The 247,580-nt window shown below is 40.4% G+C and overlaps 4 protein-coding genes, 1 long non-coding RNA gene and 1 other non-coding gene across 18 annotated transcripts; 5 read left to right on the top strand and 1 right to left on the bottom strand.

The window, feature by feature from the left end:
• Positions 1–11,750: 11,750 nt before the first annotated feature.
• On the bottom strand, positions 11,751–27,342 carry GGPS1 (geranylgeranyl diphosphate synthase 1). Of its 8 annotated transcripts, XM_054660471.1 has the most exons (6): positions 25,780–25,865; positions 25,099–25,347; positions 24,571–24,835; positions 19,232–19,324; positions 13,067–13,137; positions 11,751–12,837 (listed from the first exon to the last, which is right to left on the bottom strand). In XM_054660471.1, the coding sequence occupies exons 4-6, from the start codon at positions 19,299–19,301 to the stop codon at positions 12,076–12,078; spliced, it is 903 nt and encodes a 300-aa protein (XP_054516446.1). In that variant the 5' UTR covers positions 19,302–19,324; positions 24,571–24,835; positions 25,099–25,347; positions 25,780–25,865; the 3' UTR covers positions 11,751–12,075. The 8 variants fall into 8 exon arrangements, with proteins under 8 accessions (XP_054516446.1, XP_054516444.1, XP_054516437.1 ...); XM_054660469.2 differs by lacking the exon at positions 24,571–24,835 and having other exon boundaries at positions 25,780–26,002; XM_054660462.2 differs by lacking the exon at positions 24,571–24,835 and having other exon boundaries at positions 25,099–25,526; positions 25,780–25,988.
• ARID4B (AT-rich interaction domain 4B) lies at positions 26,095–185,590 on the top strand. Of its 4 annotated transcripts, XR_010156663.1 has the most exons (25): positions 26,095–26,789; positions 27,589–27,643; positions 92,011–92,121; positions 95,545–95,610; positions 97,021–97,111; positions 99,896–99,975; positions 106,228–106,319; positions 112,260–112,398; positions 118,222–118,301; positions 121,525–121,601; positions 123,318–123,472; positions 127,911–127,983; positions 129,413–129,507; positions 131,018–131,115; positions 132,137–132,380; positions 132,714–132,889; positions 138,646–138,903; positions 156,516–156,600; positions 158,444–158,642; positions 169,744–170,955; positions 174,624–174,737; positions 175,625–175,780; positions 177,122–177,337; positions 179,735–179,881; positions 183,833–185,590. XR_010156663.1 is itself a non-coding variant. In XM_001154355.8 (24 exons), exons 2-24 carry the CDS (start codon positions 27,638–27,640, stop codon positions 183,958–183,960), a joined length of 3,942 nt encoding a protein of 1,313 aa, XP_001154355.2. In that variant the 5' UTR covers positions 26,095–26,789; positions 27,589–27,637; the 3' UTR covers positions 183,961–185,590. The 4 variants fall into 4 exon arrangements, 3 of the variants coding, with proteins under 3 accessions (XP_001154355.2, XP_001154294.1, XP_016796748.1); XM_001154355.8 differs by lacking the exon at positions 175,625–175,780; XM_001154294.8 differs by lacking the exons at positions 138,646–138,903; positions 175,625–175,780.
• A 4,644-nt stretch (positions 185,591–190,234) lies between these two features.
• On the top strand, positions 190,235–220,521 carry RBM34 (RNA binding motif protein 34). Of its 3 annotated transcripts, none has more exons than XM_054660449.2 (12): positions 190,235–190,537; positions 191,030–191,313; positions 191,420–191,594; positions 191,840–191,976; positions 197,391–197,622; positions 199,742–199,801; positions 204,066–204,109; positions 213,990–214,073; positions 214,224–214,287; positions 216,085–216,124; positions 216,388–216,506; positions 220,161–220,521. In XM_054660449.2, the coding sequence occupies exons 2-12, from the start codon at positions 191,261–191,263 to the stop codon at positions 220,443–220,445; spliced, it is 1,293 nt and encodes a 430-aa protein (XP_054516424.1). In that variant the 5' UTR covers positions 190,235–190,537; positions 191,030–191,260; the 3' UTR covers positions 220,446–220,521. The 3 variants fall into 3 exon arrangements, with proteins under 3 accessions (XP_054516424.1, XP_054516422.1, XP_063665802.1); XM_054660447.2 differs by having other exon boundaries at positions 190,235–190,366; XM_063809732.1 differs by lacking the exon at positions 199,742–199,801 and having other exon boundaries at positions 190,235–190,366.
• A 2,346-nt stretch (positions 220,522–222,867) lies between these two features.
• TOMM20 (translocase of outer mitochondrial membrane 20) lies at positions 222,868–242,774 on the top strand. The gene is made up of 5 exons (XM_001153572.7): positions 222,868–223,555; positions 229,738–229,784; positions 232,224–232,305; positions 238,203–238,345; positions 240,003–242,774. The coding sequence occupies exons 1-5, from the start codon at positions 223,435–223,437 to the stop codon at positions 240,045–240,047; spliced, it is 438 nt and encodes a 145-aa protein (XP_001153572.1). The 5' UTR covers positions 222,868–223,434; the 3' UTR covers positions 240,048–242,774.
• On the top strand, positions 224,213–224,347 carry LOC112207334 (small nucleolar RNA SNORA14). Its single transcript, XR_002941765.1, has one exon. It is a non-coding gene; the product is annotated as a small nucleolar RNA SNORA14 (small nucleolar RNA).
• Positions 232,713–235,701, top strand: LOC134809908 (uncharacterized). Its single transcript, XR_010156674.1, has 3 exons — positions 232,713–232,784; positions 234,416–234,538; positions 235,580–235,701. It is a non-coding gene; the product is annotated as an uncharacterized LOC134809908 (long non-coding RNA).
• Positions 242,775–247,580: the final 4,806 nt, after the last annotated feature.

Genomic DNA, 247,580 nt, shown 5'->3' on the forward strand with positions numbered 1-247,580 from the left:
CATCTCTCACTGGACACTCAAACACCCTCCTAATTGGTTTCCTTACCTCCTCTTCTGACTCTCTCTAGTCCATCATCCACTCAGATGCCAGGATGATCTTTTGTAAAGGTAATTCAGATCTAGTTACTCCCCTTCTTTTTTCTTTTCTTTTCTCTCTTCTTTTCTTTCTTTCTTTTTTTTTTTTTTGACAGAGTCTTGCTCTGTCACCCAGGCTGGAGTACAATGGCGCAATCTTAGCTCACTGCAACTTCCGCCTCCTGGGTTCAAGCAATTCTCCTGCCTCAGCCTCCCGAGTAGCTGAGATTACAGGCGCACGCCACCACACCTGGCTAATTTTTTGTATTTTTAGTAGAGACAGGGTTTCACCATGTTAGCCAGGCTGGTCTCGAACTCCTGACCTCATGATCCGCCTGCCTCAGCCTCCCAAAGTGCTGGAATTACAGGTGTGAGCCACTGCGCCTGGCCTTTACTCCCCTTCTTTTTTTTTTCCTTTTTTGAGATGGAGTTTCACTCTTATTGCCCAGGCTGGAGTGCAATGGCGCAATCTTGCCTCACTGCAACCTCTGCCTCCTGGGTTCAAGTGATTCTCCTGCCTCAGCCTCCCAAGTTTCTGGGATTACAGGCATGTGCTACCACGGCCAGCTAATTTTGTATTTTTAGTAGGGATGAGGTTTCACTATGTTGGTCATGCTGGTCTCGAACTCATGACCTCAGGTGTCAAACTCATGACCTCAGGTGGTCCACCCACCTTGGCCTCCCAAAGTGCTGGGATTACAGGCGTGAGCCACGGCACCTGGCCTTACTCATTTTCTTAAAACCATCCATCGGCTTCAAGTTGCAGTTAGTTTTAAAACCTAAAGTCTAGCTGGGCGCAGTGGCTCATGCCTGTAATCCCAGCACTTCGGGAGGCCGAGGGAGGTGGATCACCTGGGGTCAGGAGTTTGAGACCAGCCTAGCCAATATAGTGAAACCCCGTCTCTACTAAAAATATAAAAAGTAGCTGGGTGTGGTGGCAGGTGCCTGTAATCCCAGCTACTTGGGAGGCTGAGGCAGGAGAATCGCTTGAACCCGGGAGGCAGAGGTCGCAGTGAGCCGAGATCGCGCCACTGCACTCCAGCCTGGGGGACAAGAGCGAGACTTCATCTCAAAAAACAAACAAACAAACAAACAAAAAAAACACCCAACCTAAAGTCCTTTCTATGATTTACAAATTCCTACACAATCTAATACCTATGTTGCTTTGTACATATTGGCACCATTCTTTCCCACCTTATGACCTTTGTTGGCTATTCCTTTGGTTTCAAATGTTCTCTACTAGGATTGTGGTATAGCTAATTTCTTATCATTCAGAGCTCAGCTTAAATGCTACTCCCTCAGAGGTCTTCCCCGGATACCCAATGTAAGTAGCCACTCTTGAAATTATCTGCTTAGCATTTATTGTTGGTTTTCTCATTTACTGGTGCCTTTATTTTTTAAATTTCAATATTTGAATAGATGACATGTTCACATGCTTCCAAAAAATGAAAAGTAATAAATAGGTATACAGTGAGAAGTCTCTCTTGCTCCTCCCACCTCCTAGTCCTCTGTCTCCCAGGTCCTACCCCTAGATATTTTGTGCAAATATTTTTCTTTTTTTTTTTTGAGATGGAATCTTACTCTGTCTCCCAGGCTGGAGTGCAGTGGCACATTCTCAGCTCACTGCAACTTCTGCCTCCCGGGTTCAAGCAATTCTCTTCCCTCAGCCTCCTGAGTAGCTGGGATTACAGGTGTTAGCCATCACGCCTGGCTAATTTTTGTATTTTTAGTAGAGACATGGTTTCACCATATTGGTCAGGCTGGTCTCGAACTCCTGACCTCGTGATCTGCCCACCTTGGCCTCCCAAAGTGCTGGGATTACAGGCGTGAGCCACCATGCCTGGCTTTTTCCTTCCTTCCTTCCTTCCTTCTTTCTTTCTTTTGTTTTTGTTTGTTTGTTTGTTTGTTTGTTTTTGAGACAGTGTCTTGGTCTGTTTCTCAGGCTGGAGTGCAGTGGTGCAATCTTGGCTCACTGCAACCTCTGCCTCCCAGGTTCAAGCAATTCTGCTGCCTCAGCCTCCCAAGTAGCTGGGACTACAGGTGCGCGCCACCACGCCCGGCTATTTTTTTGTATTTTTAGTAGAGATGGGGTTTCACCATGTTGGCCAGGCTGGTCTCAAACTCCTGACCTGGTGATTTGCCCACCTTGGCCTCCCAAAGTGCTGGGATTACAGGCGTGAGCCACCGCTTCTGGCCTTTTTTTTTTTTTCCCACAAATAGTAACTTACTATATAATCTCTTATAGAATCTTGTGCTTTCTTTTTGTCTTCATGTAGCTGGGAGATCTGGCTAACTTATTATTTATTTATTTATTTATTTGAGACAGAGTTTTGCTCTTGTCGCCCAGGCTGGAGTGCAGTGGCATGATCTCAGCTCACTGCAACCTCCCCCTCCCAGGTTCAAGTGATTCTCCTGCCCTAGCCTCCCGAGTAGCTGGGATTATAGGCATGCGCCACCATATCTGGCTAATTTTGTATTTTTAGTAGAGACAGGGTTTCTCCATGTTGGTCAGACTGGTCTTGAACTCCCGACCTCAGGTGATCTGCCTGCCTCAGCCTCCCAAAGTGCTGGGATTATAGGCTTGAGCCTCTGCGCCCAGCCTGACTAACTTATTAGTAGGATTTTAGATAGTTCAGAGTACAATAGGAGGGCAGGAGAACCAGGTTCAGGTTCAAGACAAAGAACTGAGACAAAGAACCACAGCAACAGGTACCATTTGGCCAACATATGCTGCCAGATAAGTGAAGCGTTTTCTCCACTCAAGAATCTCCTTGGAGACAGTCCAACTGGCCAAGATTAGGTCATGTATCCAACCTTTGACTGTACAGGTCACTGAGAGGAAAGATATAACAATGTCCTGATACCCCTTGGCTTCTGTATGGGTTACTTTGGCTGTGCCCAACTGGGGAGAGGTAATTCACCAAAAGGAAATTAAACTGTGATTAGGAAGAATTAGGATGGGAGAATAGCCAATAAACAAGGGTATTAATAGCACCTACAGAGTTCATGCCTTTTTATGCATTAAGTATACCTTTTATATATTAAGTATATATTTAGTAAAACAAAAAAACTAGGTCAACAGTAGAGGTCCAAGAATATTGTTTTTCTTTTAAAGGACGTGGTACATTATTTGAATTGGAAAAATCCTGCCATGAATCCATGTTAAAGAGATGTTTTCCAGCTGCCTTACTATGAAGTCAGCGTCTCACCAGCAGAGTGCAATTGGTCTGTAAGGCATAACAAAAAGACCTTGTATTAAGTCAGTCATAGCCTTTGAAAGGCCATTAGTTAACCAAAGGCCATATTTAAGTTTTGCTTTGTAAGGTCTCTACGAAATACTTAGCTAAGGCCATTCTCTTACTCGTTTTCTATCTGGGTGAAGGGGATTGGTTTGTTTCTTTTAGTTACATTGTTATTTATTATAGACATTTTGATTTGGAGAGGTCTTCAGCAAGAAATTACAACTTTAAGTTAGAGATACAGCAAATTTAATGAGTGGCTAGGGAAACATGTCAGACATATTATGAATACAGGCATGAATGTGAGAACTTGTAGGATATCTTTTTTTTTTTTTTTTTTTTTGAGACAGTCTCTCGCTCCGTTGCCCAGGCTGGAGTGCAGTGGCGCCATCTTGGCTCACTGCAACCTCCACCTCCTGGGTTCAAGGGATTCTCCTGCCTCAGTCTCCTGAGTAGCTGGGACTACACGCATGCGCCACCACACTCGGCTAATTATTGTATCTTTAGTAGAGATGGGGTTTCGCCATGTTGGCCATGGTGGTCTTGAACTCCTGACTTCAAGGGATTCACCTGACAGGGACATGCAGGAGCAACTGGCTAATTTTTTTATGTCTATTTTTTGTGGAGATGAGGTTTCTTCATGTTGCCTAGGTTGGTCTTGAACTCCTGGCCTCCAGCGATCTTTCTGCCTCGGCCTCCCAAAATGCTGGGATTACAGGCTTGAGCCACTGCACCCGGCTGGATATCTTTAGTTAAGAATGAATAGATAGGGTTAGGTGAAGTAAACGCTATTAAGGAATGATGGGAGATAAGACGGGAAGCAGATTATAGAGAGCTTTGACAGTGAAGCTAAGGTGTTTGTCCTACAAAGGATTTTTGAACAGAGGTATTCAACATAAAAAGCAGTAATATTAATCTGGCAGTTGTGTGCAAGATGGGCTGAAAGAACAGATCCAGTAAGTCAGGAAACATTAATTGTCCATATATGCTATGACATTCCAAGCCAGCTGGGAATTACTGGTGTGATCTTTGGTTTGTTGCAGCAGTCACTAGCTAAATAATATATTCCTATTGGAGCCATGATGTGACACAGGAAACTGCATCAAATTCTTCCAACTTCCTCATTAAATTGATACTCATAGGTGACTTTCAGTCTCAATAAATTGAGAATTTCTCCCAATATTAATGACATTCTCACGGTGCTGGATCCTCTCTTGCCTTCCTCTGAACTATCAGAATTTATATTCAGATTTTTTCTTAATCGTTATAATACTGTCTTAAATTGTATATATTTTATCTTTAGTGCTAACTCATTTATACAATGCTACAATTTTACTTTAATTTATTTTAATTATTTTATTTATTTTAATTTATTTTATTTTAATTTATTTAATTTATTTTAATTTATTTATTTATTTATTTTTTTTGAAGCGGAGTCTTGCTTTGTCGCCCACGCTGGAGTGCAGCGGCGCCATCTTGGCTCACTGCACGCTTTGCCTCCCGGGTTCACGCCATTCTCCTGCCTCAGCCTCCCAAGTAGCTGGGACTACAAGCGCCCACCACCACGCCCAGCTAATTTTTTGTATTTTTAGTAGAGACGGGGTTTCACCGTGTTAGACAGGATGGTCCCGATCTCCTGACCTCATGATCCGCCCGCCTCGGCCTCCCAAAGTGCTGGGGTTACAAGCGTGAGCCACCGCACCCGGTCTAATTTTTACTATTTTTTTTGAGACAGAGTTTCGCTCTTGTTGCCCAGGCTGGAGTGCAATGGCAAGATCTCAGCTTACCCCAACCTCTGCCTCCCGGGTTTCAGCGATTCTCCTGCCTCAGCCTCCGAGTAGCTGGGATTACAGGGCAGGCACCACCACGCCCGGCTAATTTTGTATTTTTAGTAGAGGTGGGGTTTCTCCATGTTAGTCAGGCTGGTCTCGAATTCCTGACCTCAGATGATCCACCTGCCTCGGCCTCCCAAAGTACTGGGATTACAGGCGTGAGACACCGCGTCTGGCCATTTTTTGTTTGCTTTTTTTTTTTTTTTTTTGAGACGGAGTCTCGCTCTGTCACCCAGCCTGGAGTGCAGTGGCATGATCTTGGCTCACTGCAACCTCCGCCTCCCAGGTTCAAGCGATTCTTGTGTCTCAGCCTCCCAAGTAGCTGGGATTACAGGCGTGAACCACCATGCCTGGCTAATTTTTGTATTTTTAGTAGAGACGGGGTTTCACCATGTTGGCCAGGCTGGTCTTGAACTCCCCACCTCAACTGATCCACCTGCCTCGGCCTCCCAAAGTCCTGGGATTACAGGCATGAGCCACTGTGCCCGGCTTAAATGCTACATTTTATTTTGATTCACTCTTTTTTTTTTGAGACGGAGTATTGCTCTCTTGCCCAGCTAGAGTGCAGTGGTGCAATCTTGGCTCAGTGCCACCTCTGCCTCCTGGGTTCACGCAATTCTTCTGCCTCAGCCTCCTGAGTAGCTGGGACTACAGGCACGCACCACTATGCCCGGCTAATTTTTGTATTTTTAGTAGAGATGGGGTTTCACCATATTGGTTAGGCTGGTCTCGAACTCCTGACCTCCAGATCCGCCCGCCTCGGCCTCCCAGAGTGCTGGGATTACAGGCATGAGCCACCATGCCCAGCTGGTTCAATTTCAATTCACGGAGTTTTTCAAACCTTAGTTGTCTAAGTTTCAGGGTTCAATAAATTAAACTTAAAAAATTATTATACTTTCACATTTATCAAACCATAAATGCATTTTCATAAAAACTTATTAGAAAATCTATTAAGAGGCTGGGCACAGTGGCTCACGCCTGTAATCCCAGCACTTTGGGAGGCCGAGGTGGGCAAATCACCTGTGGTCGGGAGTTGCAGACCAGCCTGGCCCACATGGTGAAATCCTGTCTCTACTAAAAATACAAAAAAATTAGTCGGGCATGTTGGCACACGCCTGTAGTCCCCAGCTACTTGGGAGACTGAGGCATGAGAATCGCTTGAACCCAGGAGGTGGAGGTTGCAGTCAGCCGAGATCATGCGACTGCACTTCCAGCCTGGGTGACAGAGACTGTCTCAAAAAAAAAAAAAAAAAAAAATTATTAGTCTGTTTAAATTGCTACTTTGTTTTGTTTCAAATGACAATTTTTGTTCAATAATCTGCTTCATTTTCAATTTCTTTAACTTAGTATGGCTAACTGACTAAATCTGTCAGCTTTAATACATAAACCATTTCTTTCTCATAAAGTATTGATATCTGTTAGAATATCATTTAAAACTAAATCTCCTGGCCAGGCCCAGTGGCTCATGCCTTTAATCCCAGCACTTGGGGAGGCTGAGGTGGGTGGATCACTTGAGGTCAGGAGTTCAAGACCAACCCGGCCAACATGGTGAAACTGTCTCAACTAAAAATACAAAAAATTAGCTGGGCATGGCGGTGAGCACCTGTAATCCCAGTTACTCAGGAGGTTGAGGTAGGAGAATAGCTTGCACCCAGCAGGTGGAAGTTGCAGTGAGCCGAGATCACACCACTGCACTCCAGCCTGGGCGACAGAGCAAGACTCCATCTCAAAAATAAAACAAAAATACGAAATCTCTTGAAAATGTTCTTAGTCTACAAATGTTTAACTATTCTCATTTTAGTTTTTCTTAAGTGACTTACAAGTTTTGGTGAGATTTACAAACTACTTTTACAGCTTACCATTAGTACTACCTCACCCACTGAGGTCCAAATATCTTCCATTACTTATTATAGCAACTCTGAGATCTCTGAGTGTATATTTCTTTCTTTATGTACAGTGATAAATATAATTCAATAATAAACTGGTCATTCTCCTAAAGCATACTTTGTAAAGAATATGTATGACAAGGCAGATGTTACCCAGATCTCTCTCATTAATCAATGGTCATTAAGCATTCTTACTACCTCACCCACTGAGGTCCAAATATCTTCCATTACTTATTATAGCAACTCTGAGATCTCTGAGTGTATATTTCTTTCTTTATGTACAGTGATAAATATAATTCAATAATAAACTGGTCATTCTCCTAAAGCATACTTTGTAAAGAATATGTATGACAAGGCAGATGTTACCCAGATCTCTCTCATTAATCAATGGTCATTAAGCATTCTAATAATTAACTTGAACTATATACACTGAAATTTATATTACTAATATTGCTTATTACACTTATTCTTTACCAACCAGTACAAAGTCTAGTAACACTGTAAGGTCCAAATATTCAGTAAGATAAATATTATAAGATTAATGAAATGACTACAGTGAGTCTTCAGTTAACCAAATGTGGGTATGGGTAGCCAAATGCCAACTGCATTATATTTAAATTCACATTATTGTAGGTTCCATTATCATGAGCCTTTTCCTGTAGTTTTTTGTTTTTTTTTGAGATGGAGTCTCACTGTGTTCCCAGGCTGGAGTGCAGTGGTGTGATCTCAGCTCACTGCAACCTCCACCTCCTGGGTTCAAGCGATTCTCCTGCCTTAGCCTCGCGAGTAAGTGGGATTACAGGCGTGTGCCACCACGCCTGGCTAATTTTTCTATTTTTAGTAGAGACGCGGTTTCACCATGCTGGCCAGGCTGGTCCTTGAACCCCTGACCTCGGCCTCCCAAAGTGCTGGGACTGTATTTCAAATAGTGAATATCAGCCACTACAACATAATTGTGATACAGATGGAATAGTAGAGAGATATTATAGAAAGGAAGCTATTATTAGAATAAATCGGTGCTTTTCTTTTTTTTTTTTTTGGAGATGGGAGTCTCCCTCTGTCACCCAGACTGGAGTGCAGTAACGAGATGTCGACTCCCAGGTTCATGCCATTCTTCTGCCTTAGCCTCCCGAGTAGCTGGGACTACAGGCACCCGCCAGCACACCCAGCCAATTTTTTGTAGTTTTAGTAGAGATGGGGTTTCACCGTGTTAGCCAGGATGTCTCCATCTCCTGACCTCGTGATCCACCTGCCTCGACCTCCCAAAGTGCTGGGATTACAGGTGTGAGCCACCGCGCCTGGCCTAACCAGTGCTTTTCAAACTTTTAAACACATTCAAGTGTGCATAGAGAATGAAAGGCAGCACGTACAGAAGGAGTCAGGTACTTTTTTCTTTTTTTTTGAGATGGAGTTTTGCTCTTGTTGCCCAGGCTGGAGTGCAGTGGTGTGATCTTGGCTCATTGCAACCTATGCCCCCCGGGTTCAAGCAAATCTCCTGCCTCAGCCCCCCAAGTAGCTAGGATTACAGGCGTGTGCCACCACGCCCGGCTAATGTTGTATTTTCTTAGCAGTGATGGGATTTCACCATGTTGGTCAGGCCAGTCTTGAACTCCTGACTTCAAGTGATCCACCCACCTTGGCCTCCCAAAGTGCTGGGATTACAGGCGTGAGCCACTGCGCCCAGCAGAGCCAGGTACTTTGATCTGTATTCAAGGCCCTGGCATTCCTCAGTAAATGCTTGAGGAAAACACGTAAAGTATCTAGTACCCGGTAAGATACTTCATAAGTATGTATTTCCTTGCCCTCTTTCTTCCTCTCAGTACACTGATTAAAAAAGAATCAATGGATAGATCTTGAGATTATCTAGATGAGAGATATCTAGAAGGGAAGATGGAATGGGACAAGGCCCTCAATAGACAGGGGGAAATTCAAGCACATGAGAACCTAGGGCAGGTCAAACTCTTCTTGAAAATAGCAGACTATGTAAAGACAGACCTGAAGTAGAGGGAAGGAAAGTTAGGAGAGGTTCTATTTAGTGGGAGAAGAGAGGAAGAAGAGAAGAAGGGGATCTTTAATATGACATCTCTGCCACCGGGCATGGTGGCTCATGCTGTAATCCCAGCATTTTGGGAGGCAGAGGCGGGAGGATTACCTGAGGTCAGGAGTTTGAGACCAGCCTGGCCAACATGGTGAAACCCCGTCTCTACTAAAAATACAAAAATTAGCTGAGCGTGGTGGCACACGCTTGTAATCCGAGCTACTCGGGAGGCTGATGCAGGAGAATTGCCTGAGCCCAGGAGGCGGAGGTTGCAGTGAGCTGAGATCGTGACACTGCACCCCAGCCTGCCAGACAGAGCGAGACTCTGTCTCAAACCAAAACAAAACAAATAGAAATCTCTGCTAGGAAAGATTAGATGGAAAATAAAGGCGTTGCAGAGGCTGGAATGTGTAAACTCACAATGGTTCCAACAGCAGTTCTGAAAATGTTCCCCAGCAGCACTGAGCAACACGGATGCACAAAGAACGTGGATGTTTGGATTTATCCAGGACTGGGAGTTGGCAAGATAAGAATGGGCAAGGAAAGGAGAAAAGTGATCTGAGAGTGAATGCTCTTTAAGTGTCATTGAAGTGAGTGACTACAGTACAGGTGAGGTAGAGAAGGAAGTAAAGTAGAAAGAAGTTCACAGAGTGAACAGAGAACAGTTGATGGTTTTAAGATCTTGCCGAGTTCAGAAGGTGGTTTATGGCAACATAACTGGCATTCATTTTTCTGTGTTAATAGCTATGACTACAGATCAAGTGAAGAGTTTTGATTATTCTACAGGTAAAATGACTGTTAAAAGTCCCCAATTTGGCTGGGTGCGGTGGCTCATGCCTGTAATCCCAGTACTTTGGGAGGCCGAGGCAGCTGGATCACCTGAGGTCAGAAGTTCGACACCAGCCTGGCCAACATGGTGAAACCCCATCTCTACTTAAAAAAAAAAAAAAAAAAATTAGCCAGGCAACGTGGCAGGCATCTGTAATCCCAGCTACTTAGGAGGCTGAGGCAGGAGAATCGCTTGAACCCGGGAGGTGGAGGTTGCAGTGAGCTGAGATCACGCCATTGCACTCCAGCCTGGGCAACAAGAGTGAAACTCCGTCTCAAAAAAAAAAAAAATTCCCAATTCAATGACAAACATTTCTGTTATTGACAAAGGCAAGATAAAATTAACAAATGAATAATGAAGAACACCAGGCCAAAATTAATTTGATAGGCAAGGAACAAATCTACTTAAGCAATTTTTGTACTTAAAGGTAGACATTTTAATTTGTTTCTATAGTCAGTGTTAGATTTTTAAAAATGTTTTTTAAAAGTATGGGTTCATAAAGTTCAACTTTCCATACTATAACATCAATAGCCATGATTTTAACAGGTTTCCTTATCACTATTAAAATGGGAGATTTAAACTATTTTAAAAGTTACTAAAGACAGCACCCAACTTTTCAAAGATTTAGGTTGAATGCTTGGGTGAGGATCTCTCATACAAATATATGGTAAATAGATCCTAAGTAACATACTATAGAACCAACCAAGCAAAACATGTTTCTAAGGGAAACATAAACTTTCATTTTGGGATGTCAACAAATCAAATATTGAAATCAGCTTTTTTTTTTTGTCCTACCTCTTGGGCCACAGATGACTTCAGTGGCTTGGGTCTAGAAATTATAGAAAACTGGTAACAAGGTCAGGGTTAAGGCACTAAAAAGCTAATTAGTGTTTGATATTAAGCCTTTGGTTACTTTTTAGTCAGGCCCTCTCAGGCTAACACTTTCCTTTAATCAGGGCGATTAAAGATTCCTACTCACTTTCCATTCAAGCACCTACTGTCTTCAAGTCGGGGTGGTGATGTGGGTGGGAAGGAAAAGGGCATTTTTCCATGCTTTTGTACTTAAGGTAAGAAAACAACCCTTTTAAGATTGTCACTATCAATGATGGGGAAATATAATAAGGTTCAAAGGCTCCCTTCTAAAATATCCCATACTCTCTTTTTCCGCTTCCCAATTGGAAAGGGAATGCTGTACCCATATACTAACCAGTTTGGGACACATAAATGTTACAAGGGAGAAAAAAAGATTTAGACTAGCATGTGAATTTCATCAAGCAGAGACACCTTGGTTAAAAAGCAAAACTTGTGGGGTGGAGAGATAGGAAAAAAGGAAAACGTAAGAAAAAGGACCAGAGTGCTTACTGTTTATCATTATCGGCCTTTTTTTTTTTTTTGAGACGGAGTCTTGCTCTGTCACCCAGGCTGGAGTGCAGAGGCACTATCTTGGCTCACTGCAAGCTCCGCCTCCTGGGTTCACACCATTCTCCTGCCTCAGCCTCCCGAGTAGCTGGGACTACAGGCGCCCACCACCACGCCCAGCTAATTTTTTGTATTTTTAGTAGAGACAGGGTTTCACCGTGTTAGTCAGGATGGTCTCGATCTCCTGACCTCGTGATCCGCCCGCCTCGGCCTCCCAAAGTGCTGGGATTACAGGCGTGAGCCACCGCGCCCAGCCCATTATCAGCCTTTTCATAGAAGACTTCAGTGAGGGTGTTTCCGGGGGGAAAAGTGAGATATTCTTTACAGCAGCGTTTAGGAAAAAAAGAGATTTGTGGTCTTTGGTCCAGCTAGCTAAAAGAAACTGGCTTGGAACTGCCCAGATAGTACAGTTAGAAAGTGTATGGATAAAAATTCCTGGAAGCAAGTCTTTTTTATTGACGGAATAAACACAACATTGATGGTAGTAGGATAGAGTTGGTGGCAATGTCCTGTCACTGCAATTATGACATTCAAATCAGACCTACATAACTGTGGCTGCTTTTGATTCTCTCAACTTTGAATTTTGATTATCTGTACAGAGGGGCTTCTAAATGAAAACGAATTCACTTGCACCACCCCTTCTCACCTATTTACTGTTTCTGGAGAACAACAAATTTTTTAAAAGGTGGTAAGGCTAAAAGACAAAAAAAAGATTAACTAAAATAAGCTATGAGGTCCAATCAAGAATGGCTTAACATTATTCATTTTCTTCTTTGAACATCTTACTTAAGTGTTTTACTAAGGCTACTAGCTCAGGGTTCCCACCACGTGCATCAATCTGTTTATAGGCTTTAGCTTCAAGCTCTTTAAGGGTATTACGAGTGTATTCAAAAGAACCTACATCCTCAAGATAATGTACACAGTATTTTTTTATATCTATGTTTTCTGTTCTCTGGCGCAAGATATTCTGCACCTGGGTGCTTTCAGGCCTCGACCAAATAGCATGAATAGTAGGAAATGAGAACTTTCCCTCTGTCAGATCTTCACAAAAACTTTTGTTTTCACTATATTCTTTGGAGTGTAGATTAGCATAATCATCCCTAATTTGGAAGAAGAGCCCAAGTGTATTAAGTAGCGGTTTTAAATCTTCTTTGTAATCAGAGAACAACTGCATGAGACCTACTGCTAATCCAAACAGTCCACCTGTTTTCTGCAGCACCATAGCTTTATATTCTTCTTCAGTGGGACAAGTGTAATTATCCCTCCAGTAAATATCTAGGCCTTGTCCCTGGTGGAGTTCCAAAAGCTGGCGGGTAAAAAGCTTCACTGCATCTGGGTGATCAAGGGTTAAGACTTTCTCCAAGCCAAGGAAATACACGTAATTGGCAGAATTGATGACAGATGGGATTCCATAGATGCTGTGGGCCACTGGAAAGCCACGTCGGAGTTTTGAGTTGTCTTCAATATCATCGATGAGTAAACTGGCATTATGCAACATTTCTGTCACTTCAATAATAATCTAATTAAAAAGAATTGAAAATTTCACTTTTTGAACTATTCAAAACTTAGTTTAATTAACAGATTATGAAAGTCTCAGGTGTGTTAATTTTCACAACTAATAAATATTTAGCAACCTCAATATAAAATAATATCTTGCATGAGGACTAAATTCAATCAAGAACTAGGAATATATTTATGTGACAGCTATTAATTTCTTGGGGATTAATGAGATTAGAGTTGCCTAATACCTGTAGCTTGTCCTCTGGAACTTTCAGCCAATGATTAAATGCCTGTGAAAGTTTGGTTCTCACTTGTTTACCTGCAATTTAAAAATAAAATGTGACAATGTGATAAGTGTTTTAATTATGAGTATTTTAACTACAAAAAACACATTCAGAAACTTCCTTTAAATTGATCAGACTTGCTAAATCCAGCCTCATCAATCCATTACCTACTGCAGAGCTTGCCTTGCACTGCTCAATAACTCATTCTCAACCACTCCGAAATCTGGATCATAAAGTGCACAACCTTCTCAAATTAGGGCAGGCACAGGAGACTCTAAAGCACTTCAGTTGCCTACTAGTCCACTCTTTTCATCTGAACTTGAATAAACAATTTTAGAGTAGGATGGGCTTTTAGGACTTAGGACCTAATTTATTTCTTTTTTTGAAAAGGAAGCTAGTTTATTTATTAATTATTTGAGACAGAGTTTTGCTCTGTTGCCCAGGCTGGAGTGCAGCGGCGTGATCTCGGCTCACTGCAAACTCCACCTCCTGGGTTCACATGATTCTCGTGCCTCAGACTCCTGAGTATCTGGGACTACAGGCACACACCATGCCTGGCTAATTTTTGTATATTTTGTAGAAAGGGGGTTTTAATATGTTGCCCAGGCTGGCCTTGAATTCCTGAGCCCAAGCGATACACCTGCATCGGCCTCCCAAAGTGTTTGGATTACAGGCGTGAGCCACTGCGCCAGGCCAAGAAGCTAGTTTAGTGTCAGTTAATTGGCACTACCTATTTTACATAACTATAGGTACTGTTAATAAAATATATTTTACTATTACCTCATAAAAATACCTCTTGAAATTATCTATTTCTCCTTTGAATTAAGGTTTTAGAGATGGGGAAGCTCTGCTTCTTTCCTTTCAAAAACAAGATCATCATGCACTGAAGTATTCCCTTTTAATATCCTGAGTTTAGTCAAAAGCTAATCTCATTATTTTGACTAGGGACATCCATTTTTCAGTATCTTCTTTTTTTCTTTCTTGCTTTTTTTTTTGAGACAGGGTCTCACTCTGTCACCCAGGCTGGAGTGCAGTGGTGTGTTCACAGCTCACTGCAGCCTCCACCTCTTGGGCTCAAGTGATCCTTCCACCTCAGCCTCCCGAGTAGCTGGCACTATAGGTGCAAGCGACCACGCCCGGTTAATTTTTGTTTTTGTAGAGACAGTGTCTTCCCATGTTGCCCAAGCTGGTCTCAAACTCCTGGGCTCAAGCAATCCGGCCGCTACAGCCTCCCAAATTGCTGAAATTACAGACGTTGAGTCACCTCGCCCAACAGTATCATCTTTTTCTTACACGGAAAGCTCAAGATAGGTCTTTTTGTTTTTTGTTTTTGAGACGGAGTCTCATTCTGTTGCCCAGGCTGGATTGCAGCGGCGTGATCTCGGCTCACTTGCAACCTCCGCCTCCCAAGATCAAGCTATTCTCCTGCCTCAGCCTCCTGAGTAGCTGGGATTACACGCATGTGCCACCATGCCTGGCTAATTTAAGATAGGTCTTTGGATAGAAGTTACCACTAGAAGTCATTGTAGTCATATACAAAGGAATGATAGATAAAAACCATGGCCAGTTCACTTAGTAAAAATGTTCTATAAGTTTTCTGCTAAATGAATGCATGGTAACATCCTAATTTTAGATAAGGTTTCAGGAAAATGGTTACATAAAAAGTTAAAACTAAAATACTGTTTTCTTTTTTTTTTTTTGGAGATGGAATTTCGCTCTTGTCACCCAGGCTAGAGTGCAATGGCGTGATCTCGGCTCACTGCAACCTCCGCCCCCTGGGTTCCAGCGATTCTCCTGCCTCAGCCTCCCAAGTAGCTGGGATTACAGGCGCCTGCCACCACACCTGGCTAATTTTTGTATTTTTAGTAGAGACAGGGTTTCACTATGTTGGCCAGGCTGGTGTCAAACTCCTGACCTCAGGTAATTCACCCGTGTTGGCCTCCCAAAATGCTGGGATTATGGGTTTTTTTGTTTGTTTGTTTGTTTGTGGAGATGAAGTCTTGCTCTGTCACCTAGGCTGGAAAGCAATGGCACGATCTCGGCTCGGCTCACCACAACCTTCGCCTCCTGGGTTCAAGGGATTCTCCTGTCTCAGCCTCCCGAGTAGCTGGGATTACAGGTGTGCGTCACTACGCCTAGCTAATTTTTTGTATTTTTTTTCTGAGATCGAGTTTTGCTCTTGTTGCCCAGGCTGGGGTACAGTGTCACGATCTTGGCTCACTGCAACCTCCACCTCCTAGGTTCAAGCGATTCTCCTGCCTCAGCCTCCTGAGTAGCTGGGATTACAGTCGTGCGCCACTAAATCCAGCTAATTTTTTGTATTTTTAGTAGAGACAGGGTTTCATCATGTTGGCCAGGCTGGTCTTGAATTCCTGACCTCAGGTGATCCACCCACCTCAGCCTCCCAAAGTGTAGGGATTACATGCGTGAGCTACCGCGCCCGGCCAATATTTTGTACTTTTAATAGAGACAGGGTTTCCCCATGTTGGCCAGGCTGGTCTTGAACTCCTGACCTCAAGTCGTCCACATGCTTCGGCCTCTCGAAGTGCTGGGATTACAGGTGTGACCCACCACGCCCAGCCTATTATTATTATTTTTGAGACAGGGTCTTGCTCTGTCACCCAGGCTGGAGTGCAGTGGCACAATCACGGCTTACTGCAGCCTTGACCTCCTAGGCTCAAGTCCCCTGAGTAGCTGGGACTACAAGAACAAGCCACCATGCCTGGCTAATTTTATTTTTATTTATTTATTTTTTGTAGAGGCAGGGTTTCGCCCTGTTGCCCAGGCTGGTCTCAAACCCCTGGGCTCAAAAGCAATCTGTCCCACTTGGCCTCCCAAAGTGCTGGGATAATAAGTCAGCCACTGCACCTGGCCTATATCACTTAAACACATTTTTTTGAAGATGAAAAACAGAGTCTCAATGTGAAATTTTATTTTTCATTTTACTTTTGAATGTTATATAGAAAACAGTACAATATATGGCTTATTTTTGAGGTACTACAGTTTTAATATTTTTTTCCCCTCGGATGACATGCTAGTGTTTAGCCTGATGCTTTTAAGTTCCCTCCCTTTTTTTTTTCTGAGACGGGGTCTCCCTTAATCACCCAGGCTGGGGTGCAGTGGTGTGATCTTGGCTTACTGCAGCCTCGACCTCCCAGGTTCCGGTAATCATCCCACCTCAGTCCCCCAGGTAAGCTGGCACTACAAGGGCGTATCACATGCCTGGCTAATTTTTTGTATTTTTAGTAGAGACAGGGTTTTGCCATGTTGCCCAGGCTGGTCTTGAACTCCTGGGCTTAAGCCATCTGCCCACTTCGGTCTCCCAAAGTGCTGGGAGTACAGATGTGAGCCACTGCGCCTGGCTAAGTTCCAAAATAATTTCTAACACTGAGGCTAATCACAGAGATCTCTCAAAATTAAAAGATGACTGCTTCCTCTTTAAGATCTAAACATTACTGTCTCTCTTTTTGGAGTCCTTCTTCCTCCACTGCCAGCTTCATCTCTCCCTAATCCCACCCTTCACCTCATCTAGGGCCCCACACTAAGGCAAATAAACAAACATAAACATAAGATGACAGCAAGTATGAGAAATTTAAAAATAAAAATAATTTTCTTTACTAATTTCAGAAAATCCTTTTTTTTTTTTTTTTTGAGACAGGGTCTCACTCTGTTGCCCAGGCTGGAGTGCAGTGGCGTGATCTCGGCTCACTGCAACCTCTGCCTCCTAGGCTCCTGTGATTCCCATGCCTCAGCTGGGACTACAGGCATGCGCTATCATACTTGGCTAATATTTGTATTTTTAGTAGATACAGGGTTTCACCATGTTGGCCAGGTTGACTTCAGAAAATCCTGATAGCATTATTATTATTTATTAGCAAGAGTAATATTACAACAGTATAAATGACCTGGAACACCTCTAAATTACTTTAGTAACTCTGAAGCTCTCTGTAAAAAAATAAGGGTGTTATGTGCATAGTGCAATGTCATATTTCTTTAGTAGTATCTTTTGAGGTTGTATTCCATCATGGATCAAGAACGTACTTGAATAAAAAGGTGGGGTACCTAATGATAATTTTAAATATGTTATCTAATGTCTTAAAGCATTATTTCCAAGTAATGAGAATTAAAAAAAAAAAGTCATAGAAGGTGGTCACAGCATAAGTAAGCATTATGGTTAAAATGTAACTGTAGGCAGTCCTTGCTTTGTAAGTAGCAGACTAAGAGACATTCAAGCGATGCTTGTTAGACTTTTGTCAGCACTGATAACTGGCTTGGTATTAATGCCAGCCCAGTTCCAGCTAGTGTTTGTGAGCGTGTTCCAAAGGATGTCTGGCAGTAAGAGCTGGGTAGAGTGAAAGTGAAACTGTGCCATGTTTCTCACTGGGAGATACTGAAATAAGTTACTAACTGCTGGATAAATGTCACTCAAAAGCACTCTCTTGGCTTTTTCTTAAACAGTGGGCAACCTTCCCTTTGAATTCTCCATTTCTGTCATTTCCTCATTCTTCTCATGCATTGACATTAGCAGGCGAGTCTCTATTAGGGTCGGCCAAAATAAAAATGACGCTAATTATGGTTTCCAAGGTGTAGCACAGGAGCAAGCATTCTTTTGGCTTTTATCCTTCCCAGGCTCATGAAGAACAGAAATGCACATATTACCACAGAGAAGTGCTCATAAAGAAAGGTGTGTACTTTAGCACGGAAATTTAAAAGTGTCTATTGAGACTGAATTGAGAGCATCATTAGAGTTTAGTCACAGTATGGCTAAACAGGTTTTTATGCTTGTCAAATAATTTACCAACTTTTATATTATTTATTCTTTTTTAAAAAATGTTTAAAACAGAGAGGGGGACTTGTTTTGTTGCCCAAGGTGGTCTCAAACTTTTGGTCTCAAGCAATCCTGCCTTGGCTTCCCAAAGTGCTGGGAATACAGGTGTGGGCCACCACACCTGGCCTATATTATGTCTATGAGAAAGAATATTCTAATACAAATGATTTTTTATTACAATAACCCGTTTATTATATTCATGAGTTTTTGCTTATTATCATTTCCAGACAAGTTTTTCTTTTTTTTTTTTTGAGTCGGAGTCTCATTCTGTTGCTAGGCTGGAGTGCAGTGGTGCAATCTCAGCTCACTGCAACCTCTGCCTCCCAGGTTCAGGAGATTCTCCTGCCTCAGCCTCCCGAGTAGCTGGGACTACAGGCATGCGCCACCATGCCCAGCTAATTTTTGTGTTTTTAGTAGAGATGGGGTTTTACCATGTTGGCCAGGCTGGTCTTGACCTCTTGACCTCATGATCTGCCCGCCTTGGCCTCAAAAAGTGCTGGGATTACAGGCGTGAGCCACCACGCCCAGCCTCCAGACAAGTTTTTAAAGAAGCAAAATAAAACAAAAACACACACCTACACGTGAGGTAGGAAGCCATGTCCAGGTGGCACACCCTTATACAGGAATAAAGTGGGCTATGTTTCCAAATACTGTGATTTTAGACACATTATTATTTGGCTCTCAAAGGAACTAGTAGTATATGAAATGCAGTGTATGTGTGAGATACTGGAAAATACAGACATAGAAGGTAAACTTGAACATGGATGGTAAATAAAGTGTTCTACTGTTAAACAAATCTGCGTAACTTCCCCTAATATCTAAACAGTGGGGAATCTGAATGCGTAATATCCGTAAAGAATACAACCTCCAATGAGATACCAAAATGTTTTAAGTATTTTTATTTTTCAAGATATGTTAAATAATTGGATATGTTTTAAAGGGTGCCTTCAAAAATTACGTTTCTTTTTAAGAGACGGGGTCTCACTATGTTGCCCAAGCTGGAGTGTAGTGGCTATTCACAGGTGTGATCATTGTGCACTACAGCCTTAAACTCCTGGGCTCAAGCCATCCTCCTGCCTCAGCCTCCCAAGTAGGTGGGACAACAGGTATGTATCACTGCACCTGGCAAAAATTACCTTTTAATAAAGAAAAAATTATAATGTTCTATTTATCATTTTTCTCATATGCATCACCTTAAATAGAAAATCTCAACGGCAAGTCTAACCTTTTCTATTTGCTAACATTTAAACGACCACTACTGCATGAAAATGACCCTATATGGACTGTAAGTGAAGTATTACCTGGTAACTGAAGTAAGTATTTATAGGGTTCTAGAAGAATTCTTTGGACTGTTTCTTGAGTCTTCTCCATTGGATTTAAACTTCAAAGCTAATCTGTCAAAAAGGAGAAACATAAAGATCACATGAAACTAATCATCTTTCAGTGTCAAACTGCAAAGGAATTTGTATTTCAAGGTGTTTGTGAAAAGACACCTAGTCTGGTTTAAAAAGAAGATTCTGTTGCCGGGCACGGTAGTTCACGCCTGTAATCCCAGCAGTTTGGGAGGCTGAGGCGGGCGGATGGCTTAAGCTCAGGAGTTCGAGACCAGCCTGGGCAACATGGCAAAACCTTGTCTCTACTAAAAATACGAAAAATTAGCTGAGGTGGGTAGATCACGAGGTCAGGAGTTCGAGACCAGCCTTCACACCATCTCTACTAAAACTACAAAAATTAGCCGAGCATGGTGGTGTGCGCCTGTAGTTCCGGCTACTTGGGAGGCCGAGGCAGGAGAATTGCTTGAACCCGGGAGGCAGAGGTTGCAGTGAGCTGAGATCACACCACTGCACTCCAGCCTGGGCGAAAGAATGAGACTCCAGTCTCAAAAAAACAAAGAAAGATTCTACATCTATGAAGCCTTGAAAACATGTTAAGTGAAAGAAGCCAATCTCAAGAGACTACATATTGTATGATTCCATTTATACGAAATGTTCAGAATAAGCCAATCTACAGAGACAGAAAGTAGATTAGTGGTTAGGAATAGGGACTAATTGCTAATGAGTACAGGGTTTCTTTTCGCAGGGATCAAAATGTTATAAAATTAAATGTGATGCTTGCACAGCCCTGTGAATACATTAAAAACTGCTGAAATGTACACTTTAAATGGGTGGTATGTAAATTATATCTCAATTAGAAAATTCTTCATTCAAGTGATTATATTGGTCGAAGTGTTGTCTTGGTTTTTAAGTTGTTTTCTTAGTCACATAACTTATATTAAGCTTTTCCTATTTTAATCAACCACAAAAGGCTTAATTTGTTGACGGCAAATGTCAAAACACATCCAAAGAATTGGAAAGATACCTCTGTATTTAACTGATTACACTAATTAGTAAATATATCCTTTTTTAAATGAGCACTAAGATGAGTATGTTTTATGTATTTAAAATTTAAAGGGATTCTCCTCGTCCCCCTAGTAGTTTCTCTACAATCAATCCATTTCAGAGATTTCTGATTTAAGATACGCATTAACTCAAATGCATATATTTATTAAACATATTCCCCTTTATACTGAAATCTGTCTTATTTCAGTATTTCCTAGAATAACACTCATGGTCTTCCTAGGGTCTCCCTGTACTGTTGAATCTCTACTTTATTTCTTTGTATCTGTTTCTATTATTACTTGTCCTCATATTAGTAATCTAACTGCTCTAGCATCTTTGGCACATTTTGGGAAGTTTATTACTTTTATCCTCTTTCTTTTGCTTCTTGGGACTATGATTTAGTCTTTAGAAACCTGAGCCCACTTCTAACCAACTTTTCTACAACAAAAAGGCTAAATGTAATATGGCATCTAATGGCAGTTTGTGGTTAGGGCTGTTCAATGAGTTGCACATCATTGGATTTTGGAATTGGAAACCACTTTAGAAAGTTACCTCAGTATGCCAGAAGATAAAGCACAAGAATATATTTGCTTGAGTGAGGGCCACTTTTTTTTGAATGAAGAAAATGAAGTTGAGTTCATGTACTTTGTGTTATTCTGATTGCTCAAAGGTCCTTTTGTTTTTTTTTTGAGACGGAGTTTTGCTCTTGTTGCCCAGGCTGGAGTGCAGTGGCGCGATCTTGGCTCACTGCAACCTCCACCTCCCGGGTTCAAGTGATTCTCCTGCCTCAGCCTCCCGAATAGCAGGGATTACATGTTCTTGCCACCACGCCCAGCTAATTTTTTGAATTTTTAGTAGAGATGGGGTTTCACTATGTTGGCCAGGCTGGTCTCAAAACTCCTGACCTCAGGCGATCCACCCGCCTCAGCCTCCCAAAGTGCTGGAATTGCAGGCGTTAGCTACTGTGCCCGGCCTGATCCTTTTTTTCTAAGTCTGGGCCAGAGACTTAGAAATCTTCAATTTAAATGTGCATCTTGTATGATTCTGATACAGCTGCTTGAGAATGTTAGGGGAACTGGAAATAGGTTGCTTACATGGTATCACACCACATCACAACTAAGGGGGTGTGGGCTACTGTTATTTATTATAACAGTGAGGGTGTGTTCCCTCTTTTTTTTTTTTTTTGAGACGGAGTCTCACTCTGTCGCCCAGGCTGGAGTGCAGTGGCACGATCTTGGCTCACTGCAACCTCTGCCTCCTGGGCTTAAGCAATTCTCCTGACTCAGCCTTCTGAGTAGCTGGGACTACAGGTGCCCACCACCACGCCCAGCTAATTTTTGTATTTTAGTAGCGACGGGGTTTCACCAGTGTTCCTCGATTTCTAAATCTGCCCTAGTAACTTCATAATGTTAAGTAATAAAAGTCATCTTTTATAGCCCAGTCACCTGATACTATGATCTCATCATTGATACTCTCAGGGGTAAGGCAATTCTAGTACTGTAACTTCTTGCTGGCATTAAATTTAAAAATGTAAAATATACTTAGGAGCAGAATCTGACTTTTGTGGATTTATATTATAAATTAATCCACCAAAGACAAGACTTTTGCACATATCTCAGTAAATAAACACACTGATTCATATACATGCAGCCAAGCAAATCCAAAGATCCTGAGTAAATACCAACAACGTGCCACAAAAGTAAAATTTCCAAAATCTTGCACTATGTGTTTATCACAGCACTATTCACAATAGTAAAGATATGGAATCAACCTAAGTGTCCATCAGCAGATGACTGAATAAAGAAAATGTGGAATATATACAACGAATGATTACTCAGCCATTAAAACAAAATGAAATCATGTCATTTGCAGCAAAATGGATGGATAGCCCTTACCTTAAGTGTAACAAGTCAGACATAAAAGACAAATAGTACATCTTCTCAATTATAAATGGGAGCTAGATAATGTGTATACATGGACATGGAGTGTGGAATGATAGACAATGGAGATTCCAAAGGGTGAGAAGGTGGGAAGGAGGTGGATGATTAAAGATTACTTAATGGGTACAACGTGATTATATGGGTGATGGACACCCTAAAAGTCCTGACTTCACTACAATGCAATCTATGCATGTGAAAAACTACACTTGCACCCCATGAATTTATACAAGTAAGAATAAACAAATAAAAAACCCTCCAAACCAAAATCTAATTATTAGTGCTAGCATTCCACTTTTCCAGCACAATTACGAGTGTAGAAGTGCTGAGACTACCCAATTTGGTGACAATCAGGTATTTAATGTTCCTGTTTTGTAGCAGTCAACGAATACAAGGGTAAAATGGTTTGAACCACATTGTCTCTGTCATGCAGTTGTTTTTCTGCTGTGAAATGAGACGTGTAATATGGCAACAGGAGAAAAGAATAAAACTTCTACATATGTATGCACTGTTAGGCAGTTGGTAGGCACATGATAATGGGCGGCTGAAATAATAACACACACATATAACCATCAACTGTGCAAGTGCTTTGATGCTTCCCCATACTGTAAACCATCTCATGGGTCACAGAAACCTTTTGAGAATATGATGAAAGCTATGAATCTTCTAAAAAAAAAAAAAGCCCGGTGTATGTGTTAATAAGTTGCAACACAAACGTATACACTGCCACAAAGACTTACAACATACAAATTCTCAGAGATCATATAGTCCCTGAATGTTTACACGTACCTCAGATTAAGATCCCCAGCTATGGAATATATTTACTCTTTAATGCCAAGCAGACAAATATTCATGTTTGTGTTATAACAAGCTAAGACATAAATTCCACTAGCTTAACTCTTTATTGAAGGCAGATTGCAAATAAAAATTAAAGCACAAAACTAGTGTATAGTTCAGGTTACTCTTCAGGATTGAAAGGCATATTTTTTTGTAGTCTGTTCTTATCTATATGAAACAATCATAAAAAAGATCAGCACTCCACCAAAAGAAATCATTTTAACAACATGAATTCAAAGAGAAACATCCCATATGGAAAATTTCTACATCCATCTTGACTAACAATTAATACCAAAGACGTCGCAAGGAAAAAAAGGCTCATAAAGAATCAAGTAAGCGAAATAATCAACATACCTATTAGGCAAAAACCTATTTAGGTAACCTATTACGCAAATACCTATTTAGGTAACCTATTACCTATACTATTTGATCTCTGACACGTTACCTTATTATCAGGGATTGAAGTAAGAAAAGAAGATGCAAAACAGGAAGAATAATGGCTTAGCTAAAAGATTATTATCGAACATCATTAAAAGTAGGATTAAAAAAGCATCTCATATACTTCTCTATTTAAATGTTAGTACCTATCTTTTCTCAACTACAGGTTGGGAGCAAGAATCACGTTTGTGTATTTTCTCACAGCCTCCAAAACACATTTGACCGAACTTAAAAATCAATGAGATGCACTTTCAGAATTCCCTTTTGTGTCAGGACCTGTAACAGGTGTACCCTGTTGCATAGAAATCAGAGCTAATCTTTGTTTCAATTCGTAGAGCTTTGTGGTTGATGTTATTTTTCAACTTAAAACACTAATTATGCTTTAAAAAATATTTCCTTTGCTCACTTAGAGATGTTTAAGAATACTCACTTAACAAGTCAATTTCCTGTCCCAGAGGATATTTACATACAAGCATTTTCAGTGGTATGAAAACATAAGAACTTCAATTTTTCTAGGTATCGACAACCAACTTGCCTTGTGTCTTTTTTTTGAAACAGAGTCTCACTCTGTCGCCCAGGCTGGAGTGCAGTGGCGTGATCTCGTCTCACTGCAAACTCCGCCTCCCGGGTTCACGCCATTCTCCTGCCTCAGCCTCCCGAGTAGCTGGGACTACAGGCGCCCGCCACCTTGCCCGGCTAATTTTTTTGTATTTTTAGTAGAGACGGGCTTTCACCGTGTTAGCCAGGATGGTCTCGATCTCCTGACCTCGTGATCCGCCCGCCTCGGCCTCCCAAAGTGCTGGGATTACAAGCGTGAGCCACCACGCCCAGCCGCCTTGTGTCTTCTTAAGAGTCTAAAGGATTCTACACACCGTGGCATATACTCTCACCCTCACCCGCCTTTGTTTTTCTTTTAAATCAAAGGATTTCCCAATTTATCACAGCTGGAAATTTCAGCTATCACGTACTAAAGTTAAATATAAAGAAGCATTAGTGTGTGTTACATGAACTCTACTAGTTTCCTTTTAGAGTGAAAAAACTACAGAATACCTCAGTGAGAGTCTGAAACTTCTCACTTTCAAAACTAAAAAGCTGCCAGAAATTTGTTCAAAGAGTGAATCCATAATCATTAATATAAACGCTCCATTCTTTTCACCATGTGAACTACTACGGCAATAGCCTCCTCGTCGGGTTCCCTGCATTTGCCTCTTTAACTCTTCTTTTTTTCGCTTCCTCTACTCTTCAGCCAGGGATGACATTCCAATCGGAGCCATCTCTCCCTTCGGATTGAGATTCCTTGGAAGATATCCCATTGCTATTAGGAGAAAACCAAAACTCCTTTACAAAGCCTAAAAGGTTCGACACTCCCCCTCATCCCATCTCTCCAGGCTCAGTTCTTCATATTGGAAAAGCTCCCTTCCGCCACAGGGCTTTCCGAGAAGTTAGTCTTTTTGTCTGGAATGTCCTTTCCTTTTCTCTTTCCTTAGTTAACTCCTGCTAGCCCTTCAGCTCTCAGCTCGATCCTCACTTGCTCAGAAACCCTTCCTTTCCCACCCTAAAGAAGCCAAATTCCCTCACATTCTCTTATCACCGTGGAACTCTCCTCTGGGGCACTGCCACTGCGGTAATTTCACATCGTTTTGTTCAGCATCTGTCCGTCTCACCAGGCGCAGGTCTACGAAGGCAGAGGCCACCCCAGTGGTCGGCGCTCAACACCCATGAAGAAATGAAAGCGCCTTCTAACGCGTTAGACGATGAAACCAGGGCACACAACCTTGCGTCTAAGAAGTGAACATCCCATGCAAACGACTTTTCAAAGGGAAGGGCCTGGTTTGAGAATGGCCAGAGACATACAAATGTGAAGCGCATACTGAATCCTTCCATTCATACTCCGGGAGAAAGACGATGGATCTGAAAGAAGCCGCCTGATATAAACAGGGAATTTCAATCACTTCGAGGCCGATTTTCCACAGCGGCTGGGCAGATAACTGCAAACGTCTACAGTGCTAGCACAGAGTCCGGAGGGGAAGAAACGGTGAGGTTTCTGCTTCCTCCCCGCTCAGATGCTCCCTTCCGCCCCACTTGGCCAACCCTTCCTCTCCCTCCTCGCTTAAAGCTAGGGGATGGAAAATTCATACACAATCCGGTTCAGCATCCGGGTCCTCACTCTCCTTTCTTTCTTTCCTCTGCCCCGCCTCCCAGCCTCCCCCGCCCTTCTTCCCATCCGGGTTCCCCCCAGCCGCCGCCACTGCCGCTCACAGTTCAACGATGATATCACGACTTTCACGCCGCCGGTCCGGGAGTAACTGTACCCCGCATCAACTTCCTATTTTATAGTGTGGACTTAGGCTCTTCCCGATGCCTACATGAATCCCTCCCACTATTTCACTACAGAACTCTCCGCCCTCCTCAGCCGCCAGCGACACCGCATTACTTGGTGCAAGAAAATGCGCCATCCCGGTCACACTGCGCAGGCGTCGTTGCCGCCTCCCTACTGCTTTGTTGCCCCGCCCCTTCCACCTCCCCCCCGCCCCCGCCCCGGTCCACGCAGGCGCAGGGCATTGCGGGCCTTGCAGTTCTCGCGGACGAGGATTTGCGCGTTGGCCCCAGAGGCTGGACTTTATTTCCCAGAAAGCCTTGAGGCGTAACTTTCTGTTTCCATAGAACTGGTGGGAAAATGGCGTCGTTGTTTGTATCCAGGGACCAATAGGAACAGTGTATAGGCGGGTTCTAAAGAACTTTAACCAATCCAAGGTCGTCTAAGAGGCCATCCGGGAAAGAGGTAGGGGAGGGGGAAAAAAAATCTAGGGGAGGGGAGAAGAGGGGGGGGAACCTAGAGTCGGTGGGGGGGAAGCGATGTTTGCCCGTCAGTCGAGTCCGGAGTGAGGAGCTCGGTCGCCGAAGCGGAGGGAGACTCTTGAGCTTCATCTTGCCGCCGCCACGGCCACCGCCTGGACCTTTGCCCGGAGGGAGCTGCAGAGGGTCCATCGCCGCCGTCCTCTGGAGGGCAGCGCGATTGGGGGCCCGGACCTCCAGTCCGGGGGGGATTTTTCGTCGTCCCCCTCCCCCCAACCAGGGAGCCCGAGCGGCCGCCAAACAAAGGTACCAGTCGCCGCCGCGGGAGGAGGAGGAGCCGGAGCCTCTGCCTCAGCAGCCGCTGGACCCGCCGCCCTTCTTCCCCATCTCTCCCCCGGGCCTGCTGGTTTTGGGGGGGAGAAGGAGAGAGGGGACTCTGGACGTGCCAGGGTCAGATCTCGCCTCCGAGGAAGGTAGGGATATTTTCTGGGGCTTTCGTGGTCTCCTGAGGGGGTTCTTTTGGGAGTCGCTGGGCCCGGCCAAGGAGCAGAGGAAGATCGCGGTGGTGGTCCCTGCGGCGCCCGAATTCGGGGCCTCGGCCTCCCGGGAACCCCCACCCCCCGCAGCCGCTGTGTCCGAGCCGCCCCCTGGCTGGGCGGCCGCACACTCAGCGGTTTAGCGGCCGCGGTCGGGGGCCCGGGCGGGGTGGGGGCCGTTCCGCCTCCGGGGCCCTCGGCCCTCACGTTGTCCCCGCGGCGGGGCCAGATGTTGATCTCGCTCCCACTTGTCGGGTCTGAGCCCGGAACGGGACGTGGGCAGGGGCTCTGTGGCGGGCCGGTCCTGCCCGCGGCCCACAGGCCCTCCTGGCCCCTCGGTGGCCCCCGGCCGGCCTCTCGCTCGGACGCGGCGCGTGGGGGCGCGGATTCGCTCGGCCGGGCGCCGAGGCCCGAGGGGAGAGCGGCCGGCCCCGCGCCGGACGCCGGGCTTGTTGTGAGTTTCTTCTCTGACAGAAATGGCGTCATTGTCGTAGACGGGAAACTCCGTCGGGTCTCGACAATGGGGACGGGAAGCTGCCGAGCTGTGTAGGTGGTTGGGTTTGCGGGGATGGCGGGGCCGGAGGGAGCCCCGAGTCGGCGTGTGATGGTTCGGGGGCTGGCGCCTGGTGCGGCTCTTTCTTCGGGGTTCGGGCGTCGCTCGCTTCTTTCCCTCCGCCTCCGCCAGTGCAGAGGGGTTCCTGTGGTGTTGACTGGGTGTCTTTTGTTTCCCCTCCAGGTGCAGCTGAACCTGGTGTTTTAGAGGATACCTTGGTCCCAGAGTCATCATGAAGGTAAGATTGCCTGCGGAAAACGAATCTCTGAGGTTATCGAATTCAGGAAGTAGGAGGTTTGGACGAGGTCGTCGTGTGGGGCTTCCGAGTTTTGCAGAGGAAGGTGTGTTTGGTGACTTGGTGACCGAGCCCTTCCCCAGAGAGACCGGGGTCAGCTGGCGGGCTTTGCTGTGGAGTTGGAGGCAGTTATAGGATATCTCAACTGAAGATGATTCTCCCATATTGAACATCTGTTTTTGTAGGGAATGAGAGGAATAACGGCATGAATTAAAGTGTTTTAAAAGGTAAAATAAAAAGCAGGTCAGGTAATCTGACCCTAGAAACTGAACTGTATTGTGGTTCTATCAGTTACACTGATGAAAGAGAGTCTTATTTATTGTGTGAACAGTACTGTAAAATTTTAGCAGAAAACTCTTTGACTCGTCACAAAAATAATTTAATTGAAAGATTTAAAACGAGAATTTTTGTGATTTTTTACACAATTCAGAGATACCAGTTGTTTCTTCTATTTCCAGGGACTTGGGGTTATATGGTTTATTTTTCTTTATTGATCTGGTTGGTCTGTAAATAAGTCAGAGGCTCTGTTGCATTATGATGTGTGGAAAACTGATGGCCAGGTTCCTCTTAGATGTCAATATGTTAACTGAGTGGAGAATAGGGTCAAAAAATTTGCTTAATTGTTGGGAGAAATGATAACGATAAAAATACAGGTATTTTTGTTACTTGAGAGAATATGTATATGAATGCTGTCTCTTTTTTTTTAAACACATGCTAGAATAAAACCTTAGATTTTTGAAAAGTCTGGATTCAACTGGTGGAACTTAGACACTAGCTTGTATTTTTTCATCCATTACAAATTCAGAAGTGCTTGAAAAGGGTAGAGTGTTCACAAGTGTAGAAATGCAACAGATAGCATGTTAGAATATCAACGTTGTCTACTTTTGACAGTTCCTTTGAACTATTTAAAAAAATATTTCACTTGTCCTCAGAATCAAGACTGCTTTGACAATTTTGCATCCAAATTAAAATTTGTAATACTTGTGTTTGTAGAAGGTAAAAGCTGTGGCTACTTAAATCTTGGTCTACTATACAGAGTAATTAAGTTTAGTCTAATTTTTTTAAGGTTTTCTCTTTGAGTTTGGGATGCTGTAAACTACCTGAAACAGTTTATTCCTATCTCATTTCATGAAGCATAGACATGTTTCAGGAATGAATCCCTTTTGTTAGTCACAAATCCTAGCTATAACTCTCATGACCTGTGTAAAACAGTGGTGAAAGTGCATTTATTAGGTAACTCGTATATGTACCTTGATGTTGGGTGAGAATTTCTTAAGAAAAGTTTTGGTTTGAGTAAGAAATAATAAGTTCAGAAGCCGAATAAATAAAAGGTTTAGTTTGGAGTAAATGTAATCTGTCACAGTTCCCAGTGTTGTAGTGCTTGTCACTTCTTAGGTGCTCTATAAATGTTCGGTTAAAAGAAATGTAGTTAAGTTGAAAGTCTGAGATTAAAATGTTTTTTTTCTTCCTTTCGTTTCCTTTTTTTTTTAAGTAGTCTGTTTTAAAAAATGAAAGTATGTTGGAAACTTTAGCCTTAAAAGTTTCTTGGTAATACTAGCCAAATGCAAATTTGTTGGTATCTTTTTAGAAATACTAATTTTAAGTGCTCAGCATTACATTCTACTGCATTTTTTAAAAAGGTACTTTTAACGTTAAAAGGAAAAAGTTACTAAAATAAATTTCTAACTTCATACAAGAACTTCCTGTTATTATAAGTATAGCAAATCTCAGAGAATTTGCTAGTAATTATTAGTACTAAAAACTTAGCTTATTTCTTACAACTTTATTTCTTATGTGATAAAAGATGAGAAGCTTCTTGTAATTTGTATTTTGCTTTAGCAAAAATTGCAATTCAGAATCTATTTAATGTTGAGTGTATTAGGCCTAAATTTTGTTTATTTTTCTGTGTGTTCCCAATTTCTTTCGTTCTTTTTTATTTTTCTTTTTGATATAGAGTCTCACTATTTCTCCCTGGCTGGGACGATCTGTAACTGCTGCCTCCTGGGCTCAAATAATCCTCCCACCTCAGCCTCCTGAGTAGCTGGGACTACAGGCACACCTGGCTAATTTTTGTAGTTTTTGTAGAGATGAGGTTTTGCCATGTTGCCCAGGCTGGTCTCGAACTTCTGGGCTCAAGTGACTCTCCCACCTCAGCCTCCCAAAGTGCTGGGATTACAGGCGAGAGTCACCGTGCCTGGTGTAATTTCTGTATTACGATGATCATTGAGCTACAGAAGGTTTTATGCCATTTATTGGATCTTACCAAACATATTTGTACTTGGGAGCAAGCTTTTAAGTTTGAATTGTCTGTTGTATTAATGACAACAAATCTTTAAATTTTATTAAGTGACAGTTTATTGAGGTGATTGAAAGTTAGGTTATGTAGTAATACTTTTTAGGTGTTGTTTTAAAGTTGAAGTGTTGTATGTTTTAGCAGTTTTCCCATGTACTACCTTTAAGAATTTATGTAAATAAATACATTCCCATTACTGACTAATATATGCTGTTACTTTTTTCACAGTATGTTTTTGAGGAATATGATTCGTAATACATAAGGAATTTGTGCTGTAACATAGATCGTGATGTTGGTGTTATGTTGAATTTATTTTTCATGCTTTTGATAGACTTAAAAATCAGTGGTGCCAGCTGGGCATGGTGGCTCACGCCTGTAATCACAGCACTTTGGGAGGCCAAGGTAGGAGGATCACCTGAGGTCAGGAGTTTGAGACCAGCCTGGCCAGCGTGGTAAAACCTTGTCTCTTCTAAAAATACAAAATTAGCTGGGCATGGTGGCACACACCTGTAATCCCAGCTATTCGGAAGGCTGAGGCAGGAGAACTGCTTGAACCCAGGAGGCGGAGGTTGCAGTGAGCTGAGGCTGCGCCACTGAACTCCAGCCTCGGCGAAAAAAGTGAAACACTCTCTCTCAAAAAAAATAAAAAATAAAAAATAAAATAAAAATCAGCAGTACCACATTATAAGGAGGTGGTAGATTATTAAAGTTTGTAAATAATTCCAAGACTAATTTTTATTATGTCAGGTTGATTTTTACTTTTTTTTTTTAAGACGGAGTTTTGCTCTTGTTGCCCAGGCCGGAGTGCAGTGGTGCGATCTCGGCTCACTGCAACCTCTGCCTCCCAGGTTCAAGCAATTCTCCTGCCTCAGCCTCCCGAGTAACTGGAATTATAGGCATGCGCCATCATGCCGGGCTAATTTTGTGCTTTTAGTAGAAACAAGTTTTCTCCATATCGGTCAGGCTGGTCTCGAACTCCTGACCTCAGGTGATCTGCCCGCCTCGGCCTCCCAAAGTGCTGGGATTACAGGCGTGAGCCACTGCGCCCGGCCGATTTTTACTTTTTTTAAACTCAAACTTTTTTTTCCTGTATCTATGTTGTAGATGTTATTAATGTCTTTTATTACGTAGCAGTAAATTTTCAATTAAAATGGGCTGGTTGGGCTGGATATACCAGAATCTTTAGAGGATGAATGATTTAGATGATTATACTTTGGCGGGCATGGTGGCTCATGCTTGTAATCCCAGTACTTTGGGAGGCTGAGGTGGGTGGATTACTTGAGGTTGGGAGTTCAAGACCAGCCTGGCCAAAGTCGTGAAAACCCCGTCTCTACTAAAAGTATAAAAAAATTAGCTGGGCATGGTGGCGCATGCCTGTATTCCCAGCTACTCAGGAGACTGAGGTAGGAGGATCGCTTGAACTTAGGAGGTGGAGGTTGCAGTGAGTCGAGATGGCACCACTGCACTCCAGCTTGGGTGACAGGGAGACCCCATTTCAGGAAAAAAAAAAAAAAAAGGTGGTTATATTTAGAATCCACGTAGATTGAATTTTCCAGATGTACTTTTCTTTCTTCAACAATGATTGGCTTAGGCCACATGAAAAAATAATGGATTGATTACAAATTCCCTTTTTTAATGCCCTGTGTGTGTGTACATGTTCTCTCTCTCTCTCCCCCTACCTCTACCTTTGTTTCTCTCCCTATCCACTCTGTCAGTTCGTTCCCCCCTCTCTCTTCTTTTCCTTCCCCCTCTTCCTTCTGTCTCACTCCTTTCATAAGTCATTCATTTAACAACAACCCGTTTCATATATCAGGTAATATAGAATGAAGGTGGGTGAGGCATCTGACCTGCTTTCAGGGAGCCCACAGTGTAGCAGAAGATGCAGATAAATAAAGCAAAACTCCTAGCGTATCTATTTATGAGTATTCCAACATAAAATAATTGTAGGAAATGCTATGAGAGGACAGAAGAGGACAGCTAAATCAGAGAGCTATGGAAAGTTTTCTGGTGGAGTTGACATCTAAGCTGAGTGTGAAGGCTTTTGCTAGGCAAAGAAGGGAAGAAAAGTTTTTCAGATAGAGGATAACGTACTGGAAAATGAACAAAACAAGGTGAAGTATCTGGAAACTGTAAGTCATTTGGTGTGACTGAATTAACTTAAAGCATGATATGTTTGGGTAGGAATAGAAGGGCAGTGGTGGGAGATGAAGCTGAGTGAGGGAGTCGAAAATTTTCTTGGCCAGGCATGGTGGCTCACACCTGTAATCCCAGCACTTTGGGAGGTTGAGGCAGGTGGATCAACTGAGTTCTATACCAGCCTGGCCAACATGGTGAAACCCTGTTTCTACTAAAAATACAAAATTAGCAGGGCATGGTGGCGTGAGCCTGTAATGCCAGCTATTAGGGAGGCTGAGGCAGAAGAATAGCTTGAACACGGGAGGTGGAGGTTACAGTGAGCCGAGATCATGCCATTGCACTCCAGCCTGGGTGACAAGAGCAATACTCTGTCTCCAAAAAAAAATTTTTTTTCTTGAAAACTACATGGAACCATTGAAAGTTGTTGAGAATTGCTTGAACCCAGGAGCTGGAGGTTGCGGTGAGCTGAGATCAGGCCACTGCAAAAACAAGGGGAGAGCTAAATGTAAGGATGGAAATTCCAGGTAAGAAGTCCAAGTGGAAAATGAATAAGGGCCTGAACTAATGCATTGGAAGTGGAGCAGAGAGGATAGATTTGAGCCTTTTTGAAGTAGAATTCAGGGCCGGGCACAGTGGCTCACACCTGTAATCCCAGCACTTTGGGAGGCCGAGGTGGGTGGATCATGAGGTCAGGAGATCGAGACCATCCTGGCTAACACGGTGAAACCCCGTCTCTACTAAAAAAATACAAAAAATAGAAATTAGCCAGGCTTGGTAGCGGGCGCCTGTAGGACGCTGAGGCAGGAGAATGGCGTGAACCTGGGAGGTGGAGCTTGCAGTGAGCCGAGATCACGCCACTGCACTCCAGCCTGGGCGACAGAGCAAGAGTCTGTCTTAAAAGAAGTAAAATTCAGGACCTAGTAACTCATCCTGGGGTAGGAAGAAGATGGAGGTTTTTTCCTTAGGAAATTAGATAGATGTTACTGTCATTTGAAGCATGCTGTCATTGGACGTGCTAGTTAAGATGTAAGAGTAAGTAGGTAGGATGAAGTCAGAGGCTTGGTTAATCTGGTGTGAATGTTAACCTCATATCTATGATATTTGAAGGGATTTAAGATCCATAACATGGCAAATTTTGTGCTATAAATTTGTGGTCCTTTAGATGAATAGGTAATCTTGTAAAATACTAACATGTTTTCTGTCCAAATTGCTAAATCTTTGTTTATTGTAATTAAAAAAAATACTAGGTGAGTACCTATGTCACTGAAGAATGTTTTTCCAAGTCAGCCAGGGAATTCAGTCATTGAACACATTGTGTACTTTCCTTGTACCAGACATTGTTCTGGGTTTTGAGGACGCAGCAGTGAATAGAACAAGAGTTCTTACCCTCGTGGAGTTTACTTTCTACTATGGTGGACACACATTAAGAAAAAAAATAGTGGTAAGTGCTTTGAAGAGAAATGATACGGAATCAGAATAAGAGGTTAGAGTGACAGAGGGTGGGTTACTTTAGATTAGGTGATAATGGAGGGCCTTTTCGAGATGACATTTAAGTGTGCTGTGAAACAAGTGATAGAGTGAGCCATTCAGGTTTCTGGGGGAGGAGCATTCCCTGCAGAAAACAAGTGCAAATACCCTGAGATGGAGTGTGCTTGGCATGTTTGAGTGTGATACATTTAAGGAACATTAAGGCCATCAGGGCTGGAGTGGTAGGAGAGGAGGTCAGAGAGGGTCACAAAGGGCCAGTACAATTGTAGGGCCTTATAGGACATGGTAAGGACTTGAGTAAAATCTGAATGTGTTAGGAACCCTTTGAAGGATGTTGAGTGAAGTGATGTGATAAACATTTTCAAAAATGTTTGACTGCTGGGTAGTGAACACATCATGGGAACAGATCATGGGAACACAAGAGTGGAAGTAGGGAGATCAGTCAGAAGGCTGTCAAGCTAGTCCTGGGGAGAGATGGTGGTGAGGAGAAATAGTAGTATTGGGAATATATTTGAAGATGGGGATGATTGGATTTCAGTGGATTGGGTGTGAAGGGAAAATTCTACTTACTGCAACTTGCACATGTATGTCCTCCCACAAGTGCCCTCCCTCCTTTTCTTTTGAGACGGAGCCTCACTCTGTTGCCTAGGCTGGAGTGCAGTGATGCGATCTCGGCTCACTGCAGCCTCTGTCTCCCGAGTTTAAGTAATTCTCTTGCCTCAGACTCCCCTGTAGCTGGGATTACAGGCACCTGTCACCACGCCTGGCTAATTTTTTTTGTATTTTTTGTTTTTTTTTTTTAGACAGAGTTTCGCTCGTTACCCGGGTTGGAGTGCAATGGCACGATCTCGGCTCACTGCAACCTCTGCCTCCCAGGTTCAAGCGATTCTCCTGCCTCAGCCTCCCAAGTAGCTGGGACTACAGGCATGTGCCACCATGCCTGGCTAATTTTTGTATTTTTAGTAGAGACGGGGTTTCACCATGTTGGCCAGGCTGGTCTCAAACTCCTGACCTTGTTATCCACCTGCCTCGGCCTCCCAGAGTGCTGGGATTACAGGTGTGAGTGACCTCGCCCGGCCTTTTTTTGTGTATTTTTAGTAACAGTGGGGTTTCACCATGTTGGCCAGGATGGTTTTGAACTCCTGACCTTAAGTGATCCGCCCGCCTTGGCCTCCCAAAGTGTTAGGATTACAGGCGTGAGCCACTGCACCTGGCCGCCCTCCCTTTTTTAAAAAAAGTCCTTTTGCTGTGATTAGTTGGTAGATGGGATTCTTGGAACTGAGTATGACCATGAAGGCATTGTCAAATCTTAGCCTTCTCAGTGAGCAGTGAACATTGAGTTGAGCAATCCTTTCACTTGTTGTTTTAATTAAAAAAAAAAAGAGATATAATTCACATACCATAAGATTCACCCTTTTATTTTATTTTTTTTGAGACATGGCCACAGTCTGTTGCCCAGGCAGGAGTGTAGTGACGCAGTCACAGCTCACTGCAGCCTTGATCTTCAGTGGGCTCATGCGATCCTGCTTCAACCTCCCAGGTAGCTGGGACCAGAGGTGCACAGCACCATGCCCAGCTAACTTTTAAATTTTCTGTGGAGGTCTCACTGTGTTGCCCAGGCTGGTCTTGAACTCCTGGGCTCAAATGATCCTCCCATCTTGGCCTACCAAAGTGTTGGGATTACAGGCATGAGCCACCGCGCCTCACCAAATTCACCTTTTTAAAGTGTTCATAAATTTCTAGTATTTTCTCAAGTTTGTGCATCCATCACTACTATCTTTTGAAAACTTTTTTATTAATTTCTTTTGTTTGTTTTTTTAGAGATGAGGTCTTGCTGTGTTACCTAGGCTGGCCTTGAACTCTTGTGGTCAAGTGATCTTTCCCCCTCAACTTCCTGAGTAGCTGAGACTTCAGGCACATGTTACTTATCCCTAGCTATCTGTCACTGCTATTTAACTCCAGAACATTTCCAAATTCCCAACAAGAAACTTCTTATCCATTAGCAGTCATTCACTGTTCTCCCTTTCTTTTATCCCTCCAGTAACTAATCTAAATTTTTTTTTTGAGAAGAGTTTTGATTCTGTCACCCAGGCTGGAGTGCAGTGGCTCGACCATGGCTCACTGCAGCATCGACCTCCTGTGTTCAAGCGATCTTCCTGCCTCCAGCTCCCAAGTAGATGGGATTACAGGTGTGCGCCACCATGCCCAGCAAATTTTGGAATTTTTTGTAGTAGTGAAGTCTCACTATGTTCCCTAGCCTGGTCTGGAACTCCTGAGCTCAAGTGATCCTCTTGCATTGGCCCCCAAAGTGCTGGGATTACAAGCTTCAGACACTGAGCTTAGCATTTACTTTCTGTCTATAAGGATTTGCGTATTCTGGGCATTTTCTGTTAACGGAATCCTGTAATACATATGTGGCCTTTTTGTGTCTGATTTCTTTTACTTCCCGTAAGTGAAAGAAGTAGCAAGTGTTGACCAGGCGCGGTGGCTCACGCCTGTAATCCCAACACTTTGGGAAGACGATGTGGGTGGATCACAATGTCAGGAGTTCAAGACCAGCCTGGCCAAGATGGTGAAACCCCATCTGTACTAAATAAAAAAATTAGCCACGCGTGGTGGTGGGCGCCTGTAATCCCAGCTGAGAATTGCTTGAACCTGGGAGGCAAAGGTTGCAGTGAGCTGAGATCGCGCCACTGCACTCCAGCCTAGATCAAGATCAGCCTAGATCCAGATCAAGACTCCGTCTCAAAAAAAAAAAAAAAAAAAAAAGAAGTAGCAAGTGTTAATACTATGCTCTTTTTTATTGCTGAATAATAGTCCATCTTATGAAGATATGACATTTTGTCAGTCTACTTATTTGGAGGACATGTGGGTTATTTCTGCTTTTTTGCTTATTGTGAGTAATGCTGCTATGAGCATTTGTATGTAAGTTTCTGTGCGAACATGTATTTTTAATTCTCTTGGGTCCTGGGAGTGGACCTTTCAGTTCTTAGGGTACTAATATTACCTGTGTGATAACCTGGGGAGTGCTGAGTATTTAACTTCATGTATTTTGTGTTGTGGCAAGTGGCCACCAAGGAGTTGGACATTTAAAAAATTAATTCAATATGTATTGAATACTTATTATGTATTGGTCTCTGTTCTAGTCAGTTGGAATATGTCAGGGAACAAAACAGGTAGAAATTCCTGGCTCTTTGGATCTCTTAGGAGTACAGGAAACTCTGGTATTCAAGGTTTCCGTAGAAAATAATGTGCTTTTAGAAATCATAATTTTCGTTCTAAAATTGGAGACAGCATTCAGGTTTGGGGAAGAAAAAAATGAGTTTATGGAAGTATATAAACAGTTTACTAGACAATAAAAAGCAGGTCTACTAAGGTCAGCATAGACAAACTATCTTCATGTTCACTTTACCATAGTGGCTGTTATTTTAAGCTGGTTAATAGAAACAAGGGACATAATGAAAGAGTCAAAAAGGGAAAAGTTTTAAAACAATACTTGGCTTACTCTGAGCATAGTTTCCCCTTTCCTTAATTAACGCTTGCTCATATATTACTCAGAAAGTCCAAGTGTAGGCTTCAGAGAGAGGAGCCATAGATAGCTTTCATCAGATTCTTGATGGAACCCACAATACAAATGTTAAGAAACACAGCTCTGTGGTATCATCTGTTGACTGATCTGCTGCTAATCTATTTAATAGGAAGAGTTGTTTCTATATCCTTCTACTTTTACCATTAAAGAAAAAGTAATCAACTAGTCACTGTTCATTTTATTTTCAAATTTATTTTTGCTTAAATCATTGCAGAATCAGAAAAAAGTTTTTATTATATTGTTTCTGAAATGTTAACATTTAGGTGAAATGCTTAATCAGGTTGAGTATCACTTACCTGAAATGCTTGGGACCAGAAATATTTGGGATTTTTTCAGATTTTGGAATATTTGCATTTATATGCTTAGTATTTGAACATCCCAAATCTGAAAATCCAAAATGTTCCAGTGAGCATTTCCCTTTGGTGTAACATGAACACTGAAAAAGTTTCAGTTTTTGTAGCATTTCTGATTTTTTGTGTTTTACGTATGTATATGTATATCTGTATCTTGTTTTTTTGTTTGGTTGTTTGAGACAGAATCTTGCTCTGTCACCCAGGCTGGAGTGCAGTGGCGCGATCTCGGCTCACTGCAACATCCGGCTCCCGGATTCAAATGATTCTTCTCCCTCAGCCTCCCAAGTAGCTGGGATTACGGGCGCCTGCCACCACACCTGGCTAATTTTTGTATTTTTAGTACAGACGAGGTTTCACCATGTTGGCCAGGCTGGTCTCTCGAACTCCAGACCTCAGGTGATCCTCCTGCCTCAGCCTCCCAAAGTGCTGGAATTATAGGCATCAGCCACCGTGCCCAGCCTTATATTATATATATATTATTATTTTTTTGAGACGAAGTCTTGCTGTGTCGCCCAGGCTGGAGTGCAGTAGTGCGATCTTGGCTTACTGCAGCCTCTGGCTCCTGGGTTCAAGTGATTCTCCTGCCTCAGCTTCCAGAGTAGTTGGGATTACAGGCGTGTGCCACAACACCTGGCTAATTTTTTGTATTTTTAGTGGAGACGAGGCTTCACCATGTTGGCCAGGCTGGTCTCGAACTCCTGACCTCAAGTGATCCGCCCGCCTCAGCCTTCCAAAGTGCTGGAATTACAGGTGTGAGCCACTGCACCCCACTTATTTTTGAGTTAGGGATACTCAATGTGAATTGCTTGAAATGTTTACCTTGTTGAATTCCTAAGAAGAATTTGAATTTTTTAAATTTATAACTAGCCTTTGATCCATGGAAACATTTTATAAAATAATTTCCAAAATAATTTCCTGGAAATCTGGAATTGTAGTCTGTAGCAAATTGGGATTATTTATTAATTTAATTTAATTTAATTTATGAGATCAGAGTCTTGGTATGTTGCGTTGGCTGGTCTCGAACTCCTAGGCTTGAGTGATCCTTCTGCCTCAGCCTCTCTAGTGGCTGGAACTGTAAGTGCACGCCACCATGGCACATTGGATATTATTTATGAAACTATTTATTACAAATGTTAGTATATGCTTACTCTTACCTTTTGCATATTCAATTATTTACTCTAATCAGGTTATCTAAGGCAAGAATAGTATCTAACTGTGAATAACCAGATATGCTTAGCTTTAGGATACAGTTAGACGTAAGTATAGAATTCAACATCCCTGTAACTAATGTCTTTCCAGATTAATGTTAGTGTTGATAGTAAGGTGGTAGAACGGGCTAATTCTCTGGGCCATTATTACTGATTTATAAGGTAGAAAATAGGGTGTATCACTTTAAAGTTACAAATTTACATTAATGAGGAAGAAAATAGGGTATATCACTTTTAAGTTACAAATTTACCTGTCATCAATTAAGAGAATAATAATTAGGCAGTAGGTTTATACCATTAAAATGTGTGAGATTACTTACACTATATCTTGGATAGTGGGACAGATAATTTATTTTTTTGGAGACATAGCCTTGTTCTGCGGCCCAGGTTGGAGTGCGGTGGCGCAATCATAGCTCACTGCAGCCTCCAGCTCCTGGGCTCAAGTGATCTTCCTACCTCAGTCACCCAAGTAGCTGAGACTACAAATAATGCACACCACCATGCCTCGCTAAATTTTTTTGTATTTTTGGTAGAGGCGGGGTCTCCCTATCTTGCCCAGGCTAGTCTTGAACTCTTGAGCTCAGGTGATCCTCCCACCTTGGCCTCCCAAAATGTTGGGATTACAGATGTGAGCCACCAAGCCTGGCCTGGACAATGGGACAGATACTTTATATGTAGACTTTTCTCATTTAAGCCATTTTTCTCTAGTTTATAGATAAATTTTTGGCAATGTGACTTAACTAGAATATCTGAAATCCTATATAAAAGTTCTGTTAATGCTATCTGCTAATTGATAACCTTTTGATTTCAGGGCATAATTGCTTATGAGAACATAGTCATTGATAACTTTAGTAAGTTTCATTGAACATCATATTTTAACAATGCACTTCAATAGCAAATGAAGATTATAAACTAAAACCTTTGAGCAAGTGGTATTTAAAGAAAGGATTTACTTTATATTGATAGCCAAAATAATGTATATACCGAAATATATATAAATATGTATTTATAAACATATTTTACTGATAGTAAAATGTTATATATATTGAGTTATATATCATTTAAGATAATTTGTATGTAAATTAAATATAAACCAGATTTCTTTATTCCAGGAACCTTGCTGTTGTTTCTAACCTTTCTTTTCCTGCTACTTAGTGATGCAGAAGCTTTTCTTGGTAAATCTACTTGTCCCCTCTCTTAATTTACTGCTTGAATATGACTGTGAAAACTGTCTTTGTTTAAAGTGCCCAGTAAACATTGTAGCTTCATGATTAAGAGCGTATGGCTTGGAAAGTCAGTGGTCTTATTTCCAGTCCTTTTTATGTCCTTTACTTGGCTGCTGAGGTTTGGGTAAAGTTACTGTTTTTGAAATGAAAGTAAACATCAGTTTCAATTTTTGTAAAATAAGAATAATAACAGCTACCTTGTAAAGTTGTGTAAATATGAAATGAAATACCATATTTAAAATGCTTTACACTGTGCTTGGCATAGTTCTGAGCAGTTAGTACGTGGCAGTTGTATTATTAGAGGAAGCCTGTGTTGTTTTTTTTTAAATAAGCTGAGAGTGAGGATTCTTTTAATCAAGACTGTTTGGGATTGAATTGCCACTCCTGCTTACCAGAGTGTAGGCAGTTTTTCTTAAACTTTCCAAGAAGACTGGTGTCCTCATCTAAAATACGAAATGCTTACAGTAATTGCCTCATGGGGTTGTTTGGGGTGACTAAATGTAGTAGGATTTACTACATAGTAAGTTCTCAATACATTGTAGCTATTATTATTAGTTCGGTAGAAAGAATGTGCAGATTCTTGTGAGTTTAAGTAGGCTTTCGGGGAGATAGATTGACTCTGGTCTTTTAAAAGTTAATTTTGAAGTTGCAGTTTTGTGATTAAGCCTTAAATCTGTTCTTCTTTCCTTCTGAAATCCTTAAAAACAGAATGTTTAGTAGAAGGTGATAACCAGATTTCTTTATTCCAAGAACTTTTTGCTCTCATGTCTAACCTTTATTTTCCTGGTACTTACTGATGCAGAAGCTTCTCTTAGTAAATATAATACATCTCCTCTCTCCTAATTTGCTCCCGTCTTTCCTTTTAAGGGAAAAGTAAATTTTACTTCCAAGCCTAGAGGATTATTTATGGATTAGGTGAACTACTGAAGATACTTATTTTCTGGATAAGCATCCATCTGTATAGCCTTGCTTATGTATGGCAAAAATTGTTTTCATTTCTTGATCAGAATACCGTTCTGATATGGTGTAGTCAGCCACCTGAAGCTGATCTAGCATGGGCAGCCTAGGCAGGTAGGGCGAATGACTGTAGGAGCCCTGCTAAACCCGAGTCTCTACTCCAGAGAGGAGTAAAAAAAGCTGAACAAGCCTGAACACAGAGGAGCCACTATTGCTGTCAAAGTTAAGTGAAGCAGCTTGGCTTATGTCTATTTCAGAATTAAAAAAAAAAAAATTCAACTTAGGCATGCACGGTGGGTCACGCCCGTAATCCTAGCACTTTGGGCGTTTGAGGCTGGCAGATTACTTGAGGTCAGGAGTTTGAGACCAGCCTGGCCAACATGGTGAAACCTTGTCCCTACTGAAAATATAAAAATTAGCCAGGCATGGTGGTATGCCTGTTTGGGAGGCTGATGCAGGAGAATCTCTTGAACCCGGGAAGTGGAAATTGCAGTAAGCTGAGATCGCACCACTGCACTGCAGCCTAGGTGATAGAATGAGACTGCATCTCAAAAATTCAACTTTTCACATTTTCAGTTTTATCTTGATAAGGATACCTCATCAAAGAACCCATTTCTTTTCTTTTCTTTTTTTTTTCTTGAAGCAGAATCTTGCTGTGCATCCCAGGCTGGAGTGCAGTGGTGCAATCTTGGCTCAGTGCAACCTCCGCCTCCTAGGTTCAAACGATTCTTGTGCCTCAGCCTCCTGAGTAGCTAGGACTACAGGCATGCGCCACCATGCTCGGCTAATTTTTTGTATTTTAGTAGAGATGGGGTTTTGTAATGTTACCTAGGGTGGTCTCAAACTCCCGAGCTCAGGTGATCGCCTGCCTTGGCTTCTCAAAGTGCTAGGATTTCAGGTGGGAGCCACCACGCCCAGCCCCATTTCTGTTTTTTGAATCTGAATATTCTTTGCTAAAGTGTTGTTGTTTTTTTAAAGGCAAGCCAGAGAGCTTTTGGCATTTAGTAAGTCACCTATTCGTGCTTTGCTCTAACTTGGAGAAATATTTTTCTAAACTAGTTCTTCTAGCAAAATTAAAGAAATTTTTATTATGAAAGCAATAAAGATTTTCTGTAAACATTAAAAATTACATAGTAGTATTCAGTGGACAGTAGAAGTCTTACTTCCTGGTAACTTGATTCAACAGTTTTTGGGTGTATTCTTCCACACCTTTTTCTTTGCACATATGAATCAAACATGAGTATTTATTTTGTTATGTTTGACTGTATTGAAATGGGCTTATGCTATGCATATTGTTCGTAATTTTCTTTTCTTTTCTTTTCTTTGAGACGGACTGTCGCTCTGTCACCAGACTAGAGTGCGGTGGCACAATCTTGGCTAACTGCAACCTCTGCCTCCCGGGTTCAAGCAATTCTCCTGCCTCAGCCTCCTGAGTAGCTGGAACTACAGGTGCGCGCCACCACGCCCAGCTAATTTTTGTATTTTTAGTAGACAGGGTTTCACCATGTTGGCCAGGCTGGTCTTGATCTCTTGAGCTCGTGATTTGCCTGCCTCGGCCTCCCAAAGTGCTGGGATTACAGGCGTGAGCCACCATGCCTGGCCCATAATTTTCTTTTACATTCTTCTATAGCAGTACATATTACACAAGTCTGTGTCATTCTTCTTGATGGCTTTAGTAAGATTTTATTTGCATTCAACATGTTATTTTTTCTACAACCAAATAATTTATATAGGGCACCGGTATGTTTCTTTAAGTTTTGCAGGTATGCAGCAGTGTTTAGTATTCAGTAGGTACTGTTTTTGTTTGTTTGTTTGTTTTGTTTTTTGTTTTTGAGACAGGGTCTTGCTCTGTTGCCCAGGCTGGAGTGCAGTGGCACAGTCTTGGCTCACTGCAACCTCTGCCTCCCGGGTTCAAGAGATTCTCATGTTTCTGCCTCCCAAGTAGCTGGGACTACAGTCCTGTGCCATCACACCCAGCTAATTTTTGTATTTTTATTAGAGACAGGGTTTTGCCACGTTGGCCAGGCTGGTCTCAAACTCCTGACCTCAAGTGATCTGCTTGCCTCGACCTCCCAAAGTACAGGTGTGAGCCACTGTGCCTGGCCTTCAGTAAGTATTGTTAACTTATTTGGATGCCTAGTACTAGTAGGTGGCAAATAGTCCCAGTACCTATTATATATACAAAGCTTCTTATAGTCCTATGAATTATTATTATTATTATTATTATTATTGTTTTGAGACAGGGTCTTGCTCTGTCACCCAGGCTGGAGTGCACAGTACAATCACGGCTCACTGTAGCCTTGACCTTCTGGGCTCAAGTGATCCTCCCACCTCAGCCTCTCGAGTAGTTGGGACTACAGGTGTGGGTCACCATAGGTTGATTTTTTATATTTTCTAGAGATGGTGTCTCACTATGTTGCCTAGGCTGGTCTTGAACTCTTGCCCTGTGAATTATTGCAGCCACCAACTGTTAAATATCATTACATGACATTGTTACTAAAAGGTAATCTATGAGGATTAGTGAGGGAGCATCCCTGTGCTATATGGCTGGTTCTAAAAAAGCTTATGCTGTTCTTTGGGATCCCTGTTAGCATTGATTAGACAGGTTAATTTTGGGGGCCGGATGCGGTGGCTTATACCTGTAATCCCAGCAGTTTGGTAGGCTGATATGGGTGGATTACTTGAACCCAGGAGTTTGAGACCAGTATGGACAATGTGGCAAAACCCTGCTTCTACAAAAAAGTTTTAAAATAGCCAGGAGTGGTGGCCTGTGACTGTATTTCCAGCTACTCAGGAAGTTGAGGCTGGGAGGATTGCTTGAACCCGGGATGTCAAGTCTGCAGTGGAGCTGTGATTGCAGCCACTGTACTCCAGCCTAGGTGACAGAGCAAGACCCTGTTTTAAAAACAAAATCAAAAACACGTTAATTTTGGAATGGATCTCTATAGGAAGTGTCCCCAGCATATGCTCAAAGTCAGAATATATAGTTTATAAGGAATTCTTTAACCGTACAGTTATATGGCACATTACGTTTTTAAAGTCCCATAATCATTAGTTATATCTAATAACATCCCTTTGAGGCAGGTCAGCAACATTTTTCCCTTTTTATGGTCGAAGAAGCAGGTGTAAAGATGTTGAGTGATTTGCCCACGGGCACACATTAAACTGATCACAGAGCCTGTTCTTTTGTTAGTAAACTGAACCATGCTGCCTCTCTACTAGTTATTATAAATAAATAATAAAGTTGTTGCCATTTAGTGACTTTTTGATGGCTTTATTGAATAGTAAGTGTAGTTTACAAACCTTTTGCCTACTTACTTTGTTGAAAAAAGTTTTAAATTTAGGATTTACTTGTATCATGGTATGAAACATTTTTATGTAAATTTCCCTGTTTCTTAAAAATTAGAAAAAATCAGGCCGGGAGCGGTGGCTCACGCCTGTAATCCCAGCACTTTGGGAGGCCAAGGTGGGCGAATCACTTGAAGTCAGGAGTTCATGACCAGCCTGGCCAACACAGCGAAACCCTGTCTCTACTAAAAATACAAAAATTAGCTGTGCATGGTAGCATGTGCTTCTGGTCCCAGCTACTCAGGAGCTGAGACAGGAGAAGTGCCTGAAGCTGGGAGGTGGAGGTTGCAGTGAGCTGAGATCAGGTCACTGCACTCTAGCCTGGGCGACAGAGCAAGATGCAAGACTCTGTCCCCCTCCAAAAAAAAAAAAAAAAAAAAAAAAAAAATTAGAAGAAATCATATGAAAAAACATAAAAATGAACGACAGTGGACTTAGTTCTTCTGGGAGAACTTTGCTAGCTTGAAAATTAGTGTCAAGCTGGACAGGTGGCTTGTGCCTTTAATTCCAGCTACTTGGGAGGCTGAGACAGGAGGAGCTTGAGCCCAGGAGCTCAAGGCTGCAGTGAGCCTTGATTGCACCACTAGATTCCAGCCTGGGCGACAGAGCGAGACTCTATCTCTAAAAGAAAGGAAAATTAGTATTATAAATTAGAAAATTAGAGGCTTTGTACAAAGCTTTGAAGAGTTAATATTTTAAAGTAGGAGAAAAATGAATCCTCTGGTTATATTGCCACAAGTAATTTTGCGTTGAAACACTGTGGCCCATATAGCCTGAAGAGACTTTGAAAGGTCATTTGAGCCTTTTGAGTTCAGAACCTATCTCTTCTGCCAAGTGATGACACAGAATATGATCTAGCTCAGAAAAGTTTTACAATCTGGGTGGTTTGTCTCTCTTTTTCTCTCTCTCTTTTTCTTTGGCTGAAGAATCTTTAGAACAGTCAACCTTCTCTTAAATTGCAAGTTTCCTTTGGCCATTTGAAACATTTTCTGTTTTTCTTTTCTTTTTTTGTAAAGAGACAGGGCCTAGCTCTGTCACTTAGACTGGAATTTAGCGGTGTGATCATAATTCACTGTAGCCGTGAACTCCTGGATTCAAGGGATCTTCCCATCTCAGTCTCTTGAGTAGCTGGGAATACAGGCATGCGCCACCACATTCAGCTAAGTTTTTTATTTTTTTGTAGTGCTGTGACCTCACTGTGTTTCCCAGGTTGGTCTTGAACTCCCGGCCTCAAGTGACCTTCCCTTGTTGGCCTCCCAAAGCACTGGGATTACAGACATCAGCCACTGCACCCAGCCAGACATTTTCTATTTACTTGTATGGACTTAATTCTGTCTATCCCATTTCCCCTTCCCCCATTATAATTTTTTTTCTCTGTAATTTGTAGGTACAAGTTCTTTCTCTCACAGTTGAAAAGCTTTCCAATTGTAGTCTTTCTGCATTGATGGAGGTAGTGAAGGGGAGGTTCAGGTAATTTACAACTATTGTAAACAGTTTTTATTTGGCATGGTACAGTGTTTAATGCCTGTAATCCCAGCACTTTGGGAGGCTGAGGTGGGGAAAATTGCAAGTTTACTTTGAGTTTGAGAGTAGCCTGGCCAACATCGCGAAACCCTGTCTCTACCAAAAATACAAAAAAATTAGCCGGGTGTGGTGGTGCACACCTGAAATCCCAGCTGTTCTGGAAGCTGAGGCGTGAGAATCGCTTGAATCCGGGAGGTGAAAGTTGTAGTGAGCTGAGGTCACACCACTGCACTCCAGCCTGGGCAATAGAGGGAGAGACTCTGTCTTAAAAAAAGAGATTTTATTTAAGGGATCATACAGAGCCCTAAAATTATATATTCACATTTGGAATGTTAAGCAGATGCTTTGACATGATATATTATAAATCTGTAATAATAAATAATAGTTAATCCTCATATACTTTAGTAATTAGCACAGTCCAATTTTTTTTTTTTTTTTTTGAGATGGAGTCTCACTCTGTTGCCCAGGCTGGAGTGCAGTGGTATGATCTCGGCTCACTGCAGCCTCTGCCTTCCATGTTCAAGTGATTCTCCTGGCTCAGCCTCCCGAGTAACTGGGACTACAGGTGTGTGCCACCACGCCTGGCTAATTTTTTGTATTTTTAGTAGAGACGGGGTTTCACTGTCTTAGCCAGGATGGTCTCGATCTTCTGACCTTGTGATCTGCCTGTCTCAGCCTCCCAAAGTGAGCCACCATGCCCAGCCAGCACAATCCTATTTTTTAGTAGGCATGTAATTTCTAAATTTGTCTTTATTGCTAAAGTAACATCCCATTTATCTCAAACTAACTGTCATCAGTCTTGTCTTGTTCTGAAATAGCATTAAAATATTTATCACACCAGCCTCTTTCCTGGTTAGGGTTAGTTCTTTATGCTGTAATTATTATTGTTTTTGTTATTATCATATGATAATTTTGCCACTGCTTATTCAGTGCTTAATATATGTCAGTCTTTTCTTACATTATATGTAGTTTTTTCTTATTTGAAGACAGAGTTTCTTGCTCTGTTGCCTGGGCAGGAATATAGTAGCGTGATCATGGCTGACTGTAACCTTGACCTCTTGGGCCCAGGTGATCCTCCCACCTTAGCCTCCTGAGTAGCTGGGAGTACAGGTGTCCACCACCATGCCTGGCTAATTTTTAACTTTTTTCATAGAGACAGGGTCTCACTATGTTGCCTAGGCTGATCTTGAACTCCCTGGTTCAAGTGATCCCCCTGCCTCTGCCTCCCAAAGTGCTGGGATTATAGGCGTGAGTCCCCGTGCCTGGCCCATTTAAAATTTTAATTCTCAAAATACCCTGAGAGGTACATATATATATTCTTATTTTACAGATGAAAAACTCAAGGCCGAGAGAGATTATGTAATTTACCTAACTAAGGTCATGCCACTAGTAAGTGGCATAGTGAGGATTTAAACCTAAACTACTTCAAACCAGAGCTCCTACTAATATTAATGCTGTTTCTGCCTCTTTAATATATATCTTTACTTGGATATCTAGTTTTCTTAGTACACAGAACATTTAGAAGTGCCAAATACTGTGTGAGTTGTTAGTTGTAAGTGTATGTGTGTTTTTATGTGTGTATCGAGAGGGAGGAGTTTTGAACAAATCCGGAAGTCAGAGGTCTGATGTGGGTCTCACTGGGCATTTATTCTGCAGGCTCTAGGGGAGAATTGGTTTCCTTGCCTCTTTTCCAGCTTCTAGAGGCTGTATTTCCTCCTTTGCCTCTGGTCTCTCCTATTTTCAAAGCTAGCAGCCTGGTGTCTTCAAATCTGTCTCTGACACTATCTCTCCTGCCTCCCTCTTTCACTTATAAGTATCCTTGTGTTTATATTAAATAGGGCTCACCCAGATAATACAAGCTAATCTCCCCCTTTCAAGGTCAACTAATTAGCAACTCTGATTCCATGTCAGCTTTAAATTTCCCCTTGATAGATAACATTTTCACATGTTTTGGAGATTCGGATGTGGTCATTTTGTGGGGAGGGGGAGTGCATTCTGCCTACCAGAGTTTCCTTAGTGTGGCAAAATGATTTAGCCTCTTAGGCCTCGCTATAAAATGAGATTAGTATTTACTATTTACCACAAAGGAATTTTATGAAGATGGAAATTACGTACTAATACAGACAGGCCATGCATAGAATACACTTAATTAGCAGATGCTTTCTGCTTGATCTTATCTGCTAGGTATATGCTTGTGGTGATGGGTAGTCTCCAAGGTAACCACTGGTTTTGATAAACTCCAATTTGAGTGCCTGACTCTTCTAAAGGCAGATGTTTGTTTTAGAATTCAGCCTTTCCAGACCTTTGCATGATGAGGATAGTGATGATTTATAGCACAATGGTGGAAAAACAGATGAATGCCCCTTAACTCTTAATTTGTTTTATGATTTGAATCTGTCTTAATCTCTAAGATACAGTTCACTTTTTAAGTAGGCAGCTTTTCTGTTTAACATGATTTTCCAAAGGATTGCTATAGAAGATAATGAAAAGGGACCTTGAGTAATTGCACTTTTAAATCACACAAGATTGTTTTGTATGTGCTCAGATGGTATTTTTTGAAGTTAATGTTGTCATTTCTTTTCTTTTTTTTTATTTTCAGGACAGGGTCTTCCTCTGTTGCCCAGGCTGGAGTGCTGTGGTGTGATCTTGGCTCACTGCAGCCTCCACCTCCTGGGCTCAAGTGATCCACCCACCTCAGCCTCCCAAGTAGCTGAGACTACAGGTGTATGCCACCACGCCTGGCGAGTTTTTTGTAGAGGCAGGGTTTCACCATGTTGCCACGCTGGTCTCAAACTCCTGGACTCAAGATATCTGTCCACTGCAGCCTTCCAAAGTGCTGTGATAATAGGCGTGAGCCACCGTGCCTGGCCTAGGCAATTTACTTCTTTGAGTTTTATTTTCAGTATATGAGAAATGTGGCTAATAACATTTACTTCATTGCTTGCTTTGTTATTAAATATGATGATGCATGTAAAATACTTATGTTTGGTTTATATGTGCCAAAAAAATAATACCTGTAATATATTGTAGAGTCAGGGATGAACCACTTTACTAAATGTCTCCAAATAACCAATTTCTAATAATTTAGAATATGTAGTATAGCTAGTGTGCATTGCATTATGATAAAAGAGTGCTTATTACCTGTGCACCTAATTTTTGGAAGTCAGATTCATATAGCTTTGGTTAATCTTTGTTCTTTTTACATTTTATTATATTTTAGACAGGGTCTCGCTGTGTTCTGCAGGCTGCAGTGCAATGGCATGATCATAGCTCACTGCAGCCTTGAACCCCTGGGCTCAAGTGATCCTCCCACTTTAGTGTCCCAAGTATTAAATAGCTGGCATTACAGACATGTGCCACCATGCCTGGCTGTTTCTCGTTTTTTTTAGAGATGGGATCTCACTATGTTGCCAAGGCTGGTCTCGAACTTCTGGCCTCAAATGATCCTCTTGCCTTGGCCTCCCAAAGTGCTGGATTACAGAAGTGAGCTACTGTGTCCAGCCTAATCTTCGTTCTTGGAGTCAAGTTGTGTAGGCTTTGTTTTTTGCTTTGCTTTTTTTTTTTTCCCCCACCCCTAGTTTTTAATTTAAAAAAGGACTGGCTTTTAGAACCACTGGAAAATATTTGTTTTGGGGGCAGTGTCTTTAGATAACATAAAATTCAGGAATACAGATTTTGGGTGGAAGATAGTACAGCCTCATTGGTTAAGAATATAAACTCTCTGGCCGGTGTGGTGGCTCACGCCTGTAATCCTAGCACTCTGGGAGGCCGAGGCAGGTGGATCACGAGGTCAGGAGATTGAGACCATCGTGGCTAACACGGTGAAACCCTGTCTCTACTAAAAATACAAAAAATTAGCCGGGTGTGGTAGCGGGCGCCTGTAGTCCCAGCTAGTCGAGAGGCTGAGGCAGGAGAATGGCGTGAACCTGGGAGGCGGAGCTTGCATTGAGCCGATCGCGCCACTGCACTCCAGCCTAGGCGACAGAGCGAGACTCCGTCTCAAAAAAAAAAAAAAAAAAGAAAAAAAGAAGAATATAAACTCTGAAACTGAATTCTAATCCTGGCACTATTACTTACTGCCTTGTGATGTTAGGCAAATAATGTAACCTTCTGTGATGCTTAAATTTTAATCTTGTCTGAAATGAGGACAATGATAAAATGTACCTCCTACTTTGGAAGGATTGAATGAGGTAATCCATGTAAAACATTTAGCATGGCCTCTACTAAGTGACCCACAGCAGTTATTAGTAATGACAAATAAGAGAAAGGAGAGGCAGTGGGCAGGTATTCAAGTGCTAACGTTATTGTTTAGAGCAGTGTTATCAATAGGAGTAGGTGTTGAAATTCATTATGATAATGTTTAATTTAACCCAGCATATCCAAAACATTGTTATTTCAACATATAATGATATCAAAATTATTGAGATATTTTACATTTTTTAATACTATATCTTTGAAATGTGGTGTATATTTATACCTATGGCATGTCTCAATTTGGATACTAAATTCTTTCTGTCTTTCTGTCCCCACTCCTTTCCCTCCCCTCCCCTCCTTTCCCCTCCTTCTCTTCCACTTCCCTTTCCCTTTTTCCTTCTTTCCTTCCTTCCTCCCTTCCCTCCCTCCCTCCCTTTGCACTTCCCCCTCCCCATCTCTTTCCCCTTCCCCTTTCCCTTCCCCTTCCCTTCCTTTTCCTTGTTTCTTTGTTTTTTTGTTGTTGTTTGTTTTTGTTTTTGTTTTTGTTTTTTTCCGTTTTTTGAGACAGAGTCAGCCAGGCACGGTGGCTTATGCTTGTAATACCAGCACTTTGGGAAGCCGAGGTGGGTGGATCACTTGAACCTAGGAGTTTGAGACCAGGTTGGGCAACATGGCGAAACCCCGTTTCCACTAAAAATATAAAAGAGTTAGTTGGCTGGGTGCGGTGGCCCATGCCTGTAATCCTAGCACTTTGGGAGGCCGAGGTGGGCGGATCACCTGAGGTCAGGAGTTTTGAAACCCCCTCTCTACTAAAAATACAAAAATTAGCTGGGTGTGGTAGCAGGCACCTGTAATCCCAGTTACTTGGGAGGCTGAGGCAGGAGAATCACTTGAACTTGGGAGGCAGAGGTTGCAGTGAGCTGAGATCAGGCCACTGCACTCCAGCCTGGGTGATAAGAGCGAGACTGCATCTCAAAAAAAAAAAAAGAATTAGTTAGGCATGGCGGTGGGCACCTGTGGTCCCAGCTACTCCGGTAGCTGAGGTGGGAGGATTGCTTGAGCCTGGGAGGTGGAGGGAGGTTGCAGTGAGCTGAGATTGCACCACTGCACCCTAGCCTGGGCCAGGGCAAGGCCACCCTGTCTCAAAAGGAGGAAAAAAAAAAAGAAAAAAAAAGAAACAGGGTCTCACTCTCACCGGCTGGAGTACAGTGGTGTGATCACAGCTCACTGCAACCTTGACTTTCTAGGCTCTAGCGATCCTCCCACCTCAGTCTCTCAAGTAATTAGGACTACAAGTGTGTGCCAGCACGCTTGGCTAATTTTTTGTATTTTTTGTAAAGACAAGGTTTCACCATGTTGCCCAGGCTGGTCTCAAACTCCTGGGCTCAAGCGATTCTCCCGCCTTGGCCTCCCAAAGTGCTCAGATAACAGGCGTGAGCCACCACACTGGGCACTAAATTTTCAGCAGAGATGCTTGTTCTGTATTTAGATTTAATAAAATTTACAGTAGAAAAAGTAGATTCGCCTGGGTGTGGTGGCTCACGCCTATAATCCCAACACTTTGGGAGGCTGAGGCAGGAAGATTGTTTGAGCCCAGGAATTCAAAACCAGCCTGGGAAACATAGTGAGACCCTGTCTGTATATTAAAAAAAAAAAAAAAAAGAATACTTAAAAAAATGTATTGTTGGCTGGGCGTAGTGGCTCACGCCTATAATCCCAGCACTCTGGGAGGCCGAGGCAGGCAGATCATGAGGTCAAGAGATTGAGACCATCCTGGCCAATATAGTGAAACCCCGCCTCTACTAAAAATATACACACACAAAATTAGCTGGACGTGGTGGCATGCACCTGTAGTCCCAGCTACTCGGGAGGCTGAGGCAGGAGAATCGCTTGAACCTGGGAGGCGGAGGTTGCAGTGAGCTGAGATCGTGCCACTGCACTTCAGCCTGGCTACAGAGTGAGACTCTGTCTCACAAAAAATAAAAAAAAAAGTATTCTTGTAGTTCCTTTTTTCTCCTTGTAAGGCATCTTTAATGTAGAATAAGCTAAATATAGTAATAATAATAATTAAAAATTATGAAGTTTATTGAGTACTGCTTTGTATGTGTTATGTTGTCTTCTAAGCACAGATATCTCATTTAATCTTCATGATAGCACTATGAGAATACTTTAATTTTCCCTGTTTACTGATAGGGAAAATGGGGACCAGAGAAAGTTATAGAGCATAGAGTTGAACTCAATTCTGACCTCCAGAGTCTGTTTTTCTTTTTTTTTTTTTTATGAGACGGAGTCTCATTCTGTTGCCCAGGCTGGAGTGCAGTGGCCTGATCTCGGCTCACTACAACCTCCACCTCCTGGGTTCAAGTGATTCTTGTGCCTCAGCCTCCCGAGCAGCTGGGATTACAGGCACCCGCCACCCCACCTGGCTAAATTTTGTATTTTTTGGTAGAGATGGGGTTTTGCCATGTTGGCCAGGGTGTTCTCGGACTCCTGACCTCAAGCGGTTTGCCCGCCTCAGCCTCCCAAAGTGCTGGGATTACAGGTATGAGCCACTGTGCCTGGCCCAGAGCCTGTTTTTCTGACAGTCACACCGCTTATTGGTTGCTGGATAGAATGAAAAAGCAAATGGAAGTACCTCTCCCCACCAGTAGTTTTTCTGGGTTTCTTTTATGGGGGAGCGAGGGTAGAGTAACATGTGGGTAGAGGGACAGTGTTTCAGGAACCCATTTGGATATTTAAGAACAGGACTAAATACTTAAATTACTTCTGTGACAATAAAAAGATACCCAGGAAGCTACACTCTTTTTTAGTTCTATATTTTTTGCATCATACGTTTAAACATTGGTTGCTCCTAAATGAAGCTTTAGAATCCTTTGCAAGATAGTACTACTGCTTCAAGCAGCTAACCACCAATGAACAAGAATTATGAATTCAAACTCTGGCATAGACCAACCCCCTAACTTGGATCTCCTAACTCATAATCCAGAGTTCTTTTCCAGAGAACTGCTCCGCTTTTAAAAACCAGTGCCAGGATTCAGATCTCAAATGATACCATTAAACACTGATAGGCAAGAAGCATTTGTTTCTATGAGTAAATAACTCTCTGATGTATTAGAGGCTGGTGTTAATTTTTGACTAGGCTGAACTCTTAGCGTTTGTTATTTCTTCAGGTATTAAACCTTCAGATAATTTCAAAAACACAGTTTAGGCCGGGCACAGTGGCTCACGCCTTTAATCTGAGTACTTTGGGAGGCCGAGGTGGGTGGATCACGAGGTCAGGAGTTCAAGAAACCCCGTCTCTACTAAAAATACAAAAAATAGCTGGGCGTGGTGGTGGGCTCCTGTAATCCCAGCTACTCGGGCGGCTGAGGCAGGAGAATCGTTTGAACCCTGGAGGCGGAGGTTGCAGTGAGCCAAGATCACGCCATTGCACTCCAGCCTGGGTGACAGGGCAAGACTCTGTCTCAATAAAAAACAAAACCAAACCACAGTTTATCCCTTAGGAAAACACCAAAAAGCTTCTTATGTACATGAACTTGTATTAGGGTCACACTTTAAGGTGGCTCTAGAAAGTACAATGAGAGACTTACAGTAAGACTGCCTTTTTTTTGACGTGGCATCTCACTTTGTTGTCTAGGCTGGCTTGGAACTCCTGGGTTCAAGCCATCCTCTTGCCTCTGCCTCCCGAGTAGCTTTACAGGAGGATTACAGGTGTATGCCACTGTGCTGGGCTGAGACTGCAGTTTTTAATGAATGAAATGCCTCTGTGCATGGACTGAAGCTAGCTTTTATGGCAAACATTAACAGTATGGTTTGGTTCCCCATCTCTGTGCCCCTTGAGTTATAACTTAAATTGTTCTGATTGTAGTATTAACTGTGATTAGGTGTTGATGAAAGAGATATGGAGTTCTAATTAAGTAAAATGAAGATCTCAAATAAAATTGAAGTAGAATGAAACGCTATATGTAAATACAATTCTGCTAAACAAATATTTAACTGTGGATAGGCACAGTGACTTTATAATGCAGATAGTCATTTTCATATATATGGATATATATATAAATATACATTATATTCATATATATGGATATATATAAATATACATTATATTCATATATATGGATATATATAATGTAATACAGTAATTGATTTTTAGACTAAATATATAAGTTGAAACATAACATTTTTTAATTTTTGGAAAATTTAGTGGTGTTAATTCTGGAGACTAGTAAAAATAAATGATTAGAGACGAATACACTTCATGGTAACAAACATGCTGGTGATACAGCTTTAAAACTTTATGGAAATTTACAACATACAAAAATAAAGTTCACTGATATTTCACATATTCATGGCCTAGCCTCACCAGTTGCCAATATTTTGCCATCTTGGTATTATCTGTTTCACTCTGCTGCCCCTCTTCTCTCCTTTCTCCCTCACCATGTAGCATTTTAAAGCAAATTCCAGATATCATTTCACCCATATGTATTTCAGTATGTATCTGACACACTTGAACTTTCCTTTCACAGTACAACTGCCATACCATTGTCACAATGAATAACATTAACATTAATTCCTTAATGGCATCTGGTAGCAAGAACATGTTCAGATTAGCCTGACTGTCTCTAAAATGTCTTTGCAATTTGTTCGTTTACATTAGGACCCAAATAAAGTCTTCATATTGCAGTTGGAAGATACGGTTCTAAATGGTCTCTTAAATCTCCACCCTTTTCATGCCCTTTATTTGATGAAGAAACTGTTATTTAACCTGTAGAATTTCCCACATTCTGTTTGGCTGATTACATCTTTGTGGTTTGGTTTAACCCCTGTAATTTCCTGTAAACTGAACATTCGTTCTAGAGGGTATTTTTTTTTGGTGAGCATTGTTTATAAGAGGTGCTGTATTCTTTCTATTAGTTACCATCATGAGGTTGGTTCACTTTCAGTATTGCTAGGATTGGTCAGTGGTTTTAGATTATGTTGGCTTGATCTATCCTTTATAAAGTTCTTATCAACTTTCACACAAAGGTTTTCGCAGCATCTGAGGATTGTTGACTAGATCCATTATATAAGGATTGCAAAACGGTGATTTTGGAATTATATCACTCCTACATTTATTAGTTGAAATTCTTTTGTAAAGAAAACTTTTATTTCATGTATTTACTGTCTTTAAAATCTAGAAGTGCAGGCTATAAAAATTTAATTCCTCTCCCACCTCGTTTTGCCAGTTTTTATAATAATGAGTTGGTGTCCTAGGAACCCACTAAAATGACCAGTAAATTTTTCTTCTTTCTTTTATTATTTTTAGTGTTAGGGATTTTTATGTATGTGATGTGTTTTAATCCATTGTAGTTGCTGTTTTTCATGTTTCAATTGTCTCATCTTTGGCCAGTTGGAACCCCTTCAGATGGGTTCCTGTGTTCTTTTGAATATTGTCCCATCGGTTTTCAATAACTTACTCTCTTTCTGGCGCAAGGGATATCAGGTTCACTTTGTACATTTCCTGCTCCGCATCTGGAATCAGCTATTTCTTTAAGGAACCCTGGTTGCTGAGACATTAATGACATCAAATATATATATAAAAAGAAAAGAACAAGGAGCCCTGGTTTTCTCAAGTGGGAAATGGTTTTTAGAGATCACAGTCAGGGTGTTAAGGGTGCTCATTGCTGCTGGGTTGGTCATGACTTCTATGGTTTTTTAGTATTTAGATACAGGAAGTACTCTCTCCCTTCCTTCCCTCCCTCCTCTCCCTCCCTCCCTCCCTCCCTCTTTCTCTCCCTTCTCCCTTCCTCCCTCCCTTCCTTCCTTCCTTCCTTCCTTCCTTCCTTCCTTCCTTCCTCCTCCCTTTTTTTTTTTTTTTTTAATTAGAGTAAATTATGGCTGGGTGAGGTGGCTCACTCCTGTAACCTCAGCACTCTGGGAGGCAGAGGTGGGCGGATCACTTGAGCCCAGGAGTTCAAGACTAGCCTGGGCAACATGGCAAAACCCTATCTCTACAAAAAGCTCAAAAAAATTAGCCAGGCATGGTGGTGTGTGCCTATAGTCCCAACTACTTGGGAAGATCACCCGAGCCTGGAGGTCAAGGCTGCAGTGAGTCGAGATTGTGCCACTGCACCCTAGCCTGGGTGATAGAGTGAGACCCTGTCTCAAAAAAAAGAGAAGAATAAATTTTCAATTCATACTGATATTTCCAGTTTTCATGAAAAATTACAGAGGTTTTGTTTAACTTATTTTATGATTTATTTATTTATTTTATGGTGAAAAATATGTCTATTTAGTGTTAGCCAGCTGGGCTCACTTTAGATGATCCCAGTTTTGTTGGCAACGTCATCATAGTCTGGAACCGGTAGAACATGGGCCTTCTTTCCATCAGGCCTGATCAGGGTGTTGATATTGGCCATGTCAGTGCCACAGAGCTTTTTCTTAGCCTGTTTGATCTGGTGTTTGTTGGCCTTGACATCCACAGTGAACACAAGAATGTTGTTGACTTTCTGTTCTTTTCATGGCTGACTCAGTGGTCAGGGGAAACTTGATAGCATAGTGGTCAAGCTTGTTTCTCCTGGACTGGACCAGTCTTCCAAGGATATTTGGGCTGCCTCCAGAACAGCAGCAGTGTCTTGGGCTGTCCTTAGGTGGGTGACGTGAAGATCTTCTCTTTTTTGTGTGGCTGTGGATACGGATACCTTTCAGCACTGCTGTTTTGGCCTTTAGAGCCTTTGGTTTGGCTTTGACGTTGGGAGAGCAGGGGCTTCCCTCTTTGCCTGTGATGCCTTCTTGATGAGTACAGCCATGTAACTTCTTTTATAGCTGTGTCTTTTTTTTTTTTTTTTGGGACGTAGTCTCGCTCTGTTGCCCAGGCTGGAGTGCAGTGGCGCGATCTTGGCTCACCGCAACCTCCACCTCCCAGGTTCAAGCGATTCCCCTGCCTCAGCCTCCCGAGTAGCTGGGATTATAGGCACCCTCCACCATGCCTGGCTAATTTTTGTATTTTTAGTAGAGTCAGGGTTTCACTATATTGGCCAGGCTGATCTCGAACTCCTGACCTCCGGATCCGCCTGCCTTGGCCTCCCAAAATGCTGGGATTACAGGCGTGAGCCACCGTGCCTGGCCTTTTTTTTTTTTTTTAAATTGAGATGGAGTCTTGCTTTGTCCCCCCCAGGCTAGAGTGCAGTGGCATGATCTCGGCTCACTACAACCTCTGCCTCCCAGGTTCAAGCAATTCTCCTGCCTTAGCATCCCAAGTAGCTGGGATTACAGGCACGTGCCACCATGCCTGGCTAATTTTTGTATTATTATTAGAGACCAGGTTTTGCCATGTTGGCCAGGCTGGTCTCGAACTCTGGACCTCAAGTGATCTACCTGCCTCAGCCTCCCAAAGTGGTGGGATTACAGGCGTGAGCCACTATGCCCGGCCTATATCATTTTTTATCTTATGCTAAAAATGTTGGTTCCTAACAACATTAACATTATATTATACATGTAACACATATTAGCTTTGAGATAATAATACCATAATGTAGTTTGAGATTCCTTTGTCTGTCTATTTATGTCCTTAGGCTGTATTCCAGTAGGGATGTAAGCTCAAAATACTTTTTAAATGAAAATAAAATTCTATAAATTTTAATAAAAAATAATATTTTAAATAAATATTAATATTTAAGATACTTGAAATAATAATTCTGTGTGTATTTATGTCAGCAGTTGAAAATAGAACATTTACTTCAGTTTGGTTTTGGTTTCTAAGGAGTGCTGTTTTTTCCTTTTCAATTTTTTTGATGTAAAATATTTACATGGTTTCAAAATGTTGAGCATATTTTTTAAAAGATATGGCTGGGCACGGTGGCTTGCGCCTGTAACCCCAGCAATTTGGGAGGCTGAGGCGGCCGGATAACTTGAGGTCAGGAGTTCAAGACCAGCCTGGCCAACATGGTGAAACCCCGTCTCTACTAAAAATACAAAAAATCAGCCGGGTGTGGTAGCAAGCGCCTGTAATCCCAGCTGCTCAGGAGGCTTGAACCCCAAAGCGGGAGAATTGCTTGAACCCGGGAGGCGGAGGTTGCAGTGAGCCGAGATCACACCTCTGCACTCCAGCCTGGGTGACAGAGTAAGACTCTGTCTCAAAAAAAAAAAAAAAATGCTGCTGGTTTGCATATCATTATTCTGCCCATATCCTATCAGTAACGAAAGAGGTATTATTTTACTGTATGTTTTTACTTAAAATTTAATTTATGCTTACATTAATTTTTAAAGGTTCAGATTTGAAAGTCCAGTGTAAATTTTCCAGGTGGCCAGGTGGTACTAGATGTCAGTAAATAGTTCTTGTTTATATATTGCATTTTATAATTTTAAATATTTTACTGGGTTTTGGACATATTGTATGTCATTAGAAGGCAACTGGAACTCTAATTTTAGAAACTAAGATTATGATATTTGCAGATGATCAGTTTTACTCCTTGTAGTCCACCCCCTCCAATTACTTAATAACTATTTTAAGATGTTTTACAGTCTAATATACTGAAATTTCTGACATAAAGTCAGACTTCCAGATTACATTGCTTAAATTTGCCAAACTAGGCATTTTTCTGGTGGAGGAGAAAGGAATCTTTTCCTAAAAGTCTGGTATATATATATTTTTTGCTTAATGCCTAGTTACCATGGAAATAGATGTTAGAATCAGCTCTTAAGTAGGTAGGTAGTGACAAACTGGCTGTATTGCTGAATTGGGTTGCTAGACTGTATTTGGCCCTTTCCTGCTTTCATCTTTCCACCTTCTCTTTCATCATTTTTTTTTTTGGTTTATGTGCTTTGTAGAATATCTATATAGTTAAATCCAAACTTGACTTAACCTAGGTTTGAGCAACAGTTTGCTTTTGCTTACAATTTATACTATCTATAGGTAGACATTTTACCTCATATTTACATATGTATAGTATAAGTAGATAATTGTACTGACTTGGCACATCAGCTGTTAATGCTTTCAAGAAAAGGTCTGGAAAGACCTGTAACAAGTTAATAGTGATGGTCTCTAGCTGGTGACAGTATAGAAAATGTTTAATGTCTACTTTGTGAAGTTACAATGTTTGGTTTTTAAAATGAGCATGTACTACTTCATTATATAAAATTTTTTTACTTGTAGAAGTTTGTGTTAATGATCAGTATTTAAAATATAGTAAAAAATAAGAGAGGAGAAGTGGAAATCCTCTAGTAGCATATATTTTTTTGGCCTTAACTTTGACGTTTGTGTGATGTTGATCTTTAGTTACTGCGCTTCGGTACTGAGGATAGCAGCACCTATGTCATAGTGTTGCTGAGATTAAATGAGATTACTAAAGCATAATGCTTGGCACAAGGGGAGCAGTTAATAAAATAGGAGCTCTGGTTTTTGTGGATCTTAGATTTGCTGCCCTGTAGGTTTTGGGAAGGAGTAGTATAGCTCTACAGGAATGAGGAATGTATTGTGGAGTCTTAGAAGAGCTATCTACGTATTCATTTGAATCCACAACCTTCCCTCAGAGCTTTCTTCTTGACTATGTAGTTCTACTTTAGCTTTTCTCTTCTGTCAGTATATTTCTAGTCATTTCCAGTTTTCTGCTCAGCAGAGACTTTGGGGTCCATGTTGTACCTATTCTGTTACTGTTACATAAAAGTAGATCTATAAATTTATCTTGTTAGTAATCAAAAAAGTTAAAGTTCAAGTTTTATGCATATTCTGGATGAGTTTTACCTTACCCAACCTTTAATTTGGTCATGTGATTGAAAAAAAGATTTTTTAGGGGTACCTTTTCCTATCACTGTAGATGGAAAATTTGGAAATTTTTTTTTTTTTTTTTTTTTTTGAGACACAGTCTCACCCTGTCCCTCAGGCTGGAGTGCAGTGGCATGATCTCAACTCACTGCAACCTCTGCCTCACGGGTTCAAGCGTTCCTCCTGCCTCAGCCTCCCAGGTAGCTGGGATTACAGGCATGAGCCACCACAACTGGCTACTTTTGTTGTATTTTTAGTAGAGATGGGGTTTCACCATGTTGGACAGGCTGTTCTTGAACACCTGACCTCAAATGATCCACCTGCCTTGGCCTCCCAAAGTGCTGGGATTACAGGCATGAGCCACTGCACCCAGCCAAAACTTGGAATTTCTAAGAGCCTTTATTAATTTGTAAATCAGTAACATTGGAATTGAATATTTGAAACTGGAACTGTCCCCAGAATATTGAGGATGCAAAGTTTCTGTAGGCACAATTCTTCACAAAGGCAGACTCTTGGGGACAATCAGGATGATTGCAAAATCATATGAAATATAATATGTAACGAAATGAAGAAGCAAACAACTTACATTATAAGTTATATCTGTATTATTAAAGTCCTAATATCCTAGTTTAATTTTTTGAATATTCAAACATATGGCTGAAAAGTTTTAAAAAATACTTATAAAAGAATATAGTAAAAACCCTTTCATCCTACCTTTTACCTCCAATTGTTAAATTTCCCTTCTTTCTGTACAGTCATTGTTTTTGTGTATTGTTTCCACATGTAGAAAGGCAAACACAAGTTTGCCGTCTTACTTCCCTATCTCTCCTACCCTTTACTTTCAGCTTGTAAATTACACACACTGTTCTGCACTTTTAAATTTTGTCACTTAACACATCTGGGAGATGTTTGTGTTATTATTACATAGAGATCCCCTCATTTGTGGGTGTTTTTTTGTTTGTTTTGTTTTTGTTTTTTTAAGACAGTCTTGCTATGTCACCCGGGCTATTTTTTAGTATTTTTTGTATTTTTTAGTAGAGACGGGGTTTGGCCACATTGGCCAGGCTAGTCTCAAACTCCTGGCCTCAAGTGATCTGCCCACCTCGGCCTCCCAAAGTGCTGGAATTAACAGGTATGAGCCACCACGCCTAGCCTTGTGTGTTCTTATTAACAACTTTTATTGAGGTATAACTTGCACACCAAAAAAATTAAACCATTCTAAGTGTAACAATCAAGGAATTTTAGATTCATTTTTAATTAAAAATTTATTTATTTATTTATTTATTTATTTATTATTTTTTTGAGACAGAGTCTTGCTCTGTTGCCCAGGCTGGAGTGCAGTGGTGCGATCTCGGCTCACTGCAACCTCTGCCTCCCAAGTTCACGCCATTCTCTTGCCTCATCCTTCCGAGGTAGCTGGGACTACAGGCACCCGCCACCATGCCCAGCTAATTTATTTTTTATTTTTTTTTATTTTTAGTAGAGATGGGGTTTCAACGTGTTAGCCAGGGTGGTCTTGATCTCCTGACCTGGTGATCTGCCCACCTCGGCATCCCAAAGTGCTGGAATTATAGGCGTGAGCCACCACGCCTGGCCTATTTTCTTCTTTTAGAAACAAATTGTTACTCTGTCACACAGGCAGGAGTGCAGTAGCACTATCATAGTTCAGTGTTAACTTCAAACTCCTGGGCTCAAGCAATCTTCCAACCGCAGCCTCCTGAACAGGTGGGACTGCAGGTGTGTGCTACCATGCCCAGCTAATTAAAAAAAATTTGTTTGTACAGACACAGTAGCACTATGTTGCCTAGGCTGTTCTTGAACACCTCCTCTCAAGAGATACTGCCACTTGGCCTCCTGAAGCTCTGGGATTACAGGCGTAAGCCTCCACACCTGGCTGTTAATGGAATTTTTGTAAATGTCTAGGGTTGTTCACCCATCACCACAGTCCAGTTTAAGAATATTTCTGTAATCCTTAAAAAGTTGTCTCCCCGTCTCTGGTCTTTCATGCCCATGTCCAGCTGCAAACAACCAGTTTCCTCAATTGTTTTTGCCGTTCTGTATAGGACAGATGTATAAGATTTACGATGTAACATAATTTATTTAGCCACACCCCTATTTTTGGACATTTAGGTTGTTTTTGACCTTTTGCTTTTACAAACAGGTCTGAGATGAGGTAACTTTGTACATATATTATTTCATACATCTGTAAGAGTATCTGTAGGATTAATTCCTAAATTAAAGCACATGTGCTTTTTTTTTTTTTTTTTTTTGGTGATGGAATCTCATTCTGTCGCCCAGGTTGGCGTCATCTTGGCTCACTGCAACCTCTGCCTCCCTGGTTCAAGCAGTTCTCCTGCCTCAGCCTCTGGAGTAGCTGGGATTACAGGCATGCACCACCATGCCCCGCTAATTTTTGTATTTTTAGTGGAGACAGGTGTCACCATGTTGGCCAAGTTGGTCTTGAACTCCTGACCTCAAGTGATCTGCCCGGCCTGCATTTTTTATTTCTATAATCGTTTCCCGTTCAGGTTATACAGATTTACATTTTCAGCAGCAATATGAGGGCTAACATTTTCCCATAACTTACCTGCCGTGTACATTACTAGACTTCTGAATTTCTGAATTTTTGCCAATCTGATAGTGAAAAATGGTGTGGGTTTTTCTTTTTTAGAGATAGAGTCTCAGTATATCGTCCAGGCTGGAGGGAGTGTAGTGGCATGATAGGGGCACACTGCAACCTCTGTCTCCCAGGTTCAAGCAGTTCTTCTGCCTCAGCCTCCCAAGTAGTTGAAACTATGGATGCGTGCGAAAAATGGTGTTTTGAATTGTTTTTATTTAGTAGGTTTTACATTGAATTTATGAATGAGTATGAGCATCTTTTCAAGTGTTGAGTCCATTGTAATTCTTTTTATATGAAATATCCTTTTATGTCATATGCCCATTTTTCTGTTGAATGGTTGGCTTTTTTTTTTTTGAGGCAGAATCTCCTTCCTGTCCCCTAGGCTGGAGTGCAGTGGTCCAATAACGGCTTACTGCAGCCTTGAACCTCCCAGGCTCAAGTGATCCTCCCACCTCAACCTCCTGAGTACCTGGGGCTACAGGCACATGCTACCATGCTGGCTAATTTTTAAATTTTTTTATAGAGATAAGGCCTCACTATGTTGTCCAGGCTGGTCTCGAACTCCTGGGCTCAAGCACCTCACCTACCTCGGCCTCCCAGTGTTGGGACTATAGGAGTGAACCACTTTGCCTGGCCTGAATGGTTGGTCTTTAAAAAAAATTACTGATTTTAGATATTCTTTATGTATGAGAGTCAAGCTCTTTAGTGATGTGAATTATAAATAACTTTTTGTAGAGTTTGTCATTTATATTTTGATTTATTTGCTTTGTGTATTTTTTGCCATTGAGCAATATTTTAATGGTTAAATTTATCAATATTTTATAGCTCCCAAACTTTGAGTTAATTTACTGTTTGAAGTAAGTCATACATTGAATTCCCTTCCAGGATCATAATTTATTATGTCACTTTGAATTTAGCTGGACTTTTGGCCAGACCTACTGACTTGCATCTGTGATGAATAACTTTGAATATATGTTATCTCACACATGTGCAAGTATAGCTATTGGATGAATTTGGCCGTTTATTCCTGGGGCCAGGGTTGTGTGTTTTTAATTTTGGTAATTATTGTTGAATAAATGGATCTTTCAAGACTGTTAAGATATTGCATTGCTAATAACTGGTGCAGAAATTAATGGTGATTTCTGTTCAAGATGCCAGATTGTTAAACTCCTCTAGGATTAGAAAAGTTTTGGTTGAAAATAGAACACTTAACTGTAACTAAGAGTCTTCTTTTTTCATTATGTGTTGGCCTTTAAGGCACCAGAATTATACTTCAGAAATTCCTTGGGAGAATTTGGGTTATGTCTTAAAATAAAAAATGTTCATGTTCTTTGTGCTCCCTTTTGATACCTACCCAGAAGCAGCCCATGTACAGGTGCACAAGGAAGCTGGCATGAATATGTTTGTGGCTGCCCTCTTTAACAGGGAAAAACAGAAAACCACTTAATATCACCAGTAGAGGACAAGCTAAATAACCATGGCAAATTCCTGCAATGGTTATAGCACAAAATTAATTCGACAGTTTGTGTTTACTGATGTAGAAAGATCTCTAAAACATTTTTTGAATGAAAGAAAAGTTGAAAGACAGTATATTAAATGTAGTACCAGTTATGTAAAAATAGATTCACAGAAATGTTATTAAATATGGATACATGTACATGTATGTAAGTGAAGGTCTGGAAAAAACCTGGAAGAACATATGCCAAAATGAGAATAGTGATTATTAATGGGAATTGGGTGTGGTAATTTAGGACTTACTTTTTTTTTTTTGAAATGGAGTCTCACTCTGTTTTTCAGGCTGGAGTGCAGTGGTGCAATCTCAGCTTACTGCAATCTCCGTCTCCTGAGTTCAAGCAGTTCTGCCTCAGCCTCCTGAGTAGCTGTGACTACAGGTGCCCACCACCACGCCTGGCTAATTTTTATATTTCTTTAATAGAGAAGGGGTTTCGCCATGTTGGCCAGCCTGGTCTTGAGAAATTCCTGACTTCAGGTGATCCACCCGCCTTGGCCTCCCAAAGTGCTGGGATTACAGGCATGAGCCACTGCACCCGGCCACATTAATGTTTTATTATTTTTACAAGGATAATATGCTCATAGACTGTACAACTAAAGGCCAATTTAAAATTTATTTGGAAAAAATACATTGTTTTGTACATAGGTCCCTGTAAAGGCAGAGTAAGACTGGAAAAATACCCTAAATAAGGAGACAGTAGTTATGTCCACGAGGGATGTGGGAACAGAGAAGATAAAAGGAGACATTTGCTTTTTGTATACTTCTGTATTTTTATAGTTTTATAAAGCAAATGAATTCATGCATTAATTTGTATGCTGAAGAAAGGACTAAATTCTTTAGGACCAGTAATTCATGTAAGAGTATCTCATTTTGTCAAGTTTATTTAACAGTACTTAGTGAAAATAGTAGCTGCCGGTTGAATTACTGGGTAGAGAATAAAGGTGTCAACAGAAATAGTTTACTAATTTGCTGGTAATTAGGCATTAATTTGCTTGATGTGATGCATGTTTATTACTTTAGGGCAAGTAGAAAAATAAAAATAAGTAGATTCTTTCTCATATACCATCATGAACACTGGTAGTTTCTGGTACATTCAAGACAGAACACACAATGAGACTGTTCTTGCCCTGTAGCCTCACCTGGAATTTCCTTTTGTCTTCTGCTTTGTTACTACAACCTCCCCTGCAGTTTGGGTGTCTCTCTAGTTCTCTTTTCTTTGTTTACTAGTCTGGGATCAGATCTGCTCTTCTGAAATAGAAGTCAGCAGTGAGGAGAAAAAAGGTAAAAAAAAAAAAATTATTTTTTCTGAGACAGAGTCTTACTCTGTCGTCCAGGTTGGAGTGCAGTGGCACGATCTTGGCTCACTCCAGCCTCCGCCTCTTGGGTTCAAGCAATTCTCCTCCCTCAGCCTCCTGAGTGGCTGGGACTACAGGCACCTGCCACCACGCCCGGCTAATTTTGTATTTTTAGTAGAGACAGGGTTTCACCGTGTTAGCCAGGCTGGTCTCTAACTCCTGACCTCAAATGATTCACCCACCTCACCCTCCCAAAGTGCTGGGATTACAGGCATGAGCCACAGTGCCTGGCCAAAAGGTAAAATTTTTAATCCCTTTATTCAGTTAGTCACTAAATGTGATAATGTCTTTACCCAGTTCTTCTCTCTCCATCCCAGCATTAGTGCAAGCCATTGTATCTCATTCTAGATTATGGTAGCAGATTCCTAACTGATCTGTCTGATTCAGCCTTGTATTTGTACATTGGTATCTGTTTTTCACATTGCAGCCACAGTGATCTAAGACATCAGATAATGTAACTCTTGCTCATAAAACTTTGTAGTAGTTCTTCTCCTGTTGCTATCAGGCCTTGCTTCTCCAGAACTCTGGCTATGGTCATTAATAATTGCAGCTTTCTATATTGTCTACTTTCCTCATGCACTATAGCTCTTCTCCAGAATCTATATTGTTTCTCATTTCAACCCATCGGAATTCTTTTCCTAGATTACCAGTCATCCTTCAGGTATCCTTCTCTGAGATCCTAAGATAGATTTACGTCCTTCTTCGTGCTCCTCTTGTGCAGAATCTGACCATAGTAGTTAACTTCATATAGTAACTTAACTGTTTAACTGATTCCTCCACTACACTCCATGAAAACAAAGACTGAGTTTTAAATCAAGTCTCTGGTTCCTAACCAGCACCTGATACATTATAGGCTTTAGTTTAAATGTATGAATAAGGCTGGGTGCGATGGCTCATGCCTGTAATCCCAGCACTTTGGGAGGCCAAGGTGGGAGGATCACTTGAGTCCAGGAGTTTGAGACCAGCCTGGGTAACATAGTGAGACCCTGTCTCTACAAATTATCAAAAATTAGCTGGGCATTGTGGTACATGCCTGTAGTTCTAGCTACTTGGGAGGCTGAAACAGGCTAATTGCTTGAGCCCAGGAAGTCAAGGCTGCAGTGAGCCACAGAGCTCAGCTTGAATAACAGAGGGAGACCCTATCTCAAAAAAAAAAAAAAAAAAAAAACAACCCAAAAGCCAGAAACAAATGTGTGAATGAGTGTTAACTCAGTCATTTTTTCTCTCATATCATTTTTTTCTCTTGTTCTTTCCCTACCTAGTAATTAATAGGTTGTGGCTCAGTTTGAAAAACACTTGTGTAAGGAATCCTGATTTACTAGTTAGAACTTTCAGAATGAGAACTCTCTGCCAGATCTCTAAATATTTAGTAATTTTTTATTCTGTTAATGGTATTTTAAAAATTCAATTTCTGATTGTTGCTAATGTATAGGAATCCTATTGACTTCTCTATATTGTGTATGCTGTGATCTTGCTAAAACCACCTATTGGTTACAGCAGGATTTTTGTAGATTCCTTTGGATGTCCTTGGTAGCGGATCATGTTGTCAGTAAAGGCAGCTATTATTCTTCATGTCCAATTCAAATATCTTTTCTTTCTTGATTGCATTGGCTCTCCAAAACAATGCAGAATAGAAGTGGTGAGGTGGATATCCCTGTCTTGTTCTTAATTGTAGGGAAAAGCATTCAGTCTTTCACCGTTAAGTATAATGTTGCAGATTTTTCATGGATGCCTTTTGTCCGATTGAGGAAGTTTCATTCTGTTCCTAGTTTGCTGAGAGATTACATCAGGAGTGGCTTATGGATTTTGTATTAATAAAATGCATTTTCTGGATATATTGAGGTAATCTTTTTTTAAAGTTTGTTTATAGGTTAATTACACTCATTGACTTCTGAATTTTAGAACAATCCTCCATTTCTACAATAAACTGCACTTGGTCATGATATATTACCTTTTAGAACGTATTGTTGGATTCTACATGCTAGAATTTTATTTAGAATTTTTGGGCTGGGCGTGGTGGCTCACACCTCTAATCCCAGCACTTTGGGTTGGCTTAAGTCCAGGAGTCTAAGACTAGCCTAGGCAACATGACAAAACCCTGTCTCTGCAGAAAATAAATTTTTAAAAAAGTCAGCTGGGTTTGGTGGTCTGCACCTGTAGGTCCCAGCTACTTGGGAGGCTTGGGAGGCTGAGGTGGGAGGATCACTTGACTTCAGGAGTTGGAGGTTGCAGTGAGCCAAGATGGCACCACTGAACTGCAGCCTGGGTGATAGAACAAGACCCTGTCTCCAAAAAAAAAAAAAAAAAAAAAAATATATATTGTTTGCATTTTTGCTCATGAGGGATATTGGTCTGTAGAGATGTGGTTTTGCTATGTTGCCCAGGCTGGTCTTGAGCTCCTGGCCTCAAGCAGTCCTCTCCTCTCAGCCTCCCAAAGTGTTGGGATTATAGGCATGAGCCACCATGTCCAGCCTCTAGTTTTATTTTCTCATAATGTCATTATATATCAGAATAATGCTGGCTTTGTAGAATCAGTTGGGAATAATTCCAAATTTTAATTTTAGAGATGGTATCTTGTTATGTTGCATAGGCTGTTCTGGAACTCATGGGCCCAAGGGATCCTCTCACGTTAGCCTTCCAAGTAGCTGGGATTATAGCCATGAGCCACTGTGCCCAGCAATTTTTATTTGAAATACTAGGTCATAATCACATTATGGTTTTAAAGATCACTTGTAATAGAAAAAGCTAGTGAAGTATATGTAATTAAATTTCTCTGATCAATTCATCACATTGCATCATCAATTTTATAGGATACTTGGAGAGCAGATAATTTAGGCCTTGAAGAATTTTTTTTCCCCCAGAGACGGAGTCTCGCTCCGTCGCTGAGGCTGGAGTGCAGTGGCATAATCTTGGCTCACTGCAGCATCTGCCTCCCAGGTTCAAGCGATTCTTCTGCCTCAGCCTCCCGAATAGCTGAGATTACAGGTGCCTGCCACCACGCCCAACTAATTTTTGTATGTTTAGTAGAGACGGGGTTTCACATGTTGGCCAGGCTGGTGTCGAACTCCGACCTTCAGTGATCTGCCTGTCTAGGCCTTCCAAAGTGGTGGGATTACAGGCGTGAGCCACTGTGCCGGCCTGGCCTTGAAGAATTAATGTTGATTTGTTTTAAATGTAGAATGAGGCTGGGCGTGGTGGTTCAGACCTGTAATCCTAACACTTTGGGAGGCCGAGGCAGGCGGATCACTTGAGGCCGGGAGTTTGAGACCAGTCTGGCCAACATATCGAAACCCCGTCTCTACTAAAATAAAAAAAAAAATTAGCAGGGTGTGGTGGCGCATGTCTGTAATCCCAGCTACTTGGGAGGCTGAGGCATGAGAATCACTTGAACTGGGAGGCGGAGGTTGCAGTGAGCCGCGATTGCACCATTGCACTCCAGCTGGAGCAAGACTGTCTTGGAGAGCGAGACTGTCTCAATAAATAAGTAAATAAAGGATTGATTTCATTTTCTTTAGGGTCTAAGTTAACTTTTTCTTAAAAGTGTCAGCAAGAAATCTTAAAATTGACTGCCTTAAGTAAATGTTAAATAATAGTACTTAATATTAATAATTTTATAATTTAATAATGAACATAAAGCATTTTATTTGATTTTAACATTTTCTGGTTATTAAAAACTCATGGTAGAAAGTATGGAAAATCCAGAAAATCAGGTAGGAAAAAGATCACTCGTAATTCAGACGTTACAGAGGTAACTACTATTAACATTTTAGTATATACTTTCAAATCTTTACCTGTGTATTTCTTAAAACATAGTTTTTAATCATGTTTTTTCAACATTTTAAACATTAGCTTCTGAATTAGTAGGTAAGTTTATGATGGTTACAGATAGGTTTTTTTAAGAGGGTGTTAAGTTGTTACTACCTGATAGGGCAGTTATGGTGTGACATCTGGATTTAAGCTCTTTTTCCTGCCTCTAGTGAATTGTGTCCTTAAAATCACTTAAAGCTCCACCTCTCTTTGCTCTTTTATACCAGTGGGTAATAATACTTTTTTATTTATCTACATAATTGTTTTTGTGATGAAAATGAATGTGTTTTAAAAGATACATAAAACTTCTTATTTTGTTATAAAATGAAGTAGTATCGGCCAGGTGCGGTGGCTCACGCCTGTAATCCCAGCACTTTGGGAGGCCAAGGCAGGTGGATCACAATAGGAGTCGAGACCATCCTGGCTAACACGGTGAAACCCCGTCTCTACTAAAAATACAAAAAATTAGCCAGGCATGGTGGCAGGCACCTGTAGTCCCAACTAATCGGGAGGCTGAGGCAGGAGAATGGCGTGAACCCGGTAGGCGGAGGTTGCAGTGAGCCGAGATCGTGCCACTGCACTCCAGCCTGGGTGACAGAGTGAGACTCCGTCTCAAAAAAATAAATAAATAAATAAAATTAAATAGTATCTAATGTAAATATTTCCATGTCTGGTTAAATTTGGTTGTCTTTAAGTATTCCTGTTTTCTCTTTCTCCCACTTTAATTAGATAATTTTTCTGAAAAATCAGGGTACAATAGGAGTTCTTAAACTTTTTTGGGTGTGTCGGAAGTACAGGCTTTATTGTGTAGATATATCATCTCTGAAAATTCTTGTAGGGTCTTCAGAAATCCACAGAAACAGTGTTATGGTTTCCAGGTTAAAAATTTCCATATTTATAATAGTTTTCACCCATTGTCCATGGCACCTTGGTTTACCTACTTGTGCTTCCAAAAGTTTGACACACTCATACAACTAATTTTCGCATTCACTAAATTTGCATTGACTGTTATCCCAAAGCCTACCAAAAAGAAGGTTGCTTTGCGTTGATTATATCCTGTGAAGTAGCCTTGAGCAGCAAATATTACTTTTTGTAAGTTAGAGACAGCGCTGAGGAATAAAATCAATGCATTTCTCAAGTAGATCTTGGGTTTCTGAGACCATGTAAAAACTTTGAATCCTGAGGATATAATTAAACAAAACTGTAAACAGTTTTCATACAGTATCACAGGGCTAAGGGATGAGCAAGTGATACTAGGTTAACCAGGACTCCCTGAAGACATTGTTAGATTATATGCTTTAGGAGTGATTGTGTTTTTGATGATTTTCAATTCCTTCAAATATGCCACTATATTCTAGTATTTCATTGTTTTTATTTCATAGCAGAGTCCCCTTCTGAATCATGGTGTATATTCATGATGTATGTTCCTAGGCTAGTATTTTACCCAAAATAGGAAAGTTTTAGAGATCATTTTGTATCTGAAAAGTATTCCCTTATTTATAATGTTGATATCTAATATAAGTAATGTGATAATTTCTTTTAATTTTTGTATTTCTGATTTTTTCAGCATTTCTTATTGGTCTTTTGAATTGTATAAAGAACAGGTTTTTAAAAATACATTCACCAGCCTCCCTAAGAATTGCATGAGAGTATCTCTTACCACTGTTAAATAAATAACTCCTGCTCCCTTTGTTTTTTGTTTTTGTTTTTGTTTTTCTGAGGCAGGCTGTTGGTCTGTCACTCAGGCTGGAGTGCAGAGGCATGATAACAACTCACTGCAGGCTTGATCTCCTGGGCTCAAATGATCCTTCTACCTCAGCCTCCACCACGAGTAGCTGGGGCCACAGGCATGGGCTACCACGCTCAGCTGTTTTTTTGAGACGGAATGTCGCTCTGTTGCCCAGGCTGGAGTGCAGTGGCATGATCTTGGCTCACTGCAACCTCTGCCTCTTGGGTTCAATCGATTCTTGTGCCTCAGCCTCCCGTGTAGCTGGGACTACAAGCATGCACCACCACGCCCAGCTGATTTTTGCATTTTTAGTAGAGACAGGGTTTCACCACGTTGGCCAGGCTAGTCTTGAACTCCTTACCTCAGGTGAGCCACCCGCCTCAGCCTCCCAATGTGCTGAGATTACAGGTATGAGCCACTGTGCCCAGCCTTTATTTTTGTTTTTAACAGAGGCAGTTTCCCTATGTTGCCCAGGCTGGTTTTGAACTGGGCTCAAGTGATCCACCCGCCTTGGCCTCCCAAAGTGCTGAGATTATAGACTGAGCCATCGCACCCAACCCTCCTGCTCACTTTAAAGCATGCTGTATAGAGTTGTCCTGGTGAGAAGCCACCTTGATGGCAAGCTTGTAAGCTGTAGAGTCGGTGAGTGTTTACTTAGGACTCACATTTGAAACCGCTTTTTTTTTCTGTTATCTTTTAATATGTAAAATAATAATCAGAAGTTACTCAGGACTCTTTTTTTTTTTTTCGTTTTTTTACATATGATTTAATTTTTGAACTGAGAATTAGCGCTCACCCAATATTAAGAATTTCTTTCAAAAAATGTGCTCGGGTCAACACAAGGCCTCTCTGTATATTATCCTTCCGAAACCATGGTTTCTTTGCTTGCACCTTTATCCCCACTGCCTTGCCAGTCCTTCCCGCCAGCAGGACTGGAAGCCTGGCGACTCCCTAGGTCACAGGGTCTCCCTTGCCATAACCAAGTGGGCTCTGCGCGTGGCTGATGGCAGCCCCACCCTGCGCCCCTGCTGTTAGGCACCGAGCGAGGAGGGGCCCCTGGCTGTTCTTCGCCTGGGCACTGGTGTGCTTTCGGTGATCCTGGCCACCTGCCCACCTGAAGCTGCCATCTTGGGTTCTGGCAGGAGCCGTTTGCGTGGCGAGGAGCGGAGAGGCAGGAACCCAGTGAGCTGCTCAGGACCTGAGTTGTGGGAGATCATGACTATTTCTTTGCGATGCTTCCCCAATATTCTTTAAGTCAATTTTGTTTGTCAAATAGCCTGATTTTAGTGATCGTCTCTTGTTAGAGCCTGCCCAGTATGTATTCCACCTTGTTTGTTAACAACATACCAATTTCCCTTGGATTGTCAGTGAAGGTGTCCTGTTCTTTACTGTACAAGAACTAAGCATGTGATTCAAATAAGGTTACTGGATATGTTAAAAAGAATAAGACAATGGAAATAAAATAATATTAAAATGTTTTATTTTATTAATGGGTGGAGTAAGAGTAATACAAATGTTTTAGACTTGAAGTTACTGTCAGTGTTTTTATCATTATATGACTGTCAAAGAGCTCATAATAGAATTAAGAGAATGTGTTGGATATTTCCAGCACCAATGTTAGATTTGGTAATTCACAAGGTGCGCTCACAGGACTCAGTGTATTGTATTAGTCATGTTTACGGCTGCGATTTATTACAAGAGGATAGGAAGCATTATCAGCAAAAGGAAAAGATACATTGGGTAAAGTCTGGAGGAAACCAGGTGCAAATTTCTCCCGGTAGAGTTACACAAGACACACATAATTCCCCTAACCAAGAATTGTGACAACATGAAATGTTACAACCGGGGAAGCTCCTTAAAACTCAGCATCCAGGGTTTTTAGTGGGAGCTGGTCACATAGGTACTGCATGTCTGGCATATATCAAATTCTAGACTCTGATAATGAAAGCTTAAGCCATATTGTTTTAGACACAACCACCCACTCTTACCAGTTGGTGGTAGGAACCCTCCCTAAATCCAGGTTCCTGTGAGTTCTCAGCCAAGGGCCAGCTTTGCAAGCAGCCCTTTCTAAGGAAAGCCATCTCAGGTCTGCTGTTAACTTTTTTCTGCATAGAAGATTAGCTTTTTATTTACTAATTCTTTAGTTGTTTGCGTTGATTATTTTATCTCAATTGCTGATTTCTTTGCTAGAGTCTTCTCAATTTTTAAATAATGTATTATTTTAAATTGGTCTGCCTTTATGGCCGTATTTTATTTTGTGTGTATGTTACATTGTTTTCATTATCACCATCCTGATATCTTTCAGGTCTTTAATGACTTCTGAAATTTCCAAAATGGTTTTCAGTTTTTGATTCCTACCAGAATACCTCATACTACATGGTTCAGGAAACCAAATGGAGATTCTGTTAGTTGCTGAGCATATCTATTACAAATATCTACTTAAGACCTAGAGGAATAACCTCTAGGTCAGTGTTTCTCAGTCTTGCCGGGGGTGGGGGGGTGCATCAGAGTGTCCTGGAGGGCTTGTTAAGACACAAAATGCTGTTTCCCTCCCGGAGAGTTTCTAATTCGGAATGTCTGGAGCGGTGCCTGGGAATTTGCATTTCTAACAAATTTCCAGGTGTTGGCTGGGCGCTGTATGCACTTTGCTGTAATCCCAGCACTTTGGGAGGCTGAGGTGGGTGGACCACTTCAGCCTGGGAGGTGGAGGCTGCAGTGAGTTAGGATTTCCAGCCTGGGTGACAGTGAGTGAGACCCTGTCTCAAAAAAACAAATTTTCAGATGTTGCTGATGGTGTTGGTCCTGGGAGCATACTTTGGGAACCACTTTTCTAGTTTATAATACAACCCACAAACTTACGTAAACAAGAAAAATGTAATCTGTAAAATTCCCATGTACAGGAATACCAAATACAGTGTGCCAAAAGTGGTAGGACAATTGAAGATTTCATTGTCAACCCTGCTGTGTTGTGCAGCTGCCACTTTTCCCTCAGAATGTGTGTGTTCACAAGGTGTGTTGCTTTTGTAGATCAACATAAATACTTACTAGTAAAGTTTATTTCTTATCTGTTTTTAAGATAAGTAAATTAACAGTTCACTATTTTTTGTGTGTGCTCAGTTAATCTTCCTCATATCACCTGGAATTTATCATCTCCCTTGGGTAATCACAGTCTAGTAGATTCTCTCTTCACCATTTTCTTAGGGAAAATGGATTGGCAAGGGAAATGCTAGACTATTTTAAGGGATTTATTGGCTTTTCTGTCCCACTGGGAATGCTTATAGGAGGGGATGCCATGAAATGTTTTTCATGATCTCAGTGGGGATCAGAAGATTCCAGCAGAACGGAGGCTAGGTGGGCATGGTTAACACATTTAGGTAGGAGGGCATGTTTGATAACGAAATTCTGAAAATGTTTGCATGTGCATTGAGATCCCTAGGTAGATAAGTAACCTAGTAACTTATTTGATTGGTATAGTTTTTTAAAACTCCAGGTCTGATGATAATCTAATATAAACTATTCTGTTGAATGCTTTGAAATTGAGTCTGTTTAGTTCTGAGAGGCCATTGAAAGAAGGCAAGACCGAGTATCCTGGAAGGCCTGTTACATACCCCTGTATGTAGCATGGCCCTTCCTACTTGCCTTTGCTGATGATACTTTGTGTGTGTACATTTACTTAAATAGCTGTGCAGTGGGATAGGGGAATAATACTCAGGTTTTAAAATCTGATATTGGCTCTGACTTAACCATTAATTACTGGTGACTCAAAAGAATACCACTGTGACCTACCAGTAAGAGTAGGTGCATATGGAGGGTCAGGAAATAGCATTTTGATAGAGTTTTGACTGAAATATGTTTCCTTACACTCATCTTGAAATTGTTTCTTATGGTCCTAAGTGAATAGTTGGAATAGATATCCTCAGCAACTAATAGAATCTCCATTTAGTGTGAGGTAGTATGGAAGGAATGGCCAAGAAAAGCCATTTAGTGCCACCATTAAAATCCTGAAAGATGCTGGGCAAGGTCATCAGGAGAAAAATGTAAAACAAAACAAAACCAATGAAACACACACACACACACACACACACACACACACAATATAAGGCATTAAAAATGGTCTCATTTACATTATTTTTAATATCACTGTTTATCTTGTCATAGGCTAGTAACCTATAATATAAAAAGTGGATTATTTTTATGTGATGTATCAGAAGGTTCTTTCCAGTTTTAGCAATAGAACTGTAATACAAATTGAGACGGCATAGGCGGCAAGGACGATGTATTATTGCAAGTGATTTCATTCTTCAAAATTACTGTTGCAGGTATCTGACTTTGTATGATAGTGAAACACACACACACACGCGCACACACACACATGCTCCGCATGGTTAACTAGTATTTAAGTAAATTGTTTAGCTTATAAATTCAGTTTAGTGAAAAAAGAATAGTAGATTAATAGATTAATGTGCAAAGTTGAAATTTTATTTCTACAATCTTTTTTTTTTTTTTGAGATGGAGTTTCACTCTTGTTGCCTATGCTGGAGTGCAATGGCGCGACCTCCACCTCCCGGGTTCAAGTGATTCTTCTGCCTCAGCCTCCCGAGTAGCTGGGATTACAGGCGTGCGCCACCATGCCCGGCTAATTTTGTATTTTTAGTAGAGACCGGGTTTCACTATGTTGGTCAGGCTGGTCTTGAACTTCTGACCTCAGGTGATCTACCCTTCTCAGCCTCCCATAGTGCTGGGATTACACTGCACCCAGCCTCTAAAATCTTTTTTAAATTTTAGAGACAGAGTCTCTCTCTGCCACCCAAACTGAAGTGCAGTGGCACGATCATGGCTTGTTGCACCTTTGGCCTCCTGAGCTCAAGTGATCTTCTCACCTCAGCCCCCTGAATGGTTGGGACCATAGGCGTGTGCCACTGCGCCCAGATAATTTTTTTATTTTTTATAGAGCCATGTCTTCCTTTGTTGCTCAGGGTTTTTCTTGGCAAAAGCATATTGCCAGAACATATCTTTTTTTTTTTTTTCGGAGATGGTGTTTTGCTCCATCACCCAGGCTTGATTGCAGTGCACAATCTCGACTCACTGCAATCTCCACCTCCCGGGTTCAAGCGATTCTCCTGCCTCAGCCTCCCAAGTAGCTGGGATTACAGGTACCCGCTACCACTCCCAGCTAATTTTTTGTATTTTTAGTAGAGATGAGGTTTCACCATGTTGGCCAGGCTGGTCTCAAACTCCTGACTTCAGGTGATCCCCCCTGCTTCGGCCTCCCAAAGTGCTGGGATTATAGGCATGAGCCACCGCGCCTGGCCAACATCTCTTTTTTAAGAGAAATAACTTGTAATTTCTTTCTTTCCTTTTTTAAAGAGATAGGGTCTTGCTGTGTCTCCCAGACTGGAGTGCAGTGGTGTGATCATAGCTCAATACAGCCTTGAACTTCTGGGCTCAAGCAATCCTACTGCCTCAGCCTCACAAGTAGCTAGGGCTACAGATGTGCACCACCATGACAATTAGTATTCTTGCTTTATTTTTTCTTTTTATTTGATAAGAAGTTTATAACTTTGAAAAATATGAGTAGAAATGTAAGGGTCTGTTGAAGATGTAAACTATTGTTTTTTAAAAAGTGTAAATATATTTTTAATAAGATTGTAGGGCCAGACGCATCTGGTAAAGGCTTAAAAGCTGATTTTTAAAAATTGATAGCCAGAGGTTATATCTTACTAATGTTTGCTAATGCTAGTAATTAGCGTTAGTTTGCTAATGCTACTAATGTTATAATAATGATCTGATGACCTCAAATAGCTTTTCAAAAAAAAATCTTTTTTTTTTTTTTTTGCTTCGTATGTTCACATTTCATTATTTCTTACTGGTCAAGTTTTTTTTCTTTTTTTGAAAGTCTCTGTCTGTCACCTAGGCTGGAGTACAATGGTGTGATCACAGCTTGCTGCAGCCTCTACTCCCCAGGCTCAAGTGATCCTTCTGCCTCAGCCCCCTCACTAGCTAGGAGCCACAGGTGTGTGCTACCACGCCTGGCTAAGTTTTTGATATTTTGTAGAGATGAGGTTTTGCCATGTTGTCCCGGCTGGTCTTGAACTCCTGGGCTTAAGTAGTCCTCCCACCTTGGCCTTCCAGCGTGTTGGGATTACAGGCGTGAGCCACTGTGCCCAGCCCAGGATTTTTGTATATTTTGACAGTTTAGCCTAAAAATGTAAAGTGGAATTGGTTTAATATTTGTCTAGATGTGATCTAAGTTCTGAATATCCCAGGGCATTGTGGGTGCTCAATTAATGTTTGTGGAATTGTAACTGTATTTGATATTATTTCTATTTTGATAATAGGCATCTGATGGGTTTAATTAAAGCTATTTTGGTTATGGGTAATAGAACCCATTTCAGGTGATGAAAAGCAGAAAAGAGAATCTATTATAAGGATACAGAGCATCTCATGGTACCCAAAGAGGGGAAGTCCAGTTTGGCTTGAGGAGGCAGTTGGAAAGCTAGCAGGAACTAAGGCTAGCTATTCTCTCAGTCACTCAGAGAACCCACAGTTTCTTATGTGCACTTTTCCCCCCTCTGCATCTGTTTTATTTCTTACTTCCTCTCAGCAGACTGGTTTTCTCTACTTCTCCCTGTGCATGCCAGAAAATGGCTACCATAGGCTACATCACATCCTTTCTCTACCGGCTAATTGGTTAACCTGGCTTTAACTTCATAGTAGAGTGAAACCGATCGGCCCAGTTTGGATCAGGTGGCTAGCAGTCTAATGAATTACTTGTTGGCAAAGCATATTGCCAGAACATATCTCTTTGTTAAGAGAAATAACTTGTAATTGATACTTGTCATGTTAGTGACTTAGTCTTTGTAAAGCTGTGTGGGCTTCTTTGTCGTAAAAATTTGGTCATCTGTAAGATAGTTTGTCCTTATTTTACTTATTAAAATATGATTTGTTGGGTCCCTCATATGTGCGTAGTCATTGAATAGGCAGAGCGGTCTGCACACGCGCGCACACACACACACACACACACAAAATTAGGCCTGGTGTTGGATTTTCCTACTCTTACCATTGTGCCTGTTTTTAGTATGCATTTGATTTAGCACATGATAATCATAATTCAAAGATAAGTCTGCAACAGACTTAACATTTATATATAAAGTGTTTTTAAGGCAGAAGGTATTATTTACCCTCTTTTTAGAAGTGGAGAAACTGAGAATCAGGGAGTAAAAATCAGTCAACTAATAGGTTGCAGATTGTAGCCATAGCTGAGCTGAGATATTCTTTACACAAATTATGGCCTTATTCTTCTATATCCTTTTACCTCTATGTGAGTGTATATCAAACTGGACTTCTCCGAAATTCTCTTTGGCCTAGTTTGCAAGTTCTCTGTGTAGAATAAAAAATTACATTTTTAAATTGATTATTTTTATCAAGTAATACATGCAAATGACACTAAATTCAAAAGGTATATACTTTATTATTGTTTTATCTTGAGTTTCTTCCATTTCATTTCATACAGAGAGCTAAAAAGATTTAATATAAACATTTTCTGGGTCATTTGTACATCTGGATAGCAGAGAACTATTAGGTTGGTGCAAAAGTAATTGTGGTTTTGCAATTACTTTTATTTTTATTTATTTATTTATTATTTTCGAGTCGGAGTCTCACTGTCACCCAGGCTGGAGTGCAGTGGTGTAATCTCAGCTCACTGCAACCTCCACCTCCCGGGCTCAAGTGATTCTCTCTGCCTCAACCTCCCAAGTAGCCTCCCAAGCCACCACCACGCCCAGCTAATTTTTTTTTTTTTTGTATTTTAGTAGCTTTTTTGTATTTCACCATGTTGCCCAGAGTGGTCTTGAACTCTTGAGCTCAGGTGATCCACCTGCCTTGGCCTCCCAAAGTGCTGGGATTACAGGTGTGAGCCACTGTGCCTGGCATGCAATTACTTTTAATGGCAAAGACCACAATTAGTTTTGCACCAAACTAGTATAATTTCAGTTTCTGCAATTACTTTTTATGTTTTACAACCAGCGTTCATAGTGAGTAGTATTACTTCGCTTGTTGCAGGTTTGATTATAAAACAACGGAGATGGAGTTCACAGTAAGTGATATGTTCCTACCTCATGAGGCAACATTGATCTCTCCAGCAAAGGTTTTGTACTAGTTTACATAGGGAAAAGTGGTGGGAGAATTGATTCGTTACACTGTGCTCAATATTAAAAGCATGCTAGTCCAAAGTAGTCTGTGCCATATTTGTGTTTTGAGTGTGTAGTTGTAGCAGAATATCATCCATCATATTGAATTAATGTTCTTACTTGAATTTCATTGATTTTGTTGGTTTGTGGAATTTAGTTTGCAGATTTGGTTTTATACTTGTACAGTTCCGTAAGAATAAATAATTCTTAGCTACTATATGACTACATTTTATCAGGTACAAGTATACATTTTCTACATTTTAACATTTCTGAAATCAGGATGCATTTAGCAGTCAATTGATGGTATATCGTAGTTTAATTGGCAGCTTTTTTCTTTTTTAGTGGTAGGTGTGGTTTACAATTAGTGACTTAAATTAGATGAAATATGGTAACTTTATGTTTGTATGAATTTCAGTAACATAAAAATAAACCATCATGTCTGTAAAGGAGAGAGAATTTACTTTTTTTAAGTTTAAGAACAGCTGTGTAGGCTGAGTGCGGTGGCTCATGCTTGTAATCCTAGCACTTTGGGAGGCCAAGGCTGGCGGATCATCTGAGGTCAGGAGTTCGAGACCAGCCTGGCCAACATGGTGAAAACTCGTCTCTATAAAAATACACACACACGAAATTAGCTGGGTGGGGTGGTGCACGCCTGTAGTCCCAGCTACTTGGAAGGCTGAGGCAGGAGAATCACTTGAACCTGGGAGGCAGAGGTTGCAGTGAGCCGAGATTGCGCCACTGCACTCCAGCCTGTAAATATAACTGCCAAGAACTTGAGATTTCAGAAAACATTTCTCCAGAGTATCTGGAAAATCACCTGGCTTACCCAAACAAAATTGCCACTTGTGGATATTTGCTACCAATGCCCCTATCATTCTTCTCTGTAGTCCTGTACTCATAAGCTTAGCTGCTTAGCTGCTCATACCTATTCTTGAACTGCTTCTGTCACTAATTTCTGCGTGATCTGATTGTTAAGTACAAAATCTTTAAAAAGAATGGTAATAATAACAAATTAATATAGACATTTATTTATATTGAGTGCTTATTACATGTGATTTTATGTGTAACAGGCCACATTGGTATTGTATGTATTTAATATGTAATTTATATTTAATTATAATATGTAATAAATGTATAATGTAAAAGTGAACATATGTTGTATTAGTATGATAAACTATACTTTACAAATGTGAAGCTATGTTCAGATAAGTTAAATAATTTTTCCCAAGGATGATGGAGCTAGTAAGTTATGAACCTAAAGTTTGATCTCAGATATTGATTCCATAGCTCATGCTTTTTCACCTGTTTATATAAGACGCTTCTGAATATAAGGTATTTTTGAAATATAAATAATATTCAACTTAAGAGGAATCTCATTTAGCAGGGCTTAACTAATGTCTAATCTTTTTTGTGTTAACAATTATCTCATGAATTTCTTCTATATGTAGGTGCTATTCTAGGACCAGGGCATTCATAGGTGAATAAGACACTATTTCTATCTTAAGTAGCTCAGTCTAGAGGACAGATAGGAATCATTAAAATATGGTATAAAATGGTCACTTTTGCAAAATGTTGGTATATTTGGGAAAAGGAAAGTCAGTATATAGTGTTACATCAATGAGTATTTAGCATAAGTTACCAAAGGGCTTACTACAGTAATATTCTGAATCAGAATGAATTTTGTGACTTAGTGTTTAATACATGTTGTGTGGGTCCATTTCTTTTGGTCACTAGACAAGTAATTGATAGGTTTTCAAGTGATTAAAGATTGATGTTTCTTGTTGATGACTTCTTTCAAAATCATATTCTTGAGGATATAAAACACGATTAAAAACTTGGTTGGTGGGGATTATTATTATTATTATTTATTATTATTATTACTTTTTGAGATGGAGTCTCGCTGTGTTGCCCAGGTTGGAGTGCAGTGGCGTGATCTCGGCTCACTGCAACCTCCACCTCCTGGGTTTAAGTGATTCTCGTGACTCAGCCCCCGAGTAGCTGGCATTACAGGTGCCTGCCACCATGGCCAGCTACTTTTTTTTATTTTTATTAGAGACAGGGTTTCACTATGTTGGTCAGGCTGGTCTCAAACTCCTTACCTCAGGTGATCTGCCCACCTTGGCCTCCCAAAGTGCTGGGATTACAGGTATGAGCCACCGTGCCCGGCTGGATTATTATTATTATTTATTTTATTTTATTTTTTTGAAACAGAGTTTCACTTTTGTTGCCCAGGCTGGAGTGCAGTGGTGCAAACTCGGCTCACTGCAATCTCCGCCTCCCGAGTCCAAGTGATACTCCTGCCTCAGCCTCCCAAGTAGCTGGGATTACAGGTGCCTACCACCATGCCTGGCTAATTTTTGTATTTTTAGTAGAGACTGGGTTTCACCATGTTGGCCAGGCTGGACTCGAACTCCTGACTGCAGATGATCCGCCTGTCTCAGCCTCCCAAAGTGTTGTGATTACAGGTGTGAGCCATGGCATCCGACCTATCATTTTTTTAGCTTGGTCATCCAGGCTGGAGTGCAGTGATGTAGTCACTGCAGCCACAACCTCCTGGGCTCAAGCAGTTCTCCCACCTCAGCCTCCTTAGTAGCTGGGACCATAAGTGTTCACCACTTCTTCTGGCTTATTTTTCAAAATTATTTGTAGAGATGAAGTCTCGCTATGTTGCCTAGGCTCGTCTCAAACTCCTGGGCTCAAGTGATCCTCCTGCCTTGGTCTCCCGAAGTGCTGGGATTACAGGACTGGCCCAGTAGGGATTTTAAGGATTTTTTTTTTAAATCAAACTCTTTTAAATGTTCTCCAGATGCTGTCTTTAGTGACTTGTTATACTAAAAAATGTTCTACTTATTGCCTTCTAATCCATGCCAGTAGTTATTACTAACATGCCCAGATACATTAAACCATAACAATGCCAGTTTCTGTTTCTGTTTGTATTCTGAATTTTGAACTGCCTGAATCCTCCACTAGGCTCCTCTAATTTCCACATCATGAAAGTTTATGTTCTGAGAGTGCTGTTACTCCAAAAAAGATTCATTTGCATTTGAATGTGATTGTGACCTCACTAACAAGATGACAAATAACCTCTTCTCAAGGCAGAGTAGATTGGCTGTGTTACATGAGAAAGCTCCTTTGCTTTTTTGATACTTAGAACAGTGCCTTAAATATAGTTGGCTTTTAATAATGTCTCTCCCAATTTCTCTCTCGCCTGTTTGCCGAGGCAGAAAATTCTAGTTAGAATATTTCTTTGGAGTTACTTAAATTTCCAGGAATATGCAGATACTCTTCTGTTAATATTTGTGATTATGCAGATATCCCTCTGGTTTATGAGATGTGGATCTAAAATTTACTTATAAGTAACTTGTGGTTTTGTCTCCTAAAGTAGCTTAAATTTTAAGAAGATACACAGTGGGGCCACGTAAAAAAACAAAAATAAACTTTAAAAAATTGTAAGAAGAATATTAAGAAATATAGATAACATCCAAAGATTTTCGTGTTTTGGGAAGGGGTTGAGTTTTTTTGTTTTGTTTTGTTTTTTGTTTTTTTGAGACGGAGTCTCTCTCTGTCGCCCGGGCTGGAGTCCAGTGGCATGATCTCGGCTCACTGCAAGCACCACCTCCTGGGTTCACACCATTCTCCTGCCTCAGCCTCCTGAGTGGCTGGGACTACAGGCGCCTGTCATGACGCCCGGATAATTTTTTGTATGTTTAGTAGAGACGGGGTTTCACCGTGTTAGCCAAGATGGTCTCGATCTCCTGACCTTGTGATCTGTCCGCCTCGGCCTCCCAAAATGCTTGGATTACAGGCGTGAGGCACCGCGCCCGGCTGGCGTTGAGCTTTAAAATATGCAGTAACTCTTACAATCCAGCAAAAAAACAGACAAACAAAAAACAAAAACAAAAATGAGCAATTCAGAAAGATGGGTAAATAATATAGATAATTAATAGAAAAATATGCAAATGCCCAATAAATATATATTACTTTACAAAATAATTTATTTTCAAATAATTCCAAATTTGCTGTATAAATAGTTCATGTAATCTCCTTCACCAGACTGGCCAGTTGTTAACATTCGATGTCATTTGCTCTATATCTAATTTATCTTTTTCTCTGTGTGTGTGTATACACAGAGAGATATATATACACAGATTTGTATGTGTGTATATATATGTGTGTATATATACACATATATAGTATACATATATGTGTACATATGTATGTACTCATTATCATTATCTTCAAACTTTTTAAGAGCAAGCTTAAAACGCAATGTTCTGTCACCCATTGTACTCCAGTGTGTAATTCCTGATAAATAGAACAGAATAACTTCAACTTCGGTCTGTCTACTTTTTCTCATTTCCAGTTACTCTTGGCAGATATACCACAGAAAGTTGCTCTTTTGATACTACAGTGCAAAACGTTACACAATTACACCACTAAAAATAATTCAGTAGTATTCAAAGATGATGTGAATATTCTGTTCATCAAACCACCTGTCAGCTTAGCATCTTTTGATAGCTCTCTGAATCAGCCACCTTTATGATGGTTGCCAAACGTTGATTCTCTGTCAGTTCTGTTACAGTTATTAACATTTTAGTATAAGGAAAAGCTTTATCTTTTCTACATTTTAAAACATTCATTCATTCATTCTTGTCAATATGGACTCATGGATTTCAATTTTACTGAATGCATTGTAATTTGTTACCAACTTTTTAAAGTGAGATATAATTAATTTACTGTGGAATACACAGATCTTAAGTTGATCAGTTTGACATACATATATATCCCTAAGGAGATAATAGCACAAATAATATTTATTTTAATGCTCAAACTTTCCCCCATTTGACCAGTAAGAGGAAAACCCCTTCAAGATGCTTCCTGTGTCCGTTTGAAATGTCCCTATCATTAATCGCACCATTTCTTTACTTTCTGACACAAGATGTTTCAGATTCTTCTTGTGCTTTTCTCTGTCCAACCTTGAAATCAACCATTTTTCTAAGGATCCTAATTCCTTATAATGGAGAGAGTTATTTAGAAATCAAGACGTGGGCCGAGGCGGGTGGATCACGAAGTCGGGAGTTCGAGACCAGCCTGACCAACATGGTGAAATCCCGTCTCTACTAATTAGCTGGACATGGTGGCGAGCGCCTGTAATCCCAGCTACTTGGGAGGCTGGGGCAGGAGAATTGCTTGAACCTGGGAGGCAGAGGTTACAGTGAGCCGATATCACACCATTGCACTCCAGCCGGGACGACAGAGCAAGACTCCATCTCAATTAAAAAAAAAATAAATAAATGAAGATGTAGGCTATTGCTGTTTGTTGTTGTTGTTACTGGGCTGTCTGTTGGTTGCTCTTAGTACTTTCTTTTTGGACAGAGCTAGGAAAATATAGGGACACACACGCACACCTAGAAGTACTTGTTTATTTTTCTGTGTGTGTGTGTGTATATATATATACACACATATATATATATTATACAATCATGAATTCAAACCAAATTTCCAATTCCAGTCCAATATTTAGACTTCTCTGTAGTCTGCTCCCTTCCTTCCATTTTAACTTCTTTGGAGTGAAAAACATGGCCCCCACTATATTCAGTGTATTTACTTATTTGATTAGTCCATTTACTTACTTGGTCCGGGTGATGGATCTTCCAGCCTTGCAGCTTATCTCCTCTGTCCCTATTCAGCTCTCACCCATGTCCTCAGCCACAGGACTGTACCTCCATGTGGTTCCCCCAGGCCTCCTCTTCACTGCCTTGTATATTCAGCTTCTGTCCTTGTGCCTGTTCAACCCTTACCCCTTCACAAATCCATGTCCTTAGTGCCACATGAAAAGGGAGAGAAGAAATGGCCCCAGAGAATATTTTGAAGTTATATTGCATGGTTTTCTTTTTTTTTCTTTTTTTTTTTTTTTTGAGACGTAGTCTCATGTCGCCCAGGCTGGAGTGCAGTGACTCGATCTCGGCTCACTGCAAGCTCCGCCTCCCAGGTTCATGCCATTCTCCTGCCTCAGCCTCCCGAGTAGCTGGGCCTACAGGCGCCCACCACCATGCCTGGCTACTTTTTTGTATTTTTAGTAGAGACGGGGTTTCACCTTGTTAGCCTACAGGCACCCGCCACCACACCCGGCTAATTTTTTATATTTTTAGTAGAGACGGGGTTTCACCAGGTTAGCCAGGATGGTCTCAATCTCCTGACCTCGTGATCCACCCGCCTCGGCCTCCCAGAGTGCTGGGATTACAGGCGTGAGCCACCGCACCTGGCCATGGTTTTCTTCATTTCCTCGATGTATTCATTTTTTTTATATTCCCCCCCACCAAATTGTGCATTTTAAGCTTGGTTTTTAAATGGTACACTGTTTGGTATATAAATGCGAGTATATTTTGTTCATTCATCTTTTGGAATTATCTCCATTATTTTAATAGTTCATTGGGATTGCTATATATAAAATAGGCTGTTTTCATAGATTTATTGTCACGTGATTTGTGTTTAAGTACATTTATTAATGATGGTTTTTTGTTTTGTTTTGTTTTGTTTTTTGACAGAGCCTTGCTCTATCAACCCGGCTGGAGTGCCGTGTTGCAGTCATGGCTCACTGCAGCCTCCATTTCCTGAGCTCTAGCGATCTTCCCGCCTCAGCCTCCTTAGTAGTTGGGACCATACGTGCATGCCACTATGCCTGGCTAATTTTTGTATTTCTGGTAGAGACGGGGTTTCACCCTGTTACCCAAGCTGGTCTTGAACTCCTGAGCTCAAACAATCCACAAACCTCGGGCTCCCAAAGTGCTGGGATTGTAGGTGTGAGCCATTGCACCCAGCCTACTGATGGTTTTTATGATCAAATTTAATACTCTTGTTTTCTGATTCTTCTGGCTACATTGGCACTGTAACCAGTTTGAATCCCTCACTTCTTAAAATAAACTACCTCAATAAAATGTCATCTAGCATGTTTTGCTTTTTAAAAAACATCTCGAATAATTGAGTATTTCCTAGTCAGTGTCTGTGTTAGCCAGCCATTTGAAGATTTGATTTAACTGTTGTCTTTCTAAAACTTAATTTATGTATTTGATGTGCTGCAGCCCAGAGACACATTAGAGATTACTGTTGATTCATTTGTGCACTTCTGTGCTTCCTTGGCATTTTGGCATCTTGAAGGATTATTATCCACTAATAGCTAATTTTAAAATTGCTTATGCTTTTTAGTGTTCCCATGGAATTCAGTGGTTTTTAGGTGCCAGTTAGGACATTTCGTAGACTGGCTAGGAAAATAATTATTTAAGCAATGCTGGAAAACTGTGAGGTAGCTGTTGCCTTGATAACCAGAAAACTGTTCTGTTTGCTCAACAAAGGGATGGTAATTTAGTAGTTTAATTTCCTTTTTGGCATGGAGGTGCTACATAAAAACATTTTATTTTAGCCTCTGAGATGATCCATACTATTGATCAGAATTAGAGAAGCAGAGCAAAAAGAAAAGGCAAGAGTTTTTTTTTTCTGGCTACGTATAGATAGACATGCATATTTATCAGGGTTGGTGTTGGTCAAAAGAATCTTAGTTAACCTGCCGACATAATCTTTTTTATGTCTCTAAATTGGACCAAAGTAAATTAACCTCAAAATACTGGTGCAATCTTGGTACACTAAGGGGTCGTGATACACTTTTATTATGGAGCATCCCCACAAAGATTTAAGATCTCTTGCCGCTGGAATTCAACATGATTACTTCATGTCTGGATTGAATAAGGGAGAAAATATTTTAAAGGAACCCCTCTTCCCCACTTATATACACAATTACATTGGCATCTGCTCTATTTATGTGGGAATTTTTTTTATGACTTAACCCATTTGTATATAGACTTAAACTTTTTTTTTTTTTAAACAATTGCCTCCCAGGTTGTAAAGTATAAATAATAGCCTTTATTTGGCAATGTGTGCTGGGCCCTCTTCTAAGCATTTTGTGTGTACCGTCTTACTCCTCATCCTTGTGACAGAACTGTTACTGTATGCTGAGGCACTTAGCTAAGTGGCTTAGCCCAAGGTCACCTCACTACTAAGGGATAGATTTGAAGCTAGGCATCTAGTTTAGGAACATATACCCTTTTTTTTCTTTTCTTTTTTTTTGAGACAAGGTCTCAGTGTCGCCCAGGCTAGAGTGCGGTGGCGCGATCTCTGCTCACTGCAACCTCAGTCTCTCAGGCTGAAGTGGTCCTCCACCTTAGCCTCCCTCATAGCCAGGACTACAAGCAGGTGCCACCATGCTTGGCTAATTTTTGTATTTTTAGTAGAAACAGGGTTTTGCCATGTTGCCCAGTCTGGTTTTGAACTCCTGGGCTCAAGCAGTCCGCCCACTTAGGCTTCCTAAAGTGCTGGGATTACAGGTGTGAGCCACTGTGCTTGGCTTGGGAACCTATACTCTTAATTACTGTATTATACTGACTTTTTTTTTTTTTTTTTTGAAATGGAGTCTCACAGTGTTGCCTGGGCTGGAGTGCAATGGCACAATCTTGACTCACTGCAACCTCTACCTCCCAGGTTCAAGTGATTCTCCTGCTTTAGCCTCCCGAGTAGCTGGGATTACAGGCGCCCACCACCACACCTGGCTAATGTTTTGTATTTTTAGTAGAGAGGGGGTTTTCACCATGTTGGCCAGGCTGGTCTCGAATGCCTGACCTCGTGATCCACCTGCCTCAGCCTCCCAAAGTGCTGGGATTATTATAGGCATGAGCCACCGTGCCCAGCCGAAAACTTTTTTTTTTTTTTGAGACGAAGTTTCACTCTTGTTGCCCAGGCTGGAGTGCAACGGCATGATCTCGGCTCACTGCAACCTCCGCCTCCTGAGATCAAGCGGTTCTTCTGCCTCAGCCTCCCGTGTAGCTGGGATTACAGGCGCCCGCCACCATGCCTGGCTAATTTTTTATATTTTAAGTAGAGATGGGGTTTCACCATGTTGGCCAGGCTTGTCTCGAACTCCTGACCTTCAGGTAATCCACCTGCCTTGGCCTCCCAAAGTGCTGGGATTACAGGCATGAGCCACCTTGCCCAGCCAAAATGTGGTTTTGCCCTTCGAATATTAAGAAGAAATAAGGAAGGGAACCAAATCTGAATTACTATTGATAAAATGACTTGTTTGTCCACATCAAGTGTTTCATAATATTAATTATAACTTCCTAGCTGACTACCTCAGACATCACAATGGAGTGCTTTCTAATATTGACCCTGTTTTTTTGATGTGGCAGCTGAAGCTTAGAGAGGTTCAGTAGCCTACAAAAACTCATCTAGTTGGTGTAAGGAGTAGAGCTTGGATTAGGACCTTGCCTCTCTGCTTTCAAAGCCTGTGCTATTAATCAGTCTGCTCCATTACCTCATGTTAAACTAATGATAGAGTGATACCTTATGCCCAGCTAAAATTACATACTCAAATCTGACCACCTCAGTTATGGATTTGATTTGGGTTTCTGTGTAAAGTCTCATTCATATTTTGGTTGGCATTGAAAAATAGTTTGACAGTTTCATTCTAGATGATTATATATGTCTCAAAACTTGCCATTCTGACCACCTTTGTAATGCCAGTGCTTTGATACAGGCTTGCTAAACAATTATGTGTAAGATTCAAATTATTGTGCTGAATGAGAATTTAGGAACAGAAAAGTAACTTACCTGAGATAATGTATAATAAATAGAGGTGGCAGCAGTAAGATCAGAACACAGATCACTGCTTTTTCTGTGCTCTTTCTAACGAATTAACACTGCTCTGATAATGTGTTTCAGTTTTAGCAGCTTTTATTAGACTTTGGTTTCCTTCTGCAAGTCTTTTTTTTTTGAGATGGAGTCTCGCTCTGTCACCCAGGCTGGAGTGCAGTGGCACGATCTTGGCTCACTGCAAGCTCCGCCTCCCAGGTTCACGCCATTCTCCTGCCTCAGCCTCCTGAGTAGCTAGGACTACAGGTGCGCGCCACCACGCCCAGCTATTTTTTTGTATTTTTTTTTTTTTTAGTAGAGACGGGGTTTCACCGTGTTAGCCAGGATGGTTTTGATCTCCTGACCTCGTGATCCGCCCGCCTCAGCCTCCCAAAGTGTTGGGATTACAGGTGTGAGTCCCGCGCCCAGCCCTCCCTCTGCAAGTCTTTCTAAAGGCATTTTCTTTATATGCCTTGTAATTCCTTTTCATGTGTTCTAGCATGAAGGAAAGAAAATATTGCCCTTCAAAAGAATGATTTGCCCCACAATAATTTGAAGTAATAAATACCCTTCTCCCGTCAACACGGATTTTTATATTGTTGAAGATGTGGGATGGGCTTAATTTGGGGGCAGAGGGAGTCCAGTCCCCTTTCTCAAATTCAGCTTTAATAAATATGCCCAATAAGCAAATCTGCAGTTTGCTGTAGTTGAAATGTTGCTAGTGTCTGTGAATGTTAATGAAAAGAATACGCAAATGGGTTTCTGAATACTAATAGTCTAAAGATGTTACTATTCTATACCCTATTTTTGTTAAGAATTATCTATTAAAAATTTAAAAGTGTATCAATTCCTAAATTTTTATATGTTCCTCAGTAGGTACAAATATGCAACTTTTAGTTGATTTATTGTTCTCTTCTATGTTTCATAATTTTAGTTTCCTCATCAGTTTTAATTTATTTTTAACTATACTGTTTGTCTCTGAAAATAAAATTTTACTGGCTAGTATGGCAGAATGTGTTAATAGAGGAGGTTGCAAATTGTGGAAAGTTATGAGCCTGTGGTCATGAAGACTGCCCTGCCATTTGGGTTTTCATAGCAGTAATACCCAGTACCAATTGAACCACAAAGTGAACTGAAATTTCCTTAAATTGTTTCTCTCTCTATAAAACATTAAAAAAAAAATTAATTGATGAGTAAAGCTTGAACATATTCAGTATGTGCAACATGATGAATTGATGTACATTTTATGATTACCACAGTTAAATTAACAAACACATTCATTATCACTTGTGCTGTACATTATATTCCCATCCTTATGATAAAAATTTTTTTTTTTAAATAATTGAGATAGGATCTTGCTGTGTTGCTTGGGCTGATCTTGAACTCCTGTGCTCAAGCAGTCCTGCTTCGGCGTCCCAAATTGCTGGGATTACAGGTGTGAGCCACAATGCGTGGCCATTTTTATGATTTTGGAGCAAAGTGGTGTGAGTCCCTTTTCATATTATTGCTTAAATAAAGCCACTAGTATGCCTGGAATGTAACCATAATTTTGGCCAGGGAAAATGATATGTTAAGAGACCTAAGACAGGTAGGTAAAGTAGGAATGCATTTATTCACTAGGTACAACAGCAATGTAAAGTTATCAAGTTGTAGTTAATAATATAAAAAAATTAGAAAGTATTAGTGCAGAAATGATTATCTTTCTGTAAGGGTATATTCCCATTATGGTATAAATGAACTGATGAATAGGCATTTTCCTAAGTTGATTTTAAAAATTGTATAACTGATATGTTTTGAGTTTACTTTTTATGAAATACATGGAATGTGAAGCAGGTGGCCATTATGGAGGTCTGATATAATTGTGAGCACTCCTGTTATAGCACTAGAATATTGTTTTTTTCCCTTTTTCTTTGGGAAATAGATTACTCTGTATGATAGCTACAACTTTTAGGGGAGAATTTATTTTAAAATCTAAATGAAATTATTCTTTCATTATTTATTACTCGTAACAGCATTTCTCACTTTATATTCTTTGGGATTTCTGTAGGATGTTAATAGATGTCAATAGAAAAGAAAGGGTTCTTTGGACAAATAGATTGGGAAATGTTGAGTTAAAATGTAATCATTTTCTGTATTATAGGGTTTCTCAGATCTTTTAGCTTACATTTATGAATCTCCAAAGTTGAGGCAGAGAAGTAATTCATTCAATATAGTGAATTTCCCCCAACTCCTGCCTCCTTTCCTTTTGGTGGAACGTCCTGGGATGTTAGTACTTTTTATAAAGCACTTTGGAAAAAGCTACTTCCATGATTTTTCTTTGGCTATGGAATTACTATAAGCAGAAGAACTCCTTAGAAATAAAAATGTAGAAATGTACCTGAATGTAAAACTGAGGAAACATAAATATTAGTTAAGGTAGAAGAGTAAATATCCAGCGAATCCCTCCTATTAAAGCATTTAAGATATTTTGGCTTCAAAGTTTTGAGACTTTCCAGATGACTTTCTTCATATAGTTTTCACTAGTAGTTTAAATATACTAACTTTTCTCCCTTATATGCTATACTACATTCTTTTTTGTTTGCTTTTTTGAGACAGGGTCTCACTCTGTGGCCCAGGCTAGAGTTCAGTGGCACGATCACTTTTCACTCCAGTCTCGACCTCTTGGGCTCAAGCAGTCCTCCCACTTCAGTCTCCCGAGTAGCTAGGAGTACAGGCGCATGGCACCATAGCCAGCCAGTTTTTATTTTTTTATTTTGTAGAGTTGGGTTTTCCCTATGTTGCTTGGGGTGGTCTCAAACTCCTGGGCTCAAGTGATCCTCCAGCCTTGGCCTTCCAAAGTTCTGGGATTATAGGCAGGAGCCACCACACCAGGCACTACACTAAACTACCTTAGACTTTTCTAGATAGAGATATAACAGAGCTATTCTGAATCTGGGTGACTGCCAAGATACAGCCTAAATATTAGAAGATTTCCCCCCCACCCCAGAATTTGAGCTTTAAAGATCTGCCTTCTGGCCAGTGGACCCTTTTCTTGTAAGTGGTCATAGAATAAATAAATATTTGAATGAATGAGTGACTAGAGGGGTATACTTGTGAGTGAGCTAATTCATATCATGGACCATATGTATTTAATGGAAATAAGATACCTTTATATTTTATGTGATGTACATTTAAATAGTCTTTATGATAAACATTTTACTTGTTTTTTAATTTATAGTATTTTATAGATTGGTCTTGTTAACATACATTTCATATTATAACTGTTGTAGCTTAACAAGATTAGGCTCACTATTCTGAGGTCTGATTATGAGAAAGAATTAGAGAGTTTAAATCTAATTATATTTCTTTGCATTTTTAGGCCCTTGATGAGCCTCCTTATTTGACAGTGGGCACTGATGTGAGTGCTAAATACAGAGGAGCCTTTTGTGAAGCCAAGATCAAGACAGCAAAAAGACTTGTCAAAGTCAAGGTACAGTATTTATAGATTTTATAAATTGTATGTTCAGCATTTGATATGTAAACTTTTATTTGGTGAGTGTATTTAAGATTTTTCTGCAAAATAAGTTTCTAGGAGTGAAGGTTGTAAAAATACCTCAAAACAAAGCATTTTTTGTTATTTTAAAAGTATTATAATTGGAAAGAAATTAGATGATCACAGTTGGTATTTTGAATGCCATTTCACTATAGACGTCTTATTGTTTGTATAGTGTTTTAGAGCTGGAAAGGAACTTAGAAGTCATCTAGTTTAATTGCTTCATTTTATTACAAGAAAAATGAGGCTCGGAGAGGGTTAGTGATTTCTCCAAGGCCATTATGCCAAATTCATGGCAGAATTGGAACTACCATAGTTCATCAATTTTAAGGCATCACCCCCTCTATTTCAGCCATAAAATTAGAATGTGACTTGTAATTGATGGTGCCTTAGATAACAGTGAAATAAGGTACATCTAGTTGTTGACTCCTTATGCTCTGCCTTTCTTGAAACATCTTTCTAAAGTACTTGAGTTTTGTCTTAATATAGAAAAAGGAATGTAATTGCTTCCATTTTAATAAATTTATCAGCACTGAAAAATACCAGACAGGTGAACTTGAATATAGACATTTATTCATTTGTCAATAATTTATTGAGTGACAAACCTTTTGCAGGGAACTTTTAGGTGGGAAGGAGGATGGGGATATTAGGATGAGATTGACCTGATCTGTCCTCAAGGAATTTATAATCTAGATTAGCAGATACCTTTTAAACCATTGGTTTTTATTTCACCAATTACATAGACTGTAGAGGTGTTGTGCTTCTGTGGAGGGTATCAGTCTCTTCTGGAGCTTTTACTGTTCCTATATTCCTTATGCATGGATGTGTTGAAAAAGCTACCTAGGTGATTCTAATTTACACTCCTGGTTAGGAACCATTGTGATAAGTCCTTTAAATTAACTACAACCTGGTAGGGGGCTAGTCTTGGCCCCACCCTACCTTCAGTTTCCACATGCTTGGTGGTTGGTGCTTTTATAGTGTGCATTTCCTGTTCTGGCTTCACACACTGGTATTCCCCAAGCACTGTTTTTTGCCAGTACTATCCTGTAGAGGAAGAGAAAGCCTTTTATCAATGTTTGTACTTTTTCAGGACTACTGGTAGCACATGTATCACCTTTGTGTGAAGTAGACAAAAGCCCTCTCTCCTGGTGGAAAGCCTTCTTAGCAGCGCTTGGCATGCAGATAGCAAGTTTGTGCCAGTTGGAAAAGACATTCTCTTTGGACAGGAGCTGTGTCACTCCAGGACCCATGCTTTGGCCCACAAAGCAAAGGCTGGATTTAAGCCCCATCTTGCATCCTTAGCTGCACATTTCCTGTATAATGAATGAACTAGGAAAATGACATGTAGCAGTCCTGCCATTTCTTGCTGTAAATGAAAGGAACAAAACTCTTACTGGACTCTACTGCCTCTATTGATAGCACAGAGTACCTTGTGCCTTATAAGTAATGAATATCTAAAGCTTATTTTTAATTTTTTCGGCTGCCCTAAAAATTTGTTTCTGTGGAGGTGATGTCCATTAAAACACATACACAAGGAAAAAGAAAGTGTATTTCATTCAGTGATTTTGTCAGTAGATATAGGGATATATTTTTTAACATGTTTAATTTGTTTATGATTCAAAGTTAATATATTTTTAACAAATTTGTTGATATGTTTTCACTACCTGTTTTCATTTGTTGAACATTAACTATGTGCTAAGCTCTATCTAAAGGTGAAACTCTAGTGTTAAGACCTAGTCTCCATCTGTAAGTAGCTTATAGTTTAAGTGAAGGGCACAGATATCTAAACATGTGATTTAAATAAAAAGTGTGATAATGCTTTTGTATGACACAGAAATGCCTGGGATGCTGTGGGTATAAGGCATCTCCGTTCATAGCTGGTTTTTGAGTGGGCCTGCCTGTTACCTAAAATAATTATCACATATACCTGATAAAGACCATGTTAATGATTCAATCCCTATAAGAACTCTTTTCCCTTGTTAGAGAAAACAATTGTTTTCTATACTGAGTAGTGGAAGCTATCTTGTTTTTCACCAGCTAATTAAATATTTAAATTTGAACTCATTATTTTAACTTACTCTTTTCACCTCTGGTTTCCCATTCTCTGATTTCTGTAATGATATAGAGCACAGTAAAGTTCTGGAACTAGACTGCCTACATTTAAATATCAGCTCCACCATGTCTAGCTCTGTAAACTTGGACCAGGTACTTACACTTTCTGTTTTTTGTTTTGTTCTGTTTTGCTTTTGAGACGGAGTCTTGCCCTGTCCCCCAGGCTGGAGTGCAGTGACGCAATCTCGGCTCACTGCAACCTCCACCTCCCTGGTTCAAGTGATTCTCCTGCCTAAGCCTCCGGAGTAGCTGGGATTAACAGGCATGCGCCACCATGCCTGGGTAATTTTTGTATTTTTAATAGAGATGGGGCTTCACCATGTTAACCAGACTGGTCCCATCTCCTGATCTCAGGTGATCCACCTGCTTCGGCCTTCCAAAGTGCTGGGATTACAGGGATGAGCCACCGCACCTGGCCTGTTTCTCAGTTTTCTTATCAACAAAATGGGAACAGTCATACCTACCTAATAGGGTTGTTGTGAAGATTAAATGTTTGGTACTAGAGACTGATGCTCAGATCTCAGTTAAGTGTTTGCTGCTACTGTTTATTATTAAGGTAGGCCTTCACAAAATGATATAATACCTAATAGCCTAAAATCCCCATATCTTTCTTTCTCATTTTTTAGGAAAAGCAATTTTACAACTAAATTCATAACTGATAGTATTGAAATAAAGGATTATATGTGGGACCAGGCGTGGTGACTCACACCTGTAATCCCAGCACTCTGGTAGGTCAAGGCGGGCGGATCACTTGAGGTTGGGAGTTTGAGACCAGCCTGGCCAACGTGGTGAAACCCCGTCTCTATTAGAAATACAAAAATTAGTTGGCCTGGTGGTAGGTGCCTGTAATCCTAACTACTTGAAAGGCTGAGGTAGGAGAATCACTTGAACCCTGAGGTGGAGGTTGCAGTGAGCCAAGATTGCGCTACTGCACTCCAACCTGGGCGACAGAGTGAGACTGTATATCAAAAAAGAAAAAAGTTAAAAAAAAAAAAAAAGAATGACATGTGGAACATCTAGTAATTTAGATGTGCTATCATTGATTACTTTTATTTTTGAAAACTGAGATACGGTCTGGGCAGTTGTCTGTAAATAATTTTTTAGTTAATCTACTTAGGGATTGGGATGTTGTATAAACTAGGCAGCTATTATTTTATATTTCTTTTACTACAAATGAATAATTGGTGCATTGATGAGCTTGTGTTGCTTGGTTTATTTTTGGTGGCTAATTAAACTTATAATCTCTAGGTGACATTTAGACATGATTCTTCAACAGTGGAAGTTCAGGATGACCACATAAAGGGCCCACTAAAGGTAATTCATGTATTCATTGTTAATTCTAATGGTTGTTTGGGAAAAAATAATCATACTTGGTATTAATTCATTGGCTCTTTTGTTATTGAGTTGATAAATTCAATATGTAATTTTCTCTAAAAAGACTAATAGAAAAAATAGACTTAATCTCAGTGACTAAGGAGGCTGAGGCAGGAGGATAGCTTGAGGCCAGGAGTTCAAGGTTGCAATAAGTTATGATTGTGTACACTGCACTTGGGGACAGCATGAGATGCTGTCTTTTAAAAAAAAGATTTAATATTAAATAATACTTGATATGATAGTAAAACCAAACAGTTTATTCAGAAATAAAATGAGTATCAAAGAAGCATTGACTACATTTATTTACTTAATCCACCATATTTCCATTACTAAAATGATGGATTTTCCAAAATTAATAGGTGATGAACTAGGGATTAGTGATGTCAGTTCCACGATGATCTGAAAAGTGAGAAAGTTAGAAAACCAAAAAAATCAGAGCTCTTACTTCTTTGGAGCCACTACTGGCAAATGAAATCTTTTAAGGGTCATCAGCCTTTACACTAACAGTTGGAGAGTTTTATTTCTTTGCATTCATTTTTCCTCATTGGCAAGTGAAATAAATGCTGCTTTGCTTTTTGCCAGTGAGCAAGCTAAAAGAGAATGTGTGGGTAAACCACTATGTGCTCTTTGGCTGGTTTAGGGCCAAAAGGAAACCCCAGAGCAATTTTTAAATTGTCCCTATCCTTCCTGAGGTTCCTTGAAAGAAGAGTGGAAATACAGGGCAAGGACAGTCAGTTTCACAGATGGTGGTACTCACGGTGTAATCTACTGACCCTGGGGGTTCCCAGGACTCTTTTGGGGGGGGTTGTAAGGGTAAAACTTTATAATAGTACTTAGGTATTATTTGCCTTTTTTACTACATTAACATTTTCACTGATGGTACAAAAATATTGATCGGTAAAACTGCTGGCACTTTTTTTTTTTTTTGAGGCAGAGTCTTGCTCTGTCACCCAGGCTGGAGTGCAGTGGCGCGATCTCGGCTCACTGCAACCTCCACCTCCCAGGCTCAAGCAATTCTCCTGGCTCAGCCTCCCGAGTAGCTGGGATTACAGGCGCCTGCCACCACGCCTGCCCAATTTTTGTACTTTTGGTAGAGACGGGGTTTCACCATGTTGGCCAGGCTGGTCTCGAACTCCTGACCTCAAGTGATCCACCTGCCTCAGCCCCCCAAAGTGCTGGGATTGCAGGCGTGAGCCACTGCGCTCACGCCAACTGCTGGTACTTTTAAATGAAGTCAATAATCATTTTATTCTTCACCATCATGCACTCAGTTAAAAGAAAACAAACCCAGGTTTTGGTTTGTTCATTTACCTTTTAAAAGTTTTTCTAACATGTTTAAAAATACTTTAGGTAGGAGCTATTGTGGAAGTGAAGAATCTTGATGGTGCGTATCAGGAAGCTGTTATCAATAAACTAACAGATGCGAGTTGGTACACTGTAGGTAAGAAAATAAATTTTCTTTTAAAAATGTGTTTTTAGTTACACAAAGAAAACTTAATACAAATAAAATGAAATTTCCTGGATTCACTTCTTAATACCCTAGATATTATTACTGTTACTGGATTTTATCTTTCCACATCTTTTAAAAATTTATTTCCAAAGTATATGTATGTATATGTAACAAAAATTGAAATTATTTAATGTGTATATTATGCAATTGGAATTCTAGCTTTTTTTACTTCAAAGTATATCTTAGGTAAATTTCTTTTTTTTCCCCATCTTACCTATTTTTAAGTTTATAGTTCAGTAATGTTAAGGATATTCATGTTGTTTTATAATAGAAATTTCTTTTAACTGTATATATATATGTGGGTCCCAGCAGGAAACAAAGTAGTAGTGTATTTTATAATAGTTGATGTACTAGTTTATTTTTTCTTACTGATGAGGTTTCCAGTTTTCTTACTATTACAATAAATGCTGGATTGAATGTCTTTTGTACCTAATTAGGTACTTAATTAGGATACCTACTGTATCCTAGTATTTCTTTAGTGTACATACTGAGAAATAGAGGTTGAAGAAAAATATACTCCAAAAACTTTAGTAGTTAATGAAAACTGCCTTCCTAAAAGACACTGTCTGTTTTCTCAATCCTTGTCAGATTTTATGTCATTAAAAATTTTTTTTTGCTAATTTGGACATAAAGTAGTATCTCAGTTTTGTTTCAGTATGCCCTTCCCATGATTACTAGTGAGATTGAACATCTTTTCATATGTTTATTGAAAGGAACATAATTTCATTTGTGTTTTCTCCGTTTTGAGTTGCTGGCTCTTTTATTCTTTCCCTTTTTCTCTTGAGATGATTTATCTTTTTCTTATTAGTTTTGGTATATGTGTTCTTTATATATTTTGGATATTAACTGTTTACTACTTCAGTTATAAATATGTTTCTCCTGTTGCTTTATTCTTGTCTCTGCTTTTAATTTTCATGTAGTCAGTTTTTGTATGGTCACCTTTTATTTTGTAATTTTAGTTTTGAATCTTAAAGCCTTCCATCAGTGTTATAAATCTATTTTCTAATGTATTCTTCAAATTTTTTATACTTTTTAAATTTTATTTATTTTTATTTTTGTTCTACAAATAGATTTTTATTTCACCTACAGTAGTATGTATTTTTTCCAACATTCTAAAATAATGATTAAAAAGTGTTTGTCCTAGATTGGTAGCCATTTATTCCAGTATTATTTATTAAAGGTAACAATTCTTACCATTTAATGACCTCAGAGATGAAAGTAAACACCTAGTAAAATGTCTTTGGTGATTTCAGAGTTTGATAGAATTTTCAGATAGAATAGGTGAGTTTTGTTTATACTTCTTTGGTGTGAGAATAAAACCTGGTGAAAATAGAGGGAAAATTATTTGATTTTGAGACATAAGGAAATATTTGACTTTATGTAAGTGAGAAGACTGTGAGCAATTCTATGTAGGAAGTCTAGATGGTGATTGGTTGTAATAGTCTACTAAATGTGACACTTATGTTGTATATTTTAGTTACATCATTTAAAGATGTACTGAAAATTATTTATCCAGTTTCACATAATGTAACTTGTTATGTAATGTATAAGAATCTAATTTTAGTTCAGCCAGCAAGGAAAGGGTATTGGCTTTCTTTTAACCATTAATCATTTCTCAGTAAACGTGAGATCCTGTTGAGCATCAGAAAAAGAAAAGGAAAGAAGAGAATCTAATTTTAGTAGGTAGGCAGAAAATGTAATTTCTAAAATAGAGATCTGGTAACATTATTTAAAACAGAGTTACTGTCTTCCCATGATTTCTAAGGAATGTAGCATATCCCTAAATTATTTATGTATATCACAAATTTATGCATATAATACAAATAGTCATACATTCCATATCTGTTAACTTATGGTGGTTTTGCTGGGGTGCTTTAAGTACTTTATTTTTATTAAAATTTTCCCCTACTTTATTGAGATATAATTGACAAAATCATATAAATGTATATGTAACATGATGATTTGATAGGCAAATATATTGTGAAGTAATTACTGCAACCAAGTTGCTTAACACTTCCATCACCTTTTAATAGACATTTTAGTATTTTAAGTCACTAGTTTTCAACTGGGATGAATTTACCCCCAGGGAACATTTGGCAATGCCTGGAGCTGGAGACATTTTAGATTGTCACAGCTGGGAAGGGGGTGCTACTGACATCTAGTGGGTAGAGGCCAGGAGTGCTGCTAAATATCCTGCAGTGCACAGGACAAGCCTGCCACAACAGAGAATTTTCTGGTGCAGTATGTCACTAGTGACAGTGCTAAGGGTGAGAAACCCTACTTTAAATAATGAAAATACAGTTATTTTTTTAAAGGGGCAGTCTGATTGCATATACTTGTAATCTTTCTTAGGTAAATCTGTCAATATCTGTCAGTAGGAAAACTTGGCATTTCTTTACCATTTTGAGAAGAGTTAATTAGCATTTAAATGTTTTCCTCTTGAAATACCAACTTCTTATTTTTATTTGGTATATCCTGTTTTATACAAGATGTTTTCATTTCATATATGTTGTTTCTTTTTCACTAGAAATTGGAAAAGTTACTTTAATAACTCTATATTTGAAGTTACTCACTAGAAAACATAAAATGTGAATTGAATTCCAAATGTAGTCTTAAATAGTAGATCTGTTTGCACTCAGAAAATTGTAATACATGTCATCTCTTTGATCTTTGAAAAAATCCTTCAGTAGCTTCCATTTTTACCCCCTCTCATAGTTTTTGATGACGGAGATGAGAAGACACTGAGACGATCTTCACTGTGCCTGAAAGGAGAGAGGCATTTTGCTGAAAGTGAAGTAAGTCATCATTTAACAAATGAACATGTCTTAATATTTTTTATTGGGAGGAACAAATTTTTGCTTTCTCAACTCAGTAAACGTACTTCCTAATCAGGAAAGTTCATTAATACACAATACCCTTATGATGTAATCTGTGAAGCCTGTTTAAGGCCCTGTGTTTGAGCACCAGGTTCTGTCTTCTTTTTTGTCTATGTAAAGTGTTTCAGTATTTGTCCACAGAGAAAATACAATGGGCTTTAATTATTATCTTTAGGCAGTTTTTAAATAGACTTAAAATTTGTAAATAACTAGAAAACAGATTTCTGATTTGTAATCTACTTGATCCTTGTCGTAGTTAAAGGATGTGTAGATACAACAGTCTTTAACTACTGCTACTGCTATTAGCTGATATTATTATGCCCTTTCCTCTTGCCTGACTGCCCTTCCTAAAATTGTCCCTTCCATTCCTTATCATCCTTTCAGATTGATTTAGGTCTTATTCCCTAACATCAAAATATGAGTACATAATTATTTATTGTCTGCCTTCCTCACTAGAATGTGTCACACGGTCAGAGACTTTGTATATCTTCTTCATGGCTTTGTTCCTAGTTGCTGTAACAGTGCCTGATGCAGAGTATGAACTTCATAAGTGTTAATTGGATGAATAGATGAGGTGCTTATAATTGCCAGGGACTTTGCTAAGTGCTTTACATACATTATTGTATTTGCAACATTATGAGGTAGTTACTATTATTATCCCCAACTTTCAGATTAGGAAATGGATAGCTAGAGCTGGTTTTCTAACCAGCACTTTCTAGCACCAAAGCCATATCCTTAAATTGAAAGATGTTACTAAGAGCAGAGGGTTCACAAAGTTTTGTAACTAACTCGCTTGCAATTCAGAATTTAAAAGGTAGATGTTGCTCTAAATGGTGTTATGTTCTCTAATCCAGTCTACAGATATTCATTGATACACAGTGTGGCCGAGCTATTTCTTTTCTCTACTCACTATTTGGAATAGTGTTTCTTTGGGGATATTTTAATATTACTTATTAATATTACTTATTTATTATTAATTACTTTAATATTACTTTAGTATTACTTATTTAGTAGTGTTATTACTTAAACACTATTTGGAATAGTGTTTCTTTGGGGATATTTTAATATTACTTATTAACCTATTAGACTTTATGTTTTTGTTTTGAAAAATTTTTGCTTCTGTTAATGATTGAATTCCCACTTAAATTTAGAATTTGGGACAGGTTCTCTGTATTATAATTCCAGCCTATCCCTTTAGTCTCATATTCAACCACTTCCCTGTACTTCCGCCTTATTAGACTGCTTGGTATTTTCAGACTATGGTCCATACTTTCCTTTATTGACTCGTTTCCTCCTGTTGGAATCTCACTTATGTTGAAGGCCATTATAAATGCTTCCTCCTCTATGATGTCTTTCATGAGCTCTCTGCCCAAATTGGATCTCTTTATCCTTTGGTCGTTTTGCACTTCTCTTGCTTATTCTTGTTTTAGGACCTTTTTTTTTTTTTTTTTTTTTTTAACTTTTCTCATTTTTGCTGTAAGATTTTAAGCTGTTTTAGGGGAATATCCTTTCTTTCCTCACTTGATAGGCCCCCCTTTTCCTAGCAATTTCTACACAAAAGCCTTCAATAAATATGTGTGGAATAAACTGAAGGTTTACATACAATAAATATAGACAGCTTTGGGGCAAGTATAGTGATAAAGTACAGAATTCTCCCTGAGTTTGTGGAATTATTTTAATTTCATTTCCGTACAGTCAGTGAGTATGAGGACTTGAAGACTTGGTTTTTCTCCTGTTAAGTGAAGGTCTGCATTTTATTTTTTTAGTCTAGAGAAATAGCCAAAATATTATTTTTTTTAACCAGGAGAATTTTCAGTTGGAATGGTTCATAAGACAGTTGTAAGTTAAATGCTGAAGGTAATATGAACAAGTGGCTCTGTATCCTTCATATCTTCAAGGAGGTTCAGTTTTAGTGTGTCTGTGCAGGTGTGTACTTCTAATTTATGTTTTGCTAGAAGGAAATTAGAATACTGGTGTGTGATTCTTCAATTCCCTTCCCATGTGCCCGGAGCTGTGTAGTGCTAGGTACCGGGACAAAGGTTAAGCCAACCCATGTAAACATGTAACTTATCTTTGGGTACTTACTCCCTGTTGGAGGAGAAAAAGCATTAATCAAACAATCAAACCAAGCCATGTAAACATGGAACTTATCCTTGGATACTTACTCTCCGTTGGAGGAGAAAAAGCATTAATCAAACAATCAAACATATTTTAAAATTTGAGTATATTAAGCCCTGTGAAGATGTGGTCCAGAGTGTACCCAGTAGGGGAATTTAATCTACCATCTGTATGTTCTTTTCTCTTTATTTGGTATTTTTCATATTGTTTTAAAAGTTTTAACGTTTTTGAAAGACCATTCAGAGTATTATTAGTAGTAGTAGTCCATAACATTGTCCTTTAAGAGGAAAGCTGCTTCATACTGGCAGTATTTTGGGTCACTAATCCCATTTAATAAACTACTGAAATTAATCCCATTTCATAAACACTGAAATTCAGGATTTTCATGGAAAGAGATCACATTTGCACTTCAGTCAGTTTATCTTTTTATTTTATTTTATTATTATTATTATTATTTTTTGAGATGGAGTCTTGCTCTGTTGCCCAGGCTGGAGTGCAGTGGTGCGATCTCGGCTCACTGCAAGCTCCACCTCCCAGGTTCACGCCATTCTGCTGCCTCAGCCTCCCGAGTAGCTGGAACTACAGGCGCCTGCCCCCACGCCTGGCTAATTTTTTTTTTTTTTTTTTTTTTGAGATGGAGTCTCTCTCTGTCGCCAGGCTGGACTGCAATGGCACGATCTCGGCTCACTGCAACCTCTGCCTCCCGTGTTCAAGTGATTCTCCTGCCTCAGCCTCCTGAGTAGCTGGGACTACAGTCGTGTGTCACCATGCCCAGCTAATTTTTGTATTTTTAGTAGAGACGGGGTTTCACCATGTTGGCCAGGCTGACCTCGATCTCTTGACCTCGTGATACGCCCGCCTCAGCCTCCCAAAGTGCTGGGATTACAGGTGTGAGCCACTGTGCCCGGCCACGCCCAGCTAATTTTTAAATATTTGTTAGTAGAGACAGGGTTTTACTGTGTTAGCTAGGGTGGTCTCGATCTCCTGACCTCATGATCCGCCTGCCTTGGCCTCCCAAAGTGCTGAGATTACAGGCTTGAGCCACCACGCCCAGCCTCAGTCAGTTTAAATTCCAACACTGAAGCCACTGGTTTTAGCCATAACCAGCTTAATGAGTATGTTACCTGCTGCCTAACATCTGTAGGACAGTTTAGGTATTTCTAAAGACCATTCATACTTTGAGTATTATACAAAAGTAGATTCATCATCTGGTATTTATTTATTTATTTATTTTTTTTTTGAGACAGAGTCTTGCTCTGTCGCCCAGACTGGAGTACAGCGGCATGATCTTGGCTTACTGTAACCTCTGCCTCCCGGGTTCAAGCGATTCTCGTGCCTCAGCCTCTTGAGTATCTGGGACTACAGGCGTGCAGCACCACGCCTGACTAATTTTTGTATTTTTAGTAGAGATGGGGTTTCGCCATGTTGGCCAGGCTGGTCTTGAACTCCTAGCCTCAAGTGATCCGCCCACCTTGGCCTCCCAAAGTGCTGGGATTACAGGCGTGAGCCACTGCGCCCAGCCAATTATCTGGTATTCTTTCTTTGTATTTACTATGTGCAATTGAAAACTCTAGAGAAGTTTAGGTAAAATCCCAGTTCCATATTTTCTGCAGCCCATTTTAGGTAACAGGGCCATAGACATTTTCCCTCTAGGCCTACGGAGTTTTCTATGTGCCTTTAATACAGCTTTCAGGAGCCTCTGGTTTTTGCTCTTTAGGTCTAAGATGGGACAAATTCTACCCTACCCCCAGGTCTTTTTAGTCCCTTGAAACAAACATCCCCCTACTTTCCTGGACATTGAGGTAGGGACAGAGATATTGCTTACGTTTCTTCTTGTTATGTACTAGGGAGAGACTGTGGTCTCTTATTTGAAAATTACTATGTGTGATTCTTAAACAACTCTTTAGAAATTTTCTTTCCTGTAGCAAGTGAAATGACTAACAGATACTTAAAATAGAAATCACACTGTGTGATATAAATCTCTCTCTCTCTTTTATTTTTCTGCTTTAAAGAGAGCAACCTTAATTTTCAGTGGGGAGAGCATACATTTAATCCATCTGTTTGCTTAACAGAAAGTGAATCCGGATTAATTTATTTTCCCTGTTTACCAAATAAAGTCATTTAGTAATACTCTATAGTGATACAATATTACCAAAATAATATTTCAGATTACATAGAAATTTTCACCATACGAGTTAATGACAGGCAACGTCTAGATTTTCCGGGTGGGTGTGGTGGCTCATGCCTGTAATCCCAGCAGTTTGGGAGGCCGAGTTGGGCAGATGGCTTGAGCCCAGGAGTTTGAGACCAGCCTGGACAACATGGCAAAACCCCATCTCTACAAAAAACAAAAATTAGCTGGGTGTGATAGTGCACACCTGTGGTCCTAGCTACTTGGGAGGCTGAGGTTGGAGGATCACTTGAGCCCAGGAGGTTGAGGCTGCAGTGAGCAATGATCACGCTGCCACTGCACTCCAGCCTGAATGATAGGGTGACACTCTGTCTCAATAAAAATAGTTTCTGTTTGGTATATACTGAGTTTAGGACAGTTTTTGCCTCCAAATAATTTTTATTTTTATTTTTTGAGATGGAATTTCACTCTTGTTGCGCAGGCTGGAGTGCAATGGTGCCTCCGCACCGCAACCTCTGCCTGCCGGGTTCAAGCGATTCTCCTGCCTCAGCCTCCCGAGTAGCTGGGATTACAGGCACCCATCACCATGCCAGGCTAATTTTGTATTTTTAGTAGAGACGGGGTTTCTCCATGTTGGTCAGGCTGGTCTCCAACTTCCGATCTCAGGTGTTCCACCTGCCTCGGCCTCCCAAAGTGCTGGGATTATAGGCGTGAGTCACTGCACCCGGCCCAAATAATATTTTTTAAATGCCTGATTTAAGGTTCATTAGGACAGGGTTAGGTGCTGTACAAACTAAATTTGAAAGATTAGATTTTTTGCCCTATGAGAGTTGTGAAAGCTATGATTTTTGTCAGTCTTTTGAAGGAATCAATCTTTTTTATGGCTAGTACCTTTTTTCTTGATCATATTGTTCGTTGTTAGATACATACATCTATGTACCTTAAACACATTTACATATATTCTAATGAATTATGTAAAAAAGAGTGTTAATATGGTTCATCTTTTCACAGTTTTGTTCATTGTAGTTATAACAAAATTGTCTCAATTTTTAAAAAGTTATATAACATTTCTTTTTACATATTACATTAGTTAGTTTAGATGCCTGCTCTTTAATTCTAAGTTCATGGATACTCTTTCTTATACCACCCTGGTTTGTATCTTTAAGAAGTCTCTGTCTTAAATAGTTCCTCACTTTTATTTTCATCTGGGCAGTTTTCTTGGAAATCTCTAGTTGCTCTGATGTTTGTGAAATTATTTATAACAGGAAAGATTCTTCTTAGGATGAGGAAAGGAACAGAAACTGTGGAAAATCTTAAGAAAACGTAGGAAAGGAAAAAAATCAAATGTAGAAATTAAATGTAATTTAAAAAATTAAATTAATGTTACATTTTATTAAAAAAGGTTTATTGCAGAAAATGTTTGCAGAGTAGTAATATAACTTACTCCGAGGCTTTTTGTTCATGCGATTGATGCTTTATCTTCATAATTAATTTTGTTTCTTACTAATAATTTTATTTTATGGATTATGATTCCCCATGTACAAATTAATATTGGAGCTGCAGTTGGCCCTAACCTTACAAATAGATTTCTTAATTCTCACATTTGTCTTTCCACTGAGCTGTGTTTGTTTTGTATTTTAATCATTCTTAGATGCCTATCAACCTTCACGTAGGTAATGAATCATCTAGAGAGAGCAGCCAAATTTCTTTTCACTTTTTTTTTCCAGTAATGAGCTCATTCATCTTTACTCTAATATCTTTGAAACTAGAATTTTCTATCTTTAGGAAAGCTGTGTTTTAGCTTCCCTGGGGGGAGAGTTTAATCTCAAAATCTGAGCATATTCTTAAATTGATTTGGTTTAAAACAAAGAAGGCACTTGCAAAGTGTTAATTTTTTGATGGGTTTATGTTCTTACCCACAGACATTAGACCAGCTCCCACTCACCAACCCTGAGCATTTTGGCACTCCAGTCATAGGAAAGAAAACAAATAGAGGAAGAAGATCTAATCATATGTAAGTCCATTTTCATGACTGTTAGTTGAACCTGAATTCATTTCTCCTTCTAGTATTGTTTATAGTTATTTTAAAATTGTAATTTGCAAAATGCTAACCAGATCTAATAGTAATTTCAGATCTAATAGTAATTTCAGACTCCTCAGCATGGGTGATTGAGGTTCTCCATGCTCAGCCAACCTTACTTAACAGCTGTATCTGCCTTCAGTTTCTCCCTGCATGTTATCTTGATGCTGTAGTCAAAATGAAACCAGTCAATAATTCCTGAATACATCGCTTGTTTTCTAATATCATGCTTTTATTCATGCTATTATTTTTGGTCTCCATGCCTCCCTTCCTGGTAACTGTCTTGTCCATGCCTTAATTCTCAACAAAAATGCTTAAACCTTTATGTGAACCATTTTGTGTCTCCCCACACTTTCCTTGAAACCAGAGATGTTTCTCTCCCCTGTAAACCCAATTCTCTGGCATAGTATGAACTGTGGAGCCAGTTGGTCTGGGTTTGAATCCTGGCTCTGCCACTTTCTTGCTGTGTGATCTTGGGATGGTTACTTAATCTTTTCATACCTCACTTCCTATCTATAAAATTTGGATAATAATATTACCTCTTAGTGTTGTGAAAATTAAGTGAATTCATATCCTTTAAGTGTTTATAGAGTAAATGTTACATAAGTACTAGATAATCAACATCATATACTGACATGAAAAATTTCATGATGAAATACCAGTATGTAACAGTTTCATTTATATATGAAAATGTGTTTACATGTATATATAAAAATTCTGCTTCCTGGTGTTTATGTCTGACAATTAGGACTGGTTCTTGCTGAATTATTCGAACTTTAAAAAATTTCTACGTTTTTATATATATTATAGGAAAAATAGTCTCTTATTTGTCAATAAGTTTTTTAATTTTTAGAAGATTGCATCTAGTATTTAGACATATTTTTACGATTTTATACACATCATCCTAAAGTGTAAAAATAAATTTAAAAATGAATTTATTGTGCAATATCACGTAATATTGACCTGCAAATGTGACTAAAAATTATGATCTGTTAAAAAGTCAGTTATTTTTTATTTCCTCTTCTGTCGTTCCCCAACTGTTAGATGTTTCTTAGTTGAGGCGTCCGTTTTGTGAATATGAGAATAAAGCACGCATTTGTTGCTGAATAAGTTGATCTTTGCTTTCTAAAGACTCCAGCAAACATTCTAAGTTAGTGGTTTTCCTGTTGGGAATCTCTATGTGTAATGAGAGATTTGCTGTTGAGATTGTGTTATACATGTGTAAAGTATGAATGCAGACAAAAAGTTGAGGATTACTAGTGTAGGAATGAAGACCTGCTCCATCTGTAATCTTGTTTTGCTTGCTCTTCCTTGCCCTTCTCTACCACGGTTGGTCATTCTCACTGCCAAGGAACCTGACAATGTTACTCTTGCTTGGCGTTTTAAGCCTTGGTGTGTAAGCATTACAGGCAAGTACTACAGTTTGAAATGCCCATCTCCTTGATTACATTTCCTCAAAGTTCGTTCTCTCCTTTCTTCAAAGTGATTTTCTGCAACAAAGTCTTAAACCTAGATCTTAAGGGCATTCATCTGACCTTCATTTCCTCTTCCATTACTCCATTGAAAAAAGTCTTTGCTGTGATCTCAGATTGCCATTTAAAATGTATTTTTGTACAAAGATATGTAAAGTTATCTCTTCTTAGGATTCCCAGGACTTCGTTGTTGGAGTGATGTATCACCAAATTTGTTTTCTTTTAGCAGCTGTTATTCCACGTATCAGTTAATCTACCCCTAGTTATTCCAAAATTGATTACTTTTAACATCTTCCATTAAATTGAGTTTCAGTATATTCTACCTTTAATCCTAGTAAGTTCAAGTATTTTCTTTTTTTAATGATTATCATCCTCTAGCTAAATTTTTTTAAAGCAGGCTATTGATTCTTTTAATCAATGTTTTACTGGATTGAATTTTCTCCTTATAACTTATCCATTGTTTGCAGCAATTGTGTTTAAGTCATCCAGAAGAATAGAATACCTGAAATTATGGAAATACTTGTTTGTCCCTCTCCTCTTGAAGTTGTTTTCCCATAATCTGGCAAAAGTTTATGTGCAACTGCTACAATAGGAAAGCAGTCTATTTGCTGTTATATTTTTCCCCTTCAGAAAAAAGATAAAGCATAAGGTTTACAATGAATCTTGTTAACAAGGGATTATTTATGAGTATGGATTTTACCCAGTAACAGTGCTAAGATTTACCCAATACCTGGTTTATACTTGCTATTTAAATACAGGCCTGCAGATCTGAACACATTTTTAAATTAGTGTATAATTCATGTATCATAAAATTTACTCATATTTTAATCTGTAGATTTGTATCCAATACTTCACCCTTTTAAAGTGTACAGTTTAGTGGTTTTTAGTATATTCATAAAATTGTGTAACTATCATCACTAATTCCAGAAGATCTTTTTATTTTGCCGCTTTATTTTAATATGAGAATTTGATTCATTTCCTCCTTGATAAAAATTGAGAAAAAAATTAAAACCCTTTTATAGTTAAGCGTACATAGGTTCTGTGTGTTTCTAAGAAGGTGTGTATACGTTGTCAGTCTTCCAGATACTAATAGAACATTTCAATTTACAAAGTTTGAAACTGAGTAAACTGATTTGCCTAAAATAAAAAATAATCAGAATTGCATGTCAAAGGTTGAGCCTCTTGTTTCTAGCTCAATTTGTATCATTATTTGGTATTCCTTGGCCCATATCTTGTCTAAAGTTCGTCTTTCTTGATTTACAACTAATTAGAGTTAATAGTGAAGTGTGATCAGCTTTAAGTGATTGGCTGTTAGAGTATTATGGTAAAAATTTCCGTGTAATTAGCTTTCTTTCTAGTGACATCATCAGATTTTATTTCATAGAGACAGTGCATTATTTTGTTGTGGCTCTACAAATACCTTGTCACCAAAGAAATAACAATGTCAGAAATGAATAAAAATCAAGCAGGCTCTCTGCTTGCTCTGTCTTTGCTCCTGTAAAATATTTTGGATGCTCATTAATTTTAGTTCATTAGTTTATTGAGTACCTGTGTAAACAGTTTTCTGGCTAAGCTCCTCTAAAAGGAAAAGTTAAGGAGCTTCATGTGTAATAGTATGGTTTACACTGATGTATACATTTTGTGATTTTAGAATAAAAATCAGAAATACCATAATAAAAAAAAGCATCTTTTTTATTTTATGAACAAGTATTTATTTAGCATCTATACTGTGCCAAGCATTGTTCAGGTACTTGAGATATATCAATAAACAAAAAAAATTACTTAAAAAATCTTCAACTTGAGAGCTTACATTCTCTCAGGGGAGGAGATAGCGAATTAAACATTGGATTCACATACTTGGTGTGAAAAAAAAGAATAAACATAAGAAATAAGTAAATTATATAGTATGATAAAAGTGAATGCTGTGGGAATGAAGAGCAAAATGAAAAGAGGTAGATGGGCAGGGACTGTAAATTTGAATAAGGTGGAACAAAGTCTTGAGTAGGTGAGGGGGAAGGGGCATCTAGTCTAAAAATGGAGATGATTTTAGACAGGAACCTTGCAATTTTATATGTAAGGTGGATAGATGTTTCAGCTAGCTGAACAAAGGTGTTTTGTTTTTCTTTTTGATATACTGTGAAATCTGAAGTCTTAACACTTGTTAAGTCTTAAGAAAAGTTACAATTTTTACAATGATGCAGATAATTTTGTTAGTCAAATAAAGCCCAATTTTCTCTATGTTGTACAGATTTTGATACATGTTATCTCTGACATTGTAGCTTTCTAGCTGCTACTGATAATAGAGTGTTCATAAACCCCTAGCTGAATGAGTCTTCTGTGGCTACTTTGAGAAAGCAGTAATTATGATTTTAAGCTTGGTTGTATCCTGTAGTCATTAGACAGTAAAAAAAGTCACTACTCTTAAGCTCTTGTAAATCAAGTAGAAATCAGACTTGTGAGGACTGTCGTTACTGTCCCAAGCTGTGTGTCTATGTGTAGGGTCTTATTCTCCACTAATGTAAAGGTAGTTGAGTTTTCTTATTGTTACCTACTTTCTAAGTAGAGATTGAACTTCTTTAAGTGCCATTGAAGTACAATACATCTTTTTTTTTTTTTTTGAGACGGAGTCTCACTCTGTCGCCCAGGCTGGAGTGCAGTGGTGCGATATCGGCTCACTGCAACCTCCGCCTCCCGGGTTCAGGCAATTCTCCTGCCTCAGCCTCCAGAGTAGCTGGGATTACAGGCACCCGCCACCATGCCTGGCTAATTTTTGTATTTTTAGTAGAGACGAGGTCTCACCATTTTGGCCAGGCTGGTCTCGAACTCCTGACCTCAGGTGATCCACCTGCCTTCGCCTCCCAAAGTGCTGGGAGTACAATACTCCCAGCCAAAGTACAGTACTTCTATTCAATAGCAAGCTTTGAAGATTTGCTTTGTTTCTGCCAGGGAACAATTTTTAAGTTATTTGACTGATCATTGAAATCAAGGGGGTGGTATTCCCCATGTCACTTTAAAAAGCTTAATATTATTATAATAGTTTTTACTTTTTTGGCCAGGTGAGGTGGCTCACGCCTATAATCCCAGCACTTTGGGAGGCGAGGTGGGCGGATCACGAGGTCAGGAGATCGAGACTATCCTGGCTAACATGGTGAAACCCCTTCTCTACCAAAAATACAAAAATTAGCTGGGCGTGGTGGCAGGCACCTGTAATCCCAGCTACTCAGGAGGCTGAGGCAGGAGAATTGCTTGAACCCAGGAGGCGGAGCTTGCAGTGAGCCAAGGTGGTGCCACTGCACTCCAGCCTGGCGACAGAGCTAGACTCCGCCTCAAAAAAGAAAAAAATAGTTTTCACTTTGTTTACATTTATATTGGAATATATAAATATAAAGGCATGACGGTTACTTTGTCATACTTTTGGAAAGGCATCAAAGACAAATTCAGAGTATACTAGATAGTATACTAAATAGGTAAATCATGTTTAAAGTTTTTTAATCTGTTTTCCTTTTTTGGGCAGTGAAACTGATCATTGCAAACTATCTGAAAAACACTTTTATCTTTGTAGGTATTCAATAATAGCCATTCTAAAAAGGACATATGTTGTTGTCCATCAAACATTTCCTAGTCTTTACTCATTCTGGGCATTTTCTTTGGTGCTGATTCTTTATTAGAATCAGATTCAAATTGGAATAGCTTTTTGTTTTGTTTTCCTTTTTACTACACTTTCCTCAAACATCAAGTTGATGGTTTCAGATACTTCCTTTTTCTTCTGACAGTTATCTTTCTAATTTACTAGTCCAATATTTAATGTTACTGAAAGGATTTTCTGTTTTTCTTTTAATTTTGAAAGTTTTTAGCATCATACAAAAGAGGCTTATTGGACATTTTATGAATACCTAATTCGTGTGTATTTGTTGTTATGGATAGCAGTGGTGATCTCTTTTCAGATTGCCTCCTCTTCCCAACCTAACCTCAGTTAATAAAGGTCTGCTCTCCTACCTTTTAAAATTAACTTTGTACTGGAGATATAGAATTACTGTCTCCAGAATTCCTTTAATTTGAGATTGGGATTGTGTATATTTTAGTGTAATACTGGGATGTTTAATATGGGGCCTTCACCTTTTTGAGGATTTGGGAACCAGTTATTTGTCCTGATCTTCCTCCTCAATTTTTTACAGTAGCACTAAATAAACCAGAAATATTTTTGGGAAAATGATGTGCTTTCCTCTCATGATAAACTCTTGCTGTTATTTTTTAGAAATTTAGAAAATGATTTAAGATTTAAATTAGCCATTTTACAGGTCTTAGGAAATGTAATAAGAGTTTGGGAATACCTATATTCATCATTGGCATGCTTATTCTTTGTGAGGATAAATGGAAATATTTTATTTTTTTCTCTCCCTAGACCAGAGGAAGAGTCTTCATCATCCTCCAGTGATGAAGATGAGGATGATAGGAAACAGATTGATGAGCTACTAGGCAAAGTTGTATGTGTAGATTACATTAGTTTGGATAAAAAGAAAGCACTGTGGTTTCCTGCATTGGTGAGTAGCTTCAGTATACAAGAGTTTAATTTCAAACTATATAAGTTTATGAAGAAAACAATTTTCTTACTAATGTTTTTCATAGGTACAAAATGAGGAAATGTTTTTAGCATTATTTAGTTCACACTAAGCTTACTTTCAACGTTGTCTTTGAATACAAAGAACTCTTGATGTCATTCAGGAAAGGCAAAATCTTGATAATCTTAGAGGTTTAGCTATGTGGAAGTTGAATTCTCTCTCTCTCGGTAGAAAATTCATGATGCAAACTTTTAAAGCTCCTAAGTCCATGTAGGTCTAGATTGCAAAAGAACAACAGAATCTTTCTTGGTTGACGAGGATAACTAGACCTTTTCCTCATACTTAGTGAATCAGGGTGTTTCCATCCTTGATCTTAATCTTGCCTTTTAGGTACTCCCTATATAATCATGACTGCAATTATACATTACCCCACTCTTCAATTTTCTCTACAGTAGATTGTTAATTCTACCTACTTTTTAATGTTTTTATCTCCAAAAGATTGCAATTCCTTAGATTCCAGGTTGAATATTTTGCATTTTTTCCTTGTTTTCTCACGTTGCCTTTTTGTGATTCTGAGGAGGTACTCAAAATTTATTATCAGGAGTATCCTCATGATTGTCCCAAGTTCTTGTATTTCCAACTGTTAAGACATGACAGAAAGCCTTTTGAGCTTTTTATCTTTCTGTTTTTCATAACCACTAGCTTCTTTAGCAAGTTGAAAGGGCCATGTATAGACCATTTTCTTTGACTTTTAGAAAGGGAACATATACTAATATCTTTCACGGACATAACTAGGCTGCTTTTCAAGTAATCTTTTGGTAGACAAAATAATTTGTAGCTCTTAAAGCAAATAGAGGTTCAACTAATAATTAGCTATATATGATACTTTAATGAAGATTTAACTCTGTGGCAATAAGAATGCATTTTTTTCTGGACAGCATATAATTGGATAAATCACTTAAGGTTTTAAATTTCAAGTAGGAGACTGAAGTTAATAATCAGTATCTCTTAAGAATTATCTTGGCTGGGGTGTGGTGGCTCACACCTGTAATCCTAGCACTTTGGGAGGCCGAGGTGGGCAAATCCCCTGAGGTCAGGAGTTCGAGACCAGCCTGGCCAACAGGGCAAAACCCCGTCTCTACTAAAAATACAAAAAAATTAGCTGGCCGTGGTGGCACATGCCTGTAATCCCAGCTAGGCAGGAGAATAGCTTGAACCCAGGAGGCGGAGGTTGCAGTGAGCCAAGATCGCGCCACTGCACTCCAGTGTGGGCAACAGAGCAAGATTCCCTCTCAAAAAAAAAAAAAAAGAAGAAAAAAGAATTATCTTGAACTCTTTAAAATTTTGATATGTCTGAATTGTCCTATGATGATTTTACCTGAAGACCATTGAGTCATTTGCATCAAACAGTGAGATCCACCTTTTTTTTTTTTCCCGGAGACAGAGGCTTACTCCGTTACCCAGGTTAGAGTGCAGTGGTGTGATCCTGACTCGCTGCAGCCTTGACCTCCTGGGCTCAACAATTCTCCCACCTCAGCCTCCTGAGTAGCTCACACTACAGGTGGAGACCACCACATCTGGCTAATTTTTAAATACTTTGTAAATACGAGGTCTCCCTATGCTGCCCAGGCTAGTCTTGAACTCCTGGATTCAAGTGACCTTCCCACCTTGGCTTCCCAGAGTGCTGGGATTACAGGTGGGGGCTACTGAGCCCAGCCCACATCTTTTACAAATATGTCCTCCCCTCACTTCATATTTAATAAGCTATAAACTGAAGATCCGCTGATAAACAAAAGACACTTTGAAAGTACTATTCTCATGTTTGACAACTAATTTGTTCTCAAATATCGAGAGACAGAATGGGTCAAAATTATTCTCTGTCTCTGTTTTGTATGTTCTCACTCCCTTACTAAAAATAATTAGCCAAATTCTCCTCTAATTTTTTTCCCCTTATGTTAATGACATTCAATAAAATTTTTGTGTTCTCAAGATTAACACATATTTGTTAGGTATGCATTTATCATATACCAAGTTCTGTTCAAAATATTTAACAAAGATAGACTCATTTAGTGGTGTAGAGGTTTTTTGTTCTCATGATTAATAAACTTTCCTTTTTTCTTTTCTTTTCTTTTTTTTTTTTTTGAGATGGAGTTTCGCCCTTGTTGCCCAGGCTGGAGTGCAATGGTGCGATCTCGGCTCACTGCAACTCCGCCTCCCAGGTTCAAGTGATCCTCCTGCCTCAGCCTCCCGAGTAGCTGGTATTACAAGCCACCATGCCCGGCTAATTTTGTATTTTTAGTAGAGACAGGGTTTCTCCATGTCGGTCAGGCTGGTCTCCAACTCCTGACCTCAGGTGATCTGCCCGCCTCAGCCTCCCAAAATGTTGGGATTACAGGCGTGAGCCAGCACACCTGGTGATGATTAATAAACTTTTCTCTACAATTTGTGCTTGAGAATCTGCTAACTCTTTATTCTCATTCTCTCATTTTCCTGCTCATTGACTAACAATTGCAGAGACTTAGAAATGGGATTAAAACACTGTCCTTTGTTTATATGTATTTGTATGAAAACTTATGTCCATAATATATATAAACTCTTTTGTATATTTGTGGTTTTTGTGCTAAACTAGGTAACCATGGTCTCAAATGAAAAAGAAACAATAGAACTACCTTTGTTTTTACTGTTTTCTACTTGTGATGTCCATTTACCCTTTTTAGTCAACATGTTTTATTTCTTTATCTCCACTGCTTAGTTCAGTGTTCGGCACAAATTAAGTATGCAGTAAATGTCAGCTCTTGTAATGATAGTGAAAAATGAGGACAATTATTTGTTTTAATAAATATAAATATTTTATAATACCTTTGTACCTTCCTGTGTATCCAACATTTAGTGGATACCTATATGTACAAGGAGTGTGCTAACACCTATTATGAGATAGGTATTATTATTTATCCCGATGTAGAGATAAGGAAACTGAGTATTAGCAGGGTTAAGTTAGTTGCCACACTTTGGGTTAATTATTAAGCTGAAAAAAAGCATCAGTGTATGCGATTCTTTCTTTCTTTCTAAAGCACTAGGAGTCTTTGTGAGTTTCTTTTGAAAGTATGTTTTAAGGCCAGCTGCAGTGGCTCACACCTGCAGTCCCAGCACTTTGGGAGGCCGAGGCAGGCGGATCACCTGAGGTCAGGAGTTCAAGACCAGCCTGGCCAACATAGTGAAACCCCTTCTCTACTAAAAATGGAAAAATTTGCAGGACATGGTGGTGCGTGCTTGTAGTCCCAGCTACTCGGGAGGCTGAGGCAGGAGAATTGCTTGAACCTGGGAGGCGGAGGCTGCAGTGATCTGAGATCACACCACTGCATTCCAGCCTGGGTGACAGAGCAAGACTTTATCTCAAAAAAAAAAAAAAAAAAAAAAAAAAAAAAAATATATATATATATATATATATATATATATATATATATATATTTTATAAAACCGTTTTGTGGGCCAGGCGCGGTGGCTCACGCCTGTAATCCCAGCACTTTGGGAGGCCGAGGTGGGCAGATCACTTGAGGTCAGGAGTTCAAGACCAGCCTGGCCAACATGGTGAAACCCTATCTTTACTAAAATACAAAAATTAGCCGAGCATGGTGGCGGGAGCCTATAATCCCAGCTACTTGGGAGGCTGAGGCAGGAGAATTGCTTGAACACGGGAGGTGGAGGTTGCAGTGAGCTGAGACCGTGCCACAGCACTCCAGCCTGAGTGACAGAGCAAACACACACACACACACACACACACACACACACACACAACTGTTTTGTAAGTCTTTTTCTCAATAGGAACATTAAATTTTTTAATATTAGTGTTTTGAGTTATTAATTTAAGCTTCTCACACCATAATCACTAAAAAGTTTCTTTGATGAAAATGAAAAATCTAAGGATTTTTAATATTGAAAGGTTAGTAATCTGTTTAGTCAGCCATTTCACTGTTGTTTTTAAATTCTTAGAATTATTGATGTATGTTATCTCCTCCCAAAATTGAGATCCACTGGACGGTGATGGATAGTTTTTGGTAACTAGAGTGAAAAATTATGTTCTAAATCGACCAATCTTGATATAATCACACAAATAGTATTTGTGTTTCTAATTTATGTTATTTTTTATAAATCGAGTAAATTCAAAGTGTTTTAGTAACATCATAAGAAAACAGTTAACTGGGTCTGGGTGGCCTGTGCCTGTAGTCCCAGCTACTTGGGAGACTGAGGTGGGAGGATTGATTGAACCCTGGGAGGTTGAGGCTGCATTGAGTCGTGATCACGCCACTGCACAGAGTGAGACCTTGTCTCAAAAAAAAAAAAAAGAAAAAAAGAAAAAGAAAAAGGAAACAACTACATAGTCCCAGGAACTATAAATAACTACCATGCACTGAGTATTTACCCTGACTAGGACTGTGCTGAGCTTATTAATATACGTAGTATTGTTTAATCCTAATTGAGACTTACTCTCAGTCTCAATTTTTTATTTTCCAATTTCATTTCAAGAGGGGGAAATCTTAGATTCCATGGCTCATGCAGTTCTCCTTTTCAGTTTTTTTCACCAGGTTCTCCTCTTCTAATCACCCTTTCAAGCTGTAATTCAGGATTCAGAATGTATCGCTGTATTTTCTTTACGGTGATCTCATCCCCTTTTAAAGCTTCACCTTGCAGAGATAGCAAAGAGATAAAGTGACCAAGAAAATAACATACATGGGTGAATGGGATAAAATGCATATTGTCGTTCTGTGGCAGAACTGGACAGTGAGCCCACTTACTCATACACCAGTGTCATCACTGGCCAAAGCTATCACATGTGCAGTTTTCGAAATCCTTCGCTCATCAGGGAAAAGTAATGAGTGGATTTGGCTCACAAGCCCCAAGTTTTAGACCCCTAATATTTAGGCTGTGGGCTCTCAAATTTATATCCTTGAGTCCAGACCTCTACGCTTTGCTCCAGACCTGATTTTTCTGTTCACTGTCTTCATTTGGTTGTCTTTTAGCCACCTAAAACTTAGTAGTCCCAAAACTCCTCTTATTATCCCTTCCCTCATGCACAAACTTGGCCCTTTTTTGTTGTTTTTCTTTCACAGTGAATAACTCTGTCATCTGCCTATTTGTACAAGGCAGAAAACTAAGCATCCTCTTATTGTTCATCTTTCTACTTCCCTAATTATCTTGGATATTTCTCATTCCTTTAATTTGCCATTGCCACCACTTTACATCCAAGCCACCACCTCTCACTCAGGTGATCACAATAGCTTAGTTTCTTTGAACAGGTGCCTTTGCGTGGTCCATTTTCTTCATAGCAGCCAAAGTAGATTTTTAAAAGGAAAATCTATTATGACATTCTTTGGTTTCAGATTCTTTCAACAAAGATGTTAGATTTTATCCTAAGAATTAATATGGCCTACAAGGCTCTGGAAATTCTGGACCCTTGTTTTTCTCTTAGCCATGATGTATCCCTTCAGTTAAGGATCTAACTCTACCTTTTTTCTGTTTCTGACTAGAACTTCGTCCACAGCTTCATCCTAGTCATAGCTGTGCTTCTGCTTTCAATGCCTTGCCTATGCCAAAAAAAATCTAGATTATCCAGGCAGCTGGAAGGATGTAGGATACCAATTTAAAATTACTTGTGTGTGCTCCCACATGTGTGTGTACCTGTTTACCCTCAAACTAAAATTAGTTTTTAAACTTCAAGCTTACACTTTTTAAAAGGATTTAAATGGTGGGTACTTACCTATCTATGAGTTCTTTTAGTTATAATAGCTTCACCCTTTTTCTTAAAAGGTGGTTTGTCCTGATTGTAGTGATGAGATTGCTGTAAAAAAGGACAATATTCTTGTTCGATCTTTCAAAGATGGAAAATTGTAAGTATAATTTACTTGGTTTGAAAAACCAGTTTATAAATATATGCTGTTATTTTGAATTAGGATGTTAAATGATTAATTAGTTATTTCCAATTACCTTAGGCTTTTATTTTTCATCATACAGAATGTTTCAAAGAGTCACTGTTTTTCATATTATCTTAATGTGTTGTAGTCTTATAGTATGTTTTTCCTAACTAATTTTGGTAATCTTTTCCAAACTAGACACTCAGTACTGTCTAATTTGTCAACATTTGTCCACATAATAGCTGGTTATTTGAGGCAAATTTACCATATCTAATGTATTTAATACTTTATTTATTTTTTTGTTTTTTTGAGACGGAGTCTCACTCTGTCACCCAGGCTGGAGTGCAGTGGTGCAGTTTCGGCTCACTGCAACCTCTGCCTCCTGGGTTCAAGCTATTCTCCTGCCTCAGCCTCCTGAGTAGCTGGGACTATAGGCGCATGCCACCGCACCCAGCTAATTTTTATATTTTTAATAGAGACGGGGATTCACTGTGTTGTCCAGGCTGGTCTCGAACTCCTGATCTCGTGATCTGCCTGCCTCGACCCCGAAAGTGCTGGGATTATAGGCGTGAGCCATCGCGCCCGGCCTATTGATGTATTTATTGACATTATTTCCTTAGGGTTTGTTCTTGATGGTCTAATTAGGAATTTCCGATACTTCTACTAGTTATGTCTAATGGTTATAGTGATACCTGTTGGATAATACTCAACTTTTGCAGTAGTCTGAGGATTAAAATGGGTTGCTTGTATATGGATGGTAAGTGTTAAGAAAATGATTTGTTAATTTTTCTTTAAGAATTAAATGACTAGAGAAGCCAGATATTTTATACAGAATTGTATTGGGTATAAATACCTTAAAAAACTCATCATGTTTTAAGATTTGATGTTTGAATTTTCAAGTTCGGGAAAGGTATTTTTATTTTTAATTATTTTATTTTACTTTATTTCATTTTTTTGGTGAGGGTCTCACTCTTTCACCCAGGCTGGAGTGCAGTGACATGATCACGGCTCACTGCAGCCATGACCCTTTGGGCTCAGGTTATCCTTTCACCTCAACTTCTCTTGAGTAGCTGGGACTACACCTGGCTATTTTTGTATTTTTTGTAGTGATAAGGTTTCACCATGTTGGCCAGGCTGGTCTCGAACTCCTCAGCTCAAGCGATCCAAATGCCCTGGCCTCCCAAAATGCTGAGATTACAGGCGTGAGCCTCTGCACCCAGTCTGAAAAGTTAGCTTCAAAAACAGTATGTAGGCTGGGCGCGGTGGCTCACGCCTGTAATCCCAGCATATTGGGAGGCCTAGGCAGGTGGGATCATGAGGTCAGGAGTGCAAGACCAGCCTGGCTAACATGGCAAAACTCCGTCTCTACTAAAAATACAAAAATTAGCCAGGCATGGTGGTGGGCGCCTGTAATTCCAGCTACTAGGGAGGCTGAGGCAGGAGAATCGCTTGAACCTGGGAGATGGAGGGTGCCGTGAGCAGAAATAATGCCATTGCACTCCAGCCTGGGTGACAAGAACAAGATTCCATCTCAGAACAAAACAAAACAAAACAAAAAAATATGTAGAACCAACTTTAACAAAATTGGGATAATCAGAGGAATTTAAGCACAGAAATTGAATATTGACTTAATATTAAATTGTTGGGGGGTAAGGAAAATGGGAAAACGTTAGTAAAACGGCACAAACTTTTATTGGTAAGATGAATAAAATGTACAGGATCTGATGTACAGTGTGGCAACTGTAGTATTCTGGCAGCCTCCCAAGTAGCTAGAACTACAGGTGTGTGCCACCACGCTCGGCAAATTTTTGTAGGGTTTTTTTTTTGCCATGTTGCCCAGGCTGGTCTTGAACTCCTGAGTTCAAGTGATCTGCCCACTTTGGCCCCCAAAGTGTTGGGATTACAGTTGTCAGCCACTGTGTCCAACCTTTATTTATTTATTTATTTATTTTTATTTACTTTTTTTTGAGATGGAGTTTCACTCTTGTTGCCCAGGCTGGAGTGCAATGGCGCAATCTCAGCTCACTGCAACCTCCGCCTCCCAGGTTCAAGTGATTCTCCTGCCTCAGCCTCTCGAGTAGCTGGGACTACAGGCATGCACCACCACGCCCAGCTAATTTTTGTATTTTTAATAGAGATGGGGTTTCACCATGTTGGTCAGGCTGGTCTTGAACTCCTGACCCCAGGTGATCCACTCGCCTCAGCTTCCCAAAGTGCTGGGATTACAGTTGTGAACCACTGCACTCAGCTCAACCTTTATTTTTTAAGAGATGGGATCTTGCTCTGTTGCCTACGCTAGAGTGCAGTGGCACGATCATAGCTCACTGTAACCCTGCCCTGGGTTTCCAGTCAGCTCCCTGCCTCAGACTCCCAAGTAGCTGGGACTACAGGCACATGCCACCACTCCTGGCTAATTCTTTGCTTACTTTTTTAGTTTGTCTGTGGAGACTGGGTCTCGCTATATTACCCATCCTGGTCTTGAACTTTGGCATGAAGCAGTCCTCCCACCTTGACCTCCCAAAGTGTTGGGATTACAGGCATGAATCACCATGCCTGGCCCCAAACATTGTATCATTATATTGCCATAAATCGTTTTTGGCCGGGTGTGGTGGCTCATGCCTATAATCCCAGCACTTTGGGAGACTGAGGTGGGTGGATCAGTTGAGGTCAGGAGTTCAAGACCAACCTGTCCAACATGGTGAAACCCTGTCTCTACTAAAAATACAAAAATTAGCCGGGTGGTAGTGGCATGTGCCTGTAATCCCAGCTACTCGGGAGGTTGAGGCAGGAGAATCGCTTGAGCCTGGGAGGTAGAGGTTGTGGTGAGCCAAGATTGTGCCACTGCACTCCAGTCTGGATGACAGAGTGAGACCCTGTCTCAAAAACAAAACAAAACAAAACAAAACAAAAAAAGTTTTCAGTGTTGCATTTGGGCAGGGGACTCTGGTATTTGGGAACACGTTGGTGTTTATAAAATAGCTCTTATGGTAGGATCCTTCTGTAGATGATTACGTATTTTAACATCCTGTCTTGTATGTTATTTCTGACTTGCTACTCTGTGTGCAATCACTTTTATTGTAAATGTCAACATTCCCATATTTTCAGTATCTTTCTGTGATATGTAATCATCTGGATTCTTAATTAATCTCAGTCATATTTTGGGGTTTTTTTCTTCTCTTATAATTAAAAAAATATATAGTACTTCAGTTCCAAGAAAAGATGTCCATGAAATTACTAGTGACACTGCACCAAAGCCTGATGCTGTTTTAAAGCAAGGTAAGGATAATCTTGGAATAAATTACAAGTACTGTAAAAACTGCTAAAGTGTTTTTGAAGATTAAATTTTTCTTTGCTCTTAAAAAATTTTCTTTAAATTATGTTTTTATGGTTATATTTGGTTCCTTGTGACCTTTATTTTTATAAACCCATGTGTCTTCTGTGTTATAAGTTTCCTTTTCTTTTTTTTTTTTTGGAGACAGAGTCTTGCTCTGTTGCCCAGGGTGGAGTGGCGCAATCTCGGCTCACTACAACCTCTGCCTCCTGGGTTTAAGCAATTCTCTTGCCTCAGCCTCCCGAGTAACTGGGACTACAGGCACACGCTGCCATGCCCGGCTAATTTTTTGTTATTTTAATAGAGTTGGGGTTTCACCGTGTTGCTCAGGCCGGTCTCGAACTCCTGAGCTCAGGCAGTCCACCTGCCTCAGCCTCCCGAAGTGCTAGGATTACAGGCGTGAGCCACTGCACCCAACCATAGGTTTCCTTTTTTTTTTTTCTGTTTTTTTTTTTTTTTTTTAGCTTATAGTCAGGCATAATAATCTAGAATAATGGGAGAGAACTGTGTAGTCAGCTGTTACTATAATCTAGCTTTTGCCTGGTAAATAAAATATTAGTTTCTGGGAATGGTAGAAGAAAGGAATCAAAGTAACTTTGTGTTGTTGTTTTTTTTGTTTTGTTTTGTTTTGTTTTTTTGAGATGGAGTCTTGCCCTGTCGCCCAGGTTGCAGTGCAGTGGTACAATCTCGGTGCACCCTCCGCCTCCCGGGTTCAAGCGATTGTCCTGCCTCAGTCTCCCAAGTAGCTGGGACTATAGGGGCCCACCACTATGCCCGGCTAATTTTTGTGTTTTTAGTAGAGACAGAATTTCACCATTGACCAGGCTGGTATCAAACTCCTGAGCTCAGGCAGTCTGCCCGCCTTGGCCTCCCAAGTGCTGGGATTACAGGCATAAGCCATCACACCTGACTGAGGAATCAAAGTAATTTTGGTTTGGTATTTCTCACTAATGAATGTACATCCTTAACCACAAGGCTCCAGTAGTTTTATTTGAGGCATATGTGGTAATTGCATCTGTCACTTGGTTTTTGGCACTGTAAATAGTTGTCTTCTCTTTGCCCTTATTCCTTGAATTCAGTAATATGCTATGTAGATTGGTTAAAATCATCAAGATTTTTTGGTATATAATTTATTCCCATATATTATAAAATGAGAATAATTGTGTCTAGCTAATTTTAGTTGAAGGTAATTGTTACCATAGTTTTAATTGAAGTTCAACTGAAAATGTAAAAATCATGTGTGGTCAGTTTTCAGGTATTGTATATTTATTTTAATGGCTCTGTGCCTGGTATTAATACTGTTTGATAATTGTTTGTTGCATAAGATATTACATGATTTCCTGTATTAAAGGTTTTTACTAGCGAAGCTTAATCTTTGTTTAAAAGAATAAAACTGCTCTTCTTTTATTTATTTAAACTTAAGTAATCTTCCAATGGTGGCAGTTTTGCCATCTATAAAATGACTACCTAATGCATAGGATGGATAGGATTAAATATATTGCTACATTTAAAAGCACTTAACACAGTTTCTGGTACGTAGCAAACAATAAATGTCAGTGGTATTAGCACAGTAGTTTTTATTTCTTTATCGTGTTTAATACTTTTTGAGAAAACAATTGTCTTAATTTCTTCAGTTCACGTACCTTGTGGTCTGTTTCCAGCCTTTGAACAGGCACTTGAATTTCACAAAAGTAGAACTATTCCTGCTAACTGGAAGACTGAATTGAAAGAAGATAGCTCTAGCAGTGAAGCAGAGGAAGAAGAGGAGGAGGAAGATGATGAAAAAGAAAAGGAGGATAATAGCAGTGAAGAAGAGGTAAGTGAAAACAGTTGATACCTTTTAAAATTATAAATAACAGTTGGGTTTCCCTTGTGGGTTAGGATTTGGCATTAAGTCATTACTCATATAAGCATTTTTAGTATGAGAAATATTTCATAATCTTGTATTTGAGATCCTCATAATCAGATAGTTTACTTGGTTACTTTAGATATATGATCCTGTGAAATTGAAAATATTAAGTCTGATTTTCCTAATAACCTCAAAAACATGTCTTAGTCTTCCTTTGCTGTTTTTAATGAGATGATTAAGAAAGTATCCACCAGGCTGGGCGCAGTGGCTCAGGCCTGTAATCCTAGCACTTTGGGAGGCCGAGGCAGGCGGATCACGAGGTCAGGAGATCGAGACCATCCTGGCTAACACGGTGAAACCCCGTCTTTACTAAAAATACAAAAAATTAGCCGGGGGTGGTGGTGGGCGCCTGTAGTCCCAGCTACTTGGGAGGCTGAGGCAGGAGAATGGCATGAAACCAAGAGACAGAGCTTGCAGTGAGCCAAGATCGCGCCACTGCACTCCAGCCTGGGCGACAGAGCGAGACTCTGTCTCAAAAAAAAAAAAAAAAACGAAAACAAAAACAAAAAAACTTTCCATCTAGGCCAGGCACAGTGACTCACGACCATAATCGTAGCACTTTGGGAGGGCAAGACAGGTGGCTCACTTGAACTCAGGAGTTCGAGACCAGACTGGGCAACATGGTGAAACCCCATCTCAACAAAAATAAAAATAAAAATAATTAGCAGGGCATGTCAGTGCACTCCTGTAGCCCCACCTACTGAGGAGGCTGTGTTGGGAGGACGGCCTGAGCCTTGGAGGTGGAGGTTGCAATGAGCCGTGAATTTACCACTGCCCTACATCCTGGGTGACAGAGTGAGACCCTGTCTTATTAAAAAAAAAAAAAAAAAAAAGAACCTACCTACCTAATTCTTTAAAATGCTTTTCATTACCATGTTGACAGCTGTCACCTCATGAAATGCTTACATCTCCATATTTTATTGATTAACCCAGAAAAGTATAAAATACATCTTTCATTTAATATTTAAAAGAAAAATCAGGCCGGGTGCTGTGGCTCATGCTGGGATGACTAATCCTAGCACTCTGTGAGGCCGAGGCGGGCAGATCATGAGATCAGGAGTTCGAGGCCAGCTTGGCTAACATGGTGAAACCTCGTCTCTTACTAAAAATACAAAATAATTAGCCAGGTGTGGTGGTGGACACCTGTAATCCCAGCTACTCGGGAGGCTGAGGCAGTAGAATTGCTTGAACCTGGGAGGCGGAGCTTGCAGTGAGCTGAGATTGCGCCATTGCTCTCCAGCCCGGGTGACAGTAGGAGACCCCGTCTCAAAAAAAAAAAAAAAAAAAAAAAAAAGGCAGAAAAGTAAAGATCAATATCTCTTTGATTCAGAGAATCTTGAATCATTTTATCTAAGACAAATGGGTAGATAGTTCTGATTAGATCATAAATAAGACATCTGGTTGTATATGGCTCAAAGAGCTCAAATTTTGGATTTTATTTTACCTGGAGCTTTAGATCTGGCAGTGACAAGGTACTCTTTAATGGTTTGCTGAACAGCCTCGTAAAAGTTAATGAGTGGTGCAGATAGTGAAGGCTACTATATTTGACCATGAAATGAAATGTATTTAATGTGTTTAGTAAATTAATTGGTCAGTATGTAATATTTTAGGTAAGTTATGAAATTCTGCCTTTTAACTGTAGTAAAGTATTAATGAAATAAGATTGTTTTGGAGGTTATATTTTAGGGTGTAGTGATCTGTAATGACAGTGTGTAATGTAGAAATTTCCCTGCTTCAGTCTTCTCCCTGACTGCTTTCTATTTAAATTGCTAAAATCAGCAATCATTCCCTTGCTGCTAATAAAAACCTCCTGAGTAGCTTTTTTCACTGTAAAAGTTAAGCTTTCATATAGAATCTCCTTTATAGTCCAATTCCTGCCTCAATTTTTTCTCATCATTTCCCTTTCTGTGTCCTCCCCCCCTTGAACTTTATGCTATAGCAATGTCAAATTACATATGTTGCTGCTACTCACCTTTGCATATGCTAGTACCTCTGTAGGCACCACCTTTTCCTCCCCTCCTTCCTTAGTCAGCATGGTACATTCCTGTTCAGTTTTCAGAACCCTACTTAGGTGCCATCTCTCTAAAGAGAAACCTGTGAACCATCACCTCTCTCACCTCAGGAAAGCACCAGTTCATTTGCTAGTCTAAACTACTACTGCTCCTGGCAGGCACGGTGGGTCATGCCTGTAATCCCAGCACTTTGGGAAGCTGATGCGAGCGGATCACCTGAGGTCAGGAGTTTGAGACCAGTCTGGCCAACGTGGTGAAACCCCGTCTGTACTAAAAATACAAAAATTAGCTGGGTGTGGCTGGGCGCGGTGGCTCACGCCTGTAATCCCAGCACTTTGGGAGGCCAAGGCAGGCAGATCATCTGAGGTCAGGAGATCGAGACCATCCTGGCTAACACGGTGAAACCCTGTCTCTACTAAAAACACCAAAAAATTAGCTGGGCATGGTGGTGGACGCCTGTAGTCCCAGCTACTCAGGAGGCTGAGGCAGGAGAATGGTGTCAACCCGGGAGGCGGAGCTTGCAGTGAGCCGAGATCACGCCACTGCACTCCAGCCTGGGTGACAGAGCCAGACTCCGTCTAAAAAAAAAATTAGCTGGGCGTAGTGGCAGGTGCCTGTTATACCAGCTACTAGGGAGGCTGAGGCAGCAGGATTGCTTGAACCCAGGAAGCGGAGGTTGCAGTGAGCCGAGATGACACCACTGCACTCCAGCCTGGGCGACAGAGCAAGACTCTGTCTCAAAAACAAGACAAAACAAAAAAAGAATTACTACTGCTCCTTATACATATTTTTGTCATTTATATTTATTGTCTATTTTTTCTTCCCCACGAATTTGTAAGTTCCTTAAAGTTAGGAATGCTGTCTTACTCGTATTCATACTTAAAGTGTCTGTCATAGTGTGTAAAATATAACAGATGATAAATAGCTACCAAACCTTTTGGTGCTTAGTGTTTTCACAAGTGTTTTTATAAAAGCAAACCTGTAGTGTAGTGTAAACATTTTCTTGAGTTAAAAGCTTACCTTAAATGTTTTTGGAATAGGAAAAATTGTGCTGTTTAATTTAAAGTTAAATATCGTACCATGGGAACATTTAAGATAACATCTAGAAAATAGATGTCCTTAGATTTGTATTTGATCACCTTACCAAAACCTGAATGTATGGGGTGTGTTTAAATTGAGAAATACAGATTCATCATTAGCAAATTAATGGTTGTCATTTATTTTTCTCTGCCCAATTAGAAAACCTAATAGTTTATCAACATGGGCTTTAAAAAAAAATTACCTTTCTTTGTTGTACTAGCTTTTAAATTAAAAAGACAATCTCGCTAAAGCAGTAGCATTAGGCACATGATTTTCCAAATTGAAAAATGCTATGTTTTTATTTATTTAGATTACCAGTTGAATATCCTAACTTTTACTGTTACAAATCTGTATATTTAAGCCAGAGTAACTGTAAAGCCTAGCTGTATATTTGGAATCATTTTCTCTGCAGTTACTCCTAATCATGTTCTGTAACGGTAGGCTCCATAGCCTATTTTTTCTTTTATTTGATTCAGCACCTGGCATAGTACCTACACTTACAGGTGCTCAAGTGTTTGTTGAATGGATGAAAGTCATTGAATTGGTGAGTTCCTCAATCTTAACCTACTACCCTGCTCCTTGCAGGTTGCTTCAGGACCAGCTCCCTGCTGCCACAGCCCTTGGCCACAGCAGCAAGAAGCTAGTCCTTCCCTTGTAATTGATAAATCGGGGAACTATTTTATTACTTGAAGATTTCCCTAAGTCTGAATCTTCAGGTATTGTAGATCAAATTTGTTCCCCACTTTACTGATTATGTAAGCTTGAAGTATATACAGTGGGGCTGCATAAAATGAAGGATACTTGCAGTCAGCTAATGGGACCCATACTTTTATAGTACCTTGAGGAGCAATAATAGAATTAGTTTTGATGTTTAACTCTGATCCAGTTTCGCATAAGTTGAGAGTAGGTATTCTTGAACCTGTGATCCTGATTTGAAAAATAGCTCTCTCATATGGTAAAAAAAACAAAACAAAACCACGAACAGTCTTACTAGTCCCTTTTCTCATATGGGAATTTTTACTGTGGGGATTCTAACTATTGGGATACTTTTAAAGGCATATTCCTCTATAAAACATAAAATGTCTAGACTTACCTGGTTTTGAACAGCTTAGTGTTAAAAGAGTAACTTTGATTACGTAAAAAGCCTTTGAAGTATTTTAATGAACACTAGTCTTTGCTGTTGGTAAGAAATCTGCTTGTTTTATTAAAATGCTTAATTGAAGAAAATAATATTCTTCTGTGATTAAAATTAGGAAGAAATAGAACCATTTCCAGAAGAAAGGGAGAACTTTCTTCAGCAGTTGTACAAATTTATGGAAGATAGAGGTGAGTATTTTTTATTTATCATTAACGTGGTAAGTTTTGGACAGATAATTAGTATCTTAAAAATAAGAATAGAATTTTGTTTACTGAACTTTATGTCATCAGTAATTATGGCTGTCTTTTTGACTCTGATATCACCAGCACCTAGCATAGTGCCTGTCACGTAACAAGTAGAATGAGGAATTTGATAGCATTTTGACAGATATTGTGGCTATGGACACATAAATGCACTTATTACCCTGTCCTGCCAATCCCTTTACCTATCCATGGGTCCCTAAAGAACAGTAGCAAAATGGGAATTAAGCCAGAAATAGATAAAGAAGTGTGACAAAGTCTCAAAAGTGAGCCTTGGCTCAGCTTATTTAATCTGCCAGAAGCTGCTAAGGCCACGGAAGGATTGAAGGAAGAAGAATAACTTAGGGTAATGAACTAATCCTTCCGTAACCTCAACGCTGTTATTCTCTAGCTTATCTTCTTGGTCAGAGTCTACTTTCTTCTTTTCTGGGAAGATGCTTGTAAGGGAGTAAGGAGAGGCTTTCTAGCTGGAAGGGAAGGGCAAAATGAATGATTAGTGTTTGGAAACACCACAATACTCTGGGAATTGAACGTTTTCTAAATCCCTGATTGTAATGCTGATGAGTAGAAACTGACTCTGTTTGTCATGTTTAGTTTTCATAAATGATAACAACGCCTAACACAATATAAATATATTTTCTTTTTCAATATAAAATGTCTTTGATTCTTGTATTATTTCTTTACATGAATGGAGGGTTGGCCTAAGAAGTATGCTGTTTCATAGGCTCTTGTATAAGATAAATGAAAAAGCAAAGAAAATGAATAAAATCTAATACTAGAGAAGAGTGAAAAAATATGATTAAGCCAGTCATATATTTTGTAGAAATGGCCATATGAGGCATTGTACCCCTACCCTGTTACCTCCTCTACCACTTTCTCATGGTTTGTTTGATTTAGCATCCTTGCCTTGCGTTTTCTTGTGTTAGAATGAAAAAAAAAAAAAAAACAAAACATGTAGCTTTACTATAGAATCATTATTTAGAGTAGTAGTAAATTGGTAAAATACAAAGAAAATGCCATAAAAGTAACTCTTATTGGGAAGCAGTTATCTAGTATTTCTTCCCTCAGCAGAGGGAAGAAAGTAGAATGAAAATAAAAGGTTTCAAAAATCTGGTTATGGTTTTTAAAATTTAAAAAATTTTAAAGTGGCCATGGGCTTATTTATGTGTAGATACCATGTCTTTGATTAACAAGATAATTTCTCATATATATATACATATATGTACATATACACACACATATATATACGTGTATATATATATATAAATACTATAAATACTTGTATTATTTGAATCTTTTGAAATTTTAAATTAAAAATGTAGTGTGGATCTAATATAGTTTGTGTTTTCTGTAACAGGTACACCTATTAACAAACGACCTGTACTTGGATATCGAAATTTGAATCTCTTTAAGTTATTCAGACTTGTACACAAACTTGGAGGATTTGATAATGTGAGTGTTGTAATCAAACTGAAACATCTTTTTCATGTAACATGTTTTCTCAGGTATCTGCCATCTCTGAAATTGTTTTTCTAAACAACAAAACAAAGTTTTTCAGTAAAAACCTAAGAAGAAGATAAAGTGGAAAGTACAGCTAGCCTCCTCAGACAAAATTTAAATTTTAAAGATTTTTTAGGCCAGGCATGGTGGCTCATGCCTGCAACCCCAACACTTTGGGAGGCTGAGGCGGGTAGATCACTTTAGGCCAGGAGTTCAAGAACAGCCTGGCCAACATAGCAAAACCCCATCTCTACAAAGAATACAAAAATCAGCCAGACGTGGTGACGCACGCTTGTAATCCCAGCTACATGGCAGGCTGAGGCACGAGAATCGCTTGAACCCAGGAGACAGAGATTACAGTGAACCAAGATTGCACCGCTGGACTGCATTCCAGCCTGCGTGACAGAATGAGACTGTCTCAAAAAAAAAAAAAAAAAAAAAAAAAGATTTTTTTTCATATCAGCTTTCTGATTACTGTTAAATTGGTCAGTCTTTCATAAACCTCCTTTTTTTATCTGAGTCACAGCACAGCCATATTGGTGGAAATCCTTCCTGTGTCTCTTTTTCATTAGACAGTATGCTCCTTAAGAGCAGGGATCTGTCTTAATATTCTTTATATTCTTAATCCCTTTAAGAATATAAAGGGATTAAAGCAGGAAATGTTTGTTGAACTGATCTGAAGAAATTATTTTAAGGTTGATGTGATGTACGATACTTATCCAATTGAGAATATTCTGTGGAATAAAATACTTTACAAATTTCTGCAGAACTGCATTTATTAGCCTGTATATTTTATGTGAAATAATAAATCCTTTAAAAATGTTTGTCTCCATTTCTTTGTTAAAAATTTTGATTTAAGAGCCTGAATATTTTTCCATTTTCCATAACTGGGTTTATTTAAAAGTCAAATGGGGCCAGTTATGGTGACTCATGCCTGTAATCTCAGCACTTTGGGAGGCTAAGGCCAGGGGATTGCTGGAGCCCAGGAATTTGAGACCCACCTGGGCAACATGGTGAGACTCCATCTCCACAAAAAAAATTTTTTAATTAGCCAGGTGTGGTGGTGTGCATCTGTAGTCCCAGCTACTTGGGTTGCTGAGTCAGGAAGATCCCTTGAGCCCAGAAGTTCAGGGCTGCAGTGAGCTGTGTTTGTGCCACTGTTGCTGCACTTTAGCCTAGGCAATAGAATAAGATCCTGTCTCCAAAAAAAAAAAAAAAAAAAAAAAAAGAAAAATAAATAGTCAAATGACCTAATATTTCAACATTTATAATTTTCTGATATTTGTTAGAGTACTAAAACCTTTATTTTTAAACCAAATTTAGAATTTATCAAGTTTTTAAAAATTCTTTTGAGACTACGACCAATAAATATAAAAATATACTCATATATACTGTGTCTATCAAAATGTTATTATATTAACACCTTTTAATTTGAGAGTTTTTGTTTCACTTTGTCCATTAGATTGAAAGTGGAGCTGTTTGGAAACAAGTCTACCAAGATCTTGGAATCCCTGTCTTAAATTCAGCTGCAGGATACAATGTTAAATGTGCTTATAAAAAGTAAGTTAGTATAATTGATATGATTATCTTCAGTATTTTTACCTAGAAAGCAGGATGAAATTTACCTTATAACTGAGGTTAATTATTTCTTTAAAGAAATCAGAACATTTTACTAGAGTAGTCATTCTATGATAGTATTTTCTAAAGTGTCTTCTATGAATACTAGATCTATGAGAAATTCTGTGAAGAAAGTTTTTGTGGCTAAGTACATTTGTCAAGTACTTCATAGAGGTTAAAAAGCTAATATTCTGAAGTCAAGTAAATCCACATTTGAATCCTAGTTCTGCCAATTATTAACTGTTTATGCCCTAGGGCCAGTTATTTATTCTCCTAAGCCTCAGTTTCTTCATTTGTAAAATGGAATGCTTGGCCAGGCATGGTGGCTCATGCCTGTAACTCCAGCACTTTGGGAGGCCGAGGCGGGCAGATCACTTGAGGTCAGGAGTTCAAGACCAGCCTGGCCAGCATGGCGAAACCTTGTCTCCACTAAAAATACAAAAATTACCTGACCATAGTGGCTAACGCCTGTAGTCCCAGCTACTCAGGAGGCTGAGGCAGGAGAATTGCTTGAACCCAGGAGGCGGAGGTTATAGTGAGCTGAGATTGTGCCACTGCACTTCAGCCTGAGCAACAGAGTAAGACTGTCTCAAAAAAACAAAAAAAAAAAACAAAAAAAACAAAAAAAGGATGCTGCTGCATGCCCCAGGATTACTGTAGTGACTAAATGAGATTTACTAGGGAGTCCAGCCTCACACATAAGAAATGTGCAAAAAATAGATGCTATTACTAATACTTTTAATAGCTGTTATTGTTATGACTCTGAGCACAGTGTTTTAAATGAATTTTTTGACAAAATTTTTTTTTGCATTGAAAAGATTAGAAAGAACTAGAATAAATTAGAATGTTAATATGGCTCAATATCTGAGAGTTTAGACAAAAGAAATGAATACACATTAAAAATAACTCTATAGTTATATTTTGAAATCTTTTCACCAAATGTAATTTCTCTTCATGTTTCCAGATACTTATATGGTTTTGAGGAGTACTGTAGATCAGCCAACATTGAATTTCAGATGGCATTGCCAGAGAAAGTTGTTAACAAGCAATGTAAGGAGTGTGAAAATGTAAAAGAAGTAAAAGTTAAGGAGGAAAATGAAACAGAGATCAAAGAAATAAAGATGGAGGAGGAGAGGAATATAATACCAAAAGAAGAAAAGCCTATTGAGGATGAAATTGAAAGAAAAGAAAATATTAAGCCCTCTCTGGTAAATCAGATATTGTTAATTGTCTTTTGCTTTCTTTGGTATATTTTCCATATCCTCTATAAAGTTCCAAAATCAATATATTGTATATTATTATTCTTTATTATTTGTTTATTTTCTTCATTAAGTGCTACTTTTGTATAATTTTTATCATAACTTCAAAATAGCTGTTAGCTATTTTTGTCTAGAGCTTTAAAGTAGCAGGAGTTTCTTAAAAGTAATTTATAACTTTTAATATTAGAATTGGTTGATACCTCCTGTTGCTAAGAGATAAACCATGGATATAGGTTGAAAATTTTTACTTTTGTTGGTTTCTTTCCTCTGATCTTTTTCTAGGGAAGTAAAAAGAATTTATTAGAATCTATACCTACACATTCTGATCAGGAAAAAGAAGTTAACATTAAAAAACCAGAAGAAAATGAAAATCTGGACGACAAAGATGATGACACAACTAGGGTAGATGAATCCCTCAACATAAAGGTAGAAGCTGAGGAAGAAAAAGCAAAATCTGGGTAAGAAAATTGTTTTTGGTTACGATGCATTTCAGCTTGATGGATTCTTATCATTTGCTCTTTGTATGTTTTTATGTATGAATCTAAATTAATTGACAAAATATTAAATAATAGAGTGATTGGCATTTATTAATTAAATAGCATTCACTTCTTTCAGAGACCCTACTGATAGAAATTTGTAGAGAAAGATCATACTTTGATCCACCCTTCTTGCTCTCATCATGGAAATTGATAAAATTTTTAGCTAGAGCAAAGTACTTTTTAGGTCTGCTGAATTACTTGATAATATAAACTTGGGGCTATGTCCATGTTTTATAGATTGTATGTTGGCTATAGATTCTGAGAGTTGTATTTATTTCTTAAGCAAAAGCAAGAGTGGAAAAATACTAAAGTTTTAAAAGGCCAAAAATTGTATGTTCTGTTTTATGTGATAGTAGCATTTGTTTGTTTTAGTCACTTGGAATGATGAATTATTCGACAATGTAATTTATGCACTGCTAGTGGACCCCTGGATTTTATAGATAATCTTTGGCATTGAATCTTTTTTCTGAGGCTTAAAAAACATAAACATATCTGTTAGTGTCTCATTTAAATAAGTACAATGAATTAAAAAAAAAAATCATTTAGCAGGCCAGGTGCAGTGGTTCACGCCTGTAATCCCAGCACTTTGGGAGACCGGGGCGGGCAGATCACTTGATGTCGGGATTTCAAGACCAGCCTGGCCAACATACCGAAACCCTGTCTCTTCTAAAAATACAAAGAAGTCAGGCGTGGTGACATGTGCCCGTAATCCCAGCTACTCAGGAGGGTGAGGCAGGAGAATCTCTTGAACCCGGGAGGCAGAGGTTGCAGTGAGCTGAGATCGTACCACTGTAGGCCAGCTTGGGGGATGGAGTGAGACTCTGTCTCAAAAAAAAAAAAAAAAATCATTTAGTGTACTGACATTTGGCCACAGTATGCAGACGAACAGGGAAGGGGAAAATAAAAAATGGGGCTTATATGAATATAGTAAAAAATGTTTATTATACTTTGTTGTATTTTTGTGTATAAAAATATATATTTTGAAGTATGCCTTACTGCTGTTGGATACTATTTCAAGTATTAAGAAACAGTAAAGATTTCAGCTTTTTGCCTAAAATCTTTTGATTGATCAGAGTTCTGAAATTTTGGTGGCACCATACAAACATGGAAGAAAAACATCCTGGGTTTAGAAGAATGTAGTAAAAGTGTTTGTTGATTATACTTTGTTATATTTCTATGTGTAGAAGTGTATGTTTAAAGTACTGCTAAAGGAGATCATTTTGATAAGAATCTTAATAAAGATTCAGCTTTTTACCAAAAAATCTGATTTTTAAATCTGCAGATGTTTCTGGAACATCTGCTGTTTGCAAGGCACTGTGATAAATCTGTATTTTTTTCTTTGCTAATTTTTTAAGTTGGTGCTTCTGCTTATTTTATAGGATAAACTGTATTTTGTAGGTTTTTAACAACCCCTTTAACTCTATAATTGTATGGATTTTTATGTACTACAGATATTTACTAGTATATGCGTACCTCAAACTAAAATTTTCCTGATGTGACTGCCCTAGTTTGGTAGATATTTTTTAGAAGCATTGCAGTTGGGACTGTTTATATAGTACTCCCTGCTTTTCCACAGTTTCAGTTACCTGTGGTCAACTGTGGTCTGAAAACAGGTGAGTACAGTGCAATAAAATATTTTGAGAGAGAGAGACAAGACCATATTCACATAACTGTTATTATAGCATATTATAATTGCTTTATGTTATTAGTCATTGCTTATCTCATGCTGTGCCTTATTAATAAATTAAACTTTATCAGAGGTATGTATGTATAGGAAAAAACACAGTATATGTAAGGTTTGGTACTATCCACGGTTTCAGGCATCCACTGGGGATCTTGGAATGTATCCCTTGCAGATAAGAGGGGCTTACTGTAATTGATTTTTGAGTTTTATTAGATAATTGCAGTGGAAAATTTTACAGTGATAAAGAATTAATATATAGGTATTTTTCTGGCATATAAACTTTCTCTAAGTAATAGGCTACTACCAAGAATGTTCAGTGTCCTTCTTCCATTGTCCAGATGTGGGAGACTGAAGAAGTTGATATATGTAAAATGTCTAGTTCAGTGCCTTGGCCATAGCACGTACTTAATACACTATCTTTTTTAAAATTTTTGTTTCATTGTAAAGAGTGTAACATCAAGTAGGGAAGATTTGATATTTCTTTGTGAATTCAGATGAAAATCCTTGCTGATACATTTCGTTTCCCAAGATATTCTTCTCTAAAATATGACTAGCTTAAATGCGTATGTGTGTGTATGTATGTATGTATGTGAGTGTATGTATGTATATGAATGCATGTATGTAGTGTATGCATCAACTTAATTTTTTTTAACCTGTATGTTGGTTGCGTTTTATACTTTCAGAGGCTCTCTTTCTTGGCATTCTGTGTTCCATCTGGTTTAGCACATTAGTCTTGAATTTGCCACTGAAGTCTTAGAGAGTAGAATAGTTTTCTTTGGTTGATTGCCAGTAATTATGTTGTTTTTTTCTTTATACTTCAGTGTATTATTAAAGTGAATTTCATTTGGTTTGTGTCTGAGGGTGATATTAAATGTATATTTTTAATTTTTGATTGCTTGATTTCATTAATAAAAGAGTGTTGGGTTTTTGTTGTAGATTGAATGAAAATTTGCCTGGGCTACTACTTAAAGTATGATTGTGCTTGCTGTTGGCATTTAGAATTGTTTGTATTCATCAACTCAGTGTATTCTATGATGTAAGATACAGCTTGGAGTTTGTCGTCATTTCAAAAAATTTAGAATTTTGATTCTATATCTCATTTTTATATGATGATTCTGAGGTGCATGATAAATCTCTTTTATTGTGGCCACAATAAAATATGCTTCTTTTCCCCACTATGCAAAGATAGAGTCTTATGACTTAGGCAAGTATTCTTTCAAAAAAAATTGTTTTAATTTACTATATAAAATAAAATTCCTCATAATAATTTATCATTGATAATCCCATTTCTGTTAATTTTTTTGATATTTTAGCCTTAATAAAATTACTTTTTCATAATAGAAATATCATTTTCAATAACATTGTTAATATTTTAATCTCAGGCTGGGTGCAGTGGCTCATGCCTGTAATCCCTGCACTTCGGGAGGCCCAGGCAGGCGGATCACCTGAGGTCAGGAGTTCGAGACCAGCCTGGCCAACATGGTGAAACCCCATCTCTACTAAAAATACAAAAAATCAGCTGAGCGTAGTGGCATGTAGTCCCAGCTACTTGGGAAGCTGAAGCAGGAGAATTGGTTGAACCTGGGAGATGGAGGTTGCAGTGAGCTGAGATCACGCCACTGTACTCCAGCCTGGGCAACAGAGCGAGACTCTGTCTCAAAAAAAAAAGTATATATATATACACGTATATATATGTGTGTGTGTGTGTGTGTGTGTGTACATATATATGTATATCTCAGATTATAGCTGGTTTCATGAAGGTTTTAGTTTTTTTAAATACTTATATATTTGACTGTAACTGAGTCTTTAAAATAGGAATAAATCTTGAGAATTTTTGAGGAATTTGTGTTATAGTTCAGACAGAATTGATATATTTGATACTTTCGTGAACACGGACTTACTTCCACCGGTCCATTAAACATCCTCCCAACACTCCTGCCCCACTATACAAAAGGAAAAGGAGAATAAAAAGGCATTATAGTGCTGCTTATATCACTATTTATATATTATTTTTGTTGCCTGTATAATTACATAATTAGGAATGATAAAGTGTATTATCCCTAAAAAGGTTGCATGTAGGAATATAAAGCTGAAATTTTCAGTGGAGGAAGTTTTTTTTTTAATATAAATATTATATTCATCAGGCGGGCACAGTGGCTCACACCTATAATCCCAGCACTTTGGAAGGCCAAGGTATGAAGATTGCTTGAGCCCAGGAGTTCAAGACCAGCCTAAACAACATAGTGAGACCCCTGTCTCTACAAAAATAAAAAATAAAAAATTATCTGGGTGTGGTGGTGTGTGCCTGTAGTCCCAGCTACTTGGGATGCTGAGGTGGGAGGATCATTTGAGCACAGGAAGTCAAGACCACAGTGAGCAGTGATCAGGCCACTTCACTCCAACCTGGATGACACAGTGAGACCATGTCTCCAAGGGGGGGGGAAATATATATATATACACACACACACACACATATATGTGTGTGCATGGTGTAATATATGTATATATATAATCATTACTCTTAATATATAATATAGCATATATTTTAATATATCATGTATTTTACATATTATTAATTTTTAAAGCTTAAATACTAAACTATCTGGTTGTTCTGCCTTATGATGTTTAGTCATTTGTGAGCCCTAAAGTGATGGAGTCTTTAAGTACAGACATACAGGACAGCAAATAAAACCAGACTAAATGTAGCCTTGGATTTCATATTGAAATTTTTTAAAAAATAAATCTAGTGTTTGGAAAGATTTATGATTGAAGATTTTCTCCAACTTGTTGAATACAGATTGGTGGTCAATATAAAAAGGATATGAATGCTCAGTTTTAGAAAGTACATGGTACTAAGAAGATAAAAATGGATGTAAGGCCAGGTGTGGTGGCTCACGGCTGTAATCCCAGCACTTTGGGAGGCCAAGGTGGGTGGATCACCTGAGGTCAGGAGTTTGAGACCAGCCTGACCAACATGGTGAAACCCTGTCATTACTAAAAATACAAAAAAAATTAGCTGGGTGTGGTGGTGGGTGCCTGTAATCCCAGCTACTTGGGAGGCTGAGGCAGGAGAATCGCTTGAACCTGGGAGGCGGAGGTTGCAGTGAGCCGAGATTGCGCCATTGCACTCCAGCAGCCTGGGCGACAGGAGTGAAAATCTATCAAAAAAAAAAAAAAAAAAGGATGTAATACTCTTTCTAGAATAGTTTGACTTTTAGTTTCATATACTTGTAATTGGCCTCTCATCTGTCTATTTCTTTGGAACATCAAAGTTGAGAAGATTTGTAGAAGATGTTAATAAATCTGTGGTAATGAGAGTAGAAATTGTGTTGAAGTTTAAAGGAAAGAACAAACCTGATAAGATATTGGTAGTACATTATTAGAATATTTCTGTTTAAATTAAAATAGTATTTCAGTTATTATAACATTTGAAAATTCGGTTGGAGAATGTTTTAAAGTTATTAAGACTGCCATCTGCTAGTAAAAATTATTGTTTCAAACTTCCTGAGGCCTCCAGCTTGGGTGACAGAGCAAGACTCTGTCTCTAAAAAAATGAAACAAACATCTTGAGGCTGGAAATATTTGAATGAAAAATAATTTTTAGTTGTAAAATGGCAATGAAGTATAATGAATTTTTTTGTCAATTGAGATGTAAAACACTTTTATTAATAAAACATGAAAAAATTGTTAGAGTTGACCATACTTGCTTCTTGCTGTTCGGCACAAATTCTGTTCTTCTGACTTTTGGAAATTTTCTTTTACTGCACTTATTTTTGAATCTTCATTTTCTCTAAATGTGTCTTTCTGTAACCTTGGTTGTCTTACAGTTTTAGTTTTTAATAGTAAAATGAAACTCTGAGAATTTCATACACGTGGAACCTGCTTTTCCTGGAACAATCACAGCCACAACTTTTATCAATATATGTGGTTTGGAACTGAAAAACTTATGAAGTGTCTTTTATTAACTCTGCAATTTTTTAAACCTTTCAAGAGATGAAACGAATAAAGAAGAAGATGAAGATGATGAAGAAGCAGAAGAGGAGGAGGAGGAGGAAGAAGAAGAAGAGGATGAAGATGATGATGACAACAATGAGGAAGAGGAGTTTGAATGCTATCCACCAGGCATGAAAGTCCAAGTGCGGTATGGACGAGGGAAAAATCAAAAAATGTATGAAGCTAGTATTAAAGATTCTGATGTCGAAGGTGGAGAGGTCCTTTACTTGGTGCATTACTGCGGATGGAATGTGAGGTAACTTGAGTTTTAGCTAGTGATTATTACCTAAAAACAATTATAAAATACTTTTCTATTTAAAAACTTAAGTAATGGATTACAGATTTATTAGTATTCTAATTGAGGTCATAGTACCTTATAAAAAATAGTTTTTAGCATGTAAATACCTCACTTAGTGATTTACAATTAATGTTTTCAGTACTTAGAAGATATCCCTAATGTCTAGAAAACCGAGGTCTACACACTTGATTTTTATGTACTACATGTAGATCAGTAGACAAAACATTGTTGAAATGATCAGAACTTCTGGACATCTACAAACCAATTATCAGGCTGCTTGCTGTCTTGCATTTTAAACTACCTTGCCACAGTAACCTCTTTTTTGTATTCTGAAGTCATGTCTTTCCTTCTGTAGTCAGGGATTTAAAATCCTAGGAAACATTAGCTATTTTAAGAAAGCCTTATCTCCTTATTAACAGCTATTGCATTACAGCCTTATTCAGAAGTCTCAGAAATTTATTAGTATCTTTGAAAAAATCTGGTTGAACATGTAAGCAGACCTGCTTCACTAAAATAGAATGCACTTTTTGACTGCTCCTAACCTAGGGAACTGAAAGGCAAGAGTGAAATTTGGTTTTAAGTCATGTTCAATGACTTAAGCATTTTTCTTAGATAAATTTTCTTTGGCTTTCCAAAGAAATTTTGTATTTTGATTTTATCCAAAATTGGCAAGCCAGTTTTGGGATCTATTCATTCAGTTATCTTTTAAGAATCATTTATTTTAGAATATTTGATACTATATTGGAAATGTAGCCTATAAGACAGATACCTGGAAAGATTAACCATAGAAGTTTAAGTTGTGGTTTCATGGTGTACCTAGTGTCTTCAAGGAGGAATACAGTTCTCATGCTTTATACTTAAATTATATTCTGTGGTTTGGGAAGTTAATAGGAAGGCATCATCTCAAATTCTGTGTTTGAGTGTTGCAAATGAAATTTTGATTCTCTTTAATCACTTCCCACAATGCCCTTTCTCTAAAGAAAATCACTTCTGAGAGTTTTGAGGCTGTCCTTACTAACTTTTCATTCTACTTTCACATACATATAAATGTACTCATAGAAAGTATATAGTATTCTTACATGCATGTGTTTTAAATAAATTATACTATACAAAATTCTGTTTCTTAAATTTTTTGTTGTCCTGTTGTATAATAGGAAGCTCATGATCTAATCTGATTACCTTTCTTATTTTGAGAAAAGTACCAGTCCGATCCATTCTGATGCTTGGAAGAAAATAGCAAATAGCAACTTAAGTCATGAGGAAATGTTCAGAAGTTTTGTTTTGGGCTCATTCTTTATTATGTCTAATCAGGATACAGTTTTAGATTTTAAGAATACCTATCGTCAGAGCTTAGATGTGATAGTCATCCAGAAACATAAGTTTTTCCAGATACCACTTTAACACACTGCACAATTTATCCTTTCACCTGTTGGTTCTTTTTTTCTGTTTTTTGTTTTTGTTTTTGTCTTTTTTTGGAGACAGAGTCTAGCTCTGTTGCCCAGGCTGGAGTGTAGTGGCACGATCTCTACTCACTGCAACTTCCACCTCCCAGGCTCAAGCGATTCTTGTGCTGCAGCCTCCTGAGTAGCTAGGATTATAGGCGCCCGCCATTGTGCCTGGCTAATTTTCCTATTTTTAGTAGAGATGGGGTTTTGCCGTGTTTGTCTTGAACTCCTGACCTCAGGTGATCCGCCTTGGCCTCCCAAAGTGCTGGGATTACAGGTGTCAGCTGTTGGTTCTTATGCTGCCTTTCTGGTACGTGATTTTCCTCACCTGAAGGTCTGGCTATTAATGAATATATTCCACAGAAGGTACTTGAGATCTCAGATATAGCTACCAAAAGAATATTTTGCCCAATTTTTCACTTCTAGTCATTTTGATCTTACTAAATTATCTTACGGAATATAAATGTAGAGGGAGTTCTACTTCTGCCTAGGATATAAATGTAAATGTAGAATATGTTAGTTTAAAATTAGGAAGAAAAAAGCTGGGTGTGGTGTTGCATGCCTGTAGTCCCAGCTACTGAGGTGGGAGGATCACTTGAACCCAGGAATTCGAGGCTGCAGTGAACTATGATCATGCCACTGTACTCCAGCCTGAGTGCCAGAATGAGACCTCATCTCTTAAATTAAGAAATACTTGGATTAGCAAAAACGAATAATTACTGCATAATGCCCATGAGATAGAGTCACAACACCTTTTGCCTCTCTTTTTAGTTTTTCTGATTATTTTGCTAGTTTACATGTAGAGGCAGTTTTTCCTCTTGGCCTTTATGAAGTATTTGAAATTCTATGAAAAAGGGATAGAATTTAGGTGCTCTCCAACTTTCACTGTATATAATCAGGGCTCATTTCCTTCCTTTCTTCCTTTCTTCCTTCCCTCCTTCCTTCCACGGAGTTTCACTCTTAATGCCCAGCCTGGAGTGCAGTGGCTGGATCTTGGCTCACCGCAGCCTCCGCCTCCCGGGTTCAAGCGCTTCTCCTGCCTCAGTCTCCTGAGTAGCTGAGATTACAGGCACGCACCACCACACCCAGCTAATTTTTGTATTTTTAGTAGAGATGGGGTTTCTCCATGTTTGTTAGGCTGGTCTCAAACTCCCGACCTCAGGTGATCCACCTGCCTCAGCCTCCCAAAGTGCTGGGACTACAGGCATGAGCCACCGTGCCCGGCCAAGGCTTATTTTCTATTAATTGGCTCTTTAAACAAAAAAGGCTTAGTAGATATAAGAACTGAGTCATTCATGAAACTGTTTTACAATTAAGATATAGCTTTGTTTTGTTAAGAAAAGATTGACTAAAAGAAAGAGAATTCCAGGAGTATTTTGATTTTAGACAGTAGAAAGAATCTCTAGTAATTTAGTTTTTAAATAGCAGGAAGGGAAAGGAAAGAATTTAAATTGAGGCATTCAAGTTTTTAATAATATAGGGAGGAAAATGCAACCTAGTTCAACAAGACATGCTTGTGTTACTGTGAACGTTGCCATCTATTTCTGAGAACTCAAGTGCTTGTATGCTATGAACTTTCAAAAGAAGAAAACTTAACATCTTGATGAAGACCTGTAGGATGGATCTCTATACACTCCAACATCATGGAGAAAACAAGTGTACTTCAGTAGATTAAGCAGTTAATCTTCTTAGAGTTAACATAACTATTTTATTTCTTTCTGCAATAATCAGTCTGTCTTATTGATAAATAAGCAATAATTTTTATTTTTGCGGCTCCTCCAGTTCTGAAGCTAATTTAATAAGGACTGCAACAAATCCTCATCAGCTCTATGACAATTTTTCTTTTATTTTTAGGGTCTTCAGCTTGATCTCTAAATTTATACTTAACAGATGTGAAATTGGAAATGAAGATTTATGCGTGGAGGTTCATGAAAATAGTTTTATCTTCAGTGGTAGTCATTCATGACAAGCAGTTTGGGAGATTTGTGTGGACCTGTTTCCATGGTTTTTTTAATCTGAAACAAGTATTTCGGATTAAAAAAAAAAGAGAGAGACAGACAGGACCTTGTTCTGTCACCCAGGCTGGAGTGCAGTGGTGCAATCATGGCTCTCCAGCCTCGACTTCTTGGGCTCGAGTGATCCTCCCACCTCAGCCTCTGGAATAGGTGGGACTCTAGGTGTGCATCACCACACCTGGCTAATTTTTTATCTTTTGTAGAGATGGGGTCTCACTATGTTGCCCAAGCTGGTTTCAAACTCCTGGGCTCAAGCAGTCCTCCTGCCTTGGCTTCCAAAAGTGCTGGGATTATAGACATGAACCAATGCTCCTGGCCATGAAACATGTTTTTCCGGTAAAGAGATTTTCTCAAATAATATAAGAGTGTCTGTCTTTTTGTTTAAAAATACTGTTTTTAGGCCAGGCACGGGTAGCTCATGCCCGTAATCCCAGCACTTTGGGAGGCCGAGGCGGGCAGATCACCTGAGGTCAGGAGTTCGAAACCAGCCTGGCCAACATGGCGAAACCTCATCTCTACTAAAAATACAAAAATTAGCCAGACATGGTGGCAGGTGCCTGTAATCCGATCTACTTGGGAGGCTGAGGCATGAGAATGACTTGATCCAGGGGCACAGAGGTTGCAGTGAACCAAGATCACACCATTGCACTCCAGCCTGGGTGACAGAGCAAGACTCCATCTCAAAAAAACAAAAAATAAAAAAATCCATTTTCTTGTTAATTTTTACATTTTTCTTTTTTTCCTAACTAAAATGCTGTTTGTTTGTTTGTTTTTGAGATGAGGTTTTGCTCTTGTTGTCTAGGCTGGAGTGCAGCACCGTGATATCATCTCACTGCCACCTCCACCTCCCAGGTTCAAAAGATTCCCCTGTCTCAGCCTCCCAAGTAGCTGGGATTGTAGGCACATGCCACCATGCCCAGCAAATTTTTGTATTTTTAGTAGAGATGGGGTTTCACCATGTTGACCAGACTGGTCTCAAACGCCTGACCTCAGGTGATCCACCTCTGCCTCCGTAAGTGGTGGGATTATAGGCGTGAGCCACTGCGCCCGACCTGTATAAATCTTTAATATAATTTTCATGTATGTCCCTATTTCACAGCTGAAAATGTTGATTTTTGTTATACAAAGGTTAACATTTGGGCAAGTTTGTTTTCTACTGTTGTGATGAAAAAAAGTCATGTTTTAACATGTTCACACCACATTTACTGGAAAGGGCTTGAACTCTTTAACCACAAATAGTATAATACTTTTACAGAATTTTTCTGATGCAGTGACAGTATCTAAAACTATTGTCTAGCACTATATTACTTACTATGTCACCAAGCACTAGGCATGTTTGGAGTATGCTCATAAATTATTTTTTAAACTCTTCTAAAAATAACAATTTAGAAAAATACATAAAAGTAGAAAGATAAAATTATTGCTGGCCGGGCATGGTGGCTCACGCCTGTAATCCTAGCACTTTGGGAGGCCGAGGTGGGCGGATCACCTGAGGTTGGGTGTTCGAGACCAGTTCGAGACCAGCCTGACCAACATGAAGAAACCCCATCTCTACTAAAAAAAACACAAAATTAGCCAGGCATGGAGGCACATGCCTATAATCCCAGCTACTAGGGAGGGTGAGGCAGGAGAATCGCTCGAACCTGGGAGACGGAGGTTGCGGTGAGCCGAGATTGCGCCATTGCACTCCAGCCTGGGCAACAAGAGCGAAACTCCATCTCAAAAAAATAGAAAAAAAAAATAATAATAAAATTACTAATATTATAGTGTGTTCTCTTTTAGTCTTTTAAAATGTCTCCCTACATTTAAAAAAAATTTAGTTCTGCTTAAGTAGTTTTTAATAGTAGGCTCTCTGTTATATTTAACTTTTCTTAGTGATGTTAATATTTTGTAGAGAATCTTAGCATAATTATCTAATTGATCCCTTTCACTCTCAAGTTTCTAAGTCGTGTCGTAAATATGGGATTGATTTTTGAAAGTAAGGGTACACATTGAAATTAACATGCCGTAAACTAGTTGAGTGTGTTGGATTTCTTTGTTTAGTAACAACTGAGTGAAACTATCTAGACTAATTGGCATGGAATTTAAAATACATCAATATTTTGTAATAGTGTATCAATACTGATTGAATTTTCTCGCTCATTTCCAACTTGGCTTTCTGTAAGCAAAGAGTTGCAAATTTAGTTAGAGAATAATTTTTTGTATGTTGAAGATCACCAGCTGCATTAATGGGAACCCAAAAGTAAAAGAGACACTCTAAAACTTCAGTTGTAAAACTCTTAAATAAGCCACAACAGTTCTAGTTCATGTTAACAGTTACAGAGAACCGAAAATAAGCTAAATTATGCTAAATATATTATTTGAAATTAAAAATGTGTTACATTAAAAAAATATTTTCGCCAAACAAATTAAATCCTCTTAGGAGGGAATGAGTTAGGGGATGAAAAAACCTGGTAAAAGGCTTTCACAAATGAGTAGGCTCAATCCTATTTTTTGCCATCATTCAGTTGCTTTTTATCACACTTCATTCGTTTATTTTCCAAACATAAGTTGAATACCCACTAGGTGCCAATTACTGTGCTTGTCACCAAAGATACCAAGAAGTGGTCCTTATTAAGGAATTCATAATAATAATAAATTCTTCATTAAGGTATTGATCCTACCACCCCTTACCTCTTCACCCCAGTTAATGCACTCAGTCTTCCCTTGATATTGCTTACATTCCCTGGCCTTTATTATTATAATCACTTCTTTTGACTCGAGCTGTTCTTTTTCTCTCCTTTTGCTTTATAGTACTCATCTGACAAAACCACAAGAACCTTGATTAAATCTAACCCTCCAGCTCCTTGCCTGCACCTGTGCAGCCGATCGTGGTTGGAGTAAAGCAAGCAACCACAATGACTGTTCTTATTTTAAATTCATTACTGTGAACCTCAAGTGGGTCCTTAATTCTCTATGTCCTTCTTCCATTCACTCTCCTACTTTCTTAGAAGACTATTTCATACTGTTGCTTATGTCTTCACATCCCCAACATCTCTTCCCTATCCTCATTTTCAGCTGGTGACCTTGCTTTGTACCTACTGAGAGCTAGAAACAAGAAAAACATTTCTACACACTTCATAAGATCTGCCTACCTAACTGCGTTTGCTGCCACATTCTCTGTGTTTTCATCTTTAGCCATAGATATACAGTCATGCTACTGTCTGAAGCCAGTCTTCATAAGCATCCCTTCTTGACTGATCAAAGACATGGCCCATTTTCTTGCTTTGTTCTGAGTCATTCCCACTACTTACAGATCTGTGGTTATTTGTCACATCTCAAGGAAAATCTTTTCTGGAGCCTGACTTCTACTGTGACATTTCTTCGCTCCATTTTCATTCAGCAGAACTGTTTGAAAGTTACCTACACTTGTTATTCAGTTTCTCTCCTTTTTCTGTGGAAATCCACTCTCATCAGCCTTTTGTTCACTGTGTCTCCACAACTGTGCTTACCAGGAACACTAGTGACCCTTTGTAGATAAATTCCTCCTGCTTTTCTTGCCCTCTTACGTGCCTTATCAGTGGCTTTACAGTCAGTTGATCACTCCTTCCGTGATATGCCTTGCTTGGGCTCCAGCTGCTCCAGCTACAACCATTTTTCTTGTTTATTTTCCTTTTCTTCCTTTCTCAAAATTAAGAAACCACTCTTCAGTTATCTTTTCTGTCTTCCTCATCTTTATGTGTTTTCTCCCTTCTAATTTTTCCCCTATTTCTTTCTGATATCCATTTAACATTTTTTTGGTTTCTGTTCCTATTTTTCCAATCCTAACTTGAGTCACAATTCTGATATTGAATTTTTCTAAATTATTTTTCTGAGCCAAAGGAATTTGATCTGGAATATAACTTTCACCTAGGACTCTGGGTAAATTCTTTCCCTTCAACTCTCCTCCCCCTCCTTTTCTTTTTTTCTTCATCGTTCAAGCTTTCTACATCAGGACTATGTTATGTATTATTACAAAAGTGAACTTAATTTTAAAATATGAAAAAAAATTGTTTCATATCTATTCTCCTAATATCCCTTACCACATCTAGAAAAGTATTCATTTGGCATATGATAAGTACTAAATGAATATTGAACTAAATTGGACCTCCTGACAACAAAGTGGAAGTAGAGCAGAAGGTAAAATCCAAATAAAAGCCACTGGTTTTTTAAAGTGATACCTATAATAGGGGATTGGGACAGATATGGCTTGACCCTCTCACTGGAGCTGCTTCTCACCTCATTTATATATAACTCTGTGTTTCACTTTCTGAGGAACTGTCAAACTTTTCCACAGAGACAACACCGTTTTACATTCTCACCAGCAATGTGTTAGGGTTCCAGGTTCTCTGCAGCCTTGCCAACACTTGTTATTCTCTGTTTATCTCATTGTGCTTTTGATTTGCATTTTCCTAATGCAACATTTTTTCATGTACTTGAAATGTAGAGTTGAACATTTTTTCATGTACTTATTAGCCATTTGTATATCTTCTTTAGAGGAACGTCCCTTCAAGTTTTTGCCATTTTTGAATTGGTCAGTTGTTTTGTTGTTGTTGAATTATAGTTCTTCATATATTCTAGATGTTATTCCCTTATCAGATACATGATTTGCAAATGTTTCTTTTGTTGCCTCTGCTTTTGATGTTATTTCCAAAGAAACATTGCCAAATCCAGTGTTCTGAAAATTTTCCTTTATGTTTTCTTCTAAGAACTTCATAGTTTTAGCTGTAATGTTTACATTGTTGTTCTAATCTGAGTTCATATTTGTATATGATATATGTGACCTCTTTGGGTTACATAAAGAGCTCATCTCAGCAAACAAAATGGAGTCGAGACTGAGAGACTGGAATGAATTTGATTGGAAATATTAATTTTCTGTTACTTTTTAGCTATTCTTAGTCTCCTTTTGTCCTTAAAAAAATTTTAAGTCACTTTTCAGCTTAATTTCTTTGTTCTTTCCTGCTCTAAAATGTTTTGTGTCCTTCATTTTTTTTCTTTCTTATTTCCATGTAATCTGATCCCTGCTATACTTGAGTTGTGTATGCCATTGGATTTAGGAATATTGAAATAGAGTACACAGTTGTTCTGCTCATTTTCTTTGAAATAATTGTCCTGGTAATGATAGAAAGCAAGGTACTCTGGGAAGTTGTCTGCCTTGTTTCTATAGTACAGAAGTCAGAGGCCTATAAAATGACCATTTGACAGTGGTTTCCATTATCTGTAAGTTTGTATTAAAAGAGAGTGGCTTTTGAGTTAACCATAGTTTTTGAGTACAAATGAACATAAACATTTCCTTCATGAAAAAAAGATGATAATTCAGTTATGTGTTGTACTCAAATGGGCTTTAATTTTTCTTTGTGTATTCATCTTAGAATGTTTACTAAACTTGGACCTGTTTCATTCAGTAGTTTCGTAGATTGGCAGGTACATTGGTATTTTTGTCTAAGTACGCACAAATAACTAATTCCATACATTTATCAAATATTAACAAAGTACACTTTTGGGGAATTTAAAAAACTTCGCATCTGCATTACAATATGCAATTAATGGCACAGTTAACCATTTGCAGTTGTCTTTGTACGCTTTGGTAAAATGCTGTATTAGTGTTCTTATTATTACATATTACCTCTGCCTAAAGACCTATACTTCCGTTTCATTTTATAGCGTTATATTGCTTAGGAAAACCTATTGATATAATTACTATACCATTCCGTTGAGCTGTTTATGTCAACTCTTAAATATGACTATGCTATAATATTTATGGTTCTGTCATTCTGCTGTTATATTCTTAAGTGTGAGGAATACCATCGCTGTCTCTCTGATGTAGATTTAAGTGTTATATGAAGTAGAAATATGAAATGTTTATATCATACTTAGGAATTTTATTTTATTTTATTTTATTTTGAAGCGGAGTTTCGCTCCGTCACCCAGGCTAGAGTGCAGTGGCATGATCTTGGCTCACTGCAACCTCCGCCTTCTGGGTTCAAGCAATTCTCCTGCCTCAGCCTCCCGAGTAGCTGGGACTACAGGCGTGTGCCACCATGCCCGGCTAATTTTTGTATTTTTAGGAGAGATGAGGTTTCACCATGCTGGCCAGGCTGGTCTTGAAATCCTGAACTCATGATCCGCCTGCCTTGGCCTCCCAAAATGTTAGTCTTACAGACGTGAGCCACTGCACCGGGCAGGAATTTTATTTTTGAATAATATACTACTTTTTTGTTCCATTTTATTGTAGATACATGATTAAAAGTATTAATTGTGATCAGTTGTTATTTTCATATATCTTGTTTTAGATAGTCAGATTAAAATACATATAAATTGAGATTATATAAAATTCATAAAGTAGGTAAATATTGATAAAATTGCTTATGACGTTTATAATTAATAATGATTAACACTGCTTTTTATCTTGACTTGGTGTTTTTTTCTATTATTTTGTCATACTTTTATTTATTTAATTCAGGTGGGGAAATCCCTTTCCTTACTAAGACAGTACAAATTTCCACTTTAGATGTGAGGTTCTTAAAAACTAAGTAAGTTAATTATATGACATACATTAACTTTTTTGATTATAGAGAGGCAAGATATAAAATACATATTGTGCAACAATTATTAAATGAATCTATTCATTATAGAAAACAAAATATAGATGATTTTAACATTTACTTAATGGTTGGTTATTAGATTTTTATCTTATCTATACATATTTCAAAGAGTGAGGTTTTAAGTTTATATTAATTTGATTTTACTTATGAAGTTATTTTTAAAATACCTTTATTCTGCATGCTGTTTATTTTTAAATCTCTTAAGACTGTGCTTTTTAGGTGTATATTAACTATATGCTGATAATATTTCTTTTAAAATTGGGTTTAAGAAGAACCAAAAGCTGAATTGATGTGGGCATATTAACCATTTTGGTAGTATATCTGGTCGACTAATGTTCTTTTCCGTTTTTATTATTACAAAATGATTTCTTACATAATTTGCCAATGCATCTGTACAAAAGCCATAAAGTTTTCTTTTTAGAAATCCAATTTTTCTGTGGTGAGAGCAAGTATGCTGTGGTCTCTGAATGGTATCTTTTAGCCTTGTATGAATATTTTTAAACATTTGAAAAATCAAATATTTGTGTGGTGGCTTCTTTCAGAAAGTTTCACGTTTGTATTCACAATTTGTCATTACTGTTTAGTATTGTCTTCTTTTGTTGAATTGTAAGCTCCTCGCAGGCAAGGGCTGTGTTTGTTGATTCATTGCTGAGTACCCAGTGCCTAGCAGACTCTGTTATTACATAATAGATACCTAAGAGGTGTTTGTCAAATGAATACGTCCACATGTGTACTTATGGTCTTGGAGTCTCATATAATTTTTCATTCTACGGCCAGGTGTGGTGGCTCACGCCTGTAATCCTAGCACTTTAGGAGGCTGAGGCAGGCAAATCACCTAAGGTCAGGAGTTCAAGACAAGTCTGGCCAACATGGCAAAACCCAGTCTCTACTAAAAATACAAAAATTAGCTGGACGTGGTGGCACACACCTGTAATCCCAGCTACTCAGGGGGCTGAGGCAGGAGAATCACTTGAACCTGAGAGGTGGAGGTTGCAGTGAGCTGAGATCGCACCATTGCACTCCAGCCAGGGCAACAGAGCAAGACTCCGTCTCAAAAAAAAAAATTTTTTTTTCATTGTACTTCATTTTATGTAGGTCAGGGAACATACTAGATCTTCAGAAGTTAAATGAGTTTATCACGCATATGTTATTTTATGTTTTGTTAGTTGAATGTTAAGTGATCTCAATAGAAATATTATCAGACAAGTCATATATATACCTTGGAAATATTTTCCTTAGTACTTTAGATAAATATTCAATAAGATACTTGTTTAGATTCCATCTGTAGAATTAATTACATTGACTGTATTGATAACTGAATTGAAAAAGTATAGGCTAATCACTGTCTTAATTTTCTAACTCAATATTTGTTTTTAATATTTGTTTCAATACTTTTTGTTTATTTCAGTATTTCTTTTTAAATGGAAGCATTTAGTAATGCTGTTTCCCTTGTGCCCTGCAAAATTAATTTATTTCCTGTTATTATGAAAAGGCCAATTATGATTTGTAATCATAATTCCTAAAGGTTAAGACCAGTTAAAGCCAGGATAGATAAACTATCCTGGATTGTATATATATGTATATATTGTGTATATATATGTATATATTATATACACATATATATATAATAACAACCCAGTCTACCTGAATTTTCACATTTTCAGAAAACTGTATTGCTTGAATCTAAAATTGCAAGACAATTTATTTTATTTTATTTTATTTTACATATTTTTTTGAGACAGAGTCTTGCTCTGTTGCCCAGGCTGGAGTGCAGTAGTGCAGTGTTGGCTCACTGCAACCTCTGCCTTCTGGGATCAAGTGATTCTCCTGCCTCAGCCTCCTGAGTAGCTGGGATTATAGGCATGCGCCACCGTGCCCAGCTGATTTTTGTATTTTTAGTAGAGATGGGCCAGGCTGGTCTGGAAGCATTTTAAAACCAAAAGGTTTGTATTTAACTTACTTACTAAGATTATTGTATTCTGCCAGACGCGGTGGCTCACACCTATAATCCCAGCACTTCGGGAGGCCAAGGTGGGCGAATCACTAGAGCCCAGGAGTTTGAGACCAGCCTGAGAAACATAGTGACACCCTCTCTCTACAAAATATTAAAAAATTATCCAGGTGTGGTGGTGAATGCCTGGAGTCCCAACTGTTCAGGAGTCTGAGGTGGGACAATTGATACTGGGAGGTCAAGGCTGCAGTGAGCCAGGATGGCGCTACCGCACTCCAGTCTGAGCAACAGAGACTCTGTATGAAGAAGAAGAAAAAAAAAAGAAGATTCTCGTATTCCTTAAGAATGTACTTTCGGGGATGAATAGATATCTTACTTGACGTGGTACCCCAAGGAGAAATTGAGAAATATTTTATGGCCTTCTATTTCTTAGCTGCAGTTTCACTCTTTGCCACTTCCTTTCCAGTTATTTTGTTTTACTTTATTTTTATTTATTTTATTTTTTTTGGAGACAGAGTCTCGCTGTGTCACCCAGGCTGGAGCGCAGTGGTGCGATCTTGGCTCACTGCCACCTCTGCCTCCCGGGTTCAAGTGATTCTCCTACCCCAGCCTCCCAAGTATCTGGGACTACAGGTGCCCGCCGCCACAGCTGGCTAATTTTTTTTGTATTTTTATTAGAGACGGGGTTTCACTATGTTGGCCAGGCTGGTGTTGAACACCTGATCTTGTGATCCGCCCTCCTCGGCCTCCCAAAGTGCTAGGATTACAGGCATAAGCCACCGGGCCTGGCCTATTTTAATTTTTTATGAAATTCAAGATATGTGAACTTGAGCTAAAATTTCCCATTTTCTATCTGCATTGACTATTTTCTTATCTATTATGTCTAAGGTAAATTTGGTGTTGTCTCTTTTTAATATATACTAAATGTACTGTATTTTTAAAAGTCTAAATTTATAAAGAAGAAGTAGGATTAACTGTAGCTTTTTGTTGTAGTTCTGAAGTAAATTCTTCTTTGAAGCCTGTGCTTCTTTGGTAAGGAATGAGAAATCCTGACCCACTAATATTGCTTTCTTAAATTAATTGGCACCAGTAATTATGCCAGTCTAAGACGTTCTTTCTTATATAATTTTAATGTCTGTAGAAATTGTGGGGTTTTCATGTAGAGTTTTTCCCCGCATGAATTTTATTTTTTTGAGATGAGTCTTGCTCTGTCACCCAGGCTAGGGTACCGTGGCATGCGATCTCGGCTCACTGCAACCTCCGCCTCTCGGGTTCAAGCTCTTCTCCTGCCTCAGCATCCCAAGTAGCTAGGACTACAGGCGCCCGCTACCACGCCTGGCTGATTTTTGTATTTTCAGTAGAGACACGGTTTCACCATGTTGGCCAGGCTGGTCTCGAACTCCTGAGCTCATGATCTGCCCACCTCTGCCTCGGCCTCCCAAAGTGCTGGGATTACAGGCATGAGCCACTGCGCCCGGCCTAATTTTTATCTTTTTGTTAGAGACGGAGTTTCACCATGTTGGCCAGGCTGGTCTCGAACTCCTGGCCTCGGGTGATCTGCCTGTCTGGGCCTCCCATAGTTCTGGGATTACAGGTGTGAGCCACCGTGCCCGGCCTCCCCACATGAATTTGCTTTTTTTTTTTTTCCCCTATTCTTTGAAAATATCCTGTAGAGAAAATAGAAGGAACACTTGGGTAGTATTGTAATGGGTAATTACATATACGGAAGGAACATTTCTTATTTTTAAAAACAATGATCAGTTATAGTTATTTAATCTTCTGACCATCTTTATTTTTTCTGTAAGATCTATCAGACAACTAAAGTGCTATTTAACATCTCATTAGGTTTTGAAATACTTGTCTGCCAATATGTTTGTGTCAGTGATCTCAGCTTGTATTTGGTAAGGACATTTGTAATTCGAAAAAGCTTCCCCAACCAAAATTCTCACATGTTATTTTCTCCTTTTCTTCCTCTTCACGCCACTGGTCTCTCACTCTTCACTAAGCTTACTCTGAATAGGGCCTGGAATGCCCCCTACCGTTATTTTCGTGTTAGAATCTTTTCCCGGGCAGTCCATTTCCTTCTCTTCTCTAATTCTCCACAGGAGTGCTTTTTGGCAAGCACTGTCTTTCACTTTCATTGTTGGAATTTCTTAACTTGTGAAATAAAGGCCCTGATAAATTTTTCAGATATGCTCTAGTTCTAAAAGTTATTAGTTTTGATAACAGTAACAATATTGTGTAACTGTATTTTATACAAAGAGCATAACTGGCAAGGTAAAAAAAATGCAAAAACTTAGTGTCAAAACAAGGGCCTGAATTAAACAAATAAAAGCACTGAGAAAGTAGAATAGAAAGAAGCCAAATAACAGAAGAGTCATAATATTAGCTAATATTTATAGATCTGTAAGTTAGATCTATAAATATAATGTAATATTATTATACATTATGTTTGCTGTTAGATTACATTATTACTCTATAGTAAGTTTTCAGGGAATTTCTTAAAACCATACAGAGTATTCCATGAGAATTTTTTTTGTTTTGTTTTTTGAGACGGAGTCTTGTTCTGTCACCCAGGCTGGAGTGCAATGGCGCGATCTCGGCTCACTGCAACCTCCGCCTCCTGGGTTGAAGCGATTCTCCAGCCTCAGCCTCCCGAGTAGCTAGGATTACAGGCATGCGCCATCATGCCTGGCTAATTTTTGTGTTTTTGTAGAGACAGGGTTTCACCATATTGGCCAGGCTGGTCTCGAACTCCTGACCTCAGGTGATCTGTCCACCTCAGCCTTCCAAAGTGCTGGGATTACAGGCGCTAGCCACTGCGCCCGGCCCCATGAGAATTTTAAAACAAAAATTTTCCAGAATAGTAAGGCCATACTGTTAATTACAACTATGTATGTAGTTTGTTTCATTTAATTTAAGAATTTATTTTTGTGTGTGTGTCCTGCCTGCTCCAACACACTTTTGACATCTAAACTCAACTACTTAACATTTTTCTGACATCCAGTCCTCTTGTACCATCCTTCTTTTATAATTGAGTAGAAGAGAACATGATTACCGTATAGGATTTACAGAGCTTAGGCAGTGGGCCCCAGCCTGTACCATACCAAGCATCCATCATTTTATTATTTATGTGTATGTTCTTGCCACCTTGTTCTTAAGAGAATTTAAACAACATACATTATATCTGAGTAATAAAGGAATCTTCCTTTATCACAGTGGCCTTACCCATGAGGCAGTAACTGTTTTTCCTTGTTTGATGTGTTTGGTGTTGCATGTAAAATATACAAATGTGCAATATCATGCATGTATTCTTAAATTGAAAACTACTATTTTACCCTACTTCAAAATATAATTGATAATAAAACCCAGGTTGAATTGAGTCAGTTTTTTATTGATAGTAAAACATGTCTGGTATAAAACTAGCTACAGAACAGATAGCCTTTGGTTAAGAAAGGTAGAACATGATTATAACTTTGTTTAGCTCACATTGATGTTATGTGCAGCCATCATGAACTGACTTCAGTTTCTCTCATAAAAAATTAGAAAGCTTGTTTTGTTTTCTTTTAAAAACAAAGTTGATATCTTGACTTCTTCTTTCCGTAACTCTTCTAATAGAGCAACTTCTAGGAGTTCATACTGAAATCTACAGAGGATGGAGGTGTTTTCTTTTCGTTTCCCACCATGCCCCCAATTTTGGAAGGAAGTAAATTGCTTCCCTAAGCATTATACAATTTTCGATATTAATAGGAAAGGTAAAAGTACTGCTGCAAATATATGGATAGATGCTACAGTGCCAGGTAGAAGTACCAAAAGGAGTGTATTTAGTAGAAGAATACTTACTTTAAAGCTTTTCAAAGTACTTACCATATATTTGTACTTACACCGGTACTTACCATATATTTCTACAAAAAAACCCATATATGGTATGTACCATTATTTTTTATTTTCTTTTTAAATTGTAGTCTTATTTTATACAGAAATAAACTAAGCCTTAGATTGAGAATGAGTTGATCAGGACCACATAACTAGGAAGCAGGGATTATGTTAAGTCTGTCCTAAAGCTCATTCCATTCCCTCTTACCCTTATTACGGCCCTCAGCATCTTCCAGCATATAAACAGAACCCCTTGCATGGGGATGAATCCTCAGCTTTTCTGGCTTTTACTGGCTATAAGCCAGTAGTTTGTACCAGCAGAGTAACTGCCCAGGAGTTTGCTACAGATACTTTCCAGGCCTATGCTAGAGTAAGAATATAATTTATTAGTCAAGTAATGACTCAAGTCATTTACTTCTTGATTTGGGGACTTTGTTACTTCCTTTTAATACCTCTAACAATGAGGACATTTTAATTTAAAAGCTCGTTTTCAGGTGTCCATGTTCTAGAGTTTTGTGTTTTCTATGAGTAATGTATATAACTTTGAACACAAAAAGAGAATGTCAATTAGTTTTTAATGTTTACTTCTTCTAGCTGTTATAATTCTTGAGTGAATGAAGAACGAATAAACTGTCATTCTTTTTTTTTTGCTTTAAACAAATAGTTTTATTGCAGTTAATAGTAACTTGCACCCTATGAAATTGTGAAGACCATCAGCATTGAATCAAGAGGCCATCACAGCTGTTGACTCAGCTGTCTGTACATGTAGGGAGCATTTCAGAATACTGAAAAACTTTGCAGAGTAATGTTTTTCTGGTATTTTATGAGCAAGCATTTTTTTTTCTAGTTGATTTTGCATTATCCATACGTTACAATATGGTGCTTTTCTTTTCTTCTTTCTTTCTTTTTTTTTTTTTTTTTTGTGAAACAGAGTCTCGCTCTGTCGCCCAGGCTGGAGTGCAGTGGCGCGATCTCAGCTCACTGCAAGCTCCGCTCCTGGGTTCACACGATTCTTCAGCCTCAGCCTCCTGAGTAGCTGGGGCTACAGGCCCCCACCACCACGTCTGGCTAATTTTTTGTATTTTTAGTAGAGATGGGGTTTCACCGTGTTAGCGATGATGGTCTTGATCTCCTGACTGCGTGATCTGCCCGCCTTGGTCTCCCAAAAGTGCTGGAATTACAGGTGTGAGCCACTGTGCCTGGCTGTAATACGGTGCTTTTCTATTACACAATGCCATTTAAAACTGAAGCTATTACCTTAGCTCTCTGATGTGTCTAGAGAAAAATTGCCTACCTGCTGCTTAAGAACGAAACAAAGTAAAACAAAATGTAGAAAATACTGTGATTTATCTTAATACTTACTGTACAGATTCAGTTTCTCTTTGTTGTAGCCGAGTAAGCAGTGCTAGTTGAGGAATCATGAGATCATGCTCTCTAGTCTTGGCTCGGCCAGTAGCTAACTTTAAGTCCATGGGCAAGTTATTACCTCCCTCTCTTTGTGCCTTGGTAGCTTGCTCTTCAAACCAGGAAGCTGAGATGATTTCCAAGGTCCTTTCCCTTCTAAAATGTCAAGATTCTATATGAGTTTCTCTTTAATATGGCATAGGTTATTTCCGTGGTATATATTGTACATATTTATATTAATTTCCTTTGATTTTAGATACGATGAATGGATTAAAGCAGATAAAATAGTAAGACCTGCTGATAAAAATGTGCCAAAGATAAAACATCGGAAGAAAATAAAGGTAAGTGCTTGTTTTTACTACACACTATTAGCTCTTAAAAAGAAGTTTTCCTCCAAATGATGCAATTAAATATGTGTTAGTGTTACACTTTATTGAAATAGCACATTTTTCAAATGCTAGATTTGTATATAATTAATTTTGTCAGGTTAGGGAAAGCATTTTAGAAACAGTACTGGATGATCTTTGAGACTTTTTCAGTCCCAACATTATATAAAGCCATTCAACCAGATTTTATTTATCTATTTCTGCCATTTCCTTCCCCTCTAGTTCCCAACCAGGAGCCATAAGGCAGTGTGACTTGGAGAGACATAGGTTATTATTGTAGCTGTAAACCATTCCAAGGAAGAAAAGGCTATCTGGCAACTCCTTTTTCTCTTCTTCTTTATCTGATTATAGTCAGTGGCTTAGAATATATTCACAAGATTTTTTTTTGTTTTTTTTTTTTTTTTGAGACAGAGTCTCGCTCTGTTGCCCAGGCTGGAGTACAGTGGTGCAACCTCGGGTCACTGCAACCTCCACCTCCCAGTTCAAGCGATTCTCATGCCTCAGCCTCCCGAGTAGCTGGGATTACAGGCACACACCACCACACCTGGCTAATTTTTGTATTTTTAGTAGAGATGGGGTTTCACCATGTTGGCCAGGCTGGTCTCGAACTTCTGACCTCAGGTGATCCGCCCGCCTTGGCCTCCCAAAATGCCGGGATTATAGGTGTGAGCCACCACGCCCAGCCCCACAGGATCCTATTAACCACGAAAATGCCATGAGGATTTACTTAGGAGCTCATATGGAAAATTAATGTTACTTTTATGTATGATAGAATTATTCATTCTAAGACTAAATTTTCCTAAATGTTTGATTAGCATCTTCTATGCATCTGGAATGATACTAGATATGTACCATCCTTAGGAGAATTACTCTCACTCAAAATTTATAGTGCTTACTGCTAACTCATGCTTCAGAGAGCTTATTTTTCCTATAAATCAACAAAATTTTTAAGAGTAGTTTCCAGGAAATATATCGGCCTTTGCTTATCTATTTGTAAACAAATAATTTGAGAAAATTTCTCATCTTTTCTCAAAACATTAATATATCACTGAGGTAGGAAGGTTGCCCCTGACTTGACTTTACAAAAGTACCTGGAATTGTGTCATTCCCAACCCACATATAGTGAGATTTTAAAATGACCACGTTGCAATCGTTTCTTTCTTTTCTTTTTTCTTTTTTCTTTTTTTTTTGAGACGGAGTTTCACTCTTGTTGCCCAGGCTGGAGTGCAATGGCGCGATCTTGGCTCACCGCAACCTCCATCTCCCAGGTTCAAGCGATTCTCCTGCCTCAGCCTCCCGAGTAGCTGGGATTACAGGCATGCGCCACCACCCCGGCTACTTTTGTATTTTTAGTAGAGACGGGGTTTCTCCATGTTGGTCAGGCTGGTCTTGACCTCCTGACCTCAGCTGATCCACTTGCCGCGGCCTCCCAAAGTGCTGGGATTACAGGTGTGAGCCACCTCACCTGGCCTCTTTTTTTAGTTAGTATTTAATTTAAACGTATTGTGATTTTAATTCTGAAGAGCAAGTTGTAGGTTTGCTAGTCCTAATCACCTATCTGATTGCTAATTTGATTCCCGTTATTAAAGTATAAATACAAAACCTTTTGATCATCCTGTGTAGTATTTTGTTAAGTAGCTTTAAAAATCTGGCTGTTTTGAGGGGCTTCTTATGTTCTTTCTTTTTATGTTAAATATTTAACAACATATTCTGTAATAGTGAGTTAAAAGTGGACATTAACATTGTTTCTGATAAATGCCTTATGATAAATTACGACATACTTTTTTTCTTAACCTAGAATAAATTAGACAAAGAAAAAGACAAAGATGAAAAATACTCTCCAAAAAACTGTAAACTTCGGCGATTGTCCAAACCACCATTTCAGACAAATCCATCTCCTGAAATGGTATCCAAACTGGATCTCACTGATGCCAAAAACTCTGATACTGCTCATATTAAGTCCATAGAAATTACTTCGATCCTTAATGGACTTCAAGGTAAACATAACAGTCGTTCTGTTGCATGCAAGTATTTGATTTTAATTTATGAGTCAAGTTCTATAAAGGTAATTCAGTGACACTACCAACTACTGTTTTTTCTACCAGAGTTTTGTTTGCTCTCTTATTACAGGTTGAATATCTCTTAACTGAAATTCTTGGAACCAGAAATGTTTTGGATTTCAGATTTTTTTTTGATTTTGGAATATTTGCATTCCACAAGCCAAATCCGAAAATTCTAAATCTGAAATGCTCCAGTGAGCATTACCTTTCAGAATCACGTCAGCACTCAAAAAGTGTATGATTTTGGAGTCTTCAGATTTTGGATTTGGGATGTTCAACCTGTACTTGAAATAAAATCAGCCATTGATTGAGGCCTCAAATTTTTTATTACTAGTAGATCCAAGGGCACCATAAAATTTTGGTTAACATTTAATATTCAACTTTTAGCATTGTTACTTAGTTTTTTAATCTTTTCTGTGCCATCCTTTCCGTTGCAATGTAATGCATAGTTTGTGTTATACAACATCAGACCATAAAAGTATACTGACAAGTTGTTGTAAAGAACACCAAACTTTGTTTGTCCTGATTATGACTATTATGATCTCTGTTTCTTTGAGACAGGGTCTCACTCTGTAGCCTAGGTTGGAGTACAGTGGTGCAATCTCAGCTCACTTCAGCCTCAACCTCCCAGACTCTAAAGATCCTCACACCTCAGCCTCCCAAGGAGCTAGAGCTGCAGGCGCATGCCACCATGCCCGGCTAATATTTATATTGTTTCTAGAGATGGGGTTTTGCCCTGTTGACCAGGCTCGTCTCGAGCTCCTAGGCTCAAGCAATTGGCCTGTCTTAGCCTCCCGAGTGCTAGGATTACAGGCAGGAGCGACTGCACCTGGACTGACTTCTTCTTTTTTTTTTTTTTTTTTTTTTTTTTGAGACAGAGTCTCGCTCTGTCACCCAGGCTGGAGTGCAGTGGCGCAATCTCAGCTCACTGCAAGCTCCACCTCCCGGGTTCACACTGTTCTCCTGTCTCAGCTTCCCGAGTAGCTGGGACTACAGGCGCCCACCACTGCGCCTGGCTAATTTTCTGTATTTTTAGTACAGATGGGGTTTCACCGTGGTCTGGATCTCCTGACCTTATGATCCACCCACCTCAGCCTCCCAAAGTGCTGGGATTACAGGCGTGAGCCACCGCGCCTGGCCTGACATGACCTCTTTTATGATGGGATTATTGCTTAGTATTTAAGGCAAAATGAAGTATAGGTAATAAAAGCAATGAGGATTGGAGCAGAGATTTATTAAATCTGACTGGCAGGGAAGGGGACATATCTATGAGATAAAAGAATGGATCTCCATAAAAATATCTTACCGTTTCTCATAACTTAAAAGAGGTTTCATTTTTACTTATTTTGAATGTAATAGAAGCTAGTTTTTGTTTCTTATTGTAGATGTGTGTTTATATTAACTCATTATTTTATAAACCAAATGCTGTACTATATTTTTGTTTACTCACCACTGTACTAATTAGGGCAATATTTTTAAATTGATTTTAAAAAAATTTTCCCATGTATCCTACATGCGAATAGTGCATGGAAAATACATGTATAGTTTAAAGAACAGTAATAATATGGATACTAGTATGTCTCCACAGTAGCAGTCAAATACTATTTACTTAAAACATGTAGTATGTCTCCTCCCAGAAGTAATTATAGTCTGGACTTTTGTGTAATCCTTGCTTTACTTTTCTTCAGAATTGAATTATCTATATTTATATTCCTAAGTAATTTTTATTTTACTTCATTTTTTTAGGGTGTTTTTTTGTTTTGTTTTTGTTTTTGAGGCAGAGTCTCGCTCTGTCACCCAGGCTGGAGTGCAGTGGTGCTATCACGACTCAAGTGACCTCCTGGGCTCAAGCGACCTTTCCATCTCAGCCTCCTAAGTAGCTGGAACTACAGGTGTGTGCCACCATGCCAGGCTAATTTCTGTAGTTTTTGTAGAGATGGGGTTTCACCCTGTTGCCCAGGCTTGTCTCAAACTCCTGGACTCAAGCAATCCAATCCATCTGCCTCAGCCTTCCAAAGTGTTAGGATTATAGGCATGAGCCACTGCACCCAGCCTGTTTTTTAGTTTTTTAAAAACTGAGTAACAAGCATAAGCCTAGTTTTATAAGAAGGCTCAGATGAAGGCTTTCTGAGAATGTTACCTGAATAGAGATTCTAAGTCATACTCTGATTTCAGATTTAGCTTCTCTGAGAGTTTACAAAAGCCCCTCTAGAGAATTCAGTTGGACAGGTCATAAGCCAGTTCTGATAAACCTAGGGGTCCACTACAGTTAGAATATCTGACACATTTGGCTGGGCATAGTAGCTCACTCCTGTAATCCCAGCACTTTTGGAGGCCAAGGCGGGCAGATTACCTGAGGTCAGGAGTTTGAGACCAGCCTGGCCAACATGGTGAAACCCTGTCTCTACTAAAAAAAAAAAAATACAAAAACTTTGCCGGGTGTGGTGGTGGGTGCCTGTAATCCCAGCTACTTGGGAGGCTGAGGCAGGAGAATCGCTTGAACCCAGGAGGCAGAGGTTGCAGTGAGTCAAGATCACACCATTGCACTCTAGCCTGGGTAGCAACAGCGAAACTCCATCTTAAAAAAAAAAAAAAGAATATCTGACACATTCGCAGTGGATGTTATGTGGGAGTGTGCTCAGTCGTAGTAGCAGACTACTCTATATATATTCTCATTCTAGGCTTATGGTGATTTACCCCTATTTTTCACAAGTAGGTCAGAATGTTTCTGCTGGATAAAATGATGTCATTAGCTGATCTAGGTAGTGGCACATAAGACATGGAAGGGAGAGCTGGAATTTCATTGACACATAGTTGAAACAAGGTAATACAGATTTTAAAATCCAGTCTGGGTCACTCAGGCATTCAAAGACTACAGAGAGGCGGTAGCAGGTAGCTTAATGATAATAGCCTGCAGTATGACTTTGTTTGGAAATAACACTGCTGTAGTCTGGACTGTTTCCCTCTATATCTGTTGCACAGCTATTTTCCTAGGGAGATCCCATTCTAAGGATCTCCTTTAATGTAGTTCTTGGATTTCTTTGTTTTTGGCATCTCAGGTTCCTCCCCACCCCCATACTTTCATTTTGGTGGAGCACATTCTCTAGTAGCTTCTAAAGAACAAGTTCATGAGATGGAATTTTTAGAGATTGGCTGCATTTAAATATCTGTATTTATTTTTGCAAATATCTTTATTCTATTCATAGTTTGGCTGGATTGGAAGTTTTTCCTTCAGTATTTTATTGGCAGTGTTGAATTGTTTTTTTGCTTCCAGTATTGCTTTTGTGAAGTCCAGAGCTCTTCCAATTCCTGATTCTTTGTATGTGACTTGTTTTATTCTTTATTTTTTGCTTTTCTGTCTCTGGAATCTTTTTTTTTTCTTTTCTTTTCTTTTTTTGAGATGGAATCTCACTCTGTTGGCCAAGCTGGAGTGCAGTGGCACAATTTTGGCTTACTGCAGCCTCTGCCTCCTGGGTTCAAGTGTTTCTCCTGCCTCAGCCTCCCGAGTAGGTGGGATTGCAGGGGCCTGCCATCACGCCTGGCTAGTTTTTCTATTTTTAGTAGAGATGGGGTTTTGCCATTTTGGCCAGGCTGGTCTCGAACTGCTGACCTCAAGTGATCCACTCACCTCAGCCTCCCAAAGTGCTGGGATTACTGGCATGAGCCACCATGCCCTGCTAGGAATCTTGAATCTTTGTTTTTCGTATCCAGAAATTTAACTCTGAAATATATCTACACAAGGCCAAAGGAAGAGAACAGATATATCCACAGTACACTTGGCTATTCTCTTTCTTTAGCCTTGTGTAGATATATTTTCATTCCCTGTGATGCCTACTTGCTAGACTCTTTCATTCTAGCAACTTCTGTCTTTCTGTTCTAGGCAGTTTTTTTTGAATGATTTTCTTGATGATTTCCTCTCCTGCATTTTACTGTTCTCTCCTTTTTAATTTTTGTTCATTGTTATTATTTTTGAGATGAGGTGTTACTATATTGCCCAGGCTGGTCTCAAACTTCTGAGCTCAAGCGATTTTCCTGTCTCAGCCTCCCAAAGTGCTAGGATTACAGGCATGAGCTACTGTCCCAGACCTGCCAAATTTTTTTTTTTTTTTAATTGAGACTGTGTTTCACTATGTTCAGCCCAGGCTGTTCTCACACTTCTGGGCTCAAGCAGTCCTCCTGCCTCAGCCTCCCAAGTAGTTGGGTAGCTGGGGTATAGGTGCATGACACTGCACTTGGCTGTTATCTTTCTTTGGCCAGCCATTATTTGATATTATACCTTCTGTAAAATACTCTAATATGCTCACCTTTTAATTTCTTGCTTTTTATTAATTTTTTTGTCTTTTTATTTCTTTGAAATTTTATCTGCTTTGTCTTTTAATCCTTTCGTTGACTTTTTGCTGTAATGTTTAAGTTTTCAATGATTTTTTTTTTTTTTTTTGAGACTGAGTCTCACTCTGTTGCCTAGGCTGGAGTGCAGTGGCATGATCTTGGCTCACTGCAATCTCTGCCCTCCAAGTTCAAGCGATTCTCCTGCCTCAGCCTCCCGAGTAGCTGGTATTACAGGCGCCTGCCACCGCACCCAGCTAATTTTTTGTATTTTTAGTAGAGATGGGGTTTCACCATCTTGGCCAGGCTGGTCTTGAACTCCTGACCTTGTGATCCACCTGCCTCAGCCTCCCACAGTGCTGGGATTATAGGCGTGAGCCACTGCGCCCAGCCTTTCAATGAATATTTTTAAATTAAACTAGTTTAATTTTTCAAGAGCTCTGTTTTCTGTGTGTTTTGTACCACTCTGTTCTTAAAGCTGGATGCAATACCTTACCTTTCTGATTTTGATCTTTCAAAGGATTTTATAATTTTTGGTTTTTTTTTTTTTTTTTTTTTTTTGCTTGGTCAGTTACCTCTAATTTGCTTTTTTCTGTTTTGTTGTTTTGAGCTCTTCCCTATTAAGAATTTTTTTTCCTGGCTGTCTTATGATTATGAAGGAAAGACTAAACTGATTTGGAAATTGCAAGCATATGGTTGGCACTTGTTGACCTTGAGTTTCACTATCGGGTGATCTGGTTGGCCATGTCCTAGGGAATTCATAATATGAAGTCTTTAGGTCTTTTTCTCTTAGACTGGTTGGCTTCCAGAGAAAAGAGTTCCAATCTCTTGACTGGAGGCTGGTAAGAGAATGGTTTCCAGTGTTCTAGGATCTAGTTGAAGAACAGAGAGTGGGGTGGAGGATTCTTAGTGGTTAGATATGTTCATGAATCCCCCTAATTTCAGCATCGCATCTGTACCTGTGCCTTCAACAGTTGTTAGCATCTCCCAGGCTAGGAGCCCTCTCCTACTGTCTTCAGAGAATAAAGCTCTAGAAGGGCAGTCACCTTCCAACCTGAAGTGAGGTGGGGATCTAGGCATCTAAGTAATTTTTAGTCTTCACCCAGTGCTCCTTGTATGAGGCTCCCCACTGCCCTTTTTTATTTTCATAGGCACTAGGGCAGTCAGTAATTATTGAGGGTTCTATGGTAAACTGGGTTGGTTTTTGGCTTTCCTCACTGCTGGTATGAGGTTTAGCCTTCTTTGGTGCCCGTCATTCATTTATCTGCTTTCTGACTTGCAAATTGTGTTGCTTTTCTCTCGTATTTTCCCCCATTTTTATAGGTTTATATTATTTCAGAAATTGCATTTATATACCATATATATGACATATGAGTATATATACACACACACATACATATAACATATATACAATGCCCCAAAACCCCCCCACACACATATTTATCCTATATGTGTAATAGACACTCACATGTGTGCAGTCTTTTTACAGATGGGATCATTAACATATTACAAACTCTTTTTTTCCCTTACTTAGTGGTATAACTTATAAATCTTTCCAAATCAGCACATCCACATCTACTGAATAGATATATCATAATTTATTTAGTTTCTAAAAAAAGACATTTTGATCCTTTCCCATATTTTTCCTGTTAGTTCAACAATGAGTATCATATTTGCATACTTTTAACATTTTAAGTATTCTCTTCATATTTTCTTTTTTCAGTGAATTTTATTTTATCTTTGGCCACAGATCAAATTGAAGACATTTCAAATATTTCCAGTTAATTAATGATCATCATATGAATGCATATGTGTATGTATATGTATACATAAAAATTTGATGCCCCTTGTGAGTAGAGAACACAGACAGCTGCTAAGATTCTATCCTCTTGTCCTGAGATGGGTTGGGAATAAAACTAGAGGTACAGTGGTAGTTGGAGTTCTGTGGAGAAATTGAATGTCTCTGGAGAATAATCTTCTACATTCTGGCAGTGGAAATCCCCTAGAGTAAACTAGATCCGGGATGAATCATGTAAAGCCTATCAGTTAATAAATCCTACTAACAGTAGTGTCAATTAAGTTTTAATAGGGCATTCTTAATCATCTCTTGTTAATCTCAGAGAACCTACAGTATCTATAAAACAAGAATAAGCTGGGCACGGTGGCTCACACCTGTAATCCCAGCATTTTGGGAGGCCAAGGTGGGCGGATCACCTGAGGTCGGGAGTTCAAGACCAGCCTGACCAACAGGGAGAAACCTCGTCTCTACTGAAAATAGAAAACAGTTAGCCGGGCGTGGTGGCACATGCCTGTAGTTCCAGCTGCTTGGGAGGCTGAGGCAGGAGAATCACTTGAACCCACAAGGCGGAGGTTGCGGTGAGCTGAGATCACGCCATTGTGCTCCAGCCTGGGTAACAGGAGTGAAACTCCGTCTACAAAAAAAAAAAAAAAGAATAAGATGCAGTGAAAAAGAAAAGAACAAGAAAGACTTGGAGATAAAAATCTAAAGGCCAGGCACAGTGGCTCATGCCTGTAATCCCAGCACTTTGGGAGGCCAAGGTGGGCAGATCACTTGAGGTCAGGAGTTCGAGACCAGCCTAACCAACATGATGAAACCATGTCTCTAATAAAAATATTAAAATTAGCCGAATGTGGTGGTTGGTGCCTATAATCCCAGCTGCTCAGGAGGCAGAAGCATGAGAATTGCTTGAACCTGCACCACTGCACTCCAGTCTGGGCAACAGAGAGAGACCCTGTCTCAAAAAAAACAAAAACAAAAAATCTAAATTAAAATTCAGTAGAGCTGGGCACAGTGGCTCACACCTGTAATCCCAGCACTTTGGGAGGCCGAGGCAGGTGGATCATCTGAGGTCAGGAGTTTGAGACCAGCCTGACCAATAGGGTGAAACCCCACCTCTGCTAAAAATACAAAAATTAGCTTGGCGTGTGCCTGTAGTCCCAGCTATTGGGGAGGCCGAGACAGGAGAATTGCCTGAACCCGGGGGGTGGAGATTGCAGTGAACTGAGATCTTGCCAGCGCACTCCAGCCTGGGCAACAGAGCGAGACTCTGTCTCTTAAAAAAAAATAAATAAGCAAATTCAGTAGAGCATTAAGAATTTTAAATGGAGGAAATCTTCAGAAAGTTTAAAAAAGCAGTGATGGAAATTTTAGAGAAAAGATAGGTTACATAATGTATTAATCTAGGAAGGGGGAACTATGAAAACAGAGGAGAGAGGCCAGGCGCGGTGGCTCACGCCTATAATCCCTGTACTTTGGGAGGCTGAGGTGGGCGGATCACGAGGTCAGGAAATCAAGACCATCCTGGCCAACACGGTGAAACCCTGTCTCTACTAAAATACAAAAATTAGCTGGGTGTGGTGGCAGGCACCTGTAGTCCCAGCTACTCAGGAGGCTGAGGCAGGGGAATCACTTGAACCTGGGAGGTGGAGGTTGCAGTGAACTGAGATTGCACCACTGCACTCCAACCTGATGACAGAGCAAGACTCAGTCTCAAAAAAAAAAAAAAAAAGCAAATAACTAAAGAAAAATTCCAGAACTGACAGACACAAATCTTTACATTGAAATTGCTCACTAGGTACCTAATAAATTAATAGAGTCATACCGTAGTACATCATTATGAAATTATAAAATATCAAGAATGAAAAAATCACCACAAAGGAATGAGAAACCAAAGGAAAGTTATGGCTTATAACCCCTTAAGCAAAGAAGCAATACATTCAGAAGGATTCAGAACTCTGAAGGAAACAATTTTTAACCTAGAATTCTGTACCCCGTGAAACTCTCAATCAATGAAGTTTGAGGGTAAGGATGTATTCATATAAGTAAGGACGATGAATATTTATATCCCATGTACCTTTTTAAGGAAACTACTCAATGAGCTCTAGTACAGATGAGATAACCAAGGAAGAAGAAGATGTGAGATTCAGTTAACAGTGGACCTAGCTCAAAAGAAAGCAGTGAGGAGGATTCCCCGGATGACAGCTGTTAGAGCAGACCCAGAGAGATACCACCCAGATGCTACTGCAGAAAATAGCTCTCTAGGGTGCAGAGATAGGATGAATAAGGGGAAATTGGATACAATGCTTAATTTAATGAAATAAAATAATGTAAAAGAGATACAAAGGAAGATATAACATGCAGAAAAGTAGTTGGAAACTCTTGGAAAAATAAAATGCTGTATAAGAAAGGAAGTTTATCAAATGTACTACTTATTTCTGCAGGGAACCACATTTACATATGTTATAAATACTATATTGTAAAAATGAAAGATAACTATAGAAAGGATGGTAGAGGGGAGATATGGGTGTTGATAAGTAAGAATCCCCATTGCTCATAGAGGATAAACTTTATAAATAAGTCAGCAGGCCAGGGACGTTGGCTCATGCCTGTAATCCCAGTGCTTTGGGAGGCTGAGATGAGCAGATCACTTGGGGTCAAGAGTTCGAGATCAGCCTGTCGAAAATGATGAAACTTCATCTCTACTAAAAATACAAAAATTAGCTGGGCATGGTGGCATGTGCCTGTAGTCCCAGCTGCTTGGGAGGCCGAGGCAGGAGAATTGCTTGAACCCAGGAAGAGGAGGTTGCAGTGAACTGAGATCACACCACTGTACTCCAGCCTGGGTGACAGAGTGAGATTCCATCACACACACACAAAAATAAATAAAACAAATAGTATATTATGAATAGTAAGAGATGACTATAACTATCAGATGTTAACACTTTGGAGGTGGAAAAACAGATTTTTATCCTCTTTTTGGTTTTTCATTATGAGTCTAGATTTGTTTTTAATGATGTATGTGTATTGTTTTGATAATTTAAAAAATGTGGCCATGCAGACACACATTGTAAAGGTGAAATGGTTTAACAATCTTAGTTATGTCAGTTATGTTTTACATTTAATGAATTTAGCTAAAGAACATGCATGGATTTCTCAGTAGAGAGCTATAGTTAAGGTTGTAAGTTCTGGAGTTAAATGACTTAGATTTAACTACTTTGGGGGATAGATTAACCTCTAAACCCCAGCCCCCTTTTTTTTGCTTTGTTTTGTTGTGTTGCTTTTTGTTTGTTTTTCTTATTTATTTAAAACCCTAGTCTCTTGAACTATAAAGTGGGGCTGATAACATGTATCTCGTAGCGTTGTTCTGAGGATTGAATGAGATGGTCTGTTCAAAGTGTATCAAAAGTAACCAGCATGTAGTAAGTTCTCAGGAAATGTTATCTTAAAATAACAATAAAATGATTTATCAGAATGAACACACTGAAGCAGTAAGTTCCATAATTAATTTTACATAAGTTATCAGTAACTAAAATTAATTATATCTATTCTTTAAAACATCATGGAAATCATTGATTACAAAATTATTGGATATTCATTATTACATTGAAAAATGAAGCTGGCCAGGTGTGGTGGCTCATGCCTTTAATCTCAGCACTTTGGAAGGCTGAGGTAGGCAGGTTGCTAGAGCTCAGGAGTTCAAGACCAGCCTTGGCAACATGACGAGATCCTGTCTTTACAAAAAATACAAAAATTCACTGGATGTGGCACACCTGTAGTCCCAGCTACTTGGGTGGCTGAGGTGGGAGGATCATTTGAGCCCAGGAGGTTGAGGCTGCATTGAGCCATGATAGTGCCTGGGGAACAGAGTAAGACCCTGTCTCAGAAAAAAATAGAGAGAGAGAGAAATAAAGAGAAAGAAAAGAAAGAGAAAGGAAGGGAGGCAGGGAGGGAAAGAAAATAAAACAAAACAAAACAAAGAAAAATGAGAGGCCAGGTGCAATAGCTTGCTCCTGTGATCCCAGCTACTCAGGAATCTGAGGTGGGAGGATCTCTTGAGCCTAGGAGTTTGAGGCTGAAGTGCACTGTGATTGTGCCACTGCACTCCAGCTTGGATGAGAGAGTGAGACCGTCTCTGATGAAAAGAAAAACGAAGGCTATAGTTTCATAAGAGTATAAACTTGGGGCCAGGCGTGGTGGCTCACGCCTGTAATCCCAGCACTTTGGGAGGCCGAGGAGGGCGGGTCACGAGGTCAGGAGATCAAGACCATCCTGGCTAACACAGTGAAACCCCGTGTCTACTAAAAATACAAAAAATTAGCTGGGCGTGGTGGTGGGCGCCTGTAGTCCCAGCTGCTCAGGAGGCTGAGGCAGGAGAATGGCGTGAACCCGGGAGGCAGAGCTTGCTGTGAGCCGACATCACCCACTTACACTTTTAGCTTGGACGACAAAGTGAGACTCAAAAAAAAAAAAAAAAAAAAAAAAGAAGAAGAAGAATATTGACTTGGAGGTAGCACAATCTGGGATTATATCCTGACTCCACTATTTTCTCAGATATATTATGATAAAAATATTATACTTATATGAACTTGGAGAAGCTTTTTTCTTTTTTATTTCAGCTTTATTAAGGTACAGTTTACATAAAAGTGATGACTTTTATGTTTAAAATGTGATGGGTTTTGACAAAAGTATACAGTGTTACAACCATCACCGTGATCGTAATAGAACATTTCCATCATTGGAAGAGCCTCTTAGCCTCTTTGAAACCCAGTTTCTTTGCATGTAACATAGAGATAAAAGCCAGCAACCTCGGGTGGCTGTATACACAGGACCTAATATATACATCCCTGGCACATAGAAGACATTGCTAGTGTTCTTATCATACTCATCATTTTTTTTTCTGTTATTTTCTAGCTTCTGAAAGTTCTGCTGAAGACAGTGAGCAGGAAGATGACAGAGGTGCTCAAGACATGGATAATAATGGCAAAGAGGAATCTAAGATTGATCATTTGACCAACAACAGAAATGATCTTATTTCAAAGGAGGAACAGAACAGTTCATCTTTGCTAGAAGAAAACAAAGTTCATGCAGATTTGGTAATATCCAAACCAGTGTCAAAATCTCCAGAAAGATTAAGGAAAGATATAGAAGTATTATCCGAAGATACTGATTATGAAGAAGATGAAGTCACAAAAAAGAGAAAGGATGTCAAGAAGGACACAACAGATAAATCTTCAAAACCACAAATAAAACGTGGTAAAAGAAGGTATTGCAATACAGAAGAGTGTCTAAAAACTGGATCACCTGGCAAAAAGGAAGAGAAGGCCAAGAACAAAGAATCACTTTGCATGGAAAACAGTAGCAACAGCTCTTCAGATGAAGATGAAGAAGAAAAATCAAAAGCAAAGATGACACCAACTAAGAAATACAATGGTTTGGAGGAAAAAAGAAAATCTCTACGGACAACTGGTTTCTATTCAGGATTTTCAGAAGTGGCAGAAAAAAGGATTAAACTTTTAAATAACTCTGATGAAAGACTTCAAAACAGCAGGGCCAAAGATCGAAAAGATGTCTGGTCAAGTATTCAGGGACAGTGGCCTAAAAAAACGCTGAAAGAGCTTTTTTCAGACTCTGATACTGAGGCTGCAGCTTCCCCACCGCATCCTGCCCCAGAGGAGGGGGTGGCAGAGGAGTCACTGCAGACTGTGGCTGAAGAGGAGAGTTGTTCACCCAGTGTAGAACTAGAAAAACCACCTCCAGTCAATGTCGATAGTAAACCCATTGAAGAAAAAACAGTAGAGGTCAATGACAGAAAAGCAGAATTTCCAAGTAGTGGCAGTAATTCAGTGCTAAATACCCCTCCTACTACACCTGAATCGCCTTCATCAGTCACTGTAACAGAAGGCAGCCGGCAGCAGTCTTCTGTAACAGTATCAGAACCACTGGCTCCAAACCAAGAAGAGGTTCGAAGTATCAAGAGTGAAACTGATAGCACAATTGAGGTGGATAGTGTTGCTGGGGAGCTCCAAGACCTCCAGTCTGAAGGGAATAGCTCGCCAGCAGGTTTTGATGCCAGTGTGAGCTCAAGCAGTAGTAATCAGCCAGAACCAGAACATCCTGAAAAAGGTGAGAAGGAAAATGTGTATGTTGACTTATTTTAGGGTTTCCCCTCTTAAAGTTTCAATGATTTCACAGTATCTCTTGTTATAACGTGAGGCGATTAAGTGTCATATTTGTGTGAACATGGTAAAAATGGAAATTTTAAAGGTAATTTGAAAATGAATAGTGGAATGCATTTAAAAGCTTGAGAAGGCTTTAATGTGCTTTGCTTGAGCCATCCATGACATTTTATTGTGGACCAGAACACATGCTAGAAATTGCACCCAGGCCCAAATCCAAACCTGTTTGAGAATTCATTATATGCAGTGGTTGACTATATGGCATGAGCAGCTTAAATCTATTTCTGTAACATTGTTTTTGCAATTGTAATGTGCAGTTTCTCACGAACATTTTGATTTATTGACAGACCCCTCCACCCTTAACCAAATACTGTATGTAGGGGTTTGGAGCAACCAACTGTCCAGGCACTGCTTTCCTCAGACAACCGTGTCAAACTGATTTTCAAGCCTGACTAACTTGTGTGAGTTTGTAAAGGAATTTGATGCTTTCTTAGATGCATAGCTTCCAAATTGAAGGACCAATGTGTACGTTAATAACCTACAGTAATACTTTTTTGATTTTCCGTGAAATTGTTAAAAGTGGAAATTCAAATCGGTACCTTCCCAAAGTATTAGTGCCTTTCGATGGTGCCATAGCCATACTTCTGTCATCATTTTTCTTATAAACCACTTCATTCAGGTATCTTTAAATCAGTATACTCTAGGCTGACACCTGGCTTTGGAACACACTTTTCCATCGTAAAGACAGAGCACTGGAGTATGTTTTTTATATACCATAAAAGATTTTAGAATGCTAGCTTTAGGTTTTCAGCAAAGCTTAAAGAGATATGGTCTAGATCAAATTAGTTAATTCTGTGTTTTCTCAGGAATCTTGACTTAAAACATTTCTGTTTTAAAATAAATTAAAAAAATACTTGCAATTAAATTGAAATGTTCTTTGCTTTTTTTCACATTTACAAGTATAACTACTATGATTTTATCTGTGCCATACTATCTCATGCAACTGAACTATCCAGGCATGACTAATCTTCAAAATGAAAGAATCCTTTATTTCAGAATATTAGGCTTTCAACAGTAAGATTTTACTGGCCAGGTGTGGTCACTCACACCTGTAATCCCAGCAATTTGGGAGGTCTGGGAGGTCAAGGCGGTGGATCGCTTGAGTCCAGGAGTTCAAGACCAGCCTGGACAACATGGCAAAACCCCATCTCTACCAAAAATACAAACGTCAGCCAGCTGTGGTGGCGCATGCCTGTAGTCCCAGCTACCTTGGGGGCTGATGAGGGAGAATCACTTGATCCCGGAAAGGCTGCAGTGAGCCAAGATCACGCCACTGCACTCCAGCCTGGGTGATAAAACAAGACCCTGTCTCAAAAAAAAAAAAAAAAAAAAAAAGAAAAAACAAGAAAAGAAAGAAAAAAGGTTTTATTGTTATAGGTTTTCTTGGGGGTTTTTTTTTGAGATGGAGTCTCGCTCTGTCGCCCAGGCTGGAGTGCAGTGGTGTGATCTGGGCTCACTGCAACCTCCGTCTCCTGGGTTCAAGTGATTCCCCTGCCTCAGCCTGCTGAGTAGCTGGGACTACAGGCGTGTGCCACCATGCCCAGCTAATTTTTTGTATTTTTAGTAGAGATGGCGTTTCGCCATGTTAGCCAGGATGGTCTCTATCTCCTGACCTCATGATCTGCCTGCCTTGGCCTCCCAAAGTGCTAGGATTACAGGCATGAGCCACCGTGCCTAGCCTATTGTTGTAGTTTTTAAGAGGTTGTATCCTTATTATGTTCATAATATCTTACAAAAGATTAAAATTAACAACAAAAAAAAAAGAGGATATCTTCTCTGCTAATAGACTAAGTCAACACTGCCCTTTTGAATCTTAATCTTGACTAGGTTAATAATTGTGGAATTTGAAAGCTACTCCTAAATTTAGGGTAATTTATATCTCTTTAGAAATAATTGGTGTTTTTCTTTTTGTTGGGTTTTTTTTTTTTTTTTTTTTTTTTTTTGAGACATAGAGTTTTGCTCTTGTTGCCCAGGCTGGAGTGCAGTGGTGCAATCTTGGTTCACTGCAACCTCCACCTCTCAGGTTCAAGAGATTCTCCTGCCTCAGCCTGCTGAGTATCTGGGATTAACGCCCGGCTAATTTTTGTATTTTGTTTAGTAGAGATGGGGTTTCGCCATGTTGGCCAGGCTGGTCTCGAACTCCTGACCTCAGGTAATCCACCTACCTTGGCCTCCCAAAGTGCTGGAATTACAGGCGTGAGCCACCGCGCCCAGCCAGAAATAGGTTCTTAAGCACCTGTTTCACATGGCCACATTTTAATAAATTTACTTACTATGAATATTGGAGAGTCCCCACTATATCACAAGTTAAAATTTAAGTTTTACTATTTAGATGTAGTTTTTTCCTCTTAATTTACTCTACATTGAAGGTTTTTATTTCTTAGTATCTGAACACTTTAGAATTAAACTCTCTTGGAGAGAAACCTGACAATTATGATTCTGTGCTTCAGTATGGTCAATATCTGCGTCTCCTTTATGTTTCACTTAAATTGTGATATTAAAATGACATTAGGTGGGTCACATACTTGGTGTAAAAAATAAAAAAGAAATATTAAAAATTTAAAAAGGTATTAGGAAAAGTTGTAAGTAAGGTTATATGACCCATTAAAAAAAAAGCTAGGAAGTTGCAGACAGTTAATTACTTGTCCTGTTTTTGATCAAGGAAGTTAGGTTTTATACACAGAAGGTTGATTTGGTGTCTGACATTGGAACTGAATGGAGATAGTACTTTATTAGTCTCTGGAGAAAAAATCTTATTTTATATAGTCTGAGAGATAACATATATGAATTAGACAGAAATATAGCGGATGTTAAGGACCAAATGAGTAGTATAGAAAAATGCTACAGTTCAGAGTAGTGATTGATCAGTGAAGCCTGGAACATCTTAGTGAAGATGTAGGACTTGGGCTAGTCCTTGAAGAAAAGGGAGACATTTATTTGTAATGTTTTGCAATAATTTCCCACCAAGAAGATGAGACGTTTTTTAGAACTACTATGTTGGATTTGTAAATGGTATGCATGTTAACCAAACAGTGCCCTGGGAGCTTAGTTATTCTTGACATAAATTGGTAAAAAAGAACCAAGTATGAATTACTGCTAAAATTTACCTCATTTATATCATTTAAAAATTATATTAATATGATTATAAGACATAATGTCATTAACATTTTAACCTGTGATTAAGTCTTAATATTTTGGTTTTATTGAATCTTAACAAATTTCAGTTTTTATTTTCAGCATATACTTTTAATTACTAGGCTTATAAACTCCCAGTACTATATTAAGGACTATTTTCAGTTTATATCTGATTTTTTTAAAGAAGGATGTGCATACTTTGTTTGCCTTTTTAAAAACCCTGACTTTTATTATGTATAAGAATTGAGCTTCCATTAATGACAGTTTATTTAAAAATTGTAGTAAGTTCTGTGACAACTTATAAATGTCATAAAGAACATGTAGTTTTGGATTCTTCTATGTTTCTAAAATGTGGAATTAATTTATACTTAGGGAATGTTGGATTTTATTTTGTGTTACTTAATTCCTTTCCCTTCATAGCCTGTACAGGTCAGAAAAGAGTGAAAGATGCTCAGGGAGGAGGAAGTTCATCAAAAAAGCAGAAAAGAAGCCATAAAGCAACAGTGGTAAACAACAAAAAGAAGGGAAAAGGCAGTAAGTGTGAAATCTCTAATTTTTAAAATATAAAAATAATAGCTGATAATTTTACCCCCAGTAAGAAAATGGTATTCAGGGTACGGGATAGTACACTATTTTGATTTTGTCTGTACACTCAAAAAAAGTCACACAAATTCTGTAAGGTTACTTGCTTTAAAAAAAAAAAAAAAAAAAAACATGCACTAGGAGAAGTACCTAATGTAAATGATGAGTTGATGGGTGCAGCAAACCAACATGGCACATGTATACCTATGTAACAAACCTGCACATCGTGCACATGTACCCTAGAACTTAAAGTATAATAATAAAAAGAAAAAAGAATTTCTGCAAAAACAAAACAAAACAAAAAAAACACAGGTTTTCTAATCTTAGGTAAATTCTAGTTTTAAGCAAGTTGGTGTTATTCAGCGGTGGTATTGATTGCTGATGAAAAATCAAGTAATCTGTTTTTGAAATAATAGCCAATATATTATAAACATCAACATATTTGTTACCTTTGTATTCCACAGTTCTTTTCACTTGCTATAAAATGTATCACACATTGTGAAATATTTCAACTATATGTTATTTTTATTACAGTGAAATTGATTGCTTAGTAATTCTTCAAGGCAAAATCAGCATAGAAGTATAACAATCAAGATAACTTTAGAACTATAATTCCAACAACTCCAGTCTACAACATTTGTCTTTGGTACTCTATATTATGTGACCTGAGAGTAACTACAAACAATACTTTTTGCTAAGTATGCTCCAACTTTAGCAACGACTCCGTGCATCAATCCACAGAAAATATATATACTGTATTTCTTCTGAGGGCTGCACATTTTATCTCTCTTTTGTAGACAAAGTAAGAAGCAGAAAATATGTAAAGAATTTTTTTTCAGGTGCCCCACACTGACCTCCTGCTGCTCTTCCAGGAGACTCCTGCCACCTCCACTGCCTGACCTTTGCTAGCAGCCGGCTTGGCTGCACTTCAGTGCAGAAAAGGGTTATTCGGCCAGCTCCCCGAGGTTCTGCTGAGCCCATATGACTTCCAGGCGGTGAATATGGCGTCCCTGGGGCCCCGGGCGGCTGTGCTCAGCAAGGCCATGAAAGCCAGGCTGAGACAGTCCACTGCATAGAGTGGGGCCAAGCCTTGGGTGGCTTAGCTAGGAGTTGCCAGGGGTTCCAGAGCAGCAGTGGGGGAGCTGGGAGGGAATTTGTGTATATGTGTCAACCAGTGGTGGAGTTTCTTTATTCCCAAAATTTCACAGTGGGAGGAGTTGCTGCTATCTACCTTTACTATTTGGAATAATTTCTGGCTTTGAGAGTTTAACTCCTTTTTTTTTTTTTTTTTTTTTTTTGGTGATGTTGTTAAGTGAAAAATCAGTAAATATATGCCAAATCAGTCAGTCATCAATTATTTGGTGTAACTGGTAGGATATTTAAAGTGTTTTTTCTTTCACTGTGATGTTTTTGTCTTCAAGAGTTTACTATTTAAATGACATTTCCTAAGAGAGCGCATCTTCAATGAGTTATTTAGTATATTCATATAATACAGAGATATAGTGTTCTCCCATTTTACTTATTGGGATTCTGCCATGGTAAATCAGAATGAGTTAACCATTCAAGAGAATAATTTAGTAACATGAATTAATTCTGATGGAATCTAAACTAATACTTTGTATCCAGAAAGAGGTTATCTATGGAAATACTAATCCCATCACCTACCTGTTCACATGGTAAGCTGTCAAGGTCAAGTATTTCCATTTTAGTGCTGAAGTTTAATTAGCAATAGCAGTTGTAACATAATTGTTACACAGACTTCTGAATTGTTCATAAAATACTGAATATTTTATTAGGGTGAAACTGATTATTTTAGTCAACCCACAGCATAGGAGTTATTTAAGAGTAATTTCATTATACATATCAAACTTCAGAGTTTATTCCCGAGGAGTTCTTTATTGAATATGATGATTGTGCATCATTATTTGTTTGTGGCCAAAGGAGCAGGAAAATGTTGCATATACCCAATGTTACATATTCATTGTAGAGGTTTCTACAATTAATCATTTTAAAAGATGATATATTTTATGTATTAACATAATAGAGTAAAAAGCCATTCAGATGATTACTGTATATTTGACAGTCTACCAAGCATAATGATAGATTAGTGTGAGTGATTTTAAAAGTATATATATTATTGGCAGTTCAGGTAAGAAGAGTTTTTTGTTTTTGCTTTTCCTAAGATGCTGCTGCATTTGTATATGATTTTCCAGGTTTCTAGGCAGGTTGTTTTCTGTAGGACTAAATTCAAATGGCTAATTTTAAATTACCTACTAACATCTGTGACAAATTTATTGTTACATTTTTGTTTATTAAATCTTTTCTTTCTCTTTCAGCAAATAGTAGTGATAGTGAAGAACTTTCAGCTGGTGAAAGTATAACTAAGAGTCAGCCAGTCAAATCAGTTTCCACTGGAATGAAGTCTCATAGTACCAAATCTCCCGCAAGGACGCAGTCTCCAGGAAAATGTGGAAAGAATGGTGATAAGGATCCTGATCTCAAGGAACCCAGTAATCGATTACCCAAAGTTTACAAATGGAGTTTTCAGATGTGTAAGTGACATGTTAAATTGACAAGCATACAAACTTCATCCTAGTAACTCTTTTTGTTTTGTTTTGTTTTTGTTTTTAGAGACAGAGTCTCGCTTTGTCACCAGGCTGGAGTGCGGTGGTGCGATCTTGGCTCACTGTAATCTTCAGCCTCCTGGGTTCAAGCCATCCTCCTGCCTCAGCCTCCCAAGTAGCTGGGATTACAGGCACGCACCACCACACCCAGCTAATTTTTTTGTGTGTTTAGTAGAGACAGGGTTTCACCATGTTGGCCAGGATGGTGTCCATCTCCTGACCTCATGATCCGCCCGCCTCGGCCTCCCAAAGTGCTGGGATTACAGGCATGAGCCACTGCGCCTGGCCTTTTTTTTTGAGACAGAGTCTCTCTGTCGCCCAGGCTAGAATGCAGTGCAGTGGCATAGTCTCTGCTCACTGCAACCTCCATCTCCCTGGTTCAAATGATTATCCTGCCTCAACCTCCCGAGTAGTTGGGATTACAGACGCCCACCACCACACCGGGCTAATTTTTTTGTTGTTGTTGTATTTTTAGTAGACATGGGGTTTCACCATGTTGGCCAGGCTGGTCTCGAACTCCTGACCTCAGGTGATCCATCCGCCTCTGCCTCGCAAAGTGCTGGGATTTTGGGCATGAGCCACCATGCCCAGCCCCAATCCTAGTAACTCTTCATGCCAATACTCTGAAAAAGAGGCTTTACCAAACTTAATAGATGTACTAATGTGCAATGTATAGACCTTATTTGGATCCCGATTTGAATAAATAAATTGGTTAAAGAAAAATGTTAAGGCAGTTGAGGCAAATGCTAACACTGACTAGATATTTCTGATATGGCTGGGCGCAGTGGCTCATGCCTGTAATCCCAGCACTTTGGGAGGCTGAGGTGGGTGGATCACGAGGTCAGGAGTTCGAGACCAGCCTGACCAGCATGGTGAAACCCCGTCTCTACTAATAAAACAAAAAATTAGCTGCGCGTGGTGGCACACGCTTGTAGTCCCAGCTACTCAGGAGGCTGAGGCAGGAGAATTGCTTGCACCTGGCAGGTGGAGGTTGCAGTGAGCCGAGGTCGCGCCACTGCACTCCAGCCTGGGCGACAGAGTGAGACCCCATCCCAGAAAAAAAAAAAAAGATACTTCTGATATGATGTCGGTAATTTGATTTAAAAGTATCTGGTGTTAGGGGTGAGGAATGGATAGGGGTACAGATGATACAGGTTTTGCCATAAATTGATGATTACTGAAGCTGGATAATGAGTACATGGGGTTCACTATCCTTCTCTCTATACTTTTGTATATGTGAGAAATCTTTATAAATCTTCATTTAAAAAAGGTATATATATATATATATGTTTTAGGTATACATATATATATATATATATATATATATATTTTTTTTTTTTTTAAATAGAGACGAGGTCTCATTATGTTGCCCAGGCTAATCTTGAACTGCTGAGCTCAAGACAGAGCTGATCCTTCCACCTCTACTTCCCAAAGTGCTAGGATTACAGGTGTGAGCCACCACACCCAGCCAATATGTATATATTTTTAATACTACTCTAGAGTTTTTCACACAAGGAAATACCTTAAGTATTCTTAGGAGATTGAAGATTGCTTTAGAGCTTTTTAAAATTGCCTTCTAATTTAAATTTTTACACACTCTTTAAAAAAACCTAAAAAATAACAGAGAACAGAAGAGAAAAATTTATCCACAGTCTTGTTACTCACAAAGTGTGTACAATTTAGCATTTTGGTGTCTTTCCAGGTTTTTTGTTTTGTTTTGTTTTTGTGTTTTTGTTATTTTTAGACAGAGTCTCACTCTGTTGCCCAGGCTAGCGTGCAGTGGCACAATCTTGGCTCACTCCAACCTCCACCTTCCAGATTCAAGCGATTATCCTGCCCCAGCCTCCCGAGTAGCTGGGATTACAGGCACCCGCCACCATGCCCAGCTAATTTTTGTAGTTTTAGTAGAGACAGGGTTTCACCATCTTGGCCAGGCTGGTATCGAACTCCTGACCTCGTGATCTGCCCACCTTGGCCTCCCAAAGTGCTAGGATTACAGGTGTGAGCCACCGTGCCCAGCCCCAGTTTTATTTTTAAGTGAAGTGTGATTTTTTACTGTGGTAATACTGTATATGGATGTGGATATATGTAGATCTTAAGGTGTTTAATGCTGTACATATTCATTCAACAAATATTGTGCATTTATTATGTGCCAGGCATTGTTCTAGGCTAGATAAAAAATTTGGAAAACAAATATTTCAGAAGCCTTAGTTTTTTAGTTCATCTGCCTCAACCTTATTCAGCAGCCATGCTCGATGTTCTCTCCTTTTTGTATGTTAAAATTTTCTTAAAAAATGTCTGTTAATGAAAACTTTAAATTTATAGCGGACCTGGAAAATATGACAAGTGCCGAACGCATCACAATTCTTCAAGAAAAACTTCAAGAAATCAGAAAACATTATCTGTCATTAAAATCTGAAGTAGCTTCCATTGATCGGAGGAGAAAGCGTTTAAAGAAGAAAGAGAGAGAAAGTAAGTATTTTTACTTTATTTTTATTTATTTATTTATTTTGAGACAGAGTTTCGCTCTTGTCGCCAGGCTGGAATGCAATGGCGCAATCTCGGCTCACTGCAACCTCCACCTCCTGGGTTCAAACAGTTCTCCTACCTCAGCTTCCTAAGTAGCTGGAATTACAGGCATGCACCACCAAGCCCGGCTAATTTTGTATTTTTTAGGTAGAGACAGGGTTTCGCCATGTCAATCAGGCTGGTCTCTAACTCCTGACCTCAGGTGATCTACCTGTCTTGGCCTCCCAAAGTGCTAAGATTATAGGCGTGAGCCAAGAGTGCCCTGCCAGTATTTTTACTTTATTTAAACATAAACCAGAATTTCTCACTCTGCAGTTAGACTGCCATGACTTTGTCTATTTTCAGGCAAATTCTTTAATTTCTTTATCTTATTTTCCTCATCTCTAAAGTGAAATTAGCTCAAATAAAAAAATTATTTCAGATCATAATATTCACTTTCATAGAGTTTATACTCTACCAAAAACATCCTAATAAGATAATTTCAGATATTGAAAGCACTATGAAGAAAATGATGTTAAGGTAGTGATTGGATGGGTTACTTTAGATTACAAATGGTCAGTATATTTTTGTTGATACCTGAATGACATGAGGAAGTGAGATAAATTAAAATCTGGGAGGAGGCCGGGCACAGTGGCTCATGCCTGTAATCCCAGCACTTTGGGAGGCCGCGGTGGGTGGATTGCCTGAGGTCAGGAGGTCGAGACCAGCTTGGCCAACATAGTGAAACCCCGTCTCTACTAAAAAATACAAAAAATTAGCTGTGCGTGGTGGCGGGTGCCTGTAATCCCAGCTACTTGGGAGGCTGAGGCAGGAGAATTGCTTAAACCCAGGAGGCAGATGTTGCAGTGAACGGAGATCATGCCATTGCACTCCAGCCTGGGCAACAAGAGCTAAACTCTGTCTCAAAAAAAAAAAGACATCCAGAAACTCCTTCTAAACAATGTTTTGTAAATATAGTCACCACAAATTCTTTATAATGAATGATTTTGCTAAATAGAGCCTCTCTACTGGGTTAGCATTAAAAGTCGGTTCCTAAATACTATTTTAAGAAAAATCCATAGGAAAATGCTTATCCTGGTTACCAAAGAAATGCAAATCAAATAAGGTATCATTCTTTTTTTTGGAGATGGAGTTTTGCTCTGTCGCCCAGGCTGGAGTGCAGTGGCACGATCTCAGCTCACTACAACCTCCGCCTCCTGAGTTCAAGCGATTATCCTGCCTCAGCCTCCCGAGTGGCTGGGATTACAAGCGTGCTGCCACGCCCAGCTAATTTTTTATTTTTAGTAGAGATGGGGTTTCACCATGTTGGCCAGGATGCAGGATGGCTCGATCTCTTGACTTCGTGATCCGCCTGCTTCAGTCTCCCAAAGTGCTGGGATTACAGGCATGAGCCACTGCGACTGGCCCAAATAAGGTATCATTCTTACCAAAAAAATTAAAACTAAAACCAATGCAGGAACAGTGTAGTGAAATATATAAGTTATGAGTTGTAATATAGTAGAATATTACTCAACTTTGAAAAGAAAAGGATCTGTATGTGCTGATATGGAACAATCTCTTAAAATATATTGTTTAAAAAAAAGTCAGACACTGAACTATGCTTCCACTTGTGTGTGTGTGGTTTTTTTTTTTTTTTTTTTTGAGACGGAGTCTCGGTCAGTCACCAGGCTGGAGTGCAGTGGCACGATCTTGGCTCACTGCAACCTCTGCCTTCCGGTTCAAGCGATTCTCCTGCCTCAGCCTCCCGGGTAGCTAGGACTACAGGTGCGTGCCACCATGCCCAGCTAATTTTTGTAATATTATTATTAATTTTTGAGACAGAGTCTCTCTCTGTCATCCAGGCTGGAGTCTAGTGGTGCAATCTCGGCTCACTGCAAGCTCCGCCTCCCGGGTTCATGCCATTCTCCTGCCTCAGCCTCTCTAGTAGCTGGGACTACAGGCGCCCACCACCACATCTGGCTAATTTTTTGTATTTTTAGTAGAGACTGAGTTTCATTGTGTTAGCCAGGATGGTCTCGATCTCCTGACCTTGTGATCCACCCACCTAGTCCTCCCAAAGTGCTGGGATTACAGGCGTGAGCCACCGTGCCCGGCCTCCACTTATGTTTTTAAAGGTGTTGCTATATCTACATATTTTAAATTTGCATATCATATCTCTAGATTCTAGAGATAAAATTCCTGTAGAACAGGGGTTGCAAACATTTTCTGTAAAGAGACAATAAATATGTTAGGCTTTGTGGGCCATGTGGTCTCTGTAGAAACTACTTATCTCTGCCATGGTAAGTGTGAAATCTCCCATAGGCAATATGTAAACAAATAGGCATGGCTGTCCAGTACAATTTTTCCAAAGACAAGTAAGCCAGATTTGCCCCTGGGGTAGTTTTTTTGCCAGCCTTTTTTCTAGAGTTGTAATGAATATGAATCAACTGGTAGCAATGGGGAAGGGAATTTGGGTGATTAGGAGGTTCCTGGATGAGAATGAGATTTGCTTTTCTATCCTATTACCCCTGTACTGAATGAATTTTTTAAATCTGTGCATGTATTTAAAAATATTAATTTATGAACACTAATTTATAACAGAGAGGCCGGGCGCGATTGCTCACACCTGTAATTCCAGCACTTAGGGAAGCCAAGGCAGGCAGATCACCTGAGTTCAGGAGTTCGAGACCAGTCTGGCCAACATGACGAAACCCCATCTCTACTAAAAATAGAAACATTAGCCAGACATGGTGGCGCATGCCTGTAATCCCAGATACTCAGGAGGCTGAGACAGGAAAATTGCTTGAACCCAGGAGGCAAAGGTTGCAGTGAGCTGAGATTGTACTGCTGCAGTCCAGCCTGGGCAACAGAGCAAGACTCCCATCTCAAAGGAAAAAAAAAAAAAAGGAGGCTGAGGCAGGAGAATGGTGTGAACCTGGAAGGCGGAGCTTGCAGTGAGCCGAGATTGCACCACTGCACTCCAGCCTGGGTGACAGAGTGAGACTCCGTCTCAAAAAAACAAACAGGCTGGGCGCGGTGGCTCACACCTGTAATCCCGGCATTTTGGGAAGCTGAGATGGGCGGATCATGAGGTCAGGAGATCGAGACCATCCTGGCTAACATGGTGAAACCCCATCTCTACTAAAAATACAAAAAAATTAGCCGGGCATGGTGGCGGGCGCTTGTAGTCCCAGCTACTGGGGGTGCTGAGGCAGGAGAATGGCGTGAACTCGGGAGGCAGAACTTTTAGTGAGCCAAGATCGAGCCACTGCACTCCAGCCTGGGCGACAGACAGAGCGAGACTTTGTCTCAAAAAACAAACAAACAAACAAAAAAACGAAAAAAGGAAACAGTGAGAGACTTCCTCTGATGAAAATAACTAATGTGTTATTTGCTTTGTAAACCTAGTGGCGGAGAATGCAACAGTTGAGCTATGCACTGTTTTGATCCAACTTGAAGAAGCAATTAAGCCTCCCACTCTTGTCACCATTTACATGTACAAGAAAACTCCTAAGTACAGAAAGATGGAGGGATTAGGAGGGGACAAATGATTTTTGGATGGATTGCAGATTTTTCCTGTTTTGATACTTGTTTCACTGTTACAAAAAGTGTATTCTGTATTTTATTTCTGTGTCTTGTAGACTAGGCACAGTTCTTTCCCTCTTTGACCCACGCAGGAGCCTTCCCTGGTCTGTCCTTTTCATTACTTCTGTAGTTGGGCACTGTCTAGCTTCTTGAGCTACACTAGCTTTTCCTTTCTTCACATTATAGTACTGTGAGAATTGACCACTGTTGTTGTAAGCTAAATGATTTTGGACAATACAGCGGAATTTTAGTTCAGAGGACTAGTATTTTCTGTCTATTGTTAGACATAAATTTTTATTAAGCTCTTGGTTTGGTCTCCCTTTTCCCTAGGTGCTGCTACATCCTCATCCTCCTCTTCACCTTCATCCAGTTCCATAACAGCTGCTGTTATGTTAACTTTAGCTGAACCGTCAATGTCCAGCGCATCACAAAATGGAATGTCAGTTGAGTGCAGGTGACAGCAGGACTTGCTAAAGCACTTTGCACTTAATGGCTGTTGAGGGCCACTTTTTTTTTATACTGCACAGTGGCACAAAAAAATATCAGACAAGCACTATTTTATATTTAAAAATTGTTTCTTGACAAGCTGACTTGGCACTTAAGTGCACTTTTTTATGAAGAAAAAGTACAATGAACTGCTTTTCCTCAAGCAATAATTGTTTCCAACTTGTCTGGGAATTGTGTGTCTGGTAACTTGAAGGCCTTCCACTGTGGCAAATGGAGGCTTTTCACTGCCTGTAGAGACAATACAGTAAGCATAGTTAAGGGGTGGGTCAGAACATGTTAAGATAACTTACTGTATATGTATTCCCTTGTATTTTGTTAAAGCTGGAACATTTGATATTTTTCCATTTATTTATGAAAAAATATGAACCTATTTTCATTTGTACAAGGTAATTGTTTTTTAAAGCAAGTCACCTTAGGGTGGCTTTAATTGTATAAGTCAAGCACATGTAATAAATTCAAAACCTGCAGTTAACAGGATATTAGACATCAATCCTGGTAACCAAATATTAAAGATTCTCTTTAAAAAAGACTGAACATGTTTACAGGTTTGAATTAGGCTAAAAGGTCTTGCAGTGGCTTTTCATGGCCCTTCAAATTGGAATGGAACTACTGTACTTTGCCATTTTTCTATAAATCAGTATTTTTTTTTAATTTTGATATACATTGTGTGAAAAAAGAAAATGGCTAATAAACTGTATTAAATCTTAAACAATGTATAAAGATTGTACTCAGCCAGTTCAAAGTGTATATTTATTCATAATGAATTATAACAGTTATATTTTTGTGTTTTCTTGTAAATGTTTCTTTTCCCTTAAATACAGATAATTCATTTGTATTGCTTATTTTATTATGAGCTACAACAAAAGGACTTCAGGAACAAGTAATGTATTAGTATGGTTCAAGATTGTTGATAGGAACTGTCTCAAAAGGATGGTGGTTATTTTAAATATAAATAGCTAATGGGGGTGGTAGGCCTATAAAATTAAATGCCTTGTATAAAATCCAAAATGAATGCAAAATTGTTTTCACTTGTATTGACTTTATGTTGTATGATTCCAATCTCTGTTCTGTTTGGCACTTGTATTTAATTCTTCACCTTTGTAAGACATTTGTATATTGCGGATGTGTTCATTCAAGCTATTTAATATCTGGCACTGTTAATACACAGTACTTTATTGTACAGACTGTTTTACTGTTTTAATTGTAGTTCTGTGTACTTTTTTTGGATGGGGCTGGCATGTTTTCTTTGTTTTCTGGCAATACGACGTGGGAATTTCAATGCGTTTTGTTGTAGATGCTAACGTGTCAGAATCCTTTACATTCAACTTTTCTAAGAAAAGCATTTTCAGTCTTGTAGTGTGTGCTTACAGTAACTAATTTTGTTGAAAATGGTTTCAAGTTACTCAAATTTGTACAGGACTGTAAAGATTTGTTGACAGCAAAATGTTGAAGAAAAAAGCTTATAGAATAAAAGCTATAAAGTATATATTAGGATCTGCAAACAATGAAGAATTATGTAATATATTGTACAAATGTAAGCAAAGGCTCTGAAATAAAATGCCATAGTTTGTGAATCCTTGATTTTTGTTTCTAAAAGATTTAGTAATTTTAGTTCATTTCTGTATGTGATGACTGACTGGAACATACATATCCAGCACGTATTATCACAGGGGATTAATTGATACACAAAAAAGGGAAGATTCTACCTATGAAAATTAAAAGTCCATTAATCAGATAAGGAATGTATTAGGCATTCTTTTTTTTTTTTTTTTTTTTGGACACGGAGTCTTGCTCTGTCACCCAGGCTAGAGTGCAGTGGCGCAATCTCAGCTCACTGCAACCTCTACCTCCCGGGTTCAAGCAATTCTCCAGCTTCAGCCTTCCGAGTAGCTGGGATTATAGGCATCTGCCAGCACTCCTGGCTAATTTTTGTATTTTTAGCAGAGTCGGGGTTTCACCATACTGGTCAGGCTGGTCTCAAACTCCTGACCTGATGTGATCCACCCACCTTGGCCTCCCAATGTGCTGGGATTACAGGCGGGAGCCAACACACCCAGCCTAGGCATTCTTTTATCTTTGCACGCACTATTTTGCTTGAGTCTGAATTTAAATATTTTTCTTATCACTTGAAGAATTGTCCAAATTTGAAAATTAAGTTTTTTTTTTAAATTTATTTAACACTTGAAACCATTACCAGCGGCTTTAAAAAATTTTTAATTTAGTTAGATCTTTCCGGGTCTTTTATACTTCAGTGTGTTCTATTGCACGTTGCAATCATCTGGACATTGTTAAAAGTATATTCAGTACTCACACCCCACTCCCAAGGAGTTACATTTAATTGGTTGGGGGTAGTACCTGGATGTTGATCTTTAATTTTTAAAGGTCTCTAGTGATATTAATATGCATCTGGGTTGAGAAACACTGCTTTGCCGCAAACTTTTAAAAATCTATAATCTAGTTTTTTGGCCCCACTTATTGGACTTTCTACCAACAGAAAACCTTTCTTGGCTGGGCGCAGTGGCTCACACCTGTAATCCTAGCACTTTGGGAGGCCGAGGCAGGCGGATCACGAGGTCAAGAGATCGAGACCATCCTGGCCAACATGGGGAAACCCTATCTCTACTAAATATACAAAAAAAAAATTAGCCAAGCGTGGTAGTGGGCGCCTGTAGTAGAGGTTGAGGCAGGAGAATGGCATGAACCTGGGGGGCGGAGCTTGCAGTAAGCCGAGATCGCGCCACTGCACTCCAGCCTGGGCAACAGAGCGAGACTCCGCCTCAAAAAAAAAAAGAAAACCTTTCTTTAATACAGAGAGAGGCCGGGCGTGGTGGCTTAATGCCTGTAATCCCAGCACTTTGGGAGGTTGAGATGGGTGGATCACCTGAGGTCAGGAGTTCGAAACCAGCCTGACCAACATGGTGAAACCCTGTCTCTACTAAAAATGCAAAATTAGCTGGTCGTGGTGGCGCATGCCTGTAATCCCAGCTACTAGGGAGGCTGAGGCAGGAGAATCGCTTGAACCTGGGAGGCGGAGGTTGCAGTGAGCCGAGATTGCACTCCAGCCTGGGCAACAAGATTGAAACTCCGTCTCAAAACAACAACAACAACAACAACAAAAAACGAGAAAGGAAATCAACTTTTTTAAGGCCTAGAAAGCTTAAATACATATTTTTTAAAGCATCTTTGTGGTGGCCCTTTATTTTCACAAAGATTAGTTTAAGGGATGATATTTTAAATCTGTGGAACGGTGCTTCCCAAAATGAATTCCTAGAATACTGGTCCCTGGAAATGCTCTGGGAATTTATAACCAAATATATTTTGGAAAATCTATGTATAGCACATTCTTAGAGAATCACAGTGTTTGCACATTAAAAACTTTGAGAAGGCCTGTGAAGAGATACCTGCCTAATAACTTCCTTTACCCTACTGTTTTCAATCCTACCTAATCATGAAACCCTGTTTTTTGAGGAGCTCTTAATATCACGTACTGAGTATGTTATAGAAACAGTGCTGAATAGGGGAATTATTCCAAATTTCGGTGGAGTCGAGATTTAATAACTTTGTGCCTCTCTGTCTCGCCTGCCTTCTTGTTCTACGTCCTACCTTCTTAAGAGGGTTTGAGGATTTTATTGAATTAGTAGAATTGACCTATGTCTACTTCTGGTCACCTAAACTAGACTTTACTAAGTTAGTTTACAATTGACATATTAAGATGGTATGTTTTTCTTTTCTTTTTTTTTCTTTTTTTGAGACGGAGTCTCACTCTGTTGCCGCAGGCTGGAGTGCAGTGGTGCAATCTTGGCTCACTGCAACTTCTGCCTCCCAGGTTCAAGTGATCCTCCTACTTCAGCCTCCCGAGTAGCTGGGACTACAGGCACGTGCCACCGCACCCAGCTAATTTTTTGTATTTTTAGTAGAGAGGGGTGTTTCACCGTGTTAGTCAGGATGGTCTCGATCTCCTGACCTCGTAATCTGCCCGCCTTGACTTCACAAAGTGTTGGGATTACAGGCATGAGCCACCGCGCCCACCCAAGATGATAGGTTTCTTAACGGTGTTCTCCAAAACGTTTTTTTGCCTACTGAAAAAACTTCAGAGTGGGGTCTTGTTAATTTCTTTTTTTTGTTTGTTTTGTTTTGTTTTAGACAGAATCTCGCTCTGTCGCCCAGGCTGGAGTATAATGGCGCCATCTTGGCTCACTGCAACCTCTGCCTCCCGGGTTCAAGTGGTTCTCCTGCATCAGCCTCCCGACTAGCTGGGATTACAGGCGCCCACCACCATGCCCAGCTAATTTTTGTATTTTTAGTAGAGATGGGGTTTCACCATGTTGGCCAGGCTGATCTCAAACTTCTGACCTCAGATGATCCACCCACCTCGGCCTCCCAAAGTGCTGGGATTACAGGCGTAAGCCACCGCACCCGGCCTCCTTTTGTTTTTTTGAGACGGAGTTTCGCTCTTGTTGCCCAGGCTGGAGTGCAAATGGCGCAGTCGCTGATCTGAAACTCCTGGGCTTGCATTCCTTCCGTCTTGGTCTCCCAAAGTGCTGGGATTATAGGCGTGAGCCACCTTGTCCCACCATGTCCTCATATTTTAAAAAACTCTCAAAGCAGTAAGTGATCTCTAAATGGTTAAAAACAGCACTGAATGGCAATGAAGATAATTTTAAAACGATCTGCAACCACAGCTGCTTTCGCAGTCTGTTTTCTTCTGTAAGTATCTGCTACCTAGCTGGGCACGGTGGGTCATACCTGTAATCCCAGCACGTTGGGAAGTCAAGGCGAGCGGATCACCTGAGGTCAGGAGTTCGAGACCAGCCCGACCAACATGGAGAAACCCTGTCTCTATTAAAAATATAAAATTAGCCAGGCATGGTGGTGCATGCCTGTAATCCCAACTACTCGGGAGGCTGAGGCAGGAGAATCGCTTGAACCTGGGAGGCGGAGGTTGCAATGAGCCAAGATCGTGCCACTGCACTCCAGCCTGGGCAACAAGAGCGAAACTCCGTCTCAAAAAATACACAGAATAGAATTCTACAATTCTAGAAATATAGAATATAATTTCTTCACTGGACTGGATAGAACAGATTTTTGAGTTGTATCGCATGCATGTATGGATAAGCTTTCTTCATCTTTGTGAAATACCAGAAGATCAAGATTATGGGAAACCAAAATAAGGGGCCCAGTAATCAAAACCCAGGGCCGAGCAGTTGAATATTGTGGATTTTTTTCATAAATTTCTCTGAAGGGGGAAGTAAAAGTCACATATATTCCCAGTCAACTTGGTTGAGTAGCTTTCAAAAAGCTTAGGCTGTCCCCAAAAGACTCAAAGTCAAATCCTGGCTGGATGCAGTGGCTCACGCCTGTAATTCCAACCCTTTGGGAGGCCAAGGCAGGAGGACTGCTCAAGCTCAGGAGTTCAAGACCGGCCTGGGAAACACAGTGAAACCCCAATCACTATTTAAAAAAAAAAAAAAAAAAAAAGGCCAGGCGCCGTGGCTCACACCTGTACTCCCAGGACTTTGGGAGGCTGAGGTGGGCGGATCACAAGGTCAGGGGTTCGAGACCAGCCTGGCTAACATGGTGAAACCCGGTCTCTACTAAAAACATACAAAAATTAGCTGGGCATGGTGGCATGCACCTGTAATCCCAGCTACTCGGGAGGCTGAGGCAGGAGACTCACTTGAACCCGGGAGGCGGAGGTTGCAGTGAGCTGAGATCGCGCCACTGCAGTCCAGCCTGGGCGACAGAGCGAGACTCTGTCTCCAAAAAAAAAAAAAAAATTAGCTGGGCATGGTGCTGCTGCCTGCAGTTCCAGCTACTCCGTTGTGGGAGGATGGCTTGAGCCCAGGAAGTCAAGGCTGCAGTGAGCCGTGATCTCACCACTACACTCCAGTCTGGGTGACAGAGCAACACCTTGTCTCAAAGAAAATAACAACAAAGTCAAATCCTATTTTGCCACTCAAACTATTGAATGATTTAACTAGTAATCTTTTATTACCCTGAGAGTCAATTTAACAAATATTCACTATCTACAGCTAATAGAGACACAGCATACATGATGAATAAAACATAATCCTTACTGTCTTGCCTTTACATCTAAAGAGACTGTAACTAACACTAAAGCAGACCAAAAATGATTATAGTAAGTACCATGGGGGCTTGGGAAAAGATAATATCCCTATTGTAAATAGCAAATAATTTTTTTTTTTTTTTTTTTTTTTTTTTGAGACAGGGTCTGCCGCTTAGGCTGGAGTGTAGTGATGCGATCACAGCTTACTGCAGCCTTGACCTTCCAGGGCTCAAGGGATCCTCTTGCCCGAGCCTCTCAAAGTGCTGGGACTACAGGCGCCGAGCGCGAAGGTGCCCGTCTAATTTCTTTTCTGTAGAGAATAAGTCTCGCTAGATCGACCAGGCTGGATCAAACTCCTAGTCCTCACGCAATCCTCCCGCTTCGGCCTCCAAATGTGTTAGGATTACAGGCGAGCCACTGCACCTGGCTGCAAAGAAATACTAAGTTAGACAGTATCTGAGGTAGGCCTTGAAGGATGGGCATTATTTTGCAGAAGGGGAAAGAGGAGGGCAATTACAACAGAGGGGACGGGAATAACAACTGTAGAGGCAGTGGAGAAAGGCTAGAATGTCAGGGGCTGGAGGGAGATGAGTCTGGGAAGACGGGCTGAGAACACCTTGAAGCGTTTTGAATGCCAAGTATCTACTTTTCCAGGTAGAATAGCAGGTCCGCATTACAATCTTTCGAATTGTATGTTGACGTGACTCGTTAGAGTTGTGGTTTTTATTTTGGAATAATGTCATGTTTCAGACAAGTTGCAAGAAGAGTACAAAGGAATTCTTTGTACTCTTCACAGCGATTAGCAAATTGTAAACACCCCACTGCGTTCACCCCTAACCGCATTTCTTGCCAAACCTCCCTCCCTCCTTTTCAACAAGTCAGTATTCTACGTGTTTCTCTCTCGGCTTGGGTGGACACCCCGCTCCTAGCCTGGCTGATTCTTCACACTGCAGGCTTCAACCACTCCCAGAAGACGTCCTGCACTCCCAAAATGAGGCTTTTCTGAAACGGCGAGGACCACCAACCGACGGCGACAAACCCGCTCCCTCACCCAGCGCCTCCCTTCGCCGCCGCCCGGCGGCCGACTGCCGGAGGGGAGGGGGCGTGGCCAGAGAGCGGAAGTGCCCGGAACCCGGAAGTGCGAGCTGGCGCGCAGCTGCAGTCTGGGAGTCTTTGGAGTAAGAATGGCCTTGGAAGGGATGAGCAAACGGAAGAGAAAGAGAAGTGTCCAGGAGGGGTGAGTGGCGCGCGGCACGAGTACCTGGGGAGGGATGTTGTACGTTCCCTCGTGCTGGCGAAGCGGTGGTGCGTGGCGTGGCTGAGTTTCTGTCGTCCGTTTCTAGAGAGAATCCTGACGACGGCGTTCGCGGGAGTCCGCCGGAAGACTACAGGGTTGGACAGGTCGCCAGTAGCTTATTTCGCGGCGAGCACCATTCCAGAGGTGGCACCGGTCGGCTGGCGTCCCTCTTCAGTTCTCTGGAGCCCCAGATTCAACCCGTGTACGTGCCTGTGCCTAAAGTAAGTCACTGGGCTTTCTTCCCGAATAGCTCGTTAGAACCACTTACATACAAAACAATCTTCTTACCTACCGCGTGAAGCGTGATTTCTAAAGGGGGCAGACAGGATTCATTTTAAGTAACCTTTCATGACTCTTACATACCAGTGAGAGAGAAGAGATGCTCATTTAGAAAGACTGAATTATGGCTTAGGGTCAGAATTCTAAAACTATGGGGTCTCAAATATAACTTCAAACTTTAAAAAAGGAAACCATCAAAAAAACGAAACGGAATGAGGAGGAAGAAAGTACATCCCAGATTGAAAGACCACTTTCGCAAGAACCTGCAAAAAAAGTGAAAGCGAAGAAGAAACACACTAACGCAGAAAAAAAGTTGGCAGACAGGTTGGTAAAATTCTCATTTGATGTTAAAGAAATTAGATGGTAAATTAACATTCCTATACTTGAAATATTCGTCAGTTTTATTTCATATTTCTACTTTCTTTCAAAACTTTTATTATGGAAAATCCAGTACATATAGAAAAGTTGAAAAGGCTAAGAAACCCCGTGTACTCAGCATCAGCAATTACTAATATTTGGCTAACCTTTTTGTATTTTTACCCCACTCATATACCCCCTCATTATTTGTTTTTGTTTGTTTTGAGATGGAGTCTTGATGCCACGCCCAGGCTGCAGTAGAGTGCAGTGATCTCAGCTCACTGCAACCTCCGCTTCCCAGGTTCAAGCGATTCTCCTGCCTCGGCCCTGAGTAGGTGGGACTACAGGCCTGCGTCACCATGCCCAGCTAATTTTTGTATTTTTAGTGGAGACAGGGTTTCACCATGTTGGCCAGGCAGGTCTGGAACTCCTGACCTCAAGCGATCTGCCCACCTTGGCCTCCGAAAGTGTTGAGATTACAGGTGTGAGCCACCTCGCCCAGCCACCACCTCATTATTTGGAAGCAAAATGAAAATTTATGTTTCATCTATAAATATTTCAGCATGTATATAAAAGAATTTGGTTTGCGTTTTTTTTTTTTTTTTTTTTTTTTTTGAGACGGAGTTTTGCTCTTTTTGTCCAGACTGGAGTGCAGTGGCCTGATCTCAGCTCACTGCAACCTCCACCTCCCGGGTTCAAGTGATTTTTCCTGCCTCAGGCCTCCCGTGGAGCTGAGATTACAGGCGCCACCATGCCCGGTTAATTTTTTGTATTTTTAGTAGAGACAGAGTTTCATCATGTTGGCCAGGTTGGTCTCGAACTCCTGACCTCAGGTGATCCACCCACCTCAGCCTCCTAAAGTGCAGGGATTATAGGCATGAGCCACTGCACCTGGCCTGGTTTGCTTTTTAAAAAAAAAAATTTTTTTTTTTTTTTTTTTGAGATGGAGTCTCACTCTGTCGCCGAGGCTGGAGTGCAGTGGCGCAATCTCGACTCACTGCAACCTCCGCCTCCTGGGTTCAAGTGATTCTTCTGCCTCAGCCTACTGAGCAGCTGGGACTATGGGCGCGCGCCATCACACCCAGCTGATTTTTGTATTCTTAGTAGAGACGGGGTGTCACCATATTGACCAGTCTGGTCTCGAACTCTTGACCTCATGATCCACCTGCCTCCGCCTCCCAAGGTGCTGGGATTACATACGTGAGCCATCACACCTGGCCGAGTTTGGTGTTCTTAAATTTATTCATTTCCCTCATTAACTTTTTTTTTTTTTTTTTTTGAGACAAGGTCTGGCTCTGTCACCCAGGTTGGAGTGCAGTGGTGCGATTGCGGCTCAGTGCAATCTTTGCTTCCCAGACTCAATCCAGCCGCCCACCTCAGCCTCCTGTGTTGCTTAGACTATAGGCATGCCCCACCATGCCCAGCTAATTTTTGTATGTTTTGTAGAGACTGGATTTTGCCATGTTACCCAGGCTGGTCACAAACTGCTGGACTCAAGTGATCCAGTCAGCATTTTTTTTTTTTTTAATAAAAAAATAGAAACAGGGTCTTGCTATGTTGCCCAGGCTAGTCCTGAACTCCTGGGCTCAAACCATCCTCCTACCTCCGTCTCCCAAAGTGCTAGGATTACAGGCATGACCCACCATGCCCGGCCAGCATAACGTTGTTTAATAGTGTATTTGAATCAAGATGCAAATAGTGATCCCATCACATGTACCTAGCTAACAGTCTTCATTCCTCTCTTCTTTGCCACTCTCCTCAAGCCCCTTATTTCCTTTTCCCTTTTCTCCTTTCAACTGAAGACCTTTGTACCAGTTCTGGAGCTGTTAATCACTGACAGTTGGGAACTGCTACTTTTTGCCCTATTTAAACTTAATGCATCTGTACACAGCCTTATTTCTTCCCCTCTTTCTTAGAGAAGAGTGTCTTCCCTCTTGTCCAAGATTAACTCAACCACCTGGGTGCTGTGTGTACCACATATGTTCTTCTGCCTTTTTAGGGACTGTGCCGTCAGATCCATCCACGTTCGCCTCTTTCCCTTATCCCTCGTTTTTTTTGTTTGTTTGTTTGTTTTGAGACGGCGTTTCACTGTTGTCGCCCAGGCTGGAGAGCAACAGTGCAATTTTTGCTCACTGCAACCTCCGCCTCCGGGTTCAAGCGATTCTCCTGCCTCAGCCTCCTGAGTAGCTGGGATTACAGGCGCCCACCACCACGCCCAGCTAATTTTTGTATTTTTTTGGTAGAGATGGGGTTTCACCATGTTGGCCAGGCTGGCCTTGAACTCCTGACCTCAGGTGATCCACCCGCCTTGGCCTCCCAAAGTGCTGGGATTACAGGCGTGAGCCACCGTGCCTGGCCCTTATCCCTCTTTCTGCTATATAGACGTGCTCACGATTCTAATCTTTAAAAAGGACATTCCCCCTAACCGCCAAAAAAAAAACCCCATGTAATTGCATGTCTGTTTGCTACCATTCCCACAGTCCTTCCCTTCAGTCTAGCTTTTAGGAAAAGTAGTCTGTTCTTGTACTCTCTCCCTTCTCTTGATCTGTTCACCCTTCCACGCACTTGGATTCTGGTGGTGGTGGGTTTTATTCTCCGTCCTGACTGTGCCACTGAAGCAGTGCCCACTGAGGCCACCCTGACCTCTCATATGTAATGGGCAGTGCAGCTTTTGTCTTATGAGTCCTCTGTTACCTTTCACGTGGCTGCTTTTCTTGTTGAAGCTACTGGATTCTCTGAGAGAAATCTCTTCTGATTGTCCTCTTGCCAATTCTTTCTTAGTGTTACTGTGGTATCTTTTCCTCTGACTACTCTTTAAATGTGCATTTCCCTCAGGGGTCTCATTCTTGGTCATGTTCTTGTGACCCTTTGTCACCCTTTGTTGGGGGCAGTATCTCTTGTGCCCACCGTGATCTCTCTCCTGATCTCCAGACATGTATGTTTGTTTGCCTCCTGGCATTTGCACCTCTTTATTCCATATGTACCACCAGGTAAGAATGCTCCACTGGGAGCTCATCATTCTCATCAGACCTGTTCCTTGGCATGAGCGCTACCACTAGCCTTCTAGTTGCCTAAGTTAGTGGCCCGAGAGTCATCCTGTCTTCTTTCCTCTCCTTGCTTAGCTAATCAGTTGCCGAGTCCTGATGATGCTGTTTTTAATTATCTCTTTAATCTACCTTTTCGTCTTCACCTCCTTCCCTGCTCTGGTCAGTCTGGTCAGTCTTCTCAGATACACACTGTTGTAACCATCTCCTTACTGGTCTCCCTTCTCCAACCTTATCCCCTTTCTAATTATCTTCCACTCTTCTGCCCAGATGATCTTTTTTAGATGCTCTCAAAGTCCTCAGTGTCTCCTCATCTTCAGTAGGATAAAATCTAAGCACTTTCGTGTAACACTGAAGGTCTCTCCTGACCTGGTTCCCACCTTACTGTACTGTCTCGTTTCCTTTCACACCTGCTAGGTACTTTATATACTGTAGTGAGCAAAACACTAGACATGGACCCTGTCCTCAGGGGAGGAGTAATAACAGTCAGCTTTTATTGGACTATGTGCCAGACACTGATTTCCTCCTCTGAGAAGCCTTTCTCGTTTATGTTTGTATACCATGTATTATAGCTGTTACCATTTTATTGTGAACTTGGTCTGTCTCTTCACTGCACTGTTGGAGGCCTTTGATTGTTTCTTTATCTTTGTATCCTCAGAGCCTAGAACTGAGTAGGAACCCGGTAAGTATTTGCTGATGAGTGTGTCATTTTTACGATTCTTATTAGCTCTTCTCTTCCCTCACTCCTTAATATCCTTTAGTTCTCCTTTCAGATTGATGCTCAGACCTTGCTTATCCATATCCAGCAATACTTTATATTGTATTTACCGTTTCACAATTTACTTTTGGTAAGAGTCCTTTAAATATTACAGAAGTATTAGAAGTAGGGAATCTGGTTTTTCCTGTATTAGAAGTAGGGAATCTGGTTTTTCCTATCAGCCATATTGCTTGTACAGAGTAAGTACTCTGCTGCCGTATTAACCTTTTTAGACTCTCAGGGAGTGTGATAGTGCCCCTAAAGGTCTAGAGTAGAGAATGAAATCAGGCATTGATAGAGTGTAAACTAAATCTCCAAGAGCTTTAAGTGAATCAGCTTTTGTATAGATGAACTTGCTGCTGCTGTTGCATGGCAGATTTAACGTGTTCAAAAATTGAGCTTCACTTATTCTTGCCAGGTGCAGTGGTTCACGCCTGTAACCCTAGCACTTTGGGAGGCTGAGGTGGGCGAATGGCTTGAGCTTAGGAGTTCAAGACCAGCCTGGGCAACATAGCAAAACCCTGTCTCTACAAAAAAATATAAAAGGAGACTGGGCGCGGTGGCTCATGCCTGTAATCACAACACTTTGGGAGGCTGAGGCGGGCGGAGCAAGAGGTCAGGAGTTCGAGACCAGCCTGGCCAACACAGTGAAACCTCGTCTCTGCTAAAAAAAAAAAAATTAGCTGGGCATGGTGGCAGGTGCCTGTAATCCCAGCTACTTGGGAGGCTGAGGCAAAAGAATCGTTGTGAACCAGAGAGGCGGAGGTTGCAGTGAGCCGAGATTGCGCCACTATACTCCAGTCTGGGAGACAGAGCTAGACTCTGTCTCAAAAAAAAAAAAAAGTTTATATATATATATATATGTATGTATGTATGTGTAAAAGACTGGACACGGTGGCTCACACCTTTAGTCCCTGCACTTTGGGAGGCCAAGGTGGGCAGATAACTTGAGGTCAGGAGTTCAAGACCAGCCTGGCCAACATGGTGAAACCCTGTCTTTACTAAAAATACAAAAATTAGCCTGGCATGATGGCAGCCACCTGTAATCCCAGCTACTTGGGAGGCTGCGGCAGGAAAATCGCTTGAACCCGAGAGGCAGAAGTTGCAGTGAGCCGAAATTGCACTATTGCACTCCAGCCTGGGTGACAGAGCAAAACTCCGTCTCAAAAAAAAAAAAAAAAAAAAAAGCCACGTGTGGGGGCATGCGCCTGTGGTCCCAGTTACTTGGGAGGCTGAGGTGGGAGGATTGCCTGAGCGTGGGAGGTTGAGGCTGCAGTGAGCTGTGATTACGCTGCTACACTCCAGCCTGGGTGACAGAGCAAGACCCTGTCTCAAAGGAAAAAAAAAAGAGCTTAACTTTTTCTAACTCTTGACTTAAATCATTTTTTTTCTAAAGATACTAGTCAGTTTCTAGATAGCGCTGCTCTAAAAATTTTGATATATTTGTGAGTAGTAAATCTAGGAAAATTCAGAAGACATTGGGAAATATTTCTAGTCGGGAGGGTAGGGCTGTGCTTTGTCAAATACTGGACCTAACTGGCATGACTCTTACTGCTTATTTTATTTTTTGCCTTAAAAAGGGAAAGCGCTCTAGCGAGTGCTGATTTAGAAGAAGAAATTCACCAGAAACAAGGGCAGAAAAGGAAAAATTCTCAACCTGGTGTTAAAGTAGCAGATAGAAAAATACTTGATGACATAGAAGACACAGTTGTCAGTCAAAGAAAGAAAATTCAAATCAACCAAGAAGAAGAGAGATTAAAGAATGAGAGAACTGTGTTTGTTGGGAATTTGCCTGTTACATGTAATAAGAAGGTGAGTTTGTATATGGTAAAAGTTCAGAGAAGTTAATAACTTTGTTCTTCCTGTGTTGAATAAGCATTCAATAATAAGTCATGGATATAACTTCATTGTAAATTATTACATAAATCATCCTAATATGAATGGATTCCAATATCCACCCCCTCCTTTTCATTCCTATAGTCCCTGCCAATTCAGGCTTTTGCAGATTATATTTGAATATTGCAGTGACCTCCTGCCTGGTTTCTTTCTTTCAGCCTTGTCTCCTGTTATATGCCACTAGAAAGTAAGCTCCATATATTTAAAGATGTCTTTCCTTTTTCTTTTCTTTTTCAGGACAGGTTCTCACTGTCACCTAGGCTGGAGTGCAGTGGCATGATCATTGCTCACTGCAGCCTCAAACTCCTGGACTCAAGTGATCTTACTGCCTCAGCCTCCTGAGTAGCTGGGACTACAGGCGCACGCCACCATGCCTGGCTAATTTTTGTGTTTTTTTGTAGAGACTATGTTGCCCAGGCTGGTCTCAAACTCCTGGGCTTAAGTGATCTGCCCTCCTTAGCCTCCCAAGGTGCTGGGACTTCAAGCATGAGCCACTGGGCCTGATCCTCTTTTTTCATCATTCTGTCTCTCTTTTTTTTTTTTTTTTTTTTTTTTGAGACAGAGTCTCGCTCTGTTGCCCAGTCTGGAGTGCAGTGGCGCGATCTCTGTTCACTGCAAGCTCCGCCTCCTGGGTTCACACCCTTCTCCTGCCTCAGCCTCCCGAGTAGCTGGGACTACAAGCGCCCGCCACCACGCCCAGGTAATTTTTTGTATTTTTAGTAGAGACGGGGTTTCACTGTGCTAGCCAGGATGGTCTCGATTTCCTGACCTTGTGATCCGTCCGCCTCGGCCTCCCAAAGTGCTGGGATTACAGGCATGAGCAACCGCACCCAGCCTCGTTCTGTCTCTTGACACCTGAAATGGTGCCTTGTGCATAGTAAATATGTGTTGTTTAAAGAATGAAGATGTCCTGAGTTTCTTCCGTTGTGTGACGATCACTGAAGCAAAACCTGCCCTTTGCTTCTGCATGTTTATGTGATAGTAACTGTTGCAATCCTTAGCTCGGTATCCTGCTCATATTTTGAAGGACAATTTAAACTCTACTTGATTGAAAACAGTAGAAAAACCTTTTTGAGGCCAGGTGTGGTGGCCCACACCTGTAATCCCAGCACTCTGGAAGGCCAAGGCGGGCGGATCCCCTGAGGTCGGGAGTTCGAGACCAGCTTGGCCAACATGGTGAAACCGCTTCTCTACTAAAAGTCCCAAAAATTAGCTGGGTGTGGTGACACATGCCTGTAATCCCAGCTACTTTGAAGGCTAAGGCAGGAGAATTGCTTGAACCCAGGAGGGGGAGGTTGCAGAAGCCAAGATCGTGCCACCGCACTCCAGCCTGGGTGACAGTGAGTGAGACTCTGTCTCAAAAAAAAAAAAAAAAAGTTTATTCCTGGTTTAAACCAATGTGAAAACATGAGAGAATCTATGGAAGTTATAAGTCTATCCTTAATTTACATGTGATAAAGGTTATAAAAGATTGAAAGAAAAGCATACATCCGATGGATACTAATAGGAGCTTGAATTGTGTTTTCTTTTTTTTTTTTTTGAGACAGAGTCTCACAAGTTTCAGTAAAATTTTTTTGTTCATCCAACTGAATAGTCACCTACTTTCCTGAAATGTTCTTAAAAACTGGCAGTAGGCCGGGTGGGGTGGCTCATGCCTGTAATCCCAGCACTTCAAGAGGCTGATGTGGTTGCATCACCTGAGGTCAGGAGTTCGAGACCAGACTGGCCAACATGGCGAAACCCCGTCTCTACTAAAAATACAAAAATTAGCTGAGCATGGTGGCGGGCGCCTGTAATCCCAGCTACTTGGGAGGCTGAGGTATGAGAATCACTTGAAGCCGTGGGGGCGGAGGTTGCAGTGAGCTGAGATCACACCACTGCACTCCAGCCTGGGCGAAAGTGCAAGACTCTGTCTCAAAAAAAAAAAAAAAACCTGGCAGTAAAGGATTATCAGACAATTTTTCTTAATTCCTTTTTGTAGCACTTATTTGATGTTCTGAAGGTCAGCTAATGTGTATTTTTTTTTTAATTTTAGAAGCTGAAGTCGTTTTTTAAAGAGTATGGACAAATAGAATCTGTACGATTTCGTTCTCTGGTATGTTTCATTCCCCCGTAAAATTACATAATATTAAAATTTATTGCATTTAAATCAGATTAACTTATTGCTGTTAGTGAGATGGTGAAGCACTTTAACCTTTTGAATCAATAGGTTCAAATTGAACCCAAGAAAAGAGTTGCTCTTACTATCTACTGCTGACTCTTGAACTTTTTAAATAATGTATTGAGTTTACTTAATAAAATGATACTCTTGCTGTGAAAGCCTGCAATGTACTTTGGAGGGTGGATGGGTGACTTATTTACTGTGTCAGCAGAATAGACTGAAAAGTTAATACTGATTATCATTGCTGGAATCCTAGGCATTCTCTTCCTATGTCCCATCATACGCATTAGTATGGGAGGTGGGTATGATTGCTGCAAACAGTCTTTGTTCTCTGAGCACAGACAGATAAAGTATTTATGTCAATTTAATATTAAAACTTTATAGAAGTGAGTTGGATTTTACCAGCTCAGCACTCTGAACCAGTTATAGCCACATTCTTTGGAGCAGGAAATAAGTATCATTTATATTTGGTTTTCCCATACATGATTTTTTTTTTTTAACTGCATAGGCATAGTTAGTTGACGTACCATAGTGTACATTTTTGGGCACTATTACATAATTAATGTATATTAGAATATAGGAAATGTTTATTCTATTTTTTTTTTGAGACAGAGTCTCGCTGTGTCTCACCCAGGCTGGAGTGCAGTGGTGCGATCTCGGCTCACTGCACCCTTCGCCTCCTGGGTTCAAGCAATTCTCATGCCTCAGCCTCCCAAGTAGCTGGGATTACAGGTGTGCGCTACCATGCCCGGCTAATTTTTGTATTTTTAGTCCAGACAGGGTTTCACCATGTTATCCAGACTGGTCTCAAACTCGTGACCTCAGGTGATTCGCCTGCCTCAGCCTCCCAAAGTGCTGGGATTACAGGTGTGAGTCACTGCACTTAGCCTTTTTCATGTTTCTAATTGCTCTTTCTCATGTGATTCTCTGGAATAGAGTTTCTCAACCTCCATACAGTTGACATTTTGGCTGGATAATTCTTTGTTGTTGGAGGCTGCCCTTTGTATTATAGGATGTTTAGTAACATCCATGGTCTTTACCCACTAGATGCTGGTAGCACCTCCTGCACCTCAGTTTTAACAATGGAAAATATCTTCAGGAATTGCCAAATGTTAGAGGAGGCACAACTGCCCACTTCTATAGAAGTAGACGTTACCCAAAGCTTTGACAGTGCCCGTAATTTCTGTCAGGGTATTTATTTCCCACTCTTAATCACATATCTTTTGTCTGCCCTTCTGAGTTCCATTTCCCTGTATTAGACCTTTGGCTGATGCATTAGTGTGGGTGTCTTGCCAGACCCTGATTTCAATATATCTGCTTACTTCCATCCATTCTCACCCCAACCCTATGCTGCCTACTGATTTTTCTGTGGTATTTAGTGGCACCCAGGCTGCAGGTTTTGTGGCTGCCTTTGACTCTTCATTGGCTCACCCATGCTAGTGTTTGCCACTCCTGTCCGTTTTTCAACTGTGATTTCTTCCTAATATGAGTCATTCCTTTCTTTTTTCCTTGTCCTACCTAAGTTCTCATTACCTCCTGTCAGAATAGTCGCAGAGGCCTATTGTAGTTCCTTACCTTCAGTCTTCCTCTAATTTGTCCAACAAAACACTGTCAACTCAGTCTTCCTGAAGCTCTTCTTCCCGGAACCCTTACCTCTTTCCCTGCCTTGCATTAATGAAATGCCCTTCCCCCCATCCCCCCAGCCGCCACACACACACACCCCTCACGGGGCCTGCTATTGCCTTCTCCCCTTTGGGGAGCCTACCTTGATTCTCCCCAGTCTCTAGGCTACCAGTGTGTCCCTGCTATGCATTTGACAGCACCCATCCCTCATTACAGTACTTAGTACACTCTACTGAAATTGTTGTTTGCCTCCTCCACCAGACTGTAAGCTGTGGTTACAAATACTCTGTCTTACTTCTTCTTGGGTTACCAGCACCTGTACATTGTGTTAATTATTCTGTCAGTGACATACATCCTTAATTCTTAGCTTGGCAGTTCTCCAGTGTGGCCCTGCCTGTCCTGTGTTCCTCTACACATGGGTTTTCTCACCTTTGTCCCTTTGCCAGTCCATTTGTTTTGCCTGGAATCCTTCCTTAAAGTACCATTTTTGCCTATGGAAGTATTTTTCAGTATGTGGCTAAAATGTCCCTTCTTCAAAGCTTTTCTGATACTTTATATCATTAAATGATATTTTTTCCTCTGCATTATTCCTGTACTTTATTGCCTTATGTTGTACTTATGTATTAATATCTTTAATGACAGGATGTAGGCCGGGTGCAGTGGTTGATGCCTGTAACCCAGCACTTTGGGAGGCCAAGGCAGATCACTTGAGTTCAGAAGTTCGAGACCAGCCTGGCCAACATGTTAAAACCACGTTTCTACTAAAAATACAAAAACTAGCTGGGCATGGTGGCGGGGGCCTGTAATCCCAGCTACTCGGGAGGCTGAGATGGGAGAATCGCTTGAACCTGAGAGGCGGAAGTTGCAGTGAGCCGAGATTGTGCCACTGCACTCCAGCCTGGGCGACAAAGCGAGATTCTGTCTCAAAAACAAACAAAATAAAACAAAACCAAACAAATAACGGGATGTAGACCCTGTACAGAAGGCACCCAATAAATGTGTTTTGATGATGTCATTCACATGTTGATTATTCATTTAGACATTTCTGTGTCTTGTACTGTTTTTTTGAGGTTTGAGAGTTTGACTATGTTAGCAATTTTAGCAAGATAAGCTGCAAACAGAAGAAATAGTTAAAATTTCATAGTTTTACTATGTAAACCATCAGGTTACTGAGAAAGAAAATAGGTTTTCCAGAAAAGATTTATAATAACTGCTCTACATGGCATTTATGTTCTAGATTGTGAACTTGCAGGGTTGGTATCTTTTCACCTTGATCTTCTCAGTACCTGGTTGCATTTGGCATGTTGTCGACAGCTGTAGTTGTTGACATGTATTTCTGCCTCTTCCATAAAGTTTTCCCTGCCTGCCCCATCCACTCTTAAAGGAGGCTATATATGACTGAAAATAAAGTGAACCTGAATATAAAGGGGATTCCCATACCTGCATAATGGACACCATGCATTTTTTTGGCTAATATATAAACTCTTAGAGATACAGGTGATATAATATGTCTTTTTATATTATTCATCAGTTCAGTTAGACAATTTAAAAATTGTATTAGAATACACGATAAAATGTTAATTTATAAACATTTCTTTTTCCTTAACATTTTTCCTTTTTTTTTTTTTGAGACAGAGTCTCGTTCTGTCGCCCAGGCTGGAGTGCAGTGGTGCCATCTGGGCTCACTGCAAGCTCCGCCTCCTGGGTTCGCGCCATTCTCCTACCTCAGTCTCCTGAGTAGCTGGTACTACAGGCGCCCGCCACCACGTCTGGCTAATTTTTTTGTATTTCTAGTAGAGACGGGGTTTCACCGTGTTAGCCAGGATGATCTCAACCTCCTGACCTCGTGATCTGCCCGCCTTGGCCTCCCAAAGTGCTGGGATTACAGGTGTGAGCCACCGCGCCCGGCCTTTTCCTTACATTTTTCATGTGTCTTTCATCGTCCGTGTCTCTTCCTGGCGTCCTCCCTGTAGGAGTCATCTGATGCAATTTGAGAGCCCGGTATCTTAACTTCTGTCTGGGTTTTTGAGTCCCTGCCTGTTAAATCTGAGCATGATGGTTTCATTGGAAAAACTTATCCTAAGCCACGAGCTTCGTTTCATATAGCATTAAGATGATTGGCCAGCCGTGGTGGCTCATGTTTGTAATCCCAGCACTTTGGGAGGCCAAGGTGGGCGGATCACGAGGTCAGGAGATCGAGACCGTCCTGGCTAACCTGATGAAACCCCATCTCTACTAAAAATACAAAAAATTAGCCGGGCGTGGTGGCGGGCGCCTGTAGTCCCAGCTACTCAGGAGGCTGAGGCAGGAGAATGTTGTGAACCCGGCAGGTGGAGCTTGCAATGAGCCGACATCATGCCACTGCACTCCAGCCTGGGTGACAGTGTGAGACTCCATCTCAACAGGGAAAAAAAAAAAAAAAAAAAAATTAGGACAGTTGTTTCTGATTTGTTTATTTCCCTAGAATGTTTTTGATCACAGTGTACTGGAGTTAGATACTTAGACTTCACTTAAAATATTAATTTGAGGTAATATTTCAAATACTGTCTTTAATACTTTTTTTTTCTCTTGAAAGATTCCAGCAGAGGGAACGCTATCCAAAAAGTTGGCAGCAATAAAGTAAGTCTATAATTAGAGGAAGGGAGTCACCTTAAACTTTCTTCCTTTTTGGCTAAAAAGTGAGACCATTTCTTAACAATTGCATAGATTTTATTAATATATTTGGATAATAGAGCATGATTGACTGCTTCTGTATTTGAGAGCCTTTAGATTTGTCACGTTTTTCTTTAAGCCATAATATAAATTACAGAGTCGTAGAAAATATTACTGGAAAATGAGCCATGAGAAATTTTAAGAATGTTTTTAGTGTTTGGAAGAGAGTGTAAAGCTTCATGCCTAAATTTTCTCATACAGATTACAAATGCCATATTTCCTGTGTTTTTCCAGAGAGAATTCATGTTTGCTTGTGCTGGTCGCCTGGGTATACTGCCAGCCTGTGACCACTTGGCGTTCTCTGTTTGAGGGTTTTGGACCACACTGGTGGTGGCTTGTTTCCAGTGCTCAGGGGATTTTTTTTGTTTCCCACTCAGTGTCAAGAATGAAACCTACAAGTCTCCTTGTTCGCCTTTCCATATGGAAGGCTTATTTTTCATTTACCTTCAGCTTTATGCTGGTTTCCTATTAGTCTCATATCTTGGGTGTTTTTCTCTCTTAATGGTATATGAAATGATGAAGTTTATAAGCAGATATTTCTTTATATTAGATAAAATATAATAATGTACTTTAGAAACATTTCTGGGAATCCTGTTCTATCAAGCTTTTGTATGACAACAGTCCCTTTGGACATCTTGGTGACTTCATTTCAATATTCAGTCTTCATTTGGAGTTATTTGGCCGACCAGGTCTTCGCCGGTTTTTCTTCATAACCATCACAGTGCCAGGTGTATAGTTAAGAGTTGATAAATATATAGATTCCCACAGTGTTTGCTGAGGTAACCAAAGACGCAGATCCTCCTAGATACCAGGCATTGTTCAGTGCTGTGGAGACTAGAAACCTTAGTAAGATACAACCCTTCTTTTTGAGTCATACTTTTATTTCTGTATGAGGTTGAAACCCAGGAGCCTAAATTTGAACAGAAACAGAGGTTCTGACAGGTGTATGTACAAGTACTACTGAGGAGTTTAGTGGGATATGTTAGAAAATTGGAATTTTCACACCATACCGTCAGCTTCTCCTCCAGCCCCATCTCATTGTTTTTTTGTTTCTTTGTTTTGTTTTGTGTTTTTAACATACAAGCTCTTGCTCTGTCCCCCAGGCTGGAGTGCAGTGGCAAGATCTTGGCTCACTGTAGCCTTAAACTTTTGGACTCAAGTGATGCTTCCATCTCAGTGTCCCCAGTAGCTGGGACTACAGGTGTGCACACCACCCTGGCTAATTTATTTTATTTTATTGTAGACATAGAGTCTCACTATGTTTTTCAGGCTGGTCTTGAACCTCGGGCTTCAAGCAATCCTTCTGCCTCAGCCTTCTAAAGCAGTGGGATTACGAGCATGAGCCACTGCCTTTTTGTTGTTGTTTTTAATTTAAAATTTAATGATGGCTGGGTGTGGTGGCTCACACCTGTAATCCCAGCACTTTGGGAGGCCGAGGTAGGTGGATCACTTCAGGCCAGGAGTTTGAGACCAGCCTGGCCAACATGGCAAAACACTGTCCCTACTAAAAATAGAAAAATTAGCAGGGTGTGGTGGCACATGCCTGTAGTCCCAGCTACTTGGGAGGCTGAGGCAAGAGAATCACTTGAACCCAGGAGATGAAGGTTGCAGTGAGCCCAGATCACGCCATTGCACTCCAGCCTTGGCGACAGAGCTAGACTCTGTCTCAAAATAAATAAATAAATAAAATTTAATTATACACCTTTTCTCTAGTCAGCCAATTCCCTACCCTAGGCAAGTGTTTTTAGTTTCTCATGTAAGCTTCTAGAGACATCTTAGCATTTAAAAACTGATACGCATAGATGTTCTTCTTCCCACATAAAACAGTTTAACTCACTGGTATTTAATATATGCACTACTCCACACCTTCCCTTTTTCTACTTAGTACAACTTGGAGATCTGTTTATATTGGTGTGAAAGTGATTATTTTTATAGCATTTTTTAAAAATGCCCTTTTTCTTAGAGTATTCTCTAGATGTGCCTTAATTTATTTTATCAAATCTCCCACTGATGGACATAAAGTTTTTTCCCAGTCTCATGACCATTACAAATAATGCTAAAGGCCGGGTGCAGTGGCTCACGCCTGTAATCTCAGCACCATTAGAGGCCAAGGTGGGCAGATCGCTTGAGCCCAGGACCTCCCTGGGCAAAATGGCAAAACCCCATCTCTACAAAAAATTAGCTGGGCATGATGCCGTGCACTGTAGTCCCAGCTGCTTGGGAATCAGACGAAGGAGCACCTGAGCTCAGGAAGTGGAGCTGTGATTGCACCCCTGGAACTCCAGCCCGGGTGATAGAGTGAGACCCTGTCTTCCAAAAAAAAAAAAAACCTGCTGTAATATTTTAGCTGGTCATGGAGGCACGTGTCTGTAGTCCCAGCTACTTGGGAAGCTGACGTGAGATGATCACTTGAGCCCAGGAGCTTGAGGCTGCAGTGAACTGTGATCACACCACTGCACTGTAGCCTGAGCGACAAGCAAGACCCGCTCTCTCAAAACAAAACAAATAATGTTGGAGTAAATGAGTGACCTTGTACTTAGGTAATTTTGTACATAAGCTAAACTTATCTGTAGGATAAACTTCTAGCAGTGGCATTGCTCAGTCAGAAGGGTATTTGCATTCACAATTTTGACTGCTGTCTCGTAGAGATTGCAACCTATTTATGTTCCCACATCTTTACCAACAGTAAAGTCTTTTACTTTACAAAAACAGTATGTTGGCCAGGGAAGATGGCTCATGCCTGCAATCCCAGCACTTTGGGATGCTGAGGTGGGTGGATTGCATGAGCCTAGGAGTTCGAGACCAGCCTGGGCAGCATGGCGAGACCCCATCTCTACAAAGAAACACAAAAATTAGCTGGGCAAGGTGGTGCACTCCTGTAGTCCAGCTACTCTGGGGGCTGAGGTGGGAGGATCACTTGAGCCCAGAGAATGGAGGCTGCAGTGAACCACGATTGCACCACTACGCTCCAGCCTGGATGACAGTGAGACCCTATCTCAAAAAAAAAAAAAAAAAGTATGTTTTTGAGCTTTGTGGTTGTTGGAAACCTGAGTGTGGTGTTTCTAATTTGAATTTCTCTTATGAGTGAGCATCTTGTCATGTAATTTAAGAGTCATTTGTGCTTTCTTTTATTTGAATTATTAGTCGTCTTGATCTGTGGGATGTTCATGAAATCAGTCTTTTGTGACATGAATTATGAATATTTTTCTCTATTTGTCATTTGCTATTTATTTATTTATTTATTTAATTTTTTGAGACGGAGTTTTGCTCTTGTTGCCCAGGCTGGAGTGCAGTGGCGTGATCTCAGCTCACCGTAATCTCCGCCTCCCTGGTTCAAGTGATTCTCCTGCCTCAGCCTACTGAGTAGCTGGGATTACAGGCATGTGCGCTACACCTGGCTAATTTTGTATTTTTAGTAGAGACGGGGTTTCCCCATGTTGGTCAGGCTGGTCTCGAACTCATGACCTCAGGTGATCTGCCCCACCCTCGGCCTCCCAAAGTGCTGGGATTACAGGCATGAGCCACCGCGCTGGGCCTTATTTTATTTTTAAGAGATAGAGTGTTGCTTTGTTCTCCAGCAGAAGTGCAGTGACTCAATCATAGTCCACTATAGCCTGGAATTCCTAGGCTCAAGTAATCATTCTGCCTCAGCCTCCCAAGTAGCTGGAACTACAGGTGCACACCACCACACCCAGCTTGTTGGCTTTTTGACTTGGCTTATGGGAAATTTTGCCATGTAAAACTTTTTTCCTTTTTCTTATAGCCAAAATGTTTAAAACCTTTTTTTTTTTTTTTAGTTTATTAAGGCTACTTCCAGTAAACTGCACATATTTGACATGTACAATTTTATGATTTTAACATATGTAGGCAATCTTGAAACCACTGCCATAGTCCAGATACCAAACACTTTATCATGTCGAGTTTCTTCTAACCCTCTGCAATATGTCCCTCCACCTCTGTCCTCAGGCAGCCATTCATTTGCTTTCTGTCTCTATGTGTTAGTTTGCTTTTTCCAGAATTTTATATAAGTAGAGTCATCATACAGGATGTACTCTTGTCTAATTTGCTCAGCATAATGATTTTGAGGTTTGTTTTTTTGTGGGGGAGGGTTGGTGGAGGGGAACAGTGTCTTGTGCTGTTGCCCAGGCTGGAGTCCAGTGGCACAATAATGGCTCACGGCAGCCTTATCACCTGGGCTCAAGCAGTCCTTCTGCCTCAGCCTCCTAAATACCTGGGACTACAGGTGCTCGCCACCACACCCGGCTAATTTTTAAGTTTTTAGTAGAGCCAAGGTGTCACTAATGCCCAGACTGGTCCTGAACTCCTGAGCTCAAGTAGCCCTCCTGCCTTTGCCTCCCAAAGCGTTGCAATTACAGGCTTGAGCCACCGTGCCTGTCTGAGATTTGTTCTTATTATTGCAATGCATTGGTAATTAATTCGTTTTTATTGCTCAGTAGTATTCCATTGTATGACAGTATCATTTGTTTATCCATTCACCTGTTTATTGTGTTGTGTTGTATTTATTGTGATGTATTGTACTGTATTGTACTGTATTGTATTGTGATGGAGTCTTGCTCTGTCGCTCAGGCTGGAGTGCAGTGGTACCATCTCGGCTAACTGCAACCTCTACCTCCCGGGTTCAAGTGATTTTCATGCCTCAGCCTCCCAAGCAGCTGGGATTACAGACACATACCACCATGCCCAGCTAATTTTTTCATACTTTTAGTAGAGATGGGGCTTTGCCATGTTGGCCAGGCTGGTCTAAAACTCCTGACCTCAGGTGATCCGCCCGCCTCAGACTGCCAAAGTGCTGGGATTATAGGCGTGAGCCATCGCACCCGGCCCCATTCACCAGTTTATGAACATTCAGGTTATTTCAGCGTTTGGCTATTATACATAAAACTGCTAAAAAAAATTTGGGTACGGATCATTTCTTTTGAGAAACTGCCTGGTCGGATTGCCAGATCTTATGGTATATTTTAACTTTCTAAGAAGCTGCAAAATTGTTTTCCAAAGTGTTTGTACCAGTTTACATTCCTACCAGCTATCGATGAGAATGTCAGTTGCTTCACATCCTCACCAGCACTTGGCATTGTCACTTAATTTTAGAGATTCTGAAGGTTTGTCAACCACAGTGACTAAAGATGTTAAGCATCTTATGTGCTTACTATTTGTATCTATTCTTTGGTGAAATGTTGGTACAAAAATTTTGCCCATTTTTTAGTGACTTTTAAATTATTTTTATACAGTTGTAAGGAGTTATTTATATATTCTAGATATAACACCTTTTCCTGCTATGTGTGTTTCAGATATTTTGCTCCAGTTTGTGGCTGGCTTTTTTAGAGGTGTCTCTCTTTTTTTTTTTTTTTTTTTTTTTGAGATGGATCCTTGCTCTGTCACCAGGCTGGAGTGCAGTGGTGCGATCCCAGCTCACTGCAACCTCCGCCTCCCGGGTTCAAGTGATTGTCCTGCCTCAGCCTCTCAGGTAGCTGGGATTACAAGCGTGCACCACCACACTCGGGTCATTTTTGTATTTTTAGTAGAGACGGGGTTTCACCATGTTGGCCAGGCTGGTTTCGAACTCCTGACCTCAGATGATCCACCCACCTCGGCCTCCCAAAGTGCTAGGGTTACAAGCATGAGCCACCGCACACGCCCCGAGGTGTCTCTTAAAGATTGAAAGTTTTAAGTTTTATTGAAGATCTCATTTAGAGAGTGCTGTTGCTGGCCAGGCACAGTGGCTCACGCCTATAATCCATTACTTTGGGAGGTCAAGGTGGGCAGATCACCTGAGGTCAGGATTTTAAGACCAGCCTGGCCAACGTGGTGAAACCCCGTCTCTACTAAAAATACAAAAATTAGCCAGGAGTGGTGGCATGCGCCTGTAATCCCAGCTATTCGGGAGGCTGAAGCAGGAGAATCACTTGAACCTGGGAGTTAGAGGTTGCAATGAGCCGAGATCATGCCATTGCACTCCAGCCTGGACTGCAAGAGCGAAACTCCGTCTCAAAATAAAAAGAGTGCTATTGCTTGTCAGTTGGCTTGGTAGTCTGGTGGGAGTGGGCGCAGCAGGGTCTCTGCTGTCTTGTCTTAGTGTTTCCGTGTCTCAGGAGTGCACCTGATCAGGGCTTTTTTCCCGGGGCAGCCAAGCTGTGCCAAATACCTTGTACCTTTAGTGGGGATTATGCAGAGGATGTTTCCCACCTCTCCCACGGTAGCTGGACTCCTCCCTTCCTCCAGCTGTAGGGGTCTTCTCTGTGCCCTGGAGTGACAGGGTTTGCTATCCCTCCCCTAGCAGCTTAGCCTTCTCCTCCATCAAGAGAATGTGTCCGGAATTGGTGGGTTCTTGGTCTCACTGACTTCAAGAATGAAGCCGCAGACCCTCGCGGTGAGTGTTACAGCTCTTAAGGTGGTGCGTCGGGAGTCTGTTCCTTCTGATGTTCGGATTTGTTCGGAGTTTCTTCCTTCTGGTGGGTTCGTGGTCTCACTGGCTCAGGAGTGAAGCTGCAGACCTTCGCAGTGAGCGTTACAGCTCTTAAGGCAGTGCGTCTGGAGTTGTTCGTTCCTCCTGGTGGCCTCGTGGTCTCGCTGGCTTCAGGAGTGAAGCTGCAGATCTTTGCGGTGAGTGTTATAGCTCATAAAAGCAGCGTGGACCCAAAGAGTGAGCAGTAGCAAGATTTATTGCAAAGAGTGAAAGAACAAAGCTTCCACAGTGTGGAAGGGGACCCGAGCGGGTTGCCACTGCTGGCTTGGGCAGCCTGCTTTTATTCTCTTATCTGGCCCCACCCACATCCTGCTGATTGGTAGAGCCGAGTGGTCTGTTTTGACAGGGTGCTGATTGGTGCATTTACAATCCCTGAGCTAGATACAAAGGTTCTCCATGTCCCCATCAGATTAGTTAGATACAGAGTATCGACACAAAGGTTCTCCAAGGCCCCACCAGAGCAGCTAGATACAGAGTGTCGATTGGTGCACTCACAAACCTTGAGCTAAACACAGGGTGCCGATTGGTGTGTTTACAAACCTTGAGCTAGATACAGAGTGCCGATTGGTGTATTTACAGTCCCTGAGCTAGACATAAAAGTTCTCCAAGGTCCCACCAGAGTAGCTAGATACAGAGTGTCGATTGGTGCATTCACAGACCCTGAGCTAGACACAGGGTGCTAATTGGTGTATTTACAATCCCTGAGCTAGACATAAAGGTTGTCCACATCCCCACCAGAATCAGGAGCCCAGCTGGCTTCACCCAGTGGATCCTGCACCGGGGCTGCAGGTGGAGCTGCCTGCCAATCCTGCGCCATGCGCCTGCACTCCTCAGCCCTTGGGTGGTCGATGGGACTGGGCGTCGTGGAGCAGGGGGTGGCGCTCTTCGGGGAGGCTCGGGCTGCACAGGAGCCCATGGAGGGGGTGGGAGGCTCAGGCATAGCGGGCTGCAGGTCCCGAGCCCTGCCCTGTGGGAAGGCAGCTAAGGCCCGGTGAGAAATTGAGCGTAGCGCCAGTGGGTCGGCACTGCTGGGGGACCCAGTACATCCTCCGCAGCCACTGGCCCGGGTGCTAAGCCCCTCACTGCCCGGGGCCGGCCGGCTGCTCCGAGTGTGGGGCCCGCCAAGCCCACGCCCACCCGGAACTCCAGCTGGCCCGCAAGCGCCGCGCAGCCCCGGTTCCAGCTCGCGCCTCTCCCTCCACACCTCCCTGCAAGCTGAGGGAGCCGGCTCCAGCCTTGGCCAGCCCAGAAAGGGGCTCCCACAGTGCAGCGGTGGGCTGCTCAAGTGCCGTCAAAGTGGGAGCCCAGGCAGAGGAGGTGCGGAGAGCAAGCGAGGGCTCTGAGGACTGCCAGCACGCTGTCACCTCTCAAGAAGAATCCAGGTGGGGCTTTGTGCCTTTCCCACACTTTGGCCATTCCGTCCTCCAGGCCTGCAGCACCCATGGCTGCGATCTCAGCCCTTCCCACGGAGTGGAGGTCAGTGGGGCAGATCCTGAGGATGGGTGCACACTCCTGCCTCAGCAGCTTCCAGGACTTCTGTTTCAGGCCCAGCCCACGCTGAGCTCTAGTGTTTTAGTGAGATCATGGCTGGAATCTTTCCTGCTTGTCTGGTGCCCAGCATTTTGCCCCTGTGCTCGGCCATCATAGAGCCAGTAGAGCCAGTGCTTCCTCTGTCTCTCATTGGAGGAAGCAGGCCTGTCCTTAGCTTCTAGCTGCTGGCTTTCCCCAAGACTTCAGCTCTGTGATGGCTGCAACAAAAGTTATGATGCTGTGCGTTATCTGGTTTCTTCTTAACTGGTAAGAGCAGGAGTGATGCACTTTCTGGCTTTTTACATTCTAGGTGGAAGCGGAACTCCAGCATTTATTCCTGGGGGTGCACTAGGATGTGTTGGATTTGGATGTTGTCGGCAGCTGTGTGTTGTGTGAAGAGCAGGGCTCTAGAGTCAGCTAGACTTGGTTTCAGTCCTAGGCCAGCCACTTGTTGCCATTTCATCGCAGTCACGTACCTCTTCCAGTCTCAGCTTCCTTATTCATAAAATCAGAAAAAAAACACCGTGTTGGAGATGTGAGATTAAATGAAATATATAAAATGTCTAGTTGAGTGTCTGGTATATATTAGGCATTCAGTAAATCACAGCTGGTTTAATCAATACAAAAGCATTAGTATAGTGTATTATTACAGAATGCCATCAGTCATGTCAGGCACTATTTTCCAGTTCCCTTCTTGATGATACTCATTTGTGTAGTAGCATTTTTGTTACTTCAAAACAGTAGGTTGATGTCTTCAGGGAAAGATCTGTGTTCATTACTAGGTCCTTTTTGCTAACTCCTCTCATCCAAATTATATCACCATTTTGCAAACCTAGTGACTTAATGAGTTTAGGCATTTAGTAGCAGCAGCTGCAGTCATTGACAAAAGGGTAAAAACCAGTCATAACATGACTCCCTGGAAAGAACACAACACCCACCAGCAGTCGCGACAAAGGGGTCACGTCTGAGTCTGATCCATCCTTTTGATGCAGCTGCCAGTTTACAAGAAATATAGAGGACAAAGGTTTGTGTTAAACTACTTGATGAGCTTGCAGTCACAAAATCCAGGCTGTGGGGAATTCTGCAGGCCAAATAGTGAGAGATAAAGAGATACAGAGAAAACTGTAAATTAAACAAGATTCAAAAGACATATCAGGTCAAAAGAATAGACAAGACCAAAGTATGATGTCTAAGAATAGACACTTGGTTGATAAAACCACAAAGATGTGCAGGGAAGTAGTTCCTATAAAAATGGGAATGGTGGTTGCCTTTGGAGGGAAGGAGGGGCTGCAACGGGAAAGGGCCACAGAGAGGCTTCTGAGTGGGCGACAAGGCACGTTGAGCTGTTGTTAATTCACTCGGCTATACGTAGTTTGTGCACTCTTCTATATGGGTGTTTTACAGTAAAGAGGAAAACTCACATCTTTCACAACTGTTTATGTGTGTGTTAGATACGGACTGCAGCTAAGATGTCAGTTTTTAGTTCTTGTATGGTTCTCAGGGATTCATATACATGGTTCATCTGTTTTCTCATGGTTATGATTCCTAAGAAAGTATGGGTTGTGTCTCCACCAATATCTTTATAAGTTGTGTGTTATTTTTTGAGTTATTACTAAATATTTATTCAAAGAGATGAAATGTCCACCCAGGAATTCTTGTCATGTGTGTTGATTAAGAGTTGAAAACAGCTAGATTTTTTTCTAGTGACTTTGGGGCTAAGAAATTTACCTTGTCTCTCTTTTCTTTCTTTCTTTTTTTTTTTTTTTGGTGTAGACGTAAAATTCATCCTGATCAGAAAAATATTAATGCCTATGTTGTGTTTAAGGAGGAGAGTGCTGCCACGCAAGCATTGAAAAGGTAATTTTATCCCTTAGGTTTGAACAGAATAATTGTCCTATAAGTATGTATGAGTACTTTTTTTATTTTTTGGTTTCACTTTAGCATAGATGTTTTAGTAATCGAGTGCTCATTTTTAACAACCATTTTCCCTTTGCATTTATAATACAGAAATGGGGCCCAAATTGCAGATGGATTTCGTATTAGAGTTGATCTCGCATCTGAGACCTCATCTGTAAGTAGTACTTGATTTGTTTAAAGAACGAGAGCTTTGTAGAGAGAAATCTTTCCTTCCAGGCTTTTCCTGGAAGGGGACTGGAATCAGCAATGTGAGGGAAGCACAGAAGGAAACAGCCTATGTCCTCTGTGGTTACAGAGTTGATGGCAAGAGAGGCACAAGGACCGAGGTCAACATTCCCTTCAAAAACGTAGTCCTGGCTGGGCACAATGGCTCATGCCTGTAATCCTAACAGTTTGGGAGGCCAAGGCGGGAGGATCACTTGAGCCCAGGAGTTAAGAGCAGCCTAAGCAATGTAGCAAGACCCTGCCTTTACAAAAAAAAAATTAGTCAAGTGTGTGATGCATGCCGACAGTCCCAGCTACTCAGAAGGCTGAGGTGGGAGCACCACCTGAGCCCAGGAGTTTGAGGCTGCAGTGAGCTGTAGTCGTGCCACTGCATTCTAGCCTGGGCAACAGAGGGTGACCCTGTTTCTTAAAAAGAAACAAAAACATAGTCCTCTTCAAATAATCATAATTAGGTCAGAAGGTACATTAGACATCATCTGGTCTAACACATTATAGACCGAGGTCTAGAAAGTTCAATTATTCATTAGACAGTTTTTAGTACACACTCTGTCAGAGATACAGTTCTAAGACATAGTCTCAACTTCCTAGGAGCTGACAGTATATGTTAGGGTCGGAGTGACAGGTCATGTCACTGTTGTATAAGTACTATCATCAATGCACAAGATGATTTGTCAGCTCAGCATTGGGACACTTGACTTGGGGATATGCCAGGAAGAAGGGACAAGGCAAGTTTCCAGGGGAATAAATTTCATAATAGTCTTGAAAGATGAGGAGATAGACCTTACCCTGTGGAGAAGCGGGGGGAAAAAAGAAAGAAGAGAAGGCTTATGTAGACCAAAAGTGTTGTAAAGGCCGAGGGCCATGTCTGGGAGGAAAAACAGTATAAATGGTGAGGACAGAAACTAATTCACTCAGGAGTTGGCAATAGCTTGATACAATTATTAGGTGGGTGAGGTATGTAAGAGTTGCTGTTGGACAAATAGGCAGAGGCCAAATCATGAAGACCTTGTCTACCGTGCTTCACACAGAGGAGTCTGGATTTTGTTCAGGAGCTATTCTAAAAATTTAAACTAAGAGTGACATGACCAGATTTGGACTTGACAAAGGTGCCTAGAAATGAATGAAGGACAGCTATAACAGTTCACCCACAGAAACATAGAGTGCATTTCTGTCGATATCAAAGCAACTTAGTGGAGAAATGACAACGACCTGGATGAAAGCCCTGGCTTGACTTGGGGACCCAGTACAAGGTCAGCAAACTATGGTAGAGAGCCAAATCTACGTGCTGCTTTTTTTTTTGTTAATGAAGTTTTCTTTTGACACACAGCCACATCCATTCATTTGTGTATTATCCATGGGCTGTTCTCAAGGTATAATGGCAGAGTTGAGTAGTTGCAACAGATTCCACATGGCCTGCCAAGCCTATAATATTTGCTATCTGGCCCTTTACAGAAAAAGTTTGCATGCCCCCAATATAGCAGTCCGTTCCTGATCCCTACCGTGTGTCAGTGCCAGCTGTGAACAAAAGGTCACTCCCTTCCTCTGGTACCCACACACAGTCCAGCAGGGAAGACAGAAGAAACAGAATCGAAGAACATGATGTGTGGTTAAATTAGAAGATGGGTGACCTGTCAGATATCGGGGGAAGCAGGGATAGGGAGGATTTTCGATGACTTCCATTTTCTGGTCTAGTGAGTGATTTTTATTAACTGTCTTTTTGTTTCAGAGAGACAAGAGATCGGTTTTTGTGGGGAATCTCCCTTATAGTAAGTTTGTTTAAACAAAGTACAGTTAATATTACTAAATAAATAACAAGGAAATAAGAACTGAGTAGTAACTTAATGTTTTGATTTAAGACTAATTTTAAAGCATGCAATGTGTTTGCCGTGGCAGCACATGTACTAAAAAGTGTGCAATATAATGGCTTATTTTCATGGGACCATGCTTAACTAGCTGTATTATTAAACATCTCCATGTTTCTGAGGGGCTCCCAACTCTTTACTTCCATTTTGGTTGAATTTGTTTTCAGAAGTTGAAGAATCTGCCGTTGAGAAGCACTTTCTGGACTGTGGAAGTATCATGGCCGTGAGGATTGTGAGAGACAAAATGACAGGCATCGGCAAAGGGTTTGGCTATGTGCTCTTTGAGGTATGGGAGACTAATGCATTGTCACTGTCCTTCGAAGTGCCCTGAGAGGCATTGACACTGTTGCATGTCATCATTGAGACATAACTTTCACTTCCATTCTCAAATTCCATCTTAAGAAAACTGGGCTAGGTGCAGTGACTCATGCCTGTAATCCCAGCACTTTGGGAGGCCGAGACGGGTAAATCTCTTGAGCTCAGGAGTTCGAGACCAGCCTGGCCCACATGGTAAAACCTCGTCTCTAAAAAGTCCAAAAATTATCCAGGTGTGGTGGCAGGTGCCTATAATCCCAGCTACTCGGGAGGCTGAGGCAGGAGAATCGCTTGAACCCGGGAGGTGGAGGTTGCAGTGAGCCGAGATCGTGCCACTGCACTCCAGCCTGGGCCACAGAGCAAGACTCCATCTCAAGGGGGGAAAAAATACAAAAAATTTAAAAATTAGCCAGATGTGGTGGCTCATACCTGTAATCCCAGCTACTTGGGAGGCCGAGGCAGGAGAATCACTTGAACCTGGGAGGCAGAGGTTTCATTGAGCTGAGATCACACCACTGCACTCCAGCCTGGGTGACAGAGCAAGATTCCGTTTCAAAAAAAAAAAAAAAAAAACGGCCAGGTGTGGTGGCTTATGCCTGTAATCCCAGCACTTTGGGAGGCCGAGGCGGGTGGATCACCTGCAGTCGGGAATTCGAGACCAGCCTGACCAACATGGAGAAACCCCATCTCTACTAAAAATACAAAATTAGCTGGGCATGGTGGCACATGCCTGTAATCCCAGCTACTTGGGGGGCTGAGGCAGGAGAATCGCTTGAACCTGGGAGGCAGAGGTTGCGGTGAGCCGAGATTGCTCCATTGCACTCCAGCCTGGGCAACGAGCAAAATTCTGTCTCAAAAAAAAAAAAAAAAAAACCCGAACACAAGAGAACTGAATTTATAACCTGCCATAATATATTGCTACAACTGCACCTATCCAAAAGATGTCCCAGTTCTGTCTTCATACTAATTAAATGTTTTCGATCCTGGATATTAGAAGTACTAAATCACTGAATCTTCTCTACCTTCTGTATGATAGAGTAAATATTGACATTAAGGTATAAGAAAGTTTTATTCTTTGTACAAAATTAGTTATATTTAGTTCGCTAATTTTTAACCAGTGTTTCATGCCTGACAATATTAAGGAGTAAAAGAATATACAGGCCGGGCATGTTGACTCGTGACTGTAATCCCAGCACTTTGGAGGGCTGAGGCGAGAGGATTGATTAACGTGAGGACTTCAAGTCCAGCTTGGGCAACATAGGTAGACACCGACTCTACAAAAAAATATACAAGTAAGGCTGGGTGCGGTGGCTCATGCCTGTAATCCCACCACTTTAGGAGGCCAAGGCAGGTGGATCACTTGAGCCCAGGAGTTCAAGACTAGCCTGGGCAACATGGCGAAATCCCGCCTCTACAAAAAAATACAAAAATCAGCTGGGCGTGGTGGTGCATGCCTGTAGTACCATTTACTTGAGGGGCTGAGGTAGGAGGATCACCTGAACCTTGGGAGGTCGAGGCTGCAGTGAGCCACCCAACCTGGATGGCAGAGTGAGACCCTGTTTTAAAATAAGAAAGAAAAATTAAAAAATAAAAATCTGGCTGGTCATGGTGGCCAGTGCCTGTGGTCCTGTCAGGAGGCTGAGGCTGGAGGATTGCTTAAGTACGGGAGGTCAAGGCTGTAGTGAGCCATGATTGCACCACTGCACTCCAGCCGAAGTGACAGAGTGAGACCCTATCTCAAAACAAAAAATAATCTATTGTCATCCCTTGATATCCACGGTGTATTGGTTCCAGGATCCCTCTCACATAGCAAACAGTATATATATCTGCAGATGCTGAAGTCCCTTATATAAAATGGCACATTTGCATGAGTGTATATTGTTATATATAATAAATTTTTTTATTGTCATATTATTTGTTGTTTTCAAGTATTTTCTATCTGCAGTTGATTGAATCCTCTGATACTGAACTCACGGATTTGGGGAGCTGACTGTACATACTATGTGATGTCATACATTTTTCTTCTCTCAGTAACAACCCATTAGTACATTTCCTTTCATTTGTTCCTTGTGCTGCCATTTTTATAGTTGAACTTGTCTCTGTGAACTTAAATTGTATTTACATCCTATTTTATGTTGTTTTCTGTTATGTAAGCATGTTCCATTGAGTGATATAACAGAGTTTATACTGTCATTTCTCTCATGTTGGACCTTGGTAGAATTCTCTGTTTTTCCCTGTAATAATGAAATTGCAGTGGTTATGTGTTCTTTGTTTTTGAGACAGAGTCTCACTCTGTTGCTCAGGCTGGAGTGCTTTGGCACGATCTCAGCTCACTGCAGCCCCTGCCTCCCAGGCTCTAGCTATCCTCCCATCTCAGCTTCCTGAGTAGCTAGGACTACAGGTGTGTGGCACCATGTCTGGCTAATTTTTGTATTTTTTTGTAGAGACAGGATTCACCATGTTTCTCAGGCTGGTCTCCAACTTCTGAGCTCAAGTAATCTATCCGCCTTGGCCTCCCAGAGTGCTAGGATTATAGGTGTGAGCCACCCCGCCTGGCCTGGTTATGTTTTTTTCCCCAAAAGTTTGGATTGTAGATTACTTAAGATAGATCCCCATTAGGATATTACTAGGTTAAGATGTGTTACCATTTTGAATACTCTTGATGAGAATTGCCTGGTAGCTTTTTTAGAAAGATTGTCACAGTGTTTGTTGCCATTGTTACTGTATTGTAGTTACCTTTCTGCTTGTCTGCTCCCTGTCTTCTATTACTTGATAAGCTTCTAAAGTCCTTTAACAAACATCTCATGGATATTCAGGGTTGTTAGCATTAATGGCTCTGTATTGGAACAGAAGTATAACAGAATTTTGGATCTAAATGGAACCCTAGAGGGTGTCTAGTCCAACATCTCGTAATGGAGAGTTCCCTGCCCTCTGGTCAGCTAACACAATGGGGCTTTGACAGAAAGATGGCTATACGAAGGAGGTTTATTGGTTTAAAATATTGCATATGGAGGCCACGCGCGGTGGCTCATGCCTGTAATCCCAGCACTTTGGGAGGGCAAGGTGGGCAGATTACAAGGTCAAGAGATCGAGACCATTCTGGCTAACGTGGTGAAACCCTGTCTCTACTAAAAATACAAAAATTAGCTGGGTATGTTGGCCTGCGCCTGTAATCCCAGCTACTTGAGAGGTTGAGGCAAGAGAATCGCTTGAACTCAGGAGGTAGAGGTCACAGTGAGCCGAGATCGTGCCACTGCACTCCAGCCTGGCAACAGAGCGAGATTCCGTCTCAAAAAAAGAAAAAGAAAAAAAAGCCAATATTGCATATGACTGATCTAGTCTAGAACCTCATTTTACAATGAAAAAAAAAAAAAAAACACGAAGCCTGTAGCATTGTGACTTAGCTGAACATTTCACAAGGCAGCTTGAGTGCTTTCTGAGGAAACACTGGTGAGGAGCATGGTGATAAGGAGACTTCGAGCGCGGCAGCTGATACACCTGGGATTGGACGGGGCTTATCTGTGCAAGCTTGAAAGTCGTTCTCATCTGTTAAAGTGACACTTTCACTAGTTTCTTTGCAGATGGGTTTCTGGTAGCAATGAATGTATTGTGTTTTCTTTTGCAGAATACAGATTCTGTTCATCTTGCTCTGAAATTAAATAATTCTGAACTCATGGGGAGAAAACTCAGAGTCATGCGTTCTGTTAATAAAGAAAAATTAAAACAACAAAATTCAAATCCACGATTGAAGAATGTCAGTAAACCTAAGCAGGGACTTAATTTTACTTCCAGAACTGCAGAAGGACATTCTAAAAGCTTATTTATTGGAGAAAAAGCTGTTCTCCTTAAAATGAAGAAGAAAGGACAGAAGAAAAGTGGACGCCCTAAGAAACCGAGAAAACAGAAATAACCAGGAACTGCTTTTTCTTTTCCTGCTGAGTACTGCTAATAAAAGTGCTATTATCTGCTGATAGCATCGTCTGCTATTCATGTGTTGAGTTTTATACTTCTTTATGGATGGTGTATGTGAAATGTGGAGACTTCCACATTCTCAGTTTATTCACATTGTGATACTACCTTTGAAGGTTTTTTTGTTTTTGTTCTGTGTTTTGAGATGGAGTTTGGCTGTTGTCTCCCAGGCTGGAGTGCAGTGGCGTGATCTTGGCTCACTGCAACCTCTGCCTTCTGGGTTCAAGCGCTTCTCCTGCCTCAGCCTCCCGAGTAGCTGGGATTACAGGCGCCTGCCACCACGCCTGGCTAATTTTTTGTATTTTTAGTAGAGACGGGGTTTCACCATGTTGGCCAGGCTGGTCTCGAACTCCTGACCTCAGGTGATCCACCCGCCTTGGCCTCTCAAAGTGCTAGGATTACAGGCGTGAGTCACCGCACCCAAGCCTCCTTTCTCTTTTGCCTATTAAACCTCTGCTCTTAACCTTACTCCGTGTGTGCTCAAGTTCTTGATTTCCTTGGCATGAAGCAATGAACCTTGGGTATTACCCCAAACGATGTCGCTTCAGTATCTCACTTTGTTGCCCAGGCTGCTCTCAAACTGCTGGACTCAAGTGATCCTCCCACCTTGGCCTCCCAAAGTGCTAGGATTACAGGAGTGAATCACTCATCAATTCCAAGGGGCTAGAACTCCCAGGAACTGGGGACAAAGGCCAGCCAAATTCTTTATTACGCAACCTGGTGTTACTGGAAAAGGATCCAGACCCCAACAGAGGGTTCTTGGATCTTGCCTAAGAAAGAATTTGGGGCCAGTCCACAGAGTAAAGTGAAAACAAGTTTATTAAGAAAATAAAGAAGATCACTCGCGGTGGCTCATGCCTGTAATCCTAGCACTTTAGGAGGCCGAGGTGGGTGGATCACCAGATGTCAGGAGTTTGAGACTAGCCTGGCCAACATGGTGAAACCCCATCTCTACTAAAAATACAAAAATTTGCTGGGTGTGATGGCACATGCCTGTAATCCCAGCTACTGGGGAGGCTGAGGCAGGAGAATTGCTTGAACCCAGGAGGTGGAGGTTATAGTGAGCCAAGATCATGCCACTGCACTCCAGCCTGGGTGACAGCAAGACTCAGTCTCAAAAAAAAAAAAAAGTGAAAGCGTACTTTGTAGAATGGTGCATACCCTAAAGCAAGAGAAGGAACATGTCCACCTTAGGTACAAGGCTTGTTTGTATTGAACAGCAAAAAAATAATGAGGAAGATGAGCTCTACTCCAAGAGCTTGTGACAAAGGATTTTTTTTGTGTTTGTTTTGAGACAAGGTCTTACCCTGTCACCCAGTTTGGACTGCAGTGGTACAATCATAACTCACTGCAGCCTCAACCTCCTGGGATTAAGGGATCCTCCCGCGTCATTCCCCATGTAGTTGGGACCACAGGTGTGTGCCACCACGCCTGGCTAAGTTTTTAATTTTTTTGTGGAGACGGGGTCTCACCATGTTGCCCAGGCTGGTGTTGAACTCTTGGGCTCAAGCTATCCGCCCATCTGGGCCTCCCAAAGTGCTGGGATTACAGGTGTGAGACACTGCCTGGTCTTTGTCAAAGGACTGTTAATCCTGTGTAACTACTGTCTTCTGCAAGGATCAATATTATCTTTAAAGGGAAAATTAAACTAAGAATGCTTTTGTTCTTAAGATATCAGGACATCAGGACATTTCCTGGGTCTGTTAGGTAAACATTATTAACTTGTTCCCTTCCCTGTAAATATCCTGTGACCAAGAATGCCAAACTTCCTGGGAATGTGCCCCAATAGGTCTCAGCCTCATTTTACCCAGCCCCTATTCAAGGTAAGGTAGCTCTGGTTCCAATGTCTCTTGACACTGATGCTTGACTTCGATACCCCTCAACTTAACAGTGTCTGTTTAATGCCTGCTTTCTGCCCACGATTTTCCTTGTCAGAATATCTTAACTTAGGTCATATATATATATATTTTATTTTTTTGAGACGGACTCCTGATCTGTCACTCAGGCTGGAGTGCAGTGGCTCGATCTTGGCTCACTGCAACCTCTGCCTCCTGGTTCAAGCGATTCTCCCGCCTCAGCCTCCAGAGTAGCTGGGATTACAGGCCCCGGCCACCATGGCCAGCTAATTTTTGTATTTTTGGTAGAGACAGGGTTTCACCATGTTGGCCAGGCTGGTCTCAAACTCCTGGCCTTAAGTGATCCGCCTGCCTCGGCCTCCCAAAGTGGAGATTACAGACGTGAGCCACCGCGCCTGGCCTGATCATGTGTATGTTTTCATGTGGCTATAAAACAATTCACGTTTTCTATTTTTTCTTCAATTGTGTATATTTTTCAAGAAATTACTCCATTTAATTTTATTCCAGTTATCATAAAATGAGGCTATCCTGTAACATTCTTTTGAAATGGAACCACTACGCACAATGGATTGTGGCAACCTGAAAAGAAAGTACAGTTTAATTCAAACAAGTCACAGGCTGCCTGTGTTAGACAAGATGAAGCATTCGCAGTCTGGGACCCTGCATCTTTGTCTGCCACAAACAAGGCTGTCAGCTAGTCTTCTGAGTACGTGCACGCCAGCAACGCGTACGCCTCGTTACAGCATGGTCGGCGGATATGAAAAAAAGTCCGTGGTCACGTGCAAATTCCCGACTCCAGTGCGTACACCCAGCGGCGCACGGGAAACGCCGGCGTGGCCCACTGCGCAGGCGCAGGAGCCGCGCTCTTGGGCTCTGCTCAGGCTCTGCCGCGGACGACCTCGAGGCCCTTAGTTGACTGGGACCGGAAGTGGCGTGTGCTCGGCCTTTCCGTGTTCCTGGCCCGCGGCCGTCGGGTGTGAGCTGCGCTGACCGCTCTGAGGGTCTGAGGGTTCGTGGCCCACCGCTCCTTCGCGGTCCCTGCCGCCACCGTCCACGCTCAGCGTTGTAGAGAAGATGGTGGGTCGGAACAGTGCCATCGCCGCCGGTGTATGCGGGGCCCTTTTCATTGGGTACTGCATCTACTTCGATCGCAAAAGACGAAGTGACCCCAACTTCAAGAACAGGCTTCGAGAACGTGAGTGGGTCCTCTCTCCCCTGGCCAGGCTTGCTGCCTTCGGCCGCCGCCCTCCACAGGAGGGGTCATTGCCTCCCACCAGCCTGTGGGCCGCGCAGGGCGACCGCGTGGTGCGGCCCTCAATAGGCGATGGCGCTGGCTGCGCCGCTCCGGGGTCTCTAGTGCCCCGTAGGAATTCCATTTTGGAGGAAGGATTTTTCCCGTTTTGTTTTCCCCAGACACTTTAGCCGTGCAAATGCACTCTTGATTTCTGTTACAATCTCGGGTGTGTGTGGCCTGGGGAGGAGGTTGTCTCTTTTTTTGCCGTTCATCTTTTTAAATCTCTACTCTTAACTAAAAAGTCGTGCATTTTTGTCGCAAATTTTAGTCTGAGGCTAAATCCGCATGCTCAGTGCAGTATCATTGTTGCATTCTTTTTTTTGAGATGGAATCTCGCTCTGTCGCCCAGGCTGTAGTGCAGTGGCGCGATCTCGGCTCACTGCAACCTCCGCCTCCCGATTTCAAGCGCTTCTCCTGCCTCAGTCTCCCCAGTAGCTGGGATTACAGTCGGGCGTCACCACGCCCGGTGATTTTTTGTGTTTAGTAGAGACGGGGTTTCACCATGTTGGTCAGGCTAGTCTCGAACTCCTGACCTCAGATGATCCGCCTGGTTCATTGCTGCATTCTTAAACCCTCTTGGTAGCTTCGTTCTAAGTGCTTCCAAGATATGAGTGAATGCTATAGAAATTGCAAGGGAGTCCAAAGGGCTGCGCTTCTCCCGTGGCTCAGTCTTATTTCATACCTGCGACATCTTTTAAGAGAGGTCTACCAGAGGGGAATCGTGTCATGAAAACCGTTGTGATCCACCTTGAATTTTCGGAGAATCTTCATTCGCATCACTGAAGAGCAAATTTGTTGCAATAAGAAATATTTTTTGGCTTATCTTGGTTGTTCAGCCAAATTAGTTTTTGGAATTAAAATTGATACATAAGTTACTAAAGCCCAAGGTGTACAAAGAAGGGATTATTGTTTACTTAAGTAACGGTGGTTACGGTTTAATTCAGCTATACTAAGTCATTTCAAGTGTTCAGTAGCCATGTGTGAGCAGTGACTGCAGCGCTGATCTTACTAGCACTAAGAATCAGACATCTAGTTCCAGCTTTCTTATGTTTTAGGAGGGAAGGGATATAGACATAATTTGATTTATGACTAGGCAGACTAATAGAATACTGTTTTAGATTCAGACCCCGAATTTCTAGGGCCAGGTTAGCGGCATAATTTGGGGTTTCTGAATCCTAATTTCTGTAGTTGTAAAATCAGGTAATGCCACCTACCTCTTGTTGGTCTTGTGAAGGTTGAGATGTTTGAATTGCCTTCCACGTTTTCTGACATAGGAAATGTTCCTCCATAAATGCTGGTAGTCATTCTGCCTTCGGGTTATTGTCCTGTAGTTGCCAAAATGGGTGACAGCTGGGGGTTTTGGTACAAATGCAGAGTTATAAAGAATGGATTAACCCTATCTTCCGTTGGAAACCCTGAAGTCCTGTTGCAGAAACAAGAGCTATCATTTTAGATAAATGGAGGAATGTTATTTCAAAATAACTTCTCCATCATTTTCAATCTAAAATTGTTTTTTCTGGACTTAGCGGCAACCTAATGATTACAGTGAATTAGCTGCAGCAGTAACTTTAGGCAAGTAACTTCAAGCTTTAGTTTTCCCTTTTTGTAAAATGGTATAGTGTAGAGTTTTAGTCCTGTTCCTCACACATGGTAATTGATGAATGCTAGAGATTTTTTGTTGTTGTTTGTTTGTTTGAGTCTCGCTCTGTCGCCCAGGCTCGAGTGCAGTGGGGTGATCTCGGATCATTGGAACCTCCGCCTCCCGGGTTCAAGCAGTTCTGCCTCAGCCTCCTGAGTAGCTGGGATTACAGGCGCACACCACCATGCCAGGCTAATTTTTGTATTTTTAGTAGAGACAGGGTTTCACCATATTGGCCAGGTTGGTCTCGAACTCCTGACTTCATGATCTGCCCGTCTCAGCCTCCCAAAGTGCTGGGATTACAGGCGTGAGCCACTGCGTCCGGATGAGATATTTTTATGAGTAGAAATATTTTGTGGTTTGATGTTTTTGTAAAATTTATTTAGAATAATCTTGCAGTCTGTTTAAAGGTAATTGCGGCTGGGTGTGGTGGCTCAACGCTAGTAATCTCAGCACTTTGGGAGGCCGAGGTGGGCGGATCACCTCATGTCAGGAGTTCAAGCAGCCTGGTCAGCATGGTGAAACCCCCACTCTGCTAAAAATACAAAAATTAGCTGGGTGTGGTGGTGCACGCCGGTAGTCCCAGCTGCTTGGGAGGCTGAGGCAGAATTGCTGGAATGTGGAAGGTAGAGGTTGCAGTGAGCAGAGACTGCACCACTGCACTCCATCCTGGGGGGACAGAACAAGACTCTGTCTCCAAAATATATGTGTGTGTGTGTGTGTGTGTCTATATATTTATATCTATATCTATATATATATCTATATATATGTAGGCCAGGCACAGTGCCTCACGCCTGTAATCCCAGAACTTTGGGAGGCCAAGGTGGGAAGATCATGAGGTCAGGAGATCGAGACCAGCCTGGTCAACATGGTGAAACCCCGTCTCTACTAAAAATACAAAAAAAAAAAAAATTAGCTGGGCGTGGTGGCACACACCTGTAGTCCCAGCTACTTGGGAGACTGAGGTAGGAAGATCGCTTGAACCTGGGAGGCTGAGGTTGCGGTGAGCCGAGATGGCGCCACTGCACTCCAGCCTGGGGACAGAGCGAGACTCGGTCTCAAAAAAAAAAAAAAAAAAAAAAAAAGCAATTGCGTGACTGGCTGATTTTAAAAAGTTTAGGGGTATTTTGCCTTTGTGGAATGAAATTCTGTTCAGTTAATTTTGAGTTTTTAAAATTAATTTTTTTTAAATTTTGAGTTCTTCTAGTCTTATTTCCAATAGAATATTTACATCTGCAATAAAAGAGCAGTTTCTCACATAAGGCATGTAGCTCCTTGGCTTTCTTTTTCGTTAAGAAGAGAGACTTAGGCGGCCGGGCGTGGTGGCTCACACCTGTAAACCCAGCACTTTGGGAGGCCGAGGCGGGCGGATCACAAGGTCAGGAGATCGAGACCATCCTGGCTAACAGGGTGAAACCCCGTCTTTACTAAAAAATAGAAAAACTTAGCCGGGCGTGGTGGCGGGTGCCTGTAGTCCCAGCTACTGGGGAGGCTGAGGCAGGAGAATGGCGTGAACTCGGGAGGCGGAGCTTACAGTGAGCCGAGATCACGCCACTGCACTCCCGCCTGGGCGACAGAGCGAGACTCCGTCTCAAAAAGAAAAAAAAATAAATAAAAGAAGAGAGCCTTATATTGTTTAAAATGAGGCTTGAGGTTAAATTTGGGATCCTAATTATTTAGATTTTTTGTCACCTGTTAGCAAAAGCAGAGTATCAGGATCCTTGAAGCATAGTTTTTATTCTAAATTATGAGTAAATGAAATGTAATTTGCCAAATTACAATGCCAGCTGCAGGTGCATTTCACTTATATGGGATGGATAAAATGACACATTAAAAATATATTAAGCATCTTATTTAAATGAATAAATCTTGGAAACATTGAGTCAAGGCTTGATTTTGCTCATTGTTAAATTTCTTCCTGATTTTTCAGTTGATTACCATCTGTCCCTTTATCACAGAGATACTGCATTATACTATATCTGAAAATATGTTAATGTAATAAGTTAATTGTATCATGAAACTAAAGCCAGAATTTTAATCTGATTGCTAAAAATGTAAAGCAACCAAGTGATCTTAAAATTTGGTAGCTGTATTGGTTAAATGTATTCAGTGGCAATCACACACTCCTCCCCACCTTATTAAAAAAACTTATGACTCAGTTTCACTTTCCTGGGTTTCATTATCAGTTTTGTCATTTTCCCTAAATTCTGGTTTAGCAAATTGTATGTCTCACATACAGTTGATCCCACAAACTTGGCACGTTCATTTTTGAGGTGCCTTTTGTTTTGATGGTAATAACATCTTTACTTCTCCACACTATTAACTATAGAGGCAGAAGAGAGTCATGTTTCAAGTCCAAAAGCCTGGGTTTGAGTTGCCATTCCACCAGTAAGTAATTGTGACCTTGGTACATTTTCTCATCTGGAAAATGGGGATGATAATAGTACCTGGATTTTGTTTTTTTTGTTTGAGACGGAGTCTCACTCTGTGGCCCAGGCTGGAGTGCAGTGGCGCTATCTCAGCTTACTACAACCTCAAACTCCCAGGTTCAAGTGATCCTCTTGCTACAGCCTCTCGAGTAGCTAGGACTACAGGCGCCTGCCACCATACCTGGCTAATTTTTTGTATTTTAGTAGAGACGGGGTTTCACTGTATCAACCAGGCTGGTCTCGAACTCCTGACCTCCAGTGATCCGCCCGCCTTGGCCTCCCAAAGTGCTGGGATTACAGGCGTGAGCCACTGTGCCCAGCTGTAACTCTTTTAATGTTGTTGTGAGGATTAAATAAGCTAATAAACATTTAGAACAGTGTCTCGCATGTAGCATCTAAAACTTAGTGCTCACATCCAAGCGTTCCTTGTCTTCATGTCCAGATCATTTGAAGTCTTCCATTTCTTTTCTAGTTTTACTACGCTCCCTCCAGTACAGGTTCCAGTGTAGACCACGATATTTAGCAATTAGATATTGTTGTCTGTTATCACTCATTATTTTCTGCCTTAAGAGAACAAAAACCCATAAGCAAATGGAGGGTTGAATTATGTTCTTTGTCCTTTTTCCCCACAGTTAGTTGTGCAGTGATGAACACTTAAGTAAGGTACTTAGAAAAATTAGCAGCCTTCAGATTAATGCATAAGATCAACTTTAATGCATACTTTTTCTGTTGAAATGGCTAGAATTGCATTTAAGCCTTACAGTGGTAGCACTCTATTATGGGAGAGGAGTGGGTATCTGATGCTGGTGTGATGAAATCCAGTTTATGAGGGTTGACTACGAAAAGGTACCTTGACCATAGTAAATGAACCTTCTGTCTGCAGGTAGGGAGACCTCTTTTTTGAGACAGAGTGTCGCTCTGTTGCCCAGGCTGAAGTGCAGTGGCACAGTCTCTGCTCACTGCAACCTCCGCCTCCCGGGTTCAAGCAATTCTCCTGCCTCAGCCTCCTGAGTAGCTGGGACTACAGGTGCCCGCCACCATGCCCGGCTAAATTTTTGTATTTTTAGTAGAGATGGGGTTTCACTATGTTGGCCAGGCTGGTCTCGAATTCCTGACCTGGTGATCTGCCTGGCTCAGCCTCCTAAAGTGCTGGGATTAAAGCATGAGCCACTGGGCCCGGCCCTCAGACCTCTTTAGTCATGCATTGAAGCTTGGATTTGTAGAGTGCTTTAAGGTTTTCAGAGGACATTTGCTTGTTTCATGGCTTTTGTTTCTCACTGTAGTCCTCTAAGGTTAGACCTTATCTTGGGAGAGTGAGAGATTTGCCTAAGATCACCCAGCTAATAAGTATTAGCTAATAATAAGTATTGGAGCCTTACATTTTCTTAACTATGTCAGTAGTTACTCTCTATGTCATTGGTAGTTTTTAGTGATTATCACTTTAGGTGTAGTCCTGCATCAGTATCCTTGAGTGATTGGTTCCAGGCCTCCCCTGGATACCAAATTCTGATGATGCTCAAGTACCTTTAAGTGGTATAGTATTTTCATGTAACCATCATATGCCTCCTGTACACTTTAGATTTTTTCTTTCATTTAAGAATGCCAGTTTGCAACATTCAGTAAAGATATAATCTGGCATATTTCAGTAATAAAACTCCCTAATACTAGTGGCCTAATTCTTGCCCCTGTTACATATCCTTTGTTGGTTGGAAGGGGGGACTTGATCTGCTTATTGTAATTACTTTAGAAGTCCAGCTGTTGGAGCTATCTCCATCTTGCGAATTGCTAGATCTTCTGCCCCAAAGGGAAGGAGAACGCTCCAGTGCAGTGTCATATTTCCTACAGCTCATTGACCAGAACTAGTCATATGCTCTTGACAGATCACAGGGAGGGATAGATTCCTAGAGTTAGAAATGTTTTGCAAATGGAATTAATGACTGCCACAGCAATTAGAATTCTTTTGATTCCCATTTTTATAATGACAAAATGTAAATATAACTTTGCATTTCTTGCAGGAAGAAAGAAACAGAAGCTTGCCAAGGAGAGAGCTGGGCTTTCCAAGGTAATAATCTGGTTTCTGTTTAAATTATATATTTTGTAGAAATATTATTTTAAAATCTGTAATTGGAAATGTAATTAAAATGTAATTGGAAAAAGCTAGTTGATACTGGACATTGCTTTTTTATTTTAAAATACAGCTTATTTTTAGGAGTAGGTGAATAACGTAGTTCCACTGACAGTTATCGAGTCCTTCATTATTTCTTTTGCTGGCCATAACAACAAACAGCTTACTGTATGAACAATAATTAAGGAGCAAGATGAGGGCCTCAAGACATTTGCACCAAAAGATGAAAAGTTCCTAATCAGCTGCTTCAGAATGATACAATATTACACTTAAGGTTTAATTTCTTTACTCCAACTTCCTGTAAAAGAACCATGGGTTATTATTTCAAAAATTATTCAAGATTATTCAAGCCCACTGATCCAGAATCCCACTGCCCTGACAAATTTTTGCCTTGTTGCAGTACACAGTTCTGGATATAAAACTTGTAATTTATTTTTTCTTTTCATAGATCCTGAGTTCTTGATTATTTTTAATGACTATGTAGGTTTATCTACTTGGTAAAAAATGTTCTGTGGCGTGTGTAAGTAAATTAAGTAAATGTTAATCATTGTGCTTGCAGCTTTTCCTTTTTATTGAGATGAGTTCTATTGTTTGGGTTCTTAGGACTTGGATTACTGGATCATTAGTGGTTCTTTTTAAAGCAAGTTGAGACAAGGAAAAATTAAATTAACCAGTATATTTTGTTATTGTGAAACAGTTGTGTAAACACAGCTAGTTGACTGGACATGGTAATAGTGAAGTGAAAATGGGAGGGAACTACTTCGTTCTAGTAGGATCAGACTACCTTTCTGAAGTATGTAATATGTTTATTATGCTTTTGGTAACTTATATTTCTAAGGGCATAGGAAAACAGATTGAGACATGCACCAGTATGTATTTTTAGATTCAAGAATAGAATTAAATTATTGCTACATGCTGGGGTAGTGCGTGAAAGATGTGTCCACTTTCAGAAATGTAAATTGTTTCACTTGTGTTGGCTAGGTTAATAAGAGTATGTACAGTGTAATTCAAGGACCAAAAACTTGCACTAGTGGAAGTTTAGGTTTTCTCTTTTTTTTTTTTTTTTTTTTTTTTGAGATGGAGTCTCACTCTGTCACCAGGCTGGAGTGCAGTGGTGTGATCTTGGCTCACTGCAACCTCTGCCTCCCAGGTTCAAGCGATTCTCCTGCCTCAGCCTCCCGAGCAGCTGGGACTACAGGTGCGTGTCACCACGTCCAGCTAATTTTTGTATTTTAGTAGAGATGGGGTTTCACTGTGTTGGCCAGCATGGCCTCGATCTCTTGACCTTGTGATCTGCCCGCCTTGGCCTCCCAATGTGCTGGGATTACAGGCATGAGCCACCACACCCAGCTACTGAAGTTTAGGTTTTCAAATAAAAATGGCCTCTTTTTTTTTTTTTTGAGACAGGGTCTCACCCTGTCACCCAGGCTGGGGTGCAGTAGCGGTGTAGTCACAGCTCACTGCAGCCTCGACCTCGTGGGTTCAAGCAATCCTGCCTTAGCCTCCCTAGTAGCTGGACTATAGGCATGCACCACCATGCCTAGCTAATCTTTTATTTTTTTTTATAGAGAGAGGCTGAGGTAGGAGGATCACTTGATCCTGAGAGGTGAAGGCACTGAGCTGTGATCACACTACTGCACTACAGCCTGGGCGACAGAGTGAGACCCTGTCTCAAAAAACAGTCTTTTAGATGCATGTAAAATGTAGGCTGGGTGCGGTGGCTCATACCTGTAATCCTAGCACTTTGGGAGGCCGAGGCGGGTGGATCATCTGAGGTCAGGAGTTTGAGACCAGCCTGGCCAACATTGCGAAACTCTATCTCTACTAAAAATACAAAAATTAGCTGGGCATGGTGGTGGGCACCCAGCTACTCGGGAGGCTGAGGCAGGAGAATCGCTTGGAATCCGGGAGGTGGGAGTTGCAGTGAGCTGGGATTGTGCCACTGCACTCCAGCCTGGGTGACAGAATGAGACTCTGTCTCAAAAAAACAAAAAAACAAAAACAACAAAATCTGTATAAAATAATGTTGAATCATAAGGACAAATTGCTTAGAGTTGTATAAAAATCTACAATAATGGCATCCGAAAATATTGTAACGTGCGTAGACGGTATAGATTTTGCACTCTTTTCTCTTTACATTCGAGTTAGAGCTTTCTAAGAATTATTCAACTACAAACTCAAGTTTTTTCTTTTATTCATTTGAATGTAGATGAACTCTTAATTCCTACAAGTGTTGTTCAGGAGTAAAGTTCTTCTATCAGATTTTTTTAGAATGAGTGATTTGGTTTTTTGTTGTTTTATTTTTATTGATATCTGTGTTTTGGTTATATCCCCTGGCATAATTGTGGTGTCATTTATTAAATATTTTATTTCCAGTTACCTGACCTTAAAGATGCTGAAGCTGTTCAGAAGTTCTTCCTTGAAGAAATACAGCTTGGTGAAGAGTTACTAGCTCAAGGTAATAGTCATTGAAAAGCTAAGGAAATGGGTAGAATTTTTCTCACTGATAGAAATTTATAATGATAAGGGGCTTTGTTTCTGTAATTTGGCTATTACAAAAGGTACTCCAAGTATCTCAAGACAAGTTTTTAGGCACTTAATAATTGGAAGATTATTTTGTGTAAGACTGACTCTAGAAAGAAATATTCCTTGTGGGATATTGTTGTCCGTAATATATTTTAAGTGAGTTTTAGGTTTTCTTGCTATATCATATGATGTAGAAGATAGTAAGTTTTTACAAATGAGGTTCTCTTACTCTGAAGTAGTTTCTAATGTATAGCCATAGTGCGATATGTAAATAGTAACTGAAGGAATGTGAGCTAGGAATATACTCCTCAACTCCTTCATCTAATCTTCAGATCTTTTCCAGTATTTATAGGAAGGAATGGCTAATGTAAGGTCCCAGAGAAGGTTAATTTACCTAATCAAGGTCACACGGTGAGTTCATGACCCCTTATTTCAGAACCAACCTGTTATCTGATCCAGAATTTAGCCTTTTCATTACATTGTACTTCATTTATTTCATCAACAGTGCTAAGAAGTTTCTAAAAAATATTCTATCTTTAAAGTTCAGCTATGAAATTGAAATTATCAAATTGACAAACGTGAGAACCATAATTTACTCAGTAATCTCAAAAGTAGATTTGAAGTAGTTGCTATCATTATTAAAACTGCTATCAAATATTTTACAATTCTGATTGCTGTATCAATAGATTTAGATAGAATTGAACTACATGATGTGGGGCATTTGTGTGTGAATGAGTTTGTTTTGTTGTTTCTTTTATGGGGAGAGTTTAATTCATTTAAAATGGTGGTAACTAACTTTATCATGTCTCCCCTTTGCCAAGAAATACTTTTTTGATATCAATAGAATTGCTCAATTAATTTGACCTAAAGAGTCACAGTACTCAAATTGCCAACAGACTGGGAAGGGGTAAAAATCAGTGAGTAGGGACAGGCATGGTGGCTCATGCCTGTATTCCCAGCACTTTGGGGAACTGAGGCAGGAGGATTGCTGGAAGCCAGGAGTTCGAGACCAGCATCGATAACAAAGTGAGACCCTCATCTCTACAGTAAATGAGAAAATAAACCAGGTGCAGTAGTATGCACCTGTAGCCAGCTACTCGGAGACTGAAGTAGGAGGATACCTTGAACCCAGGAGTTTGAGGCTCTAGTGAGCTGTGATGGTGCCACTGCATTTCAGTCTGGGCAACAGAATGATATGCTGTCTCTTAAAAACTGTATACATAAAATCTGTAACTGCAGAGGAGTACACGATAGGCACCAGTCAGGAAACATTTCCAAGTCTCCTACAGGCATCACACTGCAATTTCTCCATCAATCTGAGAGAGAGGACCCAGGCATTGCGGAAAGGGAAAGCATTCCCCCTCAGTGCTAAAGCAGTGCTGCATACTGAGTTGCTCTGCTTCTTGCATCGCATAACACTGGGTTTGATCTTCCTATGCTGATAGATAGATTTTATGATATTCTCCATGCTGTTGTATTAACAAAAGATACCACTTACGATCTGGCTATCCAGTCAGCAAAAGTTGTAGCAACATCCACTTTGCACAAGAAGGGAGCTCAAAATGACAAGATCACTGCAACTGAGGTTGTGTCAGTGTATCTTCAGCATTGTTGCTAAATCTGCAGATACGGTAATCAACAGTGCTAGTTCAGAAGAGATTTAATTATAGTATGTATTCAGAAGCAGGAACTGACTTAGCCAATATTTTGATTACTGTAATTCTAAACTGACCATCAATGGATCAGTGTGCAGCCCTGGGTCGGATCCCTTGTGATGGGTATCACTACATCATCATTTCAATACCTGGGAAAGGAATTGGCCAAGATGGTGCCTGCGAACCCAGATGACAATGACCTACACAACTGGAGTATCCTGAAACATTGTGTAGATGGGACAATCATAGTCCTCACATTGGCAGTGGAGATTCACCTGTTTCTGATGATGGTCAAGAGGTTAAGAAAGCTCTTGGAAACCTTTACTTATACTCAGGTGCCATCAGATACCCCGTGGTACTCAAAATTTTACCCAAAATGTTTCTCAGTCTTTCCACAGCAGCCAGTTGGTAGCACAGAAAACATATACCAGATTTAAGAACCTGGAAAGAACACCAGTGACTATCCTGATACCCAGGCTTGCCGTCAGCTGACAGGGTCAAGTGCATCGGGTATGATGGTAGAGATATTCCCTAAGACATACTTAATATCCTCAGCTTGCTGGGTAAAAATTAGTAAGATTGATCTGAAACTGTTTTCTCCTTTTTTTTTTTTTTTTTTTTTTTTTGAAGTGGAGTTTTACTCTGTCACCCAGAGTGCAGTGGGTGGAGTGCAGTGGCGTGATCTCGGCTCACTGCAACCTCCGCCTCCCGGGTTCAAGCGATTCTCCTGCCTCAGCCTCATGAGTAGCTGGGATTATAGGCATGCACCACCAAGCCCGGCTAATTTTTTCCTATTTTTGGTAGAGGGGGGGTTTCACCATGTTGGTCAGGCTAGTCTCAAACTCCGACTTCAGGTGATCCGCCTGCCTTGGCTTCCCAAAGTGCTGGGATTACGGGTGTGAGCCACTGCACCTGGTCTATTCTTACTCTTTTTTTTTTTTTTTGAGATGGAGTCTCGCTCTGTCGCCCAGGCTGGAGTGCAGTGGCGCGATCTCCGCTCACTGCAAGCTCTGCCTCCCTGGTTCATGTCATCCTCCTGCCTCAGCCTCCCAAGTAGCTGGGACTACAGGCGCCCACCACCACGCCCGGCTAGTTTTTTGTATTTTTAGTAGAGACGGGGGTTTCACCGTGTTAGCCAGGTTGGTCTCGATCTCCTGACCTTGTGATCCGCCCGCCTTGGCCTCCCAAAGTGCTGGGGTTACAGGCTTGGGCCACCGTGCCCAGCCCCATTCTTACTCTTTAAGATCAGTTTCCTGTGAATTTATATCGTGGAAAATTGTTTGGTAAATAAAAAGAATCTAGTAAAAAATGATCTTAATGGTATTAAGAACTGGAAAAGGTCTGAGGTGTTTTGTTTTGTTTTGTTTTTGAGACGGCGTCTCATTCTGTTGCCCAGGCTGGAGTGCAATGGTGCAATCTCAGCTCACTGCAACTTCCACCTCCCGGGTTCAAGCGAGGGTTCAAGCAATTCTTGTGCCTCAACCTCCCAAGTAGCTGGGATTACAGGCGTGTGCCACCAGGCCCAGCTAATTTTTTTTTTTTTTTTTTTAGATGGAGTCTCACTCTTTCGCCAGGCTGGAGTGCAGTGGCATGATCTTGGCTCACTGCAACTTCCGTCTTCCAGGTTCAAGCGATTCTCTTGCCTCAGCCTCCTGAGTAGCTGGGACTACAGGCACGTGCTACCATGCTCAGCTAATTTTTGTATTTTTAGTAGAGACCGGGTTTCACCATGTTGGCCAGGATGGTCTCGATATCTTGACCTCGTGATCCACCCACCTCAGCCTCCCAAAGTGCTGGGATTACAGGCGTGAACCACCACACCCCAGCCTAATTTTTGTATTTTTAGTAGAGACGGAGTTTCACCATGTTGGCCAGGCTGGTCTTGAACTGACCTCAGGTGATCCACCCACCTCGGCCTCCCTAAGTGCTGGGATTACAGGTGTGAGCCGCCGCTCCCGTTCATTTCTGAGATTTACCTTACTTGCATGCTAACATGTTAGTTTGCCCCAATTTCATGGATGCTGGCAAAAGACATGAGACCACTGGGCTAGAGACAAAGGACAGCTCGTTATTCACTGCAATAATAGTAACAAGGGTATTGGCATTTGCACTGGTTTCCCAAGCCACAGTTCCTATGGCAATGCAGAAAGGGGACACATGTACATGTAGTGGGTTGCGTATAGGAGAGGAGCCCTGAATTTAAGGATCCTGAATTTTTTATAATGGGCAGTAAACGTGTGTGTGCTTTTCCCTACACATAGGTAATGTTGCAAACCTGCCTTTGCTCCAGAGGGAGGCAGTTTATATTCTGAGGTTGTTTACTGTACAAACATCCTTGAAAAGACAGTTTGGAGCGAAGGCAGTAAATATCTGCTCAGAAGTACAGAAATGTGACAGACTTGAGAATTGTTCCTCTACTTGTATTGTTATTTTATTATTATTATTATTTTTATTTCTTTTTAAGACGGAGTCTCGCTCTGTTGCCCAGGCTGGAGTGCAGTGGTGCGATCTTGGCTCACTGCAAGCTTCGCCTCCCGGGTTCAAGCAATTCTCCTGCCTTGGCCTCCCAAGTAGCTGGGATTACAGGTGTGCATCACCACACCCTGCTAATTTTTGTATTTTTAGTAGCAGTAGGGTTTCACCATGTCGGTCAGGCTGGTCTGAACTCCTGACCTTGTGATCCACCCACCTTGGCCTCCCAAAGTGCTAGGATTATAGGCATGAGCCACTGCTCCCGACCCTATTATTTTTTAAAAGTATATCTAATGGAGTTATTTTTATGTAAGGCACATTAAAATATTTTAATGGGAACCTCCTATACAGAACAGTGCTTAATTTAAAATATTTAATAGCATAGTTTTGCTCAAATATTTTGGGACAGTTTTTGGAGTTTGATTTAAAGTGGGATTAGGGCCGAGTGCAGTGGCTCATGCCTGTAATCTCAGCACATTGGGAGGCGGAGGCAGGAGGATTACTTGAGTCCAGGAGTTTGAGACCAGGCTGAGCAACATAGTGAGACCCCATTTCTACAAAAAAAAAAAATTAGCAAAATTAGCCCGGTGTGGTGGTGCACACCTATGGTCCTAGCTACTTGGGAGGTTGAGGTGGGAGGATTGCTTGAGCCCAGGAGGTTGAGGCTGCAGTCAGCCAAGATTGTACCATTGTACTCCAGCCTGGGTGGCAGAGGGACATTGTGTCTCAAAAAATAAATAAAATGGAGTTAACTAAGGACAAGGAGCACATAGCAGATACTTATTATTTATTGAATTAAGTGAACTTTGAAAAACTGTAAGCCTTAAGTATTTTTTTCAAACATAATGGGTCTATTGAAGGATATTTATAGATAAAATAGGCTGGGCGCGGTGGCTCACGCCTGTAATCCCAGCACTTTGGGAGGCCGAGGCGGGCGGATCATGAGGTCAGGAGATGGAGACCATCCTGGCTAACACGGTGAAACCTCGTCTCTACTAAAAATACAAAAAATTAGCCGGGCGTGGTGGTGGGCGCCTGTTGTCCCAGCTGCGCGGGAGGCTGAGGCAAGAGAATGGCGTGAACCCCGGGGAGCGGAGCCTGCAGTGAGCCGAGATTGTGCCACTGCACTCCAGCCTGGGTGACAGCGAGACTCTGTCTCAAAAAAAAAGAAAAAGAAAATAAGCCCTCCCACTCAGAGTTAATCATGGCTTTATTTCTCCTGTCATATTTCATTAGTATGACCATTTTTCCTGCTAGTATCACTTAAAAATTTTCTTTTCTTCCCATGTGATACCATTCAAATAGTACAAAGATTTGGCTTAATGTGAAATTGGGTCTTCTTTCTACCCCAGTCCCCAGTCTTTTAGTTCTGTGTTACCGAAAAGTACTATGCGATTGTTAGCAATTGTCTCATGTAGTCTTTCAGAAATATTCCAAGTATATAAATAGTAATATACTTTGACATTTTTATACATTGATTTCCCCCTTACGTATGTTTGAAACACTTCCATATCAGTACATGTAATCTGACTCATTCTTGTTAGTAGCTTCATAATAGTTATATGAATGCATTATAGGTCATTTCCAGTATTTTACTTGCTTAGTGTTTTTGGTCAGCATCATTTGGAGATAGTGTGTAAAGTTAATTTTGACAAAGGCCAAGGCTTTTCAGGTTACATGTAATTTTATGTAAATCTTACAGGTGAATATGAGAAGGGCGTAGACCATCTGACAAATGCAATTGCTGTGTGTGGACAGCCACAGCAGTTACTGCAGGTCTTACAGCAAACTCTTCCACCACCAGTGTTCCAGATGCTTCTGACTAAGCTCCCAACAATTAGTCAGGTAAGGAATTGGAATGTTATGACATAAAAGTGAGTGGATTTAGAATCGAATGATTAGGGACATTTTAAAATGAGCCTAGTGAACATGATGAAATAAACTTATCTGTATAATGAAAACAATACGGGAGATATCAGCGCTTGACATTTTCCTCTCTGGTGGGAAACATCCAGATGACTGCCCAGATCTAGTGATTGTGCCCTGGAGGTGGATCAGGAAGTGTGTGTCTTAGTGATAAGTCTCAGGTCTTAGTAGTCAACTGTCCAAATTCAGGTCACTCTTGGCCACTTTCTACAAGTAGCTTTCTGCCTACTCTTCCAGGAGACCATGCCTTCAGTTAGGTGATCTGACAGAGGAGCCTAGATAGCTATAGCCTAGACATTCGGGCCTAAACGTCGGGCCTAGACGTTCAGGAGCATGGATTCCCTCTGACTCACTTGTGTAAAGGCTCATGCCTCTGCTGCTGCTGAGGTGCACTTTGAGTTTGGAGCTATTTGACGACATCCCCAAATCCCTACTCAAAAATGCAAAATAGCATTAATATACTGTAAAAGATTAACTTATGTGTAAATTAGGAGTTAATGAAAGTGCTTTCTCTTCATTTTGAGTTCTTTTCAAGGAGCCCAAATGAATCTTGCTCTTTGGAATAGCGTGTCTGTTACATGTGTTGATTTCCCAAGTTGGTGTGATTAAAACAGTGAATGATGATAGGAAGTATTTATAGAACTTTATAGTTAGTAACTGACTGGTTAATTTTTCAAACTGATTTTTACTCAACTGAATTAGAAAAGGACTGGAAAGAAAGTAAAGGTCCCAACGACTTGAGGGAACGAGTTGGACAACCAAGGACTTTGTCTAAATTGTTTTTATTTAGACTAATGTGGTTCTAGTTCTAGAGGATTCATACCAGAATCATCGGTTTAATATTACGCTATTTGAAAGGCAGCATAGTGTAGTACTTTTGGAAAATTGGCCTGAGGGTGATGTCTTTTGGAATATTTGTGAATTCACTATGAAGCCTAATTCCTTAAAAATGACCTCCTTCACTCAATTATCAGTGTTCTTGGTTTGCCTGGGAGTGAAAAGAGATCTTAAAATCTTTTTGGTTTTAGTTACATAATTGACTGATGTAATATTATGTAATGATGGCTGTACACAGTGTCTCATGCCCTATAATCCTAGCACTCACTTGAGCTCAGGAGTTCAAGGCCAGCCTGGGCACCATGGTAAAACCCTGTCTCCACCAAAAATTTAAAAAAAATTAGCCGGGCATGGTGGCATGAGTCTGTGGTTCCAGCTACTCAGGAGGCTGAGGTGGGGGAGGATCGCTTGAGCCCAGGAGTCAGAGGTTGCAGTCAGCTGAGATTGTGCTACTGCGCTCCAGCCTGGGTTACAGAGACCCCATCTGAATGAAAAATATATATAATGTAATGATCTGCCTCCTTTGTTAACTTGACTTTTGAAATGGGACTGTCAGTAGTATGATCATTGTTTTCTTGGATGCCGACAGTGTGTAAAGTGTTACATTTTGAATTAAATGTCAGAATGGGTGAACTTTACTAAGATTCGATTCTTTGAATACAAAGAGCATTTTATGTTGAAGTTAGAATCCTAATTAAATGCTTATGACACTTTAAAAAATTATTTTTTTTTCTTTCAGAGAATTGTAAGTGCTCAGAGCTTGGCTGAAGATGATGTGGAATGAGAAACAAATGTCAACATAATAAAATCTCAGTTAAAAATATTTTAAAAATTCTTGGTAGTTGAGCAGCTCTGGGGGAATAAGGGCAAATATGCTTGTTATGAACTACACTGAAATCTACCAAAGTTAATGTTTACTTTGTGTAGATCCATTTGTCTATTGTATTTATTTTTCCCAGTGAAAAGTGTATTTTGATAGAGAACTTTTCATTCTATAAATACACTATGAGTTACTAAAATATCATGGATTTTGTTTATTCCTGAAACATAGTTACATAGTTAAACTGTACATATGACATGGCTTTATGTTAAAAATACCCAGTGCTCAGTTTTGAAAGATAGGCCAAAAAAAAAAAAAAAAAAGGTATAGGAGAAACTGAAGAATGTACACTTTCTTAGAGGGCACATTTTGCTGTAAATCTGGAAATTTGATAGACTGTGTTTGTGAAAACTGAGCATTAAAGGTTTGGATTGATCCTTTCTTTCCATTTAATCTCTGAGACGTAAATATGTGAGGCGTGCTGCTGTGCTGGGTTAACAGCTTCCTTCCCTTTCTGTGTAGCAGTCTTGAAATGTTCTGTTTAAATCAGTAGGCTTAATGTGTTCTGGGTATTTATCTCCTTGTATTTTAAATATATGTAGTTGCAAATAGCACCAGGAATTAGATTTCTGTACACCCCTAATCTAGCCTTGTGAGCTTCGCCAGTTAATGTGTGCTCACTTTCCCTCCATTTGTTACATGAGAGAATGTGTCTGCTGATCACTGAAGTGTCCCTTTTAGCTTCTGATTCATTGGGTTCTGTTGGGCATCTTTAAATCCACCTTAACCTGAGGAATGTATGTGGGCAACCAGGCCCTGCATTTTTTTATATTCTGAATTTTGCATGCTTGCCTGACTTAGTATTTCTGAATGATGTTTTTTTTAATGGTATAACTATCTTGATTTTCACTGAAATTATATGGTTCTGTCACTACTCTGTAAATTAATCCAAAACTTTTAAGGTAACTGGGATGATCTGCTTGTAAAAATGCTTGTTGCCTTTTGCTTTATCTTCAATGTACCTCCTTAATCCTGCTTCAACTTGATTATCTTGTGAAACGATGAGAGTAAGTTGCAACCTTGTGACTGAAGACTTGAAAAGAGTGGAGCAGGTGGGACCTCTTATTCTCAAATAGTGACATATTCTCCGTAGTCACAGTTTCAGAACTGAGTAAGGATCCTTGGTACTTGGTGGCATCTGTTGAACTGAGGAGCATTTCTCATTGTAAAGATTGCCTTTGTTCTGTCTAAAAGTCTGGAGAAACCCCAAAGACTTTTCCTATGTACTAGGCATTTTATTTTGATTGACTTACAAACTCTTCTTAATCATTATTAATCTCGGTTTTTTTGTGGTGCAGTGGAAGGAGAAATAGGTCTAGTTTCTGCCTCTGATTAGCCGCACAGCCTTGAACAAATCACATTTCATCTTTGAACTTACCTCTACTGTTAGACTAGGCGACTCACATTTGAGGACTTTTCTCGGGTATCTTGAGGGTTTGTGATCCTGAACCCTTAAACAGTGCTTTTTTGTTACACAGGAGGGCTTTTTTGGGGGGATGACCAGTACAGACATGCCAGTTAGTTTTACTAGTGGGATCCCAAATCCAAAGCAGTGTAGTGGTGATTGGTCAGTGACTAACCAGGCAGCTAAGAAGTCTTAGGCAGCAGCCCAGACATGTATAGAGGGGCAGTTAGAGGGAGAACAGGGGTGGGAAAGGGAGCAAGGGGCAGATAGCTCAGCAAGGAAAGAATGGGCTCAGAAAAAGGAGGGCTGGCTGGAGGAGTGAGGGGCAGCTTAAGTTTGGGGAGGGTAGAAACGCCATTTCCTTGGGAACTGGAGTGCAGTATGAGCTGGGTGTCACTTGGCTCTGAACGTATTGGCTTTGCTGTAATGCTTGAAAAGGCGGTGGTATCTTCATTTTACAGTTCATTAACCCAAGTACGTTTTCTTATTTAAATGACAACTTTGGTGCTTTAAAATGAGGTACCACTTTTTAAAGCTAGCTGTGTCGAGTTAAAGAAAAAAATCAGCAGTTTTTTCTCCCAGAAATGTAATTGCCAAACACTATTCATCCCCATCTTAAGTTTTACAAGGTGATGTAATCAGCTTGTTGTAGTGATGCTGGCCAAATGGTGCTCCGCAGGTGAGAACGAAAAAACCCCAGATTTCAGTGAACTAATACACAGCTTGAGCGTTTCCATGTGCTAATGTTGCACACTTACTAAAAAACTTTGGAAATGGAAAATAATGTATTAGTGCAACAGTTGATGTGCTTCTTTGGGCAAACATATAGTTTTGTTCCACAATTTGTACTTAAAAGCGAAAGAACATTGAAAACATAGACTTACTGGCTGTAGCAATGCTGGCCTGTTAACTGATAACTAGAAGTTAGGTTCATGTTTATGTAAAGTGTGTAAAACCTAGTAGAGCGTGCATAGTCGGCGCTCAGTAAATGTTTGGTTCCTTTTGCCCCTTGGTAAGTTTATTTTACCATCCTCCCACCTGCCATTCTGACTTTATTAAATCAACATGTGGACCAGAGTGTTAATGAGATGTTATTGCAGAAGAGATTGAGAAAATTGGTATATCATGCAGATAACATACAAAATCTTTTTGTAACGTAAAAAATGCAGTTTTATTATTGCTTGTGCCTCAACTGTTTAAGTGAATATTAAAGGGCTTGGAGAAAACTTTGGCTTGGCGTATGTTTGGAGAAGTGAACTCTGCTGAATTTATTGAGTCTAAAGCTGTGGGTTTTTTGTTGTTAACGTCTTTGAGGATGTCTAGGGCCGCAGGCTTCTCTGCCAGGAGAATGCACATTTGCTTCAGATTCCAGGTGAAGAAAATCCCTGTGGTAGTGTCAGCGCCCAAGGGCTTCCAGGTGGTGGTGGGCCCAGCGTCAGGAGATAGCAGTCACCTGGGAGGCCCGTTACAACAGGTTCGTGAGAGGAGCCCAGTGGTGGTGGTGCTGACGTGCGAAACATGAAGGCTTGTTAGAGAAACCAGCTGTGTTAAGGTGACAGAATATGTACGTTAGCACTGTAAAAAGCAGCTAATTGGTAGCAGAACGTGCTGGCTGAGAATACATTGTATTCTGCATCACTGATAATGATCTGAAGTGTACAAGTCATCAGTATCAGATCTATGAGAGTTTTTGTAATTTTGCTCTAACATAAATTTCTCTTTGCCACCTCCAAAGTTATTATATTAATAGTAAAAGTAATGCTTTGGAGAGGGTGGAAGGGGGTATGCCCTAGCCTCCACAGCTCCTGCCACAAACTGCCCAGGTAAGCAGCACCTGAGTGTGTTGAAAGGCTGAGTTGAAGAGCAGATTGACACAGGAGGGCTGGAATGAACGTTGGCTAGAGCAGGTGTGTCCAATCTTTTGGTTTCCCTGGGCCACATTGGAAGAAGAAATTGTCTTCAGCCACACATAAAATACACTAACACTAACAATAGCTGATGAGCTAAAAAAAAAAAAAAAAAAAAAAAAAAAAATCGCAGAAAAATCTCATGGTGTTTTAAGAAAGCTTATAAGTTTGTGTTGGGCCACATTCAAAGCTGCCCTGGACCACAGGTTGGACAAGCTTGGGCTAGAGCCAGAGGCCATGGGAGACAGGATGCAGGGCAGGGAGTAGGGCCTCTGCCAGAACTCCTTAAGCCAGGTGCCATGCTCACCTGTAATCCCAGCACTTTGGGTAGGCCAAGGGGTGGGAGGATCACCTGAGGCTAGGAGTTCCAGAACTTGTCTGTTTTGTTAGTCTCTATTGCCCAGGCTGGAATGCCTCTCAGGTTCAAGCGATTCTCATGCCTCAGCCTCCCAAGCAGCTGTGGTTACAGGCATGCGCCACCACACCCAGCTAATTTTTGCATTTTTCATAGAGACGGGTTTCGCCATGTTGGCCAGGCTGGTCTCGAACTCCTGGCCTCAAGTAATCCACCCTCCTCGGCCTTTTAAAGTGTTGGGATTACAGGCGTGAGCCACCCTGCCTGGTCAGAAGACCCCGTCTCAACAAAAATGTGAAAAAATTGGCTGGATGTAGAGCACACCTGTAGTCATAGCTACTCACGAGGCTGAGGTGGGAGGCTCGCTTGGGCCCAGGACTTCGAGGCTGCAGTGAGGCGTGATGGCACTGCTATACTCTAGCCTGGGCAACAGAGTGAGACCCTGTCTCATAAAGAGAAAAGACAAACTTGCTCCTCTTTTAGCTCAGCCAAAAGATGCTGTTTTATCTAGAAGCTTCCCCTGGTGTCTCCATTCTTCCTGGGTGATTTCTCCCTCTCTGCCTTCAGCAGCCACCTGTAGCTGATGACTTCCTCCTGTCCCACTTCTTTCCAGCCTCACTGCCACTATTTTAGGTAACCCAGAGTTATTGCAGGTCTCATCGCCAATCCACACAGCTGCCTGAGGAATTGATCTGAAACATCATGTCCCTCGTATGGCATCCGAGGCCCTCATAATCTGGCCTGATTAACTCCGATCTCACCTCATGTGCCATCCTTCCCCCAAATGTGCCTTCCTCTTCAGCTGTCCTCCTGCGGGGCTCCCTATGCCTTGGGCAACTGTGCTTACCACCCCAGATAGCTGGCTAAACAAAATAGTCCCTGATTTTACCATCTCATTGAGAGAGTCTTAATGTAGCCGGCCCAGGTCCAGGGCTCTGTGCCCCATGTTGATGATGCTGGTATCTCCATTCCTGGGATATTCCTATGGCATTTACCAATGTCTACTGTCACTTCCTGGTGACTTGTCCATCTTTCCTACCAGACAGCTCCCAAGGCATGTCTTACTGACCATCGGATTCCCCAGCATAGAGCATAGTTAAATGCCTAGTAAATAATGAATGGAAATCCAAATGCACAGAAATGGGATTTTTCACCACAAAATTTAAAAGATTCTTTGGGGTTACACATGCCAGGTAAGTGGAAGGAAAGAAACATTGTGAGGAGTAATCTATTTTAAAACCCACTTAACTCACTTGGTTATTAGAAATAGTGTAAGTTTGAGAACAGGAGAAGGGAAGGGATCTATTTAGCTTTCTGCATATTTCTTGATAGCCTCCTAACCTAACAACAAAATGCCAAAAAAAAAGCAAACCTGGCAGCCATTGAAGAGCATTCATAAAGGTTTTTGTTTTGTTTTTTTGAGACAGTCTGCTCTGTCGCCCAGGCTGGCGTGCAGTGGCACACCTTGGCTCACTGCAGCCTCCTGCTCCCGGGTTCAAGTGATTCTCCTGCTTCAGCCTCCTGAGTAGCTGGGATTACAGGTGTGCACCTCCATGCCTGGTTAATTTTTTGTGTGTTTTTAGTAGAGATGAGGTTTCACCATGTTGGACAGGCTGCTCTCAAACTAAAAAAAAAAAAAAAAATTCTGAGATGGCCTTTTAGAAAAAACCCAAAAACATAATTTAGAGTCATTTTGAACCACCCTTTCATGGAAACTTGCCAAATACAGGGATGACTTAGGTGTCATTATAGTTCAACATTTAAGGGTGCTCTGTGGCCCCGTCTATACCCTGCTTTTCCCAAACCTTTTTAAAAGACAGGATTGTTTTGTTTCTTAGCTTTCCCTTGAGCTAGATGAACTACAGATCAGCAGTCCAGGTAGGCAGCTTATTCAGAACTTTGACGACTTGGAATTTAGTCTACTTTCACAGGTGACAGATATTTAAAATTCACTTATATTCAGAAAAAGAGGCCGGGCACAGTGGCTCATGCCTTTAATCCCAGCTCTTTGGGAGGCTAAAGTGGGCGGATCACCTGACGTCAGGAGTTCGAGACCAGCCTGTCCGACATGGTGAAACCCCGTCTCTACTAATAATACAAAAATTAGCTGGGCGTGGTGGTACATGCCTGTAATCCCAGTTACTTGGGAAGCTGAGGCAGGAGAATTGTTTGAACCTGGGAGGTGGAGGTTGCAGTGAGCCATTGCACTCCAGCCTGGGCGACAAGAGTGAAACTCTCTCCAAAAACAAAACAATACAAAAAAAAAAAAAAAGGATGCTGGCTAAAACAACCATGTCTTTACCAAATGTTGGATGGCAGAAGACAAGACTTTCCAAATCTTTAGCTTCTCAGATACTGTTAGACATTCTTAGCTCAAACACTGTCACTAAATAAAAAAATTTAGGAGTGACTAGTGTGAATAATAGCTATTGTGGCTTGAATTCTGACTCATTTGCTGACTGACTTCGGGTAATTAATTCCTTGGTTATTTGATTACTTAGAGCTTTTTTATTTGGAGAGGGAGTTTTGCCCTGTCGCCCAGTCTGGAGTGCAGTGGTGCGATCTTGGCTCACTGCAACATCAGCCTCCCAGCTTCAAGCAATTCTCCTGTCTCAGCCTCCCGAGTGGCTGCGACTACAGGCATGTGCCACCATGTACAAATACATTTTTGTATTTTTAGTAGAGACAGGGTTTCACCATGTTGGTGAGGCTGGCTTCGAACTCACAACCTCAAGTGATCGGCCCTTCTTGGCCTCCCAAAGTGCTGGGATTACAGGCTTGAGCCACTGCGCCTGGCTTTTTTTTTTTTTTTTTTTTTTTTAACTGTTTTTGTTCACTGCTGTATCCTCAGTACACAGAATGGTTTGTAACACGAGACAGACACCTCAGTAAAAGCCAGATGAGGGCTGGTATTAGTAAAACCTGTCAGACTGTTGCATTTGAAAAACGAAACAAAAACGTTGGTTCCAGGGCACTAACCACCATGAAATACAGTAAGTGTACATCTCAGTTATGGTTTACTCCCCACCCACAGCCTTCCTCTCCCACAGCGGAGAAACAATAGTGAATTAGTTTCTTTCTCAGAGAGACTTGAGGTATGTGATGAAAGACAAGTCCAAGAAACAGTGAAGCCAGCTTTGCAGACATCAGCCCTAGAACTAACGGTATTATTTCCCAGTGCAAATGATAATTACTCCGACCTACTCATCAAGACAAGAAAAAGCATCTCTGATCAATTTTCAAAAGAGGCTGGGTTGGTGTAATTATAGTTAATAATACCCATCTACGGAGCTGTTGCCCCTGACACACACACCCTTGAGTTGTCAGCCTCAGACTTCCATTTCTAGCACCTGTAAGCTGGTCAAGTTGTGTGCACTGTAATGTGTCACCATGAAACGAAAGAGAAGTACCAGGTGAGCTCTCTCTCTCTCTGTGTGTATATACGTGTGTGTGTGTGTCTGTGTGTGTGTACGCCTTGCCTGAAAATGATTTAAAGCTACTAACCGGGCCCCATGGAAATTCAGTCTCATTGCATAGGGCTCCAGGCAACTGAGTTACTGGACACTACACCAGGTTTTGGATTTTTTGAGATCAAAAATCAAAGTATGTGTAAAGTAACATTTCTTACAAAAATAGATTCCTCTCTTCTCTCAACATGTCATCAGTTTTTTCAATATATTGGCAAAGTGGATCCATCCACGGTTCTGGGTCCTGGTTGTGCATCCGATCGCCTTTGTCAGCTGGGGGAAGACTCAGGGTGACTTGAGCCA

The sequence above is a fragment of the Pan troglodytes genome, chromosome 1 (genome assembly GCF_028858775.2).
Source record: "Pan troglodytes isolate AG18354 chromosome 1, NHGRI_mPanTro3-v2.0_pri, whole genome shotgun sequence".
In the NCBI taxonomy this organism is placed as follows: domain Eukaryota; kingdom Metazoa; phylum Chordata; class Mammalia; order Primates; family Hominidae; genus Pan; species Pan troglodytes.

Excerpts from the sequence above, each read along its gene's own strand:
- ARID4B (XM_001154355.8), top strand. Across the intron at positions 121,602-123,317 it reads TGATGCTGTTTTAAAGCAAG|CCTTTGAACAGGCACTTGAA; the intron begins GTAAGGATAATC and ends GTCTGTTTCCAG. Across the intron at positions 132,381-132,713 it reads AAAATATTAAGCCCTCTCTG|GGAAGTAAAAAGAATTTATT; the intron begins GTAAATCAGATA and ends ATCTTTTTCTAG.
- RBM34 (XM_054660449.2), top strand. The coding sequence starts at position 191,261 with ATGGCCTTGGAAGGGATGAGCAAACGGAAGAGAAAGAGAAGTGTCCAG. Across the intron at positions 197,623-199,741 it reads CTGTTACATGTAATAAGAAG|AAGCTGAAGTCGTTTTTTAA; the intron begins GTGAGTTTGTAT and ends TTTTAATTTTAG. Across the intron at positions 199,802-204,065 it reads CTGTACGATTTCGTTCTCTG|ATTCCAGCAGAGGGAACGCT; the intron begins GTATGTTTCATT and ends TTCTCTTGAAAG.
- TOMM20 (XM_001153572.7), top strand. The coding sequence starts at position 223,435 with ATGGTGGGTCGGAACAGTGCCATCGCCGCCGGTGTATGCGGGGCCCTT. Across the intron at positions 223,556-229,737 it reads CAAGAACAGGCTTCGAGAAC|GAAGAAAGAAACAGAAGCTT; the intron begins GTGAGTGGGTCC and ends CATTTCTTGCAG. Across the intron at positions 238,346-240,002 it reads AGCTCCCAACAATTAGTCAG|AGAATTGTAAGTGCTCAGAG; the intron begins GTAAGGAATTGG and ends TTTTTCTTTCAG.
- GGPS1 (XM_016941282.3), bottom strand. The coding sequence starts at position 19,301 with ATGGAGAAGACTCAAGAAACAGTCCAAAGAATTCTTCTAGAACCCTAT. Across the intron at positions 13,138-19,231 it reads ATACTTACTTCAGTTACCAG|GTAAACAAGTGAGAACCAAA; the intron begins GTAATACTTCAC and ends TTTAAATTGCAG. Across the intron at positions 12,838-13,066 it reads TTCCAGAGGACAAGCTACAG|ATTATTATTGAAGTGACAGA; the intron begins GTATTAGGCAAC and ends CTTTTTAATTAG.